We start from the raw sequence: 288,358 nt of genomic DNA on the forward strand, positions 1-288,358 counted from the left end.
CCTATTGCTACACTAAACAGCAGTAACTGCTGACATCACAAAGTCCCTATTGCTGGGCTACCCAGCAGTAACTGCTGACATCACAAAAGCCCTATTGCTGTACTACCAAGCAGTAACTGCTGACATCACAGTGACCTATTGCTGTGCTACCCAGCAGTATCTGCTGACATCACAAAGGCCCTATTGCTAATCTACAAATCATTACAAATCAGTAACTGCTGACATCACAAATGCCCTATGGTTATGCTACACAGCAGTAACTGCTGACATCACTAAGCCCTATTGCTGAGCTACCCAGCAGTAACTGCTGTCATCACAAAGGCTCCATTACTGGGCTACTGGGCTACCCAGTAGTAACTGCTGACATCACAAAGTCCCTATTGCTACACTACACAGCAGTAACTGCTGACAGCACAAAGGCCCTTTTGCTGTAGTATAAAGCAGTAACTGCTGACATCACAAGGGCCATGTTTCTGGGCTACCCAGCAGTATCTGCTGATCTAACCAAGGCCCTATTGCTGGGCTACACAGCAAGAACTGCTGACCTCACAAACACCCTATTGCTACAGTTCACAGCAGTAACTGCTGATATCACAAATTCTGTACAAATATTTTTTTCCTATACGAAGGGTTGCAAACTAGAATCCTCATAAGCTCCCATTGTGACCCATGTTAACTTACAGTAACATTCTCTAAATGAATAGCAAAAAGTTTTTTAGCTGCATTAAGCAATATTTGTCCATCTCGTGGCTAACTGAATAGTCCCCTTAAATGGGATTGCAAAAGGTGCATGGATATTTGTAGTAAATAGCTTGGGGCCGCCTAGACTCTCAGAAGATTTAGTGACATTGTAAAATTTTAGATGCTTATGAACACTCTGCCACCAACTAAGAATGTGAGGCCACTTAAAATGTTCACATTATATGTCACATCCTGCATACTCCAATTCACTATTTGCCAAACTGTGCATTCCCCCAATTCGCATCATGACACAGTGTGTCTTCTAATTATATGCCACACTACCCCTCTCCCCCCATTACTAGTGTAACTAACTTGCTGATCTCAGCTATGAATCCTGCAGCAGCTCCAGTGCTGACTCCTGTTCTGTCATTTCTTCCAAGTGATGTCTTATTATCGTTATGCAGGCCAGTGGAGGAGGGAGAGGTGGGCCAACAGATGGGAACATCCTTGCATCATGTATAATGCTTGGAGAGGCATGGCTCTCCTGGCATGTGACTCTGTGAGGATTCTCACTCACTGTCAGGCCAGGAGGACTGTCGTGGTTTTGTCTATGTTGCCCCCGATTACAAAATTATTCCATAAAGAGGACAAAATGATGAGGATGAACAGAATAGAGAAATATGTAACAAATTCTGACCAAAATCCACCTTTAACCCCACGCATGTTAGGGGATGTTACCTGGCTACTTTGGGGAAACTTGTAGCTGAGGATATCAAAAAATTAGGGGAAAAAAGGAATAAAAATAGACAACAAAGGCAAAACTTAACAAAAAAAGGAAAGAGAAGATCTTGAGTCCGAGAAAAAATAAGGTGTCAATCATAAAGCTGGCAGATAAGGGGGGGGGGGCCGGTTATGGATGCATCTAACGATGAAAAGAAAATGTTAGAACTGCTATCTTATAATAAGACATATGTACCGTTAAGAATAGACTCGATAGCGAGGATTAAGAAGGATCTTTCATCTCTAAATGAAAAATATAAGGAAATAGCGATATTGTCAGAAAAAGAAAGTGAGTTTTTGAAAGTCATAGAACCTATTACTCCTATAAGTTATGGTTTGCTCAAAACGTATAAAATTGATAAGGATCCCCTTTTGTCCCAGTGTAGCCGGTATAGATTCCATCACTTTAAACTTCTCCAAGTTCATTGATTTGTACCTACAACCTTTGGTTTTGAAAAGAAAAGCATACCTAAAGGACACTATCGATGTAATCAATAAATTGAAACAATTTGAATGGAAAAGTAGTGATATATTTATAACTGCTGACATAGGATCCCTGTATACGATAATACAGCACAAAAAAGGGTTAGAAGTGGAAGAATTTTGGATGGAAGCTAACAATATAGAATAAATTTAAAAAACTTATTAGAGGCTATGGAATTTAATTTAGTGAACAATTTTTGTAAAAATTTTTTTAAAGACACCTTTTTACAGCAGGCAGGGACAGAGACGTGTGCGAAATTCACATTCAGCGTCACAAATTTATTTATGAATCGGTGGGAGGAAGAAGCCATATGGCCAAGATATAGTGGAGATTTAGTGATGTACCACGGGGTATATAGATGTTATTTTTATATGGTGAGGAGGAGAACAAAGTTTGAGGTGTTTTTGTGAATAACTTTGGTATCAATTTAACACACTCTATAAGTGAACTAGAGGTGACCTTTCTGGATCTCACTGTATATATAGAAAAATGAAAAATGTAAACAAATAACTATAAAAAAACAACTGATATATAATTCATATTTCTGCAGCAGTGTACACTGGATTCCACAGGGAATACATTGGGGTGTAGAGATGGATCTTGATCCAGACACACCAACAGGCTAAAGCTTTAGACTGTCGCAGAATGCATTGGGGGGCCTCCTCTATAATCCCACCTCCAGGCACTGTGAGCTGTTTTTAGAGTTGGTGCCTGCATGAAGCATGTCACTTAACAGGGGGGCTGCGTTAGCAGCCCTGAAAAAGCTTTTTAGAAGACTTCAAGGGCTGCAGCACTTCATATGTCAGTGTGTTGAAGCTCCATCACCTCCCCAGCGGCGTCGCATCCTCCTTGCGGTGGAGGTGCTCCGGTTCCTAGGCACACCACCGTAGACGCTCTCCTGGATCGCGTGGCTGCTGCTACTACTAAAGGAGGAGGTAAGAGGGTCCCTTAGGTGGGACCTGCAATTAAATCGCATTCCGGTCGCGGTTTAAGGAGACTAACTGTGACGCTGGCATGGACACTGTGACAGAGTAGGGACCCCACTATATCCACCAGGGCATGGGATCACAGGTCGGATAGTAAAATATCCACTTTAATACGGCTCCATAGTACCCGGTGGTGAAGACCAGCATAGGGAAAAAGGCGCTTGATATGTAGCCCCTATCCCAGCTCCGGCCGCCATCTACTGCTGGTGTTCCCGCCCTGGAGCTACCTCACACTCTCCCTCACTCCCTGACTGAGATGCTGGGGGCCATTTTCTAAAATAGATGCGACTGGTCTGAGGGCCTGCAGGGTAAGGCCTCTTTCTCTGACGTCCTAGTGGATGCTGGGAACTCCGTAAGGACCATGGGGAATAGACGGGCTCCGCAGGAGACTGGGCACTCTAAAAGAAAGATTAGGTACTACCTGGTGTGCACTGGCTCCTCCCTCTATGTCCCTCCTCCAGACCTCAGTTAGATTTCTGTGCCCGGCCGAGCTGGATGCACACTAGGGGCTCTCCTGAGCTCCTAGAAAGAAAGTATATGTTAGGTTTTTTATTTTACAGTGAGACCTGCTGGCAACAGGCTCACTGCAACGAGGGACTAAGAGGAGAAGAAGCGAACCTACCTGCTTGCAGCTAGCTTGGGCTTCTTAGGCTACTGGACACCATTAGCTCCAGAGGGATCGACTGCAGGACCCGTCCTTGGTGTTCGTTCCCGGAGCCGCGCCGCCGTCCCCCTTACAGAGCCAGAAGCATGAAGATGGTCCGGAAAATCGGCGGCAGAAGACTTCAGTCTTCACCAAGGTAGCGCACAGCACTGCAGCTGTGCGCCATTGCTCCTCATACACACTTCACACTCCGGTCACTGAGGGTGCAGGGCGCTGGGGGGGGGGGGGGGGGGGGGGGCGCCCTGAGCAGCAATAAAAACACCTTGGCTGGCAAAATAATCACAATATATAGCCCCAGAGGCTATATATGTGATAATTACCCCTGCCAGAATCCATAAAAAAGCGGGAGAAAAGTCCGCGAAAAAGGGGCGGAGCTATCTCCCTCGGCACACTGGCGCCATTTTCTCTTCACAGTGTAGCTGGAAGACAGCTCCCCAAGCTCTCCCCTGTAGTTTTCAGGCTCAAAGGGTTAAAAAGAGAGGGGGGGTACTAAATTTAGGCGCAATATTGTTTATACAAGCAGCTATTGGGGAAAATTCACTCAGTGATAGTGTTTATCCCTACATTATATAGCGCTCTGGTGTGTGCTGGCATACTCACTCTCTCTCTCTCTCTCTCTCCCCAAAGGGCTGTGTGGGGTCCTGTCCTCAGTCAGAGCATTCCCTGTGTGTGTGCGGTGTGTCGGTACGGCTGTGTCGACATGTTTGATGAGGAGGCTTATGTGGAGGCGGAGCAGATGCCGATAAATGGGATGTCGCCCCCTGTGGGCCGACACCAGAGTGGATGGATAGGTGGAAGGTATTAACCGACAGTGTCAACTCCTTACATAAAAGGCTGGATGACGTAACAGCTATGGGACAGCCGGCTTCTCAGCCCGCGCCTGCCCGGGTGTCTCAAAGGCCATCAGGGGCTCAAAAACGCCCGCTCCCTCAGATGGCAGACACAGATGTCGACACGGAGTCTGACTCCAGTGTCGACAAGGTTGAGACATATACACAATCCACTAGGAACATCCGTTACATGATCCCGGCAATAAAAAATGTGTTACACATTTCTGACATTAACCCAAGTACAGTACCACTAAAAAAGGGTTTTATGTTTGGGGAGAAAAAGCAGGCAGTGTTTTGTTCCCCCATCTAATGAGTGAATGAAGTGTGAAAAAGCGTGGGTTCCCCCAATAAGAAACTGGTAATTTCTAAAAAGTTACTGATGGCGTACCTTTTCCCGCCAGAGGATAAGTTACGCTGGGAGATATTCCCTAGGGTGGATAAGGCGCTCACACGTTTGTCAAAAAAGGTGGCACTGCCGTCTTAGGATACGGCCACTTTGAAGGTACCTGCTGATAAAAAGCAGGAGGCTATCCTGAAGTCTGTATTTACACACTCAGGTACTAGACTGAGACCTGCAGATAGTGCTGCTGCAGCGTGGTCTGTAACCCTGTCAAACAGGGATACTATTTTGCGAACATAAGACGTCGTCTTATATATGAGGGATGCACAGAGGGATATTTTGCCGGCTGGCATCCAGAATTAATGCAATGTCCATTCTGTCAGGAGGGTATTAGAGACCCGACACTGGACAGGTGATGCTGACTTTAAAAGGCACATAGAGCCTTATAAGGGTGAGGAATTGTTTGGGGATGGTCTCTGGGACCTCGTATCCACAGCAACAGCTGGGAAGGAAAAATTTTTACCTCAGGTTTCCTCACAGCCTAAGAAAGCACTGTATTATCAGGTACAGTCCTTTCGGCTTCAGTAAAGCAAGCGGGTCAAAGGCGCTTCCTTTCTGCACAGAGACGAGGGAAGAGGGAAAAAGCTGCACCAGTCAGCCAGTTCCCAGAATCAAAATTCTTCCCCCGCTTCCTCTGAGTCCACCGCATGACGCGGGGGCTCCACAGGCGTAGCCAGGTACGGTGGGGGGCCGCCTCAAAAATTTCAGCGATCAGTGGGCTCGCTCACAGGTGGATCCCTGGATCCTTCAAGTAGTATCTCAGGGGTACAGGCTGGAATTCGAGGCGTCTCCCCCCCGCCGTTTCCTCAAATCTGCCTTGCCGACAACTCCCTCAGGCAGGGAGGCTGTGCTAGAGGCAATTCACAAGCTGTATTCCCAGCAGGTGATAGTCAAGGTGCCCCTACTTCAACAAGGACGGGGTTACTATTCCACACTGTTTGTGGTACCGAAACCGGACGGTTCGGTGAGACCCATTTTAAATTTGAAGTCCTTGAACACATACATAAAAAAATTCAAGTTCAAGATGGAATCGCTCAGGGCGGTTATTGCAAGCCTGGAGGAGGGGGATTACATGGTATCCCTGGACATCAAGGATGCTTACCTACATGTCCCCATTTACCATCCTCAACAGGAGTACCTCAGATTTGTGGTACAGGATTGCCATTACCAATTCCAAACACTGCCGTTTGGACTGTCCACGGCACCGAGGGTCTTTACCAAGGTAATGGCAGAAATGATGATACTCCTTCGAAAAAAGGGAGTTTTTAATTATCCCGTACTTGGACGATCTCCTTATAAAGGCGAGGTCCATGGAGCAGTTGTTGGTCGGAGTAGCACTATCTTGGGAAGTGCTACAACAGCACGGATGGATTCTATACATTCCAAAGTCACAGCTGGTTCCTACCACACGCCTGCTGTTCCTGGGGATGGTTCTGGACACAGAACAAAAAAAAGTGTTTCTCCCGCAGGAGAAAGCCAAGGAGCTGTCATCTCTAGTCAGAGACCTCCTGAAACCAAAACAGGTATCGGTGCATCACTGCACACGAGTCCTGGGAAAAATGGTAGCTTCTTACGAAGCAAAATTCCATTCGGCAGGTTCCATACAAGAACCTTTCAGTGGGACCTCTTGGACAAGTGGTCGGAATCGCATCTTCAGATGCATCGGCTGATAACCCTGTCTCCAAGGACCAGGGTATCTCTACTGTGGTGGCTGCAGAGTGCTCATCTTCAAGAGGGCCGCAGATTCGGCATACAGGACTGGGTCCTGGTAACCACGGATGCCAGCCTTCGAGGCTGGGGGGCAGTCACACAGGAAAAAAAAAAAAAAAAAATTCCAAGGACTTTGGTTAAGTCAGGAGTCGTCCCTACACATAAATATTCTGGAACTGAGGGCCATTTACAATGCCCTAAGTCTGGCAAGGCCTCTGCTTCAAAACCAGCCGGTACTGAGCCAATCAGACAACATCACGGCAGTCGCCCATGTAAACCGACAGGGCGGCACAAGAAGCAGGATGGCGATGGCAGAAGCCACAAGGATTCTCCGATGGGCGGAAAATCACGTCTTAGCACTGTCAGCAGTGTTCATTCCGGGAGTGGACAACTGGGAAGCAGACTTCCTCAGCAGACACGACCGACACCCGGGAGAGTGGGGACTTCATCCAGAGGTCTTCAAACTGTTGGTAAACCGTTGGGAAAGGCCACAGGTGGATATGATGGCGTCCCGCCTAAACAAAAAACTAGATATTGCGCCAGGTCAAGGGACCCTCAGGCAATAGCTGTGGACGCTCTAGTGACACCGTGGGTGTACCAGTCGGTTTATGTATTCCCTCCTCTGCCTCTCATACCAAAGGTACTGAGAATAATAAGAAAACGAGGAGTAAGAACGATACTCGTGGTTCCGGATGGGCCAAGAAGAGCTTGGTACCCAGAACTTCAAGAAATAATATCAGAGGACCCATGGCCTCTACCGCTCAGACAGGATCTGCTACAGCAGGGGCCCTGTCTGTTCCAAGACTTACCGCGGCTGCGTTGGACGGCATGGCGGTTGAATTCCGGATCCTAAAGCAAAAGGGCATTCCGGAGGAAGTCATTCCTACTCTGATAAAAGCCAGGAAAGAAGTAACCGCAAACCATTATCACCGTATTTGGCGAAAATATGTTGCGTGGTGCGAGGCCAGGAAGGCCCCAACAGAGGAATTTCAGCTGGGTCGTTTTCTGCACTTCCTACAGTCAGGAGTGACTATGGGCCTAAATTTGGGTTCCATTAAGGTCCAGATTTCGGCTCTGTCGATTTTCTTCCAGAAAGAACTGGCTTCACTGCCTGGAGTTCAGACATTTGTAAAGGGAGTGCTACATATTCAGCCCCTTTTTTGTGCCTTCTGTGGCACCTTGGGATCTCAACGTGGTATTGAGTTTCTTAAAATCACATTGGTTTGAGCCACTTAAAACTGTGGATTTGAAATATCTCACGTGGAAAGTGGTCATGTTATTGACCTTGGCTTCGGCCAGGCGTGTCAGAATTGGCGGCTTTGTCATGTAAAAGCCCTTATCTGATTTTCCATATGGATAGGGCAGAATTGAGGACTCGTCCCCAGTTTCTCCCTAAGGTGGTATCAGCTTTTCACTTGAACCAACCTATTGTAGTGCCTGCGGCTACTAGGGACTTGGAAGATTCCAAGTTACTGGACGTAGTCAGGGCCTTAAAATTTTATATTTCCAGGACGGCTGGTGTCAGGAAAACTGACTCGTTTTTTTATCCTGTAGGCACCCAACAAAATAGGTGCTCCTGCTTCTAAGCAGACTATTGCTCGCTGAATTTGTAGCACAATTCAGCTGGAGCATTCTGCGGCTGGATTGCTGCATCCTAAATCAGTAACAGCCCATTCCACGAGGAAAGTGGGCTCATCTTGGGCGGCTGCCCGAGGGGTCTCGGCTTTACAACTTTGCCGAGCTGCAACTTGGTCAGGGGCAAACACGTTTGCTAAATTCTACAAATTTGATACCCTGGCTGAGGAGGACCTTGAGTTCTCTCATTCGGTGCTGCAGAGTCATCCGCACTCTCCCGCCCGTTTGGGAGCTTTGGTATAATCCCCATGGTCCTTACGGAGTTCCCAGCATCCACTAGGACGTCAGAGAAAATAAGATTTTACTCACCGGTAAATCTATTTCTCGTAGTCCGTAGTGGATGCTGGGCGCCCATCCCAAGTGCGGATTGTCTGCAATACTTGTATATAGTTATTGCCTAACTAAAGGGTTATTGTTGAGCCATCTGTTGAGAGGCTCAGTTATATTTCATACTGTTAACTGGGTATAGTATCACGAGTTATACGGTGTGATTGGTGTGTCTGGTATGAGTCTTACCCGGGATTCAAAATCCTTCCTTATTGTGTCAACTCTTCCGGGCACAGTATCCTAACTGAGGTCTGGAGGAGGGGCATAGAGGGAGGAGCCAGTGCACACCAGATAGTACCTAATCTTTCTTTTAGAGTGCCCAGTCTCCTGCGGAGCCCGTCTATTCCCCATGGTCCTTACGGAGTTCCCAGCATCCACTACGGACTACGAGAAATAGATTTACCGGTGAGTAAAATCTTATTTTTGTAAACACACCTGTACATCAGCGCCGGCATTTTACATGTCGATAATAAGACAGCGTTAGTTAAGAACAAGTGTACCTGTGCCAGAATATATTGTACGAGTATTCTGATATATACATCCAGTTTCAGACCGCTCATTGACTATGTATGCCTGTATCTGCTATGTGATTTCACTGCGGTGTATTCCAGATATATCTATCACTGTATACTGTACCCTAGAAAACTAGGTGCGTCTGGGTCCATATATAGTGCGTCACAGTATTTACTTATTACGTGTATTCTACTGTGTGCTCAGTCACATAATACCAGATATATTCGCAGGTGTTGTGTACTGGGTACTCAGTCACATGCTAACGGATTTATTTGCAGGTATTGTACTCTGTCTGGCTTCATCGTACTAAACCGCTCTCTGTTGCATTTGTGTATAATGTTTAACATGGAGGCCAGTAAATCTGGGGATGCTCCTGCATCCTGCAGAGCAGGCGCAACGGATTTACCTGAGGGGGAAGTTTTGTGTGATGGTCTGTGTACTATGGCCCTCATTCCGAGTTGTTCGCTCGCAAGGCGATTTTAGCAGAGTTACACACGCTAAGCCGCCGCCTACTGGGAGTGAATCTTAGCTTCTTAAAATTGCGAATGATGTATTCGCAATATTGCGATTACAAACTACTTAGCAGTTTCAGAGTAGCTTCAGACTTACTCGGCATCTGCGATCAGTTCACTGCTTGTCGTTCCTGGTTTGACGTCATAAACACACCCAGCGTTCGCCCAGACACTCCTCCGTTTCTCCAGCCACTCCCGCGTTTTTTCCGGAAACGGTAGCGTTTTTATCCACACGCCCATAAAACGCCGTGTTTCCGCCCAGTAACACCCATTTCCTGTCAATCACATTACGATCGCCGGAGCGAAGAAAAAGCCGTGAGTAAAAAAACTATCTTCATAGCAAAATTACTTGGCGCAGTCGCAGTGCGAACATTGCGCATGCGTACTAAGCAGAAAAACGCTGCGATGCGAAGAAAATTACAGAGCGAACGACTCGGAATGAGGGCCTATGTTTGATACATCTCCCAGTCAGTCCGCAGCTTCTGTGATCAATCAGGAGCCAACCTGGCTGCATTCTCAAACCTACTGGGTATTCTAACTGAACGCTTTATGCCCCCTATGGGACCACCTGTAACATTACACTCACTGATATCCCCATGGTTACTCCGCTTTGGGTGGGAAAACTTTGCCTCACTGGTGGTAGCGTATGACTCATTCCTTGGTCAGGCAAAACCCTATTCCAGGTCACTCTCTTGTCTCTGGGTCATCTGAGCGGGCTGCTCCCTCCTCCCTATCCAATAATCTCTGATATTTTATCTGAAGAGAGGGGGAACATGCTGTCGTGTCAGTTCCTGACAAGGATTTTCCATTGCTAAATGATACTACTGCCCTGGTGGTTACTGGGTAACAAATCCTACAAATCACTGATAAGAGGATTCCCCTACTGTGGTTAAGCAAACTGATATGTTCACACGTCAGAGGGTAATTAAAAATAAGAATTTACTTACCGATAATTCTATTTCTCGTAGTCCGTAGTGGATGCTGGGAACTCCGTAAGGACCATGGGGAATAGCGGCTCCGCAGGAGACTGGGCACAAAAGTAAAAGCTTTAGGACTACCTGGTGTGCACTGGCTCCTCCCCCTATGACCCTCCTCCAAGCCTCAGTTAGGATACTGTTCCCGGACGAGCGTACACAATAAGGAAGGATTTTGAATCCCGGGTAAGACTCATACCAGCCACACCAATCACACCGTACAACCTGTGATCTGAACCCAGTTAACAGCATGATAACAGAGGAGCCTCTGAAAAGATGGCTCACAACAATAATAACCCGATTTTTGTAACAATAACTATGTACAAGTATTGCAGACAATCCGCACTTGGGATGGGCGCCCAGCATCCACTACGGACTACGAGAAATAGAATTATCGGTAAGTAAATTCTTATTTTCTCTGACGTCCTAGTGGATGCTGGGAACTCCGTAAGGACCATGGGGATTATACCAAAGCTCCCAAATGGGCGGGAGAGTGCGGATGACTCTGCAGCACCGAATGAGAGAACTCCAGGTCCTCCTCAGCCAGGGTATCAAATTTGTAGAATTTAGCAAACGTGTTTGCCCCTGACCAAGTAGCTGCTCGGCAAAGTTGTAAAGCCGAGACCCCTCGGGCAGCCGCCCAAGATGAGCCCACCTTCCTTGTGGAATGGGCTTTTACAGATTTTGGCTGTGGCAGGCCTGCCACAGAATGTGCAAGCTGAATTGTACTACAAATCCAACGAGCAATAGTCTGCTTAGAAGCAGGAGCACCCAGCTTGTTGGGTGCATACAGGATAAACAGCGAGTCAGATTTTCTGACTCCAGCCGTCCTGGAAACATATATTTTCAGGGCCCTGACTACGTCCAGCAACTTGGAGTCCTCCAAGTCCCTAGTAGCCGCAGGTACCACAATAGGCTGGTTCAAGTGTAACGCTGAAACCACCTTAGGGAGAAATTGAGGACGAGTCCTCAATTCTGCCCTGTCCGTATGAAAAATTAGGTAAGGGCTTTTATAGGATAAAGCCGCCAATTCTGAGACACGCCTGGCTGAAGCCAGGGCTAACAGCATTACCACTTTCCATGTGAGATATTTTAAGTCCACAGTGGAGAGTGGTTCAAACCAATGTGAATTTAGGAACCCCAAAACTACATTGAGATCCCAAGGTGCCACTGGAGGCACAAAAGGAGGCTGTATATGCAGTACCCCCTTGACAAACGTCTGAACTTCAGGAACTGAAGATAGTTCTTTTTGGAAGAAAATCGACAGGGCCGAAATTTGAACCTTAATGGACCCTAATTTTAGGCCCATAGACAGTCCTGTTTGCAGGAAATGCAGGAAACGACCCAGTTGAAATTCCTCTGTAGGGGCCTTCCTGGCCTCGCACCACGCAACATATTTACGCCAAATACGGTGATAATGTTGTACGGTTACATCCTTCCTGGCTTTGATCAGGGTAGGGATGACTTCATCCGGAATGCCTTTTTCCTTCAGGATCCGGCGTTCAACCGCCATGCCGTCAAACGCAGCCGCGGTAAGTCTTGGAACAGACAGGGTCCCTGCTGGAGCAGGTCCTTTCTTAGAGGTAGAGGCCACGGGTCCTCTGTGAGCATCTCTTGAAGTTCCGGGTACCAAGTCCTTCTTGGCCAATCCGGAGCCACGAGTATAGTCCTTACTCCTCTCCTTCTTATGATTCTCAGTACCTTGGGTATGAGAGGCAGAGGAGGGAACACATACACTGACTGGTACACCCACGGTGTTACCAGAGCGTCCACAGCTATTGCCTGAGGGTCCCTTGACCTGGCGCAATACCTGTCTAGTTTTTTGTTGAGGCGGGAGGCCATCATGTCCACCTTTGGTTTTTCCCAACGGTTCACAATCATGTGGAAGACTTCTGGGTGAAGTCCCCACTCCCCCGGGTGGAGGTCGTGTCTGCTGAGGAAGTCTGCTTCCCAGTTGTCCACTCCCGGAATGAACACTGCTGACAGTGCTATCACATGATTTTCCGCCCAGCGAAGAATCCTTGCAACTTCTGTCATTGCCCTGCTGCTTCTTGTGCCGCCCTGTCTGTTTACGTGGGCGACTGCCGTGATGTTGTCCGACTGGATCAGCACCGGCTGACCTTGAAGCAGAGGTCTTGCTAGGCTTAGAGCCTTGTAGATGGCCCTTAGCTCCAGGATATTTATGTGAAGTGATGTCTCCAGGCTTGACCACAAGCCCTGAAAATTTCTTCCCTGTGTGACTGCTCCCCAGCCTCTCAGGCTGGCATCCGTGGTCACCAGGACCCAGTCCTGAATGCCGACTCTGCGGCCCTCTAGAAGATGAGCACTCTGCAACCACCACAGGAGAGACACCCTTGTCCTTGGTGACAAGATTATCTGCTGATGCATCTGAAGATGCGACCCGGACCATTTGTCTAGCAGATCCCACTGGAAGGTTCTTGCGTGGAATCTGCCGAATGGGATTGCTTCGTAAGAAGCCACCATCTTTCCCAGGACCCTTGTGCATTGATGCACTGAGACTTGGCCTGGCTTTAGGAGATTTCTGACTAGTTCGGATAACTCCCTGGCTTTCTCCTCCGGGAGAAACACCTTTTTCTGGACTGTGTCCAGGATCATCCCTAGGAATAGAAGTCGTGTCGTCGGGATCAGCTGCGATTTTGGAATATTGAGAATCCAACCGTGCTGGCGCAGCACTATCTGAGATAGTGCTACTCCGACTTCCAACTGTTCCCTGGATCTTGCCCTTATCAGGAGATCGTCCAAGTAAGGGATAACTAAAACTCCCTTCCTTCGAAGGAGTATCATCATTTCGGCCATTACCTTGGTAAAGACCCGGGGTGCCGTGGACAATCCAAACGGCAGCGTCTGAAACTGATAGTGACAGTTCTGTACCACAAACCTGAGGTACCCTTGGTGAGAAGGGTAAATTGGGACATGTAGGTAAGCATCTTTGATGTCCAGAGACACCATATAGTCCCCTTCTTCCAGGTTTGCAATCACTGCTCTGAGTGACTCCATCTTGAATTTGAACCTTTGTATGTAAGTGTTCAAGGATTTTAGGTTTAAAATTGGTCTCACCGAGCCGTCCGGCTTCGGTACCACAAATAGTGTGGAATAGTACCCCTTTCCCTGTTGTAGGAGGGGTACCTTGATTATCACCTGCTGGGAATACAGCTTGTGAATGGCTTCCAATACTGCCTCCCTGTCTGAGGGAGACGTCGGTAAAGCAGACTTTAGAAAACGGCGAGGGGGAGACGTCTCGAATTCCAATTTGTACCCCTGAGATACCACCTGAAGGATCCAGGGGTCCACTTGCGAGTGGGCCCACTGCGCACTGAACTTCTTGAGACGGGCCCCCACCGTGCCTGAGTCCGCTTGTAAAGCCCCAGCGTCATGCTGAGGACTTTGCGGAGGCGGGAGAGGGCTTTTGTTCCTGGGAACTGGCTGTTTGTTGCAGCCTTTTTCCTCTCCCTCTGCCAGGGGGCAGAAATGAGGCGCCTTTTGCCCGCTTGCCCTTATGGGGCCGAAAGGACTGCGCCTGATAATATGGCGTCTTCTTAGGTTGAGAAGCTACCTGGGGTAAAAATTTGGATTTTCCAGCAGTTGCCGTGGCTACCAGGTCTGATAGACCTACCCCAAATAACTCCTCCCCCTTATAAGGCAATACTTCCATGTGCCTTTTAGAATCCGCATCACCTGACCACTGCCGCGTCCATAAACCTCTTCTTGCAGAAATGGACAGCGCGCTAACTCTTGATGCCAGTCGGCAAATATCCCTCTGTGCATCACGCATATATAGAAATGCATCCTTCAAATGCTCTATAGTCAGTAATATACTGTCCCTATCTAGGGTATCAATATTTTCAGTCAGGGAATCCGACCACGCCAGGCCCGCACTGCACATCCAGGCTGAGGCGATTGCTGGTCGCAGTATAACACTCGTGTGAGAGTATATACATTTTAGGATATTCTCCAGCTTTCTATCGGCAGGTTCCTTTAGGGCGGCCGTATCAGGAGAGGGTAGTGCTACCTGTTTAGACAAGCATGTGAGCGCTTTATCCACCCTAGGGGGTGTTTCCCAACGTGCCCTATCCTCTGGCGGGAAAGGGTACGATGCCAATAACCTTTTAGGAATTATCAGTTTTTTATCGGGGGAAACCCACGCCTCATCACACACTTCATTTAATTCCTCGGATACAGGAAAAACTACAGGCAGTTTTTTCTCACCAAACATAATACCCTTTTTAGTGGTACTTGTATTATCAGATATATGCAATACATTTTTTATTGCTTCAATCATGTAACGTGTGGCCCTAGTGGAAGTCACGTTTGTCTCCTCATCATCGACACTGGAGTCAGTATCCGTGTCTGTGTCTGCCATTTGAGGTAACGGGCGTTTTAAAGCCCCTGATGGCGTTTGAGACCCCAGGACAGGCACAAGCTGAGTAGCCGGCTGTCTCATGTCGTCAACTGTCTGTCGTAAGGAGCTGACACTGTCACGCAATTCCTTCCACAAGCTCATCCACTCAGGTGTCGACTCCCTAGGGGGTGACAACTGTATAATAGGCAATTGCTCCGCCTCCATCTCATTTTCCTCCTCAAACATGTCGACACAATCGTACCGACACACCGCACACACACAGGGAATGCTCTGATAGAGGACAGGACCCCACTAGCCCTTTGGGGAGACAGAGGGAGAGTATGCCAGCACACACCAGAGCGCTATATATATATACAGGAATACCACTATAAAATGTGCTTTTCCCTTTATAGCTGCTGTTAGTATAAAACTGCGCCAAATTAGTGCCCCCCTCTCTTTTTTACCCTTTTCTGTAGTGCAGGACTGCAGGGGAGAGTCAGGGAGACGTCCTTCCAGCGGAGCTGTGATGGAAAATGGCGCCCGTGTGCTGAGGAGATAGGCTCCGCCCCCTTCTCGGCGGCCTTTTCTCCCGCTTTTTAGGTGAGTTCTGGCAGGGGTTAAAATACACCCATATAGCCCTGGGGGTTATATGTGGTGTATTTATGCCAGCCAAGGTGTTTTACATTGCTGCTCAGGGCGCCCCCCCCTAGCGCCCTGCACCCTCAGTGACCGGAGTGTGAAGTGTGCCTGAGTAACAATGGCGCACAGCTGCAGTGCTGTGCGCTACCTTGTTGAAGACTGATGTCTTCTGCCGCCGATTTTTCCGGACCTTTTCTTGCTTCTGGCTCTGTAAGGGGGCCGGCGGCGCGGCTCCGGGACCGAGCTCCGAGGCTGGGCCTGTGTTCGGTCCCTCTGGAGCTAATGGTGTCCAGTAGCCTAAGAAGCCCAATCCACTCTGCACGCAGGTGAGTTCGCTTCTTCTCCCCTTAGTCCCTCGATGCAGTGAGCCTGTTGCCAGCAGGTCTCACTGAAAATAAAAAACCTAAAACTAAACTTTCACTAAGAAGCTCAGGAGAGCCCCTAGTGTGCACCCTTCTCGGCCGGGCACAAAAATCTAACTGAGGCTTGGAGGAGGGTCATAGGGGGAGGAGCCAGTGCACACCAGGTAGTCCTAAAGCTTTTACTTTTGTGCCCAGTCTCCTGCGGAGCCGCTATTCCCCATGGTCCTTACGGAGTTCCCAGCATCCACTAGGACGTCAGAGAAACTCTGTTACCACAATCTGACCAATAAGTGTACATCAGACAATACCCCTGGTCTAATCCAGGGAAGACATTCCCCCGTCTGCAACAGGCATTAGCTCGATATCCTCCCCCTGCAGAGTTATATAACTAATTCACTGCTAGTGAACTCATGTGTCACCCATCAGGTATCGTCCACTCTGCCTCTCACCATTGTCCCCTCACTGTAGGGATTGACAGGTAAGCGTGTGGAGGGATGCCTGAAGTCTATTACTCCCTTACGGGTGTTGTACATAGACCATGATTGCGTCCTCTTGGGGCTGCAAAATAGATTGATGACTGGATCAGACATTAGAGGAAGTGCTGCCCGAGGATATATCTGACAATGTCAGACATTCCCTGTCTCACAATACCACCGCCACCTTTTTCTACACCAGGAGGCGTCCCCTGAGGCGGGTGTGTTGGCTGATAAGGCGTCGAATACGTCTGTCTTGGCTCGCCGTATTCTGTGGTTGAGGTCATGGAAGGTGGACCTGGACTCCAAAAGTCCTTGGAGGTAATTCCCCTTTCTCTAACGTCCTAGTGGATGCTGGGGACTCCGTCAGGACCATGGGGAATAGCGGCTCCGCAGGAGACAGGGCACAAAAGCAAGCTTTTAGGATCACATGGTGTGTACTGGCTCCTCCCCCTATGACCCTCCTCCAAGCCTCAGTTAGGTTTTTGTGCCCGGCCGAGAAGGGTGCAATCTAGGTGGCTCTCTTAAAGAGTTACTTAGAAAAAGTTTTTAGGTTCTTTATTTTCAGTGAGTCCTGCTGGCAACAGGCTCACTGCATCGAGGGACTTAGGGGAGAGATTTTCAACTCACCTGCGTGCAGGATGGATTGGATTCTTAGGCTACTGGACATAGCTCCAGAGGGAGTCGGAACACAGGGCTCGCCCTGGGGTTCGTCCCGGAGCCGCGCCGCCGACCCCCCTTGCAGACGCTGAAGATGAAGAGGTCCGGAACCAGGCGGCAGAAGACTCTCAGTCTTCATCAGGTAGCGCACAGCACTGCAGCTGTGCGCCATTGTTGTCAGCACACTTCACACAGCGGTCACGGAGGGTGCAGGGCGCTGGAGGGGGGCGCCCTGGGCAGCAATGTATAATACCTGTATGGCGAAAAATACATCACATATAGCCCTTGAGGCTATATGGATGTATTTAACCCCTGCCAGATATCTAAAACTCCGGAGAAGAAGCCCGCCGAAAAGGGGGCGGGGCCTATTCTCCTCAGCACACAGCGCCATTTTCCCTCACAGAAAGGCTGGTGGGAAGGCTCCCATGCTCTCCCCTGCACTGCACTACAGAAACAGGGTTAAAACAGAGAGGGGGGGCACTGATTTGGCGATATGTATATATATATTAAAATGCTATAAGGGAGGAACACTTATATAAAGGTTGTCCCTGGATAATTATAGCGTTTTGGTGTGTGCTGGCAAACTCTCCCTCTGTCTCCCCAAAGGGCTAGTGGGTCCTGTCCTCTATCAGAGCATTCCCTATGTGTGTGCTGTATGTCGGTACGTGTGTGTCGACATGTATGAGGAAAATATTGGTGAGGAGGCGGAGCAAATTGCCTGTAATGGTGATGTCACTCTCTAGGGAGTCGACACCGGAATGGATGGCTTATTTATGGAAATTACGTGACAATGTCAACACGCTGCAAGCCGGTTGACGACATGAGAGGGCCGGCGAACAAATTAGTATCTGTCCAGGCGTCTCAAACACCGTCAGGGGCTGTAAAATGCCCATTTACCTCAGTCGGTCGACACAGACCCAGACACGGACACTGATTTCAGTGTCGACGGTGAAGAAACAAACGTATTTTCTTTTAGGGCCACACGTTAAGGGCAATGAAGGAGGTGTTACATATTTCTGATACTCCAAGTACCACAAAAAAAAAGGGTATTATGTGTGAGGTGAAAAAACTACCTGTAGTTTTTCCTGAATCAGATAAATTAAATGAAGTGTGTGATGATGCGTGGGTTTCCCCCGATAGAAAATTATTGGCGGTATACCCTTTCCCGCCAGAAGTTAAGGCGCGGTGGGAAACACCCCTCAGGGTGGATAAGGCGCTCACACGCTTATCAGAACAAGTGGCGGTACCATCTACGAATAGGGCCGTACTTAAGGAGCCAGCTGATAGGAGGCTGAAAAATATCCTAAAAAGTATACACACACATGCTGGTGTTATACTGCGACCAGCGATCGCCTCAGCCTGGATGTGCAGAGCTGAGGTGGCTTGGTCGGATTCCCTGACTAAAAATATTGATACCTTTGACAGGGACAGTATTTTATTGACTATAGAGCATTTAAAGGATGCATTTCTATATATGCGAGATGCGCAGAGGGATATTTGCACTCTGGCATCAAGAGTAAATGCGATGTCCATATCTGCAAGAAGATGTTTATGGACACGACAGTGGTCAGGTGATGCAGATTCCAAACGGCACAAAGATGTATTGCCGTATAAAGGGGAGGAGTTATTTGGGGTCGGTCCATGGGACCTGGTGGCCAGGGCAACTGCTGGAAAATCCACCGTTTTTTACCCTAAGTCACATCTCTGCAGAAAAAGACACCGTCTTTTCAGCCTCAGTCCTTTCGTCCCTATAAGAGTCATATCTGCCCAGGGATAGAGGAAAGGGAAGAAGACTGCAGCAGGCAGCCCATTCCCAGGAACAGAAGCCCTCCACCGCTTCTACCAAGTTCTCAGCATGACGCTGGGACCGTACAGGACCCCTGGATCCTACAAGTAGTATCCAAGGGGTACAGATTGGAATGTCGAGAGGTTTCCCCCCTCGCAGGTTCCTGTAGTCTGCTGTACCAATGTCTCCCTCCGACAGGGAGGCAGTATTGAAAACAATTCACAAGCTGTATTCCCAGCAGGTGATAATAAAATTACCCCTCCGACAACAAGGAAAGGGGTATTACTCCACACTATATGGTGGTACTGAAGGCTAGGTGAGACCTATTCTAAATCTGAAAAATTTGAACACTTACAAGGGTTCAAATCCAGATGGAGTCACTCAGAGCAGTGATAGCAAAGAACAAGGGGACTATATGGTGTCCCGGGACATCAGGGATGTTTACCTCCATGTCCCAAAATTTGCTTTTTCTCACCAAGGGTACCTCAGGTTCGTGGTACAGAACTGTCACTATCAGTTTCAAGACGATGCCGTTGGATTGTCCAAGGCACCCCGGGTCCTTACCAAGGTAATGACCGAAAGGAGGATTCGTCTTCAAAGAAAATGGACGACCTCCTGATAAGAACAAGGTCCAGAGAACAGTTGGAGGTCGGAGTAGCACTATCTCAAGTAGTTCTACGACAGCACGGGTGGATTCTAAATATTCCAAAACCGCAGTTGTTCCGACGACACGTCTGCTGGTCCTAGGGATGATTCTGGACACAGTCCAGGAAAAGGTGTTTCTCCCAGAGGAGAAAGCCAGGGAGTTATCCGAGCTAATCGGGATCCTCCTAAAACCAGGAAAAGTGTCAGTGCATCATTGCACAAGAGTCCTGGTAAAAATGGTGGCTTATTACGAAGCGCTTCCATTCGGCAGATTTCACGCAAGAACTCTTCAGTGGGATCTGCTGGACAAATGGTCCGGATCGCATCTTCAGATGCATCAGCGGATAACCCTATATCCAAGGACAAGGGTGTCTCTCCTGTGGTGATTACAGAGTGCTCATCTTCTAGAGGGCCGCAGATTCGGCATTCAGGATTGGATGCTCGTGACCACGGAGGCCAGCCTGAGAGGCTGGGGAGCAGTCACACAAGGAGTGTGATCAAGTCTGGAGAATTCTCTCCACATAAATATACTGGAGCTAAGAGCAAATTTATAATGCTCTAAGCTTAGCAAGACCTCTGCTTCAAGGTCAGCCGGTATTGATCCAGTGGGATAACATCACGGCAGTCGCCCACGTAAACAGAAAGGGCGGCACAAGAAGCAGGAGGGCAGTGGCAAAACTGCAAGGATTTTTCGCTAGGCGGAAAATCATGTGATAGCACTGTCAGCAGTGTTCATTCCGGGAGTGGACGACTGGGAAGCAGACTTCCTCAGCAGGCACGACCTCCACCCGGGAGAGTGGGAACTTCATCGGGAAGTTTTCCGCATGATTGTGAACCGTTGGGAAAGACCAAAGGTGGACATGATGGCGTCCCGCCCGAACAAAAAATGGGACAGGTATTGCGCCAGGTCACGAGACCTTCAGGCGATAGCTGTGGACGTCCTGGTAACACCGTGGGTGTAACAGTCGGTGTATGTGTTCCCTCCTCTGCTTCTCATAACCAAGGTATTGAGAATTATAAGACATAGAGGAGTAAGAACTATACTCGTGGCTCCGGATTGGCCAAGAGGGACTTGGTAACCGGAACTTCAAGAGATGCTCACAGAGGACTAATGGCCTCGGGAGCTAAGAAGGGATTTGCTTTCAGCAAGTACCATGTCTGTTCCAAGAGGAACCGTGGCATCGGCCTTTAAGAAAGGACCTGCTCCAGCAGGGACCTTGTCTGTTCCAAGACTTACCGCGACTGCGTTTGACGGCATGGCGGTTTGAACGCCGGATCCTAAGGGAAAAGGCATTCCGGAAGAGGTCATACCTACCCTGGTCAAAGCCAGGAAGGAGGTGACCGCACAACGTTATCACCACATGTGGTAAAAATATGTTGCGTGGGTGAGGCCAGGAAGGCCCCACGAAAAAATTTCAACTAGGTCGATTTCTGCACTTCCTGCAAACAGGAGTGTCTATGAGCCTCAAATTGGGGTCCATTAAGGTTCAAGTTTCGGCCCTATAGATTTTCTTCCAGAAAGAATTGGCTTCAGTTCCTGAAGTCCAGACGTTTGTCAAGGGAGTATTGCATATACAGCCCTTGTGTGCCTCCAGTGGCACCGTGGGATCTCGACGTAGTGTTGGGATTCCTCAAATCATATTGGTTTGAACCACTCAAATCTGTGGATTTGAAATATCTCACATGGAAAGTGACCATGCTGTTGGCCCTGGCCTCGGCCAGGCGATTGTCAAAATTGGCGGCTTTGTCTTACAAAAGCCCATATTTGATTTTCCATTCGGACAGGGCAGAACTGCGGACTCGTCCCCAGTTTCTTCCTAAGGTGGTGTCAGCGTTTCACCTGAAACAACCTATTGTGGTGCCTGCGGCTACTAGGGACTTGGAGGACTCCAAGTTGCTAGACGTTGTCAGGGCCCTGAAAATATATATATATATATATATATATATATATATAATTCCAGGACGGCTGGAGTCAGAAAGTCTGACTTGCTGTTTATATTGTAGGCACCCAAAAAGCTGGGTGCTCCTGCTTCTAAGCAGACTATTGCTCGTTGGATTTGTAGTACAATTCAGCTTGCACATTCTGTGGCAGGCCTGCCACAGCCAAAATCTGTAAATGCCCATTCCACAAGGAAGGTGGGCTCATCTTGGGCGGCTGCCCGAGGGGTCTCGGCTTTACAACTTTGCCGAGCAGCTACTTGGTCAGGGGCAAACACGTTTGCTAAATTCTACAAATTTGATACCCTGGCTGAGGAGGACCTGGAGTTCTCTCATTCGGTGCTGCAGAGTCATCCGCACTCTCCCGCCCGTTTGGGAGCTTTGGTATAATCCCCATGGTCCTGACGGAGTCCCCAGCATCCACTAGGACGTTAGAGAAAATAAGATTTTACTTACCGATAAATCTATTTCTCATAGTCCGTAGTGGATGCTGGGCGCCCATCCCAAGTGCGGATTGTCTGCATTACTTGTACATAGTTATTGTTACAAAAAAATCGGGTTATTATTGTTGTGAGCCATCTTTTTTAGAGGCTACTTCATTGTTATCATACTGTTAACTGGGTTCAAATCACAAGTTGTACGGTGTGATTGGTGTGGCTGGTATGAGTCTTACCCGGGATTCAAGATCCTTCCTTATTGTGTACGCTCGTCCGGGCACAGTACCTAACTGAGGCTTGGAGGAGGGTCATAGGGGGAGGAGCCAGTACACACCATGTGATCCTAAAAGCTTGCTTTTGTGCCCTGTCTCCTGCGGAGCCGCTATTCCCCATGGTCCTGACGGAGTCCCCAGCATCCACTACGGACTATGAGAAATAGATTTATCGGTAAGTAAAATCTTATTTTTACTGGGGATATCTTATTTGGGGAAGACCTAATTAAAAATTGGGTCTGAATCGGCAGCTAATATGACTGCCTTTCTCCCAAATGCTACTCCTTCTACACAGAAGGCAAAAGGTACCACTTTCCCCTGCTTTCGTGCTTAAGGGAAAGTGAAGGTCAGGCATACCCGAGATTGTCTCGTGCTCCCATCAACCACTAAGCCCAAGGCCTAACATTCCTCGGCTGCTCGTCAACCTGCTTCTCATGACAAGCCTGCTGCATGACGGGACAGGCCTCCCCTTGGAAGATCCCAAGGTGGGGGGCCGACTTCTGCGAATCATCCAGGTCTGGTTAATGACTACTTCAGACGCATGGGTGCGAGAAGTTGTCTCTCACGGGTACGCAGTCTCTTTCCAGAGACGTCCCCATCACCAGTTCTGCACATCGGTTATCCCTTTGGAATCCGGTAAGGGCGCAGACTCTACTGATGGTTGTGCATTCCCTCCTGGATACAAGAGTGTTAGTGCCGGTACCGCTGTCCCAGAGACTCAACCCTGTTTCTAGTCCTGAAATCTGATGGGTCTTTCCGGCTTATTCACAACCTCAAATCACTGAACAAGTTTGTGAGAGTGTCCAAGTTCCGTACGGAAATGCTGCGCTCAATTGTACTGGGCATGGAACCGGAGACTATATTGTATCCCTGGATATACATGATGCTTACTTGCATATGCCTATTGCCATATTGCATCAGCAAAATCTGCGGTTTGCTATTGGCAACCTTCACTATCAATTCCAGGCTCTGCTGTTTGGACTGGCCACGGCCCCTCGGATCTTCACCAAGGTTATGGCCATGATGACTGCTCATCTCCGTCGCCAGGGAGTCAGGATCCTGCCGTATCTGAACGATTTGCTGATTCTGGCAAACTCCCACGATGTCCTCCTCAGTCATCTACAACTGACTGTAAACTTCCTACAAGCCTACGGGTGGCTCATCAACTGGAAGAAGTCCTCGCTAGTCCCTGCTCGGAGCATAGTGCACCTGGGGGCACTACCGGACATACACAGTCAACAGCTGTTTCTGTCTCCAGAGAAGGTCCTGAAAGTTCAGGACAGGATCAGATACTTCCTCTCTCGCCCAAGAGTGTCGGTACACTCGGCGATGCAAGTCCTAGGCCTCATGGTGTCGGATTTCGACATGGTAGAGTACGCTCAGTTCCATTCCCGCCCTCTACAGAGGTTAATCCTTTCCAAGCAGAACGGCCTGCCTCATCGGATCAGGTCTCACATGATCTCCTTGACTTCTGAGGTTTGCCTGTCACTGACCTGGTGGCTACAGGACCAGCAGTTGAGCAGGGGCCGTCCTTTCTGGATCCCCAACTGGGTCCTACTGACTACGGACGCCAGTCTGAGGGGTTGGAGCAACACTCTTTCCAGGGTCGGTGGACCATGGAGGAATCACTCCTCCCAATAAACATTCTGGAATTGCGGGCAGTGTTCAATGCTTTGTCTCTCGCCCTGCCTCTGATACAGAACAGGCCTGTTCAAGTATGGTCAGACAACGCCACCACGGTGGTGTACATAAACCATCAAGGCGGCACTCGAAGCCACATGGCAATGATGGAAGTGTCAAAAATCCTTAGTTGGGGCGGAACGCCTTCTGATGGCAATATCGGCAGTGTTAATTCCGGGAGTCCGCAACTGGGAAGGTGATTTCCTCAGTCGTCAGGACGTGCTTGCCGGAGAGTGGAGTCTTCATCAGGAAGTCTTTCAACTCCTAGTGGACAAGTGGGGCCTACCAGATATAGACCTGATGGCGTCTCGACACTATCACAAGTTTCCGGTCTTCAAAGCAAGGACAAGGGATCCTCAAGCAGCGTTCGTGGATCACTGGCAATTCCATGGAACTTTCGGCTGCCCTACGTGTTCCTTTCAGTGTCACTCCTGCCCAGGGCTCTACGGAAGTTCAAACGAGGAGGAGGAATACTACTTCCACTCTCTCCAGCATGGCCCAGACGGCATTGGTTCTCAGACCTGCAGGGTCTATTGATGGAGCGTCCTCTTCTACTTCCTCAGTGCCCAGACCTTCTCGTTCAGGGCCCTTATGTCTATCCAGACCTGGCCAGAATGGCTTTAATGGCGTGGCTCTTGAAGCTTTACTCCTGAGGGCCAAAGGATTCTTCGAGGAAGTCATCCAAACTATGCTGAAGGCCCAGCATCTGCGCAGATTTATTATAGGGTCTAGAATTCTTACTTTACCTGGTGTGCTGCTAAGAATTACGATGCTTACAACTTCCGTACTTCCAGATTTCTGGCTTTTTTTTTTTACAAGTCCTGGACTTAGGCCTTCGTCTGGCCTCCCTCAAGGTTCATATCTCTGTCTTGTCGGTTTGGTTTCATATAAAAATTGCATCTATTCCTGACGTTCATACTTTCTCTCAGGGTGTTTTATGGATCCAGCCTCCCTATGTCCCTCCTGTGGCTCCATGGGATCGTTTTGTTGTTCTGAATGCCCTGCAAGAGTCTCCATTTGAACCTCTTGCATCAGTGAGCCTTAAATGGCTCACTATCAAGGTCTCGTTCATACTGGCTATTGCCTCTGCAAGGAGGGTGTCAGACCTAAACGCTTTGCCTGGTCGTTCACCCTTTCTGATATTTCACCGTGACCGTGCAGTTCTTTGAACTAACCCTGGTTATTTGCCTAAGATGGTGTTATCTTTTTCACCTTAACCAAGAGATTGTGGTTCCGGCATTCATCTCTTCTGGTTTGTCCTCCAAAGAGCAGTCTTTTTATGTGGTAGGGGCTCTCCGTATATACGTGGAAAGGACTGCCTCTATCAGGAGGTTAGATTCCCTTTTTGTACTTTTTGGTTTTCACAAACGTACCTGTCCTGCGACTAAGCAAACCTTGGCCAGATGGATTAGAATGGTGACTGCACAAGCTTATGCACAGGCTGGACCTCCAGCTCCTGCTGCTATTAAAGCCCATTCTACTCGGTCTGTTGGACCCTCTTGGGCGGCCCGCCATGGCACGTCCGCAGAACATTTGTGCAAGGCGACTACATGGTCCTCTGTGACCACGTTCATTGGGTTATATGCCTTTGATACTTCTGCCTCCCAGGATGCTTCCTTTGGACGCCGGGTTCTCATACCCGCTAAGGCGCATCACCTCCCTTGAGGAACTGCTTTGGGACATCCCCGATGTATTCCCTGTGACACACAGTGTACCCATCTGCATAAAAGGAGATTTATGGTAGACTTACCATGGTTAAATCTCTTTCTGCGAGGTACACTGGGTTCCACAGGGCACCCACCCTGAAGCGCTTAGCTGCTTTGGGTTTGTATGGCATTAGCCGCTAGTCACTTCTCCTGTCGTGAGAACGTGGTTGTATGTGACTAACACCTGCCTTCTCTTTTACCTGCTTCTGCATTGTATTGGTTAACAAAACTGAGCTCACAGTGCCTGGAAGCGGGGTTATAGAGGAGGCCCCGCAATGCATTCTGGGACAATCTATAGCTTTAGCCTGTTGGTGCCTCTGGATCAAGATCCATCTCTACACCCCAATGTGTTCCCTGTGGAACCCAGTGTACCTCACAGAAAGATCTAACCATGGTAAGTCTACCATAAATCTCCTTATAGAAGTTAGGAGGACAGGACAAACAGAGCGTCTGTTTTCCGTAATCGAGCTGTTCTTGCGACAGAAATCTTCAAAGCTCTAACCACATCTAGAGACTGTGAAAGTGTCAGCAGCTACCGGCACCACAATAGGTTGGTTTATGTGGAAGGACGAAACCACCTTTGGAAGAAATTGTTGACGAGTTCTTAACTCTGCCCTATCTTCATGGAAGATCAGGTAAGGGCTCTTTTGAGACAAGGCCCCCAACTCAGACACCCGCCTTGCAGATGCCAAGGCCAAAAGCATCACCACTTTCCAAGTAAAAAACTTAAAATCTATCTCCTGCAGAGGTTCAAACCAATCTGATTGAAGGAACTGCAACAACACATTAAAGTCCCATGGTGCCACTGGAGGCACAAATTGAGGCTGGATGTGCAGAACCCCTTTCACGAACGTCTGAACTTTTGGAAAGGAGACAAATTGTTTATGAAAGAAAACTGATAAGGCCGAAATCTGGACCTTAATTGACCCCAATCTAAAGCCCGCATCCACACCAGCCTGCAGAAAATGGAGAAAACGTCCCAACTCAAACTCTTCCATTGGAGCCTTCTTGGATTCACACCAAGACACATATTTTCTCCAAATACGGTGGTAATGTTTAGACGTTACTCCTTTCCTGGCCTGAATAAGAGTGGGCATGACTTCCTTGGGAATACTCTTTCGGGATAGGATCCGACGCTCAACAGCCATGCCGTCAAACGTAGCCGCGGTAAGTCTTGATACACACACGGCCCCTGCTGTAGTAGGTCCTCTCGAGGAGGAAGAGGCCGAGGATCTTCTATGAGCAACTCCTGAAGATCTGGATACCAAGCCCTCCTTGGCCAGTCTGGGGCAATGAAGATTGCTGAAACTCTTGTTCTTATTATTATTTTGAGAACTTTTGGAATCAGTGGAAGTGGAGGGAAAACATATAGCGACCGAAACAGCCACTGGGTCACCAGTGCATCCACTGCTATTGCTTGAGGGTCTCTCGACCTGGAACAATATCTCTGAAGCTTCTTGTTTAGACGAGATGCCATCATGTCTAATTGAGGAACTCCCCAAAGACTTGTCACCTCTACGAAGACTTCTTGGTGGAGGCCCCACTCTCCTGGATGGAGATCGTGTCTGCTGAGGAAGTCTGCTTCCCAGTTGTCCACTCCCGGAATGAAAATTGCTGACAGAGCTCTAACATGTCTTTCTGCCCAGAGGAGAATCCTCGTCACCTCTGCCATTGCCGCTCTGCTTTTCGTTCCGCCTTGCCTGTTTATGTACGCGACTGCTGTTACATTGTCCGACTGGATCTGCACGAGATCTTGAAGATGTATCGCTTGTAGAAGGCCGTTGTAAATGGCTCTAAATTCCAGAACGTTATGTCAAGGCAGGCTTCCTGACTTGACCATTTTCTTTGGAAGCTTTCCCCCTGTGTTACAGCTCCCCAGCCTCGGAGACTTGCATCCGTGGTTATTAGGACCCAGTCGCGAATCCCAAACCTGCGTCCCTCTAGCAGGTGAGAACTGTGTAGCCACCACAGGAGCGAAATCCTGGTTTTGGGGGACAGGATTATTTTCCGGTGCATGTGTAGATGGGATCCAGACCACTTATCTAACAGGTCCCACTGGAATACTTTGGCATGAAATCGGCCAAACTGTATGGCCTCGTAGGCCGCTACCCTTTTCCCCAACAACCGAATGCATTGATGGATCGACACGCTTGTTGGTTTCAATATTTGTTTGACCATTTTCTGGATTTCCAGAGCCTTTTCCACTGGAAGAAATACTCTCCGTACTTCTGTGTCCAGATTCATCCCTAAAAAGAACAATCTTGTCATCGGTTCCAACTGTGACTTTGGAAAATTCATGATCCAACCGTGTTGTTGGAGTATTGACAGGGAAAGTGCGATGTTCTGCACCAACTGTTCCCTGGATCTCGCTTTTATCAGAAGATCGTCCAGATAAGGAATTATATTGACTCCTTTTTAACGAAGGAGAACCATCATCTCCGCCATCACCTTGGTGAATACCCTCGGTGCCGTGGAGAGTCCGAACGGAGTCTGAAACTGGTAATGGCAATTCTGTACTGCGAATCTCAGATAAGCTTGGTGAGGAGGATAAATGGGAACATGCAAGTAAGCATCTTTTATGTCTACTGACACCATGAAGTCCCCCTCTTCCAGACTGGAAATCACTACCCTCAGGGATTCCATCTTGAACTTGGACCTTTTCAGGTAGAGATTCAGATTTTTCAGGTTCAAAATCGGTCTGACCAAGCCGTCCGGCTTCGGAACTACGAAGAGGCTTGAATAAAAAAAACCTTCTCCTTACTGTGCCAAGGGTACCAGGACAATAACCTGATCCTGACATAATTTTTGAATTGCCGTTGGTACTGCCTCTCTTCCCGGAAGAGAAGCTGGCAAGGTCGATTTGAAGAATCGGCATGGGGGGGGGGGGGGGGGGGGGGAGAGACGTCTTGAAACTATAATTTGTACCCATGGGACACTATTTGTAAGACCCATTGGTCCAGGCCAGATTGAATCCATATTTGGCTGAAAAGTTTCAGACGTGCTTCCACCCGAGCAGACTCCCGCACGGGAGCCCCAGCATTATGCTGCAGATTTGGCAGAAGCAGGGGTGGACTTCTGCTCCTGCGATCCGGGAGACGCTGCGGATTTCTTTCCTTTTCCCCTACCTGCAAAAAAGGGGGAACTTTGGCCTTTTTGTATTTGTTGGGCCAAAAGGACTGTATGTGAGAGTGATGTGTCTTTTTCGCCGGTGTAGGAGCATAAGGCAAGAATGTCGACTTACCTGCGGTAGCCGCCGAGACTAACACATCCAGCCCATCACCAAACAAGGCCTCACCTTTATACGGAAGAGCCTCCATATTTCTTTTGGAATCTGCATCAGCATTCCACTGGCGAATCCAGTGGAATGCTCCCTCCACCCTCCGAGCCGATACTGCCATGGTAGCAGTTCTTGATCCCAAGAAACCAATATATTTCATGGTTTCTAGTACGTACGCAGCAGCGTCTTTGATATGACCTATCGTTAGGAGTATCTCGTCTCCATCTATTGTGTCAATGTCTAATGACAAGTTTTCTGACCACTTTTCAATAGCCCTACTCACCCACGCACAGACAATGGTAGGCCTGAGTAGGCTCCTTAAGTGAAGCCATTCCAGACACAGGGAGAAACACCTTTTCTCTTTTATGACAGGGCCCTGTCTAAAATGCGGGGTGACTCCCACCTTTTGGAAAAAGGTAAGCTGCCTGAATTCCTTTTGGGAATCTGAAATTTCTTTTCAGGTTAAATCAGACTCCCACCAAGAGACTGTTCAACTCCTGAGGTGGAGGGAAAATTACATTACTTCTTTACTAAAGTAAACCCTCTCCTTGTGGTAAAAATAGGATTTTGGTACTTACCAGGTAAATCCTTTTCTTTGAATCCATAGGGGGCACTGGAGTACTCTTGGGATATGGACGGTGTTAGCAAGGACTGGGCACTGAATATTCAAATTTCAGTAACTCTCCTCCCCTCCATACTCCCAGAATACCAGTGTTTTTTCCTGAGGCGAACAGGATAGAGAGGATGAACAATGGAGAATTACCTTTAATATTATAACATAACGGACAACAATAAAGTTGACACATAACGTAACTGACAACTAACCAGTTGACACCATAACCGATAAATCGGTGAGAATGTGTTACCATAAGATCCCCTGAACTTAACACAAACCAGGTAAAACTGCTCTGGGTGGGCGTCCAGTGCCCCCTATGGATTCAAAGAAAAGGATTTACCTGGTAAGTACCAAAATCCTATTTTCTTTTTCATCCACTAGGGGTCACTGGAGTACTCTTGGGACGTACCAAAGCTTCCCTCGTGGGCGGGAGAGCTGTTTGGCACCTGTAACACTACGCGGCCAAAGCTAGATGCTGATGCCGCAAACGTATTAACTTGTAAAAGCGCACAAACGTGTGCACTGATGACTATGTAGCCGCACGGCAATTCTGCGTCGTAGACACCCCACGACCAGCTGCCCATGAAGTTTCCACAGAACGTGTGGAAAGAGCTGTTACTGATGTAGGCGGCTGTAACCTAGCATGAAGGTAAGCCTGACGTATGGTCAGTATAATCCATCTGGATAAGGTCTGCTTAGAAGCTGGCCAACCCATTTTGGCAGCATCATAGAGAACAAACAAGGTATCCGTCTTACCAACTGTAGACGTTCGGGATACATAAACGCGTAATGCTCGTACCACATCCAAAGTTCCAGACTGTCCTGTTAACACAGGAACTACTATTGGTTGATTGATGTGAACATATGACACTACCTTTTGCCAGAAAGCGGGATTCGTACGAAGCTCCGCTCTGTCATCGTGAAAACTACAAACAGTGGCTTGCATGCCAATGCACCCAAATCTGAAACACGCCTTGCCGAAGCTAAGGCTAGAAGAAAAAATCGTTTTCCAAGTGAGAAACTTAACATCCACTTGATGTAAGGGTTCAAAGTATGAAGCTGTACAAAATCTAAAACCAGATTCAAGTCCCATGGCGCTGTAGGTGGAATGAATGGAGGCTGTACTCTGAGAACATCTTGCAGAAAAGGTGTGTGAGACGGCAATAGAGCCAATATTCTTTGAAAGTAAATTGACAAAGCAGATACCTGCACCTTTAGTGTAGATAAACGCAGTCCTCCATCTAACCCCATTTGTAGAAATAACAAAAGACGGGATAACTTGAAAGATGATGTCGGAAACTTCCGAACTTCACACCAACCTATATAGGCACGCCAAATCCTGTAATAATCAGCTGTCGTAACTGGATTTCTAGCTCGTAACATGGTTGTTATAACCGATAGTGGAATGCCCTCTCTTCTTAAGAGGGCGGTCTCAACAGCCACCCCGTCAGACGCAGCCACGCTAAATCGGGGTAAAGGAATGGACCCTGTCGTAACAGGTCCGGACGTAACGGAAGCGGCCAAGGATCGTCTGCGAGTAAGCAACAGAGAGGGCAGCGGAAACGGTGGAAACAGATACCCGAGGCTGTACGGCCACGCAATCGTGAGAGCATCCACTGCCACTGCCTTTGGATCTCGCGTTCTGGACACATACTGGCTTTTGGTGATTGTGGCGAGATGTCATCAGGTCCACTGGAGGGTAACCCCACCTCTGGACCAACATGTGAAACACTTCTGGATTTAATGCCCATTCTCCTGGATGAAAATCCCGATGGCTGAGATCATCCGCCTCCCAGTTGTCCATTCTCGTAATGAACACTACCGCCAATATCACTTGGTGATGTTCGGCCCAATTGAGGATTCGAGCTACTTCCCGCATTGCCATGCGGCTTTTCTTTCCCCTTTTTTTATTGACGTACGCGACCGCCGTTGCGTTGTCTGACTGCACTTGGACCGTCTGAGACCGAAGCAAGTGCACTACTTGTCATAGCACATTGTAAATTGGTCGGAGTTCTAGGACATTTATAGACAGCAATCTGTCGTGATCCTCCCAGAGACCCTGGAGCTGACAATTTTGAACTACAGCTCCCCAACCTCTGAGACTCGCGTCTGTGATTAGCACTATCCAATTCCAGACACCTAACCGAGTTCCTGCGGATAGATTGTGTACTTGGAGCCACCAGAGTGCAGAAACTCTGGCCCGTGGAGACAACCTCACCCTCTAGTGAAACTGCAGATGCGAGGCCGACCACTGTGCGAGCACATGCAGTTGAAAAGGAAGTGAGTGAAATCTTCCGAACAGAAGCGCTTTGAAAGCCGCCACTATTGTGCCTAACAGGCGAATGCACAAACATACCGAGGCTTGAGCACTAATCGTACCAGATGACGAATAGTCTGTACTTTCTGTTCTGGTAGACAAATTCCTCGATCTACTGTATCGAGAATCATTCCTAGGAAATGAAGTCGTTGAGACGGAATCCGATGTGAATTCTTGAACATGACAAACCAACCGTGCTGAACCAGCATATTGTACCTTAGCAACGCATGTTGAAGGCGCATTTGGTTGAGACGGAGCTTTGATGAGCAAATCGTCTAAGTACGGAACTATTATCACTTACAGGAATATGAGATGAGCCATCAAAACATACATCACTTTGGTGAATACCCTAAGCTCTGACGAGAGGGCAAACGGTAGAGTCTGAAACTGATAATGGATCTGCCGTATTGCAAACGCAAGAACCTCTGAAGAGGAGGCCAAATCGGAATGTGTAAGTACGCATCCTCGAGATCCAGCGCAATCATGAATTCCTCTGGCTCTAAACCTGCAAGTACTGTCCGCAGAGATTCCATCTTGAATCTGTAGTAAGTATGCAATATTGGCCTGACCAAGCCATCCGGCTTTGGTACCACAACAGACTGGAATAATAACCGTGACCTTGTTGGTGTACAGGGACTGGAATCAAAACTGCTGACTCCAGCAGAGAGTGAATAGCAATTTACCGAACCGTCCTCTTCCTACACAGGCAGTCCTGTGTTGAAAAACCGCAGAGGCGGTAGACTGCTTTTAACACTAAATTGCGGATCCACCCATCTGTGGATATCTGCAACCATGCCAAATGAAACGTCTGAAGGCGTGCTCCCACAACTGGAGCACCGAGATGGGCTGGGAGCCCGTCATGCCACTGGCTTGCCGGTGACCGTAGCGTCCGGACGACTGGCGTTGGTTTGTTGAAAACCACGTCCTCGACCTCGCCTACCAGGCGTGGCTGTTTGTCTACCACGGCCTCGAAAGGGCTGAGGTCTAAAGGATTCGAACGCTGGTCCAGAGTATCCCGTGAAAAATACCTTTGTCCAAATCAGGACCAAACAACCTTCGCATAATGTAATGCTTCTATTCTTCTCTCGACCTTTGCTCCGCCTGCTAAGGACGCAGCCAGAGCACTTGTCGTGCCACAACGAGTGACGCTGAAAGGCGAGAACTGACTAGGCAGACGTCCGTAGAAGCTGTACATAGATAATCAGCAGCTTCGCAGATTTGATCAGCGAGAAGCATAAGGTGGACGTTTTGTAGGTCGGACCTGAGTCCTGTTATCCAGACAAGCAACGCCGTAGTTACCCAAATGCCAACCAAACACGGTCGAAGCAACACCCCTGCTGCTGTATACAGCGACTCTAGCATAGCTCCCATGGAGATGTCACTGACTTTAGAAACGGGTAACTAGACCGAAATCGGCGAGGTTTCGAAACCTGTGTATCAGGATCCTATTAACATCTTATTTAGAGATTCCACGCTGGAGATCTGTGGCCTTAGTAAAGACCACCTTATAAATTGTCAGAGCCTCTTCAGTCCCTGTAAACTTCAGAGTCTGACGCACCCACACTATCTGACTGCTGGTCTATTCACCCTTCTCACATTCATCTTGCGCAGTTAGGCCTGGCATAGAATCGTCAGGATTGCAACATAGCAGAAACTGGGAATTTATAAGGCAAATGAAAACTATCTTTGCAAAATAGGAGATGAAATGGGAGTATAAAATATACTGTGCATATGGTAGTCCTCACCGGGAACCCACTGGTACAGACATTGCAGTGAAACAACTTTTCCGTCTTTGCTGGTGACTGACTTATTATGTAACCAGACAAATGAATAGACAAAGACAAACCAATTCCACCTCAGTAAAATTGTGTGTATATGGTCAAAGTGCAGTGCACGTGGCCAGACCATAAGAAACCTGATGCAAAAATTCCTACCAACACCCCTGCGCCATCCGGTGGAGCAGTGTTGTAGGACAGGAACGTTCTGGAAAAGAAACAGAAAGTATGATTAAAATGGCCTCCAGCCATGTGCTTATAGTCAAAGAACATATAGCATATTTTGTTACATGACCATATATACATACATACAGTATTTTATATACATTTCCTATGGTATAACATTGTCTATGGCAGTGTTTCCCAACCGCGGTCCTCAAGGCACACTAACAGTCCTGGTTTTAGTGATATCCAGGCTTGAACACAGGTGACTTAATTAGTACCTCAGTTATTTTGATTTAACCATCTGTGCTGAAGCCTGGATATCACTAAAACCTGCACTGCTGGTGTGCCTTGAGGACCGCGGTTGGGAATGCCTGGTCTATGGTATAACAAGTGCTACACGAATGCATATATGGGTTCACTACGGCTGGCCGGCGGTCAGGCTCCCGGCGACCAGCATACCGGCGCCGGGAGCCCGGCCGCCGGCTTACCGACAGTTTGGCGAGCGCAAATGAGCCTCTTGCGGGCACGGTGGCGCGCTACACTATTTTATTCTCCCTCTATGGGGGTCGTGGACCCCCACGAGGGAAAATAAGTGTCGGTATGCCGGCTGTCGGGCTCCCGGCGCCGGTATACTGAGCGCCGGGAGCCCGACCGCCGGCATACAGAAGACCACCCGCATATATAACACAATGCAGCCCTTCTTTAGCATAGGCTGTCTATTGCTGCTGCTGTGGCATAATCTCTCCCCCCTGCAGCTGCGCTACAAGTAATAGGGACAGGGAAACTCCTGACTGCCCAGCATGAGCCCACTAGTTAGTAGAGGGCTGTTTTACAGGGACAGACCGCGGCAGCAGTGTGCACTGTCTGCGGTCTGAGTGATCAGAGGCGCCGGCATCCTCCCCCCCCCTGCTACCCTTAGTGTGTGCAGGGAGCGCTGGCAGTGCTGAGCTGCTGGCCGTTATTGAGACAGACCGCGGCAGCAGTGAACGCTGTCCACGGTCTGAGGGAGCAGTTACCTTCCCCTAAGCGACGGAGCCTCCGGCCGTTACAGGGACAGACCGCGGCAGCACTGAACGCTGTCCGCGGTCTGATTGCATTACAGGCAGGGAGCGCTGAGAACGGCGCTTGCAGCGGCCGTCCAGCGCGTCCCTCTGAGTGGCGCCAGGACTAGGGGAGCTGATAACAGCGGTGGCGGGGACGGAGCAGCGGCTCGGGCGACGCACATAGCAGTACCCCCCACACGGCGGGGCGGCAGCGTGAGCTGACCGCCCCTGTCATAAATACCTGGGTTCCTGTGCTCTGACGGGGCTTCTACAGCAAGCTCCGTTCTGCATTCTCAGCTGAAGGTAGCTGATGTACTTGGACTCTGACGGGGCTTCTTCCAGCAAGCGCCGTCCAGTCCTTTCTGCAGTCTCAGCTGTTGTTAGCTGAGCTGCTTGTGGCTGTGAGGGGGCTCCTTTGTGAGGCCCGACACGCCAAGAGCTGCATGCAGCAGCTTCTATAATCCCGTACCCAGAGCTTTTGTGTAAGCTTGGAAGGGATTGTAATGTAAAAAAAAGAAAACAAAAATGTTTAAAAGTAAAAAATGTATGTCCCCCTCTGGAGGTCCACACTTGTGCTTCCTGTCCATGTGAGCACTGAAAAAACACTGGTATTCTGGGAGGATGGAGGGGAGGAGAGTTACTGAAATTTGAATATTCAGTGCCCAGTCCTTGCTAACACCGTCCATATCCCAAGAGTACTCCAGTGACCCCTAGTGGATGAAAAAGAAAGAGGGGGCTTCGTAACTTCTAACACCTCCTTTATAGCTAAAACATGTTTTGAATGCTTTTTGCTAACTTAGGACCTATTCCCCTGGAATCACTAGTGTCGACACAGGAATCAGAGTCCGTGTCGGTATCGGTTTGTACTACTTGTTTGTATGTGACCCAGAGGGGTCCCTGTGGATGAAAGGCAGAACTATTAAAAATCACATCTTTAACAGATTATGGCCCTCATTCCGAGTTGATCGGTCGCAAGGCGAATTTAGCAGAGTTACACACGCTTAGTCTACGCCTACTGGGAGTGTATCTTAGCATCTTAAAAGTGCGAACGAAGTTTACGCAATATTGCGAACAAAAAAAACTTAGCAGTTTTAGAGTAGCTCCAGACTTACTCTGCCTGTGCGATCAGTTCAGTGCTTGTCGTTCCTGGTTTGACGTCACAAACACTCCCAGCGTTCGCCCAGACACTCCCCCGTTTCTCCGGCCACTCCTGCGTTTTTTCCGGAAACTGTAGCGTTTTCAGCCACACGCCCATAAAACGCCGTGTTTCCGCCCAGTAACACCCATTTCCTGTCAATCACACTACGTTCGCCGGTGCGAACAAAAAGCCGTGAGTAAAAATCCTTTCTTCATAGCAGAATTACTTAGCGCAGTCGCAGTGCGAACATTGCGCATGCGCTCTAAGCTGATTTTCACTGCGATGCGAAAAAAAAGAACGAGCGAACGACTCGGAATGAGGGCCTATATTCAGTTTTCTGTATGAGATTCAGTCCAACCTCTTAATGATATGATTCACACTATTATGTAACCTTTCACCCAGTCAGGCTCTTGGTGTCATATTACACCTGTGTCTCCAACATGTCTCCCACAGAGGAAGAGTTCACTGCCTCAGACTTGTCACATGCACAACCACACCACAGACACTCCGGGACTTATAGGGGACAGACCCACAGTAAAATCTGTCAGAGGTACACAGATAGGATTTGCCAGTTCACAACTCAGCGCCAGTAACACAATGTCTGTGAACACAAAATGCCCACTGCCATGCAGCGCTTTTATAATGCTAATCACACAATTATATAGCACCAAATTCACTGTGGCCCCCCGTTTTGCACCCCGATACTTGTTCAGTAGTGGAGGACCAGCGTTGTCTCTGCCGCCTGAGTAGAGAGAGAAAATGGCGCTGAGCAGTGTGCTGGCTGACTGAGGAGGAAGCTCCACTCTTCAATGGTGTGTTTCTCCTCAGCTTTTATGAGGTAATTTTTTATACTGGCGGGGGTAGGACTGCCTCAGCAACTTATGCCCCTTATTTATGCCAGTTTCCATAGGTTTCATGCTGCCCAGGGAGCCCCGCACCCTGCAGTGCCTGTGTATGTGTGGGCAACATGGCGTGCTGCGCTCCCGCCAGCCGTGCGGTACCTTTAGCCGTCACTTTCTTGATTGAAGATCTGTCTTCTAACACTCATCTGTCTTCTGGCTCTGTGAGAGGGGTGACGGCGTGCTGTGGGGGGGAGCATCTAGGCACGGCTAGCGTTCAGTTCCCTTCAGGAGCTAATGGTGTCCTGTCAGCCAAAAGCAGAGCCATGAAACTCTTCAGGAAGTTGGTTCCTACTTCTGCCCCCTCAGTCCCACGAAGCAGGGAGACTGTTGCAGGGAGATTGTTGTTCTCCCTGAAAAAAAATAACATAAGTCTTTTCAGAGAAACTCAGTAGAGCTCCTCTGGAGTGCATCCAGTCTGCCTGGACACATTTCTAAAACTGAGGTGTGGAGGAGGGGCATAGAGGGAGGAGCCAGTTCACACCCTTGAAAAGTCTTAAAGTGCCCATGGCTCCTGCGGAACGTCTATACCCCATGGTACTGAAGTGGACCCCAGCATCCTCTAGGACGTATGAGAGTTCTAAAATCACCAAGTTCACTTCAAGTAGAACAAAACCATGCTGCACTGCAGGTGGGCCAGATGTAACATATGCAGACTTAGATTTGGGTGGGGTGTAAAATTAAAAAGCAGCTAGTATTTACCCTGTACAGAAACGACCCAAATCTAACTCTGCACGTTACATCTGCCCCACCTGCAGTGTAACATGGTTTTGCCCATTAGTGTGCTTTTTTGGTTTGCTAACAAACCTGAATAGCCCCCAATGTTCGTTAATGAGCTTATGAGCACATTTGTTAAAGAGCAAATAAACATCTGTAAAAAAAAAAAAAAAAGATGAAAGAAAATAATTTATCAGAACATTTTATTTTGATTTTTATTAAACTGGCAAGTTTTATAAAACATAGTTTGGTTGTGAAAACAAGCCTCAAATAAACCTTCCTTACCCCAATAAAAAGAAATAACCTATTTGAATTCCTATTTGATGTGGGGATCGCATGCACAACTACAGAACTTGGAAAAACAAAACAAGTACAATAAACCATATAAGAAAACTTGTCAATTAAACCTCTTCACAACAGTCATTACTGCAGCACATGTAAAGTAGCGTACATGTTACATTGCAGTGACCAAATTATTACACAACCAGTTATACCAGCAAGCCATAGTATAGAGAGGATTCCACCTGTAAATAACGGTACTTGTACATATCATCCTGCAATGCCTTACCTGGTTTCTTTCCATCTTGGCAGTGATTCTTTTTTAGCAGATAAAACCAGGAGGAAACCAAACACAGAAAGCAAAGTTGTAGGAGATGTTTTATTGAGTGAACCAAATCGTTATCAGGGACAGTCCTTGTGTGGGCTGAAGCAATAGTAATGAGTGCACAGATTCAGGGATCAATAAGAATAATGACACTGCTCTATCCTCGGGAACGGATGAGCTGTAGTCTCTAGGATAATGGACATGCGATACCTGCTCTCTCCCCCACGTTTATGCATCCAGGCTCGATGCTGTTTGGGGTCCAGTGACTCCACTGATCTTGGGCAAACTACTGTAACCAGTATACTTGAATTGTATTAGAAGAGAAGCAGAGAAGGACAGGAGACGTCTTACTGCAGATTATGCTCAAACGTGTACCATCTTTTCTCCTACAAATCTCCCTTGCATATTCTACACATGTGGGGTCAAAGCAGAAGCCAAAAAGTGAACATGGAAAAAAAACATTTATGTATTGGTGTACGGCACCCCTCAAACAGTCTTTACTGACCTGGGTGCCCCCACAATACATGTCACTTAACTTCCAATAGGTGCGGCACTCTCAGGGTACATGCCGCTGTGAGAGTGGTATTATTCACTCTGAGAGCGTCGCACCTATTAGAGGTTATATATATATATATATATATATATACACACACACACACACACACATACACACACACGTACATAAAATAAGCGGCACTCAGAGTAAACAATGTGCAACAGGTGTATAATTCAGTAAGTCAACGTTTCTGGGCTTAAAGCCCCGTCGTACGGACTGAACAGCAATAGTGTAAACCAGAGGTTCTCAAACTCGGTCCTCGGGAGCCCACACAGTGCATGTTTTGCAGGTAACCCAGCAGGTGCACAGGTGTATTAATTTTCTCACTGACACATTTTAAAAGGTCCACAGGTGGAGCTAATTATTTCACTTGCGATTCTGTGAGGAGACCTGCAAAACATGCACTGTGTGGGCCCCCGAGGACAGAGTTTGAGAACCTCTGGTGTAAACCCTATTGTACAGCAACAGTGTAAGTGTTTGGTCCTGACCACAGGGCGTTAAGCCCCGAAACGTTGACACGTTGTTGCCTCTGAGTGTCGTTTAATTTAGGGACGTCTGATTTTTTTTGAATTCTGGCACCTGGGTAAGTTGACCCAAGTATGTGAGTGCCGGCTGCTGCTGAAGGAGAGACGGACACCAGTCGGACTAGAAGGGAAGAGGAGACTGAACAGAGTCAGACCTCTGACTGCAGTGCTGATTAGAAGTGCAAAAGGTTAAGACAGCAAGGGAAGAGCTGCTGCAGCTGGGCATATTCTTGGTTCCGGAACACTACAGATCTCTGCCGTCTGGATCCCAACAGTCAGAAGTCCAACATCTGGACCCCGATTGGCCGAATCCCAACAAACCCCGGAGGATGGTGATAAACAGCCCGAGTGGAAAGTGATAGTGGCTTGTATCAAAGCCTATCTGGTACGCAAACTACTTTTATGTGTGTGTCGAAACGCACTCTGTAAAATCATACTACACCATAAGGCGCTAGTTCTTCTCCCCCTTTCGCATATTTATATATATATTTTTTTATTTTTTTTATTTTTTTTTGAGTCAACATTTCACCATACTACAGTACAGCAGCTGTAGATTTCATAGTGCCAGTAATGTCCGCTGAGCGTGAGGATATGCAGGATAACGGAGCTGAGAGACGTACAGATATGTGCAGTTATTACAGCACATATTTAGTACACTTTTCATAAGAGTCTACACAATAACATAACAATCCAGTGTAACACATTTTTGGCAGTAGTAAAGGAGTAATGTGTATTAAGCATAAAAATCCCTCTTTCCACCCACCACACATTATTGGGACAACTAGATAAACATAGAACAGGCTATTCAACCCATTTAGTGCAGAATAGGTCACTAGCTAAGGTTAAAGTGCACCCATCACCTATACGCAATGGAGGCATGCCCCAGTAGGGTCACTCATCCCTGGTGACTCAACAGGATAAATCTTGGCTTAGCCCACAAAATACTTATATATCCACTGAGAACAGGCAACGGCTATGTGTCACGTGTTAAACACAAGGCAAAGAGAACTAAAGACATGGAAAATGTCCAATGAGAACACAAGAGGGCGCTCTGGGTGTGCTTTAAATTTTCTTGCAGCATCTTTCAGTGTTGGCTGAATACAATGGTGATTTCACTGGGTTTCGAGATCCTTTTCTGATAGGTCTTCTGTAGCACTGGCGTTGGCAGCAGAGGTCAGAACTTCTCCAAAGTCTCCAGCTGGCTGTTTGCTGCCACTGACTTTTGACTGTAGCAAAGATAAAACATTAATGATAATATAAAGAGGCAGGACACAGACAAGACTGGAAGAATGAGGCAATGGATCAGCCACTGTTCATACTCTGTGCAATTCTGTTACACTAAAATATTGCAATTAGTTGTACTTGCTGGAATGTGTAGTTCCACAGCAGTTAGGGTGCCACGGATTGCCCATCCCTAGGCTAGATTAGATGGGGCTAGGCATAACAGTGATAAAATGACACCAGCCCTTTATCTAGCAAGCACTTCCCTGCTGTTAGCTTCAGGCAATGTAGTTTATGTCAATATATTCTGATGCCACTAGATGGCGACATGTGTTGAACGTAAAGATTAAGGACCTAATTCAGCATGGGTTGTAGATGTGCAAAACAACTCTTTACACTATCATGCGGGGGGGGAAACCCAGAACAAGGCAAGTCCGCCCCACAGGCCGGGCCCTTCCCAACAGCTACCATGCGAGTGTTCCACTCAGCAGTAAAGCGCTCGCATGATAAGGGCAGCCCTCTGCCTGCTACCCGCCATCTTTTGGGTCGCAGCGGCTGTATGTGACGTCACACAGCCGCCACAGTTCGCCCTGCAAACGGTGCGGACACACCTGCATTGTCCAAACCTCACCCCACCCAATTTCGCCCCCGGAAACGCCGACATGACGCCCTCGCCCGCCCTGCAAATGCATCTGCCTTTTAATCAGGCAGAGGCATTCGCATACAGATGTTGTGGCTACATGCGCATCTGGCTACGCCCTGGTTATCACAGGGTGCGTTCGCGTCTGGGGCAGGCGTCATAGACGTGCACCATTTACACGAATGGGAGCATCTTTGTGCGCCGCCTTGGCGCGGCTCGGTGCCGGATAGCCTAGCAGCACCAGCAGTGCACGTTTGCGATGTAGCCCTACATCTGTATGTGAGATTCTGTCGCATCTCACTGTGTGCGCGCGTGCAGTGTGGCATCTGTGTGTGCACACACTGTAAAAGGGCTTCATCGCAGATATGTTCCATGCTGAATTGGGCCCTACGTTTTTTGCGAGGAATGTGCTCCCTAAAAAGGAACACTTCAAATGTTTGAACTGTCTGGTCAGAGTTAAGATGCTACATTCTCCGCACATTTGTATGTAGGGTGTGGTAGTGCATTGTAACTTGTGAGCCATGCTGTACCAACTGTAGCATTGATATGCCATATACTGTTGTGCTAACATTCTCATTTGTTATCTGTGTTCACAAGGTTGGAACTACAAAGAATTTCTTATTTAAAGATTCTGGAAGGGGTAAAGAAGAAACGCCGACATTTACACTAGCTCAGCCGTACTCATGCTGTGTCAGGGTATTCAAATAGATTGGGAAATCTGTATGGAGTTATATGGAGGGGACTTGGGATGGTCACTAACATTTCAGATAAAGCAAGATATCCATTGAAAGGTAAATGTTTTACACTTAAATGAGAGTACATGCATTTCTTCCACCCTAGTACCCACATGTAACTAAAACATTAAGAGCCTGATTCTGAGTCGTACGTAATGTGAGCGCATTTCCGGAAGCGGATCAGAATACTATACACCCACATTCTGAGTCATATATATTTATTTGATTGCACCACCCCGGTTCCCCCGTCCACGGGAGCAGTCACCGTCACTATCCTTGCTGCTTACACCGACCCCATACTAGATGCAGGCGATCGGTCTGGATTTAGCGCCCACTTTGCATACGTACTGCTCTGAATAGGTGCATGAGCAACATCACACAGTTCTACAAAAAACCTTAGTAAATTTACCCCCATGTTGTCACTGCTAAGCCAATTTAATATCCCACCTTCAAGTTTTCCACTTTCTCTTCAAAGGACTTGTAAGTGGGAGAATTTCTGTGGGGTGGGGAATAAAACAGAAACATATTTCACATTGGTGTGCTATTTACTAACATTATCATTAGTTATTTCAACACACGTAAATAAAGAGGGCAGCTGAATGTGGAGATCACTTCCGCTTCATGCAGACACACTCGGCCTATAGGCTGCGATATACTGGTCCCAGCATGGTAAAGCTGCAGTCAGCTGTAAAACTAATAGCTGCTCTAGATCTACTCACACTGTGGCCAGGACATCACGGTCCATCACAGATGGCTCTTGCCGTTTCATAGCTGGTTTTGGGGGAGTTTATTCCCCTCTACTTTAGCTTTCTCCAAACTTTGATAAAACCTCCCCCTTTATCTCGTTTTGTTTGCACTGGATCTATTTATGTAGTTTGATAGGTGATGCGGAATCCTTGTGGCGATATATAAAGGATAATAATGATGATGATAACAATAATAATAATAATTGAGTGCTGTCAGTGCACCTACTGCGTTACTTAAACTGATAGATGAGATGGCAAGATTAATGTTGATGAACATTTCTAATATTTTAAACAGGTCACATGCTCATGGTTCTAAAATTGTGCAAAGTGATGTAAAAGGATGCAGCACATAAGTGACCCCTGTACCGGGCACTACGTATGGTTATAGCAGGCCGGTTACTCTTCCTCTGCAGCACTGTACTAACATGGGGGGTAATTCAGAGTTGATCGCAGCAGAAAATTTGTTAGCAGTTGGGCAAAACCATGTGCACTGCGGGGGGGGGGGGGGGGGGGAGGGGCATATATAACATTTGCAGAGCGAGTTAGATTTGGGTGGGTTATTTTGTTTCTGTGCAGGGTAAATACTGCTTTATTTTTACACTGCCATTTAGATTTCAGTTTGAACACACCCCACCCAAATCTAACTCTCTCTGCACATGTTATATCTGCCCCCTGCACTGCACATGGTTTTGCCCAACTGCTCACAAATTTGCTGCTGCGATCAACTCTGAATTAGGCCCTAGGTGTTTATAGAGAGGCTGTAATTGCTTCTAGCACAGCCTTTGTTACCAACCTTACACAATGTGAACTGCCAGGGCCCAGAGCTGAGGGCTTGGGAAATCCCCACCATTAGCGCCACCACTGTTACTGTACATGAAGGCCGCCTGACCTGCGGCATAGGAACTTCCCATAATGGGAATCTCTGCTACTGGACCAGGAAACCCCATTAATGATGTCAAAACATCAAACAAGGCTTACAGCTAAATACATTACCTCATAGCAGGCATACTAATTGAATGCTGTATAGACCGTATACTATAGGGCAGCATTAAAGGAAAAAGATAGCAAGAATTAATCAAAGTAAATACAAGGCATGCATCACAGCTGGAGAGATAAAGATACAGAATACAGGTCTGGTTCAGAGATGTACACTAATGCATCCGCAGCGGTGAATGCGTACGCACCGCCTGGATTTGTCTGGGGAAGCCCACCGGTGGATTTGCGAGTCCCAGCGGCTGTGCACAAACATGCAGTTCTGCTCACAGATCAGTCGGCTATGGGGCTTCTGATAATCGGGCCTATGGACGTGCGGCATTGCCGCTGGAAAGGAGACGCAGGAGTTACTGCTACTGGGTACAGGATCACAGGTGCTGGCTGAGAAACGCCCCGCCGTGACGCGCCTATGCTTCCCCTTGTTATCTGCCTTAAACGGGCCCTGACTGTCAATCACTTTACGAATAAATCCTCTCCATGACTGCCGTTGCAAGACCACCGTGGCACACGCACAGTGTGACTCAGACGCATGCGTAGCCGGCCGATAATCACTCAACCGGTGTGCGTCCAACTCTGAATCAGACCCAATAACTTACTACTGGAACAAAGGCATGCCTGCCAGCCTGCATTACACCAGTGATCAGAATACACATTACACGGCAAGAAACACAGACAGACAGGGCATACTGTACGTACAGCCAGTGTAGAGCTGTGTGGAATGTATACAGACAAAGTAATTACCATCAATTACAGCTAAGTATATATACATAAGACCCAAAATTGTATGCAAAGTCTTTATTATAATAAACAGGCAAATAAACAAAGCCTACGTGATATATTATTAGTATGTATGTATAATCTGCAATTATTTTGCACTATGTGTTGACTAAAATACAAATGAGTAAATAAGGTAGGGTAGAGACAATCCAAGGAGATACTTTTATTAGCTATTATTTTTCCAACCTGTCCGGACTTAGTCATCTCAGAGGGGGGTGGCCATGTTCCCAGCAGTCAGAATCACAACTGTGTAAGTACCGGGGTTAGGGTCAGATGGATAGGCAGGCACTAGGGCAGTGGTTTCCAAACTTTTTTGAATCACGGCGCCATAGAATATCAGAATTTTTTTCACGACACCCCTAAGCCAAAAATTTCTTATTGAGAAATTTAGAAAGAAATATTACATTAAGTAGATCGCGTTTATATGTCATCCTTAGGGTCAGTTGTGTGGTGAATGACAATATTTGCTTCTGTTTGGCCACATATTTTATGACTGGCAGCCACCAGCACTGGTTTTGCCTATTATATTGACCATGAATAATTTGAATTGGTCCTGGACCACCAACCCAGGGCACCCTTGCAAGTGTCCCGAGGCACCCCAGGGAGCCACGGCACACAGTTTGGGAACCTCTGCACTAGGGGAAGGGTTAGGATTAGGCCGGGTGAGCAGAGAGTTATGGATAGGCTGCGGGAGGGGACAGATAGGTGTAGGTATAGGGTGAAAATATTCTCTAATGTGAAGGTATAACAACTAAATAATGGAAGACGCATTTCTGGAATGATTTGGGAATTCCATCCTGCTCATACTGTGCCCTAGTTATGGGGTATTGAGGTATACCTCTTTAAATCTTAGTTCAAGCCAAAAGCTTCAGTACACAGAAACACTTGAAGATAAAACCGTGAAATAATGAATGTTAACTGATAGGTGCTTTGTAAAAGACACTAGACATGAAGATTAGCATCATATATTATTTTAGTTCTATAACTGTATTGGTGCTCAGTAAGAGTCTTGAAGGTTGTCAGTCACATGAATAAGCTCAGCAAGGCAACAGTGATATATCTGAAGCTGTACTTGAGCTTCTGCCTCCCCCCAACATTTCAGCAATGATACATGGCGAGGTACTTAGGGCGGGATGTACTAACGTCCACCACACTTCGCCTACATACTAACCGCATATGTCAGAGTTTCCCAAACTCAGTCCTCAAGGCACCCCAACGGTCCTGATTTACTTTTAAATGTATCCATGCCTGGCCACAGGTGACTTAATTAGCACCCTAGTCAATTTGATTTAACCATCTGTGCTGAGCAATGGATATACCTAAAACCTGGACTGTTGTGGTGCCTTGAGGACTGCGTTTGGGAACCTCTGGCATATGTAGTAACAAGCACGATTAGTATCGCAAAGGACGGCTCTCCCCGATAAGAGCTGTCCTTTGCGATCTGCCGGAACTCCTGTAACTGTTCCCGGCCCACTCAGACAGTGCAGCCCTGGGGGGCGGGAGCGGAGGGACGGGCCTCTGTGTATGGGCTCCTCCTTCAACTCCCCTGCAGCCGGAAGGCGATGATCAGGAGTGCTGAGGACCAGGTAGCCGGGCACGGGCATCCGCCGAGAACTGCAAGCAGGAGGTGAGGGGGCGCGGTGTGCGGTGCTCGGCGGCGGGAGGCGGAAAGTAGCCCATAGGCTTCTATAGGGTAACGCCAGCTCTTCAAGAGCTGGTGTTACCCTTCACATCGGTAAACAGGCGGACGGGGCTTGGTGCATATGAGAATGCAGTAAAATCCCCGAAAATTTAGTTATTATCGCATTTTCCATTTAGTATATACCACCCTTAGCTGACTATTTTTCCCTTAAAATCCGTTCATGTTATTTTTTTTTTAGATTTTCTATTTAATATAGTTTCCAAAGTATTTGTTAAACTTCTAAACAATATATTATTCATATCTGCAAAAATTATCTTCTCAGTAACTGGGGGACACAGTGGGGCGGCGCAGTCGCATGTGATCTGACCATGACATTTAAGTGGTTAAATATCGCACTGTAAATTTGGAAAAAACTGCCTCTTTGGAAAAATTTAAAAAAAAAAAAAAAAAACCCAACAACAACCTGTTAATACATTGGCCCCATAGTGAGAAATTAATGATTGGACAAAATGCTTTTAGTGTAACATAAGTTTGCACCCAATATTCAGGCATGGAAAGTCACCTAATTCAAACCATAGGGTTATTGTAACATTAATAAATAAAGCAGAAAAAGATCCTTGGGAACTTTATTTGCTCAGATACTTACTTTACATCCACCAACTTTTTTGTAATGACTGACCCAACCGTGGAAATGGCAGCGGAGGCTTTCTGCCCTGCATTGGACAGAGTTTCTGATGTCTTCCTGTACCTGGTGAACATAATGCAAGAGAAACCAGTCATATGTATGAACCCCAACTTCATATAGAGGTGCTACTACTCATTTCCCTGAATCTACATATTTGATCATGCTATTCGAGAACCTGCCCCTTTCACTATATCTCAGCCTTTGGCCTTGTGCTGCCACCATTCCCTTCTTCACATTGTGACCCTCCCCCTGTAACCTGCACCCTGACCTCACTGACACGTCACTTATCTCCTGATATACTCTGTGCTGCTGGGGATCCTGCTCCTCTCATGATCTAACTTCTACTTGGTTGCTTATGCTGCCTTCATTTACATGCTCACATTGTGACACTGCCTCTGTCACATGCAGCTCTGTCCTCACTGACATATCACTTATCTCTTCACAAGGCTCTTATCATCTGCAGCCCTGTGGTTGATGGGTAGAGGGTGACTGGGAGAGGCAGTGGGTGACCAGGAGAGGGTGACAGGGAGTGGCAGTAGTGGGTTATAAGGAGAGGCAGAGGATTACAGGGAGAGGGTGACAGAGAAGCAGTGGGTGAGACACAGTGGGTGACAAGGAGCGGCAGTGGTTGACCAGTAGAGGGTGACAGGCTGTGGGCAGCAGGGAGAGGATGACAGGGTGACAGGCAGTGGGAAACAGGGAGAGGGTGATGCCAGGAAGAGAATGACAGCAGTAGTTGACAGCAGGGAGAGGGTGACCACAATGGGTGAGAGTGACAGGAAGAGGGTAATGCCAGGGAAAGATTGACAGCAGTGGGAGACAGGGAGAGGGAGACAGAGATGGTGACAGCAGTAGGTGACAGGGAGAGGGTGACACCAGGGAGAAGGTGACTGCAGTAAATGTCAAGGAGAAAGTGACAGCAGTGGTTGACAGCGGGAAGTAGGTGATCGCAGTGGGTGACAGAAAGAGAGGTTGATGTAAGGAAAAGGGTGACAGCAGGGAGAGTATGACACCAGGTAGAAGGTAACCGCAGTGAGTGATAGAGAGTGACAGGGATGGGTAATACCAGTGAGTGACAGCAGTGCGTAAGAGAGATGGTGACAGCAGTAATTGACAAGAAGAGGGTGATGCTAGAGAAAGGGTGAGGGTGACACCAGGGAGAAAATGGCAGTAGTAGAGGACAGGGAGTAGGTGACCGCAGTGGGTGACAGAAAGAGTGACAGGGAGAGAGTAATGGTAAGGTGAGGGTGACAGCAGTGTGTGACAGGGAGAGGGTAATGCCAGGGAGAGGGTGACAGCAATGGTTGACAGGGTGATGCCAAGGAGAAGGTGACCGCAGTGGTTGACAGGGGTGAGGGTAATGCCAAGGAGAGGGTGACGGGCAGTGGTGCAAGTAGAAAAAATGTCTTACAGGTACTGTGTGCGCGTGCCGAAAAAATGGGTGTGGCCAAATGCCACATGGGGCATGGGCAATGAAAATGGGGGCGTGATACACATATGAGGGGCCAGATACACGTATGACACCAATAGTGCCAGATACACATATGGCCCCACAGTGCCAGGTGCACAAATGCCCCATGGTGCCAGATGCACAAATGCCCCACGGTGCTAGATACACAAATGCCCCAGTAGTGCCATATATGCCCCCACAGTGCCAGATACACATTTCCCCAGAGTATCAGGTACACATATGCCCTCACAGTGCCAGATACACATGCCCCCACAGTACCAGATATGCCCCCACAGTGCCAGATACACATGCCCCCACAGTGCCAGATACACATGCCCCCACAGTGCCAGATACATATGCCACCACAGTGCCAGATACATATGCCACCACAGTGCCAGATACACATGCCACCACAGTAACAGATATGCCCCGACAGTGCCAGATACGCCCTAGCAGTGCAACTCACCGTTGTTGTTGCTGCTGCCTGGGGCTGGCACTATCTTCTGCTGCTGGCCTGGTGCTGGGGAGAGGAGAGCGCAGCACGCACTCCTCCTGTCCCTCTCCTGCCCTCAGTCCGGTCTCCTGAACTGGCGCCGGTCCACGAGCCAATCAGGGCTCGCGGTCCTGCAGCAGCAGCTCCTGATTGGCTGTCGGTCCTTGAGCTCTGATTGGCTCACGAACCGGCTCAGTGCACGCCGCCGGACTCGGGGGACTCGCATGCTGCGCTCTCCTCTCTCCAACATCCGGTGTCTGCAAGGTGGTGACACGGCGGTACGGTGTTCCCGCTGGGATTTTTCTACAGGTACGCCATACCGCCCCGTACCGCCATACTTGCAGTACTGGTGACGGCACTAGGTGACAGCAGTGAGTGACAGGGAGAGGGAACAGGAGTGGATGAGAGGCTGTGGGTGATGGGTGGACAGCTGGTCGATAGCTGTTTTGATGCTGTTACGGCACCTTAGTCATGGACTGAGGAGGAACTTAGAATAGGAAGCTAGGTCAGACATAGGCAACTGCACTCTCCTTCTAAGCCCATCCCAAGGCTCCTGTGAAATTAGCCAATTGGAGTCTGGGAGCAGACATAGCAGGAGATTGAATCCTAATGCTGCAGAGTCCCGAGTGCCGCACGGCGGCTGTGAAGCACACAGTGCAGCCAATCCCAGCACATATATTACATACAACAAAACATGTATATTTACATGTGCTAAGCGCCCCACCGCACTGCGTGGGCAGCAGTGCATCTGCCGCTGTTCCTAACTATAACCCTTTGTATGTTTTACATCTGCCCCTCCTAAAGTACAGCATGGATTTACAAGGTACTAATTGCTCCTGTTTATTTTTTGCTCTTTTGATTGGTTTGATCCCAACTCTGGATCAGGCTACAATGTTAATGGGAGAATTGTACTGAACCTTCTTTGAAGGTGTGTACACACGGTGAGATCCTTGCTATGCCCGATTTTGACTATGCGATTTCCCTTGAACTCCCCCAGAGCCCAGATAGTCAAAATCGTACATAGACAAAATCTGTGCTAAGTGACAATTTTGACTATACTAAATACACTAGATAGTCCGGATTGACTTGCCTGCAGAGTCTATCTAGCCTTACAATACCGACCCCATGGGATCGTGCATCGGGATCGAATCTGTATCGCAAGCTGCCTAACACTTGAGATATGCACTAACTTTTCATAAGATTTTGACTATATAGTCAAAATATTACAGATTTATCTCACCGTGTATACACACCTTAAAAAGTGGACATGGGGGGTCATTCCGAGCCGATCGCACGCTGCAGCGATCAGGTCGGAACTGTGCATGGTCTGGCGCCACAGTGTGACGGCGCATGCCAGATGGCCATCTGATTGACAGGCAGATGCGTTCGCTGGGCGGGAGGAGGCGGCACGGCAGCGCTTAGTTGCCGTTTTCGGGGCGCGGTCCGGCCAACACAGGCATGGCCGGACCGCGTGGGGGACGGGCCGCAGCTGGTTGCTGGTCGGTACTGCAGCTGCCGCTGGTTAGGAAAGGGTGTGTCCTAACTTTTCATTCTAAATTGCAATGGAAGACTCCTTCTGTGATTTGCTCCAATCTCCGGATCAGGCCCTGGAAATGCTGGTTGAGAGGTTTGTGACTGATAAAGCCACAACGGAGCAGGGCTGAGCTTACATGTTGGTGGCGGCCACATCTTGCAGTCCTTTGGAAATATTTTGCTTCAGTTCAGTCAATGTGGTTACCCCAAGCTTCCTTTTAATCTCTGCTAGATGCCTCTCCTTCGCCGCTAGCACTTGATTCAGGGTTTCTATCTCTTCTTCTACCTATACAATAAAAGAAAGGCACAATACAAATAAATGTTTTCAATAAAGCTATTAATAATGAAAAATGGTATCAGAAAAGTGGCTACATTAAGGATGGCCATTGACCATCGAGGATTCCTAATCACTGATGGTTTATGACCGATGTCAAATACTTTTGCCATCGATGGGAGAAAACCAGATGGTTTCCTTCCATCGATGGCACAGCATAAACAAATATCTTTATTTTTTTTCTTTCAAGGTGCCAGGACTCGGACATAGCTCTGCCCCTGACACCCATGAAGCCCCACCCCCGGGCTGTGATTGGCCTGCAGGTCATTCACATATATAACAGGGATGACCACCAATGGGTGAAACCACTGATGGTCTGCCATAGCATATTTGGTAACCATCGATGACCACTCACAGTTTTGCCATCGATGGCGAAACATTTTATATAATTATATATGTAATTAATATAATTTATATACTTAGTGGGGAACAATTAAGGCATAGACAAAAGGTTTAATATTGTAGCAATACAGATCGCGCACCCATCATCCGAACTGCTTGGGAAGTGTTTTGGGTTTCAATTTTTTTTTTGGTAGAGGTGGGGGGAATTTGGAACATTTGCATATACATAATGGGTCCCATCACCGTGGACCATGGGCTTCTGATTGAGCGACTGATACATTTCTGTGGTCTGGATGGCACAGTCCTAAGCTGGTTCAAATCATTTCTCACAGGCAAGTCACAGAGAGTATCATCTGGATTATACTCATCACCACCAGTGCCATTGCCATGTGGTGTCCCACAAGGTTCTATACTATCCCCCATGCTTTTTGCAGTATACATGCTCCCACTGGGCGAAATAATCAGGCGCCATGGCCTGGTCTACCACTGCTATGCAGATGATACACAACTGTACTTGTCCTTTGCTCCGGGCACTGATAACCCAATAGCAACCCTAAATGGCTGTGTAGCTGAACTACAGGAGTGGATGAGTGCCAGTTGGCTGCGATTGAACCCGGATAAAACAGAGGTCCTTATGATACGACCGCAACATCAAAGGACAAGACTGCAGCATAGCCAACCAACTGGACTTACACTCGGGGATTCAGAATTACAGACCAGTGATCATGTGCGGAATCTTGGCGTTGTCCTGGATGGTGGCTTGACACTTAAACATCAGATATCAGCCACAATCAAATCCTCATTCTTTCACCTGAGGAACATAGCCAGAATCAAGCACTTAATTCCCTCAGATGATATGCCAAAAGTCATACATGCATTTGTATCATCTCGTTTAGACTACTGTAATGCCATCTATCTTGGTCTCCCAGCAAAAGAATTGCACCGCTTACAGCTGTTGCAAAACACAGCTGCCAGGCTGTTAACTAACCAGCCCCGTTCTAGCCACATAACACCCGTACTCTACTCCCTTCACTGGCTGCCTGTAAGATGGCGAATCATCTTCAAGATTGGCTTACTGAGTTTCAAAGCATTACATGACCAAGGCCCAAGGTACCTGAAACAGCTTCTGACCCCATACTGCCCCACTCGATTACTGCGATCTGTACATGAAGGACTTTTAGCAGTACCTAGAATCTACCGTAATTCATCTGGGGGTCGAGCTTTTAATCATGTGGCTCCGACTCTATGGAACTCACTTCCCCGCACAGTGCGAGAGGCCCCAACTATAGAATCCTTCAAAAGTAGACTCAAGACTTTTCTGTTTACTCAAGCATTTCCATAATGTCCCTTTTAGTATCTTCATGCTTCTGTATTTTATGAAAATGTACTTCATTATTTTCTGTACTATATTATGCTATGTATCTGTTAAGCGCCTTGGGTCCTATTGGAGAAAGAGCGCTATATAAATAAAATTATTATTATTATTATTATTATCATCACACAGATACCACAAGTGTAAACATGAAATTCATTTATGAACTTTACAGTCATATAGTACCGCTGAATATTTGATACAAGAGTAATAATAGTTTATTGGGGGGGGGGGGGGGGGTATTTTAATTGGAAGGTAATTGATAATTTAAGCAAACATTAGTCTTGTTTATGGCAAAAAAAAAAAAAAAAAAAAAAAAACATTCCCAAAGATTAGTGCCTGAACAGGATCCCCTCACAACCAATATAAAAAAAAATAAATAAGATTTTAAACCTACCGGTAAATCTTTTTCTCGTAGTCCGTAGAGGATGCTGGGACTCCGTAAGGACCATGGGGATAGACGGGCTCCGCAGGAGACATGGGCACTTTAAGAAAGACTTTGACTCTGGGTGTGCACTGGCTCCTCCCTCTATGCCCCTCCTCCAGACCTCAGTTAGAGAAACTGTGCCCAGAGGAGACCGACAGTACGAGGAAAGGATTTTTGTTAATCCAAGGGCAAGATTCATACCAGCCACACCAATCACACCATATAACTTGTGATAAACTATCTAGTTAACAGTATGAAAAAACATCATAACATCGGTCCAAAACCGATGAAACTATAACATAACCCTTATGTAAGCAATAACTATATACAAGTCTTGCAGAAGTAGTCCGCACTTGGGACGGGCGCCCAGCATCCTCTACGGACTACGAGAAAAAGATTTACCGGTAGGTTTAAAATCTTATTTTCTCTAACGTCCTAGAGGATGCTGGGACTCCGTAAGGACCATGGGGATTATACCAAAGCTCCAAAACGGGCGGGAGAGTGAGGATAACTCTGCAGCACCGATTGAGCAAACAGGAGGTCCTCCTCAGCCAGGGTATCAAACTTATAGAACTTTGCAAAAGTGTTTGACCCCGACCAAGTAGCAGTTCGGCACAGCTGTAGTGCCGAGACCCCTCGGGCAGCCGCCCAAGACGAGCCCACCTTCCTAGTGGAATGGGCCGTAACCGATTTCGGTAACGGCAATCCTGCCGTAGAATGCGCCTGCTGATTCGTGTTACCGATCCAGCGAGCAATAGTCTGCTTTGAAGCAGGGCCGCCATCCCTGTTGGCTGCATACAGGACAAACAGTGCTTCTGTTTTTCTGATCCTAGCTGTTCTGGCCACGTAAATTTTCAAAGCCCTGACCACATCAAGGGACTCGGAATCCTCCAAGTCACGTGTAGCCACAGGCACGACAATAGGTTAGTTCATATGAAAGGATGAGACCACCTTAGGTAGGAATTGAGTACGGGTCCGCAATTCCGCTCTATCCATATGGAAAACCAGATAGGGGCTTTTATGTGATAAAGCCGCCAATTCCGAAAATCGCCTAGCTGAAGCCAAGCCTAACAACATGACCACCTTCCAAGTGAGATATTTCAACTCCACTGTTCTAAGTGGTTCAAACCAATGTGACTTAAGGAAACTTAACACCACGTTAAGGTCCCAAGGCGCCACCGGAGGTAGAAAAGAAGGCTGAATATGCAGTACTCCCTTCACAAAAGTCTGTACTTCAGGTAAAGAGGCCAATTCCTTTTGAAAGAAAATGGATAAGGCCGAAATCTGAACTTTAATGGAGCCTAATTTTAGGCCCAAATTCACTCCAGTTTGTAGGAAGTGAAGAAAACGGCCTAGATGGAATTCTTCCGTAGGAGCATTCCTGGCCTCACACCAAGAAACATATTTTCACCATATTCGGTGATAATGTTTAGATGTCACGTCCTTCCTAGCCTTTATTAGCGTAGGAATGACCTCATCCGGAATACCTTTTTCCGCTAGGATCCGGCGTTCAACCGCCGTGCCATCAAACGCAGCTGCGGTAAGTCTTGGAACAGACAGGGACCTTGTTGTAACAGGTCCTGCCTTAAAGGAAGAGGCCACGGATCTTCTGTGAGCATTTCCTGCAGATCCGGATACCATGTCCTTCGTGGCCAATCCGGAATAATAAGCATTGTTCTCGCTCCTCTTTTTCTTATTATCCTCAACACCTTGGGTATGAGAGGAAGAGGAGGAAACACATAGACCGACTGGAACACCCACGGTGTCACTAGGGCGTCCACCGCTACCGCCTGAGGGTCTCTTGACCTGGCGCAATACCTTTGTAGCTTTTTGTTGAGACAGGACGCCATCATGTCTATTTGGGGCAGTCCCCACCGACTTGCAATCTGCGCGAAGACTTCCTGATGAAGTCCCCACTCTCCCGGATGCGCGTCGTGTCTGCTGAGGAAGTCTGCTTCCCAGTTGTCCACTCCCGGAATGAACACTGCTGACAGAGCGCTTACATGGTTCTCCACCCAGTGAAGAATTCTGGTGGCTTCCGCCATTGCCATTCTGCTCCTTGTGCCGCCTTGGCGGTTTACATGAGCTACTGCGGTGACGTTGTCTGACTGGATCAGAACTGGTCGATCGCGAAGTAAGATCTCTGCTTGACGTAGGGCGTTGTATATGGCCCTTAGTTCCAGGATGTTGATGTGAAGACAAGTCTCTTGACTTGACCAAAGGCCTTGGAAATTTCTTCCCTGTGTGACTGCTCCCCAACCTCGGAGGCTCGCGTCCGTGGTCACCAGGATCCAGTCCTGAATGCCGAACCTGCGGCCCTCTAGAAGGTGAGCACTTTTCAGCCACCACAGGAGAGATACTCTGGCCCTGGGGGACAGGGTGATTCGCTGATGCATTTGCAGATGTGACCCGGACCATTTGTCCAATAGGTCCCATGGGAAGGTCCTTGCATGCAATCTGCCGTAGGGAATGACTTCGTATGTCGCCACCATTTTTCCCAGGACTTGAGTGCAATGATGTATTGACACTTATTTTGGCTTCAACGGGTTCATGACTAGAGTCATGAGTTCCTGCGCTTTTTCTGTCGGCAGAAAAACCCTCTTCTGGCCTGTGTCCAGAATCATTCCCAAGAAAGGCAGACGAGTTGTAGGATTCAGCTGCGACTTCGGAATATTGAGAACCCAGTCGTGTCGCTGTAACACATTCAGTGAAAGTGATACGCTGTTCAGCAACTTCTCCCGTGATCTCGCTTTTATGAGGAGATCGTCCAAGTACGGGATAATTGTGACACCCTGCTTGCGCAGGAGCACCATCATTTCCTCCATTACCTTGGTGAAAATTCTCGGGGCCGTGGAAAGCCCAAACGGCAACGTCTGAAATTGGTAATGACACTCCTGTACCGCAAATCTCAGGTACGCCTGATGAGGAGGATATATGGGAACATGCAGGTATGCGTCCTTTATGTCCAGAGATACCATAAAATCTCCCCCTTCCAGGCTGGCGATGACCGCTCTGAGCGATTCCATCTTGAACTTGAACCGTTTTAAGTAAAGGTGCAGGGATTTTAAATTCAAAATGGGTCTGACCGAACCGTCCGGTTTCGGGACCACAAACAGAGTTGAGTAGTACCCCTTCCCTCTTTGAAGCAGGGGAACCTCTACCACCACTTGTTGAAGACACAATTTGCGAATCGCATGTAACACAAGCTCCCTTTCCAGGGGGGAAGTCGGTAGGGCCGAATTGAAAAACCGGCAAGGAGGCACGTCTTCGAATTCCAGCTTGTAACCCTGGGAAACAATTTCTATTGCCCAGGGATCCACCTGTGAGTGAACCCAGATGTGGCTGAACAGTCGAAGACGTGCACCCACTGGAGCGGACTCCCTCAGGGGAGCCCCAGCGTCATGCGGTGGATTTAGCAGAGGCCGGGGAGGACTTCTGTTCCTGGGAGCTAGCTGTGTTGTGCAGCTTTTTCCCTCTGCCCTTACCTCTGGCAAGAAAGGACAATCCACGTACTCTCTTGCTTTTATTGGAACGAAAGGACTGCATTTGATAATGAGGCGCTTTCTTAGATTGTGAGGGAATATATGGCAAAAAATTAGGTTTACCTGCCGTAGCCGTGGAGACGAGGTCCGAGAGGCCCTCTCCAAACAATTCCTCACCCTTGTAAGGCAACAACTCCATATACCTCTTGGAGTCGGCATCACCTGTCCACGGTCGGGTCCATAAGACACGCCTAGCAGAAATAGACATAGCGTTTATCCTGGAACCCAGTAAACTAATGTCTCTTTGAGCATCCCTCATATATAAGACAGCATCTTTTATATGCCCTAGGGTCATTAAAATGGTAACCTTATCAAGGGTCTCAAAATCCGCTGATAAGGAATCTGACAATGCTGCTACAGCACTACAAACCCAGGCCGACGCAATAGCCGGTCTGAGTAACGTACCAGAATGCGTGTAAATGGACTTCAAGGTAACCTCCTGCTTGCGGTCAGCAGGATCCTTGAGGGTAGCTGTATCTTGGGATGGAAGCGCTATCTTTTTTGATAAGCGCGTCAAAGCTTTGTCTACCCTAGGGGAGGATTCCCACCGTATTCTGTCCTGCGACAAGAAAGGATACGCTATTAGAATCCTTTTGGGAATCTGCAGTTTTTTGTCTGGAGTTTCCCACGCTTTTTCGCATACTTCGTTCAGCTCATGTGAGGAGGGAAAGGTGACCTCAGGTTTCTTTCCCTTATACATGTGTACCCTCGTGTCAGGGACAGGGGGTTCCTCAGTGATATGCAAAACATCTTTTATTGCGATAATCGTATATCGAATACATTTAGCCACCTTTGGCTGTAATTTTGCATCCTCGTAGTCGACACTGGAGTCTGAATCTGTGTCGGTATCTGTGTCAACTATTATAGTGGGTGCTTCTGAGACCCCGAAGATCCAGGTGACATTGGGACAGGCATGGGTTGACTCCCTGACTGTACCCCAGCTTCAGCTTTGTCTACTCTTTTGTGCAATAAATTAACATTAGCACTTAAAACATTCCACATATCCATCCAGTCAGGTGTCGGCACTGCCGACGGCGACCTAACATTCATACACTCCCCCTCCTCCTTAGGTGAGCCTTCAATCTCAGACATGTCGACACACGCGTACCGACACACCACATACACACAGGGAAGCTCTTTTCTGAAGACAGGTTCCCCACCAGGCCCTTTGGAGAGACCGAGAGAGAGTATGCCAGCACACACCCCAGCGCTATATGACCCAGGAAAAAACACAAAATGTTTACCCAGTAGCGCTTTTAAGTATGTATATGCGCCCCCCCCCCCTCTACTTTAAAACCCTCTTTCACCGTGTTTCAAGAAGGGGAGAGTCCGGGGAGCTTCCTCTCAGCGGTGCTGTGGAGAAAAATGGCGCTGGTGAGTGCTGAGGGAGAAGCCCCGCCCCCTCGGCGGCGGGCTTCTGTCCCGCTCAAAATTCTTAATAACATGGCGGGGGCTCTTTATATACATGTACAGTGCCCAGCTGTACATGTATATATATATACATTTGCCACAGGAGAGGTTTATATTGCTGCCCAGGGCGCCCCCCCCCCTGCACCCTGCACCCTTACAGTGACCGATGTGTGAGAGGTGAATGGGAGGAATGGCGCAGAGCTGCAGTGCTGTGCGTTACCTCAGTGAAGATCAAGGTCTCTTCTGCCGCCTCTGATGTCTTTTCCTCAATACTCACCCGGCTTCTATCTTCCGGCTCTGTTAGGAGGACGGTGGTGCGGCTCTGGGACGGACGGCTAGGGTGAGACCTGCGTACCGATCCCTCTGGAGCTAATTGTGTCCTGTAGCCTAAGAAACAGAGCTCTGAAACTCAGAGAAGTGGGTCTGTTTCTCTCTCCTCAGTCCCTCGATGCAGGGAGTCTGTTGCCAGCAGGCTCCCTGAACATAAAAAACCTAACTAAAATGCTTTCTTTACAGGAAACTCAGGAGAGCTCCTGAAATGCACCCAGTCTCTACTGGGCACAGTATCAAACTGAGGTCTGGAGGAGGGGCATAGAGGGAGGAGCCAGTGCACACCCAGAGTCAAAGTCTTTCTTAAAGTGCCCATATCTCCTGCGGAGCCCGTCTATCCCCATGGTCCTTACGGAGTCCCAGCATCCTCTAGGACGTTAGAGAAATATATATTTATTTCTAACGAGACCCAACTGCTACGAAATAGGTAACACACAAACCAGGAAAGTGCAAAACTGCAGCACAGATTCGTATTGGGGGAGGATTTGCAGCGCCAAGATCACGGCAGCCGATGGAGTGCTGAAGCCCGCAGCAGGAGCTGGGCAGTTCAGAAGTGATCAAGGGTTGGAGTGGGAATATTAACACCACAGAAGTGCTGCAAATCAGGTCACGCTCTATAAACCTTTAATGGACATTTTTTGCACCTTCCAATTGCAATTCTACAGAAAAGCACATTCTATGAGCAACCCAACATCTCAGGAAAGCTCCCTGGGGGCCAGGCAGTGATGTACAGTATCTACTAAACCAAAGCTCACAGGTAACACTTTCCGTTGGAAAATAAATACGTTTGGACCCAAGAGATTTAAGGGAAAGCACTTGCTTGAGATTGGGCATAGCCTTTACCCCAAGGACAGTTTTGTAGAATTCGCCAGGTTTTATTCAAGTCATAGAAAAAATAAATAAATAAATTATTTGAAAGTGTGTTGAAATCACCATATGTGAAGCATGTAGTATCCGGCCGTCTGACTTACATTTTGCTTTGATATGTATACTATATTTAATAATTTGTGCTACAAAAATTACATACTAGTAGGCTGCACGGGTTCTGTAGGGAAAGCCAGCTGCCGGAATCCCGATGTTCGAAATACCGACGTTGGGAGCCCGATCGCGAAGAAGCCGACAGGGGTGAGTAAGCGGTGCTATACCCTTTCCCCTACCCCCTAACCCTCCCTACACGCTGCCTAAACCTAACCTTCCCGGCCCACAGCTTAATCCTTGGAGGGGGGTGCCTAACCCTAACCCCACCTCCCCGCACTCTAGCCCTCCCAGGGAGCAGCCTAACCCTAACCTTCCCCCGCAGCCTATACCTAACCTCGCCCCCCACCCCCACCATTACCTCTTCATCTGCGCTGTGTCAGAATGTTCAGCATCCCAGCTGTCGGGATTCCAACACCGGGATGTCTACCTACTCGGGATGCCAGTGTCAACATTCCGAAAAGTGTCGGGATTCTGGAGTCAGTAATCTGACTGCCGGAAGCCTGACTGTATCCCGTCTGCACTATGACCTGCAGAAAACAAATCTCAGTGGCACAAGTCAGACTTTCTAACTACACTGTGCTGCCACCACTTTAGCTTCTTTTGCTGCCATCTCGCTTGTGACTATATGCTAATACTAGCAAAGTGTTTCCCCTAGTGTACAAGCGTGAGTCTAATACCACTTTCACACCGCCTTAGGCGGGTCGCACCCGGGAGCCTGACACAGAAGCTCCCGGATGCGACCCGCCTCAGGGGCCCCTTGCACACCGCTGACTGCAACCCGGCATATGTTGGTGACGCGGCGTGGGCGGTGCTGGGAGATCACATGATCTCCAAGTGCCTCCCGTACATATAGAGTGAACGGGAGCCGGGTCGCATTGACCCGGCTCCCGTTCACACCGCACTGTGAGCCGGGTTGAACACGAGTTCAGCCCTGCTCAAGAGCAGGGTTAAAATACCGGGTCACTGGACCCGGTATTTCAACCCCAGCACCCTTTCACACCGCACCTGAACAGGAGTTATGCGCGTTCATGTGCCAAAAACCCATGTTCAGAGGTGCTGGTGTGAAAGGGGTATTAGAGAGAAAGTACCAACCAATCAGCTCCTTACATTTTTGAAACACAGCCTATAACACGGCAGTTAAACTGGGTACACACTAGACGATATGTCACTACAATCTGCCAGATCGGACAACATTGTCAAGTGTGTACCCGCTATGTCGCTGCTCTATCGGCCCTGCACGGAAGACAACGCTAATGCAGCATGGAGCCCGCTGTCGCTTACAGCATCAGCAAGTGTGTATGCACTTTCCGATGCTGGCGCCCCTGCCGGGTCCCATCGCCCGCGATGTCGCTGGGTACACACATAGTGTAATGTGTACCCAGCTTTAGGAGCTGATACAAAGGGTGAGATGTACTAAGCAGTGAAAAGAGAGGAGAAGTGAGCCAGTGGAGATGTTGTCCATGGCAACCAATCAGCACTGAAGTAACATTTAGAATTAGCATACTATAAAATTGTACAGAGCAGCTGATTGGTTGCCATGGACAACCTCTCCACTGGCTCACTTCTCCCCCTTATAATCACTGTTGGTTTTGCCTTGTAAATGATTAATGCTATAAAATTCAAACAGACTCACTGGAATTCCCGCGCAGCCTGCACCGTGCAGGCTATTACATAAGCTCCCCTGTCATGCGGCACTCCGATCCTTCACAGGCAGCCCGCAACTCACCATTACTTTATGCCACATTGGCCCCAGTTCTTATCCGTTGCTTTGAGTTCCACTGAGTTTAACATGTGTCCTCTGCTCTTATTCTGGGCCTAAGGGTAAAGGTCTGGCCCTACTGAGGGTTAGAGTGAAATACATGCAACCATTGAAGGGTACTAAGCTGCACATTACTTCTCTTAACTGTACCTTCTCAAGTTCTTTCCTTAGGAATTCCTGTTCCTCCTCCGTTAAGGCGTCCACAGCAGTAGCCACTGCATCTTCTCCCTCTGGTACAAATTCAGGTTTCAGCAAATCTATTGATAAAAAAAAAATCAGTATGGGTTACAAATAACATTATTAACATAAACGGCATCTTGAATACAGCCTGAAAGAGCAAAATGGCAACCTGTAAAATATGGATATGAGCCTGTATGAAATTCCAAGCCTTGTGCTGGGAGCATACTGGTTAAGGATATGTCCAAAAATCAAACTTCGTCACCTGAATTATGTCCTAGCATGGACAGAATTGTTGGCATGTGTTACTATGCAGGCTTCCATTCGGGAGCACAGAATTTCCAGCCCTGGGTCCGAACCCTCTCTATCCATCCCTTAATAATTATTATGGAGCCTGGTCAGCAGAGGTCCCAGTAATGCTGAATCGGAGGTGGGGGTCCGCAGTTATTGGCTAAACAACTTAGTTTAAAATGGAAATCTCAATGTACCTAAATAACGGACATGTTTATACTCGACGAAAATATATCCATTATTTTCTTTCCTCCAGTTGCAGAAGGCTACATGGTGCACTAATTGGGGTTCCCGGTCACTCTACGAAGAAAACGACACCAAAACCCCCCCAAAAAACCTCATGTCAACCTTTTAACCTAGCACGTCGACCTAGAAACCCTGTCGACCTAGTGACTAACCTAAACATTGTCGACCTAGACACTGTCGATCTAATGATCACCACCCATTAAGTCCCAGGTATGGCATGCTGAGGAATGTGTGTTTTAAATACAAAGAAATGTAGCTGAAGCCACACAAATCTCCTGCACATAGTGGAATATCAATAATTCCAATAAAGAATCATTTGCTTCCTAACCACAGGCTGAAGACTCTTACATGGAGCTCCTCCTAGGAGAGTGTTCTGAAGATAGGGAGAGGAAACCGTAGCAGGAAAAAAATAAGATTTTAAACCTACCGGTAAATCTTTTTCTCCTAGTCCGTAGAGGATGCTGGGGACTCCGTAAGGACCATGGGGATAGACGGGCTCCGCAGGAGACATGGGCACTAAGAAAGAACTTTAGGTATGGGTGTGCACTGGCTCCTCCCTCTATGCCCCTCCTCCAGACCTCAGTTAGAGAAACTGTGCCCAGAGGAGACGGACAGTACGAGGAAAGGATTTTTGTTAATCCAAGGGCAAGATTCATACCAGCCCACACCATCCACACCGTATAACTTGGGATATACGAACCAGTTAACCGTATGAAACAACACAGCATCAGTCCGAGACTGATGAAAACTGTAACATAACCCTTATGTAAGCAAAAACTATATACAAGTCTTGCAGAAGTAGTCCGCACTTGGGACGGGCGCCCAGCATCCTCTACGGACTAGGAGAAAAAGATTTACAGGTAGGTTTAAAATCTTATTTTCTCTTACGTCCTAGAGGATGCTGGGGACTCCGTAAGGACCATGGGGATTATACCAAAGCTCCCAAACGGGCGGGAGAGTGCGGATGACTCTGCAGCAAACATGAGGTCCTCCTCAGCCAGGGTATCAAACTTATAGAATCTTGCAAAGGTGTTTGTACCCGACCAAGTAGCAGCTCGACACAGCTGTAGTGCCGAGACCCCTCGGGCAGCCGCCCAAGAAGAGCCCACTTTCCTAGTGGAATGGGCCTTGATCGATTTAGGTAACGGCAATCCTGCCGTAGAATGCGCCTGCTGAATCGTGTTACAGATCCAGCGAGCAAGAGTCTGCTTTAAAGCAGGGCCGCCAAGCTTGTTGGCTGCATACAGAACAAACAGTGCTTCTGTTTTTCGGACTCTAGCCGTCCTGGCTACATAAATTTTCAAAGCCCTGACCACATCAAGGGACTCGGAATCCTCTAAGTCCCGTGTAGCCACAGGCACCACAATAGGTTGGTTCATATGAAAGGATGAAACCACTTTTGGCAGGAACTGAGGATGTGTCCGCAATTCCGCTCTATCCATATGGAAAACCAGATAGGGGCTTTTATGTGATAAAGCCGCTAATTCCGACACTCGCCTAGCCGAAGCCAGGGCTAATAACATGACCACCTTCCAAGTGAGATATTTCAACTCTACCGTTTTCAGTGGTTCAAACCAGTGTGACTTTAGGAAGCCCAAGGTGCCACCGGAGGCACAAACGGAGGCTGAATATGCAGTACTCCCTTAACAAAAGTCTGAACTTCTGGGAGAGAAGCCAATTCTTTTTGAAAGAAAATGGATAGGGCCGAAATCTGGACCTTAATGGAGCCTAATTTAAGGCCCAAATCCACTCCAGTTTGTAGGAAGTGAAGGAAACGGCCCAGATGGAATTCTTCCGTAGGAGCATTCCTGGCCTCACACCAAGAAACATATCTTCGCCATATACGGTGATAATGTTTTGCTGTTACTTCCTTCCTAGCCTTTATCAGCGTAGGGATAACCTCCACCGGAATACTGCCGTCAAACGCAGCTGCGGCAAGTCTTGGAACAGACAGGGACCCTGTTGCAACAGGTCCTGCCTAAGAGGAAGAGGCCACGGATCTTCCGTGAGCATTTCCTGCAGATCTGGATACCAGGTCCGTCGTGGCCAATCTGGAACAACGAGGATTGTTCTCACTCCTTTTCTTCTTACTATTCTCAACACCTTTGGTATGAGAGGAAGAGGAGGAAATACATAGACGGACCAGAACACCCACGGTGTCACGAGAGCGTCTACCGCTACTGCCTGAGGGTCTTTTGACCTGGCGCAATACCTCTGCAGCTTTTTGTTGAGGCGGGACGCCATCATGTCTATCTGTGGCAGTTCCCACCGACTCGCAATCTGTGCGAAGACTTCTGGATGAAGTCCCCACTCTCCCGGGTGTAGGTCGTGTCTGCTGAGGAAGTCTGCTTCCCAGTTGTCCACTCCCAGAATGAACACTGCTGACAGTGCACTTACATGATTCTCCGCCCAGCGAAGAATCCTGGTGGCTTCCGCCATTGCCGCTCTGCTCCTTGTGCCGCCTTGGCGGTTTACATGAGCCACTGCGGTGATGTTGTCTGACTGGATCAGAACTGGTTGGTCGCGAAGTAAGGCCTCCGCTTGACGTAGGGCGTTGTATATGGCCCTTAGTTCCAGGATGTTGATGTGCAGACAAGTCTCTTGACTTGACCAAAGACCCTGGAAATGTCTTCCCTGTGTGACTGCTCCCCAACCGCGGAGGCTTGCGTCCGTGGTCACCAGGATCCAATCCTGAATGCCGAATCTGCGGCCCTCGAGAAGGTGAGCACTCTGCAGCCACCACAGGAGTGACAACCTGGCCCTGGGGGACAGGGTGATCAACCGATGCATCTGTAGATGTGATCCGGACCACTTGTCCAACAGATCCCATTGGAAAGTCCTCGCATGGAACCTGCCAAAGGGAATGGCCTCGTATGAGGCCACCATCTTTCCCAGGACTCGAGTGCAATGATGCACGGACACCTGTCTTGTTTTCAAAAGGTTCCTGACCAGAATCATAAGTTCCTGGGCTTTTTCTATCGGAAGATAAACCCTTTTCTGGGTCGTGTCCAGAATCATGCCCAAGAAGGGCAGACGAGTCGTAGGAACCAACTGCGACTTTGGGATATTGAGAATCCAGCCGTGTTGTTGTAACACTTTCAGTGAAAGAGATGCGCTGTTCAGCAACTGCTCTCTTGATCTCGCTTTTATGAGGAGATCGTCCAAGTACGGGATAATTGTGACACCCCGCTTGCGCAGGAGCACCATCATTTTCGCCATTACCTTGGTGAAAATCCTCGGAGCTGTTGAGAGACCAAACGGCAACGTCTGAAATTGGTAATGACAGTCCTGTACCGCAAATCTTAGGTACGCCTAATGAGGTGGATAAATGGGGACATGAAGGTACGCATCCTTTATGTCCAGTGACACCATAAAATCCCCCCCTTCCTGGCTGGCGATGACCGCTCTTAGTGATTCCATCTTGAACCTCTTCAAGTATAGGTTCAGAGATTTTAAATTCAATATTGGTCTGACCGAACCATCCGGTTTCGGAACCACAAACATGGTCGAATAATACCCCCTTCCCTGTTGAAGGAGGGGAACTTCGACCACCACCTGCTGAAGATACAATTTTTGTATTGCATTTAACACCATCTCCCTCTCTAGGGGGGAAGACGGTAGGGCCGATTTGAAAAACCGGCGAGGCGCCTCTTCGAATTCCAGCTTGTAACCCTGAGACACAATTTCTATTGCCCAGGGATCCACCTGGGAGTGAACCCACATGTGTCTGAAATACCGAAGACGCACCCCCACTGGCCCCGACTCCGCCAGTGGAGCCCCAGCGTCATGCGGTGGATTTTGCAGAGGCCGGGGAGGACTTCTGTTCCTGGGAACTAGCTGTATTGTGCAGCTACTTTTCTCTGCCCCTCCCTCTGGCAAGAAAGGACGCACCTCGGACTTTCTTGTTTCTTTGTGAACGAAAGGACTGCATTTGATAATGCGGTGCTCTCTTAGGCTGTGAGGGAACATAAGGCAATAATTTTTACTTTCCAGCCGTAGCTGTGGAGACCAGGTCCGATAGACCTTCACCGAACAATTCCTCACCCCTGTAAGGTAAAACCTCCATATGCCGTTTTGAGTCGGCATCACCTGTCCATTGCCGAGTCCACAGGACCCTTCTGGCAGAAATCGACATAGCGTTTATTCTAGAACCCAGCAGACTAATGTCTCTTTGAGCATCTCTCATATAAAGGACAGCGTCTTTAATATGCCCCAGGGTCAATAAAACAGTATCCCTATCTAGGGTATCAAACTCCTCTGATAAGGTATCAGTCCATGCCGCTACTGCACTACAGACCCAGGCCGACGCGATTGCCGGTCTGAGCAAGATACCTGAATGTGTATAAATGGACTTCAGGGTACCCTCCTGTTTGCGATCAGCAGCATCCTTGAGGGTAGCCGTATCCTGGGACGGCAGGGCTACCTTTTTGGATAAGCGAGTTAAAGCTTTGTCCACCCTAGGGGAGGATTCCCATCGTAACCTGTCCGTTGGCGGGAAAGGATACGCCATAAGAATCCGTTTGGAAATCTGCAGTTTTTTATCTGGAGATTCCCAAGCTTTTTCACATAACTCATTCAGTTCGTGTAAGGGGGGAAAAGTTACCTCAGGTTTCTTTCCCTTATACATATAAACCCTTGTGTCAGGGACAGGGGTTTCCTCTGTGATGTGCAAAACCTCCTTAATTGCTATAATCATATATTGAAGTGATTTAGCCAACTTTGGCTGTAACTTTGCATCATCGTAATCGACACTGAAGTCAGAATCCATGTCGGTATCGGTGTCAACAATTTGGGATAGTGGGCGCTTATGAGACCCTGACGGTCCCTGCGACATAGGATCAGGCACGGGTTGAGACCCTGACTGTCCCAATGCATCAGTCTTGTCTAATCTTTTATGCAAAGAATTAACATTATCATTTAAAACCTTCCACATATCCATCCAATCAGGTGTCGGCGCCGTCGGCTGAGACACCACATTCATTTGCTCCCGCTCCTCTCCCACATAGCCTTCCACATCAGACATGTCGACACAAGCGTACCGACACACCACACACACAGGGAATGTCCTTTCTGAAGACAGTTCCCCCACAAGGCCCTATGGAGAGACAGAGAGAGAGTATGCCAGCACACACCCCAGCGCTATATAACCCAGGAATAACACAGTAACTTAATGTTAACCCAGTAGCTGCTGTTAATATACTTTTTTGCGCCTAATTATGTGCCCCCCTCTCTTTTCAACCCTCTTCTACCGTGTATCAGCAGGGGAGAGCCTGGGGAGCTTCCTCTCAGCGTGCTGTGAAGAAAAAATGGCGCGGGTGAGTGCTGAGGGAGAAGCCCCGCCCCCTCGGCGGCGGGCTTCTGTCCCGCTTAAATTTTATTTCTTTGGCGGGGGCTCCTACATATATACAGTGCCCAGCTGTATATATGTGTTTATTTGCCAGAATGAGGTCCCAAATGCTGCCCAGGGCGCCCCCCCCTGCGCCCTGCACCCTTACAGTGACCGGAGTATGTGTAGGTGTGTGGAGCAATAGCGCACAGCTGCAGTGCTGTGCGTTACCTCCAGTGAAGATCACGAAATCTTCTGCCGCCTGTGAAGTCTTCTTGCTTCTCATACTCACCCGGCTTCAGTCTTCCGGCTCTGCGAGGGGGACGGCGGCGCGGCTCTGGGACGGATGGCGAGGGTGAGATCCTGCGTACCGATCCCTCTGGAGCTAATGGTGTCCAGTAGCCTAAGAAGCAGGACCTAGCTTCAGAGAGTAGGGCTACTTCTCTCCCCTCAGTCCCACGATGCAGGGAGTCTGTTGCCAGCAGAGCTCCCTGAAAATAAAAAACCTAACAAAAAACTTTCTATCAGCAAACTCAGGAGAGCTCACTGAAAAGCACCCATCTCCTCTGGGCACAGAATCAAACTGAGGTCTGGAGGAGGGGCAGAGGGAGGAGTTAATGCACACCAGGAACTAAATTATTTCTTAAAGTGCCCATGTCTCCTGCGGAGCCCGTCTCTCCCCATGGTCCTTACGGAGTCCCCAGCATCCTCTAGGACGTTAGAGAAACACACTATATGTTTACCCCGGTAGCGCTGTAAGTATCTATTTGCGCCAAATTATGTGCGCCCCCCCCCCCCTTCTTCAAAACCCTTTCACCGTGGTAAGCAGGGGAGAGTCCGGGGAGCTTCCTCTCAGCGGTGTGCTGTGGAGAAAATGGCGCTGGTGAGTGCTGAGGAACAAGCTCCGCCCCCTCAGCGGCGGGCTTCGGTCCCGCTTGAAAATTCAAAACATGGCGGGGATCTCTCTTATATACATTGCCCAGCCTGTATATAAGGTTATTGCCACCTTTGGAGGTCCATATTGCTGCCCAGGGCGCCCCCCCTGCGCCCTGCACCCTTACAGTGACTGCCGTTTGTGTGTGCTGTGCGGGGGCAATGGCGCACAGCGCTATCGCTGTGCGTTACCTCAGTGAAGATCTGAAGTCTTCTGCCGCCTTTGAAGTCTTCTTTCTTCACATACTCACCCGGCTTCTATCTTCCGGCTCTGCAAGGAGGACGGTGGCGCGGCTCTGGGACGAACGGCGGGGTGAGACCTGCGTTCCGTTCCCTCTGGAGCTAATGGTGTCCAGTAGCCTAAGAAACAGAGCCTAACATTAAAGTAGGTCTGTTTCTCTCCCCTCAGTCCCTCGCTGCAGGGAGTCTGTTGCCAGCAGGCTCCCTGAAAATAAAAATCCTAACAAAATACTTTCTTTTCAGGAAAACTCAGGAGAGCTCCCTGTAATGCACCCAGTCTCCTCTGGGCACAGAAATGGTAAAAGTTCTTTCTTAGTGCCCATGTCTCCTGCGGAGCCCGTCTATCCGCATGGTCCTTACGGAGTCCCCAGCATCCTCTAGGACGTAAGAGAAAGAACTAATAATACCACTGTATAGCTCATTGGTACGACCATATCTCCAGAAGTATATAAATACTTTAGAGAGTGTACAAAGAAGGGCAACTAAAATGGTGCATGGCCTACATCACAAACTTACCCGGAAAGGCTAAAAGATCTTAACATGTATAGTCTGGAGGAGGGAAGGGAAAGTGTGGACATGACAAACTTTCAAATATACCAAGGGTTTTAACAAAGTTCAAGAGGGACACATTCTTCAAAGAAAGAGAAGTATTAAAACTCGAGGACATACACAAACTTGAGGAAGGCAAGTTCAGGGGAAATTTAAGGAAAAATTACTTCACAGAAAGGGTAGTGGATAAGTGGAATAGCCTCCTATCAGAGGTGGTAGATGCTAATGGGCCCTACACACTGGCCGACATCACTGCACGATATGACCGATCTCGTTTATTAATGAACGAGATAACGTTCATATCGTGCAGTGTGGAGTCACCAGCGATGAACGATGCGCGGCCCCGCACTCGTTCATCGCTGGTGCCATGTTGGCTGTGCATGCAGGCCAATATGGACGAGATCGTCCATATTTGCCTGCACGTCTATGGAGCCGGGTGATGGGGGGAGTGAAGAAACTTCACTCCCCCCGTCACTGCCCCCCCGCCGTCGGGTCGCCCGTATCGGCCGTCGGGCACCTCGGCGGCACATCGCGAGATGTGTAGGGCCTATAAGACTGTAGAGCAATTTAAACATGCTTGGGATAGGCATACGAATATCCTTACAAAGAATTAAAGGTTCAAAAAGGGTTGAGATCACCTAAAGGATTAAAAAAAAAAAAAAGGGGGCAGACAAGATGGGCCAAGTGGTTCTTATCTGCCATCAAATTCTGTGTTTCTATATGTAGTATGGGGTGTGCCCTCAGCTATTGCCAATGGAGAATTGTTTGAAGCTTTAGATATTAATGTTTCCAGTCTCAGTTTTATCTGTACAAAAACAGAAATCAACATAAAAAACTAAATTATTCCTAGTGCGGCATTGTTCTATTATGCTAGTCCCTATCAGTATGCAGGATTAAGTACAAAATAAAAATAAATGCAGAAAGCTGTATGGAGTCATTCCATACCAATGATACAAAACAATGCACAGTGCCATTCTCCCACAGCTGGCAATCACTGCATAAATGGAGAAACAAAAACCACAGGACTTTTTTTTATTTAAAATTACGTTTGAATTTTACATAAAAAGAAAGACAATTGTGAGATAACTTACAACGGATCTCCATTACTCAGCACAGTATCTGTCCGCTGCTGTAGACACAGGGCTCGTGTACCATGCATGTGGTGTAGTTTTACCATGTTCAGAGAGTTACTGATAATGCTTTCATACATAAATACGTGTATTATGACCATTGAGAGTTCAGCGGCTCTTTACATTAAAGTTCACATTTAGGAACAGGGGTTAATTTTTTTCTATAATCTTTAGTTGCCGGGTGATGTTTTTAGGTTGACCTTTCAGGGATCTGTGGGTGTGTCATGGGTGTGCTATTGTGTTCATATTACCATTCCTTTGTTCTAGGCAGTCCTTGCTGCTGCATCATTCCCACCCTCCCTTCCCTTTCTACTTGTCTGCTTCTTTGCAGGAATGAATGGTAACAGTGGCTGTCTCGATGCAGGTCTTGAGGTGCTCTCTCCGCCAACACACGGGTTAGCCCAATTCCACCCTACTGGGTCAGTGGCACCACCTGTCCAGGTGGGCTTCTTGTGTGTCATTGGGAGGGGAGTTTGGATACCTTAAGTGGCCCTCATTTGGACATTGACGATTTCATGTTGTGGTCTGTTAGATGGTCCCCATTATCAGTCATTTTGATTCAGCAGACACTGTTGAGCCATTCTTTCTAAGGTTGGATGCACATCAGAGAACATGTTGCCCAATTCCGCAGATTGGAGCAACATATTGTATACATTGTCGGCTATTCTACACATCAGATGGGACGAGCCGGCAGCATGCAGCTGAATGCGATCAAATAAACAATATATTGCGCTGTATCTTTACATCAGTCGTCCCATTGGCGTGATCCAGGACGCCCTACTATAGACCCGGCCTCGTCTACCATACCTTTCCCCCTTTATAAAAAAAAAAAAAAAAAAAGTCTAAATTTTAGATAAGTTTATTATAGTTTGATCTTGTGTATAAATGTGGACTGACGCATTTATACAGTCAGAGACTACTGTATTCATGTTTTCTAAATTATAGATACACAAGTGAGGAGGAGCTTATGTGGGAGGTGCCAGTAAAACATGGAGCCAATCAGAAGAATAGAATATATTAGCTCAGCCGACTCATTCATGACCAGGAGTGAGCAGGTAAGTTTGAAGCGTGAGGAATGAACCAGTCACATCATTTATACATTAACAGCAGAGTAATGATGTGAGACAGGCGACGTGAAAAACGTTGGTGCTTAGAGAACTGAAGAGATCACTTTCAGTGGCAAAAACAGTTAATTTTGTTAGGTCAATATTAACATAAAGGTCATGGCACAGTGAGGGAAGTGGCCAGCAAACGATTATTATTATCCTTATTCTCATTGATGTTATGTTCAGAAATTCAGAATGCAATGAAGAAAAAATAAAAGTAAATACCCTGAGGCAACTCAAAACCCAGTGTCAACAGAATTCAGCAAACAAAGCTGTATTCTAATGTAATGAGTGAATAAATGACACAGTAAAGCAAAAAAAGGATATCAAAATAGATGAAATGAAGAAAATCATTAAAAATATAGCAGACTAAACTAGATTTACAGCTAAAGCACTGCATGCCTTGAATTGGTGATAAATACATATAAGGAACTATTACATTGTGAAGTTATGTCAACCACAGTGTATTTCCAATCATAAACAACTTCGGGGGGAAAGTCTGATACCAGCTATATGTAGACATTCATGAATTATACAGCAAATATAAAATTACCGGAGGTGGTGATGTGATAATGAATTCCTAGCCCTGTCACCCAAAACAGACGATGTCAATTAGTTTTGTCATTGCAGAAATGTGACAGTGTTACCTTGGGGAATATGCGGAATATTAGGAGTACGGTTTTCACAATAAGCTAATCATTTCTATATCTTAGCTTGCACTGAGAGCCCGGGCACTGATGTGTGAGGGCTAGTGGCAGGGCAGGATTTATAACGTTTGGCATTTTGCTAGCAGGAAAGTAATTGCAAACAGGTTCGTTTACAGGTGCCCTTTGCTTACTAATCATTTACCAGCCATGTTGTTACGGGGACAGGTGCAATGTCAAAATGCAAAAGCAATGACCCGGAATAAAATAACGATCTCACTTCAAAGCAACATTTATATACCACAAGCTGTACTATATATAATCCTAGAGAAAAGCACAGAGTAACAAACTCCTTGCTGAAAGCGTGGTACAAGGCACAGCATAGAAATCAAGATATATCAATTAAAAGGTTACAACCATATAAATAAAGGATCATAAAAATAATAATAATAATAATCTACCTTCTTTAATGCTTCATTTTATTAGCTTTTCAGCTGTTCGTATACACTGTATACTGTGGCCCTGTAATCAGACTATTCAGCACTGCAGCATTATACAAGTACTGCTGTGTATAAAATAATGCACAATGGTCAAACCAGTCATAAAAGAGCCGGAAATTATTACATATACATGTTTGGCTTGTATTTAAGGCTTGATGAACAGCATATTAGACAACAGTAAATATACACACATACAGGATAACTAGCAAAAGAATCACTGGCTACAAGGTCTATGCATCTTAGGACAGCATCCGTCTTGGGAGTACAATAATGAAAACTGTGGCCAGCAATACTGTATACTGTACTGTGATACCATATACTACTATGTGCCGCTATAGCCAGAGCTCTGAAACCACAACAGATAGCAATCACGCTGCAAAGGCTGCACTACAGTGGACATTGCTCGCTTTTGTTATGTATAGAGTGGAAGGTGCACACACTGAGCTCAACGGTATACATTCAGAATATCGATAAACAGAATGTCGACAATTACAAAGTCAACATGGTCATACTGTTGACATTGTAAATACTGACAGCGTATTTTTTTTTGCAGACTTTAGGGTTAGAATTAGGCTGTGATTAGGTTTAGGGTTAGTTTAAAAGTCTATGGAAAAATGCAATGTTGACATTCTGGCTATGTCGGCATGTCAGTCATGTTGATCTTCTGGTGTCGACTTTTTATACCACCCAGCTCACCGCTTTCATGTACGCAGTAGATGTGCTCCCCTTAAATCCCCCAAATGCAGAGAAAGTCTGACATTTACCAGTGCTCAGCCGAGTTGGTGAATCCGGTGGAGTATTGCTCAGACCAGGCGACAAGAACAGGTAATTCCTATTGACTCCACTGTCAAAATTGAAAGGTGACTTGTAATCCTCCTGAAGATCAAACTCTCTGGAATCCATGACGGTTAAATTGTCCTAGTGGGCCACTGTACCCAAGCACATCAAAAAGCCGTTTCGCTAGACCATTCCATCCTATTGCAAGATCTTGCTTTCTGGCCTCTACAGAAATAGTTTCAGGATTCTTCTTTTACGGGGCCTATCTAACAAGGACACAGCACATTCTCCCAATATCCCTGAAGATCCATCGCCGCTCACATGACTGCATCAGGAGGCCGTTTAATCAGTGACAGCTCATGAAAGACTTGTCTTGCCTAGACAGGGTTTGGCTTACTATATATATCTAATAGTAAAAGTCTGCTCCAGTTCTCGTGGCATCCTTGATGGTTAAGAAAAAAAAAAATGATTTGTACTTTACTTGTATCACGCAATATTAAAGTGCTTTGCGTGCGTATGTCTGTCTCTCAGACTGGCGGAAGAGTTCAGGGCAGAAACAATGCAGACAATTAATTTAGTCAAAATATCAGCTGATTTCACATGCAAAACCCGGACCTTCCTAATCTTCTAGGACACAAACAGATTACTGGCCAATATTCTATGGTGCACACCATCTGTGCTCTGACCAGCAGGCACACAGATCCTTATAGAGTCTCTTTGTGCTGATAGAAACATTGCAACGTTCATAAGAAAGAAAAAAAAAATATATATATAGCTACAAAAGCATTTATAGCAAGGACATGCACCGGATGCCCTACAGGAAAGTGCTTTTAAAATTGATCCATTACTTAATGCATCCCGGCCTCCAAACCGCAGAGCCTTGGGAATTATCTGTCTCTTGTGCTGGAGCATTGCAGATAATGCTCAGTGGTGTTAGGTGACAGCCATTTGTGACCTGGTTTTACACAAGCCACTTGGAGGAGCTGCAGCACAGGACATGATCACAGTAAACACTTGTAACATATGGAGATGATTACTAGCACGTGTCTGCATTAACTCCTTTTTAATAACCTTTCAGCATTGTAATAAATACTATCATCACATTAGCACTTTGGTTCTGCTGTACACAGTTTCACCTGCTATATCCGGCCAGGGTTTGTTCTCATAGCTGGAATCAATCAAAGACGAGAAGCAGCAGACTGAAGACAATTTATGCAGGAAATACAACTTTTTACAGATTTAACCACCCATACATCCCACTAATGCACTAGTCTAATTTGTCTCGGGAACTAGCCAAGAAACTGGTTTGGCCAGCTGCAGGGGTGTGGTGATAAACAAAACAAAAAAAAGTCCAGTCTGACCATAAAGGGCATTTAGACCGCTGAGTAACTAGGCGGCTTAATGTTTTTTTCTTCTTTGTACCATTGTACTCACCCCATCAGGACTTCTGAAGTTAAGAACTCAGGATGGATAAGCACAAACTTCCCATGCAGTAAATAAATTGCCATAACTCAATTTTTAATGTAAGGACTGCTAAATGAATGGATAGAGAAACACAACAATTTACCCCTAACCTGCAATCCTCATTCTGAGGAGCAGCAGTCGTGAGGTAGCTATCTCAAGATCAATGACAAAAACACCACCATAGTAGACAGACAACACATGGAGGACTGGAAATACATATGGAAGTGAAAAAGTGGTCAAAAAAGGGTTGTAAGTTAAGGCCACACCGGACTGGACAGGTGCCATGGTGCCTATACCAAGCCATTCCTCTTCTGTTCATGCTTCCAGTCACTTGAAGATTTAATGGCGTAAGTGGTTCAAGTGGTAATATAGGTAACAGTGTGATTCTAAGGAGTTGCACCTCCACCGTGCTATTACCTAGGAGGTAACTAATAAACCAAGATGTCTTAATACAACCATCCCCATGTAGTCTGGGGGTCATTCAGAGTTGATCGCTAGCTGCCGTTGTTCACAGCGCAGCGATCAGGCTAAAAATCGGCATTTCTGCGCATGCACCGCAATGCGCAGGCGCGTTGTACAGGTACAGTGAGTATCGTGGGTTTGCACAGAGTCTAACGAACATTCCTGCCGCACGGCCGAACGCAGGAAGATTGACATGAAGTGGGTGTGAACGGACCATTTTCAGGGAGTGCTTAGAAAAACAAAGGCGTGGCTGGGCATTCGCTGGGTGGGTGTGTGACGTCAAAAGCCGTCCCTCCGTCGTTAGAATCAACACACACGAAGAGTAACTACAGGGCTGGTCTTGTTTTGCACAAAAATTTTTTGCAGGCGCTCTGCTGCACAAGCGTTCGCACTCCTGTAAAGCGAAAATACACTCCCCAGTGGGCGGCGACAATGCGTTTGCACGGCTGCTAAAAACTGCTAGCGAGCGAACAACTCTGTGCGATTATCTGTCCATAGTGTTCATTCTGTATCTCAGTGCTGTGATACAAACCAGAGAGTGATAGAGCGACACCCCAGGCAGAAAGAGGAACTGCACGGGATTTGACAGGTGCAGGGTGCTAGAATGAACACTAGTCCATTTTGCCTTGCTGCTGATGGAGGAGTGTCAAGCCCTTGTGGTCATCAATTATATAATTTACAATGAATATTAACTCCAAAGTGATGGCATTCAGTAACAAGCCAGCATGCAGAGACACGCACCATAGAGGGGGTAGCCATTCATGGAGCACAAGAGAACAGCCGCTCCTTTCTAAACTCCTTATACTGGAAATATACTGGCGTGCTATCAGTCCTGCTGGGCACAGGTCCTGTTTTAGGCAATGGCAGCCAAAACTTACTAAATGGTTTGTTTTTTAACTAACTTTTCTAATAAAAAATATTTTAGTGGGATCAGAGGGACGGATTTTGATTTTTGAATCTACCTTTGATTTGTACATAACCAGCGTGTGCTCAGTCATTAATGGCACGCTGTGTAACTTGTCCTTTGTGAAGTAGTGGGAAGAACGTACTCCTACATGCTTTGTTTTTAACCACAGGGTAGCAGGGGAGGGGAGGTCAATGTACGAGTGACTATATCAATGGAACTTCATCTATCACACTTCCTATTTAGAAACCCCATCACTTGCAATTTTAAGAATGTGATAATCAATAAAAGTAATCTAGTCTATTGTGTAGCATTGTTTAGTTTTGTTAATGTACAAATGCACTTGGTAACATTTCAGCCATGGAACATTAACCCAGACATCCCTGGCTGCTTTTAAACCACAACTCCTAACATTCTGGCAACAGGTGGTGTGCAAGTCAGTGTGACCGAACGAGTGGCAGTACCTGGGCAACCAGTATTTTATAAACATCCCATACACGTTGACAGTAGTTAGACGGAATAGAAGAAGTGCTTGTCTTGTGGTGCCATGGAGATGATGAGGTCACGTATGCAATGTCTATTGCTGGGTGCCATCAGTGATCACTAGGAATATTTTGGTGTGTGTTTGTTAATTTTATATATACTGTATATTGTATAGGTTCTATACTACTGTTGGTCCTTCCATTCTGTCTGTGATAAGTACCATGTCTGCTTATGCTGCTATTATGTTTAACACTTTGGGTGGAATTCAATTGTTATATCGCGACCGATCTCCCATCTAAAGTGACAGGAGAGCACGGGCGATATTCAATTGATCTTTTTTAGCGCTGCTATCACGCCCATAGTGGTCGGGTTTAGCCGTGTAAAGCAGCTAAACCCGACCAAAGTGCTGGGAGCAATCACGAAAAGTGCTGTTTGGCCGCCCATATGAGTTACTTCTCGCATATTTCAGCTCGCCACCCCTAGGGGGTGCAAGCGGATGTGCAGATGCTGGCAGCCATTCATGCCCGAATGGAGCTACAAAGGAATAGCTCTGTTTGGGTGGCATCTACTGGCTGCCAGCAGAAAATGAATAAAAGCACTTAATGCAATTGGATGGTGGTGTGCTGGTCACTATTTGACTCTCTTGAGCTGAATGGGGTATGGTAAAAGTAGACATTCAGAATGTCCACAATCAGCATTGTGGCCATGTCTATTTCCATAGAGTTATTAACCAACGATAACCGTAGCCTAACCCTAAAATTGTCAACATGCTGAAAGTCGACCTCCCATCTATGCCAACATTCTGAACATATACCATTATCTGTTAATACAATGAGCGGATACCTAAGCATTACTGGTCAGCAGCATGCTGTACGAATACGGGTGAATAATTGCATCTCTGTGTTATTGCAGTGTCAACTGAGACAGTATCTGGACTTTATCTGTTGACCATCAATGCTTCTTCATGTGTTCCTACTTATCTGCCTAGCACAGATCATGGTACTTGCCACCAGTACATTCCCGAGCGCGCCCTCTGGGAAAAATCAAACTGAGTCCATTCGCTGATACACCTGGAATGAGTGGAAATGGTGAAACTGCCTAAAGTCCAACCCACTAACTCTCTATAGTCGCTTCCTTTGTACTCTTCAGTTTTTGTCCCAAAATACTGCTCAGTTTAGCATCATTATCTCTTACATTGAAAATCATGAGGCCAAAGCAACATTGGCACCAGATTTATTACATATTACTTTTGTGTGCCCGAAGATTTATATTACTGCAGTCAAAAGTACACTTTGGTCCAGGAGCCCATGACACCTGCTCAGCGAGGAACTCTTCGGATTTGTCCAACTTCTGCACCCCAGTAGATGCCCCATCTTGACCTTCAATCCAAGCACTACCCCATGTTTGAAAAATGACAGTTAGGATCTGGTTGGTTGGTACTTTGTCTCCGTCCACTTTGTCTCTCCAAGCTTTAGTAAATACACCCTTATATCACAGAAGAGCATAAATATCGCAGATTACAAGTGAGGCATATCAATTTTCATTTTTAGAAAATAATATAATTGCTAAATTGTGCTACTCATTCAATTACAATTATTCATAGTAAAAAAATAAATAAATATATATATATATATATATATATATATATATATATATATAAAAAAGGCACAAATCCTGCAGTTTAGGGTAAACTGTAGAAAATAATAAAAAGAAATAGACAGCAATCTAGCATGGTTTGTTATGAGAATTTTTGTTTATTTTTTTACTCACTGTTCACCATTTAAATTGTAAAGAAATAAGAATGTCACATTGTACAATGGGTGTGGATCAATAGGTCGACCACTTTTAGTCGACATGCACTAGGCCGACACGCTTTTTTTCATTTTTGTTGGTGTTGTTTAATCTGTAACATCGATGGGAACCCCAATTAGTGCACCGCTTCGCTCGCAATGCTTCGGGCAAGGTGCCTCACTTTGCTATCGCTGCGCTCGGCACGGGTTGCTATTCCCAATCGTAGTCCAAATGGATCGTAAAGTATAAAAAAGTTCAAAAAATGTTTTTTGTTTTTTTTAATTAAATGTAAAAACTCTTATGTCGTGTTGACCTTCGGTCAATGTCAACCCAGGAACCATGTTGACCAATAGTGGATGACCTAATGACTGTCGACCTAAGTGTGGTACCTAAGTACAACCGCATACCATGAACGATGATGGGAAGAATACTTTATAACGACTAAAACAGATGTGTATGTGTGGCAAATACATAAAAATTCCAAAGTTAGTTTTACCATGGTATCCCCTTAAACCAGGACACTAATGAATTACACAGGTTCTCTAGCTGCTTAACATTGTGATTAAATCAGGTTTGAAGTCAGCCAGCCACAGAACCTGTGTAATTCATGCATCCCTGTTTAAAGGGATAGTATGGTAAGCCTACCCAAAGCTATAAATAAATGTGATCATTAAAGGGGTAAACACATAAGGATGGAAACTAAAAAGCACGTAGTAAGCGTAAATACCAGCATACAGAATTATAGAAACTCACATATAACATCAGTAGGCACTAGGGGGCTTACTCATCAGATGTGAGAACATCTAAAATATAGAAAACAATGGATTTTTTTAACATTATTGCCTTCTAGGAACACAGGCTAATATACTGCTATATATCTAGGCTTACCATACTATCCCGTTAAACTGGGACACTCATGAATTACACAGGTTCTGTGGCTGATTAAAACCAGGTGACATGTAATCAACAAGCCACAGTAAGACCCCTTTCAGACATGTATGAAAAGCCTGGGTTTATGCATGTGAACCTGCAGCAACCCGGGGTTTTGGTGTCTGAATGCAAGCCACCTGGGCAGAGCCGGCGCACCCGCTCAGCAAGGGTATGCAAAGCAGGGAGGCGCCAGGCTGGAGAGGCGCTCTCCACGCTCTGCATCCCTGCTGAGGAGGGTAGCACGGTACTCTTGAGTTAGAACAACTGAGCGGCGCCGTGTCGGTGAAAGTAAGGCAGCGGCAGCAGCAGTCACAGTGTGCTGAGCTCTGCTGCTCCGCTCTTGGAGGAGGGGTAGCGTCAGGGCAGGGGTGGGAATGGGAGGATAGGCGCTGCTGTTTGCCGTACCTTGAGAAGCAGTGTGACCCATGCTGGGCAAAGTGTGTGGGGGAGGGGGGGGAGAATTGAAATGCCTGTGTCTGTGATGCTCACTCAGTGAGTGCTGATAAGTGTTGTGAAACCTGGGCAGCCCACCACAGACAATATAGTGGAGCAGCTACACCTGGATTAATGGATCAGGTAAGCAGCTCAGTTCAACGGGCAGCACGGAATCGGAGGGGGATATGTTTGCTCCCAAGAGTGGCGGCTGCACACATGCCATCCTGGAGAACTACATCGGCAGGGAAGGCATTACTCCAGAGAGAACACTGGGGTGGGGATGTGACACTGACTGGGAGAGAACACTAGGTTGGGGAGGTGAAACGGACTGGGAGAGAACTCTGGGGTGGGGAGGTGATGCTGGCTCGGAGAGAACATGGGGTACAGGATGACACAGTGGCTAGGAGAGAACACAAGGGTAGGGGATGGCAATGACTATGATAACACAGTCATCACAGTCATTGCCATCCCCTCTCCTCCTGTGGGCATTATGTGTAAGAAACACTACTACTGTGGGCATTATGTGTAAGGGGCACTACTACTGTGGGCATTATATGCATAAGCGGCGTTACTACTGTGGGCATTATGTGCATAAGCAGCGTTACTACTGTGGGCATTATGTGCATAAGGGGCACTACTACTGTGGGCATCATGTGTTATGGCGGCATTACTACTGTAGGCATTAGGAACTCTACTACTGTGGACATTGTGTATAAAGAGCACTACTGTAGGCTTTGTGTATAAGGGGCATTATTGTGTGTCATAACATGTATAAGTAAGGGGTACTACTGTGTAGCTAAACGTGCATAAGGGATGCTACTGTTTTATGTATTTGAATTGTGGGTACTATTGTGTCGACGCTCCCTTGCTTATGATATTACACCCATTTTTGTGGTGCTTGCCTTCGGTGCTCTCTATCCCTTTATTAAATATGGGAGGGCGCAACTTGATAGTTTGCAGGGGGGGGTGCCGAACACCCTAGCACTGGCCCTGCACCTGGGACTAAGTCCTGGGTCCGCAACCTTGCTCCCGACCAGGGTCACGGAGCTGAAATCCGGGAATTTACTGGCGTGCTAGACTCAGCAATTTCCTGGATCTGATGTCTAAAAGGGGTCTAATTCATGACGATCCTTGTTTAAAGGGATAGTATTGTAAGTATATATATATATCCAATCAATGTTTATGCCAGACACCTCTGTGAAGTATTTACCATTTACAACTAGTTACAGAGAGTCTGTGGAAATGACGGAATGGTGTGACATCATACTGAGCAGCAGCATTCATAGAGAGTGGGTGACAACTGGAAAATTACAGGATGTGCTCAGTTACGCAGCAGGATCTGGGCAGCACCAGGATCTTGTTTGCACAAGCAGTGTGTACACGTCTTTCTTTTTTCCTAAAGATTACCTGTGTTTGCTTTAGCTCAGAGACCCTACCTTAGCTCACACTGCAGTCACACTACACCTGCTGCTGAGCAATCTGTAATGTGTAGGCATAACTGGACAGCAGACAAGGCTGAATAGGTGAACAGTGCAGTATTTTACTTCTATTTAAAGAATATGCATGTATATTTTTTATGTTACTGCATCGGTTACTTTTAAAAAAAATAAGAATTTACTCACCGGTAATTCTATTTCTCGTAGTCCGTAGTGGATGCTGGGAACTCCGTAAGGACCATGGGGAATAGACGGGCTCCGCAGGAGACTGGGCACTCTAAGAAAGAATTAGGACTACTGGTGTGCACTGGCTCCTCCCTCTATGTCCCTCCTCCAGACCTCAGTTAGGGAAACTGTGCCCGGAAGAGCTGACACTACAAGGAAAGGATTTGGAATCCCGGGTAAGACTCATACCAGCCACACCAATCACACCGTACAACTCATGATAACTATACCCAGTTAACAGTATGAATAACAATTGAGCCTCACTGAACAGATGGCTCATAACAATAACCCTTTAGTTAAGCAATAACTATATACAAGTATTGCAGACAATCCGCACTTGGGACGGGCGCCCAGCATCCACTACGGACTACGAGAAATAGAATTACCGGTGAGTAAATTCTTATTTTCTCTGACGTCCTAGTGGATGCTGGGAACTCCGTAAGGACCATGGGGATTATACCAAAGCTCCCAAACGGGCGGGAGAGTGCGGATGACTCTGCAGCACCGAATGAGCAAACTCAAGGTCCTCCTCAGCCATGGTATCAAACTTGTAGAATTTTGCAAAAGTGTTTGAACCCGACCAAGTAGCAGCTCGGCAAAGTTGTAAAGCCGAGACCCCTCAGGCAGCCGCCCAAGAAGAGCCCACCTTCCTCGTGGAATGGGCTTTTACTAATTTAGGATGCGGCAGTCCAGCCGCAGAATGTGCAAGTTGAATCGTGGAGCAGATCCAGCGAGCAATAGTCTGCTTAGAAGCAGGAGCACCCAGCTTGTTGGGTGCATGCAGGATAAACAGCGAGTCAGTCTTCCTGACTCTAGCCGTCCTGGAAACATAGATTTTCAGGGCCCGGACTACGTCCAGCAACTTGGAAGCCTCCAAGTCCCGAGTAGCCGCAGGCACCACAATAATAAGAATTTACTTACCGATAATTCTATTTCTCATAGTCCGTAGTGGATGCTGGGGACTCCGTAAGGACCATGGGGAATAGCGGCTCCGCAGGAGACTGGGCACATCTAAAGAAAGCTTTAGGACTAACTGGTGTGCACTGGCTCCTCCCCCTATGACCCTCCTCCAAGCCTCAGTTAGGATACTGTGCCCAGACGAGCGTACACAATAAGGAAGGATTTTGAATCCCGGGTAAGACTCATACCAGCCACACCAATCACACCGTATAACTTGTGATCTGAACCCAGTTAACAGTATGATAACAGAGGAGCCTCTGAAAAGATGGCTCCCAACAATAATAACCCGATTTTTGTAACAATAACTATGTACAAGTATTGCAGACAATCCGCACTTGGGATGGGCGCCCAGCATCCACTACGGACTATGAGAAATAGAATTATCGGTAAGTAAATTCTTATTTTCTCTAACGTCCTAAGTGGATGCTGGGGACTCCGTAAGGACCATGGGGATTATACCAAAGCTCCCAAACGGGCGGGAGAGTGCGGATGACTCTGCAGCACCGAATGAGAGAACTCCCGGTCCTCCTCAGCCAGGGTATCAAATTTGTAGAATTTAGCAAACGTGTTTGCCCCTGACCAAGTAGCTGCTCGGCAAAGTTGTAAAGCCGAGACCCCTCGGGCAGCCGCCCAAGATGAGCCCACTTTCCTTGTGTAACGGGCTTTTACAGATTTTAGCTGTGGCAGGCCTGCCACAGAATGTGCAAGCTGAATTGTACTACAAATCCAACGAGCAATAGTCTGCTTAGAAGCAGGAGCACCCAGCTTGTTGGGTGCATACAGGATAAACAGCGAGTCAGATTTCCTGACTCCAGCCGTCCTGGAAATATTTTCAGGGCCCTGACAACATCCAGCAACTTGGATTCCTCCAAGTCCCTAGTAGCCGCAGGCACCACAATAGGTTGGTTCAGGTGAAAACGCTGGAACCACCTTAGGGAGAAACTGAGGACGAGTCCTCAATTCCGCCCTGTCCAAATGGAAAATCAGATAAGGGCTTTTACAGGATAAAGCCGCCAATTCTGACACGCGCCTGGCCCAGGCCAGGGCCAACAGCATGACCACTTTCCATGTGAGATATTTTAACTCCACAGATTTAAGTGGTTCAAACCAATGTGACTTTTGAAACCCAAACTACATTGAGATACCAAATTGCCACTGGAGGCACAAAAGGAGGCTGTATATGCAGTACCCCTTTTACAAACGTCTAAACTTCAGGGACTGAAGCTAGTTCTTTTTTGGAAGAAAATTGACAGGGCCGAAATCTGAACCTTAATGGACCCCAATTTCAGGCCCATAGACACTCCTGTTTGCAGGAAATGTAGGAATCGACCCAGTTGAATTTCCTCCGTCGGGCCTTACTGGCCTCGCACTACGCAACATATTTTCGCCAATTGTGGTGATAATGTTTTTGCGGTTACATCCTTCCTGGCTTTAGATCAGGATATGGATGACTTCATCCGGAATGCCTTTTTTCCTTCAGGATCCGGTGTTCAACCGGCATGCCGTCAAACGCAGCCGCGGTAAGTCTTGGAACAGACAGGGTCCTTGCTGGAGCAGGTCCCTTCTTAGAGGTAGAGGCCACGGATCCTCCGTGAGCATCTCTTGAAGTTCCGGTTACCAAGTCCTTCTTGGCCAATCCGGAGCCACGAATATAGTGCTTTCTCCTCTCCATCTTATCAATCTCAGTACCTTGGGTATGAGAGGCAGAGGAGGGAACACATACACTGACTGGTACACCCACGGTGTTACCAGAGCGTCTACAACTATTGCCTGAGGGTCTCTTGACCTGGCGCAATACCTGTCGAGTTTTTTTTAATCATGTGGACGACTTCTGGGTGAAGTCCCCACTCTCCCGGGTGGAGGTCGTGCTGAGGAAGTCTGCTTCCCAGTTGTCCACTCCCGGAATGAATACTGTTGACAGTGCTATCACATGATTTTCCGCCCAGCGAAGAATCCCTGCAGCTTCTGCCATTGCCCTCCTGCTTCTTGTGCCACCCTGTCTGTTTACGTGGGTGACTGCCATGATGTTGTCCGACTGGATCAACACCGGCTGACCTTGAAGCAGAGGTCTTGCTAAGCTTAGAGCATTGTAAATGGCCCTTAGCTTCAGGATATTTATGTGAAGTGATGTATCCAGGCTTGACCCTAAGCCCTGGATATTCCTTCCCTGTGTGACTGCTCCCCAGCCTCGCAGGCTGGCATCCGTGGTCACCAGGACCCAGTCCTGAATGCCGAATCTGCGGCCCTCTGGAAGATGAGCACTCTGCAACCACCACAGGATGGATACCCTTGTCCTTGGTGACAGGGTTATCCGCTGATGCATCTGAAAATGCGACCCGGACCATTTGTCCAGTAGGTTCCACTGGAAAGTTCTTGCGTGGAATCTAACGAATGGGATTGCTTCGTAGGAAGCCACCATTTTTACCCAGAACCCTTGTGCATTGATGCACTGAGACTTGGTTCGGTTTTAGGAGGTTCCTGATTAGCTCGGATAACTCCCTGGCTTTCTCTTCCGGGAGAAACACCTTTTTTCTGGACTGTGTCCAGGATCATCCCTAGGAAACAGAAGACAAGTCGTCGGAACCAGCTGCGATTTTGGAATATTGAGAATCTAATCGTGCTGCCGCAACACTACCTGAGATAGTGCTACACCGACCTCCAACTGTTCCCTGGATCTTACCCTTATCAGGGAATCGTCCAAGTAAGGGATAACTAAAATTCCCTTCCTTCGAAGGGATATCATTTCGGCCATTACCTTGGTAAAGACCCGGGGTGCCGTGGACCATCCCTACGGCAGCGTCTGAACTGATAGTGACAGTTCTGTACCATAACCTGAGGTACCCTTGGTGAGAAGGGTAAATTTTGACATGAAGGTAAGCATCCTTGATGTCCCGAGACATCATGTAGTCCCCTTCTTCCAGGTTCGCAATCACTGCTCTGAGTGACTCAATCTTGAATTTGAACCTCTGTATGTAAGTGTTCAAAGATTTTAGATTTTAGATTTAGAATCGGTCTCACCGAGCCGTCTGGCTTCGGTACCACAATAGTGTGGAATAATACCCCGTTCCCTGTTGCAGGAGGGGTACCTTGATTATCACCTGCTGGGAATACAGCTTGTGAATGGCTTCCAAAACTGCCTCCCTGTCAGAGGGAGACGTCGGTAAAGCCGACTTTTGGAAACGGCGAGGGGGAGACGTCTCGAATTCCAATATGTACCCCTGAGATATTACCTGAAGGATCCAGGGGTCTACTTGCGAGTGAGCCCACTGCGCACTGAAATTCATTGAGAACGGGCCCCCACCGTGCCTGAGCTTGTAAAGCCCTAGCGTCATACTGAGGGCTTGGCAGAGGCGGGAAAGGGTTTCTGTTCCTGGGAACTGGCTGATCTCTGCAGCCTTTTTCCTCTCCCTCTGTCACGAGCAGAAAAGAGGAACCTTTTGTCCGCTTGCCAACAAAGGACTGCGCCTGATAATACGGCGTCTTATTTTGAGAGGCGACCTGGGGTACAAACGTGGATTTCCCAGCTGTTGCCGTGGCCACCAGGTCTAAAAGACCGACCCCAAATGTCCCCTTTCAAAGGCAATACTTCCAAATGCCGTTTGGAATCCGCATCACCTGACCATTTTACTGGTAGAATTGGACAACGCACTTATACTTGATGCCAGTCAGCAATTATTCCGCTGTGCATCATGCATATATAGAAATGCATCTTTTAAATGCTCTATAGGCAATAATATACTATCCTAATATTTCCAGTCAGGGAATCCGACCATGCCCACCCAGCACTGCACCTCCAGGCTGAGGCGATAGCTGGTCGCAGTATAACACCAGTATGTGTGTAAATACCTTTTTGGATACCCTCCTGCTTTCTATCAGCAGGATCCTTAAGGGCGGCCATCTCATGAGAGGGTAGAGCCCTTGTTCTTACAAGCGTGTGAGCGCCTTATCCCCCCTAGGGGGTGTTTCCCAACGCACCCTAACCTCTGGCGGGAAAGGGTATGCAGCCAATACTTTTTAAGAAATTATCAATTGTTATCGGGGGGAAACCCACGCATCATCACACACCTCATTTTATTTCTCAGATTCAGGAAAACTACAGGTAGTTTTTCCCTCACCGTACATAATACCCCTTTTTGGTGGTATTCGTATTATCAAAAATGTATAAAAACATTTGCCATTGTCTCAATCATGTAACGTGTGGCCCTACTGGAAATCACGGTTGTCTCTTCACCGTCGACACAGGAGTCAGTATCCGTGTCGGCGTCTGTATCTGCCATCTGAGGTAACGGCCGCTTTAGAGCCCCTGACGGCCTATGAGACGTCTGGACAGGCACAAGCTGAGTAGCCGGCTGTCTCATGTCAACCACTGTTTTTTTATATAGAGCTGACACTGTCACGTAATTTTCAACAGTACATCCACTCAGGTGTCGACCCCCTAGGGGGTGACATCACTGTTACAGACACTCTGCTCCGTCTCCACATCATTTTTCTCCTCATACATGTCGACACAAACGTACCGACACACAGCACACACACAGGGAATGCTCTGATAGAGGACAGGACCCCACTAGCCCTTTGGGGAGACAGAGGGAGAGTATGCCAGCACACACCAGAGCGCTATATATATATATATATACAGGGATAACCTTATATAAGTGTTTTTCCCCTTATAGCTGCTATATGTTTTAATACTGCGCCTAAATAGTGCCCCCCTCTCTTTTTTTAACCCTTTCTGTAGTGCAGGGAAGAGCCAGGGAGCTTCCCTCCAACTGAGCTGTGAGGGAAAATGGCGCCAGTGTACTGAGGAGATAAGTCAGCCGAAAAGGGGGCGGAGCCTATCTCCCGGTTTTTTGTATATTCTGGCAGGGGTTAAATGCATCCATATAGCCCAGGAGCTATATGTGATGCATTTTTTGCCATGTAAGGTATTTCTGTCATGTTTTATTGCGTCTCAGGGCGCCCCCCCCAGCGCCCTGCACCCTCAGTGACCGGAGTGTGAAGTGTGCTGAGAGCAATGGCGCACAGCTGCAGTGCTGTACGCTACCTTATTTGAAGACAGGAACGTCTTCTGCCGCCGCTTTCTCCGGACCTCTTCGCTCTTCTGGCTCTGTAAGGGGGCCGGCGGCGCGGCTCCGGGACCCATCCAGGCTGAACCTGTGATCGTCCCTCTGGAGCTAATGTCCAGTAGCCAAGAAGCCCAATCCACTCTGCACGCAGGTGAGTTCGCTTCTTCTCCCCTTAGTCCCTCGATGCAGTGAGCCTGTTGCCAGCAGGTCTCACTGAAAATAACAAACCTAAACTAAAACTTTCACTAAGAAGCTCAGGAGAGCCCCTAGTGTGCACCCTTCTCGTCGGGCACAGAAATCTAACTGAGGCTTGGAGGAGGGTCATAGGGGGAGGAGCCAGTGCACACCAGTTAGTCCTAAAGCTTTCTTTAGATGTGCCCAGTCTCCTGCGGAGCCGCTATTCCCCATGGTCCTTACGGAGTCCCCAGCATCCACTTAGGACGTTAGAGAAAGGTTGGTTCAAATGAAACGCTGATACCACCTTAGGGATAAATTGGGGACGAGTCCTCAATTCTGCTCTGTCCATATGGAAGATCAGATAGGGGATTTTACAGGACAAAGCCGCCAATTCTGACACCCGCCTAGCCGAAGCCAAGGCCAAAAGCATGACCACTTTCCACGTGAGATATTTTAATTCCACGTTCTGAAGTGGCTCAAACCAATGTGATTTTAGGAAATCCAGCACAACGTTGAGATCCCAAGGTGCCACTGGGGGCACAAAAGGGGGCTGAATATGCAGCACTCCCTTAACAAACGTCTGAACTTCAGGCAGTGAAGCCAGTTCTTTTTGAAAGAAAATAGACAGGGCCGAAATCTGGACTTTAATGGATCCCAATTTTAGGCCCATAGTCACTCCTGACTGTAGGAAGTGCAGAAATCGACCTAGCTGAAATTCTTCTGTTGGGGCCTTCATAGCCTCATACCAAGCAACATATTTCCGCCAAATGCGGTGATAATGTTTTGCGGTCACATCCTTCCTAGCTTTTATCAGCGTAGGAGTGACTTCAACCGGAATGCCCTTTTCCGCTAGGATCCGGCGTTCAACCGCCATGCCGTCAAACGCAGCCGCGGTAAGTCTTGGAACAGACAGGGCCCCTGCTGTAGCAGGTCCTGTCTGAGAGGCAGAGGCCAAGGGTCCTCTGAGATCATTTCTTGTAGTTCCGGGTACCAAGTCCTTCTTGGCCAATCCGGAACGATGAGTATAGTTCTTACTCCTCTCTTTCTTATTATCCTCAGCACCTTTGGTATGAGAGGAAGAGGAGGGAACACATAAACCGACTGGTACACCCACGGTGTCACTAGAGCGTCCACAGCTATCGCCTGAGGGTCCCTTGACCTGGCGCAATATCTTTTTAGCTTTTTGTTGAGGCGGGACGCCATCATGTCCACTTGTGGCCTTTCCCAACGATTTACAATCAGCTGGAAGACTTCTGGATGAAGTCCCCACTCTCCCGGGTGGAGGTCGTGCCTGCTGAGGAAGTCTGCTTCCCAGTTGTCCACTCCCGGAATGAATACTGCTGACAGTGCTAGTACGTGATTTTCCGCCCATCGGAGAATCCTTGTGGCTTCTGCCATAGTGCTTCTTGTGCCGCCCTGTCGGTTTACATGGGCGACCGCCGTGATGTTGTCTGACTGAATCAGCACCGGCTGGTTTTGAAGCAGGGGTTTTGCCTGACTTAGGGCATTGTAAATGGCCCTTAGTTCCAGAATATTTATGTGTAGGGAAGCCTCCTGACTCGACCATTGTCCCTGGAAGTTTCTTCCCTGAGTGACTGCCCCCCAACCTCGGAGGCTTGCATCCGTGGTCACCAGGACCCAGTCCTGTATGCCGAATCTGCGGCCCTCGAGAAGATGAGCACTCTGCAGCCACCACAGCAGAGACACCCTGGCCCTCGGTGACAGGGTGATCAGCCGATGCATCTGAAGATGCGATCCGGACCACTTGTCTAACAAATCCCACTGAAAGATCCTTGCATGGAACCTGCCGAATGGAATTGCCTCGTAAGAAGCTACCATCTTTCCCAGGACTCGCGTGCAGTGATGCACCGACACCTGTTTTGGTTTCAGGAGGTCTCTGACCAGAGATGACAACTCCTTGGCCTTCTCCTCCGGGAGAAACACCTTCTTCTGTTCTGTGTCCAGAATCATACCCAGGAACAGCAGACGCGTCGTAGGAATCAGCTGCGACTTTGGAATATTCAGAATCCAGCCGTGATGTTGTAGCACTTCCTGAGATAGTGCTACTCCGACCAACAACTGCTCCCTGGACCTCGCCTTTATAAGGAGATCGTCCAAATACGGGATAATTATAACTCCCTTCTTTCGAAGGAGTATCATCATTTCGGCCATTACTTTGGTAAATACCCTCGGTGCCGTGGACAGACCAAACGGCAACGTCTGGAACTGGTAATGGCAGTCCTGTACCACAAAACGGAGGTACACCTGGTGAGGTGGGTAAATGGGGACATGTAGGTAAGCATCCTTGATGTCCAGTGATACCATGTAATCCCCCTCTTCCAGGCTTGCAATAACCGCCCTGAGCGATTCCATTTTGAACTTGAACTTCCTTATATAAGTGTTCAAGGATTTAGAATGGGTCTCACCGAACCGTCTGGTTTCGGTACCACAAACATTGTGGAATAGTAACCCCGTCCCTGTTGAAGGAGGGGAACTTTTATTATCACCTGCTGGAGGTACAGCTTGTGAATTGCCGCCAGCACTACCTCCCTGTCCTGGGGAGTAGCTGGCAAGGCTGATTTGAGGTAACTTCGAGGGGGAGACGTCTCGAATTCCAGCCTGGATCCCTGAGATACCACTTGTAGAACCCAGGGATCCACCTGTGAGCGAACCCACCGGTCGCTGAAGTTCCGGAGACGGGCCCCCACCGCACCTGGCTCCACCAGTGGAGCCCCAGCGTCATGCGGTGGATTTAGTGGAAGCAGGGGAGGATTTTTGTTCTTGGGAACTGGCTGTATGGTGCAGCTTTTTCCCTCTACCCCTGCCTCTGGGCAGAAAGGACGCGCCTCTAACCCGCTTGCATTTCTGGGGCCGAAAGGACTGTACCTGATAATACGGTGCTTTCTTAGGCTGTGAGGGAACCTGAGGTAAAAATGTCGACTTCCCAGCTGTTGCTGTGGAAACGAGGTCCGAGAGACCATCCCCAAACAATTCCTCACCCTTGTAAGGCAAAACCTCCATGTGCCTTTTAGAATCCGCATCACCTGTCCACTGCCGAGTCCACAATACTCTCCTGGCAGAAATGGACATTGCATTAATTCTAGATGCCAGCCGGCAAATATCCCTCTGTGCATCTCTCATCGATAAGACTACGTCTTTAATATGCTCTATGGTTAGCAATATAGTGTCCCTGTCAAGGGAATCAATGTTATCAGACAGGGAATCAGACCACGCTGCTGCAGCACTGCACATCCATGCTGAAGCAATAGCAGGTCTCAGTATAGTACTTGAGTGTGTATATACAGACTTCAGGATAGCCTCCTGCTTTCTGTCCGCAGGCTCCTTTAAGGCGGCCGTATCCTGAGACGGCAGTGCCACCTTTTTTGACAAGCGTGTGAGCGCTTTATCCACCCTCGGGGATGTCTCCCAACGTAACCTGTCCTCTGGCGGGAAAGGGTACGCCATCAGTAACTTTTTAGAAATCACTAGTTTCTTATCGGGGGAAGCCCACGCTTCTTCACCCACTTCATTTAACTCATCTGATGGGGGAAAAACCACTGGTTGCTTTTTCTCCCCAAACATAATACCCTTTTTAGTGGTACCTGGGTTAATGTCAGAAATATGCAACACATTTTTTATTGCCGTAATCATGCAACGGATGCCCCTTGTGGATTGTGTATATGTCTCATCCTCGTCGACACTGGAGTCAGACTCCGTGTCGACATCTGTGTCTGCCATCTGAGGTAGCGGGCGTTTTTGAGCCCCTGATGGCTTTTGAGACGCCTGGGCAGGCACTGGCTGAGAAGCCGGCTGTCCCACAGCTGTTATGTAATCGAACCTTTTATGTAAGGAGTTGACACTGTCGTGTAAAACCTTCCACATATCCATCCACTCTGGTGTCGACCCCGCAGGGGGTGACATCACATTTATCGGCACCTGCTCCGCCTCCACAAAAGCCTCCTCATCAAACATGTCGACACAGCCATACCGACACACCGCACACACACAGGGAATGCTCTGACTGAGGACAGGACCCCACCAAGACAGAGAGAGAGTATGCCAGCACACACCACAGCGCTATATAACAGGGATTTACACTAACACAAAGTGATTTTCCCTATAGCAGCTATACAAATACAGTTTGCGCCTAAATTTAGTGCCCTCCCTCTCTTTTTTACCCTTTGAGCCTGGAAACTGCAGGGGAGAGCCTGGGGAGCGGTCTTCCAGCGGAGCTGTGAAGAGGAAATGGCGCCAGTGTGCTGAGGGAGATAGCCCCGCCCCTTTTTCGGCGGGCTTCTCCCGCTCTTATATTACTATTATGGCAGGGGATTTTTGCACATATATAGTTTATCAGACTATATTATGTGCTGTTTGCCAATGTAAGGTACTCTAATTGCAGCCCAGGGCGCGCCCCCCCCCCCCCCCAGCGCCCTGCACCCATCAGTGACCGGAGTATGTGGTGTGCATAGGGAGCAATGGCGCACAGCTGCAGTGCTGTGCGCTACCTTAATGAAGACCGGAGTCTTCAGCCGCCGATTCCCAGGACGTTCTTCTTGCTTCTGGCTCTGCAAGGGGGACGGCGGCGCGGCTCCGGGACCGGACGACCGAGGCTGGGCCTGTGTTCGATCCCTCTGGAGCTAATGATGTCCAGTAGCCTAAGAAGCCCAAGCTAGCTGCAAGCAGGTAGGTTCGCTTCTCTCCCCTAAGTCCCTCATAGCAGTGAGTCTGTTGCCAGCAGATCTCACTGAAAATAAAAAACCTAATAAATACTTTCTTTACTAGAAGCTCAGGAGAGCCCCTAGTGTGCAACCAGCTCGAGCCGGGCACAGATTCTAACAGAGGTCTGGAGGAGGGGCATAGAGGGAGGAGCCAGTGCACACCAGTAGTCCTAATTCTTTCTTAGAGTGCCCAGTCTCCTGCGGAGCCCGTCTATTCCCCATGGTCCTTACGGAGTTCCCAGCATCCACTAGGACGTCAGAGAAATTGCCATTTTAAAATTGGCGATTTTGACAAACTGCAGTTCATTACACCCCCAGTCTTGCTTTATTAGTGTTTATTCCCCAGTTGTACGTGCAGATACTGCAGGCTGCCCAAATGGTGCTCATGGTTACAGATTTTTATCTACCTTTGATCTACCTGTCAAATGTTATCAACAGTCTGCGATTTAAGAACATAATTTCAGAAGTTCTTATTCTAAAGGTGGGTACTGACGGGAGAGATGTGTGCTGAGCTCAGCACACATCTCTCCCCCCGCTCAGCACAGCGCGATGTGCTGAGCGAGGACACGGACGGACTGGGGGTGGGGGGGGGGGGGCGCTCACTTCACACAACGGTGAAGTGAGCGACCTGCTAGATTGATCTAGCACCGGCGATAGCGATGCGCGGCTATCGCTGGGGGGCATACACGCGGCAGATCCATGAATAAAATCTAAGCAATCTAGTCAGATCTCTCTGTGTGTACCCCCCTTTAGTAATCAAAAAATAATCCAGCAAGTAGTTGTACCATCAACAATTGCGAGAGCTAGTCAAAATGAAGAAATCGAAGAACATACTTTCTTGATCATTGGTCTTTTAGTACATCCTCTCCAAAGCAGATATCTTACTTATTGCATATATGGGGAGTTGTATCAAGCTTTTTAAAGAGTTGAGAAACAGAGCAAACGATCTACCTCATTTGATCGAATACACTTGGTAAATGCTAGCTAAAAGCTGGTTGCTATGCAGCCTATTAAAAAGAAGAGAAGTGGACATCTCCCCATTACTCTTCTCTAATGTAAGGCCTGCAGTTAAGCTTCAGCACTGAGGGGCAGATGTATTAACCTGGAGAAGGCATAAGGAAGTGATAAACCAGTGATATGTGCAAGGTGATACACGCACCATCCAATCAGCTCCAATATGTAAATTAACAGTTAAGATCTGATTGGCTGGTGCCTTTATCACCTTGCACATATCACTGGTTTATCACTTCCTTATGCCTTCTCCAGGTTAATACATCTGCCCCAATGATACAGACCAGAGTGTGCTAGAAACCCCAGAGCACAGAGTGAGACTTCAGGCAGAAAGAGGAACTGCACGGGTTGTGACAAGTGCAGGGTGCTACAATGAACACTAGATAAGGTAGATGAAAGGAGCACATAAGAGGCATGAGGTGTGTAATATGTTTCGGTCACTGTCTACTAGTTTATTATGTAAAAAGTATATTACTTTGGGGTAATTTATACACTGATTTTACTCCGATTAATGTTTATATATAAACGATTTATGAAAGTGTTATGATTGGTAATCTTTTACATGGTTCTTTATTTGGGTTTGTATAGTAAGATCATGTCGTGACTGATGAAATATCAACATGGTCACATATGAACAATACAGTTTAGAGGTATTCATAATTCTCACCCTAATGTGGGCATTTTCACTATTTCAAATATAATAAATATCGACGTTCTGGTGCAAACATTATGATTGTCAACATTCTAGCTGCATTCCCTTTATTTCATTACCGCACTGTATTATGGGGGTTATTCAGGTTTGTTAGCAAACTAAAAAAATTATCAACTGAGCAAAACCATGTTGCACTGCACAGAGGGTTTACATTTGGGTGGGTTATATTGTTTCTGTGCAGGGTAAATACTGGCTGCTTAGTTTCAACAGGCAATTTAGATTTCAGTTTGAACACACCCCACCCAAATCTAACTCTCTGCACATGTTACATCTGCCCCACCTGCAGTGCAACATGGTTTTGCCCAATTGCTAACAAACCTGAATAAGGCCTAATATTTTATGGTGGATCATTTGTTTATGATATCCCCTATGACTACGATGTACACTATAGAATATGTGGAAACGTTTTATAAGAAAGTGTAAAGCTGGGCACATGCCTAAAGATTTATCTGTCCAATCTGGCTGGTTGAACCGAAAATCTGGTAATGTACAGTATGTGAGCAAATGACAAATCGACCATTTGCTCCCAAACACTGGGAAACAGACAATGGTCATTCAGATAAATTGGTTAAATCAGTCCGATTTAACAAATTTATCTGAACAATTGTTTTTGTCTGTTTTCCAGCGTTTCGGAGCAAATGGTTAATTGTCATTTGCTCCCATACATTACCATACCTTGTTCCCACCAGACACATTGGACAGATAAATCTTTAGGGGTATACCCAGTTTAATGATGAAATGCGTTGGAAATAGGTGATCTACAGTAGCAATCTGGATGAAAGAATGATTATTTCATAGCAGTGAATTGCCTGTATTGTGGTAAAAAGTCTGTTTTACAATCAACTCCACTGCAACAACGTATGTGCTGGAAATGTAGTGTTCTCACTATGGGATTTATATAGTGGACACATGTTCATACTAGAGATGAGCGGGTTCGGTTCCTCGAGATCCGAACCCCCCCGAACTTCACCCATTTTACACGGTTCCGAGGCAGCCTCAGATCTTCCCGCCTTGCTCGTTTAACCCGAACGAGGCCGAACGTCATCATCCCGCTGTCGGATTCTCGCGAGATTCGTATTCTATATAAAGAGCCGCGCGTCGCCGCCATTTTCACTCGTGCATTGGAGATTGAACGGAGAGGACGTGGCTGCGTTCTCTCCCTGAAAAGCTCCGTAATCTGTGCTCAGTGTGCTGCAAATATCTGTGCTCAGTGCGCTTTATTGTGGGGACTGGGGACCACCAGTATATAATTAATTATACTTATAGTAGTACAGTACAGTAGGCCATTGCTGTATCTTGCAGCTCTGTGTCACTGCAAGTATCCATTCCATATCTGTGCAGCATTTTTGTGAGCAGTATATTTAGTATTACAGTGCAGCATTTTGGTGACCCAACAGTATATAGTTGTGTACAGTAGGCCATTGCTGTATCTTGCAGCGGTGTCACTGCAAGTATCCATTCCATATCTGTGCATCATTTTTGTGAGCAGTATATATTAGTATTACAGTGCAGCATTTTGGTGACCCAACAGTATATAGTTGTGTACAGTAGGCCATTGCTGTATCTTGCAGCTCTGTGTCACTGCAAGTATCCATCCATTCCATTTTCTTCAGTGTGATTTGGACCAATAATACCATTGATTAGTACGAATAATTCCTGTGATATTGAGGTGTTTGTGTCGCTTAGCTTAGCCGTCCAGCGAACACAGTGCACCTCTTTTTCTCTTTTCTTTGCATCATGTGCTGTTTGGGGCCAATTTTTTTAAGTGCCATCCTGTCTGACACTGCAGTGCCACTGCTAGATGGGACAGGTGTTTGTGCCGCCCTCTTGGGTCGCTTTGCTTAGTCATCCAGCGACCTCGGTGCAAAGTTTAGGACTAAAAATAGTATTGCGAGGTGTGAGGTGTTCAGAATAGACTGGAAATGAGTGGAAATTGTGGTTATTGAGGTTAATAATACTATAGGATCAAAATTACCCCTAAATTCTATGATTTAAGCTGTTTTTGAAAAAAACAAACAAACACCTGAATCCAAAACATACCCGAATCCGACAAAAAAATTTTAGGGAGGTTTCGCCAAAACGCATCCGAATCCAAAACGCGGACGCGGAACCGAATCCAAAACCCGAAAAATTTCCGGTGCACATCTCTAGTTCATACCAGTTATGTGAGGTGAAATTCATGTATTTCTGCAAATATTTTTCACCTACTTGTGCGATTGTCAATTTTCACTATTCATTATTATAGTTGATTAAGATCCATATGATGGATATGTAACAGTTGGCTCTCGGTTTGGTGGACACCCCCCTTTGTACCTTCCCCATGGCGATTCCTCCAGCACTCCCAAAAGCCATCCTTTTTGCATTTTCTAATTTTATATCAACATGTTTTTGTTTTTTTAATTCAATACTGTTACAGGTCAGTGTAATAATGCTTACAAGGTAACAAACAAGTTTCAGTTGTACAGTAACTCACATTAGTGACGTAAACTCCACTTGCCAGAGCGATTTTCTTCCACCCACTGGTATTATAAATAACTATTTTACTAGCAACAGACAGAAAAGCATGAGACAGGAATGGGGGTGAGATGCATTATACACGCACTTCTGCCTGTGAGCCTAGGCGGCTGTGTACAAGTTGCTTGCAAACATTCCTGTGTGTTCCTCCTCAGGCTGCGGATGTAGCCACAAGTTACACACTACATGTCACACGTGATTGGGTCACAAATGCAGTGTCGCTGCTGTTTGTGGGCAGCCACCCTACAGTAGGACTAAACCCATATGACTGTGATGACTCAGAGGAAGGAGACATGCAACCTAAGATTACACAGTTTCATTACATTCTGAATATAATTCCAGCTGCTTTCTCTTTCTGCTTTCATTTTATATTATTTCTTCATTGGTTAAAAATGATGATGACGACGACGACAGAGCATGGCTTGTAATACAGCCACATAACTGTCCAGGAGAACATTGCTTGCTGCACCCATAATGGAAAGTACTATTGGATTTGCTATAGGCAGCGTGTGAATTGACTGAACTGACAGCGCGCCATCATGTTAACCTCTGATGTACTGGTCCAAAACGAAGCAAAGAGAAATTGCTTTGTATAGATACAAACACATATGACCCTCACTCTGCAAACACTGCAATAATGTTTTTTTTTATTTTATTATTACAATGTTTGTGCACCCTGTGAATTGTTAAATACAAGAAATTCATTAACCCTTTCATAATCAGAGGTATTAGAATTTCCGGCCCATAATGATCAGTGTGGTTATTTTGTTAGTATTTGATGATGTATAAGTTTCACTGGAATTTAATAAAATCACACTGCTCACATAAAATTTATTTTGTTATGTTGGACCCTCATAACACAGCCAGACCAGATAATCTAACATTGCTAGCCACATGGCATACAGATCACACCAGCTAGAGTGCACAAGCCCCGGCATGTAAGCTGCATAGTACAGACAGCTCTGTTACAGAGGGGCAGATGTATTAACCTGGAGAAGGCATAAGGAAGTGATAAATCAGTGATATGTGCAAGGTGATAAAGGCACCAGCCAATCAGATCCTGTTAATTTACATATTGGTGCCGATTGGCTGGTGCCTTTCTCACCTTGCACATATCACTGGTTTATCACTTCCTTATGCCTACTCCAGGTTAATACATCTGCCCCAGAGATCCATATGGGCACCCAAATACTAGTACAATAATGTCAGATTTCATCCGATTCCAACATTTCGGGACGATAAATCGGATGAAAATGGGCAAATCGCATGCGAGTTACTTCCGATCCTATGCACGGTCCGGTAAGCATCGGATCGGAGCCCCTATATTGGAAGTGCTACACTAAAGATATTTCGAATCCCACAGGCATGGCTGGGATCATATACGATACATCGTATACAAAAGGACCGCATACGATGTATCGTATGTAATCCTGCCGCCCGGGAAGCTGCCGGGCGATTCAAGGGAAATCTTATGCAACTTGAGGGTCCGACATGTTGCTGTAGTGTATGGGGCACTTGTCTGCAAAATTTCCCAGAAGGGCTTCCTGCATCTCCTGGTTCCAGATGCATCCTTCACTGGGGGCAGATCCAATTTGCAGCAAGGTTTGTGCTGTGACTTCACACACTATCACTCTGCAGACACTGCATGATATTCTAATCCCTTTGTGCTAAAGTAATGTTGTGTGTGAGCTGTGCAAAGAGCATTTCACTGTTGAAAAAATAAGATTTTACTCACCGGTAAATCTATTTCTCGTAGTCCGTAGTGGATGCTGGGGACTCCGTAAGGACCATGGGGAATAGCGGCTCCGCAGGAGACTGGGCACAACTAAAGAAAGCTTTAGGACTACCTGGTGTGCACTGGCTCCTCCCACTAAGACCCTCCTCCAGACCTCAGTTAGGATACTGTGCCCGGAAGAGCTGACACAATAAGGAAGGATTTTGAATCCCGGGTAAGACTCATACCAGCCACACCAATCACACCGTATAACTCGTGATACAATACCCAGTTAACAGTATGATAACAACTGAGCCTCTCAACAGATGGCTCAACAATAACCCTTTAGTTAGGCAATAACTATATACAAGTATTGCAGACAATCCGCACTTGGGATGGGCGCCCAGCATCCACTACGGACTATGAGAAATAGATTTACCGGTGAGTAAAATCTTATTTTCTCCAACGTCCTAAGTGGATGCTGGGGACTCCGTAAGGACCATGGGGATTATACCAAAGCTCCCAAACGGGCGGGAGAGTGCGGATGACTCTGCAGCACCGAATGAGCAAACTCTAGATCCTCCTCAGCCAGGGTATCAAACTTGTAGACTCTTGCAAGAGTGTTTGACCCCGACCAAGTAACAGCTCGGCAAATTTGTAAAGCCGAGACCCCTCGGGCAGCCGCCCAAGAAGAGCCCACTTTCCTCGTGGAATGGGCTTTTACAGATTTAGGGTGCGGCAGTCCAGCCGCAGAATGTGCAAGTTGAATCGTGCTACAGATCCAGCGAGCAATAGTCTGCTTAGAAGCAGGAGCACCCAGCTTGTTGGGTGCATACAGGATAAATAGCGAGTCAGTCTTTCTGACTCCAGCCGTCCTGGAAACATATATTTTTCAGGGCCCTGACTACGTCCAGAAAACTTGGAATCCTCCAAGTCCCAATTAGCCGCAGGCACCACAATAGGTTGGTTCACATGAAAAACTGATACCACCGTAGGAAGGAATTGGGAACGAGTCCTCAATTCCGCCTTATCCATATAAAATACAGATAATGGCTTTTGCATGACAAAGCCGCCAATTCTGATACACGCCTGGCCGACGCCAAGGCCCACAGCATGACCACTTTCCACGTGAGGTATTGTAGCTCCACGGATTTAAATGGCTCAACTCAATGCGACTTCAGGAAATCCAACACTACGTTGAGATCCCACGGTGCCATTGGAGGCACAAACGGGGGCTGACTATGCAGCACTCCCTTAACAAAAGTCCGAACTTCAGGCAGTGAAGCCAGTTCTATTTTGGAAGAAAATCGATAGAGCCGAAATCTGGACCTTCATGGAACCCAATTTTAGGCCCATAGTCACCTCTGACTGTAGGAAGTGCAGAAATCGACCTAGCTGAAATTTCTCCTTTGGGGCCTTCCTGGCCTCACAGCACGCAACATATTTCCACCATATGCGGTGATAATGGTTTGCGTTCACTTCTTTCCTAGCTTTAAATAGCATAGGGATAACTTCCTCCGGAATGCCCTTTTCCTTCAGGATCCGGCGTTCAAACCGCCATGCCGTCAAACGCAGCTGCGGTACGTCTTGGAACAGACAGGCCCCCTGTCTGAGCGGCAGAGGCCATGGGTCCTCTGAGATCATTTCTTGGAGTTCTGGTTACCAAGCTCTTCTTGGCCAACCCGGAACAATGAGTATAGTTCTTACTCCTCTCCTTCTTATTATTCTCATTACCCTGGGTATGAGAGGCAGAGAAGGGAACACATACACCGACTGGTACACCCACGGTCTTACCAGAGCGTCCACAGCTATCGCCTGAGGGTCCCTTGACCTGGCGCAATATCTTTGTAGCTTTTTGTTGAGGCGGGACGCCATCATGTCCACCTGTGGCCTTTCCCAACGGTGTACAATCATTTGGAAAACTTCTGGATGAAGTCCCCACTCTCCCGGGTGGAGGTCATGTCTTCTGAGAAAGTCTGCTTCTCAGTTGACCACCCCGGGAATGAACACTGCTGACAGTGCTAACACATGATTTTCCGCCCATCGGAGAATCCTTGTGGCTTCTGCCATCGCCATCCTGCTTCTTGTGCCGCCCTGTCGGTTTACATGAGCGACCGCCGTGATGTTGTCTGACTGGATCAGCACCGGCCGGTGTTGAAGCAGGGGTCTAGCCTGACTTAGGGCATTGTAAATGGCCCTTAGTTCCAGAATATTTATGTGTAGAGAAGTCTCCTGACTTTTCCATAGCCTTGGAAGTTTCTTCCCTGTGTGACTGCCCCCCAGTCTTGAAGGCTGGCATCCGTGGTCACCAGGACCCAGTCCTGTATGCCGAATCTGCGGCCCCCTAGAAGATGAGCACTCTGCAGCCACCACAACAGCGACACCCTGGCCCTTGGAGACAGGGTTATCCGCCGATGCATCTGAAGATGCGACCCGGACCACTTGTCCAACAGATCCCACTGGAAAATCCTTGCATGGGACCTGGCGAATGGAATTTCTTCGTAAGAAGCTACCATCCTTCCCAGGGCTCGCGTGCATTGATGCACCGACACCTGTATACGTATTAGGAGGTCTCTGTCTAGAGACGACAACTCCTTGGACTTCTCCTCCGGGAGAAACCCTTTTTATCCTGTTCTGTGTCCAGAACCATTCCCAGGAACAGTAGACGCGTCGTAGGAACCAGCTGTGACTTTGGAATATTCAGAATCCAGCCGTGCTGTTGTAGCACTTCCCGAGATAGTGCTACTCCGCCGAACAACTGCTCCCTGGACCTCGCCTTTATAAGGAGATCGTCCAAGTACGGGATAATTATTTCGGCCATTACCTTGGTAAATACCTCTGTGCCGGGGACCGACCAACGGCAACGTCTGGAATTGGTAATGACAATCCTGTACCACAATTTTGAGGTACTCCTGGTGAAGAGGGTAAATAGGGACATGCAGGTAAGCATCCTTGATGTCCAGTGATACCATGAAATTCTCCAGGCTTGCAATAATCGCCCTGAGCGATTCCATTTTGAACTTGAACCTTCGTATAGAAGTGTTCAAGGCAGTCAATTTTAGAATGGGTCTCACCGAACCGTCTGGTTTCGGTACCACAACATTTTGGAATAGTAACCCCGGCCTTGTTGAAGGAGGGGTACCTTGATTTCACCTGCTGGAAGTACAGCTTGTGAATTGCCGCCAGTACTACTCTTTTCTATCCGAGGGCAGCAGGCAAGGCTGATGTGAGGTAACGGCGAGGGGGAGTCGCCTCGAACTCCAGCCTGTATCTCTGTGATACTATTTGCAGAACCTAGGGATCCACCTGTGGGCAAGCCCACTGGTCCCTGAAGTTCCCGAGACGCGCCCCTACCGCACCTGCCTCCACCTGTGGAGCCCCAACGTCATGCGGTGGACTCAGAGGAAGCGGGGGAAGATTTTTGATCCTGGGAACTGGCTGCTGGTGCAGCTTTTTCCTTCTTCCCTCGTCTCTGTGCAGAAAGGAAGTGCCTTTGACCCGCTTGCTTTTCTTTAGCCGAAAGGACTGTACCTGAAAATACAGTGCTTTCTTAGGCTGTGAGGAAACCTGAGGTAAAAAATTTTCTTCCCAGCTGTTGCTGTGGATACGAGGTCCCAGAGACCATCCCCCAACAATTCCTCACCCTTATAAGGCAGAATCTCCATGTGCCTTTTATAGGCAGCATCACCTGTCCACTGCCGGGTTTTGTAATACCCTCCTGGCAGAATGGACATTGCATTAATTCTGGATGCCAGCCGGCAAATATCCCTCTGTGCATCCTTTATATCTAAGACGACGTCTTTAATATGCTCTATGTTAGCAAACTATTATCCCTGTCTTAGAGTTTTAATATTATCTGACTGGGTATCAGACCACGCTGCAGCAGCACTATTTATGCTGAGGCAATTGCAGGTCTCAGTATATAACCTGAGTGTGTATATACAGACTTCAGGATAGCCTCCTGCTTTTTATCAGCAGGCTCCTTCAAGGTGGCCGTATCCTAAGACGGCAGTGCCACCTTTTTTGACAAACGTGTGAGCGCCTTATCCACCCTAAGGGATATCTCCCAACGTGACCTATCCTCTGGCGGGAAAGGGTACGCCATCAGTAACTTTTTAGAAATTACCAGTTTCTTATCGGGGGAACCCACGCTACTTTACACACTTCATTCATTTGATGGGGGAACAAAACACTGGCTGCTTTTTCTCCCCAAAAATAAAACCCCTTTTATGTGGTACTTGGGTTCATGTCAGAAATGCGTAACACATTTTTCATTGCCGAGATCATGTAACGGATGTTCCTAGTGGATTGTGTATATGTCTCAACCTCGTCGACACTGGAGTCAGACTCCGTGTCGACATCTGTGTCTGCCATCTGAGGTAACGGGCGCTTTTTTGAGCCCCTGATGGCCTTTGAGACGCCTGGGCAGGCGCGGGCTGAGAAGCCGGCTGTCCCACCGCTGTTTTACGTCATCCAGCCTTCTATGTAAGGAGTTGACATTGTCGGTTAATACCTTCCACCTATCCATCCACTCTGGTGTCGGCCCCACAGGGGGCGACGTTCCATTTATCGGCCTCTGCTCCACCTCCACGTAACCTTCCTCATCCCACATGTCGACACAGCCGTACCGACACACAGCACACACACAGGGAATGCTCTGACTGAGGACAGGACCCCACAAAGTCCTTTGGGGAGACAGAGAGAGAGTATGCCAGCACACACCAGAGCGCTATATAATGCAGGGATTAACACTATAACTGAGTGATTTTTCCCCCAATAGCTGCTTGTATAAACAATATTGCGCCTAAATTTAGTGCCCCCCCTCTCTTTTTAACCCTTTGAGCCTGAAAACTACAGGGGAGAGCCTGAAAACTACAGGGGAGAGCCTGGGGAGCTGTCTTCCAGCTGCACTGTGAAGAGAAAATGGCGCCAGTGTGCTGAGGGAGATAGCTCCGCCCCTTTTTCGCGGACTTTTCTCCCGCTTTTTTATGGATTCTGGCAGGGGTATTTACCACATATATAGCCTCTGGGGCTATATATTGTGATATATTTGCCAGCCAAGGTGTTTTTATTGCTGCTCAGGGCGCCCCCCCCCCCCCCCCAGCGCCCTGCACCCTCAGTGACCGGAGTGTGAAGTGTGTATGAGGAGCAATGGCGCACAGCTGCAGTGCTGTGCGCTACCTTGGTGAAGACTGATGTCTTCTGCCGCCAATTTTCCGGACTCTTCTTGCTTCTGGCTCTGTAAGGGGGCCGGCGGCGCGGCTCCGGGATCGAACATCAATGGCCGGTTCCATGCGGTCGATCCCTCTGGAGCTAATGGTGTCCAGTAGCCTAAGAAGCCCAAGCTACCACCAGTTAGGTAGGTTCGCTTCTTCTCCCCTTAGTCCCTCGCTGCAGTGAGTCTGTTGCCAGCAGATCTCACTGTAAAATAAAAAACCTAAAATATACTTTCTTTCTAGGAGCTCAGGAGAGCCCCTAGTGTGCATCCAGCTCAGCCGGGCACAAGAATCTAACTGAGGTCTGGAGGAGGGTCTTAGTGGGAGGAGCCAGTGCACACCAGGTAGTCCTAAAGCTTTCTTTAGTTGTGCCCAGTCTCCTGCGGAGCCGCTATTCCCCATGGTCCTTATGGAGTCCCCAGCATCCACTTAGGACGTTAGAGAAATGTTCCAGTGCGCAAATCGGAGTTAATCTGTTTAACCAGTTGCCATAAGAAACCTATAAGTGTCAATGTGGCTTGCACTTCACCTATATGGCTAATTACTGCAGCACACTATTATGAGCTGTATTTCTATTGTGTTATGAAATCAATTAATCTGTGCAGTTTGGTTTAGAATTAAGGCATGTTGTGTGTGTTATACATGAATGTTCATACCAGAGATGTGCAAAATGCAAAGGAAAGGATAGCATTTAGGTCTGTCTTTTGGAATGAGTAGCAATATTTGTGAAGATATAGGGCACTGATAAATTGGCAAAGGAAGTATTTAGCATTAGGCGTGCAATAAAAAATTATATATCGGGTACAGGTCAGCGCGTGGGTGCAAACTCATTACCAGACATATTGTGTCGGCTCTACAGCACGGCCGATATATAGCCGCATATGGCTGTGTGTACGGGTGGTCAACCAACTGCCCGTACACTTGCTGCAGGGACCGCCGATACAGTTGGGCAGGCAAATTCAAATGCCCGCCCAGCTGTGACATCGGCACGACATAACGAGCGGCCAATCGGTAAGTTTTGTATACTTACCTGAATTGGCCACTCTGTCAGCGCAACCTCAGGTCTGCCTACATGTCATCCTAGTGTGTACCCAGCATAACAGTACAGGTTTTAAGGATAGCCATACTTAAGCACAGGTGACTTAATTAGTAACTCATTAATTTGATTTAAGCAGCTGTGCTCAAGCATGGATATCACTGAAGCCTGGACTGTTAAGGCCCCCATCCACTAGTCCGATTTGGGCAGTTTTCTTCAGATTTCGACGCATCTGACCGTCAAATCTGAAGAAAAGTGTCACATCGGATGGCTCTTCCGATCCGATGCGCACTCCCGTGTCAGATATGTCTGAACTACAAATCTCTGAGGCTGCCCCAACTATTTATCGGAATCTGAAGAAAACAGGTGAACATCGGATTGTTTTTTTTACTTCAGATGTATCTGATCAGATTCATCTGAAGCGCCACTTGACTGGCATCTGCCTAGCCACTCCCACCCACCAAGAGGGGGAACAGCGACAGCAGCAGCATCAGATCAATCGCATATAGCATGGGTGCATCAGATATATCTGATGCGATCTGGCACATGATATATCGCATCAGATACATCTGAAGTGAATGTAGTGAAAATTAAGCCCAGGGTCAGATCCGATTCCCGGGAAGCTCCCGGGAGAGCTCAAGAGAAATCTGATGAGATCTGCAGTTCAGACAAGTCTGAGTAGTGGATGGCCACCTTTAGTGTGCCTTGAGTACAGTGGCTGGGAACTCCATGTCTAGCCCCTCTCTCAAGTCGCCCATCCTAAACACATCCCCCATTAGGACTGGCCCAGTGTTTCAAGTGCTTATTTGATTTTATTGCAGGGGTGGAAGCGGATCCATGTAAATAGCGAACATATCGATATATTCTAAGTGTACATCTGTGTGATATTTTAATGTCACTTTCCCATAGACCCTGCTCTATTCCTGCACAACACCTGTTATCTGCTAAATTTCTGTGAGCTACAGGAAAGAGCCAACACTCCAATCCTTCCTCTGGCTGCCCTGTGTTACATACAGTACCACAAGTCAATGTTCTGCCTGCTACCCTGCAGTCCTGATCTCATATAAGTGGTCCGGAAGAACCAGACAGCAAAGAGGTGCTGAAGCAGCTGCACACATCCCCCAGAAGTAAGCAGTTCCAGGTGCGTTGAAGAAATCTGTTAGTGGCAGCGAATACACTTCAACAACTGCAATGGACGCGTGTAATCAGTTAGGTGTCTGGTGGCCGAGTAGTAGTAATATACCGGTAGGAGTAGTCAGCAACATCAGACAAAACTGTACAACAATCTTCCCCTCAGACTGAACAACAGAATAAACCCACCTTGTTACACTGGTACCCCAAGAACAAGACTATTTCTACTGAAATAGGAGTCAGCAGCTCCTAAAAGGATGCGTACCAGTTGATGGGGAATTTAAGAAGGCAGTCGTTTAATCGTTTGGTGAAACACCGCTAGAGGATTTGGTCAGGATTCCGGCTTTCGGAACCCAGCAAGGTGGGTGTGAGGGAGAACGGGATTTTTTTTTTTTTTTGGGATGTTTGGGAAAGATTATGAACTAGAGGACAGTGAGAATTTATTACAAGGGAAAGTGTTAAATTACTTACAAAAGAATGGGGTGGTGTGCTGGGTTTGTTTTATTATAAAAAGGAATAAGAAGGGTGTGGAGGTAAATCAGCACTTGTTTAGTACTAGCCATGACCCCTGGAGACTGAACATGAACTAGATAACCCTTCAGTATGCTATGCGGGTATGGGTCGTTGGGTCGACCACACTTAGGTCGACATGCAGTAGGTCGACAGGGTTGCTAGGTCGACAGGGTCTTTAGGTCGACATGAAAAAAGGTCAGCATGAGATGTTTTCATTTTTTTGGTGTCGTTTTCTTCATAGAGTGACCGGGAACCCCAATTAGTGCACAGTGTCCCCTCGCATGGCTTGCGTCGCTCGCCATGCTTCGGGCATTCCCAATTGTAGTCCACGTGGATTGTAAAGTATGAAAAAGTTGGACAAATATAAATAAAAAAAAATTGTGAAAAACTCATGTCGACCTAACGACCGTATCCCTGCTATGCATACAAGTTACATTTTTTTCTATTTATGCACAAATAAAAGCAATTTTCAGATAACTTTAGAAATGTGTAAAGTTCAGTACATTGACATTAATACAAGTTCTGCCTAGAGATGAGCGCCTGAAATTTTTCGGGTTTTGTGTTTTGGTTTTGGGTTCGGTTCCGCGGCCGTGTTTTGGGTTCGACCGCGTTTTGGCAAAACCTCACCGAATTTTTTTTGTCGGATTCGGGTGTGTTTTGGATTCGGGTGTTTTTTTCAAAAAACCCTAAAAAACAGCTTAAATCATAGAATTTGGGGGTCATTTTGATCCCATATTATTATTAACCTCAAAAACCATAATTTCCACTCATTTTCAGTCTATTCTGAATACCTCACAATATTATTTTTAGTCCTAAAATTTGCACCGAGGTCGCTGGATGACTAAGCTAAGCGACCCTAGTGGCCGACACAAACACCTGGCCCATCTAGGAGTGGCACTGCAGTGTCACGCAGGATGTCCCTTCCAAAAAACCCTCCCCAAACAGCACATGACGCAAAGAAAAAAAGAGGCGCAATGAGGTAGCTGTGTGAGTAAGATTAGCGACCCTAGTGGCCGACACAAACACCGGGCCCATTTAGGAGTGGCACTGCAGTGTCACGCAGGATGTCCCTTCCAAAAAACCCTCCCCAAACAGCACATGACGCAAAGAAAAAAAGAGGCGCAATGAGGTAGCTGTGTGAGTAAGATTAGCGACCCTAGTGGCCGACACAAACACCGGGCCCATTTAGGAGTGGCACTGCAGTGTCACGCAGGATGTCCCTTCCAAAAAACCCTCCCCAAACAGCACATGACGCAAAGAAAAAAAAGAGGCGCAATGAGGTAGCTGTGTGAGTAAGATTAGCGACCCTAGTGGCCGACACAAACACCGGGCCCATCTAGGAGTGGCACTGCAGTGTCACGCAGGATGGCCCTTCCAAAAAACCCTCCCCAAACAGCACATGACGCAAAGAAAAAAAAGAGGCGCAATGAGGTAGCTGACTGTGTGAGTAAGATAAGCGACCCTAGTGGCCGACACAAACACCGGGCCCATTTAGGAGTGGCACTGCAGTGTCACGTAGGATGTCCCTTCCAAAAAACCCTCCCCAAACAGCACATGACGCAAAGAAAAAAAGAGGCGCAATGAGGTAGCTGACTGTGTGAGTAAGATAAGCGACCCTAGTGGCCGACACAAACACCGGGCCCATTTAGGAGTGGCACTGCAGTGTCACGCAGGATGTCCCTTCCAAAAAACCCTCCCCAAACAGCACATGACGCAAAGAAAAAAAGAGGCGCAATGAGGTAGCTGTGTGAGTAAGATTAGCGACCCTAGTGGCCGACACAAACACCGGGCCCATCTAGGAGTGGCACTGCAGTGTCACGTAGGATGTCCCTTCCAAAAAACCCTCCCCAAACAGCACATGACGCAAAGAAAAATAAAAGAAAAAAGAGGTGCAAGATGGAATTGTCCTTGGGCCCTCCCACCCACCCTTATGTTGTATAAACAAAACAGGACATGCACACTTTAACCAACCCATCATTTCAGTGACAGGGTCTGCCACACGACTGTGACTGATATGACGGGTTGGTTTGGACCCCCCCCAAAAAAGAAGCAATTAATCTCTCCTTGCACAAACTGACTCTACAGAGGCAAGATGTCCACCTCATCATCATCCTCCGATATATCACCGTGTACATCCCCCTCCTCACAGATTATCAATTCGTCCCCACTGGAATCCACCATCTCAGCTCCCTGTGTACTTTGTGGAGGCAATTGCTGCTGGTCAATGTCTCCGCGGAGGAATTGATTATAATTCATTTTAATGAACATCATCTTCTCCACATTTTCTGGATGTAACCTCGTACGCCGATTGCTGACAAGGTGAGCGGCGGCACTAAACACTCTTTCGGAGTACACACTTGTGGGAGGGCAACTTAGGTAGAATAAAGCCAGTTTGTGCAAGGGCCTCCAAATTGCCTCTTTTTCCTGCCAGTATAAGTATGGACTGTGTGACGTGCCTACTTGGATGCGGTCACTCATATAATCCTCCACCATTCTTTCAATGGTGAGAGAATCATATGCAGTGACAGTAGACGACATGTCCGTAATCGTTGTCAGGTCCTTCAGTCCGGACCAGATGTCAGCATCAGCAGTCGCTCCAGACTGCCCTGCATCACAGCCAGCGGGTGGGCTCGGAATTCTGAGCCTTTTCCTCGCACCCCCAGTTGCGGGAGAATGTGAAGGAGGAGATGTTGACAGGTCGCGTTCCGCTTGACTTGACAATTTTCTCACCAGCAGGTCTTTCAACCCCAGCAGACTTGTGTCTGCCGGAAAGAGAGATCCAAGGTAGGCTTTAAATCTAGGATCGAGCATGGTGGCCAAAATGTAGTGCTCTGATTTCAACAGATTGACCACCCGTGAATCCTTGTTAAGCGAATTAAGGGCTCCATCCACAAGTCCCACATGCCTAGCGGAATCGCTCCGTGTTAGCTCCTCCTTCAATGTCTCCAGCTTCTTCTGCAAAAGCCTGATGAGGGGAATGACCTGACTCAGGCTGGCAGTGTCTGAACTGACTTCACGTGTGGCAAGTTCAAAGGGCAGCAGAACCTTGCACAACGTTGAAATCATTCTCCACTGCGCTTGAGACAGGTGCATTCCACCTCCTATATCGTGCTCAATTGTATAGGCTTGAATGGCCTTTTGCTGCTCCTCCAACCTCTGAAGCATATAGAGGGTTGAATTCCACCTCGTTACCACTTCTTGCTTCAGATGATGGCAGGGCAGGTTCAGTAGTTTTTGGTGGTGCTCCAGTCTTCTGTACGTGGTGCCTGTACGCCGAAAGTGTCCCGCAATTCTTCTGGCCACCGACAGCATCTCTTGCACGCCCCTGTCGTTTTTTAAATAATTCTGCACCACCAAATTCAAGGTATGTGCAAAACATGGGACGTGCTGGAATTTGCCCATATTTAATGCACACACAATATTGCTGGCGTTGTCCGATGCCACAAATCCACAGGAGAGTCCAATTGGGGTAAGCCATTCCGCGATGATCTTCCTCAGTTGCCGTAAGAGGTTTTCAGCTGTGTGCGTATTCTGGAAACCGGTGATACAAAGCGTAGCCTGCCTAGGAAAGAGTTGGCGTTTGCGAGATACTGCTACTGGTGCCGCCGCTGCTGTTCTTGCGGCGGGAGTCCATACATCTACCCAGTGGGCTGTCACAGTCATATAGTCCTGACCCTGCCCTGCTCCACTTGTCCACATGTCCGTGGTTAAGTGGACATTGGGTACAGCTGCATTTTTTAGGACACTGGTGACTCTTTTTCTGAGGTCTGTGTAAATTTTCGGTATCGCCTGCCTAGAGAAATGGAACCTAGATGGTATTTGGTACCGGGGACACAGTACCTCCAACAAGTCTCTAGTTGGCTCTGCAGTAATGATGGATACCGGAACCACGTTTCTCACCACCCAGGATGCCAAGGCCTCAGTTATCCGCTTTGCAGTAGGATGACTGCTGTGATATTTCATCTTCCTCGCAAAGGACTGTTGGACAGTCAATTGCTTGGTGGAAGTAATAAAAGTGGTCTTACGACGTCCCCTCTGGGATGACCATCCACTCCCAGCAGCAACAACAGCAGCGCCAGCAGCAGTAGGCGTTACACGCAAGGATGCATCGGAGGAATCCCAGGCAGGAGAGGACTCGTCAGAATTGCCAGTGACATGGCCTGCAGGACTATTGGCATTCCTGGGGAAGGAGGAAATTGACACTGAGGGAGTTGGTGGGGTGGTTTGCGTGAGCTTGGTTACAAGAGGAAGGGATTTAGTGGTCAGTGGACTGCTTCCGCTGTCACCCAAAGTTTTTGAACTTGTCACTGACTTATTATGAATGCGCTGCAGGTGACGTATAAGGGAGGATGTTCCGAGGTGGTTAACGTCCTTACCCCTACTTATTACAGCTTGACAAAGGGAACACACGGCTTGACACCTGTTGTCCGCATTTCTGTTGAAATACCTCCACACCGAAGAGCTGATTTTTTTGGTATTTTCACCAGGCATGTCAACGGCCATATTCCTCCCACGGACAACAGGTGTCTCCCCGGGTGCCTGACTTAAACAAACCACCTCACCATCAGAATCCTCCTGGTCAATTTCCTCCCCAGCGCCAGCAACACCCATATCCTCCTCATCCTGGTGTACTTCAACACTGACATCTTCAATCTGACTATCAGGAACTGGACTGCGGGTGCTCCTTCCAGCACTTGCAGGGGGCGTGCAAATGGTGGAAGGCGCATGCTCTTCACGTCCAGTGTTGGGAAGGTCAGGCATCGCAACCGACACAATTGGACTCTCCTTGTGGATTTGGGATTTCGAAGAACGCACAGTTCTTTGCTGTGCTTTTTCCAGCTTGAGTCTTTTCATTTTTCTAGCGAGAGGCTGAGTGCCTCCATCCTCATGTGAAGCTGAACCACTAGCCATGAACATAGGCCAGGGCCTCAGCCGTTCCTTGCCACTCCGTGTGGTAAATGGCATATTGGCAAGTTTACGCTTCTCCTCCGACAATTTTATTTTAGGTTTTGGAGTCCTTTTTTTACTGATATTTGGTGTTTTGGATTTGACATGCTCTGTACTATGACATTGGGCATCGGCCTTGGCAGACGACGTTGCTGGCATTTCATCGTCTCGGCCATGACTAGTGGCAGCAGCTTCAGCACGAGGTGGAAGTGGATCTTGATCTTTCCCTAATTTTGGAACCTCAACATTTTTGTTCTCCATATTTTAATTTTTAATAGGCACAACTAAAAGGCACCTCAGGTAAACAATGGAGATGGATGGATACTAGTATACAATTATGGACGGACTGCCGAGTGCCGACACAGAGGTAGCTACAGCCGTGAACTACCGTACTGTACTGTGTCTGCTGCTAATATAGACTGGTTGATAAAGAGATGTAGTAGTATGTATGTATAAAGAAGAAAGAAAAAAAAACCTCGGGTAGGTGGTATACAATTATGGACGGACTGCCGAGTGCCGACACAGAGGTAGCTACAGCCGTGAACTACCGTACTGTACTGTGTCTGCTGCTAATATAGACTGGTTGATAAAGAGATGTAGTAGTATGTATGTATAAAGAAGAAAGAAAAAAAAACCTCGGGTAGGTGGTATACAATTATGGACGGACTGCCGAGTGCCGACACAGAGGTAGCTACAGCCGTGAACTACCGTACTGTACTGTGTCTGCTGCTAATATAGACTGGTTGATAAAGAGATGTAGTAGTATGTATGTATAAAGAATAAAGAAAAAAAAACCACGGGTAGGTGGTATACAATTATGGACGGACTGCCGAGTGCCGACACAGAGGTAGCTACAGCCGTGGACTACCGTACTGTACTGTGTCTGCTGCTAATATAGACTGGTTGATAAAGAGATGTAGTAGTATGTATGTATAAAGAAGAAAGAAAAAAAAACCTCGGGTAGGTGGTATAGAATTATGGACGGACTGCCGAGTGCCGACACAGAGGTAGCTACAGCCGTGGACTACCGTACTGTACTGTGTCTGCTGCTAATATAGACTGGTTGATAAAGAGATGTAGTAGTATGTATGTATAAAGAAGAAAGAAAAAAAAACCACGGGTAGGTGGTATACAATTATGGACGGACTGCCGAGTGCCGACACAGAGGTAGCTACAGCCGTGGACTACCGTACTGTATCTGCTGCTAATATAGACTGGTTGATAAAGAGATGTAGTAGTATGTATGTATAAAGAAGAAAGAAAAAAAAACCTCGGGTAGGTGGTATACAATTATGGACGGACTGCCGAGTGCCGACACAGAGGTAGCTACAGCCGTGAACTACCGTACTGTACTGTGTCTGCTGCTAATATAGACTGGTTGATAAAGAGATGTAGTAGTATGTATGTATAAAGAAGAAAAAAAAAAAACCACGGGTAGGTGGTATACAATTATGGACGGACTGCCGAGTGCCGACACAGAGGTAGCTACAGCCGTGAACTACCGTACTGTACTGTGTCTGCTGCTAATATAGACTGGTTGATAAAGAGATGTAGTAGTATGTATGTATAAAGAAGAAAGAAAAAAAAACCACGGGTAGGTGGTATACAATTATGGATGGACTGCCGAGTGCCGACACAGAGGTAGCTACAGCCGTGAACTACCGTACTGTGTCTGCTGCGACTGGATGATAAATAATGATATAAAAAATATATATATATCACTACTGCAGCCGGACAGGTATATATTATATAATGACGGACCTGCTGGACACTGTCTGTCAGCAGAATGAGTTTTTTATAGAATAAAAAAAAAAACACCACACAAGTGAAGTCACACGACGAGTGTTTAACTTTTTCAGGCAATCACAATATAGTATACTACTAACTATACTGGTGGTCAGTGTGGTCAGGTCACTGGTCAGTCACACTGGCAGTGGCACTCCTGCAGCAAAAGTGTGCACTGTTTAATTTTAATATAATATGTACTCCTGGCTCCTGCTATAACCTATAACTGGCACTGCAGTGCTCCCCAGTCTCCCCCACAATTATAAGCTGTGTGAGCTGAGCACAGTCAGATATATATACATAGATGATGCAGCACACTGGGCTGAGCAGTGCACACAGATATGGTATGTGACTGAGTCACTGTGTGTATCGTTTTTTTCAGGCAGAGAACGGATATATTAAATAAAACTGCACTGTCTGGTGGTCACTGTGGTCAGTCACTAGTAAACTCTGCACTCTCTACACTTCTACAGTACTCCTAAGCTCCAGTAAATCAGGTCAATCTCTCTCTCTCTCTCTCTTCTAATCTAAATGGAGAGGACGCCAGCCACGTCCTCTCCCTATCAATCTCAATGCACGTGTGAAAATGGCGGCGACGCGCGGCTCCTTATATAGAATCCGAGTCTCGCGAGAATCCGACAGCGTCATGATGACGTTCGGGCGCGCTCGGGTTAACCGAGCAAGGCGGGAGGATCAGAGTCTGCTCGGACCCGTGAAAAAAACCATGAAGTTCGGGCGGGTTCGGATTCAGAGAAACCGAACCCGCTCATCTCTAGTTCTGCCTCAGTTCCATTTATACAGGGATTTATGCAGATTGCTCTACCATGGCGGTCTTCAATATTGTGACCTGCTTCTCACTGTACCATCTGTTCTGGAGATTTTCCAAAAAAACAACTTCTGCTGCAATCTACGTCCCTGAGACCCTCAGTTACACAAGAGACTGAAATTCCATCTATTAAAAATGAGTAAGTTCTATATTTGCACAATCTCTCCACAGTGCACTCATCCCAGCATCTTCACCAGTTCTCTAGATAATACAAGACAAGTGAACCTGTCACACATATTGTGACAGTAGGGAGAACACATATAAAACAGGGCCAGTTAGCTACATCCTCTCAGTACAACCATCTAGTAAGTGATGTTTCTAACATTTCAGAACAACATTCATTTAATCGGAAAAAGACAAATACGAGTTACCCTCACTAGAAGTGCTGCATTAAGAGGCTTCTTACTAATAAGATAAGATAATGAACAACCAGAATGATCCCACAGATCTAAGGTGCAAATACACTAGTGCTATTTTGCTCCATTTCATCCGATTTTGAAAAGTGGCAAATCGCAGGTCAATCCGATCCGATGTGGGGTCCCGTGCTCATCGGATCGGATCCTGTGGATTGCGGAGGCTGCACTATAGATTTCTAAAGGCGGCAGGCTCTGGCAGCCTTGGCTGGGATCGCATTCGATACATCATATGCAAAAGGACTGCATACGATATATCATATGCGATCCTGCCGCCCGGGAAGCTGCCAGGTAGTTCAAGGGCAACGTATGCCTCGGACGGGTGTAGTATGGTATGCCGGCGAGCGGGCTCCCGGCGACCAGCATACCGGCGCCGGAAGCCCGACCGCCGGCATACCAACAGCGTGTCGAGCGCAAATGAGCCCCTTGTGGGCTCGCTGCGGGCACGGTGGTGCGCCACGCTATTTATTCTCCCTCCAGGGGGGTCGTGGACCCCCACGAGGGAGAAAAAGTGTCGGTATGCCGGCTGTCGGGATTCCGGCGCCAGTATACTGTGTGCTGGGATCCCGACAGCTGGCAACCTGAAGACCACCCGCCTCGGACAAGTCGCACTAGTATATGGCCACCTTAAGGCTTGAAGTGTACCCACTGATCCGTAGCTTACATCAGTAAGATCCAACAAGATTAAACAGTACCTTCTTTTTTATTTTTTTTATTTTATTTTTATTTTATTTTTTTAAGGTCTGTACCGATTTTTGGCTCTCCAAACTTCCATTGAAAGTATTGGAAAAGGTTTACCCGTGGCCATGCCCTCTTTTCTAATTTGTACAGATTTTTATGTGTAAAATGTTGGAGGGTATGCAGGTGTTGTATATAGATCACGATTGTATCCTCTTGGGGCTGCAAAATATATTGATGATTGGTTCAGGCATTAGAGGATGTGCTGCCCGAGGATATACTTGCCAATGCCAGACATTCCCTGTCTCACAATGCTACCGCCACCTGTTCTTTACACCAGGAGGCGTCCCCTGAGGTGGGTGTGTCGGCTGCCTAGGCGTCGAATACGTCTGTCCTGGCTAACCGTATTCTGTGGTTGAGGTCATGGAAGGTCGAACTGGACTCCAAAAGTCCTTGGAAGTATTCCCCTTTACTGGAAACATCCTCTTTGGGGAAGACCTACATTAAAAATTGGGTCTGGCTCGACGGCTACTATGTCTGCTTTTCTCTCAAATCGCTAATCCTTCTGCACAGAGGGCAAAAGGTACCACCTCTACCTGCTTTCGGCCTCATGGAAAAGCGAAGGTCATATCTCGTGATCCCAAAAACCACTACGCCCACGGCCTAATAATCCTGGGCAGTCTGTCAGCCTGCCTCTAAACATGACAATCCTGCTGCATGATGGGACAGGCCTCTCCCTGGGGGTCCCCAGGGTGAGAGGCCGACTTCTACGATTCACCCAGGTTTGGTTAATGGTCACTTCAGACGCATTGGTACGAGAAGTTGTCTCTCACGGGTACACAGTCTCTTTCAAGAGGCGTCCTCATCGCCAGTTTTGCACAACTGTTATCCCTTTGGATCCGTTAAAGGCGCAAGCTCTAAAATTGGTTGCGAGTTCCCTCCTGGATACAGGAGTGGTGGTGCGGTACCTCTATCCCATAGAGGCAGAGGATACTATTCGACCCTGTTTCTAGTATCGAAACCCAATGGGTCTTTCTGGCTTATACTCAACCTCAAAGCACTGAAAAGTTGTGAGAGTATCCAAGTTCCGCCTGGAAACACTGCGCTCAATTGTACCGACCATGGAACCCGGAGATTATATGGTGTCCCTGGTTATACAAGATGGTTACCTGCATATACCTATTGCAATATTGCATCAGCGCTATTTGCGGTTGGCACCCTTCACTATCAGTCCCAGGCTCTACCATTTGGACTGGCCACAGCTCCTCAGATCTTCACCAAGATTATGATCGTGATGATGGCACATCTCCGTCGCCAGAGAGTAAGGATCCTGCCGTATCTGGATGACTTGCTGATCCTGGCAAACTCCCGCGATGTCCTCCTCAGTCATCTATGACCGACAGTAAACTTTCTACAAGCCCACGGGTGACTCATCAACTCGAAGAAGTCCTCGCTGCTCCCTGCTAGGAGCATGGTGCACCTGGGGGCACTTCTGGACACACACACAGTCAACGGCTGTTTCCGTCTCCAGTGAAGGTCCTGAAGCTTTAGGACAGGATCAGATACTTCCTCTCTCGCCCAGGAGTGTCAATACACTCGGCAATGCAAGTACTAGGCCCTTTGCAGAAGTTAATCCTTTCCAAGTGGTATGGCCTACCTCATCGGATCAGGCCTTGCATGATCTCCTTGACTCCGGAGGTTCATCTATCACTGACCCTGGTGACTCCAGGACCAGCAGTTAAGCAGGGGCCGTCCCTTCTGGATCCTCAATTGGGTCCCACTGACTACGGACGTCAGTCTGAGGGGATGGGGTGCGGTGTTAGAGCAACACTCTTTCCAAGGTAGGTGGACCAAGGAGGAATCACTCCTCCCGATAAACATTCTGGAATTGCGGGCCGTATTCAATATTTTGTCTCTCACCCTGCCTACGTTACAGAACAGGCCTGTTCAATTACGGTCAGACAACACCACCAGGATGGCATGCATAAATCTTCAAGACGACATTCGAAGCTGCATGCCAATGATGGAAGTGTCAAAAATCCTTCGTTGGGCGGAACACTATCTACCTGCAATATCGGCAATGTTCATTCCGGGTGTCCTCAACTGGGAAACGGATTTCCTCAGTCGGTAGGACTTACATGCAGGAGAGTGGAGTCTTTCTGAAGAAGTCTTTCAACTCCTAGTGGACAAGTGGGGCCTACCAGATGTAGTCCTGATGGCATCTCGACACAGTCACAAAGTTCAGGTGTTTGGATTAAGAACCAGGGCTCCTCAAGCAGCGTTCGTGGACACCTTGGCAATTACATAACCTTTCGGCTGCCATACGTGTTCCCATCCTGTGTCACTCCGGCCCAGGGTACTACGGAAGTTCAAGCAAGAAGGAGGAATATTACTTCTAGTCGCTCCAGCATGGCCCAAACGGCATTGATTCTCAGACCTGCAGCGTCTATTGATAGAACGTCATCTTCTATTTCCTTAACGCCCAGACCTCTTTGTTCAGGACCTTTGTGTCTACCCAGACCTGGCCAGACTGGCTTTGACGGCATGGCTTTTGAAGCTTCACTCCTGAGGGCCAAAGGATTCTCCGAGGCGGTTCTCCAAACTATGCTGAAGGCCCGTAAACCAGCATCTGCGCGGATTTATTACAGGGTCTGGAAGTCTTACTTCACCGGGTGTGCTGCTAAGAATTGCGATGCATACAAGTTCAGAACTTCCAGACTTCTGGCTTTTCTACTATGAGGCCTGGACTTAGGCCTTCGTATGGCCTCCCTCAAGGTACACATATCGGCCTTGTCGGTGTTGTTTCAGAGAAAAATTGTGTCTCTTCCTGACGTTCATACTTTCACTCAGGGTGTTTTACGGATTCAGCCTCTTTATGTCAATCTGGTGGCTCCATGGGATTTGTCTGTTGTTCTGAATGCTTTACAAGAGTCTCCATTTGAACCTCTTGAGTCTGTGGACCTTAAATGCCTTACGCTTAAGGTCGTGTTTCTGCTGGCTATTGTCTCTGCTAGGAGGGCGTCAGACTTAGGCGCTGTCCTGTCGTCCACCCTTTCTGATTTTTCACCGTGACCGGGCAGTTCGAACTCGCCCCGGTTATCTACCTAAGGTGGTGTCATCTTTCCATCTTAACCAAGAGATTGTGGTTCCGGCCTTTATCTCTTCTGGCTTGTCCTCCAAAGAGCGGTCTTTGATGTGGTACGGGCACTCCGTATTTACGTGGAGAGGACTGACTATCAGGAGGTCAGATTCTCTTTTTGTACTTTGTGGTTTTCAAACACGTGGCTGGCCTGTGAATAAGCAAACCTTGGCCAGATGGATTAGAATGGTGATTGCACATGCCAGTGCCATAACTAGACATTTTAGCGCTGTGTGCAAGAAATAGCATCGGCGCCCCCCCCCCCCCCCCCCCCACCCCATCAATCACACACCGCTAGTTACGGGCATCAAAAAATAGGGGTGTAGCTTCATGGAGCATCTATTATTTACATAACAGCGCACGGTAGCACCCTTTACTCACACTACACCGCACAGTAGCGTCTGTTACTCACATCACTCTGCACGGTAGCGTCCATTAGTCACATTACACCACACGGTGGCGCCCATTAGTCACATTACGCAGCATGGTAGTGTCCATTAGTCACAATACACAGTGCGATAGCTTCAGTCAATCACATTACACAGCGCGGTAGCGTCCATCAGTCACATTACACAGCACGGCAGCGTCCGTCGGGCACATTACACAGCACGGTAGCTGGGTAGCGTCCATCGGCCACATTATACAGCACGGTAGCGTCCATCGGCCACATTATACAGCATGGCAGCATCAGTCAGTCACATTACACAGCACGGTAGCGTCAGTCGATCACAGTACACAGCACGGTAGTGTCCATCAGTCACATTACACAGCATAGCAGCGTTTGATAGTCACAGACAGTAGTACTTTTATATATATATATATATATATATATATATATATATATATATACACACACACACACACACACACACACTACATATACACACATACAAACACAGATTAATGTATGTGCAGTTTTTGGAGGTTTTAATATTTATTATTTTACAAATCTTTACACTGTATTTTACACAGTGATTTCTTTTTAAAATCGCTGAGATACAGTCCAGGATGAGCAAACACAAGGCCAGTCTATCTTAATCTGGTTTAGTTTACTGCCCAAAACATTAATGTACACATACTGGTGTACAGTACCTACATGTTATGGAGTCTGCAGGAGGGGAGGGAGAGGAGAGATAAACTTACTTCACTCCTGTGAAGGCAGCAGCAGCCGTCTAGGAGTCATAATCCAGAATCCGGAAGTGTGTGCACACACAGTGCTGAGAAGAGCAGGAGGAGGGGGGCGGACTGAGCAGAGGGGGAATGATCGTGGGGAAAGTCTACATTCACAGACAGCCGCTGCCTGCTGTGACTGTAAAGTAATGTATATTAGCAGCGCTGCCTCCGGCAGGGAAGGTGCCGGGCGCAGCGCTACTAATATTACACTACAGCAGGCAGCGCTGCAGCTGGTGGGGAGCAATCAGTGTGTGCGGAGGGTGCGCCCACAGCCTAACTGCGCTGTGTGCAATGCCCCCTTCGCACACACCTAGTTACGGCACTGGCACATGCTTATGTACAGGCTGGCCTTCCAGCTCCTGCTACCATCAAAGCCCATTCTACTCGGTTTGTTGGACCTTCTTGGGCGACCCGCCGAGGAGCGCCCGCTGAACAATTGTGCATGGCGGCTACGTGGTCCTCAGTGAACACGTTCATCAGGTTCTATGCCTTTGATACTTCCGCCTCCCAGGATGCTTCCTTTGGACGCCAGGTTCTTGTGCCCGCTACTGTGCATCCCCTCCCATGAGGAACTGCTTTAGGACATCCCCGATGTTATTCCCTGTGGAATAACAGTGTACCCCACTGCAGAAAAGGAGATTTATGGTAGACTTACCATTGTTAAATCTCTTTCTGCAAAGTACACTGGTTTCCACAGGGCGCCCACCCTGACGCACTTAGCTTCTTGGGTTTGTATGGCATTAGCCGCTAGTCCCTTCTCCTGTCGTGAGAACGTGGTTCTATGTGACTAACATCTACCGTTTCTCTTACCTGCTACTGCATTGGACCGGGTAACAAAACTGAGCTCCAGTGCCTGGAGGCGGGGCTATAAAGGAGGCGGTGCAGTGCATCCTGGGAACAGTCAAAGCTTTAGCCTGTTGGTGCCTCGGATCAAGATCCAACTCTACACCCCTATGTTATTCCCTGTGGAAACCAGTGTACCTCGCAGAAAGAGATTTAACAATGGTAACTCTACCATAAATCTCCTGTAGAGTGCCACCATAACACTAGCTACTAAAGAGATGGTTTGGCCCAAACTAAGATTACAAAACACAATGTGCAAACGGACACTTTTAATAAATGATTAATCTTAATGGAAATACTTAGGTTTTCACATGAAATGAGGTTTAAAAAGAATTTCAATTACTATTTCATGAGGGAGCCATCAGTGCCTATCCAACTCTCACTCACAAGTTTTCTCAAAAGGTCAAGTCGATTAAAAAAAAAAAAAAAAAAAAGTACTAAGTAAAAAGCATAACCAAATAATATAAAGTATTAACAATATAAGAGTTTCCAAAGTATTATCCACTGAACCAAAATTGATGCATTTTCTCATGTTAAATGTTGATAGAACCCATTATATGCAATGACCCAAAAATCACTAGAATATTTGTATTGGAAAGAATGTGCATTGCACCATGGTTTTACAGTCACTGCCTGCTTCATTTACTGAATACTTTGAGATCCTTTATTTAGTCCATACAAGTGAAACTCAGAAAATTAGAATATCGTGCAAAACTTTGTTTATTTCAGTAATTCAACTTAAAAGGTGAAACTAATTAATTATATAGACTCAATACATTAAAGCGAGATATTTCAAGCCTGTATTTGTTATAATTTGAATGATTGTGGCTTACAGTTTAAGAAAACCCCAAATCCAAAATCTCAGAAAATTAGAATATTACATAAAATCAATAAAAAAAAAGGATTTTAAATACAAAAATGCCGGCCCTCTGAAAAGTATAATCATGTATAAGTACTAAGTACTTGGTTTGGGCCCCTTTTGCATGAATTACTGCCTCAATGCGGCATGGCATGGAGTCTATCAGCCTGTGGCACTGCTGATGTGTTATGGAAGACCAGGATGCTTCAATAGCGGCCTTCAGCTATTCTGCATTGTTCGGTCTCATGTCTCTCATCTTTCTCTTGGCAATGCCCCATAGATTCTCTATGGGGTTCAGGTCAGGTGAGTTTGCTGGCCAATCCAGCACAGTAATCTCATGGTCATTGAACCAGGTTTTGGTACTTGCACAGACGACCCCAGCTGTCATTAGACAACCGTCGCCGCTGCTCAACATTAGTGAATACCTATCGATGGCAAAACTATTTGCCATCGGTATTACACAATGTATGGTTTGCTAACCATCTATGCTCGTATCCATCCTTACCCTGGCCCCTCTACCCCCCTTCCCCCAGGGCCGTCTTAACAGCAGTGTGGGCCCCTGGGCACAACAATGCACTGGGGCCCCTACTTATCCTCCAGCGGTAGGGGTTGGGGGTGCTACCAGCGGCAGCTTTGATGTCCCGTGGGCGGCAGGGGGTGTTCTATCTGTCGCTCAGCATGTACTGTAGGACCTGGAGCAGTGATTTCTGTTAATTAATCCTTTACTGCACAGATGGGTCAGAAGTGAGAACACTAAACTGTAGAAGGTGGCATTGGGCTGAATGAAGGGGCCCTGGTACATAACTTCCAGGATGGTAGGGTGTTTTTAATGTGCAGGGGAGGGGTGGATAGTGGAGTTGGCTTAATATTCATCATTTTCCGGTGGGAGGACCGCTTGCTTGACTGCAGATATCTCCAGTACCTGGAAATAGATTTCTTAGCTTTCAATGGGATAAAAACACTAGAGAGTCTCACCTTTCAGAAGGTACTGGGGACTTGGGGATCAGAGTTCAGTAGCCAGAGCAATCCACCAACGAAAATATAACACTGTATACCAGGCGTGTGGAGCTGGAGCAGGGACCAGCTGCTGGAAGGCTGATATCTCTGGTTCTGGGCATAGTAGAGACAAGATGCCAGTGTTCACCAAAAGGGGAGAGTCCCAGCTTTTGGAGTATACCATCAGAAAAACTGTAAGTCAAACAGAATCTGAGATATCTGTCTGGGTAGAGCAATTAACAGGCTTGGATGGAGACCACTGCTTTGAAGTCGGATATCTCTGGTTCCCCTGGCCCGATTTTCAAAAATCTGGTACCCCTGGAAAGAGGGGACCCTCAGCTATCATCCTAGGGCCCTTATACTCCTGGCGCCCTTGGGCAAGAGCCCATTGAGCCCATACGGAAAGACGGCCCTGCCTTCCCCCTCCATACGCCCCCATATCTATGACATTCAAAATGTAACATCTACACAGCACATAATACAGAAACATAAATACATTTGCAGTTCGGTGCCAGAGAACATTGCCTGACCTAATTTCCCAACTAAATTCAATTACACTCATTTCCTTCTTACATATCAGCTCTTGCATCCATTAAAACAGCTGACCACAGCCCTCGTGCTTCATTGTTTATTGCTTTGTTTTGGCGTGTAGGGCTTTAAACAAATAGTAGCGATGGCTATGATAATATATGATTTCATTAGTCTATCCCAGGCATGTCCAAACTGCGGCCCTCCAGCGGTTGTGTCTATCCAATGCTTTTCTGTCTCTGCTGAGGAACAGGAAAACTTCATAGATGTAGTATGATTCATTATTAGAAAGTGACACTCAAACTACAATGAAATTGCTAAAAGTAGCTAAAAATAAGATTTTACTTACCGATAAATCTATTTCTCATAGTCCGTAGTGGATGCTGGGACTCCGTAAGGACCATGGGGAACAGCGGCTCCGCAGGAGACAGGGCACAAGAATAAAAGCTTTAGGATCAGGTGGTGTGCACTGGCTCCTCCCCCTATGACCCTCCTCCAAGCCTCAGTTAGGATACTGTGCCCGGACGAGCGTACATAATAAGGAAGGATATTGAATCCCGGGTAAGACTCATACCAGCCACACCAATCACACCGTACAACTCGTGATCTGAACCCAGTTAACAGTATGATAACAACGAAGGAGCCTCTGAAAAGATGGCTCACAACAACAATAACCCGATTTTGTTAACAATAACTATATACAAGTATTGCAGACAATCCGCACTTGGGATGGGCGCCCAGCATCCACTACGGACTATGAGAAATAGATTTATCGGTAAGTAAAATCTTATTTTCTCTGACGTCCTAGTGGATGCTGGGACTCCGTAAGGACCATGGGGATTATACCAAAGCTCCCAAACGGGCGGGAGAGTGCGGATGACTCTGCAGCACCGAATGAGAGAACTCCAGGTCCTCCTCAGCCAGGGTATCAAATTTGTAGAATTTAGCAAACGTGTTTGCCCCTGACCAAGTAGCTGCTCGGCAAAGTTGTAAAGCCGAGACCCCTCGGGCAGCCGCCCAAGATGAGCCCACTTTCCTTGTGGAATGGGCTTTTACCGATTTAGGCTGTGGCAGGCCTGCCCCAGAATGTGCAAGTTGAATTGTGCTACAAATCCAACGAGCAATAGTCTGCTTAGAAGCAGGAGCACCCAGCTTGTTGGGTGCATACAGGATAAACAGCGAGTCAGACTTTCTGACTCCAGCCGTCCTGGAAACATATATTTTCAGGGCCCTGACAACGTCAAGTAACTTGGAGTCCTCCAAGTCCCTAGTAGCCGCAGGCACCACAATAGGTTGGTTCATGTGAAAAGCAGAAACCACATTAGTGAGAAATTGAGGACGAGTCCTCAATTCCGCCCTGTCAGAATGAAAAATTAAGTAAGGGCTTTTATATGATAAAGCCGCCAAGCCTGGCTGAAGCCAGGGCTAACAGCATCGTCACCTTCCATGTGAGATATTTTAAGTCCACAGTGGTGAGTGGTTCAAACCAATGTGACTTAAGGAACCTCAAAACAACATTGAGATCCCAAGGTGCCACTGGAGGCACAAAAGGAGGTTGTATATGCAGTACCCCTTTTACAAATGTCTGAACTTCAGGTACTGAAGCCAGTTCTTTCTGGAAGAAAATCGACAGGGCCGAAATTTGAACCTTAATGGACCCTAATTTTAGGCCCATAGACAGTCCTGTTTGCAGGAAATGGAGGAAACGACCCAGTTGAAATTCCTCTGTAGGGGCCTTCTTGGCCTCACACCACGCAACATATTTTCGCCAAATGCGGTGATAATGTTTTGCGGTTACATCCTTCCTGGCTTTGACCAGGGTAGGGATGACTTCATCTGGAATGCCTTTTTCCTTCAGGATCCGGCGTTCAACCGCCATGCCGTCAAACGCAGCCGCGGTAAGTCTTGGAACAGACAAGGCCCCTGCTGGAGCAGGTCCTTTCTTAGAGGTAGAGGCCACGGGTCTTCCGTGAGCATCTCCTGAAGTTCCGGGTACCAAGTCCTTCTTGGCCAATCCGGAACCACGAGTATCGTTCTTACTCCTCTCCTTCTTATGATTCTCAGTACTTTTGGTATGAGAGGCAGAGGAGGGAACACATACACTGACTGGTACACCCACGGTGTCACCAGAGCGTCCACCGCTATTGCCTGAGGGTCCCTTGACCTGGCGCAATATCTGTCTAATTTTTTGTTTAGACGTGACGCCATCATGTCCACCTTTGGTTTTTCCCAACGGTTTACAATCAGGTGGAAGACTTCTGGGTGAAGTCCCCACTCTCCCGGGTGAAGGTCGTGTCTGCTGAGGAAGTCTGCTTCCCAGTTGTCCACTCCCGGAATGAACACTGCTGACAGAGCTATCACATGATTTTCCGCCCAGCGAAGAATCCTTGCAGCCTCTGCCATTGCCCTCCTGCTTCTCGTGCCGCCCTGTCTGTTTACGTGGGCGACTGACGTGATGTTGTCCGATTGGATCAATACCGCCTGACCCTGAAGCAGGGGTTTCGCTTGACTTAGGGCATTGTAAATGGCCCGTAGTTCCAGAATGTTTATATGAAGAGATGTTTCCATGCTTGACCACAAGCCCTGGAAGTTTTTTTTTTTCCCCTGTGTGACTGCTCCCCAGCCTCTCAGGCTTGCATCCGTGGTCACCAGGATCCAATCCTGAATGCCGAATCTGCGGCCCTCTAGAAGATGAGCACTCTGCAACCACCACAGGAGAGACACTCTTGTCTTTGGTGACAGGGTTATCCGCTGCTGCATCTGAAGATGCGAACCGGACCATTTGTCCAGTAGATCCCACTGAAACGTTCTTGCATGGAATCTTCCGAATGGAATTGCTTCGTAAGAAGCCACCATTTTTCCCAGGACCCTCGTGCACTGACACCTGGGCTGGTTTTAGGAGGTTCCTGACTAGCTCGGATAACTCCTTGGCCTTCTCCTCCGGGAGAAAAACCTTCTTCTGGACTGTGTCCAGAATCATTCCTAGGAACAGAAGACGTGTCGTTGGAATCAGCTGCGATTTTGGAATATTTAGGATCCAGCCGTGCTGACGTAACACTATCTGAGATAGTGCTACTCCGACTTCTAACCGTTCCCTGGACCTTGCCCTTATCAGGAGATCGTCCAAGTAAGGGATAATTAATACGCCTTTTCTTCGAAGAAGAATCATCATTTCGGCCATTACCTTGGTAAAGACCCGAGGTGCCGTGGACAACCCAAACGGCAGCGTCTGAAACTGATAATGACAGTCTTGTACTACAAACCTGAGATACCCTTGGTGAGAAGGGTAGATTGGGACGTGGAGATAAGCATCTTTGATGTCCAGAGACACCATATAGTCCCCTTCTTCCAGGTTCGCTATCACCGCTCTGAGTGATTCCATCTTGAATTTGAACCTTTTTATGTAAGTGTTCAAGGATTTCAGATTTAAAATTGGTCTCACCGAGCCGTCCGGTTTCGGTACCACAAACAGTGTGGAATAATAACCCTTTCCTTGTTGTAGGAGGGGTACCTTGATTATCACCTGCTGGGAATACAGCTTGTGAATGGCTTCCAGAACTGCCTCCCTGTCGGAGGGAGACTTTGGCAGAGCAGACTTCAGGAACCGGCGAGGGGGAAACGCCTCGAATTCCAGTTTGTACCCCTGCGATACTACCTGTAGAATCCAGGGATCCACTTGCGAGTGAGCCCACTGCGCGTTGAAATTCTTGAGACGGGCCCTCACCAAGCCTGAGTCTGCTTGTAAAGCCCCAGCGTCATGCTGAAGACTTGGCAGAAGCAGGGGAAGGCTTCTGATCCTGGGAAGCGGCTGCATGGTGCAGTCTTTTTCCCCTTCCTCTGCCCCGGGGCAGAAAGGAATGGCCTTTTGCTCGCTTGTATTTATGGGAACGAAAGGACTGAGTTTGAAAAGACGGTGTCTTTTTCTGTTGATGTGAAGTGACCTGGGGTAAGAAGGTGGACTTTCCAGCCGTTGCCGTGGCCACCAGGTCCGAAAGACCAGCCCCAAATAACTCCTCCCCTTTATACGGCAATACTTCCATATGTCGTTTGGAATCCGCATCCCCTGACCACTGACGCGTCCATAACGTTCTTCTGGCAGAGATGGACATAGCACTTACTCTTGATGCCAGGGTGCAAATATCCCTCTGTGCATCACGCATATATAGTAATGCATCCTTCAAATGCTCTATAGTTAACAATATATTGTCCCTATCCAGGGTATCAATATTTTCAGTCAGGGAATCCGACCACGCGACTCCAGCACTGCACATCCAGGCTGAAGCGATTGCTGGTCGCAGTATAACACCAGTATGTGTGTATATACTTTTTAGAATATTTTCCAGCCTTCTATCAGCTGGTTCTTTGAGGGTGGCCGTATCAGGAGACGGTAACGCTACTTGTTTTGATAAACGTGTGAGCGCCTTATCTACCCTAGGGGGTGTTTCCCAACGTGTCCTAACCTCTGATGGGAAAGGATATAGTGCCAATAATTTATTAGAAATTAGCAGTTTTTTGTCGGGAGAAACCCACGCTTTATCACACACCTCATTCAATTCATCTGACTCAGGAAAAACTATTGGTAGTTTTTTCACCCCCCACATAATACCCTTCTTAGTGGTATTTGTAGTGTCAGAAATGTGCAATGCTTCTTTCATTGCCGTGATCATGTAACGTGTGGCCCTACTGGACATTACGTTCGACTCATCACCATCGACACTAGACTCCGTATCTGTGTCTGGGTCTGTGTCGACCCACTGAGGTAACGGGCGTTTTAGGGCCCCTGACGGTGTCTGAGACGCCTGGACAGGCACTAATTGATTTGCCGGCTGTCTCATGTCGTCAACAGTTTTTTGCAAAGTGTTGACATTATCACTTAATTGTTTGAACACGATCATCCAGTCAGGTGTCGACTCCCTAGGGGGTGACATCACTAACGCAGGCAATTGCTCCGCCTCCACATCATTTTCCTCCTCATACATGTCGACACACATGTACCGACACACAGCACACACACCGGGAATGCTCTGATAGAGGACAGGACCCCACGAGCCCTTTGGAGAGACAGAGGGAGAGTCTGCCAGCACACACCCAGCGCTATATATATATATACAGGGATAACCTTATATAAGTGTTATTCCCTTATAGCTGCTGTTTATATTGTCATTTGCTGCCAATAGTGCCCCCCCTTCTCTTTTTTACCCTGATTCTGAAGCAGGACTGCAGGGGAGAGTCAGGGAGCCGTCCTTCCAGCGGAACTGTGAGGGAAAATGGCGCTTGTGTGCTGAGGAGATAGGCCCCGCCCCTTCACGACGTCCTTATCTCCCGCTTTTTTGTGTAAAAATGGCAGGGGTTAAAATACATCCATATAGCCCAGGAGCTATATGTGATGTATTCTTTTGCCACCTAAGGTATTTGTCATCTATATTGCGTCTCAGGGCGCTCCCCCCCAAGCGCCCTGCACCCTCAGTGACCGGAGTGTGAAGTGTGCTGAGAGCAATGGCGCACAGCTGCGGTGCTGTGCGCTACCTTAGTCTGAAGACATGATTGTCTTCTGCCGCCGATTTCACCGGACCTCTTCGTCTCTTCTGGCTCTGTAAGGGGGACGGCGGCGCGGCTCCGGTGACCCATCCAGGCTGAACCTGTGATCGTCCCTCTGGAGCTAATGTCCAGTAGCCTAAGAAACCCGATCCACTCTGCACGCAGGTGAGTCCGTTTCTTCTCCCCTTAGTCCCACGATGCAGTGAGCCTGTTGCCAGCAGGACTCACTGAAAATAAAAAACCTAAATTAAACTTTTATTCTAAGCAGCTCAGGAGAGCCACCTAGCCTGCACCCTTCTCGTTCGGGCACAAAAATCTAACTGAGGCTTGGAGGAGGGTCATAGGGGGAGGAGCCAGTGCACACCACCTGATCCTAAAGCTTTTATTCTTGTGCCCTGTCTCCTGCGGAGCCGCTGTTCCCCATGGTCCTTACGGAGTCCCAGCATCCACTAGGACGTCAGAGAAACATAAATCTATAGAAAGACAATAGAATTTTTCTGGATTTGTAGTATTATACGAGGGGTGTGCAATAAGTTTTGAGATGCACAAAGTATTATATTTACAAATAAAGTGAACATTACATGCGACTCCAAATGAATCCCACACATCTTGCGCTTGACTCGTGGGGACAAAGTTATTGTAGGGGGCCAGGTCTTCACTCTACGCTGGATGACCAAGCTCCTGGATGCGTTTGGCCAGAAAATCCACCACTTTCCTGGACTTGTGGACAGGCGCATTGTCGCGATGGAGAAGGGCACCATGAGCACGAGTTCTTGGACGGCTCCTGGAAATGGCTTACAGTACTTGCGGCATGCACTGGTTGGCGTACCAGTCCCCAAAGATGGTGTGCTACTGCACGAGTGATACGGAGGCTACATGACCTTGGCCACACTGCGCACACGTCAGAATTCTGTGGCGGTGCATCCAACTGAGGTCCACTGGGCCGACTATTGCTTGTTCTCAGGGTAGAAACTGTAGATCCAGGATTAATGATCTCCCAGACAAAGTTTGAGCGACCACCATCAAACCTGGCCAGCATGTTTTGGCACCAAGTCACCTGAGCCTCCTTCTGTTCTCGAGTAAGCTAATGGGGCACCCAGCGTGCAGAAACCGTACTCCGATCAAGCCTTTCGTGGAGTATCAACTGTATGGATCCTGATGAGATGCTTATGTCCTTCTCTAACTGGGCCACAATCACCCTGGCGTCCACCACAACTATGGCCCGCATGGCAGAAACGTTATCCTACGTGATGGCGGACACAGGTTGGCCGCAGCTCTCCGCGTCTTCCATGGACCATTTCCTGTGCTGAAATTCTGCAAACCACTCAAACACCGTTGTTTGGAACAGTGCTTCCTCCTCAAAAGCAGCTCGCAGTTGATCTAAACTCTACTGCTGTCACAGTCCACTCTTGTAGTCCGAAGAACATGCTGACTTCTTCGGTGTGCAGCGCTGCTTATATATGGTGCTGTGCCGTGACATTTCACAAGAACTTAAATCGAGATTACAGTTCACAACCAGACAGTTGTGTACACTCTACCTATGCACTGCACATCCGGAATCTTATTGCACACCACTTGTACAATACATACGAAGGAGATTTATCAAAGCTTGAAGAGAGATAAAGTACCAAACAATCATCTCCTGTAATTTTTCAAACACAACCCGTAAAATGACAGGAGCAGACTGGTTGGTACTTTCTCTCTCTCTCTTCAATAAATCTCCACCATGGAGTTTGAGAAAAGATAGATAACCAACTTATTTGTTGCATGGGGCATTTTATATTTATATTGGGGATGCATTTAATTTGCCATCTGTAGTGATCCCGGTGGTCAGGATACCGATGCCGGGATCCTGGTGCAACAGGACTATTCTCACTTGTGGGTGTCCACGCCACCTATAGAATGGGAATAGATCCTGTGGGGAGCGCAGTGAGCCTGCACCGTTGCGAGCACAGCAAGCTCGCAAATAGGACTCTTTGCACTCACCCCGCTGCCGGCATTCTGGTGAGCAAACTCTAGCCTTCGCTGCTGCCATGAGAGATGCTGCTGGCGGCAGAGGCTGGAGATTGCTTGACTCAGTCCCCGACCGTGCTGCCCGAGAGGAGGGGGGAGGAAGTCGCATGCACAGCCGCATTCCTCCACCGGTTGCGTGGATCCCTCCTGCCCCGGCAGCCTGGTGTCTTCTCTTCTCCCCCTGCTGCAGCGTGGCTCCCGTTGCCTGTGACCGCGGGAGAGGTGAGCAGCGCTGCAGCGGTGGGGAAGGGGGCGGCTGATGGTCAGCAGGGGGGGCCCTCCTGTCTTTGGTGTCCTGGTCCCCCGAGAGCTTGATCCGTCCCTGTCTGGTAGGACCAAACAAAAGCTTTATTAACATGTAGAAAGTGCATGTGTATACTTCATACAGTGGACAAAGTTATATTAGGACAATGCAGCCTATCATTACTTAGAAAAAGCAACATGATTGATGCATCAATGTGCCATAATGATTTCATAAGTTCCTACTGAAATGATGCAAACATTGGTTCCTAGTAATCAGATGGGTTGCATTCTCATGTATTGGGTAAGCCAGTGATTTTCAACTTGCGGCACACTGGAAAAGATTTTAAAATGGTCAAGACACACCATATGTTCTTTTAACAAATATAAACACATTTAATATATGCATTTAACATATGTTGATATCTGTTATTATTTCCAGGAGCTCACAGTCCCTAATCCGCGGGCAGCACTGGCAACCAGCAGTGACTGTAGACTTAGTGAATAAGGGAGAGATGTACTAAGCAGTGAAAGAGTGGAGAAGTGACCCATTAGTGAAGTTGCCCATGGCATCCAAGAGCAGTGAAGTAACATTTATAATTTGCATACTATAAAATTATAAAGAGCACCTGATTGGTTGCCAGCACTGGCTCACTTCTCCACTCCTTTCACTGCTTCGTACATCTCCCCCAAGTCACTGCATAGACATATAGCAGTGAGCACCGGGCGGGTGGGAAGGTAACGTGGCATGCGACTGCGTGCGGAAGTGGATTTAGACCTCATCGTGCCCTAAGCAAGATAATGATTTAGGGCCCCCACCCTCAACGCGTGTAGTATGGTATCCCTGCGGCCAGCATACCAGCACCGGGATCCCGACCGCCGGCATACCAGCAGCTGGGCGAGCGCAAATGAGCCTCTTGCGGGGGCAGCGGTGCACTACACGCGCCACGCTATTTATTCTCCCTCCAGGGGGTTGTGGACCCTTAAGAGGGAGAACAGTTGTCGGTATGGCGAGTGTCGGGATTCCGGTGCCGGTATACTGAGCGCAGGGATCCCAACAGCCGGCATACTGAATACCACCCCCTCAACCAAGCCATAGCACTATATTGTCATTAGTGATTTATGCCCCTTACACTATTTGTTGTTTTTCCCCCTTATATTCCATTACAGTATATTAATTTCCCCCTTCACTGATAACACCATGTCCCCTCACTTCTAATTTCCATTATTCTACCACTCAGTTGTTGCAGGTCCCCATACCACATTATTACACCCTCACTCAGTGACTGCATTGTATGAGGGAAAGCAGTCAAAACGCAGGCTGTCGAAATCCCTTTGGTCAGGATACCAATGCTGGAATCCTGAAAGCTGACATTTTACCGGCAGTCGAAATACCGGCACCCACCTGTAACTCCCACTCGGTAGGTGGATCCACACCACCAACCAAGTGGGAATAGACCCTGTGGCGAGCAAAGCAAAGCAAAGCTCGCCACCGGGCCCGATCCGTGGGGAGCGCAGCAAGGCATCGAGGGGATTCGCAGCCGTTATTCCGGCAGATGGGATGCCAGGCAGGATACTGACAGCCGGCATCCCGTCTGCCAGTATTACATGCCTGGCCAAGGAAGAGGCACACAGGAGTGGGGACAAAATAAAGTATAGACATCCAGGAACACCCTTTCCAAAGAGATCAGGGCAGTAAAAAAAGCTATGCCGACAAGCTGGTGTCCAACTTCTCCGTGAATGACCCTCGATAGGTGTGGATGGGCCTGAAAGCTGCCACAAACTACGAGAGTTCCACCTCCTGTGTTGACGCAAGTCAACAACTGGCTGAGGACCTAAATCATTTCTACTGTAGGTTCGAGAAGCCCTATGACGCAGGCGACTCATCACTGCTCTCTGTTGGTAGGTTGACAGCCACGGCGGGAACTCCCTCTAGCCCCCGGGACACCACACCAAATCTTCACGCAGACGTTGCAGAGGTAACAATGTATTCAGAGGCCTGAAGCCCAGGAAGGCATCGGGGCCAGACGGCGTATCCCCACCCGCCCTTAAAACATGTGCCGAACAGCTGGCACCAGTCTTCACGGACATGATCTTCAACAAGTTATTTGAAAACGATGAAGCGACTGGTACTGGCTCAGCTCAAGTCCACAGTAGGCCTCCTCCTCGACCCTCTGCAGCTCCACTACAGGGCAAATAGATCGGCAGAGGATGCAGTGAATCTGGGCCTGCACTCCATCCTGCAGCACTTGGACTCGCCAAGGGGCTATGCAATGGCCCTGTTTGTGGACTTCAGCTTGGCTTTCAATACTATCATCCCCGCCCGGCTGCGATCTAAAATGCACAGTTTAGGTGTTTCAGAACTATTATGCTCCTGGGTGGTGAATTTCTTAATGGAAATGGAGCAGTGAGTATGGATGGGGAAATTCGTCTCCGGGGTCAGGTCAACCAGCACAGGGGCGCCCCAAGGGTGTGTCCTCTCCCCCTTCCTCTACTCTCTCTATACCAACGACTGCACCTCTGAAAAAACATCTGTGAAACTCCCTAAATTTGCGGATGACACCACACTAATTGGTCTCATTACGGATGGGGTGGAGACTGCATACAGGAAGGAGGTTGAGAGACTGGTCACCTGGTGCGACACTAACAATCTACAGCTAAATACATCTAAAACGGTTGAGATGATTACTGATTTTAGGAAGCATCCTCCTTCAGTAAACTCACTAACAGTTGCAGACAATGCAGTAGTGATAGTAGAATCCTTCCGGTTTCTAGGGTCCACGATCGCCAAGGATGTGAGGTGGCATACTAACATTGACGGCATAGTGGGTAAGGCTCAACAGAGACTGCATTTCTTACGTCAACTTAGGAAGTTCAAACTGCCGTGGGAACTCGTGATACTGTTTTACTCAGCAATCACCCAATCTGTCCTCAGCAACTCAATAATAGTGTGGTTTGGCTCGGCCTCAACTCACGACAAGAACAGACTACAACGAATTGTTAACGTTGCTGGTAAACTCGTAGGGACTAACCTCCCGGCAACTGAAGATATCTATCAGGCCAGAGTCACGAAGCGGGCAGAAAGGATCATCAATGACCACTCCCACCCCGCCCATGACCTGTTCAGACGGCTGCCGTCTGGCAGGCGGTACAGCTCGAGGCTAGTGAGGACTGCCAGATGTAGGAACAGCTTCTTTCCCCAGGCTACTATTATGTTGAACTAGACTATTGCCTAGACCACCCCACCACCTTACACAGAAGATGCTACTCAAGCATCCGTCATGCTTCCCTTCTCTGTGTTATGCTGCGTTATGTCATTGCCATCCTTTTGTGTTGTCTGAGAGCTGTGGTTATCGGAAACAAATTCCTTGTGTATTCGGTACTGATATACTTGGCAATAAAAGGGATTCTGGTTCTATATGAGTGACCAAGCCTTACTGACTGTAACAAGCCCCATCGCCTAAAATACTCATTATTTTCTCCCTTCACTCACTGACCACATTTTATAACAGCATATTATAACAGCATTTTCTAATACCCATTATTACACCCCTTAGTCAGTGACTGTAGTGATTATATATCAGTGCCCCAACCTCTCCTTCCTCCCTCACTGACTGTAGTGCCTGCTACAATCAGTAAATAGGGGGAGTCATTGATATATAAGTAATGGAGTCACACTAAAGGCACTGATATATAATCAATACAGTCACTGACTGAGTGCATTAATGGGTATTATAAGGGATGGGGGACATGCTACAATCATGTGTGTATGTGGGGGGGGGGGGGGCACGGATATATAATGCAGGCACCCATAGCTTATATTATTTGTTATTACACCCAGATTACATTGGTGTTGACTGCATTATATACGGGTGCCTCCCCCCCCCTTACTGAGTGTAGCAGGTCCCCCATCCCTTAGAGTACCCACTATTACACCCCTCAGTCAGCGTGACTGTAATGATTACACATCAGTACCCCACTGACTGTAGCAGGTATCTCCTATACACGGTTGTCGCGACCGGACGGCCGATTCTTCGGATACGTCAATCAGAGAATCTCCACCAATGACTTATGATTACCCTCAGCATGTGTGGTTAATGAAAACTCGATACCTGCCACCAGCAAAGGCAGATTAAACTGAATCAATGCCAGACAGTCCTTTGCCGCTATCTGCATCCAGAATTATTAATTGCACACTCACTTACGCTTAGTTAGTAGCTTTGGCCTTACAGGCTAGTAGATTCACCAAGAGACAAGAAGAATATGCTAGAATTAATTATCTTTTAATTTGAACGAAATAACCCAAGGTGTGATTATAACAAAAATATAAATCTGCAAATATGGACAGAAACACAGTACACGAATCTCAGAAAACAAAAGAAAATAATATCTCAGAAGCCTAAAACATAATGTACTTAGGATTCTTGATGTGGGGGACTTCACAATGGAGCTTCAAAATTCATCTCTCAGCAATCCCCAAAAGACAATGAATACTGAGCTTTGAGTGACACTTGTACTTATTCCAGCTCCACTCCTCTCTTCTACCTTTATGATTTTTAACTAGCTCAGTGCTGGACACTGGACATGTAAGGAATCCTGTCCTCCCAAGTCTGTACTCAGTAAATAGGGGAGGGGAAGTTAGCCCAGATGGGACACAGACATTACATTCTCCTTAAGAGGTGAAATTCTACTTTAAAATTCCTGTCCTAGCATGACCAGATCTGGTTGCTTCAGGATGAAGGATGCAGTTTCCCACCCCCAAACATTTATGACTAGTACAAGATAAGAGATCATTATTTGTCCCCTGTACATAAAATTCTCCTTCTACCCTTTCCCTGGATAAAGTTAGGTCAGCTTCAGGACACAGCTTAGCAGCCATGTTGTACCACGCATGGGTCGTTCATACACTTACATATATGATACAATTGTGATATTGCTGACTGCGTGCTGTAAATGTCACATCTTTGTCACAATGGTAATATTTAAAACAGAGTATACTGTAGCATCTTAATATATCACCACTTAGTGTGTGCCTGCCACCAGCCATGATTGTAGAAGACAGATGTTATACACTGTACTTAAAATAACACTGTCCACCCCCCCACCGCCGTCGAATTGGAGTTTGAAGTAGATGCATGCTATACAAAATTTTAAAAAGTATTGAAATAAAGTACACTGGAAGATCTCATGTTTTTCTGTGTGCTTCCCGGCACCTCTCTGACGGGTCACAGGAACCATACTGCAGGACTGGAGACGCAGGCGTGTTCTGGAGCCAGCACCCAACAGCTGTCTAATCACTGACAGCATGCCAGGAGTATTTAGACAGCCCAGCTCTCAGACAATTTTGGTGGAGCTCATGGTCCGCTGGAAATGCCCTTTATACAATATGGTTGCCTTGTGGTAAATATGCTACTGGCTGCATGACCTATGATGTCATACAGCCGCATTTCCATAGGTCTCCATGTTTGAGCCTCCCAGGTCCATTGTTAGAACTGGATGTGCGACTGCCAGGCCCGCCAGTCCAGGCTCTGCTTCTCCAGCTGCACAGCAGTTGAAAAAACACTGGTGTAAACCCACAAAATAGCTGCCGTTTCTTGACTACAGGAAAACTTGGCAGTTTCTGCACAACTTGGCCTATGACATATAATTCAGGTAACCCGTCAGACTGCATTAAGCCAGGGGTAGATAACATGCAGCCTTCCACCTGCTGTGGGACTACACCTCCTAGTATGACCTGCCACAGTTTTAGAATGCCATAATAGCAAAACTGTGTCAGAGCATGCTGAGATATGTAGTTCCACAGCAGGTGGATGGCTGCATGTTATATACCCTTGACTTAAATTGTTCAGATTTTCTGTCAATGCTCAGGATCTATTACCACTTCTATTAAATTGTCATTTGCTATAATATAACTGGGTGCTGCACCGTGTACTCTGCTGTCAGTTCATCATTGCTGCGTAAGACATTTTAATATTAAACTGTTGAAACATAATAAAAAAAATTCCACTAGGAATCTACGGCATTCTGGATTTATATAAGCAGCTGCAGTGCTACGGGAGAAGGGACGGTCATTATGCCGAGTTATTCAGCAGAAAAATCATTTTTCTTATTGTTTATTTATTAAACCAATAAACAGCAAAGTCATTTCTCAGTCAGTGGAGATGGAAATGAAACTTACCGATTTATTGAATTGCAGCAATTTTTGGTTTTTTTTTGGTAAAAAGATAAATACATTTAAAATCGACTGTGTTTACATTGTTATGTCCCAAAAGTAAAGAAAATGCAATTGGAGAAGCAATATTCAAGTTATCCAGCAATAGCTATTGGATAAATAAAGTTTCAGTTTGGAAATAAGTGACTATAAGAGCACTTTAAAAGGGTTAAATTCATATATAGGGGTTATATAAGTGCCAGGTGTGGGTTTTCCCATGGTTTTTGCAATTGATTAACTAAAGTCCAAATCAACAAGAAATTGTTGAGAACCCACAATTTTGAACAGAATAAAAAGTCTGATCACCATCGAGAAAATACTTTAGAAACAGACGGAAAAAGCTCTGACAAACCTATCCAAGTAAATTAAGTGGCTGGGACTTTCCATGTAGCTTCAAAAGCATGCTGTTTGTGCTCAATCAGAAGCGAAGAAATCACCATACACTTACAGTATAATATAAGGCTCAACGGATCAAAGTTATGCCCAGCGACCACCAACGGGAGATCCGACTGGGACCTCAACCCCCTAATATGTCTTCTGGGATCCAGTGTTACCACTTTATGAAGTTTCCATCCAAATTCATCCAGTGAAGAACCAGAACAGGTTCCCCAGGTCAACGTTCTGTCCAGTGTACACCAACAGGAGGTCCAACTGGGACCCTGGTATGTCTTCAGGGATCCAATGTTACCACTCTGTGAAGTTTTCTTCCAAATCCATCCAGTGGAAGGCCTGGAACAGGCTCCCTGGTTCAAAGCTCTGCCCAGCACATTACACCGTGAGATCCAAACGGGACACTAACCCCCCTAAAACCTGGCCAGCATCCAACTGTATTACCTAGTATTGGTTTCATCCTAATCGGCGCAGAGGTGTCCAAATGCATAACCGGACAGACAGACAGACAAACAAACAAACAAACAAACAGGCCAATTCATTTTATATAGAAGATATATATATGGCCCTGGCCCCGAAAGGGTTGGATTTTTTTTATTTTAAATAAAAACCCTGCCAGTATTTTAAGTTGGATAATGAAGGGGTATGTATACAAAGTTTGGTCCAGATCCATCAAGCCATGTAGGAGCCTATGAAGAACATACATACGATCACATTTATTATATAGATTAGTGGAAAAATTATTGGTAAAAATTACTGCTTTTACTTTATTCAAGAGAGCAATTAAAGTCATTAATTATTTTAAAGGGGCAATATTAATTCTAAATTGGTGTTTAATTTTTTTTTTTTTTTTTAACGATGGGGAGGTACTATATATTTTACTAGTTACCAGCTCACAAAATGATGGAGCTTCTGGGAGCCAGGGCTCTGTCATTCTGAGGTGTGTAGGTGTGTGTGTGTGCACCCGAATGGAGAAACACTTGAATTCCTCCATCGGGCATCATCTAGTGGCTGCCGGCGGGAGCAGCGTTAGCCTTTTATTATATAGGATGAAGTAGGTACTATTTATATATTCATAAATAGTAAATGCTTTCCTATTATCAAATTACATTTTTAAATATCAATGACTTAAAGACTGCCCCTTTAATATAATTATTGCTCTCTTAATAAAATGAAAATCATTTTTCCACTAATATATATGGTGCCCGATGGCAAACCAGTGTTCCGATGCCTGCGTTCTAGGATGCAGGTGGGATGACTACTGCACAATTTTGAGCACTATACTACAAGAAGGATATCCTGGAGCTAGAAAAGGTTCAGAGACGGGCGACTAAACTAATCAGAGGGATGGAGTCGCTGGAATACCAGGAAAGACTTGCAAGGCTAGGCATGTTTACACTGGAAAAGAGGAGATTAAGAGGGGACATGATCAACATTTATAAATATATTAGGCGATGATACACAGCTAGCGGGGATCTGTTTTTAGTAAGATCGACACAGAGAACACGTGGAAACCCGTTTAGGTTAGAGGAGAGGAGGTTCCGCACACTAAGGCGAAAAGTATTTATCACAGTAAGGACAATATGAGTTTGGAATTCCCTGCCTGAGAGAGTAGTAATGGCGGACTCGGTCAACATTTTTAAGAATGGGCTGGATACATTCCTAATGGATAAGGATATACAGGGTTATGGTGCATAGATCACACGCTATAGTGATAAAAAAAAGAATAGTAAACATAACGGCCGACTTTAGCTCAAGTTAGAATTAGTACTGAAAATACAGCATAGGAGACTACAAATAGGTTGAACTCGACGGACAAACAGTCTTTTTTCAACCTCAGAAACTGTGTTACTATGTTACTGCTGCATTACCATACAGTGCCTGCCCTCCCTCAGATAATAGCCCAAATCCCTGCAATCACTACCCAGGTCCTTATTCTCCTCATGGCATGATCCCTATTTTCCTCAGAAGCAGCTTCCGGTCCTTGTCCACTCTGTTTCCAACTATTCTGCAGCTTGGTCAGAGGCCTGGGGCTGGGTAGGGGCGAGATACCTGGGCAGGCTGCTGCTTCCACTCAGGGAAGGTCATAAGGCAGCATTAGTGCAGGTGACGGCCCGTATTTGGCCCGAGGGCCGTAGTTTGGACGTCCTTGCAGTAGACAAATCACCACTTTATTTGAAACACAAAGGCTGTGTGATCTTCCACCTAGTAAACATTGTGAATCCAGCATCCTTGCCCCTGGTACTGCACTGAAAACTGTACATAACAAAATGCATTTATATAATACATTGGCTATACAAACTACATTTGTGCCAAGTTATAAGGTGACATATTCTCCTCTTCCATCCCAGAGTCCGGATGAAGCAGAAGGACCAATCAGAAGATGCATTCTCAAAGTTTGCAGTTTCTGATTGGTCTTCACCACGCAACCACCCTACTTCAAACATTTTTAAGCAGGTAAATGAAATGTTCTTCCACTTAAAGTGGTAATGCTGCATAAATCGCACAACATGTATTCTATATACTCCTACATATTTTTGAAGTTGACATGCAGCTGTATAAATTAATATTATTATCTATATTAATAGGTAGTGGTCTTTACTAAACAGAGAGTGGAAACAGAAGTACTGTGCAGGCATATCAGCAAGCTTTATCATCACAAAGGATTGGTAAAATTCCTCAACTTCAAAGTTACGCCCTTGTAAGAAAAATAAAAAAAATATTCTGCCCTTTCTCTGTACAGAGCCCTGCAGCAAAAGCTAGGAGTGGGACATGTATAGGAGTGTCCTGGTATGCAAGAAATTCCACTGCAAGAACACATCAGCCTGGCAGAATGCAAAGGCAACAAACACACATACTACAGCAGAAATAAACCTATGTCACTATAAACTTCCCCTGCTTCAATGACAAAGAAAGTTCCACATTGTCACAAGACACAGGATTAGCAGACACAAGACAGACAGACTATTGTCTTCAGCACATAAACGAGCAAATGTTATAATTTTTACCTTTCCACTGGCTGAACTGAAATGTGACCGGCCAGAAACAGAGTTCCTATAGCAGCCTGCAGCTATTTAGCAATCACTGAACTACGCATGCTGGCACTTGTAGTTCAATAGCTGAAGAGTCATGGCTTTGCTTGTTGATGCTATCTCATTCCTGATTTGTTGTCTCATTTCCTTATTATAGCATGTAACGCTTGTTAAAAATGCATGCTATTTGTCTCTTATTAATTTTATTTACAGTAAAGGGGGGTACACACGGAGAGATCCGTGTTTAAAATCTAAGCAATCTGACTAGATTGCTTAGATTTTAAGCACGGATCTGCCGTGTGTATGCCCCTCAGCGATAGCGATGCGCGGCCCCGTGCATCGCTATCGCCGGTGCTAGATTGAGCCTGCATGCAGGCTCAATCTAGCGGGTCGCTCACTTCACCGTTGTGTGAAGTGAGCGGCCCCCCGTCACCCCCTCCCCTCGCTCAGCACATCGTGGTGTGCTGAGCAGGGGGAGAGATGTGTGCTGAGCGGTCTGTGTTAAGATCGCTCAGAACACATCTCTCACGTCCGTACCCCCCTTAAGGGGAATTCAATATTTTTCACCGACAGCCAGCGGATGGCACCCAACGGAACTATTCAATTGTAGCTCTGTTCAGGCATGATTGGCTGCCAGCATTTCAGCTCGCACCCCCCAGTGGCGGTGAGCTGAAATGCACGAGAAGTGACCAATTTGAGCACTCAAATGGAACTTTTCGCATTGCGAAATCAGCGCAAAAAACCCCCCCAAACAACTGAATTACATCCCATGATGTTCCATCATTTTAGACAGGAGATCAGGTGCACAAAACAATTGAAATCCCTCCTAAGAGTAATGTGCACTGCCCAATGTGGCTCCAAACCGTGCATCATGTTATTTGTCACTGGTTTACAGCGACGATGACCCTCTACATCTCTTGCATCCCAAACAGCATCGACAGATGTGTCCTCTTTCATCCTTGCTGCAGTCACGCTAAATAGCCCTTGAAGTCGCGCCATGCCATGCTGGGACTCGGTAGTGGGAAGCGTCTTTTTTTGCTTCTTTTTCCACGTTGATGCGTCTTGGATGCAAAGTAATGTAAAAAGACTCGCAAGCAGCTTCTGATATGCAACATGCCTATATTGTGTGTGTAACTGTGGCTCTATCTGCATCCGATATGCCAAGTTACAATGTTTTCCATGAAAACACTGTCACATAGCATTTTGTATGCAAATACAGTCGCAGTCAGACACACAGAATATAGGCATACTGCTTATCTTTTTAATACGCAAAAGCTGCTCATGCTTCCTATTAAAGTACTTTGCACCTAAGATGTATTTACGAGGAAATGCAATAAAAAAAAAAAAATACGTTCTGTCACACGGCACTCACACATTATGTGTAACAACACGACTTGTAGCGCACGGAGCATAGCTGTAAGAGGACACATCTGTATTATATAACCGACACCATGCGTCTAGATCAGGGGTGGGCAATTATTTCAGCTGAGGGGCCACTTGACATTTCCTGTCAGTATCCGAGGGCCACATACAAAATAGCAGCTCGCCCCACTTGCCAAAAATATAGGGACGTGGCTTCATGTGGAAGGGGTGTGGGCAAAAAATAATACAGATTCCTATTAGGCTGCACAATAGTCTCCATTATTCAAATTGCGCCACACAGCGCCACTTACACACATTATACCAGGTAGAGCCCCTTTTACACACATTACGGCAGGTAGAGAGCCTTTTTACACATTAACATTTTATTTAGGATAATTATCAGGGCCGGATCTTGCCCTTGTGGCGCCCCGGGCAAAAATGGGGGCGTGGCTTCATATGGGGGCGTGGTCAGTTACGCCCCCATTTGTGCCCCCTGTAGCGCAGCTGAAAAAAATAATAATAATAAATAAAAGTATACTTACAATCCCCGCTCCTGATTCCAGACCTCCTCCTCCGCCGGCGCCGCTCTTCTCCTGGACTCGGATGGTTGTATCTGTCCTCGGATCTATGGGAGAGACGTCATTACGTCTCTCCCATAGCACAGCATAGACACTAGAGGTCAATTATGACCCCTAGTGTCTCTGCCACTATGCTGTGCGGTGCGCGATGACGTCATCGCGCACCGCACAGCAAAGGTCCTCTCCATGAAGGGAAACTAGACGCTTCGTCTAGTTTCCTTTCATGGAGAGGACCTTTGCTGTGCGGTGCGCGATGACGTCATCGCGCACCGCACAGCACAGTCCTCTCCATGAAGGGAAACTAGACGCTTAGCGTCTGGTTCCCTTCAAAGCGGGGGACCAGCGGCGGGCACAGCGGGGGGCACTGCAGAGGGCACAGTGGCGGATCTTGCCATGGTGCGGCGCCCTCCGGAGGGCGCCGGCGCCGTCCGGAAGGCGGCGCCCCGGGCAAAAGTACTGCTTGCCCGTGGCAAGATCCGGTACTGATAATTATTGTGCAGCAAGCAAATTATCCAGTGTCTTATGGCCCCTGGGGAAAGGTGTGACACGGTGACAGAACACGGTGGGGGTGACACTGTGACAGAACACGGTGGGTGTGACACTGTGACAGAACACGGTGGGGGTGACAGAACACGGGGGGGTGACACGGTGACAGAACACGGTGGGGGTGACAGAACACGGGGGGGTGACACAGTGACAGAACACGGTGGGGGTGACACAGTGACAGAACACGGTGGGGGTGACACAGTGACAGAACATGGGGGGTGTGACACAGTGACAGAATACGGGGAGAGGGGTGACAGTGACAGAACACGGGTGTGTTACACGGTGACAGAACATGGTGGGGGTGACTCGGTGACAGAACACGGGGAGGGGGGGTGACAGCTACAGAACACGGGTGTGTGACACAGTGACAGAAAACGGGGGTGACACAGTGACAGAACACGGGGAGGGGGGGGTGACAGTGACAGTGACAGAACACGGATGTGTGACACGGTGACAGAACACGGGGAGGGGTGGTGACAGAACATGGTGGGGGTGACACGGTGACAGAACACGGGGAGGGGGGTGACAGTGACAGAACACGGGGAGGGGGGTGACAGTGACAGAACACGGGGGTGTGACACAGTGACAGAACACGGTGGGGGTGACAGTGACAGAACACGGATGTGTGACACGGTGACAGAACACGGGGGGTGTGACACAGTGAAAGAACACGGGGAGAGGGGGTGACAGAACACAGTCGGGGTGACAGTGACAGAACATGGGGGGGGTGACATGGTAACAGAACATGGTGGGGTTGACAGTGACAGAACACGGGGAGGTGACAGTGACAGAACACGGGGAGGTGACACAGTGACAGAACACGGGGAGGTGACACAGTGACAGAACACGGGGAGGTGACAGTGACAGAACACAGCGGGGTGACAGTGACAGAACAAGGGGGTGTGACATAGTGACAGAACACGGGGGGGGGGGGGGGTGACAGTGACAGAACATGGGGGTGACATGGTGACAGAACACGGGAGGGGTTGGTACAGCGAGAGCTAAAGATCTCTCCCCCAAACCTAAAACAGTCTGACGCCACTGCCCGCACACACAAATATACGCACACTATCACACACACACACACACACACACACTTTCTTTTACTTTTCCCATTAACTTACTGATCTGGCTGGCAGTGGCAGGAAGGATGGATCTGTAGCAGTCTGGCTCTTGTCCCGTGTAGCTCCGCCCCCTGAGGTCCCGTGTAGCCCCGCCCCTCATCGGCACGTAGGCCCGCCCCCTTCTTGGCTGAACACAGCCGTTGTCACTGGGGAGTCTGGAGGCGGGATCCTGGAGCAGCAGCAGCAGGGGAGAGAGGCGCCACTGGCAGCTTGGAGGTACTGCAGTGCAGAGCAATGACGAGCAGCTCAGCCGGTCGGACTGCTTGTCATTGCTCGCTGGTGGGAGGCAGTGGGCCGGGCAGGATCGGTTTGCGGGCCGCATCCGGCCCGCGGGCCGTATTTTGCCCACCCCTAGTCTAGATGCAGGAATGCCCCATGCCTCCCATTCCTCCCCTGACAGCTCTCACTGGCTGGCAAACTTTCAGGTGGAGTCTCAATACATGGGAAGAGGTATCAAACCTTTGAGAAAGAAAAAATGGAGACGTGGCCCATAGTTAGTCATGGGCATCTTATAGTTGCCAGCAGAGGTTAAAGCGAGCCGGAACGGGGAGGAACTGCGTTCCGTCAGTTCCAATTGGAGAGGGAATGCAGTTCCACCTCCTTCGGCTCACCTAACCCAGAATGTGAGCCGCATGGGGATGCCGGGCGCCCGCTAAGGTTGTGTTACCAGCGTGCGCCGCCACTTTCCCCTCAGCGACAGCCGGAGCACACACTGAGATCCGGTTTCCGCTGTATGCGGCTGTGAGGCGCTATGGGAGAGACGTCATGACGTCTCTCCCATAGATCCAAGGAGCGGGCAGCCAGGCGGGGGACAAGTGGTCCAGAAGCAGGAGCGGGGATGGTGAGTCATATCCTCCAACAATTTACACATAAAAATAGGATTTTGGTTAGATACCGGTAAATCCTTTTCTTGTAGTCCGTAGAGGATGCTGGGGTCCACATTAGTACCATGGGGTATATATGGGTCCACCAGGAGCCATTGGCACTTTAAGAGTTTGAGAGTGTGGGCTGGCTATGCCCCTCCTACCAGACACAGTTTAGAAACTGTGCCCGAGAAGACGGACATCTTCGAGAGAAGGTAGTGGCGAGATTCATACCAGCTCACACATACAGGGCACATCAAGCTAACCTAGCTTGAAAACTCTGCAACCCAGTGATCGCAAAAACGCGCTATAGCGCGTTTTTTACCCGTTTTTTAAGACACGGGACTCCAGTTTACAAAGTGGGCGGGTCCCCGGGGACGCGCTCCTCATTCCGCCAATCTGTAAGGGTGATTTGTTTAAGTGACATGCATGCCTCGTGCTGAATCATATAAAGAGGAGGTGGCGCCAGTTTCCCCTCCTCTTTGGCGCCAGGCTGCTTGCAGAGGAAGAGTGACTCGCAGTGTCCGTAAGTAAGTGCGTATGGGGGACGGGGGTTGTGGCCGCGCTACCGCTCTTTGATGTGTTCTCAGTCTCAAAGCTGTCCGTGATTTAGATGGTAAAGCTGGACAAAATGCCTGGGGCTAAGTTCCCGCTGTGCCGTCTGAGGCAGTGGCCGCGCTACCGCTCTTTGATGTGTTCTCTCAAAGCATCGGAGACTGTCCGTGATTTAGATGGTAAAGCTGGACAAAATGCCTGGGGCTTCCCGCTGTGCCGTCTGAGGCAGTGCCCGCGCTACCGCTCTTTGATGTGTTCTCTCAAAGCATCGGAGACTGTCCGTGATTTAGATGGTAAAGCTGGACAAAATGCCTGGGGCTAAGTTCCCGCTGTGCCGTCTGAGGCAGTGGCCGCGCTACCGCTCTTTGATGTGTTCTCTCAAAGCATCGGAGACTGTCCGTGATTTAGATGGTAAAGCTGGATAAAATGCCTGGGGCTTCCCGCTGTGCCGTCTGAGGCAGTGCCCGCGCTGCCGCTCTTGCTTTGAGAGAACACATCAAAGAGCGGTAGCGCGTCCACTGCCTCAGACGGCACCGCAGGAAGCCCCAGGCATTTTGTCCAGCTTTACCCACTAGATTACGGACTCCGATCCCTGCTGACGTGGGTGTGGTTCGTTCAAATCCCGTCAGTCAGTCCGCTATGGCCACCCGGTGAAGTATGGTGGCGGTATTCGTAACTATAGCTGCGGCCGTGACTAACACGTGTGAGTGTCTGCCTGCGTTTGTTATAATGGGGTCCGCTGGTTCCCGCGGCGACGCTGCAGCTGGTGCAGGGACTCAAGTCGGTGACTAACAACTAGCTCCTTTATAATTGCAGCTTTAAAGGTTCCCTGGCGTCTTCGGAGGGAGGGGGGCTGGAGCTGTGGTCAGCTGTGTTTTTCACCCATCACCAAAAGGTGATCATGTGATGGATTGCCTGATAGTTTTTTTTTTTTTTTTGGGGGGGGGGGGGGGGGGGGGGGGAGAGGAGGAAGAGAGAGAGGGGAAGGGGGAAGCAAGTGGGAGAAGAACTACTGGCTGCCAGAACGCTGTGGGTCCCACAGTGAGATAGAGGGGGCTGGTGATTGATTTTGCTGACACTGTTAATTGGGGCAACTCTTGTGGGTGACCCCAATTAACTTTGCACAGCCAATCAGGAGAGTGCCATGACATGGCGCTCCCTGATTGGCTGGACGGACCTTCACTGACAGAAGTCGTGGGGGTCCCGCAAGTCGGGGATAGGCCGGTTGCATGTGTAAACATGGAACCCCTTTAAGTGCGTGGTTCGGGTTATTCTTTTTTTTTTTTTTTAATCAAGTCCCTGGATTACAACATTAAAGAGGACTGATCTACACACTGGATTGTTTGTGAGTATAATTTGATTTTTACAGGTAATCCGTGGATTCTACTGGACAAGGGGACGCGAATCGCAGCGTTGGAGGTAGGTAAGTATGTGAGTGTGTGTAAATAAAATTGTACTAATCACGGTGTGTCTAGTGTTTTTTTTGGGGTATTTTTTTTGTAGTAGAACTATAGGTACCAGCGGGCCCCTTATATTCCCACATGCTGGTACTTGTGGTTCTCCAAGTACCGGCTTGCAGGGAAGGCTTGCTGGGACTTGTAGTTCATCTACAAAAAACAATATTCTTTCATTTTACGCAATGGCTATCAGCCTCCCATCCACCGCCCACGGATGGGGGGGACAGCCTCGGGCTTCACCCCTGGCCCTTGGGTGGCTGGAGGGGGGGGGGCCTTGATTTAATGGGTCCCCACTCCTCCAGAGTACCCCGGCCAGGGGTGACTAGTCGGGGTGGTAATGCCACGGCCGCAGCAACCAGTGTAACAGTGTTCCCCGGCTGTGGCATTATGTCCCCGGCTAGTGGAGCCCGGTGCTGGTTTAAAAAATACGGGGGACCCCTACATCTTTTGTCCCCCGTATTTTTTTTAACCAGGACCGGACACAGAGCCTGGTGCTGGTTGTTTAAATATGGGGGAACCTTACAAATTTTTTCCCCCTGTATTTTTACAACCAGGACTGGCTCAAAGAGCCCGAGGCTGGTTATGCTTAGGTGGGGGGACCCCACGCAATTTTTTTTACACTTCTTCACCTAAACAGACCCATTCCCAGATAAATTCATGCACAGATCTCACTGATCCGTGCATGACTATCCAAACACACCAGAAAAAGCAGTTGTTTTTTTTTTGTTTTGTTTTTTCAAAACGCAAAAAAATACAACTGCAATTCAGCGACAAAACCCCAAATATGAATGAATAGTAGACACATGCCGATATTCTGAAAGATATGAACGATCTCGTTCATAAATGAACGAGAACTCGTTCAGATCTTTCAGTGTGGAGACTCCAGCGATGAACGATGCGTGACCCCGCGCTCGTTCATCGCTGATCTCCCGTCGGCTGTGCATGCAGGCCAATATGGACGATCTCGTCCATATTTGCCTGCACTCAATGCAGCCGGGTGACGGGGGGAGTGAAGAAACTTCACCCCCCCCCCCCCCCGCCTGGTTGCTCGTCGGCCGTCGGGCACCTCGGCGGTGCATCGCCGAGTGAGTAGGGCCCATAACTCTCTGGACAATGTTAAATCTGCCCCACCTGCAGTGCACATGGTTTTGCCCAACTGCTAACAAAATTCCTGCTGCGATCAACTTGGAATTACCCTCTAGGTCACAAGCATGGGGAGAATTGTACAAACTCCACACAGACTGCTGGGCCATTATGTGGGTCAGTAATTGAAATGTGACCTCAGTGCTGACATGAGGCAGTTGCTATCCATTTATTTACCTTGAATTAAAAATGTGAGACTTTCTAATCCATTCCCCACCCATAATTTTATTTTAATTTTTTTTTTAATTTGGTCAGTCATTGGTTCCTTTTTTCAGCAGCTCCAGTCTGCAACAACACCATTCCTCCAGACCAGTGCTTGCCAGCAACCCAGCTAACCGACCAGGACCAGCCTCCTTCCTATTTATGCATCTTGGGGTGATCCCAGACCAGGCACGACCACTGCCACGTAACCAGAGATCCTTGGACATCCGACTCATCCTGGTAAGTAGCAACTGCCATTTTTTAAACCAATGATTGAATGATGAATGTGGCTTCCTACCTACACCCTGTAGCTATTTTTAAGTGCACTTCACCTTCTCCCCAGCCCATTCATCCTCCAGAGAAGCTACTACGCAAATCTTGCTCAGGCACCCAGCTTAACCCTTCACCAGGTTCCTTCCTGTGCATCTTGACTCCAGTGCCACTCTTCACTTTGGGAGGTTCTTGGACATCCGACTCATCCTGGGGTTCGATAGATCCTTGGACATCCGACTCATCCTGGTAAGTAGCAACTGCCATTTTAAACCAATGATTCTAAGTGGCTTCCTTCCTACACCCTGTAGCTATTTTTTAAGTGCACTTCACCTTCTCCCCAGCCCATTCATCCTCCAGAGAAGCTACTACGCAAATCTTGCTCAGGCACCCAGCTTAACCCTTCACCAGGCTCCTTCCTGTGCATCTTGACTCCAGTGCCACTCTTCACTTTGGGGGGTTCTTGGACATCCGACTCATCCTGGGGTTCGATAGATCCTTGGACATCCGACTCATCCTGGTAAGTAGCAACTGCCATTTTAAACCAATGATTCTAAGTGGCTTCCTTCCTACACCCTGTAGCTATTTTTTAAGTGCACTTCACCTTCTCCCCAGCCCATTCATCCTCCAGAGAAGCTACTACGCAAATCTTGCTCAGGCACCCAGCTTAACCCTTCACCAGGCTCCTTCCTGTGCATCTTGACTCCAGTGCCACTCTTCACTTTGGGAGGTTCTTGGACATCCGACTCATCCTGGGGTTCGATAGATCCTTGGACATCCGACTCATCCTGGTAAGTAGCAACTGCCATTTTAAACCAATGATTCTAAGTGGCTTCCTTCCTACACCCTGTAGCTATTTTTAAAGTGCACTTCACCTTCTCCCCAGCCCATTCATCCTCCAGAGAAGCTACTACGCAAATCTTGCTCAGGCACCCAGCTTAACCCTTCACCAGGCACCTTCCTGTGCATCTTGACTCCAGTGCCACTCTTCACTTTGGGGGGTTCTTGGACATCCGACTCATCCTGGGGTTCGATAGATCCTTGGACATCCGACTCATCCTGGTAAGTAGCAACTGCCATTTTAAACCAATGATTCTAAGTGGCTTCCTTCCTACACCCTGTAGCTATTTTTTAAGTGCACTTCACCTTCTCCCCAGCCCATTCATCCTCCAGAGAAGCTACTACGCAAATCTTGCTCAGGCACCCAGCTTAACCCTTCACCAGGCTCCTTCCTGTGCATCTTGACTCCAGTGCCACTCTTCACTTTGGGAGGTTCTTGGACATCCGACTCTGATCCTGGGGTTCGATAGATCCTTGGACATCCGACTCATCCTGGTAAGTAGCAACTGCCATTTTAAACCAATGATTCTAAGTGGCTTCCTTCCTACACCCTGTAGCTATTTTTTAAGTGCACTTCACCTTCTCCCCAGACCATTCATCCTCCAGAGAAGCTACTACGCAAATCTTGCTCAGATACCCAGCTTAACCCTTCACCAGGCTCCTTCCCCTGCATCTTGGGGCATTTTAATTCAGTCCAGCTTTGGCCACTACCACAAGATAAACTTCTGACTGAGTGTTCTTGTGGTGATTACTGTACTATTTTTACTTTTTTTTTTTTTGTTAGTGAACCACTGGCTGCCTCCTAGTACCCTCAATTTGAAACGCACACATTCTTTTCATTTTTAGCTTTTCCGCAGCACGCAGCAATGTCAAAAAAGAGAGTTTTTAATGAAAAGTGGAAAACAGAATTTCCATGGTTAGAGTACAAAGATGGTAGAATGTTCTGTACAACATGTTGTAAAGCCAGGATGAAGAATTCTTTTACAAGTGGCTGTAAGAATTTTCAACATAGCACTTTACAGAGACATGTTAATGTTCAAAGTACAGATGGTGCATCTGGACAACATCTGAAAGCAATTTCAATTGTCCGAGAACAGCAAGTCTTTATACAAGCTGCAGAAAAACAGGTCACAAATACAGATGACAGTCACGAAAGACAATTAAGAACAGTTTATTGGATGGCCAAAGAGCAAGTTGCAGAAACTAAGTTTTGTTCCTTAATAGAACTTCAGGTAGTTAGTGTTAGTCATCTGTTTTTTTTTGTTTTGTTTTTTAAAGTGTGACAGTTGCTGCCGTTTGTTACCCTCCAGTATTAATGACCGCAAATTGTGATGCGAATGCTCCATCTGACTTATTACATGTGGTGTCCATGCCATATTACTGTCCAATTTAAACAAGTTTTAAAAAAATTTCTTGCAGAAAGCCAACGGTGTCAAGTTTCCAAACATTAATATGCATCATTCACGGGTCTCTGAAATGACGAAAACTTTAGCAGCAACGGTTGCAGAAAGTCTTCAAGAAGACCTTAGGAAATCGCCAGTCTTTGGAATCATCTGTGATGAATCTTGTGATGTCGCCAACTACAAAAAGCTAATTATATACATTACCTATGTTTCCACTGAGAGCCTAGGGAAAACAACACTAGCAGATATTGTTAGTATTGAGGATGGTAAAGCTGATACAATTGTTACAGGTATACTTAAAACATTAGGAAACCTTGACATTGATTTAAGTAAAGTGGTTGGCCTAGGCACAGATGGTGCGTCTGTCATGATGGGAAGAAAAAATGGTGTAGGGGTGAAGCTGGTGGAGGCAGGGGCAAAACATTTGGTCCAAATACACTGTTCTGCACATAGAGTATCCTTGGCTCTCTCTCAAGCAGCTAAAAATATTCCTGAGGTTAAACAGACAGAACTAGCTCTGTCACAGTTGTATCACTTTTTTGACGACAGTCCTGTTAGGGAGTCAGTCTTGCATGAGATTCATAAAATCAATGACAGCACAGACATTAAATTAAAAGAACCCAAACAGATTAGGTGGTTGAGTTTCTATGAAGCAGTTAGTGCCGTTTTAATTTCTTATCCAGCAGTAATTGAAGCGCTAGAGCATATTGCTGAAAAAAACAGGGATGTAAATGAAGCAAAAGCAAAAGGTCTTCTTTCTAAAATTAAAGTACCTTGTTTTCCGGCACTACTTTCAATCATTTTGGATATTTTGGAGCCCATAAAAAAGCTCAATAATATGTTTCAATATAGAAATGTTTTGTTTTCCAAAATAAAACCAATGGTTCATAGTTGCATATATGCAATCGAGAATTTAAAACATTGTCAGGGGCTGCACGAATTAAAATTTCATGAAGATTGTGTAAGTTTAGCTGCGGAGTCTGACCTGCTCCATCGGAAAATCTCCTTCCGGGGTGTACTCTTAAAAGAGAGATTTTTTACTGATGATATCAAACATCAGTTTGCTGATGCTGTCATTGCAAACCTTAAAAAGCGTTTCCCTGAAGAAACCTTGGGTCTACTGACCTGTTTTGATGCGATTATAAATCCCAAGCATTATCCAGCTTTGCCGGCTGATTTAAAAAGCTATGGGAATGAGGAACTGGAAGTTTTAATTAAGCACTTTTCTGGCCCAAATGCTTTAATTGATGAGCAAGATTTGCGTAGTAGCTTCATACAATTTAAACACATCTGCAGCAACTTTAGGGGGAGAACTATTGAGGATTTTACAAAAATTCTGATTACAGAATACAAACAGGAATTCCCCAGCTTTGTAATGTTGGCTAATATTGCTGTGGCTATTCCGATCAGCTCAGCTGATGCAGAACGTGGGTTTTCATGCATGAAACGGATAAAATCTGCATCTCGTAATAGACTTGGTGATGGTAAACTGAAAGACTTGATGCTGTTGTCCTTGATGGGGCCAGCATTCCCAGCTTCACAAACTACAGTAGAAGTTGCTACCAAAAAATTCAAGAGAAACCATTGTCAACATGGTAATGGCTTAGGTACACTTTAAATTTTATTAAAGGAAAAACAGCTGGGTTGCTGGTATTGGTAGAATTTACTGTTTTTGTCTCCATTTTTATAAAAGGATGCACATTAAGAGCTTTCTTTGACCTTTTGAAAACTGTCTGTTGTAGTTCAACAAAAGTGTTGCACCAGTCCACCAATTCTTGTGCAGTCTTAGGGGCCCTACACACTGGCAGATTTACAGCACGATATGAACGTTGTTGTTCATTAATGAGCAAGAACTCGTTCATATCATGCAGTGTTAGGCACCAACGATTAACTGAGAAAGGAGAAGTTGGAGGGCTGTGCTTAATCACAAGCTAAAGGAAGGTGGGCAGTGATAGACAATAAGAGTCCACACTTCCTCTAAATATATATAGGGAAAAAGAGAAGGTGTCTCACTGTGCTAATATCCTATCTATAAAACGGCAGAATATATGTGCTGCTCAATATGAGTTGGTACGTATTAAGATGCAGAAAAAGGAAAATTTATATTCCAGGTATACATGCACATCAACCTAAAGTAAATGCAGGAATCTTATTGGATGTAAAACGGCAATATCCATTATGTATCTGGATATAAAATCGCAAGGCCTAATACTAGTATACTCCAAATAAGACTGACAAATACACATAAAATCACAGGGGTAGACACACCTTATGGCGGTTTACTCATGCCCCTGCATGTATAAATACTCTAATTTTAGAGCAACGTGGTATGGATGCAATGTCCCAAAAATGCCTTTGCTTTATTCTGAACAACGTTGGTGTCAGTAACTGTATAGCCACGGCCGTATCCAGGTGCAGGAGAGGTCCAAAAAGTCCAAGAGTTTGCCGGCAGATAAGGGGACTTTGCTCCAGATCGACCGGTTTTGCCTGTTCACAGGATTCATCAGGATCCTGATGAATCCTGTGAACAGGCGAAACCGGTCGATCTGGAGCAAAGTCCCCTTATCTGCCGGCAAACTCTTGGACTTTTTGGACCTCTCCTGCACCTGGATACGGCCGTGGCTATACAGTTACTGACACCAACGTTGTTCAGAATAAAGCAAAGGCATTTTTGGGACATTGCATCCATACCACGTTGCTCTAAAATTAGAGTATTTATACATGCAGGGGCATGAGTAAACCGCCATAAGGTGTGTCTACCCCTGTGATTTTATGTGTATTTGTCAGTCTTATTTGGAGTATACTAGTATTAGGCCTTGCGATTTTATATCCAGATACATAATGGATATTGCCGTTTTACATCCAATAAATTAGATTCCTGCATTTACTTTAGGTTGATGTGTATGTATACCTGGAATATAAATTTTCCTTTTTCTGCATCTTAATACGTACCAACTCATATTGAGCAGCACATATATTCTGCCGTTTTATAGATAGGATATTAGCACAGTGAGACACCGCTCCCAATGATTAACGATGCGCGGCCCCGTGCTCATTAATCGGTGCCCCGTCGCTTATATGCATGCAGGCCAACATGGACGAGATTGTCCATATTAGCATGCAGTGCTATGGTGACGGGGAGAGAAGAAACTTCACTCCCCTCGCTGTCGGGCAGCTCGGAGGCGGATCTGCCAGTGTGTAGGGCCCATTAGTTTAACTGACCAGACTATTTGTTTCAGCCAGTCTTGACCAGCCTCAACTACATTGGCTTTAGTGACCGTACCTAAATATTAACACGACTGCAGACAGCCAATTATATTTTTTTGCTAATTTTCTGTCTTAACTAGGATGGTGCCCCAGGAAGAGCATTTATGGATCTTTAAAAATAGACTGTACAAAAATGACTGAACTATCTACAAAAATAATGGGGAGCAGAGCTTGAATGTATGGATTTCAGCTTGCAGCCAGTCCATTAGCACTTGCAGCTTCACTACAGTAACAGTTGCTGCCATAAAATTCAAGAGGAACCATGATATCATGGTCTCACGGCTAGCGGTACACTTTGATTTTATTAGAGATCGGGGAAATGCAGCTATCTGGGCTGCTGGTAGTAGCATTTACTAAATGGTGCACTCTGTCTCTTTTACAAAAAATGCAGACTAAACATAAAGAGCATTTCTTGTCTTTTTTGTTAACTACAACAGACAGTTTTCATAAGGTCAAATTCATGTTTCAACAGTGAAGTCCAAGTCTTGTGCAGACTGACTATACAGTTTACTGTCCACACGCTTTGTTTTAGGTGTTGACCAGCCTCAACTATATTTTATTTAATGACCATAATCATAATGTTCACATCAGTGCTGATTCAATAATAGTGTTCATTCTAGCACCCTGCACCTTTCAAAACACATGCAGCCAGTTCCTCTTTCCTGCCTGGAGTGTTGCTCTCTGCTCTTGTTCTTCTCAGAACACTGCTCTGTATTTTTGTGCTGAGATACAGAGCAGAGTGTTCTGAGAAGCACCAGAGCAGAGAGTGACACCCCAGGCAGGAAAGAGGAACTGCACAAGATTTGAAAGGTGCAGGGTGCTAGAATTAACACTGTATTGTATTACTTATGTCTAATTTTGAGTGAGTCTGAATGCCCCTAAGGGTGAAAAGACAACATTGTTAACAAGTTGTGATTGTGTACTTTTGAGTTTCAAGCCTTGAAGAGTTTAACTGTTTGTCCTGTGTCAATATGTGGCTGTTCATTGTCCAATTTATATTTAAACTTTACTAACATACACTGACAGCTTGACACTCAGGACCAACCTCATCAGATCAATCGGGTCCAGCCAAAATATGTCATGTTGCTTGGATTATATGTTGTATTAATTTAATGTAATAAAGCAAAATAATGCTTTACAAAACTGTTTAGCTGTCTTTCTTTCTGTTTAACTTGTTAGATGTTAATAAGAACATTCATTTCCGTTGGGACCCAGAAAAGGTCAGGTAGGACCCCAATTTTTGTAAGTGAGGAGTCCCAAGGACCCACTTTTGTTTTGGCTAGGCGCGATCACTGCAACCGCTGAAACATTACTTACCAAGTAACAATGCAGTACTCAATTAAAATGAAGTTGTACTGAACCAAATAACGATAGCAGGAAAACGAAGCGCTGGGCGGGCGCCCAGCATCCTCTACGGACTACGAGAAAAGGATTTACCGGTAGGTAACCAAAATCTTATTTTCTCTTACGTCCTAGAGGATGCTGGGGTCCACATTAGTACCATGGGGATGTACCAAAACTCCCAGAATGGGAGGGAGAGCGCGGAGGCTCCTGCAGAACTTATTGACTGAACTTCAGATCATCAGAGGCCAATGTATTGAACTTGTAGAACTTTGCAAACATGTTAGACCCAGACCAAGTTGCAACTCGGCAAAGTTGTAACGCCGAGACCCAGGAAGACCCCACCCTACGAGTAGAGTGGGCCTTGAAAGACGTAGGACACTGCAATCTTGCCGTAGAATACGCATGCTGGATAGTGAACCTGATCCAGTGAGAGATCGACTGCTTAGAAGCAGGACACCCAATCTTCTTGGGATCATACAGGACAAACCGAGAGTCAGATTTTCTGTGACGAGCAGTCCTCTTCACATAGATCTTTAGAGCCCTTACAACATCCAAGGACTTTGATGAAAATGAGGGGTCAGTAGCCACTGGCATTACAATAGGTTGGTTGCTATGAAATGCCGACACAACCTTCGGAAGAAACTGCTGACGTGGCCGGAGCTCAGCTCTATCTTCATGGAAGATCAAGTATGGGCTTTTACAGGACAAAGCCCCCAACTCCGACACACATCTAGCAGAAGCTAAGGCCAACAACGTGACAGCGTTCCATGTGAGAAATTTGACCTCAACCTCCTGTAGAGGCTCGAACCAGTCCAATTGGAGGAACTGCAACACACGTTAAAAGTCCCAAGGCGCCTTAGGCGGCACAAAGGGAGGTTGGATGTGCAGAACTCTCTTCAAAAAGGTCTGAACCTCAGGGAGGGCAGCCAATTGGTTCTGGAAGAAAATGGATAGGGCCGAAGTCTGGACCTTCACAGATCCCAACCTCAGGCCCATATCCACACCGGCTTGTAGGAAGAGGAGAAACCGTCCCAGTTGAAACTCCACCACAGGAAATTTCATGGACTCACACCAAAATACATATTTTTTCCAAATTTGATGGTAATGTTTAGACGTTACTCCTTTCCTAGCCTGTATCAGGGTAGGAATAACCTTTTTCTGAATGCCCTTTTGAGCTAGTATCAGGCGTTCAACCTCCATGCCGTCAAACGTAGCCGCGGTAAGTCTTGGTAGGCGAACGGTCCCTGCTGCAGCAGGTCCTCCCGAAGAGGAAGAGGCATCGGCTCTCCTTGCAGTAGATCCAGAAGATCCGTGTACCAAGCCCTTCTAGGCCAGTCTGGAGCAATGAGGATCGCTTGAACCCTTGTTCTCATGAGCTTTAGAACTCTTGGGATGAGTGGAAGTAGAGGAAACACGTACACCAACTGGAACACCCATGGAGTAACTAGGGCGTCCACCGCCACTGCTTGCGGGTCCCTCGACCTGGAACAATACCGCCGAAGCTTCTTGTTGAGACGAGAGGCCATCATGTCAATCTGGGGTACGCCACAAAGATCTGTTACCTCCTTGAACACCTCCGGATGGAGACCCAACTCCCCTGGATGGAGATCGTGTCTGCTGAGGAAGTCTGCTTCCCAGTTGTCTACTCCCGGAATGAAGATTGCTGATAGCGCCAACGTGTTTTTCTGCCCAGAGGATGATTCTTGTTTCCTTTGACATTGCAGCTCTGCACTTCGTTCCGCACTGGCGGTTTATGTAAGCCACTGTTGTCAAATTGTCCGACTGCACTTAAACGGCCCGATTTCTCAGAAGATGGGATGCTTGGAGAAGACCGTTGTAGATGGCTTTTAGTTCAAGAATGTTTATCGGCAGGCCGGCTTCCAAAATGACCACCTTCCATGGAAGGTTTCCCCTTGAGTGACTGCGCCCCAGGCCCGGAGACTTGCATCCGTGGTTAGCAGGATCCAGTCCTGAATCCCGAACCTGCGGCCCTCCAGAAGGTGAGGCAGTTGCAGCCACCAGAGGAGTGAAATCCTGGCATTCGGTGACAGACGTATTCACTGGTGCATATGTAGATGGGATCCTGACCACTTGTCCAGGAGATCCAGTTGGAAGGACCGAGCGCAAAACCTCCCGTACTGCAGGGCCTCCACCATTTTTCCCAGAAGGCGAATGCACTGATGAACCAACACCCGGGTTGGCTTCAGGATATCCCGGACCATTGTCTGCATCACCAACGCTTTTTCCTCTGGAAGAAATACCTTCTTCACTTCCGTGTCGAGGAACATTCCCAGAAAGGACAACCTCCTGATTGGTTCCAAATGTGATTTTGGAAGATTCAGGATCCAACCATGTTCCCTGAGAAGCTGGGTCGTGAGAGCTATGGACCGTAACAGCTTCTCCTTGGACGATGCTTTTATCAGCAGATCGTCCAGATATGGAATTATGTTCACCCCCTGTATGTGGAGGAGAACCATCATTTCCGCCATCACCTTGGTGAATACCCTCGGTGCTGTGGAGAGGTCGAATGGTAGGGCCTGGAACTGAAAATGACAGTCCAACAGTGCGTATCGAAGATAAGTTTGATGCGGCAGCCAAATCGGAATGTGGAGGTACGCATCCTTGATATCCAGGGATACCAGGAATTCCCCCTCCTCCAGACCTGATATCACTGCCCTTAAAGACTCCATTTTGAACTTGAACTCCCTCAGAAAGGGGTTAAGTGATTTTAAGTTCAGAATGGGCCTGACCAAATCATCCGGTTTTGGTACCACGAAAAGGTTCGAATAGTAACCTTTGTTTTGCATATGAGGTGGTACTGGCACAATGACCTGGGCCTCCACCAACTTCTGGACAACTTCTTGCAGGACAGTCCTGTCCGCCAGTAGAGCTGGCAAGCCTGATTTGAAAAATCGGTAAGGAGGGAGATTTTGAAATTCCAGCTTGTATCCCTGAGACACAATATCTTGCACCCAGGGGTCCAGGCCGGATGACACCCAGACGTGACTGAAATGCCTGAGTCTCGCTCCCACCGGCCTCACCTCCGGGGCGTGCAGTCCACCATCATGCGGAGGACTTTGGTGTACCTTAAGCAAGTTTCTGTTCCTGGGAACCTGCAGTCACAGGTTTCTTGAACTTGGACCAACCTCCCCGAAAGAAGGTGTTGGACAGCTTGGCATTTCTGGGTTTGGTAGACCAAAAGGGCCGTGATGTAGCTGAAGAAAAGGGTTTCTTTGGAGCAGGTGTAGCTGAGGGAAGAAAAGGTGACTTACCAGCCGTAGCCGTGGAGATCCATGCATCTAACGCTTCCCCAAAGAGAGCCTGACCTGTGTAGGGTAGGGTCTCCACACTTCTCCTGGATTCCGCGTCGGCAGACCACTGGCGCAACCACAGTCCTCACCGAGCCGATACAGACATGAAAGAAATTCCCGTAGCCATAGAAGCCAGGTCTTTCAAGGATTCTACCAGAAATCCTGCCGAATCCTGAATGTTACGTAAAAACAATTCAACATCACATTTCTCCATAGTATCCAAGTCTTCAAGTAACGTGCCTGACCACTTTAAACATAGAATTTGACAGCAGATAAGTACCACTTGGCCCATCTAGTCTGCCCCCTTTTTATATCCTTTAGGTAATCTCAACCCTTTTTAACCTTTCTTTACTATAGCTTTGGCAATCCAAGCACTGGCAATAGTGGGACGTAGTATTGCCCCAGAAGCCATGTATATGGATTTGAGCGTATCATCAATTTTAAAATCAGCCAGCTCTTTCAAGGCGGTAGAACCCGGAACAGATAAAACCAACTTTTTTGAGAGTCTGGATACTGATGCGTCAACAATAGGCGGGTTTTCCCATTTTTTTCCTATCCTCTACCGGGAAGGGAAATGCCACCAGAACCCTTTTAGGTATCTGTAATTTTTTATCTGGGTTTTCCCAAGCCTTTTCATAAATAGCATTTAATTCCCTTGACGCAGGGAAGGTTAGCAAGGCTTTCTTACTGTCAGTGAAGTAAGCCTCCTCAACCTGCCCAGGTGTTGTATCAGCATCACACATTGCTCACACTCTCATTTACACAATCTACAACCACTGTGTATCCATCTCAGCCTTTCCGTTCCTAACATTATTTCTTAAAATTCTGTTTGCACTGTCTTTTGCTTACATTACACCTCACATTCTCCTTGTTCATTCTATATTACACCTACACCATTCTATTCCTCTGAACATTACTGTACCAAATTATGGCTCCTCGATTCTGTCACATACCAATCCTCACTGCCAGGTCTCACCCCCCAAATTCAAAATCACCCACAAACACTCAGAACCCAGCCAACCTTATCCCTATCTCCCCTGTCCCCTCCCTTCCTTTCTCCTGTGCACTCTGGAATGCTAGAATAATCTGCAACAAGCTGCCAACTATCCACGACCTCTTCAACTCCCACTCTTTTCACCTTCTCGCCATCACTGAAACCTGGCTCTCCTCCTCTGACACCACCTCCCCTGCTGCCCTCTCCTACGGAGGCCTCTCCTTCACCCACACGGTCAGACCTGATGGTCGCCAGGGTGGAGGCGTGGGCATCCTTCTCTCCCCTAACTGCACCTTTCGTGTCATCCCACCTGAGCCCTCCCTCACTTTCTCCACCTTCGAGGTCCACACTATCCGCCTCTTCTACCCCATTCACCTCCTTGTGGCAGTGATCTACCGCCCCCCTGGCCCCTGTTCACCTTTCCTTGACAACTTTGCTGCCTGGCTTCTCCACTTTCTCTCCTCCGACCTCCCCTCTGTCATCCTCGGTGACTTTAACATCCCTATTGATATCACTAATGCCGCTTCCACTAATCTTCTCGCCCTTTCCACCTCCTTTGGACTTTCTCAATGGACCTCCACCCCTACTCACAATCTCGGCCACTCCCTCGACCTTGTCTTCACCCACCGATGTGATCTCTCCGATTTCTCAAACTCTTCCTTTCCTCTCTCTGACCACCATCTGCTTTCTATCTCCCTCTCATCCTCCTTCCTCCTCTCCACGCCCAGACCCACCACCACCAGACGCAATCTCGTGCCTCTCAACCCCACTTTCATGTCCTCCCTCGAGACTTTCCTATCTCCTCTTTCCACTATAACTTGTCCCAACCAGGCAGCCTCCTTCTATAACTCTTCCCTAACCGCTGCTCTCGACTCTGTGGCCCCCCTCCGCCGCTCCAAACCCCAACCCTGGCACACCAAACTAACACGTTTCTTACAAAAATGCTCACGCTCCGCTGAACGCTCCTGGAGGAAATCTCACTCTCTGCCGGACTTCTTCCATTTCAAGTTTATTCTCTCCTCCTACAGCTCTGCTCTTTCCCTCACCAAGCAATCCTTTTTCCAAGCACTCATCTCTTCTCAGTCCTCCTGTCCACGCCGTCTCTTTAAAACTTTCAACACTCTCCTTCGCCCCCCTCCTCCTCCCCTCCTCCCTCACTGCCGCTGACTTTGCCTCCTTCTTCATCTCCAAAATTGAGGACATCCAACACGACATCTCCCGCCGTCACCCCTCTGCTACCCCCCTGCCCCCTTTATCCCTCCCCTCCATCTATCCCACCCTGTCCTCCTTCTGTCCCACTTCAGAAAAGGAAGTCCACTCCCTCATCTTATCCCCCCCCCCACCACCACCTGCCCCCCCGACCCCCTTCCCTCCCGTCTTCCCCGCTCCCTCTCCCCCACTGCCTGCTCCCACCTTGCTCACCTCTTTAACCTGTCCCTCTCCACCGGCATCTTCCCCTCACCATTCAAACATATTCTGGTCTCGCCTATTCTCAAAAAACCCAACCTCGACCCCTCATCACCCACTAACTACCGCCCCATCTCTCTTCTCCCTTTCGCCTCCAAATTACTTGAACGACTAGTCTACAGCCGTCTCACAAGCCACCTCTCTGACAACTCCATCCTCGATCCACTACAATCTGGCTTTCGCCCACTCCACTCAACTGAGACTGCCCTGGTGAAAGTCACCAATGACCTGCTTTCGGACAAATCCAGGGGCCACTTCTCTCTGCTCATTCTTCTGGACCTCTCTGCTGCCTTTGACACCGTAGATCATCCTCTCCTCCTCCGCACACTCCAAAACGCTGGCCTCTCTAGCACTGTCCTTGACTGATTTTCTTCTTACCTCACTAACCGCTCCTTCTCTGTGTCTGCCTCCAGCACCACCTCACACCCTTCCATCCTTCCTGTTGGTGTCCCTCAGGGTTCTGTCCTTGGACCCCTTCTGTTCTCCCTGTATACCTCTTCCCTGGGTGCGCTCATTAACTCATTTGGCCTTCAATACCACCTCTATGCTGATGACACACAACTCTACCTCTCATCTCCTGATCTGTCCCCCTCTGTCCTCTCTCAGGTTTCCAGCTGCCTCTCCGCAATCTCCTCCTGGATGTCTGAATGCTCTCTAAAGCTCAACATGGACAAAACTGAACTCATCATCTTCCCCCCATCCAGAGCAACACCCCCGACCAATATCTCCATCATTGTTGACAACACCACCATCTCCCCCATTCCCCAACTCCGCTGCCTGGGCGTCACTCTTGACTCCTCCCTCTCCTTTGCACCCCACATCCAAGCTCTGGCACAATCCTGTCGTTTCCAGCTACGCAACATTGCTCGTATCAGGCCATATCTCTCCCAGAGTGCAACTAAACTCATCATCCACTCACTGGTCATCTCACGACTTGACTACTGCAATGTCCTCCTCACTGGCCTCGTTTGCTCCCCTCCAATCTGTCCTGAACTCCGCAGCTAGGCTTATCTTCCTCTCCCGCCGCACGGCACCACATCTGCCACTCCCCTTCGACAAAATCTACACTGGCTCCCATTCCCCTACAGAATCCTCTTCAAACTCCTCACCCTCACATACAAGGCCATCTCTAATTCCACTGCTCCCTACATCTCCAACCTCCTTTCCCTTCATACTCCCTCCCGCCCCCTATGGTCGACTAATGACCGTCGCCTCTCCACCGCCCTGGTCACTGCTTCCCATGCACGAGTTCAGGATTTTGCCCGTGCTGCACCCGTTTAGTGGAACGCACTCCCCCGCTCCATTAGACTCTCCCCGACCTTGCAAAGCTTCAAACGGGCACTAAAAACCCACCTATTCATCAAAGCATACCCTCCCGATGCATAACCCAGTGCTGAAGCCGCGCCTCCACCCCCCTGCCTCATGCCGTGAACATCTCAGCTTTGCTTGCATACTGCCATCAGGCTACCTCCCACTTGCCTGCACCTCTTGTCATCTGTCTGTTACCCCTCCCCACTAGATTGTTAGCTCTTCAGATAGGGCCCTCTTTCTTCTTGTTATCTAAGGCCTCGTCTCGACACATTTCACTCGCAGCTCTCCCCTACTCAACGACCATCTTTATCCTGCTAGTAAAGGCTCATCTCCATCTATGGCCACCAGCCTCTAGTAGTACGATGATCACTCCATCAATACTTACATCTAAGCTGTATTATGTCTTGAGAACGTGTGGTGCTCTGTTACCTGTACTCTATTTCTGTTATTTATTTACTGTAATGCTATGTTTTGTCTCCCTGTACTGTCCTTTGTACGGCGCTGCGAAACACATGTGGTGCCTTATAAATAAAATGTAATAATAATAATAATAAATATTCAACACATCTCTAATAGCCTCCTTCATCAACTGCACCCCTTTAGCAAGAGATGTTGCCCCCCGCAACACATCCCCGTCCCCGTCTGCAGTGTCAGAATCGGTATCCGTATCATCCTGCAAAAAAAAAATAAACACTACTAAAGAAGCTTTGTAGCACATTTTCTAAACTGAGTCTGGTAGGAGGGGCATAGAGGGAGGAGCCAGCCCACACTCTCAAACTCTTAAAGTGCCAATGGCTCCTGGTGGACCAGTCTATACCCCATGGTACTAATGTGGACCCCAGCATCCTCTAGGACGTAAGAGAAAATTGGTACAAATTTGAAAAGGGGGCGTGACCACGGGTAAAGGGGTGTGGTCACGCCCCTTTTCCTATACTTTCAATGGAAGTTTGGAGAGCCAAAAATCAGTACAGACTGTAAAAAATAAAAAAGGTACTGTTCCTGCCAAAAAGGTACAGTTGGAGGGTATGTACTTGGGGGCAGCTTCTACTGGTGGCAGCTGTACTGGGAGCATAACTACAGGGAGCATCTGTACTGGGGCAGCTTCTGCTGGGGGCATAACTACAGGGGGCATCTGTACTGGGGGCAGCTGTATTGGGTGCATAACTGCAGGGGGCAGCTTCTACTGGGTGCATAACTACAGGGGGCAGCTTTTACTGGGGGCATCTGTACTGGGGACAGCTTCTACTGGGGGCATCTGTACTGGGGACAGCTTCTACTGGGGGCAACTGTACTGGGGACAGCCTCTACATTATTTAAATTCGGGATAATATTGGGTGACCACGTCCCTTTTTGAGACCACACCCCTTTTTTTGCACTACACGCCTACGGCGCGCACAATCCCTTTAGAGCTGGAGCGGGAGGGTGAGTTCCACCAAATCAAGCGATATGGTATCAATATAATCAAAACCATTCTAGGGTGTAACCATTGATGGTTACAATGTGCCCATGCTCAGAACCAGTCAGACGCCACTTCCTGGTGTTGGGGTTAGAAGGTGAGCAAAACAGGAAATAATGGACTGAGGTACGAACGGACTGCTGAATAATGGTATTTACATAGGCATAATTGTATCTTCAAGATACTAATCCCGATGGACAAGTGCATAAAATCATGGGTGCCGGCACTGGAATTAACATTTGCATATTGCCACTTCTACAATGACAGGCGATATGCAAATATGGGCGCCCAAAAAACATTTGCATTACTCCCCATGCTGAGGTATATTAAACTGATCTGATTACCAAGGTGAGAATTAAACTGCCGGCGAAGGGGGTAAATTGCTATTACCACATCGTTAAAAAGCCGGCAACAGCAGCCCCCTTCGCCCGCCGATTCGCACCCCTATTTGCCCAAAAGTGCCCATATCCTATGGGGTTGCGGACACTTCTGAGCGAGATCCCGCCACAGTGGGTGTCGTAGGAATTCAGCCAGGTGAGATACTCACCGGCAACTGAATTCCCTTATAAGTGTTCTAACCAAGAAATACAAGCAATTCACCACTTACCAACAGGACAACAACACTGCTTAAAAAATGTAATATTTGTAGTAATTTAAACAAGAGACCTATGATGTGCACATTTGTAACATATATGTACAAGGATTAGGGTCCACTTAATATCGTACAGGCAGTAAGGGTGAAAAATGAGTGAAATGCTGGTCATATTACTCAGTAAGTGCAAGTTGAACTATGCATTGACTGAAACTAACTACCTAATGCACCTGCTCTTTATTACTGAAATTATATATCCATATATACATATTTTTCTGCTTTTTATTTTTTTATTCAAATTAAAACCAAATATATTACTGAAGCAAAAGCGACACAGACACATTTTATGAGATGGATTCCCAGGGTGGATATTCTTGCAGGGACAGCGAGCGCCGAAGGTGGATCCCCCCCATGAAAAGCATGGTTTTGTGGGGAAGGGCATAGCCACACAATAGTACCCCAATTAAAATTATTCCACATAGTAGTGCCCCTTACTTCACATTAAACTGCAGTTATGTCCCTTATGCATGTTACACTGTACACTAGAGCCCATTATTCACATTCCGCTATACAGTTATACCCCTTATACACATTATGCCCACACAGTAGTCGTGCCCCTTACATACATTACAGTGGTGCTTGAAACTTTAAGAACCCTTCAAAATTTTCTTTATTGCTGCTAAAATTTGGCTAAAAGGTGCTCATTTTGTTATTGAGGAAAATGATAAAATGGCTCATATTTGTGTCATAGTAAAGTGTCAAAGTATGTGAACCTTTAGGCTTAGCAGATATTTTGAAGGTAAAATTAGAGTCAGGTATTTTCAATGTATGGGATGACAATCAGGTGTGAGTGGACAACCCGTCTTTTTAAAAGAACAGGGATCTATCAAAGTCTGATGTTCATAACATGTTTGTGGAAGTGTATCATGCCACGAACAAAGGAGATTTCTGAGGACCTCAGATGAAGAGTTGTTGATGATCATCAGAAAAAGGTTACAATACAATCTCTAAAGAGTTTGGACTCCACAAATCAATAGTCAGACAGATTGTGTACAAATGGAGGAAATTCCAGACCATTATTACCCTCCCCAGGCGTGGTTGACCAATAAAGACCACACCAAGAGCAAGGAATCTAATAGTTTGCAAGGTCACAAAGGAACCCAAGAAAACCTCTAAGAAAATGGAGGACCTCACATTAGCTAATGTTTATGAGTCCACTGAACACGAGTCCACACAATGGATGTGCATGGCAGGATTGCAAGGAGAAAGCCACTGCTCTCCAAAAAGAACATTGGTGCCTGTCTACAGTTGCTAAAGATCACCTGGACTAGCCAGAAGGCTATTGGATCAATGTTTTGTGGACAGAGGAGTCCAAAATAGAGCTTTTGGGTTTAAATGAGAAGCGTTATGTTTGGAGAAAGGAGAACACTGCATTCCAGCATAAAAACGTCATACCATCTGTGAAACACGGTGGTGGTGGTGATGGTATCATGGTTTGGGCCTGTTTTGCTGCATCTGGCCCAGGACGAATTGCCATCATTGATGGGACAATGAATTCTGAATTATACCAGAATATTCTAAAGGAAAAGGTCAACACATCTGTCCATGAGCTGCATTTCTAGAAAACACACATACACAGTGTGTGTGTGTGTGTGTGTGTGTGTGTGTGTGTGTGTGTGTGTGTGTGTGTGTGTGTGAATACAGTACATGTGTATATACATGCATACATACATACACACACACACACACACACACACAGACACCCGGAATGCGGTTAGCATCAGCATTCTCATGGTCGGGATGCCGCACACACACACACACATTTACACAGTGCTGCTGCTGGGCTGTCCGACTTTCATGGCTGCTGGACCTGTCTATCCTGGGCTGGCTCTCTCTGAGACTCTCACTTGTAGTCTCAAGTCCTGCTCACTCATGACGTCTCTCCCAGTAGACTCTGGGGCCAGAGAGGGGGAAGCCAGGAGGGGGCAGGGCGTGTGGGCAGCAGCAGCACTGCCGGCAGTCTATGTATTTAACAGTGCAATAAGGAGTAAGGAGCCGGGAGCTATCCTCCCCATTTCCCACCCTCAGGCAGCGCTGCAGCTAGCTAGCGGCAATGGCGGTTGCTGGTCAATAGTGCAGAATGGTCCTGTGGGTGCTGCCAGCGGTTCACCACCCACAAAGCATATGCGCTGTGTGCAACGCACGCACCTCCAGCACCACCCTAGCTACGGCTATGATGATTACTGGCCTAGAAGTTTGGCAGCTTGGGGGTGTCACATACCAGAATGTGAGCTGGTCATGTGACGTGCATTTGCTCTTAAATAACAGGGTCAATGGTGTACTGTTAGGATGTACATGAGGTTTGTTTGTGACATGATGAGCAGGCAGATTTTATGGAGACACTGATAAAATTAGCAAATATATAAGGATAATTCATTTCATTGCAGCATGTAGAGGAATGGTATGTTGTGTTTCTCACAGAAGTTCAATCAACTGTAACAGTGAGCACTGCAGCAGAATTATGTGAAGAATTAACAAGAGATGGTTTACATTCCAACAGTGCTGCCAACTTTTCACAAGAAGGAACTTAACTCTGGCAAGAAATGCTTGCTCTGCAGAACCCACTTATATGTGCTAGAGTCAGAGGGGCTTCCAATTGTATTTGCAATATTCAGAAATACATGAACGATAGTCATTTATGTTAAGGGGAACAAATCTGCACCTTCTATATTGGTTTTGGCAAAAATTTACAGAGCACCTGGTAAGAGTAAACGTCACAGCCAACCCTCTCATACTGATAGCCAATGAACAGACAGCCAGGAAGAAAGCAGTGCGGACATCTGTATAATGGAAACAGGTATGGGTCATTAGGTCGAGCACACTTAGGTCGACATGGAAAAAGGTCAACATGAGTTTTTCTACTTTTTTGTGGTTTTCTTCGTAAAGTGACGGGGAACCCCAATTAATGCACCGTGTTCGTTCGCCATGCTTCAGGCAAGGTGCCTCGCTCCACTACCGCTGTGCTTGGCACAGGTTACTATTCCCAATCGTAGTCCACGTGGATCGTAACGTATGAAAAAGAAAAAAAGAAAGGAAAAAAAAGGAAAAAGAAAAGAAAATTTGAAAAACTCATGTCAATCTTTTTCCGTGTCGATCTAGTGACCATGTCGACCAATAGTGGTCGACCTAAGTGTTGTCGACCTAATGACCATATCCCATGGAAATTGGTCTCAAATCACATTTTATCTGGCAGTCTGAGAAGTCTGCAGCTGCATAGACCACACTGTTTAATAAGTTAAGCGGTGTACACAGACGATACAATGTCGCTCACGATTTCCCTTGAACTCCCGGACAAACGATATTGTGCGTACACCCTGAGCGATTTTACAAACGACCAAACGATATAAAAGAGTCGTCAGACACTACCAAATTGTTGGCTGTCAGCCTAACATAACAAAGTTCATCGTTGGTAACATACACACTGCACGATATGCACCTAGTCGATGGAGACATTTTTGAAATTGAGCTCCCTGAGAACCTCGCTTGCGACCTGCGGGAGCGCGCATCGCTAGCGCTATAGTACGTACACACTGGACGATAAAACAAATTTACCGTCACAATGTGTCATCTGCAAATTTGTTTAAAATGTCATCTAGTGTGCACCCAGCTTTATTACTACCTAGCCTTTGTGATTATGGACTCTAAATTTAATCTTTCACGGGCAAGTATCTGGTTCTGCTAACTCCTGGTTCAAAATGAAGTAAAGTTTAGTTTATTGCCATCAACCAAACATGTTGCCAAACACTGTGGTCTATTCATAAAGCAGTTAAAAGAGTGAAGTTGCCCATGGCAACCAATCAGCTGTTACGTATAATTTTATAGAATGCACTTGATAAATGTTACATCAATGCTGATTGGCAACCTCTCCACTGGCTTACTTCTGCACTCTTTTCACCGTTTCATGAATAGACCGTGAAATTACATATGTACATGAGCACCCAGTAGCGATATGATAACATCCACAGTTTAAAACAGTAAATAGTACACTCACATTTATCATACGCACTGCAGATGGAAGAAAGCCGTTTCTCAGACGACTTGTGCGTGCTAGCATAGTTCAAATCCTCTTTTGGGATGGAAGTATAACAAAAAACTTGTTAAAAGGGTAACCCTGTTCTGATATAATTTTCTTAACTTTCCTTGAAGCCCCAAGAATATAAAGCTCTCAGAAAGTCGGCAACAGCATGACAATGATTTTGCTGGAGGTCCTTCAAATACGCTCTAAGGTACTCCGATCATTGCCAGTGCAGCTGCCGTTCCATACAATTGTTCTGTAACTTAAAATACTCTCGATCGAGCGCCTATAAAAATGTAACTTAGTCTGTGCACGAAACCTGCAGCTGTTAAACGTCGTATGAAGAAAAAGCGTTGCTGTGCTTTCTTAATTATCAGTTTCAGATGTGCAGACCATGTCACACTAGACGAAACGTGAATACCCCCCAAAAAAGGGAAACGATTCAACTACATCAACGGCTTGGTCACCAATAGACACTGGTAGTTTTTGCGCCAAACCTCTTCTAAAATCCACAATTAATTATTTGGTATCATCACCATTTAAAAAGTAGATGATTTTCTGTACTCCAAACAGCTAATTCAGCAATTTCTTTCCTGTAGGCGGTCTCATAGTTATCATTAATTAGCCCCACTACCTCAATATCGTCTGCAAACTTAATAACTTTAACAGACGCACCAGATGACAAAACAGTTGTGAGTAAACAGTGAATATTAAAAAGGGCTGAGTACACAATAGAAAGAACAAAGATAAGCACAAGGGCCAAAGACTGTGTATGCAAGCACTGACAATAGTGTTTCCCAGTATCTTCTATCTCTCGTTCTTAATACCAGGGCTGAATCAAAAAATTAGTGAGCACTGTTCAATGTTTGTTTTTTTACGTAATGTTGATTTATATTTTTATGCCTAATAAATTAACTGAAACCCAGAGAGAGCGTGTTTCAGCCATACGTAAATAAACGGTTCACTATTACGAAATTAGGACATGCAGCAGAAAATCTAAATACAGTCCTCCCCACACCTTTCCAATGGTCTCTACCCAGCATTCTCTCTTCTGCTTTCATAACCTAAACCGCCTCTTTTTTATTTAAAATGTCTGTGAAATGCAGTAACAATGTAATTCTTAGTACACTTTTATTACCAATTAGCTGTACTGACCAACATTCATCATTTGGTAATTTTTTCTCTCTCTCATTCCCCACCTCTCTCCTCTCTTCCACTCCCACTTCCCCCACCCTCTTTTGTTTTACCTCTTTCCCACCTCGTCTCTCCCCGACTGATCTCTATCTCCGCTCCCTCACTCTCTCAAGGGTATCCTATAGATTGTAAGCTTGCGAGCAGGGCCTTCCTACCTCTGTCTGTCTGTTTTTACCCAGTTTTGTTCTATTACTGTTCTAATTGTAAAGTGCAACGGATTATGCTGCGCTATATAAGAAACAGTCAATAAATAAATAAATCTCTGACATTGTGGGAGTGGTCAGAGTTCATGCCAACTGTCATTACATTCCAATGTGATGACATAATTTTTTTATCAGCAATCAAATGTATTATATAGATTAGATAAAATACAATGTACAGTAGATGTTAGATTATAGTAGTGCGAATGGTTTCAATGTCCAGGTTCTCCAAAGACCTGAGACATTGCACAAGAGAATATTTATATATATATATATATATATATATATATATATATATACATACATATATATATATATATATATATATATATATATATATATATATATATATACATACATATATATATATATATATATATATATATATATATACATATATATATACACATACACACATATACACAGTGCATCTAGAATGTGAAGACACGATAAAGTATTAAATATCCGGTTATGTGCTTGGAAATAAATTATAATTCACAAGGCATTTAAACATTTAATAAAATGTACACATTTCCTTGTTGTAATGCACATCCAGCCTTGATTTTGTGTAAGCCATACAGGTAACAGCTTTATCCTTACCACAGGGGAGCAGAACTAGAAGACTACTAGATTACACACGCTCATTTTATTACATTACTGTATAACATTTTGCTTCATTTTATTACATTACTGTATAACATTTTGCTTCAGAGTCTGCTGGTTATACCATTATAACGCATTTCATGTTCCCAAGCTATGATGACTGCTGAAAGATTTGATGGTTGGTGTGGGGGAGGGGGAAAGATGTTCCTGCGTTAATTAATCATAACTTTACTCAACATGCATTACGCTTGTGACATTTCCGACAGCTGAGGGCAATCCACAAGTTCCCTTTCTGTGACTGTATATCCTTTGAAATAAAATATAAGGTGGGAGTCTGGACTTGCTGCATGACTGATGTATTCTGGTGTGTACAGAGAATGTACATGTACGTACATTGGAACAGTTTAGCCACTGTACATGGTGACCGTTTAATGGTGTATCTAACAGGAACTGAACATGGAAGATCTACAGTGGATATAAACGCCTGCACACCTTTACTGGCATGGTGGGGGTTGAATGATGTAAAGTCTGAAGTCAAGATAAATCCCACCTGACCTTTTCCCACCTATATGTAGCATGATCTTGCAACAACCAAAATTCAAGTGAAAAGACATATAGGGGGTAATTCAGACCTGATCGCTGCGTTTTCGCACAGCGGACAATCAGGTCTGTACTGCGCATGTGTATCCACCGCAATGCGCTGGTGCATCGGACAACTGCACCGGGCATTGGTGTATAGCGAAGGGATGGTGCGAAAAAAGCAATCGCAAGGTGACGGACAGGAAGAGGCCGTTTGTTGTGGCAACTGACCGTTTTGTAGGAGTGTCCGGGAAAACGCAGGAGGGAACAGGCGTTTGGAGGGAGGGTTTCTGACGTCAGCTCCAGTCCTGATCATCGCAGCAGCAGAGTAAAGGGCCCCATACACTAGGACGATAATGTCCGATTTCGGGCATTCGGCCCGATATATATCGGATGAAATCGGGCATTTTGAAGGTGTTTCCGATTCGATCCCGTGAGCATCGGATCCTCCAGATTGAATGTGCTGCACATTCAATCATGTCCGACCGCGCAGGCATGGCTGGGTTCGCCCAAGATACATCGTATGCAAAAGTACAGCATACACTGTATCTTGGGCGATCCTGCTCCCCGGGAGACTGCCGGGGTGATCGCCTGCGACATGTCAGACGGACATGTCGCGTAAGTGTATGGGGCCCTTCAGTCCTGGGCTGAGCAGAGACTGCACAGAGACTCCAACAAATACGATCGCACACCTGCACACAGCAAATACCCTCCCCCGTGTAGGCGGCAACTACCTTATCGCAGGGATGCAAAAAACGCACCCTAGCGATCAGGTCTGAATTACCCCCATAGTTATTTTATAAGAAATGTGAAATACAAAAACTACATCACCCTGGTTGCATAAGTATTCACACCCTTTCATAATGGGGATGAAGCCGTTTTCCTGTTTTTGCATTACACCTGTCAGTAATGAAACGGATTTTGTTTAACTCCAAATAAAGTTCTGCTGTTACTGCAGGATTTACCTGTAGTCTCCATTCTACTGGGATAGTCTTGGTCCTCCACATAGAGCTTTTAGAACATCAACACTGTTTAAAAGATACCAATCAGGAGAGGGGTATAAAAGAATTTCAAAGCCATTACATGAGCTATGCAACACTGCAAAGACATCAATAAGAGGAGAGATTGTGTCACAACAGGGCGAAGGTCAGGACGTCCCTCCTACGTTCGTGTCAGGACAAAGAGAACACTCATCAGGTAGTATAGCAAGAGGCCTAGAGCAACATTACAGGAGCTGCAGGAATTCCAGCCAGGAACAGGGCAATCTCCTATATTCTGCACCTCTAGGCTATGTGGTAATAAAACTTCAGCTATTACAATAAAAACATTCAATCCCATTTAAAAACCTTAAAGAAGGTAACATTTAATCTCCCCAAACCTTGGGGTAAAAGGCAACAGAGCTCATCATCCAGGGAACATCACATCTACTGTGGAGAATTGTGTTGGTGGCAGCAGCATGCTTAGGGGCTGCTCTCTTCAGCTGGCAATGGGATCTGCTCTGTGTAGAAGGCACAATGATATCTCAAAGAATCAAGACATTATAGCGCAACCTGCTTGCCTCCATCAGAGAGTTGAGAGAATTAACAAAAAGTTCACCTCCCAAACGATCCAAAGCACAGACATCCAAGTATTGGCTTCAGAAAAGAAAACCCAAAGTCTTTGAATGGCCCAGACATACCTCAAACCTGTTTAAACCGTGAGGCGTGAACTATTGTGGGGAATTAAATTGGTTCTTGGGTGGTTTTTATGACGGTGGTAAGTAATACGCCCCCGATGGACCTATTCAACTGGTTTGATGATCACGCGCGACTGCATTACTTATCGCGCCTAAATGCACCGGGTTTTAGTTGGGTAAAGCAGCTAAACCCACACAAAGTCCTGGTTAGCGTGCAGAAACTTTGGCGCTCAAACAGCCGATTTTTTGCAGATTTCTGCTTGCAATCTCAGGAAGCTGCGAGCAGAAAACATGCCGTTGGGTGCCCTTAAGTAACAGCTGAATTCCCTCTATAGAGTGCTGTGCACAGGAGATTCTGTCACAGTTTGACTGACCTTTAACTTTTCTGCAGGGAAGAATGGAACAGAACTACAAAGTCCAGGTGTGAAGTTGAAAAAATAATAATAATTAAAAAAAAAAATCACTTATAGTATCCACCGCTGGTTGCATATATTACCGATTTTGCCTACATACTACATTCTGTTGGAAGCCAGATCACTTACCAGTAGAAAAAAAAAAAAAGTCTGACGTTATCTCTCTCTACTTTTAGCCATAGTATACTACTAACGTGGTGATTGCATCAATGGGGTCGATTCAATTCGGCAACAGATGAATAGCGCCGGGAATTAGCTCCTGACGCTATTCAAATCAGCTACTAGTTACCCGCAATTGTCGGGAATTCTTCTCTCACCCCCGGGGGGGGGGGGTGAAAGAAGAAAACTGACAAAAGTGCTGCAGAGCGGCCGGCGCGAGGCTGATTCTGTCGGGAATCAGCACCGCCGCAGGAAGTTAAGTCGGAGAATGCCCATTCTCCCAACAAAACGACCTGTTAAGTCTGCGAGAACGGGCATTCGCCGACTTAACTTTAGCTGAATTGAATAGTGTCGGGAGCTAGCTAATTCCCGGCGTTATTCATCTGTTGCCATATTGCGTGGACCCCATTGTCTCACAATGTTTTATTATAGTTGTCCGATAGGGCATGACATAGGGATCATTAGATTTCTGGTCAGCAGCAGTTAACCAGCTGCGCAAGCATTATATTATTCTACTACAAATTGTGCCATTTAAGAACACCCCTCCCCATCATCAATTGAGTTAACCCCCACCTGGACTGTAACTGTGCACCCCAGAGAATAGTCAATCCATTATATCAACTGGCCATACACCTAAAGATTTATCTGTCAGATCTGGCTGGTTGGAATGAAAATCCGGTAATAGATGAGAGCAAATGACAATTGACCATTTGCTTCTTATGCTGGCCATACACTTGTGCGATGCCCCACGACGCGACATCGCGGGGCATCGCACCGGTAGTTCAGGTGCGATGAAATCGCAACTGAACTGCCAAAGTGATTACCATACGATCATGTGATAGATCGCATGGTAATCACGTGATGGGCATGTCACCACCGAGTGGGAGCGTCCTCAGGTCACTCCCGGCGGGTGCCCATCGCACATCACAGTGCGATATATCTCATGTGGGCTTAAAACTACATGCGATCGTACTGCGATGCGAGAAATATTAAGTGCAGCACATATCTTGAGACGCGATATTCGACTGGCGTGCCCGCGCATCGCGTCTCAAGGTACTAAAATGTGCATACAATCCTTCGATTTCTCTCACAGACGTGGTCGAAATCGAAGGCTAGTACTGATAATCTCATAAGTGTATGGGCACCATAAATGCCGTAAAACTGACAAAAAGGTTGTTCAGACAAATTGGTTAAATCAAATGGATTTTTTTGTCTGTTTTCTAGTGTTTGGGAGCAAATGGTCAATTGTCATTTGCTCTCATCCATTACCAGATTTTCATTCCAACCAGCCAGATCTGACAGATAAATCTTTAGGTGTATAGATAGTGAGGTGTGAACATAGGGGAGTCATTCTGACCTGATCGCATGCTTACGTTCACCGCAGAGCGCCGGCGCATGGCTGACAGCCGGCGGCTGTCGTTGCCTAGCAATCGCCTCTGGCTGATTGACAGGCAGAGGCGGTCGCTGAGCGAGAGGGGGGGGGGGGGGCACGGTGGTGTTTGGCCGCCGTTTTGTGGTTTGTGGGCGCGGTCCGTGCAGGGGGCAGGCCGCAGTGGCTGCGTGAAGTCACACGCAGTCGCTGCGACCTGGGCAGCGACGAGTAGCTCCCGGCCAGCACGCAAAAGCTGCGCTGGCCGGGAGCTACTCCTGAAGTGCAAAACATCGTGCCTTTGTACTTCTGCGGGGGGAGGGGCAGCCTGACATACGGGCGGACTAGCCCTGTGCTGGGCGTCCCCCCGCATGTCAGTGTGCCTGATCGTAGTCCTGCAAAATTTTGCAGGGCTATGATCAGGTCTAAATCACCCCCATAGTAATCATGGCTCCTGAATATCAGCCAAAGCTAATACAGCCATCAGACAGCTATACTTTAGCTCCACTTCCAGATATAATTCAGTATCTGTGGAAACCTCCCTACTGAAACGGTTCATGGGACATACCCCTATGCAGTAGTGCATGTACAAATGGGAACAACCCATTAAAGCATGCATCTCTCTTGCTTAAACACAATATATAAATGTATCTATTGGTTCTTGCAGGAAACTGCTCAGTTTTGTTTGGACAGAGAGGTAACCTAAACTTGCCTAACAGGTTGGACAATTTTAAAGCCAACACAAGCAGATAAACGACTTGACTTGTGAGTAATGCACATTGAAGAACAGTTTTCAAGATCTGCTGCCATACTTCCTGTCTAGAGCCCAACAACAAGTACATACTGTATAGCCCCCAGGAGATAACTAACACTGATCACAAAACATATGCAAGTGCAACACAAAATGCCCTGAAGTCAGGGCCGGCGCTACCACTAGGCAGCTGCCTATGGGCGGCGACCACTGGAGGGCGGCACCGCACACTGAAAGATAGAACGCTTTCTTTATCACCCTGCCTCGTCTCAGTTAAACCAAGCTCCTCCTCTTCTTTAAGAGATCAGTCGAGGAGCAACCAGAGATGTTGTGGGCGCCCACCGAGTCTGTGTTCAGTGTGAGTCAATCCCAGTCCCGCATATTAGCAGCTGGCAGCTCCCCCCGTGATTGGCTCCCGTGTCATGTTGCCCACTCCCCCCCTGCGATTGGCCTCCTCAATGTTACTCGCTCCCCTCCCGCATATCTCCCCCCCCCCCCCCGCAATTGGTCTCCCGCTCCCGAATGTTACCCGCTGCCTCCCGCATCTTCGTCTCGTTGCCCCCCCCCCCCTTCCCGGCTACCGCATGTTACCCGCTACCTCCCCCACCCCCGCATTTGGCCTCCCGCTCCTGAATGTTACCAGCTCCCCCCCCCTCCTGGCTACCGCATGTTACCTGCTGCCCTCCCCCTCCAGCATCGTTACCAGCTCTTCCCCCCCCCCCCGCAATTGGTCTCCCGCTCCCGAATATCACCCGCTGCCTCCCCTTTCCTACCGCATGTTACCCGCTGCTTCCCCCCTCCAGCATCGTCACCAGCTCTCCCCCCCCTCCCGCAATGGGTCTCCAGCTCCCGAATGTTACCCGCTGCCTTCCCCCTCCTGCATCTTCACCTTGTTACCAGCTCCCCCCCCTCTTGGCTACCGCATGTTACACGCTGCCCCCCGCACCCCCCCCCCCTCCCCTCCAGCATCGTTACCAGCTCCCCCCCCCCCCCCCCCCGCAATTGGTCTCCCGCTCCCGAATACCACCCACCGCCTCCCCCCTCCTGCATCTTCATCTTGTTGCCAGACCCCCCCCCCCCCCCCCCGGCTACCACGTGTTACCCGCACCCCCCCCCCTCCAGCATCGTTACCAGTTCCTCCCCCCCCCCCCGCAATTGGTCTCCTGCTCCGGAATGTTACCCGCCATTGTGACAAGCTTAAAAACATCAAAGATTACATCAAAGGTGATACAAGAAGTAGTGTCTGCATAGTTTGTGTGTGTCAGTAAGTGGTGTCTGCTATGTGCATTTGTGTCAGTAAGTGGTGTGTGTGCTTGTGTTAGTAAGTGGTGTGTGTCAATAAGTAGTGTGTGTGTAAGTTAGTAGTGTGTATGGCAGTAAGCGTTTGTGTCGGTAAGTGGTGTCTGTGTAGTGTGTGTCAGTAAGTTGTATCTTTGTCAGCAAGGGATGTCCATTTACAGTACATGCCAGTAAGTGGTGTCAGTAAGGGGTATACTGTATATCACTAAGTAGTGTGTGTCAGTAAGGGATATATGTCAGTATCTGTGTCAGTACATTTTTGTGTCAGTAAGGTATGTCTGGGTACAGAGGCGGAACTACCGCCAGTGCAAGCAGTGCGTTGCACTGGGACCCGCCTCTGTCCAGGGGCCCACAGAAGGTAATGAGTCAAACTGACTCATTACATGCCGCTGTGCGCTGCAGGCAACCGCTGCCCGCAGCGCACAGCCGCCCGGAGAGGAGGGAAGCAGCAGTACGGGGGAAGGAGGGAGGCAGAGGAGGGAGCCGCAGCAGCGCTTTGTTGCTGGTGGAGGCGCTGCTGCTGCTGCCCCTCTGCTTCACTATAGGCTGTCTTCCGAGAACAGCCTATAGTGAAGCAGAGGGGCAGCAGCGCCTCCACCAATAACACAGCGCTGCTGCGGCTTCCTCCTCCACCTCCCTCCTCCTCCTTGTCTCCTGCCCGGGAATCGTCTGACGCTGCACCGAGGAGCCTGAGCCAGCGGAGAGGGTAAGTATAATTCTTCCTTCTTTCTTTCTTTTCTTTCTTCAAAAAAGGGGGACTGTGTGCCGCAATGTGTAACAAGGGGGAATCTGCCTGCCGCAATGTGTAACAAGGGGGAATCTGCCTGCCGCAATGTGTAACAAGGGGGAATCTGCCTGCCGCAATGTGTAACAAGGGGGAATCTGCCTGCCGCAATGTGTAACAAGGGGGAATCTGCCTGCCGCAATGTGTAACAAGGGGGAATCTGCCTGCCGCAATGTGCAACAAGGGGGAATCTGCCTGCCGCAATGTGCAACAAGGGGGAATCTGCCTGCCGCAATGTGCAACAAGGGGGAATCTGCCTGCCGCAATGTGCAACAAGGGGGAATCTGCCTGCCGCAATGTGCAACAAGGGGGAATCTGCCTGCCGCAATGTGCAACAAGGGGGAATCTGCCTGCCGCAATGTGCAACAAGGGGGAATCTGCCTGCCGCAATGTGCAACAAGGGGGAATCTGCCTGCCGCAATGTGCAACAAGGGGGAATCTGCCTGCCGCAATGTGCAACAAGGGGGAATCTGCCTGCCGCAATGTGCAACAAGGGGGAATCTGCCTGCCGCAATGTGCAACAAGGGGGAATCTGCCTGCCGCAATGTGCAACAAGGGGGAATCTGCCTGCCGCAATGTGCAACAAGGGGGAATCTGCCTGCCGCAATGTGCAACAAGGGGGAATCTGCCTGCCGCAATGTGCAACAAGGGGGAATCTGCCTGCCGCAATGTGCAACAAGGGGGAATCTGCCTGCCGCAATGTGCAACAAGGGCGAATCTGCCTGCCGCAATGTGCAACAAGGGCGAATCTGCCTGCCGCAATGTGCAACAAGGGCGAATCTGCCTGCCGCAATGTGCAACAAGGGCGAATCTGCCTGCCGCAATGTGCAACAAGGGCGAATCTGCCTGCCGCAATGTGCAACAAGGGCGAATCTGCCTGCCGCAATGTGCAACAAGGGCGAATCTGCCTGCCGCAATGTGCAACAAGGGCGAATCTGCCTGCCGCAATGTGCAACAAGGGCGAATCTGCCTGCCGCAATGTGCAACAAGGGCGAATCTGCCTGCCGCAATGTGCAACAAGGGCGAATCTGCCTGCCGCAATGTGCAACAAGGGCGAATCTGCCTGCCGCAATGTGCAACAAGGGCGAATCTGCCTGCCGCAATGTGCAACAAGGGCGAATCTGCCTGCCGCAATGTGCAACAAGGGCGAATCTGCCTGCCGCAATGTGCAACAAGGGCGAATCTGCCTGCCGCAATGTGCAACAAGGGCGAATCTGCCTGCCGCAATGTGCAACAAGGGCGAATCTGCCTGCCGCAATGTGCAACAAGGGCGAATCTGCCTGCCGCAATGTGCAACAAGGGCGAATCTGCCTGCCGCAATGTGCAACAAGGGCGAATCTGCCTGCCGCAATGTGCAACAAGGGCGAATCTGCCTGCCGCAATGTGCAACAAGGGCGAATCTGCCTGCCGCAATGTGCAACAAGGGCGAATCTGCCTGCCGCAATGTGCAACAAGGGCGAATCTGCCTGCCGCAATGTGCAACAAGGGCGAATCTGCCTGCCGCAATGTGCAACAAGGGCGAATCTGCCTGCCGCAATGTGCAACAAGGGCGAATCTGCCTGCCGCAATGTGCAACAAGGGCGAATCTGCCTGCCGCAATGTGCAACAAGGGCGAATCTGCCTGCCGCAATGTGCAACAAGGGCGAATCTGCCTGCCGCAATGTGCAACAAGGGCGAATCTGCCTGCCGCAATGTGCAACAAGGGCGAATCTGCCTGCCGCAATGTGCAACAAGGGCGAATCTGCCTGCCGCAATGTGCAACAAGGGCGAATCTGCCTGCCGCAATGTGCAACAAGGGCGAATCTGCCTGCCGCAATGTGCAACAAGGGCGAATCTGCCTGCCGCAATGTGCAACAAGGGCGAATCTGCCTGCCGCAATGTGCAACAAGGGCGAATCTGCCTGCCGCAATGTGCAACAAGGGCGAATCTGCCTGCCGCAATGTGCAACAAGGGCGAATCTGCCTGCCGCAATGTGCAACAAGGGCGAATCTGCCTGCCGCAATGTGCAACAAGGGCGAATCTGCCTGCCGCAATGTGCAACAAGGGCGAATCTGCCTGCCGCAATGTGCAACAAGGGCGAATCTGCCTGCCGCAATGTGCAACAAGGGCGAATCTGCCTGCCGCAATGTGCAACAAGGGCGAATCTGCCTGCCGCAATGTGCAACAAGGGCGAATCTGCCTGCCGCAATGTGCAACAAGGGCGAATCTGCCTGCCGCAATGTGCAACAAGGGCGAATCTGCCTGCCGCAATGTGCAACAAGGGCGAATCTGCCTGCCGCAATGTGCAACAAGGGCGAATCTGCCTGCCGCAATGTGCAACAAGGGCGAATCTGCCTGCCGCAATGTGCAACAAGGGCGAATCTGCCTGCCGCAATGTGCAACAAGGGCGAATCTGCCTGCCGCAATGTGCAACAAGGGCGAATCTGCCTGCCGCAATGTGCAACAAGGGCGAATCTGCCTGCCGCAATGTGCAACAAGGGCGAATCTGCCTGCCGCAATGTGCAACAAGGGCGAATCTGCCTGCCGCAATGTGCAACAAGGGCGAATCTGCCTGCCGCAATGTGCAACAAGGGCGAATCTGCCTGCCGCAATGTGCAACAAGGGCGAATCTGCCTGCCGCAATGTGCAACAAGGGCGAATCTGCCTGCCGCAATGTGCAACAAGGGCGAATCTGCCTGCCGCAATGTGCAACAAGGGCGAATCTGCCTGCCGCAATGTGCAACAAGGGCGAATCTGCCTGCCGCAATGTGCAACAAGGGCGAATCTGCCTGCCGCAATGTGCAACAAGGGCGAATCTGCCTGCCGCAATGTGCAACAAGGGCGAATCTGCCTGCCGCAATGTGCAACAAGGGCGAATCTGCCTGCCGCAATGTGCAACAAGGGCGAATCTGCCTGCCGCAATGTGCAACAAGGGCGAATCTGCCTGCCGCAATGTGCAACAAGGGCGAATCTGCCTGCCGCAATGTGCAACAAGGGCGAATCTGCCTGCCGCAATGTGCAACAAGGGCGAATCTGCCTGCCGCAATGTGCAACAAGGGCGAATCTGCCTGCCGCAATGTGCAACAAGGGCGAATCTGCCTGCCGCAATGTGCAACAAGGGCGAATCTGCCTGCCGCAATGTGCAACAAGGGCGAATCTGCCTGCCGCAATGTGCAACAAGGGCGAATCTGCCTGCCGCAATGTGCAACAAGGGCGAATCTGCCTGCCGCAATGTGCAACAAGGGCGAATCTGCCTGCCGCAATGTGCAACAAGGGCGAATCTGCCTGCCGCAATGTGCAACAAGGGCGAATCTGCCTGCCGCAATGTGCAACAAGGGCGAATCTGCCTGCCGCAATGTGCAACAAGGGCGAATCTGCCTGCCGCAATGTGCAACAAGGGCGAATCTGCCTGCCGCAATGTGCAACAAGGGCGAATCTGCCTGCCGCAATGTGCAACAAGGGCGAATCTGCCTGCCGCAATGTGCAACAAGGGCGAATCTGCCTGCCGCAATGTGCAACAAGGGCGAATCTGCCTGCCGCAATGTGCAACAAGGGCGAATCTGCCTGCCGCAATGTGCAACAAGGGCGAATCTGCCTGCCGCAATGTGCAACAAGGGCGAATCTGCCTGCCGCAATGTGCAACAAGGGCGAATCTGCCTGCCGCAATGTGCAACAAGGGCGAATCTGCCTGCCGCAATGTGCAACAAGGGCGAATCTGCCTGCCGCAATGTGCAACAAGGGCGAATCTGCCTGCCGCAATGTGCAACAAGGGCGAATCTGCCTGCCGCAATGTGCAACAAGGGCGAATCTGCCTGCCGCAATGTGCAACAAGGGCGAATCTGCCTGCCGCAATGTGCAACAAGGGCGAATCTGCCTGCCGCAATGTGCAACAAGGGCGAATCTGCCTGCCGCAATGTGCAACAAGGGCACGCTGCCTGCCGCAATGTGCAACAAGGGCACGCTGTCTGCCGCAATGTGCAACAAGGGCACGCTGTCTGCCGCAATGTGCAACAAGGGCACGCTGTCTGCCGCAATGTGCAACAAGGGCACGCTGTCTGCCGCAATGTGCAACAAGGGCACGCTGTCTGCCGCAATGTGCAACAAGGGCACGCTGTCTGCCGCAATGTGCAACAAGGGCACGCTGTCTGCCGCAATGTGCAACAAGGGCACGCTGTCTGCCGCAATGTGCAACAAGGGCACGCTGTCTGCCGCAATGTGCAACAAGGGCACGCTGTCTGCCGCAATGTGCAACAAGGGCACGCTGTCTGCCGCAATGTGCAACAAGGGCACGCTGTCTGCCGCAATGTGCAACAAGGGCACGCTGTCTGCCGCAATGTGCAACAAGGGCACGCTGTCTGCCGCAATGTGCAACAAGGGCACGCTGTCTGCCGCAATGTGCAACAAGGGCACGCTGTCTGCCGCAATGTGCAACAAGGGCACGCTGTCTGCCGCAATGTGCAACAAGGGCACGCTGTCTGCCGCAATGTGCAACAAGGGCACGCTGTCTGCCGCAATGTGCAACAAGGGCACGCTGTCTGCCGCAATGTGCAACAAGGGCACGCTGTCTGCCGCAATGTGCAACAAGGGCACGCTGTCTGCCGCAATGTGCAACAAGGGCACGCTGTCTGCCGCAATGTGCAACAAGGGCACGCTGTCTGCCGCAATGTGCAACAAGGGCACGCTGTCTGCCGCAATGTGCAACAAGGGCACGCTGTCTGCCGCAATGTGCAACAAGGGCACGCTGTCTGCCGCAATGTGCAACAAGGGCACGCTGTCTGCCGCAATGTGTAACAAGGGCACGCTGTCTGCCGCAATGTGTAACAAGGGCACGCTGTCTGCCGCAATGTGTAACAAGGGCACGCTGTCTGCCGCAATGTGTAACAAGGGCACGCTGTCTGCCGCAATGTGTAACAAGGGCACGCTGTCTGCCGCAATGTGTAACAAGGGCACGCTGTCTGCCGCAATGTGTAACAAGGGCACGCTGTCTGCCGCAATGTGTAACAAGGGCACGCTGTCTGCCGCAATGTGTAACAAGGGCACGCTGTCTGCCGCAATGTGTAACAAGGGCACGCTGTCTGCCGCAATGTGTAACAAGGGCACGCTGTCTGCCGCAATGTGTAACAAGGGCACGCTGTCTGCCGCAATGTGTAACAAGGGCACGCTGTCTGCCGCAATGTGTAACAAGGGCACGCTGTCTGCCGCAATGTGTAACAAGGGCACGCTGTCTGCCGCAATGTGTAACAAGGGCACGCTGTCTGCCGCAATGTGTAACAAGGGCACGCTGTCTGCCGCAATGTGTAACAAGGGCACGCTGTCTGCCGCAATGTGTAACAAGGGCACGCTGTCTGCCGCAATGTGTAACAAGGGCACGCTGTCTGCCGCAATGTGTAACAAGGGCACGCTGTCTGCCGCAATGTGTAACAAGGGCACGCTGTCTGCCGCAATGTGTAACAAGGGCACGCTGTCTGCCGCAATGTGTAACAAGGGCACGCTGTCTGCCGCAATGTGTAACAAGGGCACGCTGTCTGCCGCAATGTGTAACAAGGGCACGCTGTCTGCCGCAATGTGTAACAAGGGCACGCTGTCTGCCGCAATGTGTAACAAGGGCACGCTGTCTGCCGTAATGTGTAAAACGTGTACGCTGTCTGCCGCTATGTGTAACAAGGGCACACTGTCTGCCGTTATGTGTAAAAAGGGTACGCTGTCTGCCGCTATGTTTAACAAGGGCACGCTGTCTGCCGTTATTTGTAACAAGGGCACGCTGTCTGCCGCTATGTGTAACAAGGGCACGCTGTCTGCCGCTATGTGTAAAAAGGGCATGCTGTCTGCTGCTATGTGTAAAAAGGGCACGCTGTCTGTCGTTATGTGTAAAAAAGGGGGACGCTGTCTGCCGTAATGTGTAAAAAGGGGACGCTGTTTGCTGTAATGTGTAAAAAGAGGAATCTGTCCGCCGTAAGGTGTAAACGGGTCTCTACCTGGTGTAGTGGTGCTACTGTGCAGCGTAATTTGAATAATGGAGACTACTGTGCACCGTTTTAGGAATTGGTATTATTTTGTGGCCACACCCTTTCCCCACGAAGCCACGCCACTATGTATTTTTGCCCCTGTTTTGCATGCAGGTGTGGGGCTCCAATGCCGTTTCTTGCACACAGTGCTAAAATGTCTAGTTTCGGCACTGTTGCTAGGTATCCACTTCCCTGAGCAGGGGAGAGGGGGGGGGGGGCAAGCCATTTTGTTGCACATGGGCCCACTGCTCGCTAGTTCCGCCACTGTCTGGGTATGTACTGTATGTGCCAATAGCTGGTGTCTGTGTCAGGGGTATTTGTCAGTAAGGGGCATCTGTGTCAGTGAGAGGTATCTGCCAGTAACTAGTGTCTATATCAGTTAGGGGGTGTCTGTCAGTAAGTATGTATGTGCCAACAAGTGATGTCTGTGTCAGTAAGTGGTGGTAGTGTATCTGTGTCAGTAAGCGTGTCTTTTTTTACATATTTTTTTTAGGGGACGATTTCTTTTTGACAGCTGTGGAACTTCTAAGAAGCCACTGCCACACTTTTACCTGAGGGGCGGGTGGGTGTGTGTAGTGTGAGGGGGGAGGGGGGGGCAGCAGGCAGAAGTTTTGCCTAGGGTGCCGAGAAGCCTTGCACCGGCCCTGCCTGAAGTATAGCTATATTACATGACACAAAGCAGAAACTATTGTGTATATTTTGTAGGAGACGTAGTTCTGCTGGCTCTGCAGCTTTTTATCAATAAAGATACCCAGAAGTCACATTATCATGTTAAAGTTTCCTGAAAATTCCAAGCAATAACGTGGATAAACAAATGCCCGACATTACTAAATACAGTGTTGTGTTAACATTGGTCTACAGTAGATACGTGTTTCTAATAACACAAGCTCTTGTTTTCACATTTGTAGCACATGTTCATTCTAGCACCCCGCACCTATTACAAATCGTGCAGTTCCTCTTTCCTGCCTGTGGTATCGCTCTCTGCTCTTGTGCTTCTAACACACACTGGTCTGTATCGCAGCACTGACATACAGACCAGAGTGTGCTAGAAACACCAGAGCAGAGCAGGGCTTTTGACGGGAGCACGGTGCTAGAATGAAAATAAGAATTTACTTACCGATAATTCTATTTCTCGTAGTCCGTAGTGGATGCTGGGGACTCCGTCAGGACCATGGGGAATAGCGGCTCCGCAGGAGACAGGGCACAAAATTAAAAGTTTGACCACTAGGTGGTGTGCACTGGCTCCTCCCCCTATGACCCTCCTCCAAGCCTCAGTTAGGATACTGTGCCCGGACGAGCGTACACAATAAGGAAGGATTTTGAATCCCGGGTAAGACTCATACCAGCCACACCAATCACACTGTACAACTTGAGATCTGAACCCAGTTAACAGCATGATAACAGAGGAGCCTCTGAAAAGATGGCTTCCAACAATAATAACTAGAGATGAGCGCCTGAAATTTTTCGGGTTTTGTGTTTTGGTTTTGGGTTCGGTTCCGCGGCCGTGTTTTGGGTTCGAACGCGTTTTGGCAAAACCTCACCGAATTTTTTTTGTCGGATTCGGGTGTGTTTTGGATTCGGGTGTTTTTTTCCAAAAACACTAAAAAACAGCTTAAATCATAGAATTTGGGGGTCATTTTGATCCCAAAGTATTATTAACCTCAAAAACCATAATTTACACTCATTTTCAGTCTATTCTGAATACCTCACACCTCACAATATTATTTTTAGTCCTAAAATTTGCACCGAGGTCGCTGTGTGAGTAAGATAAGCGACCCTAGTGGCCGACACAAACACCGGGCCCATCTAGGAGTGGCACTGCAGTGTCACGCAGGATGTCCCTTCCAAAAAACCCTCCCCAAACAGCACATGACGCAAAGAAAAAAAGAGGCGCAATGAGGTAGCTGTGTGAGTAAGATTAGCGACCCTAGTGGCCGACACAAACACCGGGCCCATCTAGGAGTGGCACTGCAGTGTCACGCAGGATGGCCCTTCCAAAAAACCCTCCCCAAACAGCACATGACGCAAAGAAAAAAAGAGGCGCAATGAGGTAGCTGTGTGAGTAAGATTAGCGACCCTAGTGGCCGACACAAACACCGGGCCCATCTAGGAGTGGCACTGCAGTGTCACGCAGGATGGCCCTTCCAAAAAACCCTCCCCAAACAGCACATGACGCAAAGAAAAAAAGAGGCGCAATGAGGTAGCTGACTGTGTGAGTAAGATTAGCGACCCTAGTGGCCGACACAAACACCGGGCCCATCTAGGAGTGGCACTGCAGTGTCACGCAGGATGTCCCTTCCAAAAAACCCTCCCCAAACAGCACATGACGCAAAGAAAAAAAGAGGCGCAATGAGGTAGCTGTGTGAGTAAGATTAGCGACCCTAGTGGCCGACACAAACACCGGGCCCATCTAGGAGTGGCACTGCAGTGTCACGCAGGATGGCCCTTCCAAAAAACCCTCCCCAAACAGCACATGACGCAAAGAAAAAAAGAGGCGCAATGAGGTAGCTGTGTGAGTAAGATTAGCGACCCTAGTGGCCGACACAAACACCGGGCACATCTAGGAGTGGCACTGCAGTGTCACGCAGGATGTCCCTTCCAAAAAACCCTCCCCAAACAGCACATGACGCAAAGAAAAAAAGAGGCGCAATGAGGTAGCTGACTGTGTGAGTAAGATTAGCGACCCTAGTGGCCGACACAAACACCGGGCCCATCTAGGAGTGGCACTGCAGTGTCACGCAGGATGTCCCTTCCAAAAAACCCTCCCCAAACAGCACATGACGCAAAGAAAAAAAGAGGCGCAATGAGGTAGCTGACTGTGTGAGTAAGATTAGCGACCCTAGTGGCCGACACAAACACCGGGCCCATCTAGGAGTGGCACTGCAGTGTCACGCAGGATGTCCCTTCCAAAAAACCCTCCCCAATCAGCACATGATGCAAAGAAAAAGAAAAGAAAAAAGAGGTGCAAGATGGAATTGTCCTTGGGCCCTCCCACCCACCCTTATGTTGTATAAACAAAACAGGACATGCACACTTTAACCAACCCATCATTTCAGTGACAGGGTCTGCCACACGACTGTGACTGATATGACGGGTTGGTTTGGACCCCCCCCAAAAAAGAAGCAATTAATCTCTCCTTGCACAAACTGGCTCTACAGAGGCAAGATGTCCACCTCATCTTCACCCTCCGATATATCACCGTGTACATCCCCCTCCTCACAGATTATCAATTCGTCCCCACTGGAATCCACCATCTCAGCTCCCTGTGTACTTTGTGGAGGCAATTGCTGCTGGTCAATGTCTCCGCGGAGGAATTGATTATAATTCATTTTAATGAACATCATCTTCTCCACATTTTCTGGATGTAACCTCGTACGCCGATTGCTGACAAGGTGAGCGGCGGCACTAAACACTCTTTCGGAGTACACACTTGTGGGAGGGCAACTTAGGTAGAATAAAGCCAGTTTGTGCAAGGGCCTCCAAATTGCCTCTTTTTCCTGCCAGTATAAGTACGGACTGTGTGACGTGCCTACTTGGATGCGGTCACTCATATAATCCTCCACCATTCTATCAATGTTGAGAGAATCATATGCAGTGACAGTAGACGACATGTCCGTAATCGTTGTCAGGTCCTTCAGTCCGGACCAGATGTCAGCATCAGCAGTCGCTCCAGACTGCCCTGCATCACCGCCAGCGGGTGGGCTCGGAATTCTGAGCCTTTTCCTCGCACCCCCAGTTGCGGGAGAATGTGAAGGAGGAGATGTTGACAGGTCGCGTTCCGCTTGACTTGACAATTTTGTCACCAGCAGGTCTTTCAACCCCAGCAGACCTGTGTCTGCCGGAAAGAGAGATCCAAGGTAGGCTTTAAATCTAGGATCGAGCACGGTGGCCAAAATGTAGTGCTCTGATTTCAACAGATTGACCACCCGTGAATCCTTGTTAAGCGAATTAAGGGCTGCATCCACAAGTCCCACATGCCTAGCGGAATCGCTCCCTTTTAGCTCCTTCTTCAATGCCTCCAGCTTCTTCTGCAAAAGCCTGATGAGGGGAATGACCTGACTCAGGCTGGCAGTGTCTGAACTGACTTCACGTGTGGCAAGTTCAAAGGGCATCAGAACCTTGCACAACGTTGAAATCATTCTCCACTGCACTTGAGACAGGTGCATTCCACCTACTATATCGTGCTCAATTGTATAGGCTTGAATGGCCTTTTGCTGCTCCTCCAACCTCTGAAGCATATAGAGGGTTGAATTCCACCTCGTTACCACTTCTTGCTTCAGATGATGGCAGGGCAGGTTCAGTAGTTTTTGGTGGTGCTCCAGTCTTCTGTACGTGGTGCCTGTACGCCGAAAGTGTCCCGCAATTTTTCTGGCCACCGACAGCATCTCTTGCACGCCCCTGTCGTTTTTTAAAAAATTCTGCACCACCAAATTCAAGGTATGTGCAAAACATGGGACGTGCTGGAATTTGCCCATATTTAATGCACACACAATATTGCTGGCGTTGTCCGATGCCACAAATCCACAGGAGAGTCCAATTGGGGTAAGCCATTCCGCGATGATCTTCCTCAGTTGCCGTAAGAGGTTTTCAGCTGTGTGCGTATTCTGGAAAGCGGTGATACAAAGCGTAGCCTGCCTAGGAAAGAGTTGGCGTTTGCGAGATGCTGCTACTGGTGCCGCCGCTGCTGTTCTTGCGGCGGGAGTCCATACATCTACCCAGTGGGCTGTCACAGTCATATAGTCCTGACCCTGCCCTGCTCCACTTGTCCACATGTCCGTGGTTAAGTGGACATTGGGTACAACTGCATTTTTTAGGACACTGGTGAGTCTTTTTCTGACGTCCGTGTACATTCTCGGTATCGCCTGCCTAGAGAAGTGGAACCTAGATGGTATTTGGTAACGGGGGCACACTGCCTCAATAAATTGTCTAGTTCCCTGTGAACTAACGGCGGATACCGGACGCACGTCTAACACCAACATAGTTGTCAAGGACTCAGTTATCCGCTTTGCAGTAGGATGACTGCTGTGATATTTCATCTTCCTCGCAAAGGACTGTTGAACAGTCAATTGCTTACTGGAAGTAGTACAAGTGGGCTTACGACTTCCCCTCTGGGATGACCATCGACTCCCAGCGGCAACAACAGCAGCGCCAGCAGCAGTAGGCGTTACACGCAAGGATGCATCGGAGGAATCCCAGGCAGGAGAGGACTCGTCAGAATTGCCAGTGACATGGCCTGCAGGACTATTGGCATTCCTGGGGAAGGAGGAAATTGACACTGAGGGAGTTGGTGGGGTGGTTTGCGTGAGCTTGGTTACAAGAGGAAGGGATTTACTGGTCAGTGGACTGCTTCCGCTGTCACCCAAAGTTTTTGAACTTGTCACTGACTTATTATGAATGCGCTGCAGGTGACGTATAAGGGAGGATGTTCCGAGGTGGTTAACGTCCTTACCCCTACTTATTACAGCTTGACAAAGGGAACACACGGCTTGACACCTGTTGTCCGCATTTCTGGTGAAATACCTCCACACCGAAGAGCTGATTTTTTTGGTATTTTCACCTGGCATGTCAACGGCCATATTCCTCCCACGGACAACAGGTGTCTCCCCGGGTGCCTGACTTAAACAAACCACCTCACCATCAGAATCCTCCTGGTCAATTTCCTCCCCAGCGCCAGCAACACCCATATCCTCCTCATCCTGGTGTACTTCAACACTGACATCTTCAATCTGACTATCAGGAACTGGACTGCGGGTGCTCCTTCCAGCACTTGCAGGGGGCGTGCAAATGGTGGAAGGCGCATGCTCTTCACGTCCAGTGTTGGGAAGGTCAGGCATCGCAACAGACACAATTGGACTCTCCTTGTGGATTTGGGATTTCAAAGAACGCACAGTTCTTTGCGGTGCTTTTGCCAGCTTGAGTCTTTTCAGTTTTCTAGCGAGAGGCTGAGTGCTTCCATCCTCATGTGAAGCTGAACCACTAGCCATGAACATAGGCCAGGGCCTCAGCCGTTCCTTGCCACTCCGTGTGGTAAATGGCATATTGGCAAGTTTACGCTTCTCCTCCGACAATTTTATTTTAGGTTTTGGAGTCCTTTTTTTACTGATATTTGGTGTTTTGGTTTTGACATGCTCTGTACTATGCCATTGGGCATCGGCCTTGGCAGACGACGTTGCTGGCATTTCATCGTCTCGGCCATGACTAGTGGCAGCAGCTTCAGCACGAGGTGGAAGTGGATCTTGATCTTTCCCTAATTTTGGAACCTCAACATTTTTGTTCTCCATATTTTAATAGGCACAACTAAAAGGCACCTCAGGTAAACAATGGAGATGGATGGATTGGATACTAGTATACAATTATGGACGGGCTGCCGAGTGCCGACACAGAGGTAGCCACAGCCGTGAACTACCGCACTGTACTGTGTCTGCTGCTAATATATAGACTGGTTGATAAAGAGATAGTATACTCGTAACTAGTATGTATGTATAAAGAAAGAAAAAAAAAACCACGGTTAGGTGGTATATACAATTATGGACGGGCTGCCGAGTGCCGACACAGAGGTAGCCACAGCCGTGAACTACTGTACTGTGTCTGCTGCTAATATATAGACTGGTTGATAAAGAGATAGTATACTCGTAACTAGTATGTATGTATAAAGAAAGAAAAAAAAACCACGGTTAGGTGGTATATACAATTATGGACGGGCTGCCGAGTGCCGACACAGAGGTAGCCACAGCCGTGAACTACCGCACTGTACTGTGTCTGCTGCTAATATAGACTGGTTGATAAAGAGATAGTATACTACTAATATTATATACTGGTGGTCAGGTCACTGGTCACTAGTCACACTGGCAGTGGCACTCCTGCAGCACTGTTTAATTTTAATATAATATTATGTACTCCTGGCTCCTGCTATAACCTATAACTGGCACTGCAGTAGTGCTCCCCAGTCTCCCCCACAATTATAAGCTGTGTGAGCTGAGCAGTCAGACAGATATATAATATATATAGATGATGCAGCACACTGGCCTGAGCCTGAGCAGTGCACACAGATATGGTATGTGACTGACTGAGTCACTGTGTGTATCGCTTTTTTCAGGCAGAGAACGGATATATTAAATAAACTGCACTGTGTGTCTGGTGGTCACTCACTATATAATATATTATGTACTCCTGGCTCCTGCTATAACCTATAACTGGCACTGCAGTAGTGCTCCCCAGTCTCCCCCACAATTATAAGCTGTGTGAGCTGAGCAGTCAGACAGATATATATAATATTATATATAGATAATAGATGATGCAGCACACTGGCCTGAGCCTGAGCAGTGCACACAGATATGGTATGTGACTGAGTCACTGTGTGCTGTGTATCGCTTTTTTCAGGCAGAGAACGGATTATATTATGTACTCCTGGCTCCTGCTATAACCTATAACTGGCACTGCAGTAGTGCTCCCCAGTCTCCCCCACAATTATAAGCTGTGTGAGCTGAGCAGTCAGACAGATATATATAATATTATATATAGATAATAGATGATGCAGCACACTGGCCTGAGCCTGAGCAGTGCACACAGATATGGTATGTGACTGAGTCACTGTGTGCTGTGTATCGCTTTTTTCAGGCAGAGAACGGATTATAAATAAAAGTGGTGGTCACTGGTCACTATCAGCAAAACTCTGCACTGTACACTACTGAGTACTCCTAATGCTCCCCAAAATTAGTAAATCAAGTGTCTCTCTAATCTATTCTAATTCTAAACGGAGAGGACGCCAGCCACGTCCTCTCCCTATCAATCTCAATGCACGTGTGAAAATGGCGGCGACGCGCGGCTCCTTATATAGAATCCGAGTCTCGCGATAGAATCCGAGCCTCGCGAGAATCCGACAGCGTCATGATGACGTTCGGGCGCGCTCGGGTTAACCGAGCAAGGCGGGAAGATCCGAGTCGCTCGGACCCGTGAAAAAAAACATGAAGTTCTGGCGGGTTCGGATTCAGAGAAACCGAACCCGCTCATCTCTAATAATAACCCGATTTTTGTAACAACAACTATGTACAAGTATTGCAGACAATCCGCACTTGGGATGGGCGCCCAGCATCCACTACGGACTACGAGAAATAGAATTATCGGTAAGTAAATTCTTATTTTCTCTGACGTCCTAAGTGGATGCTGGGGACTCCGTCAGGACCATGGGGATTATACCAAAGCTCCCAAACGGGCGGGAGAGTGCGGATGACTCTGCAGCACCGAATGAGAGAACTCCAGGTCCTCCTTAGCCAGGGTATCAAATTTGTAGAATTTTACAAACGTGTTCTCCCCTGACCACGTAACTGCTCGGCAGCGTTGTAATGCCGAGACCCCTCGGGCAGCCGCCCAAGGTGAGCCCACCTTCCTTGTGGAGTGGGCATTTACAGATTTTGGCTGTGGCAGGCCCTGCCACAGAATGCGCAAGTTGAATTGTGCTACAAATCCAACGAGCAATCGTCTGCTTAGACGCAGGAACACCCAGCTTGTTGGGTGCATACAGTATAAACAGCGAGTCAGACTTTCTGACTCCAGCCGTCCTTGAAATATATATATATTATATTATAATATATATATATATATATATATATATATATATATATATATATATATATATATATATATATATATATATATATATATATATATATATATATATATATTATATTATACTATAATATATATATATATATATATATATATATATATATATATATATATATATATATATATATATATTTTTTTTTTTTTTTTTTTAAGGCTCTGACAACGTCGAACAACTTGGAGTCCTCCAAGTCGCTAGAAGCCGCAGGCACTACAATAGGTTGGTTCAGGTGAAACGCTGATACCACCTTAGGGAGAAACTGAGGACGCGTCCGCAGTTCTGCCCTGTCCCAATGGAAAATCAGATATGGCTTTTGTACGAAAAAACCGCCAATTCTGACACTCTCCTGGCCGAAGCCAGGGCCAGTAGCATGGTCACTTTCCATGTAAGATATTTCAAATCCACCGATTTGAGTGGCTCAAACCAATGGGATTTGAGGAATCCCAAAACTACATTGAGATCCCACGGTGCCACTGGAGGCACAACCGGGGCTGTATATGTAGTACTCCTTTGACAAAAGCCTGGACTTCAGGAACTGAAGCCAATTCTTTCTGGAAGAAAATCGACAGGGCCGAAATTTGAACCTTAATGGACCCCAATTTGAGGCCCATAGACAATCCTGTTTGCAGGAAATGTAGGAATCGACCCAGTTGAAATTCCTCCGTCGGAGCCCTCTCCTTCAGGATCCGGCGTTCAACCGCCATGCCGTCAAACGCAGCCGCGGTAAGTCTAGAGGTAGAGTGCACGGAACCTCCGTGCGCATCTCTTGAAGTTCCGGGTACCAAGTCTTTCTTGGCAAATCCGGAACCACGAGTATCGTTCTTACTCCCCTTCGCCTTATAATTCTCAGTACCTTGGGTATGAGAGGCAGAGGGGGGAACACATACATTGGCTGGTACACCCATGGTGTTACCAACGCATCCACAGCTATTGCCTGAGGGTCTCTTGACCTGGCGCAATACCTGTCCAGTTTTTTGTTGAGGCGGGACGCCATCATGTCCACCTTTGGATTTTCCCAACGGTTCACAATCATGTGGAAGACTTCTGGATGAAGTCCCCACTCTCCCGGGTGGTGATCGTGTCTGCTGAGGAAGTCTGCTTCCCAGTTGTCCACTCCCGGAATGAACACTGCTGACAGTGCTTTCACATGATTTTCTGCCCAGTGAAAAATCCTTGCAGCTTCTGCCATTGCCCTCCTGCTTCTTGTGTCGCCCTGTCTGTTTACGTGGGCGACTGCCATGGATTTGCCCTACTGGTTCAACACCGGCTGACCCTGAAGCAGAGGCCTTGCCAGGCTTAGAGCATTGTAAATTGCCCTTAGCTCCAGTATATTTATGTGACGTGAAGTCTCCAGGCTTGACCACACTCCCTGGAAATTTTTTCCCTGTGTGACTGCTCCCCAGCCTCTCAGGCTGGCATTCGTGGTCACCAGGACCCAGTCCTGAATGCCGAATCTGCGGCCCTCCAAAAAGGTGAGCACTCTGCAACCACCACAGAAGAGACCCCCTTGTCCTTGGAGACGGGGCTATCCGCTGATGCATCTGAAGATGCGATCCGGACCATTCGTCCAGCAGATTCCACTGAAAAGTTCTTGCGTGGAATCTGCCGAATGGAATCGCTTCGTAAGAAGCCATCATTTACCCAGGACTCTTGTGCATTGATGCACTGACACTTTTCCTGGTTTTAGGAGGTTCCTGACTAGCTCGGATAACTCCCTGGCTTTCTCCTCCGGGAGAAAAACCTTTTTCTGAACTGTGTCCAGAATCATCCCTAGGAACAGCAGACGTGTCGTCGGGCTCAGCTGGGATTTTGGAAAATTTAGAATCCACCCGTGCTGTTGCAGCACTACTTGGGTTAGTGCTACACCGGCCTCTAACTGTTCTCTGGATCTTGCCCTTATCAGGAGATCGTCCAAGTAAGGGATAATTAATACGACTTTTCTTCGAAGAAGAATCATCATTTCGGCCATTACCTTGGTAAAGACCCGGGGTGCCGGACAATCCAAACGGCAACGTCTGAAACTGATAGTGACAGTTTTGTACCACGAACCTGAGGTACCCTTGGTTTGAAGGGCAAATTGGGACATGGAGGTAAGCATCCTTGATGTCCAAGGACACCATAAAGTCCCCTTCTTCCAGATTCGCTATCACTGCTCTGAGTGATTTCATCTTGAACTTGAACCTTTGTATGTAAGTGTTCAAAAGATTTCAGACTTAGAATAGGTCTCACCGAGCCGTCCGGCTTCGGTACCACAAACAGCGTGGAATAATACCCCTTTCCTTGTTGTAGTAGGGGTACCTTGACTATTACTTGCTGGGAATACAGCTTGTGAATAGCTTCCAACACCGTCTCCCTGTCGGAGGGAGATGTTGGTAAAGCAGACTTCAGGAATCTGCGAGGAAGAGACGTCTCGAATTCCAATCTGTACCCCTGTGATACTACCTGCAGGATCCAAGGGTCGACTTGCGAGTGAGCCCACTGCGCGCTGAAATTCTTGAGACGACCCCCCCACCGGACCTGAGTCCGCTTGTAAGGCCCCAGCGACATGCTGAGGACTTTTCAGAAGCGGGGGAGTGCTTCTGCTCCTGGGAAGGAGCTGCTTGCTGCAGTCTCTTACCCTTTCCTTTGCCTCGGGCAGATATGAATGGCCTTTTGCCCGCTTGTTCTTATGAGAACGAAAGGACTGAGGCTGAAAAGACGGTGTCTTTTTCTGTTGGGAGGTGACCTGAGGTAAAAAAGGTGGATTTTCCGGCTGTTGCCGTGGCCACCAAGTCAGATAGACCGACCCCAAATAATTCCTCCCCTTTATACGGCAAACTTCCATATGCCGCTTGGAATCCGCATCACCTGACCACTGTCGCGTCCATAAACTTCTTCTGGCAGAAATGGACAGCGCACTTACCCTTGATGCCAGAGTGCAAATATCCCTCTGTGCATCTCGCATATAAAGAAAATGCATCCTTTAAATGCTCTATAGTCAATAAAATATTGTCGCTATTCAGGGTATCAATATTTCCAGTCAGAGATTCCGACCAAACCCCCCCAGCACTGCACATCCATGCTGGGGCGATTGCTGGTCGCAGTATAACATCAGTATGTGTGTATATACTTTTTAGAGTATTTTCCAGCCTCCTATCAGCTGGATTTTGAGGGCGGCCGTATCAGGAGACGGTAACGCCACTTGTTTTGATAAGCGTGTGAGCGCCTTATCTACCCTAGAGGGTGTTTCCCAGCGCGCCCTAACCTCTGGCGGGAAAGGGTATAATGCCAATAACTTCTCTGAAATTAGCAACTTCCTATCGGGGGTAACCCACGCTTCATCACACACTTCAATCAATTCATCTGATTTCAGGAAAAACTACAGGTAGTTTTTTCACACCCCACATAATACCCATTTTTGTGGTACTTGTAGTATCAGAAATATGTAATGCCTCCTTCATTGCCGTGATTATGTAACGTGTGGCCCTACTGGAAAATACGTTTGTTTCTTCACCGTCGACACTGGAGTCAGTGTCCGTGTCTGTGTCTGTCGACCGACTGAGGTAATGGGCGTTTTAAAGCCCCTGACGGTGTTTGAGACGCCTGGACAGGTACTAATTGGTTTGCCGGCCGTCTCATATCGTCAACCGACCTTGTAGCGTGTTGACACTATCACGTAATTCCATAAATAAAGCCATCCATTCCGGTGTCGACTCCCTAGGGGGTGACATCCCATTACAGGCAATTGCTCCGCCTCCACACCAACATCGTCCTCATACCTGTCGACACACACGTACCGACACACAGCACACACACAGGGAATGCTCTGATAGAGGACAGGACCCCACTAGCCCTTTGGGGAGACAGAGGGAGAGTTTGCCAGCACACACCAAAGCGCTATAATTATACAGGGACCACCTTATAGTAAGTGTTTTCCCTTATAGCAGCTTAATATATAATAATATCGCCAAAAAAAATGCCCCCCCTCTCTGTTTTAACCCTGTTTCTGTAGTGCAGTGCAGGGGAGAGCCTGGGAGCCTTCCCACCAGCGGATCTGTGTGGGAAAAATGGCGCTGTGTGCTGAGGAGATAGGCCCCGCCCCCTTCACGGCGGGCTCTTCTCCCGTTTTTTTCTGTAATCCTGGCAGGGGTTAAATACATCCATATAGCCCAGGGGCTATATGTGATGTATTTTTAGCCAGTAAAGGTAATTACATTGCTGCCCAGGGCGCCCCCCCCCAGCGCCCTGCACCCTCAGTGACCGCGGTGTGAAGTGTGCTGAGAGCAATGGCGCACAGCTGCAGTGCTGTGCGCTACCTTAAGAAGACTGGGAAGTCTTCAGCCGCCGATTTCTGGACCTCTTCTCTCTTCAGCATCTGTAAGGGGGCCGGCGGCGCGGCTCCGGTGACCCATCCAGGCTGTACCTGTGATCGTCCCTCTGGAGCTAGTGTCCAGTAGCCTAAGAAGCCAATCCATCCTGCACGCAGGTGAGTTCGCTTCTTCTCCCCTTAGTCCCGCGTTGCAGTGAGCCTGTTGCCAGCAGGACTCACTGAAAATAAAAAACCTAACAAACTTTTATTCTAAGCAGCTCTTTAGGAGAGCCACCTAGATTGCACCCTTCTCGGCCGGGCACAAAAACCTAACTGAGGCTTGGAGGAGGGTCATAGGGGGAGGAGCCAGTGCACACCACCTAGTGGTCAAACTTTTAATTTTGTGCCCTGTCTCCTGCGGAGCCGCTATTCCCCATGGTCCTGACGGAGTCCCCAGCATCCACTTAGGACGTCAGAGAAAACTGCATTTGCACATCTCTGGCTGGCTGGGCATGTTTGGACAACTGCGGCTGGAAACCAACATCTTGTCTACCTGTAGCTTAAGTGCTTCCACTTTATTTGGGATCCGGTCAATTTACCTACAATCAAAATACAGATGGTCAAAATCCCGACATTTAAAATACCGAAAAGGTCAAAATACCGACATTAAAATGTCAACAGGTCAAAAAATCGACTTTTCTTTTTCATGATTTTTTCATTGAAACAGACTTGTTCATACTTTACCATCCCAGTGGACCTGGAAGGGTAATATAATAGTGTGCCGAGCGCAGCATGATGAGCAGCACACTTATACGGTTGACATACACACAAAAAACAATGAAAACGCTGCCGCAAAATCTTCCATCTCAACCCTAGTAAAGGAAAACGCCTACAAAATATTATATAGGTGGTATTTTGTCGCCTCTAGACTCCATAAAATGTTTCCTTCCTCTTCGCCCACTTGCTGGAGAGGATGCGGCGGCCACGGCTCTTTCCTCCACATCTGGTGGACGTGTCCTAAGATCGTACTATTTTGGGACTCAGTCGCACACCTGATGAGTACAGTGCTCCATACCCAGGTATCTAAAGACCCTTGGTATTTTCTGCTGGGCCTCCCCATTGTTAACATGTCTCCAAACTCCGGTAAACTACTAACACAGATTTTAAATGCTGCTCGATGCTCAATTGCCCTCCACTGGAAACAGAGGGAGCCCCCCCCCTATTAAGCAGGTCATTGATAAAGTATGGTACTTGGCAAGCATGGAAAAAATCACTGCATACCTCCATAATAGATCTTTCCAGTTTCTTCAGATTTGGGAATTATGGTTTGAATCTCAAGCTCCCACACGTAGGATACGCTCCCCTGAGGGTTCTGCGGCCCTTCTACTGTGACCTTTGTAATCTCCTAACCTATCGAGTAGACATGGGACCGTTATTAACATTACCTTTTCGTGTATCTAAAGTATTATCTTCTGTTTTGCACTAACTCTCCGAGTGGCATTTGCTGGACAAGGAGGCGCACTGGCGGACCCTCCAACTCTGTCTTTTCTCCCTCTACTCTAGACCTTCCCTGTCCTTCCCTTCTTTTCTCTTGCCTTTTCTTTATCCTTCCTTTCTTTACTGGTACAGCAGTCACGAGATAATATCTGGGTTCCTATTTAATCGGTTTGCCTATGTTACTCCCGATGTATATTTTATCTTTATATCTTTTATTATCAATGCAATGTCTCTAATTATAGGAACCCCATGACCTCTTTCTTAAGGTTATGTTTCTGCTCTATGTATAATGTTGTTTTATGGATATGCTCTCCTCAACACGTGGGGAGTTAATGTTATCCCTTATAACCTGAAAATTAAATAAACAATTTAAAAAAAAAAACAATGAAAACCTTGTGTGTCAACTTTTTGTCCTGTCAAGTTTTTAAATGTCGGTATTTTGACCATCAGGATTTTTATTGTAGGCATTTCATACGGTATCCGGATGATAGACCATGTCTAGTTAGACAGCCAATAGACAGACAATAGGTCGACAGGCTCAAAAGGTCAACATGAAAAAGGAAGACAGTATAAAAAGTCGACATAAAAGTTTTTGGACTATTTCATACCTTCACTATCCATGTCGGCATAGAGTTGGTTATAAACTTTGTGGTGAGCGCAGAGAGTCACCGAGACTGAAGTGCGGCTAGCGAAGCAAGCCCCGCGGAGGGATGCCTTTCTACAACTGGGGGTCTCAGATGACAAAACTATCCACACAAACCACAAAAATGAAAAAAAAAAAAAAAAAAAGGTGTCTACCTTTTTTTTTTGTGTCGACCATTTTCGTGTCGACCTTTTAACCCTGTCGACCTAATGTCTAACATGTGGTGTCTCTCTATTGACTGTTTAACTAGACACTATCAATCATCCCACACCCATTTCATACTAAACCGCTTTATTTATATAGATATGAAACCTATTATGATCACTTGTGTATTATACAAGTGCATGAACAAAATACACGACTCCTATTTTTACTGCAAGGCTTACCCCGCTGTGCAGAGCCGGCCCTAACCAATATGATGCCCTAGGCAAGATTTTAGCTAGTTCCGCCTCTGACCCTGTACCCCTTTCCCAGTACCTTCACCCCTCACCTATAGCAGTCCTCATTTTGGTGCTCCTACCCCCTATATTTTATATAGGAACAGTGTGGACATTCAAGGGCTAATTCAGACCTGATCGCTGCTGTGCGTTTTCGCACAGCGGACGTTCAGGTCTGAACTGTGTATGCACCGCAATGCGCAGGCGCAACGGACCACAGCAACGGGGATCGCCGGGCAGCGACAGGATGGTGTGAAAATTCCAAAAGCACCGGCGATCGCAAAGAGATTGAAAGGAAGAGGGCGTTTGTGGGTGGCAACTGACTGTTTTCAAGGAGTGTCTGGAAAAACACAGGAGGGACCAGGGGTTTGGAGGGAGGGTTTCTGACGTCAGTTCCAGCCCCAATCATTGCACTGAAAGAGTAAGTTCTGGGCTGCTCAGAGACTGCACAAAATTAGTTTGGATTATTAGGATGAGGCAGGGGGCCGGAGTCCGGGGGCACATTGGCGCGCGCCCAAAACGGGGGGGCGGCCATGCAAATTAGGGGGCGTGGCCACCCCCCATCATTTTAGTGGGCGGTGCGACCCACAGATGCTACTATAGAGGGAGTCTGTGGCCGGCGACGTCACTTTTGGGGGCGTGCCCAGCACCTCCGTCGGTGCTGGGCTTCCCCCAGCTCTCTCCCAATGCGTGAATGGATGCCGCGCGCATGCGCACGGCATCTTTACACGCTGTGAGGGCAGGAAGCGGGCGGCTGTTCTAGCAAGGCGCCGCAAAAGGGGCAGGGCGGGTTTTGCCTTGTAAAAAACGGGCAGGGTGCGGCGCCCTGCTAAAACAGCCTAGAGTGAACACTACAATAGTGTCTCTTATTCATGTTACATCACACAGTAGTACCACGTTACTCCTCACAGTAGTGCCCCTTATTCACATTACACCACACCATATTGCTTTTTATTCACATTAGACCACACAGTAGTGCCCTTTCTACACGTTACGTCACAAAGTACTGTAATACACCTTATACACATAATGTCACACATTAGTAAGGCTTTTCGTAGGCAGATAGAGCCACAGTCACACACAGAATAAAGGCATGCTGCATATCATATTAATCAGCAGAAGCAGATTGTGCTCTTAGCATTCCAAATGCCCTAGGCATTTGCCTAGTTTGCCTATGGCCGGCTCTGCCGCTGTGCCCATCTCTCCATGATTTCAACAGCCAGGGGACTGGTCTCAACAGTGCAGCTAATAAGGGTAGCAACAATGGAAGGCATTGGACAGCTTCCCCCTTTTACCACCCCAAATCAACATCACTCCATGAAGACAGTGGCCGCATTTCCAATTAACAGAGCCTCCAGCAGTTAAATACATTTTATATTACGCCAGTGTTGCTGTTTACATTAATAAGAGCATGAAAACCGATAACATATTGCAAAACCATTGTCCAAATGTGTTTTCCTCTCAATAGAATAAAATTAGAAAAACAAAAATGGTGCCACAAAAAGGAAAAACGAGTTCTGATTGCCTGCCCCACGGGGGGAGCTTAACTACTCGGTGGAAACCCCTGCAACTCTACCTATTACTCATAATGCATAACCCTACAGGCCTGTAATGGGAAGAGGCGATGACTAAGAAGCAGTTACTTTCGAGATGCAAAACAGCAGATCACTGTCACAGGGAATCCACAGGATGCAAAATACAAGAACATAAAATCCCATAATAAGCCCAGAGAGGAACTAAGCAAGTCAGCAAAATATATTCTACAAGGGGAATATTATCAACAAAACAAGGACGCTGGAATGCCAGAAAAGCATTATGATGTGCAAGGTGTATGTGACCATAAAAGAATCATGTGATAAAAACTATTATTCCGCAGTTGGCATGATTTATATTAACAAGGTGGCCCTTACATTCTAATAAAGCGGTTGTGGTTTTTTCTATGAAATCAATGCGAGTTAACCCATCCAGGGCCAAATGTAAAGGACAATATTGCACAGTAAATAGCTAGAGAAAAAACAGACAGAGAGGGAACAAGTTCATTAACAAAGTCTTTTACCAGTTGACAGAATCGGCCTACCATAATTAACCAATATAGACGCATCAATTAGCCCCATATTGATAAAATCAAATCTGTTACGGGTTGTCAAACGAGATCAGAATTATAACCTAAATTGTGGATTTAGTTATTATTACGCCCTGAAATCTAAAACATGTATCACACAGCAGACTGGCAGGCCCTGCTACGACATCAGGTGCCGTCACTTCCATGCCCCAAGCCATACTGCCATGACCTGCCAAGCTTCAGGTTGAATCTATCGCAGCTGTGGCATGGGTGCCGCTGTTTGGGTTTCTATCAACTGACTACTTTCCAACCAATCCTGTTCCGGTTCTCTGGACATGATTTCAGCATCCTTTCTCTAACGTCCTAAGTGGATGCTGGGGACTCCGTAAGGACCATGGGGAATAGCGGCTCCGCAGGAGACTGGGCACATCTAAAGAAAGCTTTAGGACTATCTGGTGTGCACTGGCTCCTCCCCCTATGACCCTCCTCCAAGCCTCAGTTAGATCTCTGTGCCCAAACGAGAAGGGTGCACACTAGGGGCTCTCCTGAGCTTCTTAGTGAAAGTTTTAGATTAGGTTTTTTATTTTCAGTGAGACCTGCTGGCAACAGGCTCACTGCATCGAGGGACTAAGGGGAGAAGAAGCGAACTCACCTGCGTGCAGAGTGGATTGGGCTTCTTAGGCTACTGGACATTAGCTCCAGAGGGACGATCACAGGCCCAGCTTGGATGGGTCCCAGAGCCGCGCCGCCGGCCCCCTTACAGAGCCAGAAGGCAGAAGAGGTCCGGAAAATCGGCGGCAGAAGACGTCCTGTCTTCAACAAGGTAGCGCACAGCACTGCAGCTGTGCGCCATTGCTCTCAGCACACTTCACACTTCGGTCACTGAGGGTGCAGGGCGCTGGGGGGGGGCGCCCTGAGACGCAATAAAAACACCTTGGATGGCAAAAAAAATGCATCACATATAGCTCCTGGGCTATATGGATGCATTTTACCCCTGCCAGAATACATAAAAAAGCAGGAGAAAAGTCCGCGAAAAAGGGGCGGAGCCTATCTCCTCAGCACACTGGCGCCATTTTCCCTCACAGCTCCGTTGGAGGGAAGCTCCCTGTCTCTCCCCTGCAGTCACTACACTACAGAAAGGGTTAAAAAAAAGAGAGGGGGGCACTAATTAGGCGCAGTATTAACTATACAGCAGCTATAAGGGGAAAAACACTTATATAAGGTTATCCCTGTATATATATAGCGCTCTGGTGTGTGCTGGCAAACTCTCCCTCTGTCTCCCCAAAGGGCTAGTGGGGTCCTGTCCTCTATCAGAGCATTCCCTGTGTGTGTGCTGTATGTCGGTACTTTTGTGTCGACATGTATGAGGAGAAAAATGATGTGGAGACGGAGCAGATTGCCTGTAATAGTGATGTCACCCCCTAGGGGGTCGACACCTGAGTGGATGAACTGTTGGAAGGAATTACGTGACAGTGTCAGCTCTGTATAAAAGACAGTGGTTGACATGAGACAGCCGGCTACTCAGCTTGTGCCTGTCCAGACGTCTCATAGGCCGTCAGGGGCTCTAAAGCGCCCGTTACCTCAGATGGCAGATATAGACGCCGACACGGATACTGACTCCAGTGTCGATGGTGAAGAGACGAATGTGACTTCCAGTAGGGCCACACGTTACATGATTGAGGCAATGAAAAATGTTTTACACATTTCTGATAATACGAGTACCACCAAAAAAGGGGTATTATGTTCGGTGAGGAAAAACTACCTGTAGTTTTCCTGAATCTGAGAAATTAAATGAGGTGTGTGATGATGCGTGGGTTTCCCCCGATAACAACGGATAATTTCTAAAATGTTATTGGCATTATATCCTTTCCCGCCAGAGGTTAGGGTGCGTTGGGAAACACCCCCTAGGGGGGATAAAGCGCTCACACGCTTGTAAGGGCTCTACCTTCGCCTGAGATGGCCGCCCTTAAGGATCCTGCTGATAGAAAGCAGGAGGGTATCCTAAAACAACCTGATTACAAAATAAAGCGCTGCATACCGGAAATTAATTAATGCTAATTTAATAACACATTAAAAGTGATCAATTACAACACATAAACATATTGCATTCACATAAACCCATTTATAATAAAATTATTAAAAATGATTTAATTAACCTATAAATGAATCTAGATCAAAACCTATCAATGATGCATCACTGGTATATTAGCTATCTAATAACTGCTTGACTTTCGCTGGGGGGCCCCCTGATCTCCGTTAATCGATCACAGTTATATCCTTTTAAGCCATTAATTGCCAAGATGTTAGTTTCCAGATGACCAATTAGTGAGTTAGTATAGCAAGTGTAGTTAGTAAAACCAGCAATGTCCATTCACTGATATTAGTATGACAGTTTAGTCCTCCAAGGTTAACATGGACATATAACCATAGTATTAATCAGCTCTATTGCAAATCACATAAGCTGTCCTGGGCACTGGTTGCCGAGTGGGCTTTGATAGTCAGGGAATCTCACCGACCAGCTGATTGTCTGCTCCGGCAAAGTTTCTGCTGTCGACTCCTCCCTTCGACCGTGCCTCACCTCAGACCCGCTCGAATATACGTGTCCCAGAAATCAACGTGGCTCAGTCCGGTTGTTAACCTCCTCGTTCTCAACGCGTTTCTCCGCCTTTGAATTCAGCGGCTTCCTCAGGAGAATTATTACTGTGACTCCCATTCACCTATTTAAATAGTATGTCACTTATCCATTTCCGGGCGTCATCCAATCCCGCACGCACAGCTTTTGCGTGTCAAGTGCGTTCCGGGATTTCAGAGACAAATGGCTTTCAGTCCTATTGCGCACGCGTGTTTTTTGCGTCTCACGTGCGGTTCAGAGTGTTATCATTTCCTCTTATCTCACTTTATCGGACGATCAAATACTCGTATCTTTATTACGTCTCAGATACAATTCAAATCTTATTCTGCTCAGGACTGTATTAAATGTATTATAAATATAACCGACACTCCCATATCTATTATATCAATATAAATGATCACTTCTATTGCCGCCCGATGGTAAACATTAATAATTCATATCATACCTAATATCACTATACCTAATGACCAAAATTCAAATTAGATTAAAACAATTAAATATTTCAAATATTTTAAATATTTTCAATATCTTAGAGGGATCCCCGAACTACTACAGTGCACAATGTCCAATTCAATAAACATATTGTTAAACTCTTAATCACGAGAGATAGTACCTTTATGTAATTCCTTGACCGGTTTGTCTCCCAGGTACTCAAATACCTATATGATTGGATGATTCATGGGATATGTATACCCACATATATCAATAAATATACAGACATATATCAAGAGAGAGAACATGTATCAATAAGTATACAGACATATATCGCTGGAGAGAGATAATACCAAGGATTTCAGTATAGTTTCTTAACCAATTCATCACACAAACCCTTAAATACCTATATAATTAGATGATATAAAAAATATATCCACAGTAATATATTTCTTTAGGCCCTTCAACTTACAAACTGAGACCCTACTCATGACAAATATAATCAGTCATTATTAGGAATATCCAGGATTATACTAATCACCCTATAACCAAAGGAATATCATCCAAGAAATGGAGATCCTTTATCTATTATCGACAGTGTGAACGTCCCTACCCCCTATAACCCATCTCATATTAAAATACAAATAGTGACATATAGCCATTCAAATATGTGTGTGCACCCACCACAAGCACACACACATCAATGGCTCTTAATCATCATAAATTTATATACATGTCTAGAAGTAAGCATGCAGGACAACAACCAAACAACCAGTACCAGAGCTTGCAATATATATATATTTTTTTTTTTTTTTTTTTTTTTTTTTTAATATATATTTTTTCATGTTACCATTTATGGTCTAATAGATGTTATTGAGCTCGACTGTGTCATTCAGGCCTTCTGGTACCATTGTTCCCAGGCGAAAAATCCAGTAGGCTTCTCTCTTACAGAGGAGTCCATACCGATCCCCGCCTCTAGTTGTTTTGTGGACCTGCTCTATTCCAAACATCTGAATATTCTTTATATTCCCCAATTCGCATTTACTAATATGATTATAGAGGCTCTGTGTTCTTGTCCCATTAGTAATGTTCCTTTTGTGCTCCATTAATCTCGTATGTAACATTCTGATCGTCCGGCCAACATATTGTTTACCACAGCCGCAGATAAGAAGATAAATAATAAAGGAAGATTTACAGTTGATGAATTCTTTTATAGAAAAGAATTCCCCTGTCATTCTAGAACTGAACCTTTCTATTTTACGGCTAGTGAATAAACAAGTCTGACACTTACTATTTCCACATCTGTGAAACCCAGCTGGTTTCACTGGTAACAAGCTGTGGTTCACATCTTCTCGTAAGGTGGCGTTTTTCATATGGCTAGGTGCCAATTTCAATTTAAGATTGTTGGATTTCCTAAAAATCACTCTATCACTACACCCATTCCCCTTGTTTAGAATTTCATCCATCTGTAATATCGAACTGTTCTTCTTAATTATTGCCTTTATTTCATTAGCATGTGAGTTATATTTTGTAATGAAATGCACCGCTCTATTTGAGTCATCTTCCCCAATCTCACCCACATTATCATTATTTCTCTTCCTACCCTGTAGTAGGCAGCCCCTATCCATAAGGCATACTTCCTTATAAGCTTTACTGACCACCCTAAGGGGGTAACCTTGATCAACAAATGACTCCATCAATTTCTCTGCTTGTATTCTAAACATTTCATCAGTGGAACTGTTTCTTTTCAATCTAATAAATTGGCCCTTAGGCACATTATCACGCCATTTTTGTAGATGGCTACTACCATAGTTCAGAAAACGACCTTGATCAACATCCTTAAAGAATGTGCATGTATTCAATTTGTCCTTTGTGGCATCCAGTGCGATATCCAAGTACGAAATGTGAGTTAAACTATATTTATAAGTGAACTTAAGACCAAAATGATTATTGTTGAGACCCTTTAGAAAATCCAATAATGTGGCCTCATCACCACCCCATATAAAGAATAAATCATCAATAAAGCGACAATATAGGACGAGATCCGCGCCCAGCCCGCCCCCCCACACATGTTCCTCCTCGAAACGGCCCATGTATAGGTTAGCGAAGCTAGGCGCGAACCTCGTCCCCATCGCTGTGCCCTTTAACTGAATATAATAATCACCATCAAAAACAAAATAATTGTGATGTAATATAAATTCTATTGACTTTAATATAAATTCACATAATTCTTCTGATATTGAATCATCCGTCAATAAGTAATGCTTGACGGCTACCACCCCTAAATCCTGTGGTATATTAGAATATAGGGCCTCAACATCACAAGTGACCATATAATAACCCTCCTTCCACCGTGTGTGATGTATTAAATTAAGAAAATGTGTAGTATCTTTAATAAAGGATTTCAATTGACGTGTGTGATCTTGTAAAAATGAATCTACATAGTGCGAAAGATTGTTGGTGAGTGAATTGACGCCCGAAATAATCGGGCGCCCCGGAGGTGAAACAAGAGTTTTATGAATCTTTGGCAGATGATAGTAGGTGGGTATTACTGGGTGTGATATATAAAGAAAATTAAATGTGTCTTTGGATATCACCCTGGATGCCAAGGCATGGGAAAGCATGTTTTTCAGTTGAATTTGGAATTTAGATGTAGGATTACTGGATAATTTCCCATAGACAGTGGGATCTTTAAGCTGTCTAAATGCTTCCAAAAAATAGGCGCTTCTATCCTGTAACACTATCCCCCCCCCCTTGTCGGCCGCCTTAATAACTAATTCCTGATCGGAACTAAGATTTTTAATGGCCAATCTTTCTCCCTTAGTCAAATTGTCTTTATATGATCTTTTCTCTATTTTATCACATAGAGTCCTAAAGTCTCCCAAAGTGGATCTATAGAAATTTTCAACATATACTCCTCGATGTTGAAGGGGATAGAAATCTGATTTCCTCCGAAAAGGAGTTCTAGTTTTAGCATCATAAACTAATACCTCTGCATTGCCAAGAATTTCAGTGTCATTCTCCATCTCAAGTGATTCAAGCATCTGCAATGCTGCATTATCTGAGTCATCTAAAATAATTGGCAATTCATTGGAATCAGCTGCTTTAAGGGCCTTCATAGCAAAGTAGCGTTTTCTACTCAATGTTCTGGTGTATCGATTGAGGTCCACAAATAATTCAAACATATTTGGTTTAGTCCTAGGTGCAAAATTAAGCCCCTTGGACAATAATCTGAGCTCATGTTCATTTAATTGTTTAGAAGACAAATTGAAAATCCCTTTAGTTGTTATCTTACTCGTACATTCTTTTCCATATTTCCCTCTTCCTCCCCTGGTTCCCCTGTTTCTCTTCCTCTTTTTTGGGGGGCTCTGCTTGGTGGGTCCTTGGGGTTTCTTCGTGGATATTCTAAAAAATCCTCATTCCTGTATCTAGGGGATGGTTCGTTGCTTCCTGTGACACTAGCCCATCTTGTTCTCTGGGGACGTCTCCCCCTCCAATTAGGTGTTAATGATTCTTCCTCACCCTCTGTTTGATGATTCCTAAGAACTTCATACCTATTTGGGTGTGCCCATTTTCTAGAATTAAACCTATTCGTATTCCACCCTCCTTCATCAGATCTAAAATTTAAATTAGACCGGGTATTTCTATTGAAATTCTCCCGGGTAATATACCCATTGGTTTTTTGATTATTCCGATAATTATTAGTGGAATAATTAGAATGAGTTCCATTTTCCTCTCCTCTATACTTCTGGGGTCTGTTAGTTCTATTAAATGATCGCACTTGACCTTTAGCGTAATCTCCTCTATCACGATCCATTTTATTGTCTTTCCTTTCAATAAGGGAACTTTCAAATTCCTGAATATTAATATTCACTTTAGTATCTCTCTCCTTAAAACCTGCATTTTTTGAAAAGGGTTTAAGGTCTTCCTGTGTCTGTTCAATCTCAACCTTTAATTGATCAACCTTTACCTCTCTATATTTAATAAGCAATTTCATCAGATCTCTTGAACATTGATCTAATAACATATTCCAATCCTCAACAAATTTATCATCATCCTGGAATGTCGCATTTTTAAGGATACGTAGTCCTCTTGGTATAAGACCGGCATCTAAATATTTCTGCAGAGTCACCTGATCCCACCAATGTTTTGTTTCTAAAATGCAAGCATTCTCTAGTTTGTTAAACAGCTGATGCATATTTGGTTGATCACTTTTACTGTGACTCAACTCTCCTATTGCATTACCTCTCAAATAACCACTCCTCCGTTCCAAACGTTCTGTAACACATTGTAATATGGACATTATGCACTATAGGTCCGCAGCCAAGATCACAGTGAAATTGATTAAAAAGAAAGAATATAATATATATGTATGTGTATATAGTCTACACCCACACATATATATAGAGCCTCGGCGCCGACTGAGCTAAGGAATCCCTCCAAATAGGAAAAAATATCCCAATATGCTGCAGCTCTATATGGGAGATCACTGATTCTCCCAAAAATTGAGAAAAACAACCTGATTACAAAATAAAGCGCTGCATACCGGAAATTAATTAATGCTAATTTACTGGTGTTATACTGCGACCAGCAATCGCCTCAGCCTGGATGTGCAGTGCTTGGTTGGCGTGGTCGGATTCCCTGATTCCCTGACTGAAAATATTGATACCCTAGATAGGGACAGTATATTTTTGCCTATAGAGCATTTAAAAGATGCATTTTTATATATGCGTGATGCACAGCGGAATATTTGCCGACTGGCATCAAGTCTAAGCGCGCTGTCCATTTCTACCAGTAGAGGGTTATGGACACGTCAGTGGTCAGGTGATGCGTATTCTAAACGGCATTTGGAAGTATTGCTTTATTAAGGGAGGAGTTATTTGGGGTCGGTCTTTCAGACCTGGTGGCCACGGCAACAGCTGGGAATTCCACGTTTGTACCCCAGGTCGCCTCTCAACATGAGAAGACGCCGTATTATCAGGCGCAGTCTTTTCGTGGACAAGCGGGCAAAAGGTTCCTCATTTCTGCCCTGTGACAGAGGGAGAGGAAAAAGGCTGCAGAAATCAGCCAGTTCCCAGGAACAGAAACCCTCTCCCGCCTCTGCCAAGCCCTCAGTATACGCTGGGGCTTTACAAGCAGAATCAGGCACGGTGGGGGGCCCGTCTCAATGAATTTCAGCACGCAGTGGGCTCACTCGCAAGTAGACCCCTGGATCCTTCAGGTGATATCTCAGGGGTACAAATTAGAATTCGAGACGTCTCCCCCTCGCCGTTTCCTAAAGTCGGCTTTACCGATGTCTCCTTCTGACAGGGAGACAGTTTTGGAAGCCATTCACAAGCTGTATTCCCAGCAGGTGATAATCAAGATACCCCTCCTGCAACAGGGAACGGGGTATTATTCCACACTGTTGTGGTACCGAAGCCGGACGGCTCGGTGAGACCGATTCTAAATCTAAAATCTTTGAACACTTACATACAGAGGTTCAAATTCAAGATTGAGTCACTCAGAGCAGTGATTGCGAACCTGGAAGAAGGGGACTACATGATGTCTCGGGACATCAAGGATGCTTACCTTCATGTCAAAATTTACCCTTCTCACCAAGGGTACCTCAGGTTTATGGTACAGAACTGTCACTATCAGTTCAGACGCTGCCGTATGGATGGTACACGGCACCCCGGGTCTTTACCAAGGTAATGGCCGAAATGATGATATTCCTTCGAAGGAAGTGAATTTTAGTTATCCCTTCCTTGGACAATTCCCTGATAAGGGTAAGATCCAGGGAACAGTTGGAGGTCGGTGTAGCACTATCTCAGGTAGTGTTGCGGCAGCACGATTGGATTCTCAATATTCCAAAATCGCACCTGGTTCCGACGACGTGTCTTCTGTTCCTAGGAATGATCCTGGACACAGTCCAGAAAAAGGTGTTTCTCCCGGAGGAGAAAGCCAGGGAGTTATCCGAGCTAGTCAGGAACCTCCTAAAACCGAGCCAAGTCTCAGTGCATCAATGCACAAGGGTTCTGGGTAAAATGGTGGCTTCCTACGAAGCAATCCCATTCGGCAGATTCCACGCAAGAACTTTCCAGTGGGACCTGCTGGACAAATGGTCCGGATCGCATCTTCAGATGCATCAGCGGATAACCCTGTCACCAAGGACAAGGGTGTCCCTCCTGTGGTGGTTGCAGAGTGCTCATCTTCTAGAGGGCCGCAGATTAGGCATTCAGGACTGGGTCCTGGTGACCACGGATGCCAGCCTGCGAGGCTGGGGAGCAGTCACACAGGGAAGGAATATCCAGGGCTTATGGTCAAGCCTGGAGGCATCACTTCACATAAATATCCTGAAGCTAAGGGACATTTACAATGCTCTAAGCTTAGCAAGACCTCTGCTTCAAGGTCAGCCGGTGTTGATCCAGTCGGACAACATCACGGCAGTCACCCACGTAAACAGACAGGGTGGCACAAGAAGCAGGAGGGCAATGGCAGAAGCTGCAAGGATTCTTCGCTGGGCGGAAAATCATGTGATAGCACTGTCAGCAGTATTCATTCCGGGAGTGGACAACTGGGAAGCAGACTTCCTCAGCACGACCTCCACCCGGGAGAGTGGGGACTTCACCCAGAAGTCTTCCACATGATTAAAAACTCGACAGGTATTGCGCCAGGTCCAGGGACCCTCAGGCAATAAGCTGTAGACGCTCTGGTAACACCGTGGGTGTACCAGTCAGGGTATGTGTTCCCTCCTCTGCCTCTCATAACCAAGGTACTGAGATTGATAAGATGGAGAGGAGTAAGCACTATATTCGTGGTTCCGGATTGGCCAAGAAGGACTTGGTAACCGGAACTTCAAGAGATGCTCACGGAGGATCCGTGTCCTCTACCTCTAAGAAGGGACCTGCTCCAGCAAGGACCCTGTCTGTTCCAAGACTTACCGCGGCTGCGTTTGACGGCATGGCGGTTGAACGCCGGATCCTGAAGGAAAAAAGGCATTCCGGATGAAGTCATCCCTATCCTGATCAAAGCCAGGAAGGATGTAACCGCAAAAACATTATCACCGCAATTGGCGTAAATATGTTGCGTGGTGCGAGGCCAGTAAGGCCCGACGGAGGAAATTCAACTGGGTCGATTCCTACATTTCCTGCAAACAGGAGTGTCTATGGGCCTGAAATTGGGGTCCATTAAGGTTCAAATTTCGGCCCTGTCAATTTTCTTCCAAAAAGAACTAGCTTCAGTCCCTGAAGTTCAGACGTTGTAAAAGGGGTACTGCATATACAGCCTCCTTTTGTGCCTCCAGTGGCACTTTGGGATCTCAATGTAGTTTTGGGTTCCAAAAGTCACATTGGTTTGAACCACTTAAATCTGTGGAGTTAAAATATCTCACATGGAAAGTGGTCATGCTGTTGGCCCTGGCCTGAGCCAGGCGCGTGTCAGAATTGGCGGCTTTATCCTGAAAAAGCCCTTATATGATTTTCCATTCGGACAGGGCGGAATTGAGGACTCGTCCTCAGTTTCTCCCCAAGGTGGTTTCAGCGTCTCACCTGAACCAACCTATTGGTGGTGCCTGCGGCTACTAGGGACTTGGAGGCCTCCAAGTTGCTAGACGTTGTCAGTGCCCTGAAAATATATGTTTCCAGGACGGCTGGAGTCAGGAAATCTGACTCGCTGTTTATCCTGTGTGCACCCAACAAGCTGGGTGCTCCTGCTTCTAAGCAGACTATTGCTCGTTGGATTTGTAGTACAATTCAGCTTGCACATTCTGTGGCAGGCCGGCCACAGCCAAAAATCTGTAAATGCCCACTCCACAAGGAAGGTGGGCTCATCTTGGGCGGCTGCCCGAGGGGTCTCGGCTTTACAACTTTGCCGAGCAGCTACTTGGTCAGGAGCAAATACGTTTGTAAAATTCTACAAAATTGATATCCTGGCTGAGGAGGACCTGGAGTTCTCTCATTTGGTGCTGCAGAGTCATCCGCACTCTCCCGCCCGTTTGGGAGCTTTGGTATAATCCCCATGGTCCTTACGGAGTCCCCAGCATCCACTTAGGACGTTAGAGAAAATAAGAATTTACTTACCGATAATTCTATTTCTCATAGTCCGTAGTGGATGCTGGGCGCCCATCCCAAGTGCGGATTGTCTGCAATACTTGTACATAGTTATTGTTACAAAAATCGGGTTATTATTGTTGTGAGCCATCTTTCAGAGGCTCCTCTGTTATCATGCTGTTAACTGGGTTCAGATCACAGGTTATACGGTGTGATTGGTGTGGCTGGTATGAGTCTTACCCGGGATTCAAAATCCTTCCTTATTGTGTACGCTCGTCCGGGCACAGTATCCTAACTGAGGCTTGGAGGAGGGTCATAGGGGGAGGAGCCAGTGCACACCAGATAGTCCTAAAGCTTTCTTTAGATGTGCCCAGTCTCCTGCGGAGCCGCTATTCCCCATGGTCCTTACGGAGTCCCCAGCATCCACTACGGACTATGAGAAATAGAATTATCGGTAAGTAAATTCTTATTATCAATGGCTAAAGTGCTTTATTTAAGTCTCTCCCTGACCATTGCTCCTTACCAGAGCAACTTCATTATTAGCCTGTATTCCTGGCTTCTACAGAGTTTTACTCTGTATTCTTTGTTGGCTACCTTAGTTTCCAGTTTATTCTCTGCAGCTTTCATATAAACCCAGAGGGTATCCGGTCTCTAGGTCGACCACTATTGGTCGAAGGGGTTTCTAGGTCGACATGATCACTCGGTCGACATGAGTTTTTCACAATTTTTTTTCTTCATTATTTCATACTTTACTATCCACGTGGCCTACAATTGGGAATGGTAACCTGCCCGAATCATGGCAAGCGAACACGGTGCACTATTTGGGGTTCCCTGTCACTCAACAAGAAAACACTAAAAAAAAATAATTCTTAAACTCATGTCGACCTAACGCTTGTGACCAATAATGGTCAACCTATACACTGTCGACCTAAGTGTGGACACTATGAACCACACCCAACCCAGAGACACATTTCTTTACTGAAGCCCTCCCCAGTTTGCATTGTACTCTTCACTGTCTGTTCACAAACCCAGAGACAGTTGTCCTTGCTGAAGTATTCGCCAGTTACTAGTGTACTCTCTACTGTCTGTGCACAAACCCTTAGCATCAACCAACATTCAAAACTGGCATTATAAATAAAGAAAAAAAGTGGAAAAGAAGCATTTTTCTCGGATGCACTGGAACCACAATGGGGTCGATTCTATTCGGCAACTAATGAATAGCGCCGGGAATTAGCTCCCGACGCTATTCAATTCAGCAACTAATTACCTGCAATTGTCGGGAATTCTTCTCTCATCCCCGGGGGATGAGAGAAAAAACCCGACAAAAGTGCTGCCTCGCGGCCAGCGCGAGGCTGATTCTGTCGGGAATCTGCCTCGCGCTGTAGAGTTAAGTCGGAGAATGCCCGTTCTCCCGACAATTCAACCTGTTTTGTCGGTGAGAACGGGCCATCGCCGACGTAACTAGTTGCTGAATTGAATAGCGTCGGGAGCTAATTCCCGGCGCTATTCATTAGTTGCCGAATAGAATCGACCCCAATGTTTGTTAGAATAATTTAATACATATCTAATAAAGAATAGTTATTTTAACAATCATTGTGGTTCCAGTGCATCCGAGAAAAATGCTTCTCTTCCTCTTTTTCTTGATTTAAATGTAACTGTGGGTCTAGGACCTCTAAGCATTAGGACAGCATCTGCAAACAAGAATTTACATCTGACGGATGACCAAATATATTGTTACATTTGAAGCAGAAGGAGTCAGGAATATTCATTATACAGTATTTAAAATGAGCTATTAAAGACTGGTACGGGATTTATTTAACTCTGTATAATACTGGCATTATACCGAGTTTACTCCGCAGTCCCCTGTTTCTGCTATATATTATTATTCTGCCTTCTTTGACAGTGACTGTTGTGCTCTCTGTCTATACGTGTCCCAGTCAGGGCCGGGTCTAGACCTTGTGGAGCCCAGGGCGAAAGTTTCCTGTGGCGCCCCCCACAAATTAGTTGATCCCTCCCACAATACTTACCAGCCTCGCTCCTGCTTCCGGACCGCTGCTACTGCTGTCTCCGGGCGCCGGCTCCTCTCTATGGGAGAGACGTCATGACGTCTCCCCCATAGCAGCGCCGCACTGACACTAGGGGGCAATTTTGACCTTTAGCATCAGTCAGTGACGCCAGCTGTAGGGAGGGAGGGAGGAAGGAAGGAAGGGAGGGTGGATTAGTAGCGGCTCTTGCCGCCGCCGCCGCCTCAGGGTAGCGGCGCCCCGGGCAAAAAGCCTGCTTGCCCATGGCAAGAGCCGCTACTGGTCCCAGTATCAATAGTTTGTGCAGTCATTCATATGAGGAGAAACCCTAGCAAGCCTCCCAGTTTCTTACATTTGGACTCCAACAACACTAGGGTCCTACTCCGGGTCCATAAAATTCAAGTTCTAACACAGATGTGAAAAAGGGTCATATAAATCAAATAAAATGATGCTGCAGATAGGGGGAATATGTGTTTGCATTGATATACTAGAAAGAGAACATGATATGGGCACGATGGAGATGAAAAGTTTTCTGCTTCTCATTTTACATCAGATATGAAGGACCATAGTCTACCATCTCTCCTTTTGATCCTATACTCTCACAAATTATTTGATCCCTGCCTCCTGGGCTTATCTCAAACTTAATATCTGTAATATGTCTCTACTGGTATCTTTCCATGCAATGATTACACCTATAATGAAAAAAAAAAAATATTCTGCCCCAAATTCTCTCTGAAAATAAGAATTTACTTACCGATAATTCTATTTCTCATAGTCCGTAGTGGATGCTGGGACTCCGTCAGGACCATGGGGAATAGCGGGCTCCGCAGGAGACAGGGCACATCTAAATAAAGCTTTTAGGATCACATGGTGCGTACTGGCTCCTCCCCCTATGACCCTCCTCCAAGCCTCAGTTAGGTACTGTGCCCGGACGAGCGTACACAATAAGGAAGGATCTTGAATCCCGGGTAAGATTCATACCAGCCACACCAATCACACCGTACAACTTGTGATCTGAACCCAGTTAACAGTATGATAACAAAAAACGAAGTAGCCTCTGAAAAGATGGCTCACAACAATAGTAATAACCCGATCTTTGTAACAATAACTATGTACAAGTATTGCAGACAATCCGCACTTGGGATGGGCGCCCAGCATCCACTACGGACTATGAGAAATAGAATTATCGGTAAGTAAATTCTTATTTTCTCTAACGTCCTAGTGGATGCTGGGACTCCGTCAGGACCATGGGGATTATACCAAAGCTCCCAAACGGGCGGGAGAGTGCGGATGACTCTGCAGCACCGAATGAGAGAACTCCAGGTCCTCCTTAGCCAGAGTATCAAATTTGTAAAATTTTACAAACGTGTTCTCCCCTGACCACGTAGCTGCTCGGCAAAGTTGTAATGCCGAGACCCCTCGGGCAGCCGCCCAAGAGGAGCCCACTTTCCTTGTGGAGTGGGCCTTTACATATTTAGGCTGTGGCAGGCCTGCCACAGAATGTGCAAGTTGGATTGTGCTACAGATCCAACGTGCAATCGTCTGTTTAGACGCAGGAGCACCCATCTTGTTGGGTGCATACAATATAAACAACGAGTCAGATTTTCTGACTCCAGCTGTCCTTGAAATATATATTTTTAATGCTCTGACAACGTCCAGTAACTTGGAGTCCTCCAAGTCGCTAGTAGCCGCAGGCACCACAATAGGCTGGTTCAAGTGAAAAGCCGAAACCACCTTAGGGAGAAAATGAGGACGTGTCCGCAGTTCTGCCCTGTCCGAATGGAAAATCAGATATGGGCTTTTGTATGATAAAGCCGCCAACTCTGAAACTCTCCTGGCTGAAGCCAGGGCCAATAGCATGGTTACCTTCCATGTAAGGTATTTTAAATCTACCGATTTTAGAGGCTCAAACCAATGAGATTTGAGAAAATTCAAAACTACGTTCAAATCCCACGGTGCCACTGGAGGCACTATTGGGGGTTGTATATGTAGTACACCTTTGACAAAAGTTTGTACTTCAGGCACTGATGCCAATTCCTTCTGGAAGAAGATTGATAAGGCCGAAATTTGAACTTTAATGGACCCCAATTTTAGGCCCATAGACAATCCTGCTTGCAGGAAATGTAAGAATCGACCCAATTGAAATTCTTCCGTTGGAGCCTTCTTGGCCTCACACCACGCAACATATTTTCGCCAAATGCGGTGATAATGTTGTACAGTCACTTCCTTTCTAGCCTTAATCAAGGTAGGAATAACTTCCTCTGGAATGCCCTTTTCTTTTAGAATCCGGCGTTCAACCGCCATGCCGTCAAACGCAGACGCGGTAAGTCTTGGAACATACAAGGTCCCTGCTGAAGCAGATCCCTTCTTAGAGGTAGAGGCCACGGATCCTCCGTGAGCATCTCTTGAAGTTCCGGATACCAAGTTCTTCTTGGCCAGTCCGGAGCCACCAGTATTGTTCTTACTCCTCTTTTCCGTATAATTCTCAGTACCTTTGGTATGAGAGGCAGAGGAGGGAACACATACACTGACTGGTACACCCACGGTGTTACCAGAGCGTCCACAGCTATTGCCTGAGGGTCTCTTGACCTGGCGCAATATCTGTCCAATTTTTTGTTGAGGCGAGACGCCATCATGTCCACCTTTGGTCTTTCCCAACGGTTCACAATCATGTGGAAGACTTCTGGATGAAGTCCCCACTCTCCCGGGTGAAGGTCGTGTCTGCTGAGGAAGTCTGCTTCCCAGTTGTCCACTCCCGGGATGAACACTGCTGACAGTGCTATGACATGATTCTCCGCCCAGCGCAGAATCCTTGCAGCTTCTGTCATTGCTCTTCTGCTTCTCGTGCCGCCTTGTCGGTTTACGTGGGCGACTGCCGTGATGTTGTCCGACTGGATCAACACCGGCTGACCCTGAAGCAGCGATTTTGCCAGGCTTAGAGCATTGTAGATCGCTCTTAGCTCCAGTATATTTATGTGAAGGGACGTCTCCAGGTTTGACCACACGCCCTGGAAGTTTCTTCCCTGTGTGACTGCTCCCCAGCCTCGTAGGCTGGCATCCGTAGTCACCAGGACCCAGTCCTGTATGCCGAATCTGCGGCCCTCTAACAGATGGGCACTCTGCAACCACCACAGGAGAGACAACCTTGTTCTTGGTGACAGTGTTATCCGCTGATGCATGTGCAGATGCGATCCGGACCATTTGTCCAGCAGATCCCACTGAAATGTCCGTGCATGGAATCTGCCGAATGGAATCGCTTCGTAAGAAGCCACCATCTTTCCCAGGACTCTTGTGCATTGATGTACTGACACAGTTCCTGGTTTTAGGAGGTTCCTGACAAGTTCGGATAACTCCCTTGCTTTCTCCTCCGGGAGAAACACCTTTTTCTGAACCGTGTCCAGAATCATTCCCAGGAACAGCAGACGAGTTGTCGGGGTCAATTGAGATTTTGGAAGATTCAGAATCCACCCGTGTTGCTGAAGCACTACCTGGGTTAGTGCTACACCGACTTCCAGCTGTTCTCTGGACTTTGCCCTTATCAGGAGATTGTCCAAGTAAGGGATAATTAATACGCCTTTTCTTCGTAGAAGAACCATCATTTCGGTCATTACCTTGGTAAAGACCCGAGGGGCCGTGGACAAACCAAACGGCAGCGTTTGAAACGGATAATGACAGTCTTGTATCACGAACCTGAGATACCCTTGGTGTGAGGGGTAAATTGGGACATGCAGATAAGCATCTTTTATGTCCAGGGACACCATGAAGTCCCCTTCTTCCAGATTCGCTATCACTGCTCTGAGTGACTCCATCTTGAACTTGAATTTCTGTATGTACAGGTTCAAGGATTTCAGGTTTAGAATAGGTCTTACCGAACCGTCCGGCTTCGGTACCACAAATAGTGTGGAATAATACCCCTTTCCCTGTTGTAGGAGGGGTACCTTGACTATCACCTGCTGAGAATACAGCTTGTGAATGGCTTCCAAAACCGACGTCCTTTCTGAGGGAGACGTTGGTAAAGCAGACTTTAGGAACCGGCGAGGGGGAGACCTTTCGAACTCCAACATGTAACCCTGAGATATTATCTGCAGGATCCATGGGTCCACTTGTGAGCGAGCCCACTGATTGCTGAAAATCTTGAGTCGACCCCCCACCGCTCCTGAGTCCGCTTGTAAAGCCCCAGCGTCATGCTGATGGCTTTGTAGAACCCGGGGCGGGCTTCTGGTCCTGGGCAGGGGCTGCTTGCTGCCCTCTCTTACCCTTTCCTCTGCCTCGCGGCAGATAAGACTGTCCTTTTGGTCGCTTGTTTTTATAGGAGCGAAAGGACTGCGGCTGAAAAGACGGTGTCTTTTTCTGTTGGGAGGGGGTCTGAGGTAAAAAAGTGGATTTGCCGGCAGTTGCCGTGGCCACCAGGTCCGAAAGACCGACCCCAAATAATTCCTCTCCTTTATATGGCAATACTTCCATATGCCTTTTGGAATCCGCATCACCTGACCACTGTCGCGTCCATAAACTTCTTCTGGCAGATATGGACATCGCGCTTACTCTTGATGCTAGAGTACAAATATCCCTCTGAGCATCTCGCATATAAAGAAAAGCATCCTTTAATTGCTCTAGAGTCAATAAAATACTGTCCCTATCCAGGGTATCAATATTTTCAGTCAGAGAATCCAACCACACTACCCCAGCACTGCACATCCAGGCTGAGGCTACTGCCGGTCGCAGTATAACACCAGTATGTGTGTATATACTCTTCAGTGTAGTTTCCAGCCTCCTATCTGCTGGATCCTTGAGGGCGGCCGTATCAGGAGACGGCAACGCCACTTGCTTTGATAAACGTGTGAGCGCCTTATCCACCCTAGGGGGTGTTTCCCAGCGCGCCCTAACCTCTGGTGGGAAAGGGTATAATGCCAATAACTTCTTGGAAATTAGCAGTTTTCTATCTGGGTTAACCCACGCTTCGTCACACACGTCATTCAATTCCTCTGATTCTGGAAAAGCTACAGGTAGTTTTTTCACCCCCCACATAATACCCCTTTTTGAGGTACCAGCAGTATCAGAGATCTGCAAAGCCTCCTTCATTGCCGTGATCATATAACGTGTGGCCCTATTGGAAAATACGTTTGTTTCTTCACCGTCGACACTAGATTCATCTGTGTCGGTACCCGTGTCGACTGACTGAGGTAAGGGACGTTTTACAGCCCCTGACGGTGTCTGAGACGCCTGAGCCGGTACTAACTGGTTTTCCGGCCGTCTCATTTCGTCAACTGACTTTTGTAATGTGCTAACATTATCACGTAATTCCATAACTAAAGCCATCCATTCCGGTGTCGACTCCCTAGGGGGTGACATCACCATTACCGGCAATTGCTCTGCCTCCACACCAACATCGTCCTCATACATGTCGACACACACGTACCGACACACAGCAGCCACACAGGGAATGCTCTAATCGAAGACAGGACCCTCTTAGCCCTTTGGGGAGACAGAGGGAGAGTTTGCCAGCACACACCAAAAGCGCTATAAATGTATATAAACAACCCTAGAAGGTGTTGTTTTTGATATAAGCGCTTTTAATATATCAATATCGCCAAAATTATGCCCCCCTTCTCTTTGTTACCCTGTTTCTGTAGTGCAGTGCAGGGGAGAGTCCTGGGAGCCTTCCTCACCAGCGGAGCTGAGCAGGAAAATGGCGCTGAGTGCTGAGGAGAATAAGCTCCGCCCCTTTTTCGGCGGGCTTTTCTCCCGGGTTTTAAGAAAACTGGCCTGGGTTAAATACATACATATAGCCTTAATGGCTATATGTGATGTATTTATTTTGCCACTAAAGGTATTTAATATTGCTGCCCAGGGCGCCCCCAGCAGCGCCCTGCACCCTCCGTGACTGAATCAGTGAGACGTGTAGCAACAATGGCGCACAGCTGCAGTGCTGTGCGCTACCTTCAAGAAGACTGAGGAGTCTTCTGCCGCCTGCTTTCCGGACCTCCGTCTTCAGCGTCTGTAAGGGGGATCGGCGGCGCGGCTCCGGGACGAACCCCAGGAGGACCTGTGTTCCGACTCCCTCTGGAGCTAAGTGTCCAGTAGCCTAAGACTCCAATCCATCCTGCACGCAGGTGAGTTGGAAATCTCTCCCCTAAGTCCCTCGATGCAGTGATCCTGTTGCCAGCAGGATTCACTGAGATTTAAACCTAAAAAAACTTTTTCTAAGCAGCTCTTTAGGAGAGCCACCTAGATTGCACCCTTCTCGGACGGGCACAAAAACCTAACTGAGGCTTGGAGGAGGGTCATAGGGGGAGGAGCCAGTACGCACCATGTGATCCTAAAAGCTTTATTTAGATGTGCCCTGTCTCCTGCGGAGCCCGCTATTCCCCATGGTCCTGACGGAGTCCCAGCATCCACTAGGACGTTAGAGAAAAGACCATTCCATCTCACAGCTCCCTTGTCTCTCGCCTACTCCCATGTCACACAAACTCTTGGACCCCTTAAGTCTGGCTTTCTATCCCAAGACACCACAAAAAGTGCACGGACAAATGTGTTCAATGATTTTCTCACAGTTAAATCTAATGGGGCATACATACGGGGCGATTTTTTCCTCTTTTCTAAGCGATCTGACTAGATCGCTTAGAAATTAAGCACAAATCACGCCGTGTGTAGACCCCATAGCGATGGTGATGCGCGGTCCCGCTGGTCGCCATCAGAGGTTCAGATCTTGTGTGCATGCAGTAAAAATCTAGTCAGATCGCTTAGCAAGTGAGTTCAAATCGCTCCGTGTGTATAGAATGAGCTATAGAGATTGCGATCTACGTCACCTGAACCACTCAAAATAACCTTTTTTTTTGCTTTGCACAAATCGCTACATGAGTATGGGCAAACTAGACACCGGGAAGTTCAAGGGAAATCGCCTACCCTAAATCGCTTAGCACAAATCTCAATGCGTGTATGTCCCTTAAGGCCATTACACACTTTTGACTATCCTGAATCTCTCTGCTGGATTTGATACTGTTGACCACTTTCTTATCATACAAACACTTTTTTCCGGATATTTTCGGATTTGCACATCATCTGTATTCGGATGATACGCAAATGTTCATATCCTCTGCAGCTGTCTCATCATCTGTGTTGGCTCTCATAACTGCATGTCTTTCTAACAACTGATCATGGATGTTGTCTTACTACCACAAACTATTTAAAAAAAAAAAAAAAAAAACATTTTACGATATTCCCACCGGCTAATAGTTACTGACCAGACATCTCTATTTCTATTACTAACAAACCCATCCCCACAATATCCCTGCCTAGGTGTCATTCATGTTAAGAATTGTCCTTTGTTCCCTACAATCTGTATCCAAATCAGGTTATATACAAATAAGAAAAGTATCCAGAATACGCACAGACAGGGGGCGATTCAATTGTTCAGGGCATTGCTATAATTGATTTCGCAGTGCCCATTAATTATTGTGCTTGTCACGCCCAATTAGACAGACTTATATAGCATCTAAACCCCTGGTTAGGGCACCCAACAGCAGTTAGGGCACCCACATTACTTCTCGCCACCACAGGAGGCTGCAAGCAGAATTGTGTCAACCCGGGGCACTTACACCCAAACAGAGCAACAACTTGCTCCATCAGGCACCATCTAGTAGGGGTAAAACACAACTGAATCGATCCCACAGTATCTTACAAATAACACTTGTGGTGAGAAGGGTTTCAAATCCCTATACGCCATGTTGTTCTAACCATATGCAGACTTTCACCCCTACAGTCTGTTTTGTATGCAGTAATATTTTGATGTTGTGTACGGTGCTCCTTTGCAGTACTGAATGTAGTGGGGGCTGCAAGCACCGCCCTTCCATACCCTGTGAACGAGAGCCGTGTCGCATCGACGCGGCTTCCGTTTACACTACACAGCTTACCGGGTTGAACGCGTGTTCAACACGGCAAGCTACCCGGGTAGGATTCCCGGATCACTTGATCCTGGAATTTGCAGGGGGGGCCGTTTCCACTAGAAAAAAAACACGGGTAAATGCGCGCCCCCGTGCATTTACCCGTGTTTTTAGAGCTAGTGGAAAAGGGGTATGAGTGACAAGTGGTCTTCCCTCTCCTATTTGATGAATAATGGCTGTTAGTTCATCTTCATCTTGGTGTGATCTGGTTATTTGACAGGAAGGGAATATAGGTTGATCAGAGGAGGAAAGTGAGTAAAGATAATATTTTATGGCTTATGTCTTCCTATGTTCTGCTCTGTTTTAACCTGTTTTATCTTGTTATGTTGTACTGTACTTGTTTAGGCACTTTGGAGAATGCTGCAGACCCCTTGTGGCCCCTTATCAGTAAAGGATGATGATAACAAGAAAGGGACGTGCTCTGTGGTCACATGTTTGTCCAAAATTGTTCAGCATGCATCCATTTCAGTAACATCCCCAAAGTTCACAGCTACAAAGAGAAAGACACCCATGCATTAGGGTCAGCTGATTTTAAGCTCCACAGTACAATTTGAAAAGTGTATGGTAATTAGCCCGGACAGAGTAAAACCTTCAGTGTTAACAGCCACACTGAGAGCAAGCAAGAAAAAAAATAAAAAAAAAATGCTTAACTGGGAAAGATCAATAATGGCTTTTTACATAGCAAGCATTTTTTAAAAATCTATCACACAATAGGAAAGTTGTATAGGGCAAATTCAATTAGTGATCTGCAGATGTACAGATATCCAGCCATGTCGGTACAGAAATCTTGTTTGATTTTGCTCGCACTTCATTGGCTGTGAGCAAAAACAAGCAAGGTTATCCAGACCGAATAACCCGCATTACAGTAGCACGGAACCTGACCGCTAATTAATTAGGCCAAAACTAGTGTAATACTGTATCTGCGGCAGCATTATAAGAGATAACATTATGGAATTAGCACATTGGAACACACTTGTGCGCTGTGCAATTAATACCTGGCTGTTACCAATGGTGTTATACATGGGTTTGATATAAAGGGAGGCTATATTACCATGAATAAGCCCACAAAATGGCTGCTGTGCCTACTGTGCGTCGACGAATGCATCTTATAGAAAGGATAACCACTTTCAAAGCAGAAGCAGAGAATGGTTCCAGATAATCCATTTGGTGACGGTGACCAACAACCAGCTGATGTTAAAGCATGGAGAGAAGCAAAGCACTAACCAATGAACTCTCATTTTACAGGCAGTGTTTGAACAATGTCAGTTAGGAGCTGATTGGTCAGCAGTGGTTCCCAAACCTTTTTTTGAATCCTAGCACCCTAAGGTATCAGGACGAGATTTAATTGTTATATCGCGCCCGATCTCCAGTCTAAAGTAACGGAAGACCACTGGGCGATATTCAACTGATGTATTTTATTGTACCTATGGCAGTCAGGTTTAGCCGCATAAGGGTAAAGAGGCTAAACCCAACTAAACTAATGGGCACAATGCAAAAAGTCCCATTTGGGCGCCCAAACGGGTCACTTTTTGAGCATTTCAGCTTGCTATTTCCAGGGGTAGCGAGCTGAAATTATGTCATCGCAGCCGTCAGCAGGAACAAATGAATAGCTGCCGGCGGGATGGGGTAAAAACAATTGAATCTCGCCATCAGAATTTTTTTTTCATGGCACCCCTAGGCCAAAAGTTTATGAAATATTTCGAAACAAATATTAAATGAAGTAAATTGTGTGTACAGTATACGTCATCCTAAAGCTGGGCATACACTATACAATTATCTGGCAGATCATCAGCCAGATCTGGCTGGTTGGAATGAAAACCTGGTAATGAATGGGCACAAATGACAATTATCTGGCATTTGCTCCTAAACACTGGAAAACGGACAAAAACTGTTGGTTCATACAAATTGGTTAAATCACGGATCTAATAAAATTGGTATGAATGACAGGTTTTGTCCATTTTCCAGTGTTTAGAAGCAAATGCCAAATAATTGTACAGGCTCAAGGGCCCTACACATTAGGCGATGTGCCGCCGATATGGCCGACGGGCGACCCGGCGGCGGGGGGCAGTGACGGGGCTCCATAGACGTGCAGGCAAATATGGACGATCTCGTCCATATTGGCCTGCATGCACAGCCGACATGTCACCAGCGATGAACGAGCGCGGGGCCGCGCATCGTTCATCGCTGGTGACTCCACACTGCACGATATGAACGTTATCTCGTTCATTAATGAACGAGATCGTTCATATCGTGCAGTGATATCAGCATATGTGTAGGGCCTATATGTTATGAGGTGAGGGACAGGATTCACTTCTATTTGTCCACATATTTTATTATTGGAAGCTACAAACACTGGTTTTGCCTATTACATTGACCATAAATAATTTGAATTAATGATTGACAACCAACCCAGGGCACCCCTGCAAGGGACCAGAGATACCCAGTTTGGGAACACCTGGGTTATGGGCCCTACACACTTAAATATTTCACTGAAAGATATGAACAATCTTGTTCATTAATGAACGAGATATCGTTCATATCTTTCAGTGTGTATGCACCAATGATGAATGATGCACAGCCCCGCTCTCATTCATAGTTGGTGCTGGCTCATTTATACCTGCAGGCCAATATGGACAATCTCGTCCATATTAGTACGCAGGGCTACGGAGCCAGGAGTACAGGGCCGCCCGACGGTCCTTTAGTCCTTTATCTTTATCTCTCTCCATGCTTTGATTAATACCCCCCTAAGAAACATAGCCAATATACATAAGTGCACATTTGAAAACTATTAGACATTATCATTACTGTATTTTACATACATTGTATATATGTGTAAAATACAGTGACGATAATGTCTAATAGTTTTCAAATGTGCACTTATGTATATTGGCTATATATAACGTATTTAAATATACACTTTAGAACCGTCCTCTTTATAGTAAGGTATATAGTATAATAAACTCTCTCTTTAAAATGACGGGCTGATGTTTAACATGCTTCTACATTATCTCTCTTTATTATAATGCCTCTTGCTGCTCTAAAGCAATATAAACAAAAGATTAAGTTACATAAACTGTTACCAATTATTTTATTTTCATTGACAATCACTGAAAACAAATATTTTAGTCAGTGCCCCAACATATGTCACACACTGCTACACAACACATTATGTTTGGATGTACAAATACCACGAAAACATTTATGCTGAAGAATTCACGTTGTGATTAAATAACAAACTAGGAAGGACAATGCCAGCAGGAGACTCTAGCTGCTCACAGATTAGAAATATCCCAAAATTCCAGGTGAATTAGTCATGGATTTCCGTCATTTCTGGATGCTAGCAATGTAAACAGCAGAACTAACCCAACCAGCACATGATATGGAGACTTGTCTGCTGCTGGCATACAATAACTATCTAATTACTCTAGCCAAGAGCATCGGTTCCAAATAAGAATTCTGGATAGAGGCAAATTAGATATTTGCTTTAAGAAAACAACCTGTAATTAGGCAAAAAAGAGTAAATAAATGAAAACTATAATATTTTAATGGAAATCAGCCTATTGTAAGATTCTTCATGATACCCCCAGCTATCGGCCTCTCTTACATAGGGTGACAGCAAATGCAAGTTTCCCACCCAGTACAAAGAAAATCCTGGACACAGCTATCCAGCTCCACACACACACACACACAATGTATATATTATACACACCATAGACATGCATTCACCTCAGAGCCAGCCCTGTCCCAGCTGTCAGTACAGGCACACACTGCTGCTGCTGGAGGGGATAGATTAGGGAGGCAAAGCACAGAAAGGGTTAATAGAACAAACTAATAATCTGGAGGGGAACAGGCAGGCCCATTTCTCCCCAACACAGGCTGATCACAATGTCACAGGGCTGGATCCACATGTTTCTTATGGATAAACTAACACTGACTGATTACACAAGAGATAAAAAGGTAAAACCACAACTCAGTCAAACACAAACACTGCAGGGTATATGATACACAGCCGCACAAACAACATGCAAAGTAGCACATTGTATCCCAGAGTGGGTGAGTGGTAGCCTGGAGTCAGTAGCCCCAACATATTACCCAGCAGAGTGATACAGTGTATCATACAGGAAAGTTACAGCACAACCAGCTGTAATAGCAAATAACTTAGTGGCACAACCAGCTGTAATAGCAAATAACTTACTGTCAGGCACTAGGCACTTACCTTGCTCGGCGCTATCCATGGTCTCTGCTAATGTCACGGGCAGCGGCGCACACTGCACTCAGCCCTCCCTGTGCTCTGCTGCTGCTATAGTGCTCTCCCTGCTGCCTGCCGCACCCCGCCCCTCTGGCTATCCCGGGCAGACCGAGCACGTCTAGCCACCAGTCCCTACCTTCCCTTTTTTTTTTTTTTTTAATAAACTTTATTACCACAGCTGCAATTATGCACACATGTCCTGTGGGTCAGACATATGTATATTGTGTGACGAATCCGTCAACATGATATCAGACACAGCCATTCTTCTGTTACATAGAACTGAGATCACTGAGAGGGAAAAGTCTCACATGTGATCTGGGTTGCCTCCCACTGTATGATTTCGAGAATACTGTTTGAGTCAGTACACATGTGACATAAGGCTTCTGTGCAGTTAGTTTGTTTCCTATACACAGGTATGCACTATGCAGCATGCAAAAACTGCAGGCATGCCATATGTTCATTAATCAGACCTGTCTAGTACCCAACCTTTACTATTATGTTACTAATAGTAACTGCGGATTGAGCCCATGTCATTGTTTGCAGAAACCCCATAGTGAACACTGTAAAATATTGGTGTCACTAGGAGGGTACGGACCGCAACTCGAGGAGTGACACCAAAATGCAAGCTCAGAGCTGGCCCTAACGTATTTGGTGCGCTAGGCAGTATTTCTCTGACGTCCTAGTGGATGCTGGGACTTCCGTAAGGACCATGGGGAATAGCGGCTCCGCAGGAGACTGGGCACAAAAGTAAAAGCTTTAGACTAGCTGGTGTGCACTGGCTCCTCCCCCTATGACCCTCCTCCAAGCCTCAGTTAGATTTTTGTGCCCGAACGAGAAGGGTGCATGCTAGGTGGCTCTCCTGAGCTGCTTAGAAGTAAAAGTTTAAATAGGTTTTTTATTTTCAGTGAGTCCTGCTGGCAACAGGCTCACTGCATCGTGGGACTAAGGGGAGAAGAAGCGAACTCACCTGCGTGCAGAGTGGATTGGGCTTCTTGGCTACTGGACATTAGCTCCAGAGGGACGATCACAGGTTCAGCCTGGATGGGTCCCGGAGCCGCGCCGCCGGCCCCCTTACAGAGCCAGAAGAGCGAAGAGGTCCGGAGAAATCGGCGGCAGAAGACGTTCCTGTCTTCAGATAAGGTAGCGCACAGCACTGCAGCTGTGCGCCATTGCTCTCAGCACACTTCACACTCCGGTCACTGAGGGTGCAGGGCGCTGGGGGGGAGCGCCCTGAGACGCAATAAAACACTATAAAAACCTTATATGGCTAAAGAAATGCATCACATATAGCTCCTGGGCTATATGGATGCATTTAACCCCTGCCAGTTTTCCTGAAAAAAGCGGGAGAAAAGGCCGCCGTGAAGGGGGCGGAGCCTTTCTCCTCAGCACACAAGCGCCATTTTCTTTCACAGCTCCGCTGGAAGGACGGCTCCCTGACTCTCCCCTGCAGTCCTTGCTACAAGAATCAGGGTAAAACAAGAGAGGGGGGGCACTATTGGCAGCTAATATAAAACAGCAGCTATAAAGGGAGAAACACTTACATAAGGTTATCCCTGTATATATATAGCGCTCTGGTGTGTGCTGGCAAACTCTCCCTCTGTCTCCCCAAAGGGCTCGTGGGGTCCTGTCCTCTTTCAGAGCATTCCCTGTGTGTGTGCTGGGTGTCGGTACGATTGTGTCGACATGTATGAGGAGGAAAATGATGTGGAAGCAGAGCAATTGCCTGTGTTAGTGATGTCACCCCCTAGGGAGTCGACACCTGACTGGATGGTCGTATTTAAAGAATTACGTGACAATGTCAGCACTTTGCAAAAAACTGTTGACGACATGAGACAGCCGGCAAATCAATTAGTGCCTGTTCAGGCGTCTCAGACACCGTCAGGGGCGCTAAAACGCCCGTTACCTCAGATGGTCGACACAGACCCAGACACGGATACTGAATCCAGTGTCGACGGTGAGGAGACAAACGTAATGTCCAGTAGGGCCACACGTTACATGATCACGGCAATGAAGGAGGCATTGAATATTTCTGACACTACAAGTACCACAAAAAAGGGTATTATGTGGGGTGTGAAAAAACTACCAGTAGTTTTTCCTGAATCAGATTAATTAAATGAGGTGTGTGATAAAGCGTGGTTTTCCCCCGATAAAAAACTGCTGATTTCTAATAAATTATTGGCACTATACCCTTTCCCGCCAGAGGTTAGGGCACGTTGGGAAACACCTCCTAGGGTAGATAAGGCGCTCACACGCTTATCAAAACAAGTGGCGTTACCGTCTCCCGATACGGCCGCCCTCAAGGAACCAGCTGATAGAAGGCTGGAAAATATCCTAAAAGGTATATACACACATACTGGTGTTATACTGCGACCAGCAATCGCCTCAGCCTGGATGTGCAGCGCTGGAGTGGCTTGGTCGGATTCCGTGACTGAAAATATTGATACCCTGGATAGGGACAGTATATTATTAACTATAGAGCATTTAAAGGATGCATTACTATATATGCGAGATGCACAGAGGGATATTTGCACCCTGGCATCTAGAGTGAGTGCGATGTCCATTTCTGCCAGAAGAGCGTTATGGACGCGACAGTGGTCAGGTGATGCGGATTCCAAACGACATATGGAAGTATTGCCGTATAAAGGGGAGGAGTTATTTGGGGTCGGTCTATCGGACCTGGTGGCCACGGCAACGGCTGGAAAATCCACCTTTTTACCCCAGGTCACCTCTCAGCAGAAAAAGACACCGTCTTTTCAAACTCAGTCCTTTCGTCCCCATAAGGGCAAGCGGGCAAAAGGCCACTCATTTCTGCCCCGGGGCAGAGGAAGGGGAAAAAGACTGCACCAGGCAGCCTCTTCCCAGGAGCAGAAGCCCTCCCCCGCTTCTGCCAAGTCTTCAGCATGACGCTGGGGCTCTACAAGCGGACTCAGGCACGGTGGGGGGCCGTCTCAAGAATTTCAGCGCGCATTGGGCTCACTCGCAAGTGGACCCCTGGATCCTGCAGGTAGTATCACAGGGGTACAAATTGGAATTCGAGACGTCTCCCCCTCGCCGGTTCCTGAAGTCTGCTCTACCAACGTCTCCCTCCGACAGGCAGGCGGTAGTGGAAGCTATTCACAAGCTGTATTCCCAGCAGGTGATAATCAAGGTACCCCTCCTACAACAGGGAAAGGGGTATTATTCCACGCTGTTTGTGGTACCGAAGCCGGACGGCTCGGTGAGACCAATTTTAAATCTAAAATCCTTGAACACTTACATAAAAAGGTTCAAATTCAAGATGGAGTCACTCAGAGCAGTGATAGCGAACCTGGAAGAAGGGGACTATATGGTATCTCTAGACATCAAAGATACTTATCTCCATGTCCCAATCTACCCTTCTCACCAAGGGTACCTCAGGTTTGTGGTACAAAACTGTCATTATCAGTTTCAGACGCTGCCGTTTGGATTGTCCACGGCACCACGGGTCTTTACCAAGGTAATGGCCGAAATGATGATTCTTCTTTGAAGAAAAGGCGTCTTAATTATCCCTTACTTGGACGATCTCCTGATAAGGGCAAGGTCCAGGGAACAGTTAGAGGTCGGAGTAGCACTATCTCAGGTAGTGCTACGTCAGCACGGGTGGATCCTAAATATCCCAAAATCACAGCTGATTCCAACAACACGTCTACTGTTCCTGGGGATGATTCTGGACACAGTCCAGAAAAAGGTGTTTCTCCCGGAGGAGAAGGCCAGGGAGTTATCCGAGCTAGTCAGGAAACTCCTAAAACCAGGCCAAGTGTCAGTGCATCAATGCACGAGAGTCCTGGGAAAAATGGTGGCTTCTTATGAAGCGATTCCAGTCGGAAGATTCCATGCAAGAACTTTTCAGTGGGATCTGCTGGACAAATGGTCCGGATCGCATCTTCAGATGCATCAGCGGATAACCCTATCTCCAAGGACAAGGGTGTCTCTCCTGTGGTGGTTACAGAGTGCTCATCTTCTAGAGGGCCGCAGATTCGGCATTCAGGATTGGATGCTGGTGACCACCGATGCCAGCCTGAGAGGCTGGGGAGCAGTCACACAGGGAAGAAATTTCCAGGGCTTGTGGTCAAGCATGGAAACGTCTCTTCACATAAATATCCTGGAACTAAGGGCCATTTACAATGCCCTAAGTCAAGCAAGGCCTCTGCTTCAGGGTCAGTCGGTATTGATCCAATCGGACAACATCACGGCAGTCGCCCACGTCAACAGACAGGGCGGCACAAGAAGCAGGAGGGCAATGGCAGAAGCTGCAAGGATTCTTCGCTGGGCGGAAAATCATGTGGTGGCACTGTCAGCAGTGTTCATTCCGGGAGTGGACGACTGGGAAGCAGACTTCCTCAGCAGACACGACCTCCACCCGGGGGAGTGGGGACTTCACCCAGAAGTCTTTCAAGTGATTGTAAACCGTTGGGAAAAACCAAAGGTGGACATGATGGCGTCCCGTCTCAACAAAAAACTGGACAGATATTGCGCCAGGTCAAGGGACCCTCAGGCAATAGCGGTGGACGCTCTGGTAACACCGTGGGTGTACCAGTCGGTGTATGTGTTCCCTCCTCTGCCTCTCATACCCAAAGTACTGAGAATCATAAGAAGGAGAGGAGTAAGAAGATGAAGTCATCCCTACCCTGATCAAAGCCAGGAAGGATGTAACCGCGAAACATTATCACCGCATTTGGCGAAAATATGTTGCGTGGTGTGAGGCCAAGAAGGCCCCCACAGAGGAATTTCAACTGGGTCGTTTCCTGCATTTACTGCAAGCAGGACTGTCTATGGGCCTAAAATTAGGATCCATTAAGGTTCAAATTTCGGCCCTGTCGATCTTCTTCCAGAAAGAACTGGCTTCAGTGCCTGAAGTTCAGACGTTTGTCAAGGGGGTACTGCATATACAGCCTCCTTTTGTGCCACCAGTGGCACCTTGGGATCTCAATGTAGTTTTAGGGTTCCTAAAATCACATTGGTTTGAACCACTCACCACTGTGGAATTAAAATATCTCACATGGAAGGTGGTCATGCTGTTAGCTCTGGCGTCAGCCAGGCGTGTCTCAGAATTGGTGGCTTTGTCATATAAAAGCCCTTACCTAATTTTTCATTCAGACAGGGCAGAATTGAGGACTCGTCCTCAATTTCTCCCTAAGGTGGTTTCAGCGTTTCACATGAACCAACCTATTGTGGTGCCTGCGGCTACTAGGGACTTTGAGGACTCCAAGTTGTTGGACGTAGTCAGGGCCCTGAAAATATATGTTTCCAGGACGGCTGGAGTCAGAAAATCTGACTCGCTGTTTATCCGGTATGCACCCAACAAGCTGGGTGCTCCTGCTTCTAAGCAGACGATTGCTCGTTGGATTTGTAGTACAATTCAGCTTGCACATTCTGTGGCAGGACTGCCACAGCCAAAATCTGTTAAAGCCCATTCCACAAGGAAAGTGGGCTCATCTTGGGCGGCTGCCCGAGGGGTCTCGGCTTTACAACTTTGCCGAGCAGCTACTTGGTCAGGGGCAAACACGTTTGCAAAATTTTACAAATTCGATACCCTGGCTGAGGAGGACCTGGAGTTCTCTCATTCGGTGCTGCAGAGTCATCCGCACTCTCCCGCCCGTTTGGGAGCTTTGGTATAATCCCCATGGTCCTTACGGAAGTCCCAGCATCCACTAGGACGTCAGAGAAAATAAGAATTTACTTACCGATAATTCTATTTCTCATAGTCCGTAGTGGATGCTGGGCGCCCATCCCAAGTGCGGATTGTCTGCAATACTTTTATATAGTTATTGTTACAAAAAAATCGGGTTGTTTATTGTTGTGAGCCATCTTTTCAGAGGCTCCTACGTTTATCATACTGTTAACTGGGTTCAGATCACAGGTTGTACAGTGTGATTGGTGTGGCTGGTATGAGTCTTACCCGGGATTCAAAATCCTTCCTTATTATGTACGCTCGTCCGGGCACAGTATCCTAACTGAGGCTTGGAGGAGGGTCATAGGGGGAGGAGCCAGTGCACACCAGCTAGTCTAAAGCTTTTACTTTTGTGCCCAGTCTCCTGCGGAGCCGCTATTCCCCATGGTCCTTACGGAAGTCCCAGCATCCACTACGGACTATGAGAAATAGAATTATCGGTAAGTAAATTCTTATTTTCTCTTACGTCCTAGAGGATGCTGGGATCCAAATTAGTACCATTGGTATAGACGGGTCCACTAGGAGCCACTGGCACTTTAAGAGTTTGAGAGTGTGGGCTGGCTCCTCCCTCTATGCCCCTCCTACCAGACTCAGTTTAGAAAATGTGCCCGGAGGAGTCGGTCACAGCTAGGGGAGCATTCCAGAGTTTCTCTAGTAAAGTTATTTTTTAGAGATTATTATTTTACAGGGAGGCTGCTGGCAACAGCCTCCCTGCTTCGAGGGACTAAGGGGGGAAGTAGTGTCCACCCTGCGGGGTCTGAGCCACTATCTCCGCTGACAGGACACTGAGCTTCTGAGGGTATCGAACGTTCCCCGCCACGGGGGATCACTCACCCCGGGAGCATGACGCCACCACAAAGCCAGAATATCAGAAGAGGCGAGATATGGCGGCACAAGGGTAGGAGCGCAGCGCTGAGCGGCTGCGCTCCTGGAAGGCTCAGCGGCGCACAGTGTTGGCGCTATGAGGAGCGTCCTGAGCCAGCGACGGAATCCTCAGGCCAGTATAAAGAATTGTGCGGGAAGATGCGCCATCTTCAGGAGGCGGAGCTTCTCCTCAGAGCGGACCCTGCAGCGTTCAGCGCCATTTTCCTGCCTGCAGTTCCTGTACAAAGGAGCTGTCCCTCCAATCAACTCCAGCTATCCTGAGCGGTACCAGGGGGTTGTAGAAGGGGGAGGGGGGGAGGCTGTGTAAATTCTGTGTAGTCTATTAAGGTACACAGATAGCGCTGGTAGTTTTATTTGCTCTACCTCAGAGAGCGCTGTGTGTGGGTTGGCTCCAATCTCTGTGTGTCTCTCTCTACCATACTTGGGGGTGGGGGGGGTGGTGACTGTGACTGATAATTCCCTGTGTGTATGTGGGTGTTCAACACCTTTCATAACCATGTCTAGGGACTCGGTGTCATATGCTGCTGAAGTGGTTTCCTCTCAGGAGGAATCCATTTCATGTACACAGAAATGTAATCACGTTGCTGAACCAGCGTCTAAATACCCTAAACTGGTCACAATCGCTAGCCGGAGACTGAATCCCCAGACTAGCGACTGAATCCTTAGTACACGGGCGCTAGCTGGGGACTGAATCCCCAGGCTAGCGATGGAAACCTCAGTACACAGACGCTGGCCGGGGACTGAATCCCCCGGCTAGCAACGGAATCCTCAGGCCAGTATATCGAAGTTGCGCAAGAAGACGCGCCATCTTCGGTGAGCGAACCCAGCAGAATTCATCTCCATTTTCCGTCTGCAGCTCCACATGGCACAGACTGCGAACGGTGATGGGGATGTGCTGAGGGAGGGGGGCGGCACCCCTTGCAGGGGGTGCAGCTCATATGGGAGGCCATTAGCTATATATGTTAAATATTGCTGAAGGGGCTTACTTCACTGACAATAAGAAAGCCTCGCTAACCTCCCCTGCGTCTAATGTATTAAACACTGGTTGTAATATCCTGAGAGGAGGATAGAATGAATTGAGACAACTATGTCCTGACTGTCAAGGATGGTGGTTTTACCAGTCCCGGGCTCTGCCGCATTGAAAGAACTAGCTGATCGCTGGATTGACGCAATGCTCAAATCCATATTCACGCTTCGGGGGCGATACTACGACCTACCATTGCCATTGTACGGATTTCTAAAGCTATAGTAAAGCTGACCCGTTACTTGAGAAATTGTTTACAATGGATGAAAGTGACGTTGAATTGTTCTTACGTAACATACATGATTCTGCAAGATTTATGGTGGAATTCATGAAAGACCTGGGTTTGACGGCTGCAGGAATTTCTTCCATATCCGTCTCAACTCGTCAAGGACTGTGGCTGCGCCAGTGGTCTGCCGACGTGAAATCCAGGAGGGGTGTGGAGACCCTACCCTCCACAGGTCAGGCTCTCTTTGGGGAAGCATTGGATGCGTGGATCGCCACGGCTACAGCGGGTAAGTCCCCTTTCCTTCCCTCAGCTGCACCTGCTATGAAGAAACCCTTTTCTTCACCTGCATCTCAGTCCTTTCGGGTTTCTAAACCAAGAAAGACCAAACCGGCCAACATCTTCTTTAGAGGAGGCCGACCAAGAAACCTGTTGCGGCAGGTTCCCAAGAACAGAAGTCTGCTTCAGGTGCGCCGAAGTCCTATGCATTACGATGGACTGTGCAGCCTGGCAGTAGGGACGGTGTAGGCGAGACTCAGACATTTCAGTCACGTCTGGGTGTCGTCCGGCCTGGACCCCTGGGTACTAGATATTGTGTCCCAGGGGTACCGGCTGGAATTTCAAGATCTCCCTCCTCATCGGTTCTTCACATCAGGCTTGCCAGCTTTGCCGGCAAACAGGGCTACCCTGCAGGGAGCCATTCAGAAGTTAGTGGAGGCACAGGTCATTGTACCAGTTCCACCTTAAAGGCAGAACACAGGTTACTATTCGAACCTTTTCGTGGTACCGAAACCGGATGGTTCGGTCAGGCCCATTCTGAACTTAAAATCACTAAACCCCTTTCTGAGGGAGCTCAAGTTCAAAATGGAGTCTCTAAGGGCAGTGAGATCAGGTCTGGAAAAGGGGGAATTCCTGATATCCCTGGATATCAAGGATGTGTACCTTCACATTCCGATTTGGCTGCCGCATCAGGCTTATCTCCGATTCGCTCTGTTGGACTGTCATTTTGAGTTCCAGGCCCTACCATTCAGCCTCGCCACAGAACCAGGGGTTTTTACCAAGGTAATGGCGGAAACTACTCCACAGGTAGGTGTTGAACATAATTCCGTATCTGCACAATCTGCTGATAAAGGCATCGTCCAAGGAGAAGCTTTTTCAGTTAATAGCTCTCACGACCCTGCTTCTCAAGGAACAGGGTTGGATCTTGAATATCCAAAAATCTCATTGGGAACCAACCAGGAGATTGTCCTTTCTGGGAAGGATCCTCGACACGGAGGTGCAGAGGGTGTTTCTTCCAGAGGAAAAAGCGTTGGTGATGCAAACAATGCTCCGGGATGTCCTGAAGCCAGCCCGGGTGTCGGTTCATCAGTGCATTCGCCTTCTGGGGAAGATGGTGGCTTCTTACAAGGCTCTGTAGTATGGGAGGTTTCACGTTTGGTCCTTCCAACTGGATCTCCTGAACAAGTGGTCAGGATCCCATCTACACATGCTCCTGAGAATACGTCTGTCGCCAAAGACCAGGATTTCACTCCTCTGGTGGCTTCAATTACCTCACCTTTGGAGGGCCGCAGGTTCGGGATTCAGGACTGGATCCTTCTAACCACGGATGCAAGTCCAAGGAAGGTGGTCAAGTCTGGAAGCCAACCTGCCGATAAACATTCTGGAACTAAGAGCCGTCTACAACGGTCTTCAAGTGGACCATCTTCTGAGAAATCGGGCCATTCAAGTACAGTCGGACGACGTAACGACAGTGGCTTACATAAACCGACAAGGCGGAATGAAGAGCAGAGCTGCAATGTCAGAGGTAACAAGAATCATCCTATGGGCAGAAAAAACACACGCATTGGTGCAGTCAGCAATCTTCTTTCCGGGAGTAGTCAACTGGGAAGCAAGCTTCCTCAGCAGACGCGATCTCCATCCAGGGGAGTGGGGCCTCCATCCGAAGGTGTTCAAGGAGGTAACAGATCTTTGGGGCATACCCCAAATCGATATGATGGCCTCTCGTCTCAACAGGAAGCTTCGGCGGTATTGTTCCAGGTCGAGGGACCTGCAAGCAGTGGCGGTGGACGCCCTAGTGACTCCGTGGGTGTTCCAATCGGTGTACGTGTTTTCTCCACTTCCACTCATTCCAAGAGTTCTCAAACTCATAAGGAGAACAGGAGTTCAGGCAATCCTCATTGCTCCGGACTGACCAAGAAGGGCTTGGTACGCGGATCTTCTGGATCTACTGCTGGAAGAGCCGAGACCTCTTCCTCTTCGGGAGGCCCTGCTGCAGCAGGGGCCGTTCGCCTATCAAGACTTACCACGGCTATGTTTGACGGGATGGAGGTTGAACGCCAGATACTAGCTCGGAAGGGCATTCCGAACAAGGTTATTCCTACCCTGATACAGGCTAGGAAAGGAGTAATGTCTAAACATTACCATCATATTTGGAAAATATGTATCTTGGTGTAAGTCCAAGAAATTTCCTGGGGTGGAGTTTCAACTAGGACGGTTTCTCCTCTTCCTGCAAGCAGGTGTGGATATGGGCCTGAGGTTGGAATCCATAAAGGTCCAGATTTCGGCCCTATCCATTTTCTTCCAGAAACAGTTGGCTGCCCTCCCTGAGGTTCAGACTTTTTTGAAGGGAGTTCTGCACATCCAACCTCCCTTTGTACCGCCTACGGCGCCCTGGGATCTTAACGTGGTGTTGAAGTTCCTCCAGTCGGACTGGTTTGAACCTCTACAGGAGGTTGATGTCAGGTTTCTCACATGGAAGGCTGTCACTTTGTTGGCCTTAGCTTCTGCTAGACGTGTGTCAGAGTTGGGGGCTTTGTCATGTATAAGCCCATACTTGATCTTCCATGAAGATAGAGCTGAGCTTCGGACACGTCAGCAGTTTATTCCGGAGGTTGGGTCGGCATTTCATATCATCCAACCTATTGTGATGCCAGTTGCGAGTGACTCTTCAATTTCATCAAAAGTCCTTAGATGTTGTAAGGGCTCTCAAAATCTATGTGAGGAGAACTGCTCGTCACAAATAATCGAACTCTCTGTTTGTCCTGTATGATCCCAAGAATATTGTGTGTCCTGCTTCTAAGCAAACAATCTCTCGCTGGATCAGGTTCACTATCCAGCATGAGTATTCTATGGCAGGCTTACCGTGTCCTACGTCTATTAAGGCCCACTGTACTCGTAATGTGAGTTCTTCCTGGGCAGCTGCCTGGGGTGTCTCGGCATTATAACTCTGCCGAGCACCTACTTGGTCAAGGTCGAACACGTTCGCAAAGTTCTACAAGTTCGATACTTTGGCCTCTGAGGACCTTAAGTTTGGTCAATTGGTTCTGCAGGAGCCTCCGCGCTCTCTCTCTCCCATTCTGAGAGCTTTGGTACATCCCCATGGTACTAATGTGGACCCCAGCATCCTCTAGCACGTAAAAGAAAATAGGATTTTAATTACCTTCCGGTAAATCCTTTTCTCGTAGTCCATAGAGGATGCTGGGCGCCCGCCCAGCGCTTCGTTATCCTGCAGTGGTTATTTAGTTCAGTACTGCTTAGTTCTGGGTAAGTACTGTCTTGTTACTTGGTAAGTAATCCTGTTCAGCCATTGCTGATGTTTCAAGCTAGTTGGCTTGGGTTGCCTTGTGTGTGAGCTGGTGTGAATCTCACCACTATCTGTGTATTATCCTTCTCTCGAAGATATCCGTCTCCTCGGGCACAGTTTCTAGACTGAGTCTGGTAGGAGGGGCATAGAGGGAGGAGCCAGCCCACACTCTCAAACTCTTAAAGTGCCAGTGGTCCTAGTGGACCCGTCTATACCCATGGTACTAATGTGGACCACAGCATCCTCTACGGACTACGAGAAAAGGATTTACCGGTAGGTAATTAAAATCCTATTTTTGGTGCCCCCTTGCATATAATCCCACAACCAAAGTTACGGGGTAATTCAATTGGGGATCACTCACTCACAGACACGTGCTTACACTCTATACACCTCACCATACTCACCCTGCTGCAGCAGACCCAGCTTCCGACGCTGGAGAAGACCTCACTTACAATTGCTTAATTAGTCAGTAGGAGGGTCCCAGACTGCCAAACACCCCCCTCCCCTGTCAGGCACGAGTGTCACATGTGTGTGCCCATTACTACCAGGTTTAGCTGCACAAGGGGCCTAATTCAAAGTTAATCGCAGCAGCAAATTTGTTAGCAGTTGGGCAAAACCAGGGCCCTCATTCCGAGTTGATCGCTCGCTAGCTGCTTGTAGCAGCAGTGCAAACGCTAAGCCGCCGCCCTCTGGGAGTGTATCTTAGCTTAGCAGAAGTGCGAACGAAAGGTTAGCAGAATAGTGCTGAAATTTTTTCAAGCAGTTTCAGAGTAGCTGCAGACCTACTCCTTCCTTGCGATCACTTCAGACTGTTTGGTTGCTGGTTTGACGTCACAAACACACCCTGCGTTCGGCCAGCCACTCCTCCGTTTCCCCAGGCACGCCTGCGTTTTTACCTGACATGCCTGCGTTTTTACCTGACACGCCTGCGTTTTTTAGCACACCCCCGGAAAATGGCCAGTTACCACCCAGAAACACCCATTTCCTGTCAATCATTCAACGATCAACAGTGCAACTGAAAAGTGTCGCTAGACCTTGTGTGACACTGCATAGTTTTGTGTGAAAGTACGTCGCGCATGCGCAGAAGTGCCGATTTTTAGCCTGATCGCTGCGCTGCGAACAACGGCAGCTAGCAATCAACTCGGAATGACCCCCCATGTGCACTGCAGGGGGGGGGCAGATATAACATGTGCATCGTTCATTGTTGGTGCATACACACTGAAAGATATGAACGATATCTCGTTCATTAATGAGCGAGATCGTTCATATCTTTCCGTGTAATCAGCCAGTGTGTAGGGCCCTTAAGACTTTCAATTTGTTTTCCGTGGAAAAAATAATACCTTTCAGCATCCATGCTAAATTAATGGATTTAGAGGGTGATGGATTTTGAGGTTTGCTGAATTTAATAGTGTGGGAAATGTAAAGAGCACCACAACCAGCTAATAAGGAAAGTGAAATGAAAAATGATTATTGTAAGATGTGTGAGCTTTTATTTTGTGGTGACAGGTATAGGCTGTTCCAGACAGGGCAGCGATCAGGGGGGCACTGTGGGGACTGGTGTCCTGGGCCTTACAGAGAGGGGGCCCCACCCCTGGTTCCTACCGCCAATACCGGTAGAGCTGCACCAGTCTATGAATCAACAGCCAGGCCCGGCGACAGGGGGGGTCAAAGGGGACACCCGTACGGGGCCCCGAGGATCAGGGGGGCCCCGAGCATCAGGGACACACAAAATGTTTAGGCAGCGCGTAAGAATGCTGTGTGATCCACACAGCGGGCAGGGCAGCTACACAGCTGCCGGACCCTGCTGGATCCAGTGGAGATACGTGGCGGAGGTGCGGTGTGATGATGGAAGCGGCAATGTCAGCAGTACTTGTTAGGAATATTTGTGTTTGTTTTGCCTTGCATTACCTCATTCCTGCCTCTAGGGGTCTCACTTGTTGCCTCAGGTCTGAATGGCAGTTGCACACTGCCTCTGCAGGGTAATTACCTGATTGTGTGCACCTGGAGCCCAACACCCTGCTGCTATTTAACTCCAGCTCACAGGCACCTAGTTGCAGATCATTGCGGTTCCGTATGGAGTGAGACTGGGCTCTCTCCAGTAACCCTGTCCAGATTCTGCCTTATTTGCTTCTTGGAGACTTCCCTGCAGTTTGCTAAAACGCATGTGCCTTGCTTCTGGACTTCTTACCCTGCCGGTTCAACATCTACATTTCTGGACTATTATTTGCAGTTTGTTTCCATTCCTGCCTGATCACTTCATTTTTGGGTATGTTATTTTTCCCCTGCTTGATTTAAACCCGGATTTCTTCATGTTTATTTTGCATCTATGTTTAACCTGAAATATTCCATTTATCGTGTTTTGTTCCATGTAATCAAGCATCCAGTTTATATTTATTTTTACCACCACTTTTTCCACAATAAACTTTACTTAATTTTCACCTGGCTTCAGCTGACATCTTTCCAAGCACGCACACACAGAGAACTCTAGAAATCGTTACAGTACTGATAATAAGTCAAATTGACTCATTACAGTATGCTGTGGCTGGCTGCGGGACGTAACAGGACAGGAGATGTCCCAGCTGGTTCAGCACCTCTCCTTATGCTTTCTCCCCCTGCACACCTCCAGCCCACTTTGCCCATCCACTATACTCTGCACAGCGCTGTTGTCCCCTCCTACTGTCTTCCACATTAAAAAAGGGGCGGGCGAGCAGCACTGCACAAACTCCTTTGGCCCGCCTCCGCAAGTCCCCCTGCTGCTGCCCGCGGCGGCGGGAATGAGACGACGTGATGCCATCACCTCACGTCCGTCTCTCATGCCACATAAAGACAGCCCTGAGGACACCCACGACGACAGTGACTATCAATGGGATAACAAAAGAAAAAGGTAGTTAAGAGCTGCATGCAAAGGTGGTGGGTGGCGGGGCGAGGGAAGATGTGCACTGTGCCAGCGATAAAATGTCCTGGGGTGAGAGCTGTGTGTAGGATAAAGTGTGCTGGGGGGGAGAGCTGTGTGTAGGATAAAGTGTGCTGGGGGGGAGAGCTGTGTGTAGGATAAAGTGTACTGGGGGGGAGAGCTGTGTGTAGGATAAAGTGTGCTGGGGGGGAGAGCTGTGTGTAGGATAAAGTGTGCTGGGGGGGAGCTGTGTGTAAGATAAAGTGTGCTGGGGGGGAGAGCTGTGTGTAGGATAAAGTGTACTGGGGGTGAGAGCTGTGTGTAGGATAAAGTGTACTGGGGGGAGAGCTGTGTGTAGGATAAAATGTCCTGGGGTGAGAGCTGTGTGTAGGATAAAGTGTGCTGGGGGGAGAGCTGTGTGTAGGATAAAGTGTGCTGGGGGGGAGAGCTGTTTGTAGGATAAAGTGTGCTGGGGGGGAGAGCTGTGTGTAGGATAAAGTGTGCTGGGGGGAGAGCTGTGTGTAGGATAAAGTGTGCTGGGGGGGAGAGCTGTGTGTAGGATAAAGTGCGCTGGGGGGAGAGCTGTGTGTAGGATAAAGTGCGCTGGGGGGGAGAGCTGTGTGTAGGATAAAGTGTGCTGGGGGGGAGAGCTGTGTGTAGGATAAAGTGTGCTGGGGGGGAGAGCTGTGTGTAGGATAAAGTGTGCTGGGGGGGAGAGCTGTGTGTAGGATAAAGTGTGCTGGGGGGGAGAGCTGTGTGTAGGATAAAGTGTGCTGGGGGGGAGAGCTGTGTGTAGGATAAAGTGTGCTGGGGGGGAGAGCTGTGTGTAGGATAAAGTGTGCTGGGGGGGAGAGCTGTGTGTAGGATAAAGTGTGCTGGGGGGGAGAGCTGTGTGTAGGATAAAGTGTGCTGGGGGGAGAGCTGTGTGTAGGATAAAGTGTTCTGGGGGGGAGAGCTGTGTGTAGGATAAAGTGTTCTGGGGGGGAGAGCTGTGTGTAGGATAAAGTTTGCTGGGGGGGAGAGCTGTGTGTAGGATAAAGTGTGCTGGGGGGAGAGCTGTGTGTAGGATACATTTTGCTGGGGGGGAGAGCTGTGTGTAGGATAAAGTGTGCTGGGGGGGAGAGCTGTGTGTAGGATAAATTTTGCTGGGGGGGAGAGCTGTGTGTAGGATAAAGTGTGCTGGGGGGGAGAGCTGTGTGTAGGATAAAGTGTGCTAGGGGGTAGAGCTGTGTGTAGGATAAAGTGTGCTGGGGGGAGAGCTGTGTGTAGGATAAAGTGTGCTGGGGGGGAGAGCTGTGTGTAGGATAAAGTGTGCTGGGGGAGGAGAGCTGTGTGTAGGATAAAGTGTGCTGGGGGGAGAGCTGTGTGTAGGATAAAGTGTGCTGGAGGGGAGCTGTGTGTAGGATAAAGTGTGCTGGGGGGGAGCTGTGTGTAGGATAAAGTGTGCTGGGTGATGGGTGCTGTGCTTGGAGAGGGGTGCTGTGTCAGAGGTGAAACTAGTGGCGGTGCTAGCGGGCAGAGCTGTGTGTAGGATAAAGTGTGCTGGGGGGAGAGCTGTGTGTAGGATACATTTTGCTGGGGGGGAGAGCTGTGTGTAGGATAAAGTGTGCTGGGGGGGGAGAGCTGTGTGTAGGATAAATTTTGCTGGGGGGGAGAGCTGTGTGTAGGATAAAGTGTGCTGGGGGGGAGAGCTGTGTGTAGGATAAAGTGTGCTGGGGGGGAGAGCTGTGTGTAGGATAAAGTGTGCTGGGGGGAGAGCTGTGTGTAGGATAAAGTGTGCTGGGGGGGAGAGCTGTGTGTAGGATAAAGTGTGCTGGGGGAGGAGAGCTGTGTGTAGGATAAAGTGTGCTGGGGGGAGAGCTGTGTGTAGGATAAAGTGTGCTGGAGGGGAGCTGTGTGTAGGATAAAGTGTGCTGGGGGGGAGCTGTGTGTAGGATAAAGTGTGCTGGGTGATGGGTGCTGTGCTTGGAGAGGGGTGCTGTGTCAGAGGTGAAACTAGTGGCGGTGCTAGCGGGCAGAGCTGTGTGTAGGATAAAGTGTGCTGGGGGGAGAGCTGTGTGTAGGATACATTTTGCTGGGGGGGAGAGCTGTGTGTAGGATAAAGTGTGCTGGGGGGGGAGAGCTGTGTGTAGGATAAATTTTGCTGGGGGGGAGAGCTGTGTGTAGGATAAAGTGTGCTGGGGGGGAGAGCTGTGTGTAGGATAAAGTGTGCTGGGGGGTAGAGCTGTGTGTAGGATAAAGTGTGCTGGGGGGAGAGCTGTGTGTAGGATAAAGTGTGCTGGGGGGGAGAGCTGTGTGTAGGATAAAGTGTGCTGGGGGAGGAGAGCTGTGTGTAGGATAAAGTGTGCTGGGGGGGAGAGCTGTGTGTAGGATAAAGTGTGCTGGGGGGGAGCTGTGTGTAGGATAAAGTGTGCTGGGGGGAGCTGTGTGTAGGATAAAGTGTGCTGGGTGATGGGTGCTGTGCTTGGAGAGGGGTGCTGTGTCAGAGGTGAAACTAGTGGCGGTGCTAGCGGGCACCAGACAAGATCTTCCCTAGGGCATCAAATTGGTTAGGTCCGGGTCTGGCTGAATGCACTTCGGGCCACCCACAAATTAATTAAAAGTTAATTAATTTCCAACACAATAGGTGACAGGAGGATAATGTAATTATTAATAATTTTGTCCACGTCAGTGAGATAAGGTCAATCAGTGTCTGGCTGTTTCTGGATAAGGTTGTTCCTGCACCTATGGCAGTTACGCCACAGAAGTCAGCTCAAAGTCTGGCCTGTAAAGCAGTAGGTAAACCCTTAGCGCTTACTGCTTAAGGCCTGTATCACTGGGGCAGATGAGTATTGGTGAGCTGTCTGCACATGGGGGGTAATTCAGACTGGATCGCTGCATCAGCGCAGGCAGGGAGCTATGCTTTTGTATCTGTGTGGGGGAAGGGGTGTAGGCCTGACATGCGGGATAGACTAGCCCTGTGCTGGGCGTCCCCCCACATGTCAGAGTAACTGATTGTAGATGTGCTAAATTTAGCACATCTATGATCAACTCCCCCCCATTATTCTTTGTGAGAAATTGTAGCAGTAAGGGATTTTCTTTCCGCAGCAGTAAGAACCAATAAAAAATGTTACATATCACTATCTTCATGATAAATAGGTCCCTATATATTTAAACTGGGTCTCTTGCTTTTAGCGGAAATAAAATGAATCACACTCCATGGCCACTCTGATAACTATTTTAGACAAGTAGTATCAAAATTATGTCCAAAATAAGCATGGTCACATATAAGGTACAGCTGAAGACTGAACTCTCCCTGAATGTTAGGGAGACTCCTCAAATAATAGCAATATCCCTGACTCCCTGAAGAGTCTAGCAATCTCCCTGTTTGCACGTTACTTTATGTAGCCATTATAGGCTTGAAAAAAAAAATCAGCGATACATACATTGAAATGGGATCATCAGTTCCATTTCACTGCACTGGAGGAAGGGCACTATGGGGGTCATTCCGACCCATTCGCATGCAGCGGTTCTTCTCTGCGGTGCAAACAGGTTGGAACTGTGCATACGCGGCTTGCGCAATGCGCGCGCGTCGGGCAGTGGCTAGAGCAAAGACGAAAGTGATCGCTAGCGCAATCGCAAGAAGATTGACAGCGAGGAGGCGTTCCAAGGCGTCTACTCACCATTTTACGGGCGTGGAGATCCGATTGCAGGCGTGTCCAGGCGTTTGGAGGGCGGATGTCTGACGTCAATCCCGGGACCTTCATCGCTGGATCCGTCGCACAGGGTAAATAGGTCTGACCCTGGTCTTGTTTTACACAAAACTTTTTTTAGCATAGCAGGGCTGCACAAGCGATCGCAGCCCTGCTATGCTAAAATACACTCCCCCATAGGTGGCGTCAAGTTGATCGTACGAGCAGCAAAAAGTTGCTACGTGCGATCAACTCAGAATGACCACCTATGATCCCTGTGGCTACATGCATGTTCAAATAAGGTTTCTTGTAGCTACTTCTATGGAACCGCTTGCTAGTAGAACACAATATGTGAACAAGGTGTGAAAAGTATCAGTGTGTTTTTGTAAACAATTATTATTGATCAACAAAGCAAAAATGCTCACCAGTACGCGTCCACTTTAGCACTGCGCTTATAAGTGTTGTTTTCAAAATCTCTCTGCAATGCTTAAAAAAAAAAAAAAAGCAAATATGAGTTGCATAAATGTACTTGCATTTAGCAGAAATTTATCAAGCCCTCTAAATAGGACAAGAAGTGTTGCTAAAAGCAACTAATCAGATTCTAGTTTTCTTTTACATAGTACATTCTATAAAACAATAACTAGAATTTGATTGGTTGTTATGGCCAACACCTACACTTATTCCTCTGTTTGCAGGTTTGATAAATCTACCCCGTGTTGGTTCTTCCAGCTGAATCAGTACGATATATCAGCTGTTAGAATCCCGGCGGTCAGCAGGACAACACCGGAATCCTGACAGCCGGAATACCGGCGGCGAGCGCAGTGTGTCCCCAACAGCCGGCAACATGATTGCCTCCCGTTACAGCTGTATCTTGTGGCTGATGCCTGCCCTATGCCCATAGGTGTGCGCAGGGGGGGTGCCTGGTGCGCACAGGCACCCCCTAATGTCTGGCACCTCGATCTCACATGCCTGGTGCAGCGATTGCCGAGCAGGCTGATTACTGGCTCCTCTGCACTGCACCCTGTTAGGACTGCATTACTGACCGGATGCCTGGGTTAATCAAGGGTGCCACTGCCACCGGCTTTCAAACTCCCAGCTCCACCTCCATGTACAAAAACTGCGTGATGTGATTACGTCATGCTGCTGGCACGCCCACCTTTCTCCTTTTATGCTATGGCAACGCCAGCCACTGATGAGGAGCAGCATGTAGCCAGCGTTCCTCTTAAGAAGACAAATTCAATACTGGCAGGCAGTCCGCAGCAGCATGGACACGTCACTCGTTTTTCCAGCAGCAGCACTAGTCTGCGACGGTCAGTGTCAGTGAGTGGCTGACTTGTAAGTAAGCTGCTGCAGCTTGCAGGGGAAAGTGAGGGGGAGCCAGACCAGGCTGAGGAGGAGCAGTGTAATTGCAGTTAGTGCCATCAGGGGTGTTTGTTTGGTGCACACCACAACACCTGACAATGTATCTGCTTTATTAGGATTGGTACAAGGGTGGATATTTTATATTGCGTTGACCGTCAATAGATGGTGCTAAACACGCCCCGAAAGGCGGTGCTAGACACACCCCTCCGACGGTGCACCCCCTAATAAAATGTGCTGCGCACGCCTATGCCTATGCCCTGCTTGTACTACATACCGCCCAACATTTTAACATCCATAAGCAGGACTCACCCGCACGCGCCCGAAAAGGGTGTGTGGCCTATATGAAAGGGGACGTGTCCGCACGGCAGTGCTGCGATCACGAGTCACACCGTCACTGAAGGGTGGGGCAGCGGAAAAGTCCCAAAGAAACGGGACTGTCCCGCGAAAATCGGGACAGTTGGGAGGTATGGTACTAGTTACTATGACTCAGCGTCAGGGCAGAGAGCAGTACATAGAAACCTTCCCTGGCGGCTGCATGGACAGACAGCATGGTGGCTCTGCAAATGCCAGATGCACCACAGCCCCCTTGGGAGAGGTTGGGGAGCAGGGTTCGAGTGATACCAAACCCAGCCAAATCTCATCCTAACCCTCTGTCCCACGCTCGGACTACCCCATCTGTGTCACCCCTGTCTGTCCCTCCCCTTTAGAATGTAAGCTCTCACGAGTAGGGCCCTCTTCCATTATGTGCTTATCCTTTTCTTACTTTGAAAATCCACAACTGCCCAAATCCAGCAGTTTTTCGGCCACCTTGATACTTATCTCAGTGTCGTCTACTGATGTAGTTGTGGCCACCAGGACCGGTTCTAGACCTTGTGGCATCCAGGGTGAAAGTTTCCTTTGACTAGCGAAGAAACCACTGTGTCTAATCAGGGACAGGGTCATGGGAATACTTTGCTGGTGTGTGGTTAGAACCAATGCTGATGTTGTATGTGCCATGCTGACAATCCTGAATAAACTGGTTCAACAAGACGTGCAGGATTGGACTGGCTCACAGGTAAACTCCCAGTGGGCCCCACTGCCAGGGGGCCCATCTCCTCTTCTAGGGATTAGGTTCCAGACTGTGTACTTGAATTATACATTTGCATATGTTACATTATATATACAGTATATTTATCAAGTGGCCCAGACCAGGTGCTCTCTAAGGATTAACCAAGCCTCTGTGGCCACACCCATAAATATGGGCCCCTAACACTGCATTCCCCGGTGGGCCCTTCATGCCCCAGTCCGACACTGAAGACGTGTGTGGACATTGAATTAATATTGTTTGCCACGGAAGGTTAGAAGGTACATTTCCAGGTAAATGTATTGTGTAGGCCTATAATCAGCTTTGGTTAAACAGCTCTATTGTTTCCGTAGCTCCGTAAAATAGGCTAAAATTGTATACCCAGTGGTGCTGAGAGAGGGGGGAGAGGGTACAAATTACCTGGGCCCAGGTCTGATGGAGGGGCCCAGTGGGACCCCAGGCCCACGTCTACTTTAATTAAGCCCTGCCCCCTGAAAAGTACCTGGGCACAACCAGGTTATCTACTGCACTAGCTGGGAAGCATGCCATGCTCCTGTAAGTGGGTGCTTCTCATGTGCTAGACACCACTTCACCCCTGTGTGTATCTGCCACCTCACCTTATGTGCCTGACGCCTCACCCATGTGTGCCTGCTCCTCACCATATGTTCATGACTCCTCACCCCTGTGTGCCTTCCACCTCACCCTATGTACTTGATGCCTCACTCTTGTGTGTGCCTGCTACCTCACCCTATGTACCTGCCACCTCACCCCTGTGTGTATCTGCCACCTCACCTTATGTGCCTCACGCCTCACCCGTGTGCCTGCTGCCTTAACCCTGTGTGTATCTGCCACCTCACCCTATGTGCCTGATGCCTCACCCCTGTGTGCCTGCCACCCTTCCCTATGTACCCACCACTTCACCCTGTGTGTATCTGCCACCTCACCCCTGTGTGTATCTACCACCTCACCCCTGTGTGTATCTGCCACCTCACCTTATGTGCCTGCCACCTTAACCCTGTGTGCCTGCCTCCTTACCCGTGTGTATGTGCCACTTCACCCTATGTACCTGACGCCTCACCTCTGTGTGTATATGTCACCTCACCTTATGTGCCTGACGCCTCACACCTGTGTGCCTGCCACCTCACGCTCTCCCTGTGTGCCTGCCTCATCACCAGAGCCGTCTCAAGCTTGTTTTAGCAGAGCAACATTATGTGGGTGCAGCACAGCCATCGCCGGGACCAATGACTGTAGGCAGCCAGCCAGCCAGCCACCAACACTACTGCATCTGTCCGCAGTGCTAAATTTAAAAAAAATTCTGGCCCAGGCCATGTTTGAGCTCAGTGCTACTTGGAAGACGAGGCCAGTGCTGCCTAGGCCATGACATCATGAAGGTCAGACTTTCTTAATTTCGGGTTATTCTATGGGGGGCAATGTATGTTATTATTTTCCTGTGGGGGGCAATGTGTGTTTTTTTCTGTGAGAGAAATGTGGGGATGATTCTGAGTCGTACACAGTCGCGCCTATGTCGGCGTCTTTTGCCAGACACACATCTGTGACTTTATGCAAATGGCGCTACAAAGCGCTTCCCTGGTGTACATCCGTACATATGAATGCTCTAAGACTGAGGCTTGCACATCTGTAGACTCTGTAATACCAATTGGTGCATCTGTGGGCACACCATTGAACAGTAGTGATACTATAAATTGGGGTCACTACGATGTGGTTGTAAATACCAAATTGCTTTCTAACAAATATTTAAAATGCCCGCTCTAATATATACTGCAGACGCCAGGCGCATCTTATTACCATATACGATAAAAGTGCGCTGTACATTTCAAAACACTACATCCCTTAAGAGAAAAGAATACACCCACACCTTATCTGAGTTCCAAAGCTCATTGATGTATATATTTGTTATTAAAAGGATATGTATTCAATATATCACAATGTACAGTATACATATAGTAACATGGTTACAATTTATACAGTAAGCAGTGATAAAGTCGATTTATATACAGAAATGAAAAGCTATACCTTCTATACACTCTAAACACACTTTAAACCTTTAGCCGCTGCGGCCGCTATACTTGGTACACACGCTACGTACTTTTTACGCTATTAGCGTACAGAGTACCGTACGATGTACGGACTCTGTGTACAAACGCCGCGCTGACGGTACAATGCACCCGCAGCGCGTACACACCCAATGAATACGCTTTAAACCTTATACAGCAATGCAATGCGCTACTAATACACTTTTAAACCATAGCGGGGAAAGGAAGACACAACACCGATTTGTAGTTAAATCACTGGGTTCCGACACCACAGCGTAATATTGCTGAAAGGGGGTTACAATATATACAATACAATATAAGACAATATAACAGAATAATGGCTACAGTCAATGGTACATACGTGAGTATATTCGCGTGCGCTTCCCGGTCCGGTCCTCCGTAATCTAATAGATAACGTTGTGAGTCTTGTGTCAGACCAGGCTGCAGCAGGCTTTATTTATACAATTCTTCCAAAAGCAATACAATGGATACTGTAATCCCTTTGTCCATTGGACACAGGAATGCACTTTTACAGTACAGGAGAGGTCATAGGTCGATTTGAATTGGTGGGCGATGTCTGTTCTAACTGCTCTTGTGGGTGGTCTCCTCTGGATTCCCGCCGCATACATAATGTACAGTAAATACAGTTTATATCTATATTCTGCTTCTGCACATAACTATCCGCAGGAACATGCGATCTTCCTCAAACCAACACCGGAATGTTACCCTTAAAATACCCTACAGCTGGATACCAAACACCACCTTATGACCTTGTTCTGTCCCGTCCTATTCTGTAAAGGTGAATCCCCTTGTTCTGAAACCATTTAAACTGTTGTTATTTTCTGGTGTGGTGCAGGGGGACTATGTGTACATTGTGGACTATTTGGATTAAATATGTAATGTGTTTTGATAGCTCTCCATGCGTTCACAAACTCTACCGTAAATACCCATACCACGCACTGATGCGCACGACCGCGGGAGCGACCATACGCAAATTGCGAATATGTGCACGCACAGCAGAACAAGTACACGCGCGGAGGCCATCTGTGCGTAGTTCGTACGTGATGTGTGTACTGCAATATTTTTCAACTTTGACAGTCCACCCTTTGGCAGTCACCAATAACTGCCACTATCTAATCACTAAACAGAATAATATCTACACAATATCTACAGAAGTTTTGGATGGTTGGGGGAGAGTGGTAGGTAGGAAATGTATGACCTAGTGGGATAGTAAAAAGCATGTATGTATGATTCCATGTCTGAGGGGCATGTATCATCATGCCGTATATGTTCTAAATAAGCTTCGAGGTATTGCGAAGTATACATTAAATCCTTCTCATCCCGTACTAATGGTCTGTAAATGGGCCAACAAACACTACCGAGCTCTTGTCGGATTGTTCCAACAAATGGGGTGCACATTTAGTTGATGATACACGGAGGGGAGACATATGTGAGTGCTATTATATGTGGATATCACCTGTCGACTATGTGTGCTATTAACTGGAGGTTGCAGAGATGAAGATAAGACACATATCTAAAATACATTCACATAAACATTTACATAAACATTCTTGGGTAGCGCTGATGTCTTTTCCGGATGGGTGTATCTGGACAGAGGGGGAGACAAAAGAAAAACGGGTGAAAGAAACAGGCCATGGAATTCATTTGCAATCCTTATCATAACACTGTCTCTATGGATGGGTCGTAAATTAAATCTGCTGCTATAACAATGCCCTCGCTCCCTAGACTCATCAACTTTGTGCCATGCTTGCGCCGCGTCAGACTTCGAACACACCTAAATATCAAGCCAATAATTACTCCCAGGATACAAAAGGAGAAACTTCCCTACACTCATAATAACATTTTGAGCCCACTCTCCTAATGCTGAGAACCAATTTCGTGGGTTCAACCATGAGACCCAGCCGGTCAGCTCATTACCCACAGCCGTCAGGGTAAGGTTGTGTCTCCTCCGGAACTCCCACTTCAACTGCAAGATATCGTCCATCTTTTGATCGATAATCTCCGTGGGGTCGTCAGTGCTGTTTGTAATATACGTACAGCACTTCACACCATATTGAGTTGCCAAAGTGACACAGTACCCACCCGTCACGGCTGTGATATAATTAAGGACCATCCTGTGCTGGATCAATTCCTTCTTGTAAGCTTGTAACTCCCTTCCCGTATACCTGAAGGTGTCGTCATACATCTCAGTGATATTATCTATCAAGTTCGCTAGCGCATGGATATACCTATAATTTATAATTCCTCTGGCAGTACGGGTGATGTCTAATGCGAGAAGGAATTGAATCCCGGTGGATTCGTGGATCAAATTAGAGGCTGCGTGCTCTGTACTATCTATGAGGTGTCTCTTGACGATGTGTTCATAGTGAGTATTGATAAAGCTAAATATTTATCTTATATAAAACCCTTTATGAGGTCTAAGAACACTGTACGCTATTTAAGTATGGAGTACCGTAAGGGTACGCACGTTGCGTAACAATCGCTTAGCCGTGGTCGAGACGCTCAAGTGTCACGTTCGCTCACGGCCAAGAGATCACAGGCAGGCACGCTATTGGCTGCCGACTAACGTAATGATTCGCTATAGCGTAGCGGACGCTCGGGACCACGAGGAGATCACCAGCGGCGCAGACGCTCACAATGTTAAACCTTTATATCTAAACCATAAACAACGTATTATACAGCAAAACCTTAGTGTAATGATAGAGTGTAGATGCAACCTTGTGTAGCCTGCTTATCTTAAAAGCTGTTCGAGCGTCACCGACGCTCTGAAAATACTTAACACTATGAGAAATACACAGATACCTGGGCTTAGGGTCCAACGCCTTATATATATATTATGAATGTTATACTTGCAAAAGAATTAATACAATACAAGTCATACACTACAATATAACATAGACTAACTAACCAGATAACTACACAGGAAATACAATACAATACTATTACGTTTAAGAGAATACGAGAGAAAGAGGAGAGAGAGAGAGAGATATGGAGAGATATGGCTCAGAATAACAAGGAAGACAATATGATTGCGGAGAAAAACTTACGCACAAAGGGGAACGATCGCATGCGCCTCTGGACATCCAGCTCCCGATTATCAGCAATGAGAACTGTTGAAGAGTGTACTGGATGTGATCGGCTTGTCTATTTATGCCCCACACACAATACAATTCAATGGTCCCTACAATCTCATTGTTCATTGGACACAGGAATTCCTCCTCGCATTATAACAAAAGGTCATAGGTTGATTCATACAGGTGGGCTGTGACAATTTCCAACTGCTCAGGTGGGTGGGAAACTAGGTTTCCCGCCGCATGGATAAGTAAGTGCAAATAATAGTAAATGGACATAAACTTCTTATGTCCATAACTATTCGCACGAGCGATTAATTCGCTTCAAACCAACAGCGGAATATTGCTAATTAAATACTCTTCCGATGGATACTAAACACCACTGTATTACTCCTGTCTGACCCTTCGTATCAAACAAAGAGGGATTTCTCCGTACCTGAACATTCTACATTAACCAAACTTTCAGAATCTATCAAAGGGACCATGATCTATAAAATACATTATATGGTGAAAATATGTAACGAAAGAGTCGCCCGCTAGACGCATACAATCTCTACCGTAAATGCGCATACCGTGCGCCTGCGGGTGCCCGCAACAGCGAGTATGCGCACGCACGGGAGAGCGCACGTATGCGCAGCAGGGACACATATGAGGTGCAAATATGGCAGTGTGCATAGTGATATTTTTCTGACTTTGACAGTCCACCCTTTGGCAGTCAACAATAACTGCCACTTCCTAAAACATTTCAAAAAGAGAAAAATATATGTCAAGTGTAAATACATTTCCATGGTTGGGTAGGGGAGGAGAGGAGAAGGTAGGAAAAAGGTATGACCTAGTGAGATAGCAGAAGCATGTGTGTATGAATCCGTGTTTGGGGGTCATGTATCATCGTGCCGTACGTGTTTTAAATCAAGCTTCGAGGTATTGCGAAGTATACATTTGAATTCCTTCTTATCCCGTGGTACGGGTCTGTGGATGGGCTGTCAAACTTTACCGAGCTCTTTTCGGCTGTGGTTGTAACAAAATGGGGAGCACATTTTAGTTGATGATACATGAATGGGGGAATATGTGATTGCTGATATCTGTGCCTGTATTCCCTATCGACTATGTGTGTAATTACCTGTAGGTTGTAGAGATGAAGAAAAGACATAATTACGGTAAATGCAGTGGTATTCTATGTCAGGTTAATGAACATTTGTCGGTTGAAGTCTTGTTCGGTGTCTGTTGGTTGCAGTCTTCTTTGTGCTTTTGCCCATAAGGTGCGAGCAAAAAGCTTTGTCAATGTCCATAGGCTTACAAAAGTGTTGGGCTAGCGTAATTTTAAAATTTCTAGGGAAACTGGGGGTCTATGGCATTGTTCATCAAATATCTGTGTATAAGGTTGTCAAAACTTCTTCTTTAATCCATCAGTTGTCTGTATACCGGATCATCAAATTCCTCGTCAAAAGTGGGTCTTTTTACCTTGGAAAAACCAGAAAACAGGTGAAAGAAACGGACCGTAGAAATCGCATTTTCATCACATCATTGTTTCTACATTTGGGTCATAAATCAAATCCATTGGAATTACAGTTTCCTCACTCCTTAAACTCATCACCCTGGTACTTCGTTTGCACTTCATTAAAGCCTGACCGCATCTAAATATCAAGCCAATGGCTATGACAACACCTAAGATACATAGAAGAAACTTCCCAACATCCATTATGACTCCTTGAGCCCATTCTCCTAAACCAGAGAACCAATTTCGCGGGTTCAACCATGACACCCAACCAGTCAGCTTATTACCTACAGCAGCAAGAGTGAGATTGTGTCTCCTGCGAAATTCCCACTTCAATTGGGGAATATCGTCCATCTTTTGGTCTATGACCTCGACCGGGTCTTCGGTACTATTCGTTATATATGTGCAGCATTTCACGCCGTACTGCGTTGCCAGTGTGACACAATATCCACCTGTCACTGCTGTGAGGTAATTGAGAACCATTCTATGCTGGACCAGTTCTGTTTTATAAGCTTGAAGTTCTCTTCCAGTATACCTGAACGTGTCATCATACATTTCTGTGATATTGTCTAACAAATTTGCGAGCGCAGATATGTATTTATAATTCAACACTCCTCTGGCGGTGCGAGTGAAATCTAACGCGATTAGAAACTGAATCCCGGTGGATTCATGGATCATGTCAGAGGCCGGATGCTCTGTTCTTTCTATCAGGTGCCGTTTAACTACGTGCTCGTAATGAGTGTGAGTATAAGGAGCTTGGGCAACACGGTGTATATCTTTCATTTTGGCATGTGATACAGTCATTACTTCAGGCAGTACTTTTCCAATATAACACAACCCTTCAGAGTTTGGGGCAAGCCACTTATACGCCTTCCTCCCGCATATGAAATATGCATCATCGGGGAGAACATATGGGACGGAGTAGGACATAACCATATTACACATCTTCCATGTGAAATCTCCTAACCCTAATTCTCCCATCTGTTTAGTACACGTATCAGTTTGTACGATATGTGCGCAGTATCCTGGTGATACCTCTCCAACTCTCGTAATCCTACTTCCTAGGGTATACCTATATCGGAAAGATTTTTCTCTACTGGCTATGTGGCGTATAAGCTCTGTATCTGTAGGCATTCTATCTGCTCTATATGAAAAGGTCATGGTTTGGTTGCTCCATGACACTTCCCAACTTCCCGGCTTTCGGGGATTGGTAATGTTAAAACATATTAGGGATCTATCCACATGATATTGGTGGAGCTTCAAACTAGGAGGACTGGAGATATTAAACCTCCTGTCCACCGGTCTCCCACCCTTTAGCTCAAGTACCTCCCCTACCGTTAAAGGAAATGGTACTAGTCCTGATTTGCTATGACCTTGAGGTACTTGAGAGCATACCCAACAATCTGTTTGATTTAACACACTACCCACTAAGGAGTGATAGTCACTCAATGGATGCCGGTCCATGTGGATATTAAAACTGGATTGGCATTTCTTAATGCACCCATCCTCAACTACGTTGTCACAGAGCCTACAGATACAGTTTTCTTCAGCTAACAATCCTTCACAATTCCTTCTATTGTCAATGCTATCGGATCGTTTTCTGATACTCGCCTTTGCTTGTTGGTTAAGTTGTTCTTGGAAAACTACGCCTCCATCTTTGTCATCAGAACCCATTCCAGAACCTTTCTCGACCTCCATGGTACTCTCGCCGGAACAGACTGCTCTGGTCAACATCATGGTCAACAGGAAAATCCGGATCACAGTCTCTTGGGGCAAGTCCATCTTATAGGAGGAAACGAAGAAGAATGAGAAGGGGAAAAATAATTTGAGGGAGAGGGGATGGGAAGTGGAGAAAAACAATAAAAGGGAACAGGGAATCGACAACTGCTTTTGATCTTGTGATTTTCAATGCTCAGGTGCCGCCTCAGTCCTCCTGGAACAGACACTCCAGTGATACAACTTCCTCTACCGTCTGTTCCTTATCACGGGACCTCTCTGGATCAGCAACCTTCTTACAATGGGACGAATGAACCCAAGTCTCTCTCTCGGCAACTTTCAATGCTGTAGTGCTAGTCAATAAGACTTGGTATGGTCCTTCCCATCTGTCAATAAGGCAACCTGAGCGTAGAAAATTCCGTATCATTACATAATCCCCAGGTTCAATGTCATGACAATTACTATCTGGTAAATCAGGAATCACCAACTTCAAATTATCATTTTGATTCCTTAACTGTTTACTCATGTTAATCAGGTATTTTACAGTCACTTCATTGTTACACTTCAAATCATCCTGAGGGTTAATCATAACATGCGGTTGTCGACCAAACAAGATTTCAAAGGGAGACAGATTAAGAGGGGACCTGGGAGTGGTTCTGATGCTGTACAGTACAATGGGTAAAGCTTCTGGCCATGTCAATCCTATCTCTGCCATAACTTTGCTCAGTTTATTTTTAATAGTGCTGTTCACTCTTTCCACCTTCGCACTCGCCTGTGGACGGTATGGAGTGTGCAGCTTGCTATCAATTCCCATCAATTTACACATTCCTTGAAAGACATCACCTGTAAAATGGGTACCCCTATCACTTTCGATAATTCTAGGGATACCATATCTACATACAAATTCCTGCACAATTTTCTTAGCAGTAAACATAGCGGTATTTGTGGCCGCAGGAAATGCTTCGACCCAATTTGAGAACACATCTATACAAACAAGTACATATTTCAAATTTCGACAAGGGGGAATATGAATGAAGTCAATCTGTATTACCTGGAAAGGGCCGCCTGCAGGTGGGATATGAGATGGTTCTGTTGGTATTGCCTTTCCGATGTTCTTTCTCAAACAGGTAAGGCATGACATTGCTCTCTTACTCGCATGAGATGAAAATCCTGGGGCGCACCAATATGCTCTTACCAACTTGCACATTCCTTCCTTGCCCAGATGAGTCAGCCCGTGAGCTGCCTCAGCTAAACATGGAAGATATGCTCTGGGGGCCACCGGTTTACCATGTCCATCCGTCCAGAGTCCTGAGGACTCCTGGCCATATCCCTTTGCCTTCCAGACCGCCTTTTCCTGTGTGGAACACAAATTTTGCATTTCACACAACTTCTGTGTGTTGATGGTATTAAATACCATCAATTGTGTGGTGTCTGTCTGTCTGGGGGTACCAGCTGCTAACTTAGCTGCTTCGTCTGCTCGGCTGTTACCAAGTGATACCGGGTCCTGGCTATATGTGTGTGCTTTACACTTGATAACAGCCACTCTGTCGGGTTCCTGTATCGCTGTTAGAAGCCTTTTTATGTGAGCTGCATGCGCTACCGGTGTACCAGCTGCCGTCATGAAATTTCTGAGGCACCATAGGGCTCCGAAATCATGGACTACCCCGAATGCGTATCTAGAGTCGGTGTAGATATTGGCTGATTTGCCCTTAGCCAATTCACATGCTCTGGTTAGGGCGACCAGTTCAGCAACCTGGGCTGAGTGAGGTGGGCCTAGCGGTTCTGCTTCTATGGTGCCTTGGTCATCTACGACTGCGTATCCAGTACACAAGTCTCCCGAGTCTGACTGTCTATGGCAACTACCATCCGTGTAGAACGTGAGCTCTACATCTTCCAGTGGGTTGTCACTGATGTCAGGCCTTGCGGTAAAATTTTGGGTCAAATATTCCATACAATCATGTGTGTCCTCCTTTGTATTAAATCCTCCTTCCCCACCACTCTCATCCTCCACCTGGGAGATATGTTGCAGGATTTAATGCACTGCATCTCCTTATGGTGATGTTTACGGGGGCCATTAGTGCCAATTCCCATCTTGTAAACCGCGCTGATGAGACGTGCCTGGTTTGGGCAGAATTTAGCAAGGCTGACACTGCATGTGGTGTATGAATTGTGAGGTTGTGACCTAGCACTACATCTTCGCTTTTCGTTACTAGCAATGCTATCGCAGCAATGCTTCGCAAGCATGTGGGGAGGGATCGCGCTACCGTATCTAGCTGAGCGCTATAGTATGCTACTGGCCTGCTGGCATCACCGTAGACGCCTGCCGCGCAACCAGCACTTTCTGTTCCGTACAGCTCAAAGGGTTTCCCATAGTCTGGCATACCCAATGCTGGTGCCTGCGTTAGGCACTGTTTAAGTCTCTCAAATGCCATCTCGGACTCGTCTGTATGCGAAATCCGATCAGGTTTGTTTGAGGAGACCATCTCCTGCAAAGGTAACGCTAGAATGGAAAATCCTGGGATCCAGTTACGGCAATACCCACACATTCCTAAAAATGTTCTGATCTGTTGCTGGGTTTGTGGCAGAGTCATGTCTCTAATTGCTTGAATTCTATCAGCGGTCAGGTGTCTCAGTCCTTGTGTTAGACAGTGTCCCAAATATTTTACCTTAGTTTGGCATAATTGCAACTTGTCTTTGGAAACCTTGTGTCCTGTGTCTGAAAGATGAAACAGGAGCTGTTTCGTATCCTTCAGGGATGCTTCCACTGAATCAGAACACAGTAGTAGATCATCCACGTACTGTATTAATACTGATCCACTCTCTGGTTGGAAAGACTGTAAACAATCATGCAAAGCCTGGGAAAATATACTTGGACTGTCTATGAAACCTTGTGGTAATCGAGTCCATGTGTATTGGACTCCTCTGTATGTAAATGCAAACAAATATTGTCTGTCAAGGTGTAGGGGTACCGAAAAGAAAGCGGAGCATAGGTCAATAACAGTGAAAAATTTCGCAGTGGGAGGGATTTGCATAAGGATGACAGCTGGATTTGGCACTACGGGGAACTGACTCTCAACTATTTTGTTAATCCCCCTTAGATCCTGCACTAGCCGGTAACCCCTCCCCCCACTCTTTTTCACAGGGAAGATGGGACTATTGGCAGTGCTGGACGTTCTTACCAGAATGCCCTGTTGTAGCAAGCGCTCTATTACGGGATACACTCCTAACTCCACCTCTGGCTTCAGAGGGTATTGTGGGATTTTTGGAGCTATCCTACCATCTTTTACTTGTACGACTACCGGAGCTACGTTTGCCATTAATCCAGTGTCCTGTCCATCTTTAGTCCAAAGTGACTCTGGTATCTGGGATGTCATTTCTTCTACTTGAGATGGAGTCCTATTTGTCATAATGGTATGTGACATTAATTTTGATGGGGAGTCTAACATGTCTCGCACTTCCTGAGCGTGATTCTCAGGTATGTCCAAGAATACACCTTCAGGAGTACAATAAATGACGCACCCCATTTTACACAATAAATCTCTTCCCAGGAGATTAGTCGGTGCCGATGCAGCCAGCAAAAAGGAATGCTTGGTATGTAAAGGCCCTATTGTAATCTCGGCTGGTTTGCTAACAGGGTAGTGCTGGACTACTCCTGTTACTCCTATGGCTGGAATTGTCTTACCAGTGGTTCTCATGCCCACTGTCGAATTTATCACTGATTTGGCCGCCCCCGTATCTACAAGAAAGTTTAATGATTTACCAGCTACATTTATTGCAATCTCGGGTTCACTTCCAAGATTTGCAATCAATTTTACTGGCTGGAGATTACAGGTATGGCCACACCCCTATTGGGTATGGTGACCTCCCTGAATCCCGCTGGCAGCAACTACTTGTGAGGGAGTTAGCTGGGAACTACCAGAGGCGTGCCAGTCTCTGTTCGGGGGGTATCTTTTTGTTTCCCCTGTATGTGGCTCATAACTCCGTCTCTGTGGACCCTGATCCCAATGTCGTGTGTCGTGTCGTTGTCTAGGGGGTTGGTATGATCTTTGCGAATTTTTCGCTCTACAGTCTCGTGCTATGTGTCCCTGTTTATGACAAAAATAACATGTTACCACATTTGTCTTACCCACAGGGTTTGGTGATATAAACACAGGCTGTTTTGTGGTCAGGGCCTGTATACTTACTGACATTAACTTATCACCTTGTGACTCCCTGTGTCTGGTGATATTCCGGTCGTGATCAATAGCAGCCTCTCTCAAAGTAGCCACCGACAGACCTCGCCAACATGGTTGTGTGGTCTGTACCCTGGTCTTTAATGCCTCTTTTAAACCATCCATTAGCACAGATACTGCTACCTCTTGATGGTTTGCATTGGTCCTAATGTCCTCTATGCCAGTGTATTTTGCCATTTCTAATAATGCCCGGTGGAAATAATCAGCAGCTGTTTCTGTCTCTTTTTGTTTAATGGAAAAAATTATATTCCATTTGGCCACAGCTGGAAAATACTCTTTTAACTGTAAACTTATTCTTTTTACGTTATCTTTGTTGTACACATATGTAAGAGGTACATCCTGATCCAATCCACAGTCAGCTAAAAATTGAGCTGCGTCGACATTGGAGGGTAAACAAGCCCTCAGCAATATCTGCCAATCTTTGTTATTGGGCTCTAAAGTGTTTCCTAGGTCTCTGATGTATTTTTGGCTAGCAACTAAGTCTTTTCTGGGGTCAGGGAATTCAGACACTATGGTCCTTAATTCCATTCGGGAAAACGGGCTGTACATGGCAATGTTCCTAACAGGAGTGACTCCTGAAGTGTCCGTTTTCCCATTTGGCACTACTATTACCTTAACAGGATTAAGTCTAGCAACATCATTCTGTGTAGATTCTACAGCCTGTGGTGAAACAGTTTCAGCATAGTGTATGGTGCCGTACTTACCCGTTGATACGACCTCACCTGTCCCTCCGCTAGGGGGCTTTGTTACTAATCTTATGGGTTGGGCCGTGCCTACTGTTGTTTCTGATATGGTGGCTGCTAGAGAGAGCGCCGATATTGTTGCCGATTCGTCCTCTTGATCACACTCCTGGGGAAAGTTCAAAACAGGGTACAACTTGCACGGGTTAATACTTGCATGGGTTAACTTATTAACATTATCCTTAACATTTATACAGTTGCTAAGTGCCTGTTTGTTACCCCCTGATGCGTCATTCTCCGCAACCAATTTCTCTCCTGATATGTATGGTGGCGGCGGGGCCGTGGCTATCAGTTTCCTGATAGGGCCAGATCCCGCCGCCTGAGCCAATCCTCTCTGTATTTCACCCTCCTGTTGCCATAGCTGCAAATAATCATAATGTTTGATTCGTCTCTTTGCTGATTTAATGAGACATATCCTTCTCCTTAAATTTTGCAACACTTCTGGGCTGAAGCTGCCTACTCTTGGGAATTTCTCCCCGTCATGTACAGTCATTCTCTCCCATTCATCACATAAAATTTCTGTGTGTCTTCCGTATTTTTCACACATTACATACCTTGCCGACCCGACTGGTCGGTTTACAGAATCAACCCGAACCGAGGTTGATCGCCCCCTTCCTGAACAACTGGCCCCCATAATTTGCAGGTGTTGCTTGCTCTACCTCTGACCTTTATATCAGGGTCTTCAGCGAACCCTTACAAAAAACCAAAATATTCAAAGATAGGTTGACGGTGAAGTTTACCGAGCACCTCACTCACTCGCCCACGCCGACCAATATGCCCACACACTGATATAGTGCTGGCGTACTCGACCCAGGGCCCCTATTAACCTTCGTTTACTGGAACATGTAGGTATGATCCGAAGAGCATTAACCCTTTCCAGTAAAGGTGGGGTTGTCGGATAGTTCTAGAGTGACCAGCGAACTTCCCTTTTTGAAAAAATAAAAAATTACACAAATCACGTTAGAATGTACAAATAGCGTTTGTGACCGGGTTTGTACACAAATGGTACTGGTCAGGTTACTAACTAATGCACACAATTACGTGCGGTACAGTCGTTCAGCACATAAGCAACTAATCTTATGTACGGAGCGACCAGTGGAATCGACATTCGGCAGCTGCGAATTCCTTCAGCCTGAGCTTTATTGGCCTATATGGGTGTTGCACCAACCCTTCTTGGTGTTGTGCCTTGTCTCTATAGCGGACTTCTTTGTACCTAGACCTCCTGGTCTGTTATACGACCTCCTGGTCTGACCTCCTGGTCTGCTATACCTCCTGGTCCGCTACACTCTAATGCTCAAATTTTATGTTTAACCAGAGATGCCTCCCTAGCCACCGTGCATGTCACTTACACGTATGTACCTTCACGAGAACTCGATGATTTCTGTGGTTCAATCCCCAAAATTGTAAAAACAAACACTCACTCACCACATATACACTTTTGTTTCTATTTCTATTTCTGCGCAGAAATTTTCTTTAGACCAGATGTGTTGTAAATTTGGAGAAGGATCTGTTAATTTAAATTTCGGATATTAAAATAGATTTGCGCTACTTATCGCCTGTTGCGTTATTTATCGCCTGTTGCGCTATTTATTGCCTGTTGCGCTATTTATCGCGTTGCCACCTTTTCGCTTGTTAAAAATCAACACTATCGTGTGACTTGAGTTACGTGGGCGTACCCAGACGCTCCGTTGCGTAATTTACGCTGCGTGCGTCGGCCTTTGCGTACGCAAGTCTCAGCCCTTTGTTAGAGACACGTGTACACAAAACCAATGTCCACCGTAACACAATGTACACGTTTATCAATGTAGATGATCCTCGATCCTCTACTGAACCCCACACCAATCTCTCCTTGTACCTTTAGGTAGAGCTGCGTGTGTGCTTTACACTTTATCCCTTAATGCATTACTTTTACACTTTAACTATGAAATAGCGACAAATCTCTCTTAGCACGTTTTATCAATTTATAAAATGGCAAACAGGAGAGTGATATATGAAAATACACGAAAAAGAAATGCAGATATGCGTGTGTGCGTACGCAAGATAGAAATAAACAGTTTTAAAAGACACTAGCGTGTTGTTCTTACCTCCGGTTCCGGATTCCCTCAGCACCCTTTACTAAGCAAAGCAGACGCTTATCCCGTCAGCACTGCGAAGAATATGATCTCCCGCCCTTTGCTGATGGATAATGTCTGCTGAAATTACCTAGCAGAGATATGTGAAGGACAGGACGAGCCGCCAATTGATAAAGCTAAATATTTATCTTATATAAAACCCTTTATGAGGTCTAAGAACACTGGCCCTCATTCCGAGTCGTTCGCTCGGTAATTTTCTTCGCATCGCAGTGAAATTCCGCTTAGTACGCATGCGCAATATTCGCACTGCGACTGCGCCAAGTAATTTTACAATGAAGATAGTATTTTTACTCACGGCTTTTTCTTCGCTCTGGCGAACGTAGTGTGATTGACAGGAAATGGGTGTTACTGGGCGGAAACAGGCCGTTTTATGGGCGTGTGGATAAAAACGCTACCGTTTCCGGAAAAAACGCAGGAGTGGCCGGAGAAACGGGGGAGTGTCTGGGCGAACGCTGGGTGTGTTTATGACGTCAAACCAGGAACGACAAGCACTGAACTGAACGCAGATGCCGAGTAAGTCTGAAGCTACTCTGAAACTGCTAAGTAGTTTGTAATCGCAATATTGCGAATACATCGGTCGCAATTTTAAGAAGCTAAGATACACTCCCAGTAGGCGTAGGCTTAGCGTGAGCAACTCTGCTAAATTCGCCTTGCGAGCGATCAACTCGGAATGAGGGCCACTGTACGCTATTTACGTATGGAGTACCGTAAGGGTACGCACGTTGCGTAACAATCGCTTAGCCGTGGTCGAGACGCTCAAGCGTCACGTTCGCTCACGGCCAAGAGATCACAGGCAGGCACGCTATTGGCTGCCGACTAACGTAATGATTCGCTATAGCGTAGCGGACGCTCGGGACCACGAGGAGATCACCAGCGGCGCAGACGCTCACAATGTTAAACCTTTATATCTAAACCATAAACAACGTATTATACAGCAAAACCTTAGTGTAATGATAGAGTGTAGATGCAACCTTGTGTAGCCTGCTTATCTTAAAAGCTGTTCGAGCGTCACCGACGCTCTGAAAATACTTAACACTATGAGAAATACACAGATACCTGGGCTTAGGGTCCAACGCCTTATATATATATTATGAATGTTATACTTGCAAAAGAATTAATACAATACAAGTCATACACTACAATATAACATAGACTAACTAACCAGATAACTACACAGGAAATACAATACAATACTATTACGTTTAAGAGAATACGAGAGAAAGAGGAGAGAGAGAGAGAGAGAGAGAGAGAGATATGGAGAGATATGGCTCAGAATAACAAGGAAGACAATATGATTGCGGAGAAAAACTTACGCACAAAGGGGAACGATCGCATGCGCCTCTGGACATCCAGCTCCCGATTATCAGCAATGAGAACCGTTGAAGAGTGTGCTGGATGTGATCGGCTTGTCTATTTATGCCCCACACACAATACAATTCAATGGTCCCTACAATCTCATTGTTCATTGGACACAGGAATTCCTCCTCGCATTATAACAAAAGGTCATAGGTTGATTCATACAGGTGGGCTGTGACAATTTCCAACTGCTCAGGTGGGTGGGAAACTAGGTTTCCCGCCGCATGGATAAGTAAGTGCAAATAATAGTAAATGGACATAAACTTCTTATGTCCATAACTATTCGCACGAGCGATTAATTCGCTTCAAACCAACACCGGAATATTGCTAATTAAATACTCTTCCGATGGATACTAAACACCACTGTATTACTCCTGTCTGACCCTTCGTATCAAACAAAGAGGGATTTCTCCGTACCTGAACATTCTACATTAACCAAACTTTCAGAATCTATCAAAGGGACCATGATCTATAAAATACATTATATGGTGAAAATATGTAACGAAAGAGTCGCCCGCTAGACGCATACAATCTCTACCGTAAATGCGCATACCGTGCGCCTGCGGGTGCCCGCAACAGCGAGTATGCGCACGCACGGGAGAGCGCACGCATGCGCAGCAGGGACACATATGAGGTGCAAATATGGCAGTGTGCATAGTGATATTTTTCTGACTTTGACAGTATGAGTATAAGGAGCCTGAGCACTGCGGTGAACGTCTCTCTTCTTATCATGGGTTATGGTCATGACCTCTGGCAGTACTCTCCCAATATAACACAATCCCTCTGAGCTCGGGGCAAGCCACTTGTACACCTTCCTCCCACATATGAAATAGGCATCATCCGGGAGAACATAGGGGACAGAATATGACATCACCATATTACAAACTTTCCAAGTGAAGAAACCAATCCCTAGTTCTCCCACATGCTTAGTACAAGTATCGGGCTGGATGATATGGGCACAATACCCTGGCGATACTTTTTCAACCCACATGGTCTTGCTTCCACGAGTATACCTATACCGAAAATACCTCCCACTGTTGGCTATTTGGCGTACAAGTTCAGAGTCTATGGGTATCCTATCAGCTCTGTGTGAAAAGGTCATTGTCTGGTTATTCCACGTCACTTCCCAATTTCCCGGTTTTTGGTAATTGGAAATATTGAAACATAATAAGGATCTATCTACATGATACTGGTGGAGCTTCAAACTAGGGGGCCTAGAAATATTGAATTTCTTGTCCACCGGTCTCCCACCCCGTAATTCGAGTACCTCATCTATTGCTAAAGGGTATGGTACTAATCCTGACTTGCTCTGACCTTGAGGTACTTATGAGCACACCCAGCATTCTGTCTGGTTTAGGACCTTACCCACTAGTGAGTGGTAATTACTCAACGGATGACGGTCCATGTCAATATTAAGGCTGGACTGACATCTCTGGATGCACCCATCCTCGACTATGTTCTCACAATTCCTACAAATGCAATTTTCCTCAGACAATAACCCTTCACAGTGCCTCCGAGCTCCCTGACTACCAGAGCGCTTTCTGATACCCGCCTTTGCTCGAGTGATGTGTTGCTCCTGAGATTCTACAAATCCATCCTCGCCATCAGAACCCATTCCAGATCCTTGCTCGACCTCTCTGGGACCCTCACCGTAACAGACTGTCCTGGTCAACAACAGGATTAATAGAAAGACCCGAAACGCAGTCTATTGGGGTAAATCCATCTTATTAAGGGGAGAGAAGGGAGACAAGAAGGGGGGGAGAAAGAGAAGAAGAGAAGGAGGGTAGTGGAAGAGGGAAAAAGAAAAAAAAGTGGTGCGACAACCGCCTCTGGTGTTGTTGTTCTCCGCACTCAGGTGCCGTCTCAACAGTCCTGCCTCTCAACCTTCCCGGAACAGACACTCCAGTGATACGATGTTCTCTACACTCTGCTCTTTGTCACGGGTTCTCTTCGGGTCAGCGACCTTCTTACAGTGGAACGAGTGGACCCAAGTCTCTCTTTCGGTAACCTTTAATGCTGTCAGGCTGGTTAGCAAGACTTGGTACGGTCCTTCCCACCTGTAAATGAGGCAACCTCAGCGAAGAAAATGTTGAATCATTACATAATCCCCAGGTTCAATGTCGTGACAATTACTGTTCGGTAGGTCAGGGATCACCAGCTTTAGATTTCTATTTTGATTTCTCAGCTGCTGGCTCATCCCAACCAATTTATTTCACAGTCACTTCATTATTGCATTTCAAATCATCCTGGGGGTCTATCATTACATAAGGTTGTCGACCAAAAAGAATCTCAAAGGATGATAGGTTAAGGGGAGACCTGGGAGTGGTTCTGATGCTGTACAATGCTAGTGGCAAAGCTTCTGGCCACAACAATCCAGTCTCAGCCATCACTTTGCTCAGCTTGTTCTTAATAGTGCTGTTCATTCTCTCCACCTTCGCACTCGCCTGTGGTCGGTATGGAGTATGCAGCTTGCTATTAATTCCCATTAGTTTGCACATAACCTGAAAGACTTCACCTGTAAAATGGGTACCCCTATCGCTTTCAATTATTCTAGGGATACCATATCTACACACAAATTCCTGCACAATTTTCTTTGCAGTGAACGTAGCAGTATTTGTGGCAGCAGGGAACGCTTCTACCCAATTGGAAAATACATCAATACAGACTAACACATATTTTAAATTCCTACAGGGTGGTAACTGTATGAAATCAATTTGTATTACCTGAAAAGGTCCATCTGTCGGAGGGATATGGGATGGCTCTGTTGGTATTGACTTTCCAATATTCTTCCTCAAGCAAGTAAGGCATGTAATTTCTCTCTTACCTGCATGAGAAGAGAATCCTGGCACACACCAGTAGGCTCTCACTAGCTTGCACATACCCTCTTTGCCTAGGTGAGTCAGACTGTGTGCCGCCTCAGCTAGACCTGGAAGATATGCTCTGGGGGCCACTGGCTTACCGTGTACACCTGTCCAGAGTCCTGAGGACTCCTGGCCATACCCCCTTGACCTCCATACCGCCTTTTCCTGTGAAGAACACAAATTTTGCATTTTAATTAATTTTTGTGTGTTGATTGTGTTGAATGTCATCAGTGATGTGATGTTCGTTTGTATGGGGGTGCTGGCTGCTGATTTAGCAGCTTCGTCTGCCCGGCTGTTACCAAGTGAAATTGGGTCTTGGTTGTAAGTATGTGCTTTGCACTTGATAACAGCCACTCTGTCTGGTTCTTGTATCGCTGTTAGAAGCCTTTCTATGTGGGACGCATGCGCTACAGGTGTGCCAGCTGCCGTCATGAAATTTCTGAGGCGCCATAGGGCCCCAAAATCATGCACCACTCCAAAGGCATACCTAGAATCTGTGAATATATTAGCTGACTTACCCTTGGCCAATTCACACGCTCTGGTTAGGGCGACCAGCTCAGCAACTTGTGCTGAGTGCGGTGGGCCCAGGGGTTCAGCTTCTATGATACCTCTGTCGTCTACAACTGCGTATCCAGTACACAAGTCTCCCGATTCTGTCTGTCTGAGGCAACTACCGTCAGTGTAAAAGGTAAAGTCTACGCCTTCCAGTGGGTTGTCACTGATGTCAGGTCTAGCAGTGAAAGTCTGATTCAGGTATTCCATACAATCATGCGTATCAGTCTCTGCACTAAATCCTCCTTCACCATCATTCTTATCCTCCACCCTTTGTGCCTGTCCAGGCACACTTGGCAAGTAAGTTGCAGGATTTAGTGCGCTGCATCTCTTAATGGTGATGTTTACAGGGTCCATCAGTGATAATTCCCATTTTGTAAACCGTGCCGATGAGACATGTCTGGTTTGGGCGGAGTTTAGTAAGGCTGATACTGTATGAGGTGTATGGATGGTCAGGTTGTGTCCTAACACTACGTCTTCGCTTTTACTTACTAGCAAAGCTATCGCTGCAACACTTCGTAAGCATGTGGGGAGAGACCGCGCTACAGTGTCCAACTGTGCACTGTAGTAAGCTACCGGCCTGCTGGCATCACCATGTCTCTGGGTTAAGACACCTGCCACACACCCTGCACTTTCTGTACCGTATAATTCAAAGGGCTTCCCATAATCTGGCATACCTAATGCAGGTGCCTGTGATAGGCACTGTTTGAGTCTCTCAAATGCCAGTTCGGACTCATCTGTGTGCGAGATCCGATCTGGTTTGTTCGAAGAGACCACTTCTTGCAAAGGTAAAGCCAGCATGGAGAACCCTGGGATCCAGTTTCGGCAGTATCCACACATTCCAAGGAAAGTGCGGATCTGTTGCTGGGTTTGTGGCAGAGTCATGTCGCAAATCGCCTGTATTCTATCAGTGGTGAGATGTCTAAGTCCTTGAGTCAAGCAATGTCCCAAATATTTTACCCTGGTCTGGCACCACTGCAACTTATCCTTAGAAACCTTGTGTCCTGTATGAGAAAGATGAAACAGAAGCTGTTTCGTGTCTTTCGAGGACGATTCGAGTGAATCAGAACACAACAATAAGTCATCGACATACTGTATTAGCACTGATCCACTCTCAGGTCGAAAGGATTCTAAACAGTCATGCAAAGCCTGGGACTAAATACTTGGGCTGTCAATGAAACCTTGGGGGAGACGAGTCCAGGTGTACTGTACTCCCCTGTATGTAAATGCAAAGAGGTATTGGCTGTCAGGGTGCAGAGGGACAGAAAAGAAGGCAGAACAGAGGTCAATGACAGTGAAAAATTTTGCAGTAGAGGGAATTTGCGTGAGGATGACAGCTGGATTGGGCACTACGGGGAATTGGCTCTCAACTATCTTGTTTATCCCCCTTAGATCCTGCACTAGCCTGTAACCCCTCCCCCCACTCTTTTTCACAGGGAAGATGGGACTATTGCCCGTGCTGGACGTCCTGACTAGTATGCCCTGTTGTAGCAACCGCTCTATGACGGGGTACACTCCTAATTTTACCTCTTGCTTCAGAGGATACTGGGGGATTTTTGGAGCTATCCTACCGTCTTTTACTTTCACTACTACCGGAGCTACATTCGCCATCAATCCAGTGTCTTGTCCATCTTTGGTCCAAAGGGAACCTGGTATTTGTGAGATCATTTCCTCTACCTTTGCTGGACACTTGTCTATAACAGCAGAATGCGACATTAGCCTTTGAGGGGTGTCTAATATATCTTGTACTTCCTGAACGTGATTCTCAGGTATATCCAAGAAGACACCCTCAGGAGTACAGTATATGACACACCGCATTTTACACAATAAATCTCTTCCAAGCAGGTTAGTCGGAGCCGCTGCAGCCAGCTAAAAAGAATGCTTGGTTTGCAAGGGCCCTATAGTAATCTCTGCAGGTCTACTCAAAGGGTAGTGTTGCACTGTTCCTGTTACTCCCATTGCCGCAATTGTTTTACCCGTGGTTTTTATACCTACAGTCAAATTTAACACTGAACTGGCCGCCCCTGTGTCTACAAGAAAAGGTAATGGTAGCATCAACCGTGACCTCAGGTTCACTACCAAGGCTAGCAATCAACTTCACTGGCTGCAGACTACAGGTGTGGCCCAACCCCTATTGTGTGGTGAGACCCTCCCACAGCGCACTGGCAGCTACAATATGTGAGGGGGGTAGCTGAGAATTTTCAGAGGTCTGCCAGTCCCTCCTAGGAGGGTAACTCCTTGTTTCCCCTGCGTGTGGCTCGTAACTTCTCCTATGCGGTCCCTGATTCCAATTATGTGTATTGTAGTGTGGTTCATATCCTGGTCTAGGGGGTCGGTATACATTATGTGAACCTTTATTCCTACATTCCCTTGAGTAATGTCCTACCTTGTGACAATTATAGCATGTTGCTTCACGTGACTTACCATCAGGGGTTTGGGGTTTCGGCTGATGTCGCTTTGTGGTAAGTGCACCTATACTTACAGTCATCAGTTTTTCCCCCTGTAACTCCCTGTGTTTAATGATGTTGCTATCATGCTCGACAGCGGACTCTCTCAATGCAGCCACTGAGATACCTCTCCAGTTTGGTAGAGAGGTCTCTGTATCCTTGTCCTCAGTGTGTCCTTCAACCCGTCCATTAATACAGAAACGGCTACCTGCCTGTGATGTGCATTGTCCTTAATATCCTCAACCCCAGTGTATCTAGCCATTTCCTGCAGTGCTCGATGGAAATATTCAGATGCCATTTCACCTTCTTTTTGTCTTATGGAAAAGATTTTATTCCATTTGACAACAGTAGGGAAATATACTCCTAATTGCAGATTGATTTGCCGTACATTCTCCTGAGTGTACTCCTCAGTGAGAGGTACCTCTGCGTCTAGGTTACAATCAGTTATGAACTTCGCGGGGTCAATATTGGAGGGTAAACATACCCGTAGCACTATTCGCCAATCTTTGTTTGTGGGTTCGGTGGCGTTACCTAACTCTTTAATGAACCTCTGGCATGCGACTGGATCTTTTCTGGGATCAGGAAATTCTGACATAATTGACCTTAATTCTGTCCGGGACCAGGGACAATGCATGGCAATGTTCCTGACAGGAGTTACTCCCTGAGCGTCAGTCTTCCCATTGGGGACTGCGATCACCCTGACAGGATTTAATTCAATTACATCATTCTGGTTTGATTCTACAATGTGGGGTGCTATGGTTTCTGCATAATGTACGGTACCGTACTTACCTTTGGACACTACCTCACTTATCCCTCCGCTAGGGGGCCTGACTACTGCTCTTGTTGGTTGGGCTGTGCCCACCTGAGTGTCTTGTATGGTGGCTGCTAGAGAGAGTGCCGATATCGTGCTGGGCTCATCTTCCTGCTCGCAGTCCTGGGGAAAATTTAAAATGGGATACAACTGGCAAGGGTTAGCATTAGTACATTTATCAATTACACTCTTATCTTGTACCAATGTGCCATTGTCTGTAGCCACTTTCTCCCCCACAATATGCGGTGGTGGTGGTGCGGTCGCCATTATTTTCCCGCTAGGTTTCGAACCTGCTGCGCGAGCTAATTCTCTTTGTATATCCCCCTCTTGCTGCCATAAATTTAAACAATCTGTATGTCTAATCCTTTGTTTTCTGGATTTTATTAGACATATCCTTATCCTTAAATTCTGCAATACCTCTGGTTCAAAACTGCCCACTTTAGGGAATGGTATCCTATCTTTGTCAGTCATACGTACCCATTCAGACAAAAAGTCTTCAGTGTGTGATCCATATTTACCACACATAACAAACCTCGCTGACCCCTTGGGCCGCGGCACCTCAACCTGAACCCTGGTTAAACGTCCACCGCTTGTGCAATTGGATCCCATCGCGGACTTTTTCCTATTACGCAATACCCAATGCACAATACGAATAGACGGTGAAAATTCTTAAAGCGCTTCCACCCACTCCTTCTCCACCGGGTACCACGACTCACTCCAAGAATGACCACCGCATACCCAGTGAGGTCCCTATCTGATTTCTATTCACTGGAAGTGTTTAGGAGTGACTCACCTATTTCCAGTGAATATACACCGTTGGAGATTTTCCTGAGAGAGACCAGCGAAAACGCCCTACACACTTATACACAAATCACACTTGCGTATGCTCAAACAGTGCTAATGGTACCGCGATTTTATGCAAAGCACGTAAAGGGGTATCCAGTTGCGCTATATATATCGCATCCACAAATGCGCGGTCCAATCGCACAGCATATAGGTACTTGTTACCTATCTGCCGTACGATCACGGGTCGTTGTACAAACTGGGACCCTCAGTCTGGAGCGTAATACCAAAAACCTTTTAACTTCAATACTTTGCAATACAATGCACTATCACGCTCCTTTACAAATCACCTCACGATTTGCGTTTTAAACCTTATACTAACGTGAGTCAGCCGCCTCACGCCACCAAGTCTCCACTCACTTGATGTACCGCACAACGGGATCCCGAATTCCGGGGTTCAAATTTCCACTCGCTCCTACGTTCGCTCACTCAAATACACTTTGGTTTTTCTGTACAGAAAATTATCATTCATTCAGACAAGCAGTTTTACTCCCAGAGGCAATACAGTAAATAAGAGTTTTATACTAAACTTTGGAAACTGGGCAATCTTGTGCTATTGTAGCGTGGCTACTGTCCCACCTTTAAACTAAACGAACTATCGTGTGGTTTTATTATGCGCACACAACGCTACGCAAGCTTGCGTAATTACGCAACCGTGCGTACCTTTACGCTGTCCTCACGTTCCGTACCACGTGTACCAATGTGCGGACGCAATAAAACAACTCACACAATTTCTTTAAATGTGAGCAACATTACCTATAATCGATCACTTAACACGCCACACAGTTTCTTTCTGTATAAACCTTTATAACTAGGCCAGACTGCGTTTGTGTTTTACACTTACTTCCTTAATATTTATATTATGAATCTAGCAATCAGTCCTATGGCAACAATGTGAGCGGGTGTACAAAGAGTATGGGTGTACGCTTTTGTTGTGTACGCATTTGGCGCCAAAAATAAATTCACAGATTTTAAATAGCTTTTTTTCTGTTTACCTTACGAGTTTTACCAGCATCCCTACAAACCATACAGAGCAGACGTCATCTAATCAGCAAATAAGTAGGGTTTCTCAGTGCATCCACCGACCAAGAAAAGTATACGTAGGATACCTGTCCACCCTTTTGCTGATAGGTCACAGCAGACTTAACCTGTTAGGCTGTGGATATGTGGAAAACCGGACGATGCCCCAATTGATAAAGTCGATATATATACAGGAATTAAAAGCTATACCTTCTATACACTCTAAACACACTTTAAACCTTTAGCCGCTGCGGCCGCTATACTTGGTACACACGCTACGTACTTTTTACGCTATTAGTGTACAGAGTCCCATACGATGTACGGACTCTGTGTACAAACGCCGCGCTGACGGTACAATGCACCCGCAGCGCGTACACACCCAATGAATACGCTTTAAACCTTATACAGCAATGCAATGCGCTACTAATACACTTTTAAACCATAGCGGGGAAAGGAAGACACAACACCGATTTGTAGTTAAATCACTGGGTTCCGACACCACAGCGTAATATTGCTGAAAGGGGGTTACAATATATACAATACAATATAAGACAATATAACAGAATAATGGCTACAGTCAATGGTACATACGTGAGTATATTCGCGTGCGCTTCCCGGTCCGGTCCTCCGTAATCTAATAGATAACGTTGTAAGTCTTGTGTCAGACCAGGATGCATCAGGTTTTATTTATACAATTCTTCCAAAAGCAATACAATGGAAACTGTAATCCCTTTGTCCATTGGACACAGGAATGCACTTTTACAGTACAGGAGAGGTCATACGTCGATTTGAATTGGTGGGCGATGTCTGTTCTAACTGCTCTTGTGGGTGGTCTCCTCTGAATTCCCGCCGCATACATAATGTACAGTAAATACAGTTTATATCTATATTCTGCTTCTGCACATAACTATCCGCAGGAACATGCGATCTTCCTCAAACCAACACCGGAATGTTACCCTTAAAATACCCTACAGCTGGATACCAAACACCACCTTATGACCTTGTTCTGTCCTGTTCTATTCTGTAAAGGTGAATACCTTTGTTCTGATACCATTTAAACTGTTGTTATTTTCTGGTGTGGTGCAGGGGGACTATGTGTACATTGTGCACTATTTGGATTAAATATGTAATGTGTTTTGATAGCTCTCCATGCATTCACAAACTCTACCATAAATACCCATACCACGCACTGATGCGCACGACCGCGGGAGCGAACATACGCAAATTGCGAATATGTGCACGCACAGCAGAACAAGTACACGCGTGGAGGCCATCTGTGTGTAGTTTGTACGTGATGTGTGTACTGCAATATTTTTTTACTTTGACAGCAGTTAATACATACAGTTACAGGCCAGCGATACAATTACCATATCTTTCTCATATAAATTCTTCCCTCCATATCACTCTTTCTCTCTCTGTAAATAAATACAGGAACTGGGAAAACAGCATCTCGAACAGCACCCAGGGAAGGACAGAGACTCCTGTGTGTCTCTTCAGCAATGTGCTATCTAGTTTGGGGGAGTGCACACATCTAGTCTAAGGGAGGGAACTTTCTCATTCATGATGAGTCACTGGTCTATTCGTATGCTAACCAGATTCAGCCTTGAAGAAATCAAAAGGGCTGGCCTGAGTTTCCTGTCCACCAACTGCTTGGAAATGTCTATTGTTCTAATTAAAAGTGACTTTAGCTTTCATACATTTAATCATAACTACTCATAGCAATGTCCTACAACTTAATAACAAGTATCAAATGACTCTACACATTAATCTGGTTGCTTTAATACCAAATACGACATGTCTATCTTGCTCTGCTCCAATAATACACATACATGACGTTACTCCATTATATAATTTTAAATCATTATGATGTCTGGCGCTAGATATTATTATAATTATGTGCTGTATGAAATATGTGTCGAATCCATCTCTGTGGCATGTCTGTGTAAATGCGTGTGTTACCATACATTGCTGTGCGTATTTGCAAGCTTAGCAACTCATATGTGGGGAATCTGTATGTTCTTTCTGTGTAATATTTTTGACCTCGACAGTCCACCCTTTGGCAGTAAACAATAACTGCCATCAATTATTAACATAAGAGAAAAAAAATATTTCAGACAATAATCGGTGACCTAGACACAAGTATGTATTCATTTCGCAAATCAGATGTTTGACCATATTTGGGGAAGACAGGGAGTAGGACGAGACATCCTCTATATGCACTCGGCGGTCACGGGACCACTGGTTGGGTGTGGGACAACATTCAACCTATAGAGTATGCTGGGACTGTGCTTTGGCCTATAATGTCTGATTTGGACGAACATTTCACACATACATGAACCTACGTCTTTGTACACTGATGTTTGGATTCGATTGAGGTTCTGCTGGGTAGATGAAGAAGACACAAACAAATCGTGAAAGTGACATATAAAATTTTCATGATCTACATATTACTATCCTTTTCTGAACATTGTTTCCATTTCTGGAACGTATGCTAGGTCTGTTTAATAATTGAACAAGGGTTATAAGTAGTGTCCTTCCTAAATAACATAAACCTTCGGAGTTCGGGGAGAGCCACTCATAAACCTTTCTTCCACATATATTAATAAGCTCTTTATCTGCAATGTGTGAATAGCCATTGTCTGATTGTTCCTGATTACCTCCGAACTCACTAACTACTAGACCTTTGATTTTTCTCTGGCTTTAACAAACTGATTGGCTAATCCTGGGATCCTATAAGGAAATCACTCCTTCCACCAGAACCAGTTCCAGTCCCACACTCGACTCCTCATAAAAAACCTCGCAAAAATAGAATGTCCTGAAAAACAATTTTGTCAGCGGGAAAGAGAGAAAAGAGAAATAGAACAAAACAACTCTTGTCCATAGCAAATCAATTACAATGACTGGTCTTTCTGTGATCCTTTAGCACGCTCAGGTAGTGTTCAACAGTGCCGCCTCTCAGTCTTCACGGAACAGAGTCTCTGGTGATACTTTTGCGATCTCACTCCATTTACGAGTTCCTTCCGGACTACCGACTTTTCTGCAATGGGAATCGTGGACCCAAGTCTCTCTCTCGGCTACTTTCACTGGGATAGTGTTGTCAACAAAACTTGGTACGGTCCTTCCCACCTGTCTATTAGGCAACCTGAGCGTAAGAACAATCACACAGTCTCTTGGTTCACAATCAAGACAGTTAGTATTTGGCATACCAGCAATCAACAGTTTCAAGTTCTTTTGTCAAGTTCTCAAATGCTGGCTCATCTCGATAAAGTACTGTACTGTCACCTCATTGGTGTATTTCTGATCATTGTGCGGATCAATCATGACATGGGGTTGTCTTCCAAAAAAACACAAAAGACACAAATACCAAAACAAAAACAAATTTCGAAGAGGGTGATTCGTTAAGTGAAGATCTGGGAGTGGTTACGATGCTACATAATACTAGTAGCAGTATCTATGATCACTATAGTACAATTTCAAGCTTTGCTCCTACTACAATTTTTCTTTGCGGTAAACACAGCAGCATCCGTGGTGGCAGGAAATGCCTCTACCCAGTTTGAGAAAACATCAGTGCACACCAATACATAACAATAATTCCTAAAGGGTGTTAACTGTACGAAGTCATTGTGTGTTTGCAATGTAGAGTACCATGAGCATAACTCAAAAAAAAAAAAAACATTAGAGGAGAGAAAGAAGAAGAAAATGAAAAAGAAAATGTCAGGTTTGCCATTCACCAACAGGCATATCAGTGTCTATACAAAATTTCCCTTCACCAGTATTCTCATCCTTCCTCCACCCTTTGTGCATGACAAGGCACACTGCAGTAATACTGGTGTCATCCTTCTGTTGGGATATACTGGGTTTGGGCAGAAACTCTGAAGGACCTAGGCATGTGGAGTTTGAACTGTAATTGGGTCCATGTATTGTACCACCCTGTGTGAACGCAAAAGATGAAGAGGAAACTGTGGAAAAACAGAATAGAGGTTGGTGACAGATGAGTTTGTAGAGGTGGAGAAGATTTTATAAAAATTTGACAACTGGATTGGGCACTACGGAGAAGTGATTTCCTACTTGGTCTACTCCCCTTAAAAAAATTCTGTGTTTGTTGTATCGCTATTGGGACTATCCCAGCCATCAATCCAGTGTCCTGTCCATCCTAAGTTCATAGGGAACCCGGTATCTGTGAGATGATTTCCTCTACCTGTGATGGACATGCATCTAGAACAGTGAAATGTAACATTAGTCTTCGTGGGTGTCTAACATACTTTGTACTTCCTGAGTGGGAGCACATTATATGTTTATCATATCTAACAAAGCTCCTGTTAAGTTAATCAGGGGCCATTTCCGCTAGGAAAAAGAAGCAAAAGTTTAGAGGCCCCATCTTAACCCCAGCAAGTTTTGTCATAGTGTTGCATATATTCCGTTCTTCCCATTAACCGAATCTGTGTTTTCTATATGGCTCGTGATTCCTTACTATATGTCCCTTGGTCCCGTCTATATGTTTAATAATGTGGCTTGTGTTTTCTGTCTAGGGGGTCTATATTGACTAAGTTCCTACTACTCCTACAATCTCTGGCAAAATGCCCTTCCTTCCTACAAGTGTAACATATTATTGACCTGTGTGCCTGTATGTGCCTGTATACTTACCGTCCTCAACCTCTTCACCTGTTGTTCTCTGCGCCTAGCACTATTCTTGTGATGTTCAATAGCACACTCTCTAAGATAAGCTACTGTGACCCCTTTCCAATTTGGTAAAGAAGTCTGCACCCTGACCCTCAATGCCTTATTGAGCCCGTCCATTAGCACAGAGACAGCTACCTCCCATTTGCCAAATTAGTATTTACCAGCGATCTTATCCAGACGGAGAGTTTTCTATTACTGCAAAAGACAAAAAAAAAAAGTTTAACAAGCTTCTAGGTCATGCAAAGTATTCACTCAATCTTTCTCATCCCGTATTAAGGGTCTGTACATGGTCCAACAAACATTTCCAAGCTCATCTTGACTAGGGGCATTACTTGGAATTAATACTTCTTATATGGTAACTAAAGGAAATACCCGGGGGTTACCCTGTCTCTGTCCGCTTTCCTACTGGCAAATACTAATGTGCGGACAGGTTTTTCTTCATTTCTGACGTTACTTTCTTGATTTTTTTATTTTATTTTTGGGTTTTACTATATATGTACACGAATGATACCATACTTACCAGTTCCACTGGTCTTAGCCACTTCCCCCGTAGGCTACTACTCTTCTTTTACCGGTTGGATACTCCTCTGAGTGCATGAGAAATGGCTGAAACAGGTCGCCTTTTCCTCCTAAATAAAACTTCAACATTCATTAGTACATATATAGGTTACAGTCATATTTTTCATATATTTTTTTTTTTAAAACTTGACAGGTGAGCAATAAATTCAAGCGGACAGTGGTGGCCCCCCTCCCAACCCAAGGCCGCCAGGATAGCAGTGATTTCAACAGCATAAACATCAGCGCAACATGAAATGTGTAGCACAGTCTTAATGTTTGTAATAACAATAGTGAACCATAATGACTCATAACTCTATTTTCTAACATTTTCCTAACAACCAAAACCATGGTGGGCACCAACTAGGTCTAGTGGGGCGCACACAAAATATTAACAAAGCAATTACTAAATTAGTAAAAGTAGATACTTATAGTAAATTACAGTATGAACTATGGGAGAAGAATAAAAAAGACAAATAATTGGCAAACACACATCCGCCCGAGGCGGGAGTACCCGAACCGGTCAACCCATGGCACCTCACCGACAGATACCCTAATTAACAGGCGACTTTGATGGGGATTTGTGAGTCAGAAAGCGAGATCTCGCCACTTCCGGGTCTGTGTAAAACATTTGATTACCATTCTCTGAGACCCGCAGTTTGGCTGGGTATAACAAGGCAAACCTGATATTTTTACTATGTAAATGGGAACAAACGTCAGAGAATTCCTTTCTTTTCTGAGCCACTGCAGCTGAGAAGTCTTGAAATATCAAGATCTTGTGACCCTTGTCTAACAATTCTCTAGTTTTACGATAATCTGTGAGAACCTGTTCTTTGGCCCTATAGTCTAGGTAGCGAGCAATGACCGGGCGGGAGCGCTTCCGCGCTCCATCCTGCATCGCCCCCAGCCTGTGAACTCTTTTGAGATGCGGGATTTCCATATCGTCTAGGATTCCCAACGAATTTGGGAGGTCCGTAGAAAGATATGAGGAGAGGGCTTGGCCCGTCAAGGACTCCGGAATATCTATAAAGCGAAGGTTATTCCTACGAGATCTATTTTTGCAGGTCCTCAACTTTTTCCTGCAGTTGTTGTATATATTTATATTGGGATGATATCCCCTCCTCACAGGATTGGACCAAGTCCTCAGTTTTACCCAGTCTCATTTTCCAATGCAGTAAGATGCGTCGCATGTGAGTCTATGTGAGCCAAACCCGTTTCTAAGCGGGCCTGTAGGTCGTCAAATCGCTTATCAAGCAAGGGCATAAGGAAATCTGAAATCTCTTTTGCCGTCAGGGGGAAGGGGGGTTTATCACTAGGTAAGCTAGGTGATTCCGACCCACATCCATACGGGGAGGGTGGACCTGATTTAGGGGGGGCCTCTTTCCCCTTCCCTGCTTTATAAGAGGTGTTGGATTGTTTCGGAGGCATGGTCTTGTCGAGGTATTTGTCCATACCCCAGAGAGTGAAATGTGGAACAATCAACGTCTCCTACAAATAGTGTTCCCCCAGATATAGGCAGTGGTGGAAAAACAGAGGTGATTACATATAAAGCTCGGGCGGAGGTGTTAAACCAAATCTTATTATCTAGAGCATACCGCAACCAGCGAGAAAACCCATGAAACAGCCCCGACAACAAACTACGGTAATTCTCGGCTGAGGCGAAAACATATATCTAGGAACAATATGATATGTCAAGCAATACGGAATAGAGTATCTGAATGAAAATAACAAACGTCACATGATGGTATAAGAAAAATAACAAATGGTACATAAAGGTTGCTTCAGGAGCCAGCAAAGCTGAATATATGGCTAAAGCAATCAAAGAGACACAGGAGAAGAATGCAATCTCTCTGTGAGTCTCCTAACAAGGAATTACTGGGTGGCACTATTCCGTCTGTTGCAGCATTATGCAAGCTGCACAACCCTTAACGCAGAGTCAGGTGATATGATTCCCCTTGTATAGCAGACAGAGCCTAAGCCCGGCAATCAGGGGAATGATATATATATATATATATATATATATATATAGAGTCCTCCTCTGGGAGCGGAATGTCTCGATTTAGTCCCAGCCGGTGCTATGCAGTGTCAGAAGAAACAGTAGGCACTCCGACAAGGGCCACGGCAACACGGTAGACCAGTCCCTTCCGTTGATATATAAGGGGCTCTCAAAAAAGGGGGGAGAAGGAAAGAGAGGAGCAAGTGAGGGTAGCTTTTGGTCAAGGAGTAGAGGGATGTTTTGCAGGGGGGAAAGGTTCACACAGGAGGGGGGGCGGTACCAAGTGGGGGGCAATGTAGAAGAAGAGAGGGGAGATTGTTAGTAAAAGGCAGTAGTGGGGACAAACAATATTAGTACCTGGGGTAGTTTGTATACAAAAGAGAGAGAACAAAGTTGCCTTTTTGTGATGCACACTACTAATAATAAAAATTAACTTTTAATTTGTATCAATAAAATCGTTGCGAAATATAAGGTAAAATATAAAGGGATGAAAAGATAGAAAGAGTCTTTAAAATATATGACTTCCTGCACACAGGGCGTCCGCTAGGCTATAGGTTCTGTATGCCTGTATAGTGTACAAATATCTGTACGTCTCTCCGTATTTATAGGTAGACGTTATGTAATCTCCGGCAGTGATTCGAATCTTATTTCGTGTTGATAAGCAAATACGCAGATGCTAGCAATTCATATCTTGTTCTCTATTGTCTTTATTGGCATATTGTGTGATTTCTAAGGATGTTTATATATTGTTTATTGCTCTTATATTTTCAGTGTGGCTGTTATAGGTCATATATAGCAGAATAGGCTGCCACTCAGTCCATGTGTAGGATAAACACTGTGCTGATCTCTAAAAAAATCAATCTGCACGTAGAAAGAGCCATAAAGTGTCGGTCTCTTTAATTGTGTCGCTAGAAGATCAGAAAGGATTCAGTGTTGTATAACAGTTTAACTGTGACTCATATATTTACTCCTTATTGTAATCCCTTCATCCCTTTATATTTTACCTTATATTTCGCAACGGTTTTATTGATACAAATTAAAAGTTAATTTTTATTATTAGTAGTGTGCATCACAAAAAGGCAACTTTGTTCTCTCTCTTTTGTATACATATTACCCTATTTTGCCTGTGGTAGCACCCCCCAGTGAAGACAATTCACATGAACAAAATTTAAAAATTTAAAAATTTAAGGGGGCTATTTAGAAGAAATAGAAACGACTTGTGCGACCTTTTCTCTCTGTGTTTAATCATACCTGGGGTAGTTGCATGGCCCTGCGGATGAGCAATAATAGCAGCAGGCAGCAGGTCATCTCCAGGAACACCAGCGAAGGCCTTGAGGGTCGCAGCTTTAAGGTCCCTTGAATATCAGCTGTATGGACGGGCAGTCTCAGCGGTACAAGTATAGAAGGGGCACCATAGGAATCAGGAGCACGTCTGGACGGACACACAGCCGCTCGGCAGGTATACTCTCCCGCCGGCTCCCGCGGTCATCCACCAGGGCACGAGTCAGGTCGGGCAGCAGCAGCTCCAGCCAGTGAAGCGTCTGTGGCAGTGTGAGCGGTCAGCCGCGGCAATCCCCGCAGGCACCCCCAGCAGCACAGAGTCAGGCGCGTCACATAGGCCCCGGAGGAATCCGCTGTGTTTGTGGAGCGGTCGGTCTGGCGGCAAGGGGGCGGCTCGCGCCACGCCCCGATCCACAATACGGGGAGGCAGGAAGGCTTTCCAACAGATAGCAGCTCCGTACGTGGTGGGAGATCCAGGAGTGGTGTCACGGCAGGGGAAACTTCCGCCGACGGTTCAGGCCTCCAGAGCCCAGCCCCGGGGACCCACGGCCGGAGACTCAGCCAGTGATGGTGGAGATGCCGCCCCACAATGCAGGTATTGAGTAACCAAGACTGTAGTCTCCCAAAAAGAGACAAGCTGAGGAGAAGAGTCAGTGGGGAGAGGGGGTAGAGCGGACGGAGCTCTGTCTCTTCAGGCGCGTTCCTCCCGGAGTTCATGCCCAATCCAGGCAGCTACCCACGCCGTCAGTATTAACGGCTTAACTTCGGCGGAAAATAGGTGCATAGGGACTTGTAAGGTATTAAAATGTTCCTCCACACCCGGGGGACACACTCCCATAGAATATGCAACTCCTAGAAGGCAGGATAAGGAGGATTGAGGTGGATTTCTATAGCCCCTGTGCAGTGAGAAGTTAAAAAGCAGCCATGCTAGATGCCCCGCCCACCGGAAGTCATATTTTTCATATTTTTATTATTTTCTATAGTTTGTATGCTGGCCGTAACTGCTTCCACATCTACATATGGCGGTGTACTTGCTTTCTCTATTTCTTCCTACTTGTTTATTGTCTTATATGACTTTGGTTAGACATACCACCTGCAATACCTTAGGATCAAACTCACCAACCCCTCTTGCTGCCACAGGTTTAAACAATTTGTATGTCTGACCCATTGTTTTCTGGATTTTATCAGACATATTTTAATACCTACATTCTGCAGTACCTCTGCTTCAAAGCTGCCCACGCTGGGGAATGATACCCTATCTTTGTCAGTCATACGTACCCATTCGTCACAATAAACTTCAGCGTGTGGACCATATTTCCCACACATTATAAACCTCGCTGACCCCTTGAGCCGCGGCTCTCCAGCCTGAACCCTGGCTACCATACGTCTCTTACTTGAGCAACTGGCTCCCATAATTGTGGGCCTTTTCCCACAAACACCAAAATACTCAATGCAAGCAGACGGTGAAAGTTCTTAGAGTGCTTTCACCCACTCTCGCCCACGTTGGCCAGTACTGCGATACACTGTTGATAGCGGAAGGCAATGTACCCAACTTAGCGCCCCTAATTGGCTTATATTTACTGGAAGTTTTTAGGAGTGACTTACCCTTTCCAGTAAATATCCGCCGTTGGAGATTTTCCTGAGAGAGACAAGCGAAAACTCCCTATGCACTTGTACACAAATCACTCTTGCGTATGCTCTATACAGCGATAATGATACCGCGATTTTACGCAAAAGCTCGTAAAAGGGATTTCAAGTTGCGCTATGTATCGCACCCACAAACATGCGGTCCAATCGCACAGAGTATAGGTACTTATTACCTATCCGCCATACGACCACTGGAATCGAATCACAAGCTGCGAAACCTCAGCCGGAGCGTATCAAAAAACTACATGGGTTACAATTCACAATTCCCTACCACGCTCCTGTGCAAGTCTCCTCACGACTTACGTATTTCAAACCTATACTAACGTGAGTCAGCCGCCTCACGCCGCCAAGCCTCCACTCACTTGGTGTACCAAACGACGGGATCCCGAATTCCCGGGGTTCAACCCACTCACTCCTGCTTTCAGCTCACACAAATACACAGTGTTTTTCTGTACAGAAAATTTCCACTCGTTCTGATCGATGGCTTTTTCCCCAGAGGCAATACAGTTTAAACAAAAGTTTTCTACTAATCTGCTTTTAAAACTGGATAGTTATGTGCTATTGTAGTAAATGTCTACTATCCCACCTTTTAATTGAACGATACTATCGTGTAATTTGTACTTAGCGTCCGCACTTTTACGCACTTTGCATAAACACGCGACCGTGCATGCCTTTTACGCTGCGTGCGCGGTCCTGTACTTTGTCCGAGCCACGTGTACAAAACGTGCGTCCGCAATAAAACAAATCACACAATCTCTATAAATGTGAGCAATACTAACTATAATCACTCACAAGCTGTTAGGATCTCCTGCTCTGTGCTGCCACGTCGCCATGGCAACCGGGAGGCAAGTGTTAGCGAAGTAACCTGAGCGCAGCTGATACTCCGGTCCGGGTTTTTACTGTGTAGTGGTTACAGGCTCTGTGCACGGCAGGGAATCCGGCGCTGGTTTTGTGCTCACAGTCTGTGAGGTCTGAGTGGGGCGTGGACAGCACCTGCTATATAAACCATCCTCTCAGGCTAGGCAAATGCTGCTGAATCTTTGTTTGTTAGTCAGTTCCAGAGAGTTAGCTAGTACTGTGTGACTTTGTATTTACTTGTTGCTTACTGCGAATAGGCCTTGGGATTCGGTACTTCATTCTGCCAATCCGGACCTAGCAGTAAGAATGGAGTCAGTTGTTTGACCTGCTGGGGTTCTTTTGCTATTCTGTGAACCCAGCAGGTTTGCGGCTGTACTCTCAGACCTGCTTGCTTAATCCTCCCTCACTGTGCAGGGCGTCCAGGTGTCAGTTTAGTGGCAGTAAGCTGAACCTGTGCCCTGCAAGTGGGGGTTAGGATTGTGGATACTCTCCTTGTGTCTATATTTCTATCTCTGACCAAGGAGTTTATTCCCACACCCGTTGGTAACCCTTTGGGGGGTTTTTTGTTGCTCTTAGCAACATAATTTCAGGTGCTCCACATGTTAAATCACTACACATCGCTTCATTGTCCGCTTTATTCCATCTGAGCATTCCTGACACTAGGGAGACACCCAATTCCTGAGCCTTTGGGCTTCTCCGTTCACTTTGTGTTTATTAGTTATTCCATCACCTCCTGTGTATGTTATGTTATACTGTCTGTGAGTTCGTTTGCTTCGCTTCCCTCTCTGTTCATACACCGGTATACTCCTGTTAGCACTGGTGTGCGTAACATATTCAGCAGCCCTACTCCTGTTGAAATTTTGTGGGAATATGGAGCATACCCCTCAAAATACTTTGCAACAGGTGGTCGATCAGGTGCAGGTCCTGACTCGACAATTTAATGAGATGTCCATTAAAATGAACACCCCGCAGGCCGCTAGCGGAGCTCCCGCAGCAGCAGCGGCAAGTTCAGGGGTTAAGGAGCCGAAAGTAAATCTCCCGGATCGTTTTCCTGGAGATCGCTCGCAGTTCTTTTGTTTCAAGGAGAGCTGTAAGCTATATTTCAGGCTTAGGCCCCAGTCTTCTGGGTCGGAGATTCAGCGGGTGGGCATGGTGATTTCCTTGCTACAAGGAGACCCACAGGTCTGGGCATATGGGTTACAGCCTGACTGTCCGTCGCTTAAAAGTGTTGATGCTTTTTTTACGGCACTGGGCATTTTGTATGATGACCCTGACAAGATGGCTTCAGCCGAGGCTCAGATTACGGTTCTTAAGCAAGGGCGACGGCCAGCTGAGGTTTATAGTACGGAGTTTCGGAGGTTGGCTCATGATACCCAGTGGAATGACCCAGCCCTGAGAAACCAGTACCGAAGGGGCCTTTCTGACCAGATAAAGGACCAACTGGTACAATATCCCTCGCCTGATAGCTTAGATCAGCTCATGCAGTTATCCATCCGGGTGGATAGACGGCTGAGAGAGCGTAGGCTTGAAAGGGAGACCGCAGTTTCCTTTTTTCCCAAGGGAACCTCAGACTCTGAGGAATATTCCGAGGAGCCTATGCAGATTGGGGCTACCCGCCTCTCCTCGCGTGAGAAGACGCGGAGGAGACAGCAGGGTTTGTGTTTGTACTGTGGGAATAAAGGTCATGTTGTAGTATCATGCCCAGAAAAACCGGAAAACTTCAGGGCCTAAGGGTGATGGGAAATATCCTGTCAGGCCAGAAGTCAGAATTTCCTAAAAAGACTTTTCTCATTTCGGTGACTTTGGAGATCCTCGGTCAAACTGTCAAGACTGAGGCCTTTGTTGACAGTGGGGCCGATGGGATTTTCATGGACCGTCAATTCGCCCTGGAACACTCTGTTCCCTCAGTACCTTTGGCATCAGAGATTGAGATCTGTGGGTTAAGCGGGGAACCATTGTCCCAGGGTAAAATTACCTCCTGCACCAGCCAAATTCCTTTGTTTATTGGAGCCACACACTCTGAAAAATTGTCTTTTTATGTGACTGTCTGTTCTTTTGCCCCATTGGTTTTGGGGTTACCCTGGTTAAGGGCCCATAACCCTCAATTTGACTGGGTCTCTGGGGAGATTCTTAGTTGGGGTAGTGATTGTTTCAGGAGTTGCTTGAGCCTTCCAGTCAGGCTCTCGCAGCTAAGTTTGCCAGGATTGCCAGGATGTTATGCAGATTTTGTGGATGTGTTCTCCAAAAAAGTTGCGGAGGTACTACCTCCTCATCGCCCCTATGACTGTGCCATTGATTTGTTGCCGGATGCTAAGCTTCCCAAGAGCAGGTTGTACTCCCTGTCACGTCCTGAGACTCAGGCTATGGCAGAGTACATTCAGGAGAACTTGGCTAAGGGATTTATCAGACCCTCACAGTCCCCAGTTGGGTCGGGGTTCTTTTTAGTGGGTAAAAAGGACGGTTCGTTGCGACCCTGCATCGACTTCAGGGAATTGAACTGTATCACGATTAAAAACTCGTACCCACTGCCTCTCATTTCGGTTTTGTTTGACCAGCTTCGTACTGCCACCATTTTTTCTAAGATTGACCTACGTGGTGCTTACAATCTAATCCGAATAAGAGAGGGGGATGAATGGAAGACTGCCTTTAATACCCACTCAGGGCATTATGAATATTTGGTGATGCCTTTTGGGCTCTCTAATGCCCCGGCAGTCTTCCAGGAATTCATGAACGATGTGCTCAGGGAATATTTGGATAGATTCTTAGTTGTTTATCTAGATGACATCCTAATCTTCTCTCATTCCCTGGAGGAACATCGGAAGCATGTACGCTTAGTCCTCCAGAAACTCAGAGACCACCAGCTTGGGGCGAAGCTGGAGAAGTGCGAGTTTGAAGTCCAGCAAATCGCATTTCTAGGGTATATTATCTCCTCAGAAGGTTTCCAAATGGAGGGTTCTAAGGTACAGGCAGTCCTGGATTGGGTGCAGCCCACTAGTTTGAAGGCGCTTCAGCGTTTTCTGGGCTTTGCGAATTTTTATAGACGGTTTATCGCTGGATTTTCGTCTATAGTGGCCCCCTTGGTGGCACTCACTAAGAAAGGGGCGGATGTTGCTCACTGGTCTTGTGAGGCCAAAGCGGCCTTTGCCCGTCTCAAAAGGGCATTTGTCTCGGCCAAGGTGCTGCGACACCCAGATCCAGAGCGTCCTTTTGTGGTAGAAGTGGATGCCTCTGAGATAGGTATTGGGGTTGTGCTCTCTCAGATGGGGGTTTCTGATAATCGCCTTCATCCCTGTGCTTACTTTTCCCGTAAATTTTCGTCTGCCGAGATGAATTATGATGTGGGTAACCGGGAATTGTTGGCTATAAAGGATGCACTCGGGGAGTGGAGACACTGGCTTGAGGGGGCTAAGTTTGTGGTCTCAATTCTCACCGACCATAAGAATCTGGCATATTTAGAGTCAGCGAAGCGGCTCAATGCCAGGCAGGCACGATGGGCTTTGTTTTTTGCTCGCTTTAATTTTTTGATAACATATCGCCCTGGGTCAAAAAACATCAAGGCTGATGCGCTCTCGCTGAGTTTTGCTCCAGTTCAAGAGACCACCGAGGAGCCATTGCCCATTGTGTCCCCATCATGTATTAAAGTGGGCATTACCCAGGACCTCTTATCATTAGTCCTTAGAGCACAGGAGCAGGCTCCTCCAGACCTTCCGGTAGGTCTCTTGTTTGTGCCTCCTCGGTTAAGACAGCGAGTGTTCCTGGAATTCCATGCCAAGAGGTCGGCAGGGCATCCGGGTATTGCCAGAACTCGGGAGTTGCTGTCTAGGGCGGTGTGGTAGCCCTCGGTGGCTAGGGATGTGGATCAGTGGGTTCGGGCATGTGACGTTTGTGCCCGAAATAAAACTCCTAGAGGGGTTCCTGTCGGCCCATTACATCCACTCTCTATTCCGTCTAAGCCATGGACCCACATTTCCATGGATTTTGTGGTGGACTTGCCCAAATCCTCGGGGATGACAGCCATTTGGGTTGTCGTTGACAGGTTTTCGAAGATGGCGCATTTCGTTCCACTGGTTGGGTTGCCATCGGCCAGACGCCTGACTGAGTTATTTATGCAGCATGTTGTGCGCCTCCACGGGTTGCCACTTGATGTGGTCTCTGACCGTGGATCCCAGTTTGTGGCCAAATTCTGGAGGGCATTTTGTTCTGATCTCCAGATTTCTGTGAGCTTGTCGTCAGGCTACCATCCACAGTCTAATGGGCAGACTGAGAGGGTGAACCAGTCCTTGGAGCAGTTCCTCAGGTGTTATGTCTCCAAGTGTCATACTGACTGGGTTGCTCATCTGTCCATGGCGGAGTTTGCCTATAACAACGCGGCTCACTCTGCTACAGAGATCTCTCCCTTCCTTTGTGTGTATGGGCATCATCCTAAGGCCAATTCTTTTGACCCCCTGGATTCCACGTCTGGTGGTTCCTCTGTTGTTTTGGTCCTTAGGGGTATTTGGAGGAAAGTGAAGAAAGCCCTTGTGTCTGTGTCATTAGTGACCAAAAGGGTTTTTGATAAGCGGAGAAGACCCTGCAGCTTCAAATTAGGAGACTTTGTCTGGTTGTCCACCAAGAATTTGAAGTTGAGACAGCCATCTCATAAGTTTGGCCCCCGGTTCATCGGCCCTTATAAGATCACCAGGGTTATCAATCCGGTGGCATTTCAGTTAGATCTGCCCCGTTCATTGGGTATCAATAAAACATTTCATTGTTCCCTTTTAAAACTGGCGGTTAGTAATCCTTCTTCCAGTGGAAGACCTTCTCCTCTTCTGATACGGGGTCAGAGGGAGTTTGTTGTTGAAAGGGTTCTTGACTCCAAGATGGTTCGGGGTCGGCTGTCATTTTTGGTGCACTGGAAGGGGTATGGCCCGAAGGAGCGGTCGTGGGTGCGCAGTTGTGATCTTCATGCCCCCAGACTGATACGCTCTTTCTTCTCGCAGTTCCCCGATAAACCCGGTGGTAGGGGTTCTTTGACCCCTCGTCAGAGGGGGGGGGGTACTGTTAGGATCTCCTGCTCTGTGCTGCCACGTCGCCATGGCAACCAGGAGGCAAGTGTTAGCGAAGTAACCTGAGCGCAGCTGATACTCCGGTCCGGGTTTTTACTGTGTAGTGGTTACAGGCTCTGTGCACGGCAGGGAATCCGGCACTGGTTTTGTGCTCACAGTCTGTGAGGTCTGAGTGGGGCGTGGACAGCACCTGCTATATAAACCATCCTCTCAGGCTAGGCAAATGCTGCTGAATCTTTGTTTGTTAGTCAGTTCCAGAGAGTTAGCTAGTACTGTGTGACTTTGTATTTACTTGTTGCTTACTGCGAATAGGCCTTGGGATTCGGTACTTCATTCTGCCAATCCGGACCTAGCAGTAAGACTGGAGTCAGTTGTTTGACCTGCTGGGGTTCTTTTGCTATTCTGTGAACCCAGCAGGTTTGCGGCTGTACTCTCAGACCTGCTTGCTTAATCCTCCCTCACTGTGCAGGGCGTCCAGGTGTCAGTTTAGTGGCAGTAAGCTGAACCTGTGCCCTGCAAGTGGGGGTTAGGATTGTGGATACTCTCCTTGTGTCTATATTTCTATCTCTGACCAAGGAGTTTATTCCCACACCCGTTGGTAACCCTTTGGGGTTTTTTCTGTTGCTCTTAGCAACATCATTTCAGGTGCTCCACATGTTAAATCACTACACATCGCTTCATTGTCCGCTCTATTCCATCTGAGCATTCCTGACACTAGGGAGACACCCAATTCCTGAGCCTTTGGGCTTCTCCGTTCACTTTGTGTTTATTAGTTATTCCATCACCTCCTGTGTATGTTATGTTATACTGTCTGTGAGTTCGTTTGCTTCGCTTCCCTCTCTGTTCATACACCGGTATACTCCTGTTAGCACTGGTGTGCGTAACACAAGCACAACCCACACTTGTTCTTTTTTTTCTGTATAACAACCAGGCCAGATCTGCGTGTCATGTCTATAATTATTCCCTTAAATACATTTATTTCAAATTTATCTGTATAGCAAACAAATGTATCCGATTTCACACAGATCTATAATGACTGCAATAATATATAATTTAAATGATGTGATTCAGATTGGATAGCTATCTTGCAGAACATACACTGATATAAATATACACATAATTATAATAATATTATATATATGTACCATTCACTGGCCTCCTATGAGACACCTTACATCTAATTTGCATATCAAAGATATTTGCTTTTCACTACTAAAAAAAGTAGTTATACAGGTTAATTTGCATTTCAATGACTATACTCCCTAGTAAGCAGACTCTACAAGTCTTGGAAGGAAAGAAAACAAAACAAAACCTTTCTTTCCTTTTTTTATCTGTGTGCAACCCCCCACTTGATGTAAGGTAATTACGCACAGACAAGAAGGAAAAAAAAACCACTTATTTCACCATTTACTCTCACTAGGCCCAATTGAAACTATTTGTAATTGACTAAGGCATGGGTTAAATAAATGCATTGGTAACTCATAAATGGTGCTAGATGTGACAAAGGAAACTGATTGTTCTGAGCACACTGAAAATCAGCTATTTAGAAAGTGACCTTCCTAAAATGGCCACTGCTCATCCCCTTTCCACATTCATGAGGATTAC

At 47.1% G+C, this 288,358-nt stretch overlaps 1 protein-coding gene across 3 annotated transcripts; it reads right to left on the reverse strand.

Annotated features, from left to right (window-relative positions):
- Positions 1 to 37,587: 37,587 nt before the first annotated feature.
- On the reverse strand, positions 37,588 to 225,106 carry TPD52 (tumor protein D52). Of its 3 annotated transcripts, XM_063923979.1 has the most exons (7): positions 224,915 to 225,106; positions 170,622 to 170,684; positions 60,644 to 60,750; positions 50,137 to 50,285; positions 46,485 to 46,586; positions 42,128 to 42,176; positions 37,588 to 40,311 (listed from the first exon to the last, which is right to left on the reverse strand). In XM_063923979.1, the coding sequence occupies exons 2-7, from the start codon at positions 170,632 to 170,634 to the stop codon at positions 40,198 to 40,200; spliced, it is 534 nt and encodes a 177-aa protein (XP_063780049.1). In that variant the 5' UTR covers positions 170,635 to 170,684; positions 224,915 to 225,106; the 3' UTR covers positions 37,588 to 40,197. The 3 variants fall into 3 exon arrangements, with proteins under 3 accessions (XP_063780049.1, XP_063780048.1, XP_063780050.1); XM_063923978.1 differs by lacking the exon at positions 170,622 to 170,684 and having other exon boundaries at positions 224,915 to 225,104; XM_063923980.1 differs by lacking the exon at positions 170,622 to 170,684 and having other exon boundaries at positions 40,226 to 40,311; positions 42,090 to 42,176.
- Positions 225,107 to 288,358: the final 63,252 nt, after the last annotated feature.

The sequence above is a fragment of the Pseudophryne corroboree genome, chromosome 5 (genome assembly GCF_028390025.1).
Source record: "Pseudophryne corroboree isolate aPseCor3 chromosome 5, aPseCor3.hap2, whole genome shotgun sequence".
Lineage (NCBI taxonomy): Eukaryota > Metazoa > Chordata > Amphibia > Anura > Myobatrachidae > Pseudophryne > Pseudophryne corroboree.

What these genes read in the sequence shown, in the direction of transcription:
- TPD52 (XM_063923978.1), bottom strand. An exon ending in TAAGGAAAGAACTTGAGAAG is followed by an intron (nt 50,286 to 60,643) that starts GTACAGTTAAGA and finishes TTTATTGTATAG; the next exon opens with GTAGAAGAAGAGATAGAAAC. An exon ending in AGAAAGTGGAAAACTTGAAG is followed by an intron (nt 40,312 to 42,127) that starts GTGGGATATTAA and finishes TCTTTGCTACAG; the next exon opens with TCAAAAGTCAGTGGCAGCAA.